This window comes from Pseudophryne corroboree, chromosome 1 (genome assembly GCF_028390025.1).
Source record: "Pseudophryne corroboree isolate aPseCor3 chromosome 1, aPseCor3.hap2, whole genome shotgun sequence".
Taxonomy (NCBI): domain Eukaryota; kingdom Metazoa; phylum Chordata; class Amphibia; order Anura; family Myobatrachidae; genus Pseudophryne; species Pseudophryne corroboree.
The window spans coordinates 895,394,970-895,683,327 of NC_086444.1; the positions used below are offsets into that span (position 1 = coordinate 895,394,970).

The 288,358-nt window shown below is 42.4% G+C and overlaps 1 long non-coding RNA gene and 2 pseudogenes across 1 annotated transcript; 1 reads left to right on the forward strand and 2 right to left on the reverse strand.

Moving 5' to 3' along the window:
- Window positions 1-68,275: 68,275 nt before the first annotated feature.
- LOC134960950 (uncharacterized) lies at window positions 68,276-191,669 on the reverse strand. Its single transcript, XR_010187839.1, has 3 exons — window positions 191,443-191,669; window positions 134,457-134,599; window positions 68,276-68,378 (listed from the first exon to the last, which is right to left on the reverse strand). It is a non-coding gene; the product is annotated as an uncharacterized LOC134960950 (long non-coding RNA).
- LOC134953290 (5S ribosomal RNA) lies at window positions 115,974-116,092 on the reverse strand (annotated as a pseudogene).
- LOC134945134 (5S ribosomal RNA) lies at window positions 126,609-126,726 on the forward strand (annotated as a pseudogene).
- Window positions 191,670-288,358: the final 96,689 nt, after the last annotated feature.

The window sequence follows — 288,358 nt, forward strand, 5'->3', positions numbered from 1 at the left end:
TCGGTGAGAAAAACTCGGCAGCTTAGTAAATTACTGTAGATGGATTCAAAAACTTGCAGTAAATTACGTCTGATAAAATTTGAGATCAAACTCCCTCCAAATAGGCACAAACACGAATATTAATAAATATACCCCCTGGAGTCCGACAGGGAGTATGACATGGGAGGCTCTGTATTCCATCGCAGGAATGGCAGGTGACATAATCTGGCCACCCCATTAATGGCCAAGACATGCCTGCATTTCCTGGACCACTCCCCACCAGCATTGTGTTGCTGCCCCCTGACCGTCTGCTACCTGTAAATCACAATGTGATTGCATCATGCCAGGATGAGATCGAATAATGAAACCCTGCACATGTGCAATGTGAACACTGTGCATGTGCAGACAGCCGTTAATCATCTGTTTGCAATTTTGCCAAAATTGCAATTGAGTCTGAATAGCCCCTTAAATACTATAGATGACCAAATCAGTGGTGTATTTGTTTGTACAGTATGTGAAAAGGTCTCCAATTTGCCTACTTTAGAAATGGCTGAAAGTGGTCTTGGAGTCACTAAAGTGCACGTGTTTAGAGGTTTGGGGCCATTGTTATAATGTGGGGTCTATTCATATAGAAAGTGAAAATGACTTGTTACTTATCACAATACAGTGCATCAGTTCGATATATAGCTTAGCAATTCATGTATACTTACCCTTGCGGCAATGCGATCTGGTATCCAGGGCTCCAGCAGTGAGATCTTCTCCTGTGGTCCCCTCTTCGCAGCCAGCGGGTCCCTTCTGCACATGCGCCAGATTCTGTGCTCCCAAGAGACTGCAAGGGCTGTTGAGAGGTCAGGGGGTGGAGCTACCACTGGGTGCCAGGCAAAGACCAGGGAAGCATTGAGCTTTCCTGCAGTTACCACACCACAGTTCAGGTTGCGGCATCCTGAGATGGCGAACCTGAACTCCATAGAGAAGCAAAAAGCCGAGCTTTCCATTCTTTCATGAACCGCAATTTAGGCACGGAGCAGGAGCGCCGCTGGAGAAGTCAGGAAATTCTCCATGTCAACCCACTTCATGAATAGCCCAAAGCAGAGACAAGCCCTGTTTTCCGCAAAAGATGGACCAATAACAAGTATCATCAGACTGGAGTCAGGTAACAAGGAATTCAAAACAGGTGTATTGCTACACATACTGTAGAAACCAGTGTCCAAGTTGCTAAGCAACAGTTGGAATGCAAACAGGAATGAGTCACAGTGGTGACTCATAACAAAATTATTTTGAATTTATTTAATTGTATTTCATCAGTTTCATTTCAGTCTAATTGACATCAGCATCTATCGTAAAGGGAGCAATCTGATGGGGTTTTAGACAGCAAAATATGACAGGTATCCGCATCAGAAGACAACAGACATTCAAAAACAATGCCCTTATGCTAGACTGACACAACAGCAGATTATAATATACCATAGATCTCTCCTTTGTATAATATTTTACTGCCTCTCCTGAAATCTACTCACTAGTTTGTGTATCCCTCCGAAGTGTAACTTCTCACAGCAAATAAATTATGAAAGCACTGCCCAATATCAACGAGTATTTATTGAACAATTAAGATCAACTATAAAATCACATTTAAAAAACCACATATACTTAATAATTCTTTTTCTTGGCACTCTCTTTCCAGAGATCATACAAAACAATAGTAGTACTTCATGTATATATTCCAGCTGTACGGAGTGGATAAACTTGCAATATCAATCAGCACACTATGTTGCGATTATGTGATCTGAATGTATCCACACAAATAATTCTCCACAATATGCATTGAGATAAATCTGCAGTCTCCTATTGATTAATAAAATTGTAAATAACAGTTCCAAACAATTCCAGAGGATAGCAATATTGATAAGCCCCAATCATTGGGATATTATTCTTGATTTTAGCTCCTGCCGCTGGAAGGGTTCTTAGTACAGTCACTAGTGAAAGTTCTGCACACTTAGCAGTCTCATTTGGAACTTTGATATGCTTACCGGATGAATAACTCTCCTGCTTTGGAGAGGCCGGTCCAGTTCTATTGATGGTACAGACGGGCGTCCCCGTCGGAAGTTACCGGCTGGCGTGCCGTTCCTGGACCCACTCCTTTGTGCACTCCCCAGCTTCACTGCACCGGCCGTTCAAACTATGGATGACTGCAGAAGTAGCTGGTGTGTTAATGGTGGCCGCACCTTTAACTGGGCGCTCGTCTCCATCGCACAGATTCCCCGGTAGCTCCAGTGTACAAGAGTTTGCAGACCGCTTCCCAGTGCTTATGTCCACATATATGACTGCAGGAGTGGCTATTCAGCGATGTATTAGTGACGGCCACGCCTTAGGCTGGGCGCTCATCTCCGTCGCACAAATTCACCGGTGGCTCCGGTGTGCAGGAGTTTTGCTGACCACCTTCCAGTGCTTATGTCCACATGTATGGGGGGTATTCTTGACGCGTTTCTCAGCCTGTTACCCTCAGTTGTTTCCTCAGAAGTATATCTTCTCTAATCTTCTTATTACTGTATGTATTCCCTCCTACGTATATGTAACTGTATGTATCCCTCCTAGGTGTAACATCACTCATCGTGCCCTAAACACCCCATCATTACTGTTACTTTTGTGCAAAGTATTCTTAATTTAGCATTATTGTACATGTAGTAGAATACATTATTATTATTATTATTATTATTATTATTTACCACTATTCAACATTACAACATTTACTAGAAAGATGTCCTTATATTGTCATTGAATTTCTGCTAACTGCTTCAACTTGAATACATTTGTAGCTATTTTCTTAATATGTATTACTTATCAGTACTTGATCAATCACACCTCTTCTGTGTTTTCTTTTGGGAAAATATACTAGACGGTAACAGATTACCATGTGTTAGAGGCATGCTTAAATATGTGCATCTGTTTAAGTAGTCATCCTTGATTAATTGTGTAACCCAAATATACAGAAATATATTGGTGTGTGCTATTGGTGTGTGCTATAAACCTTCAGAAACTCCATTGGACCTGAAAAATTGATTTACCATCACTTATTATTTTTTTTACATTTTGTGAATATCTTCTGAAAAGAATAACCTGTTGATAGAGTTTATAGTTATTTATGTGAAACTGCAAAATTGCAAATACAGTCTGTTTCCTTTTTGGTGAGTGAAGCAAGTTTTACAACAAAGGGGGACATTCTGAGTTGTTCGCTAGCTGCAATTGTTCGCAGCGCAGCGATCAGGCTAAAAAACGTCAGTTCTGCGCATGCATATGTGGCGCAATGCGCACACGTGACATACGGGCACAACGAATTATGTAGCTTTGCACAGGGTCTAGTGATGCATTTCAGTTGCACTGGTTGCCGCAGAGTGATTGACATGAAGTGGGCGTTTCTGGGCGGCAACTGAGCGTTTTAAGGGAGTGTTTGGGAAAACTTAAGGCCAGTACTCACTGGCCGATGGCAGAGAGATGTGTGCTGAGCGAACCGCTCAGCACACATCTCTCCCGGCGCTCAGCACAGCGCGATCTGTGCTGAGCGTGCGGGGGGAGACGGGGGGCCGCTCATTCCACCCAGCGGGTGAAGTGAGCGACCCGCTAGATTGGCCTGCATGCAGGCCAATCTAGCAGCAGCGATAGCGATGCACGGGGCTGCGCATCGCTATCGCTGAGGGGGCTACACACGGAGCGATCGTGCTTAAAATCTAAGCAATCTAGTCAGATTGCTTAGATTTTAAGCAGCGATCGCTCCGTGAGTACCCCCCTTTAGGCATGCAAGGAAAAACAAAGGCGTGGCTGGGCGAATGCTGGGCGGGTGTGTGACGTCAAATCCGGAACAGAATAGTCTGAAGTGATTGCAAGCACTGAGTAGGTTTTGAGCTACTCTGAAACTACACAAAATTTTTTTGCATGCGCTCTGCGATACAACCGTTTGCACTTCTGCTAAGCTAAAATACACTCCCAGTGGGCGGCGGCTTAGCGTTTGCACGGCTGCTGAAAACTGCTAGCGAGCTATAAACTCGGAATGACCCCCAAAGTGCTGTATCTAATTAAGCATGTTAACATGACAGTACCTGCTGGGCTTTGATACTTTAATCCACCTCATGTGAGAAAATGTGATTAGGACATTTCCTGCACAAAGCAGTTTATTCACTATAGTGTGCCTATACTACTATATATTGAATGAAAACATGTTATTATTTAATGGTGGGACAATATGCTTCAAATAATGCTGCTAGTCATTTTAGAAAATATTCTAACAATTAAAAAATGTGTAAAAATCTTATGTAGATCAATAAGAGAAATGATTGAGTACAGAAGCAGTTGTATGACACCATTGTCTTCATCTGCACTATGGACCCGATTCAGGTCGGATTGCAAATTCTGCTAAGTAGCATAATTTGCAATACATGAGATCGCATGCTGGGGCAGATAGCAGAAATTAAGGTTGCCTCTTGCCGGTGAAGCTTAACTGCGCCCACAGTAGGCCCGTCACCATCTTTCCAATCGCGGAGGCTGTGTGTGATGTCATGCAGCCACCATGATCACGCCCACACCATGCCCCCCGTTTTGATTATGCCGCCTCCATTTCACTGTCTCCACCCCGGTAAAGCTCCAACTCCACCTAGGAAACCGAGCGTTGCCACCCCCAGCCCCACGAACGCCTCTGCCTGATTGACAGGCAGAAGCATTCGCATTTTCTACTTGCGCTCGCAGAAAATGCAGGCACATGTACAGGACGGGCGCTGCGCATGCACCCGCATCCTTTTCATAATTTTTGCTTATTTCTATACAACCTGAATCGGGCCCTATGTCTGCATAGAGGAACTTCAAAACAGCATAAAAGGACATGAAACTTTATTTGTTTACAGTAGATATATTAGCATATTTGTGCAAAAACTTTCAGATTTTTATTTGCATTTTTAAAAGCTTCATATTAATTACTATATGTGTTTAATGTTGGTAAGCCCACAGTACCTCGGAAACTCATTTATGTCTTACATTAATCATTAGAATGGCTATGGGGGAGGGAGGGTTAGGCAGCGGAGGGAAGGGAGGGGGGGGGTTAGGATTAGTCTGCAGGTAAGGAGGGTTAGGCAGGTTAGGGATTAAGGATAGCATCCTTACCGAGTAGGTATCGTGAGCCTGAGTATCAGGATACCATCCTGCTAAGAGTTATTGAATTATCTTGAATAACCTTTTTGTAGTGAGAAAGGGGCACTGTGACCAATTGAAACACAAATGTAATTTATTCCTCTTTGCAAAGCATTTATATATCTCTTCTAATAATATAAAAGGGATTATTTTGTTTATTCCAACAAAGGGCAGAGCAAAGAACAACCCGATTGCACCAGCTGTTTACAGCATGTATGTTGTGCACCCCCTCATAGATGCTGCTATCTCCATGTTTATGTAAAACAAGGTACATGAGCATATGTGCTCGGGCAGTACAGCATAACTCTCCTTTAATGGTGTACAGTCAGCATGTCACCAGTCATAAAGTCGACATTCATAATGTCAACATCAGAATTACATTGATGATGTTGACATAGCTAAAATTGTCATAATGTTAACATTTCTATTAGACTCAGTGATAGGATTATGGTTATGGTTAGCTTTAGGGTTCCTGTAAGTGTTAGTCTAGCATTAGGATTACTGTTGTTATTATTATTATTATTATTATTATTACTACCAGTTATTTACTGTATATAGTGCACACATTTTTTCCGTAATGCTTTACAGAGAATATTTGGCCATTCACATCAGTCCCTGCGCAATGGAGCTTACAATCTAAATTCAGTAGCACATTTACACGTACACACATTCACACTAGGGTTCATTTTGTCAGAAGCCAATTAACCTACCAGTATATTTTTGGACTGTGGGAGGAAACCGGAGTACCCGGAAGAAACCCACGCAAATACGGGGAGAATATACAAACTCCACCCGGTGTATACATAGAGTTAGGGTTGCTGATAGGGTTAGGTATAGAGTTAGGGTTACTGTTACTGTTAGGGTAAGGGGGTCATTCCGAGTTGATCGCTCGCTGCTGATTTTTGCAGCGCAGTGATCAGGTAAAAAAATGGCAAAACTGCGCATGTGTATGCACCGCAATGCACACGCGCATCATACGGGCACAAAGAGCATTGCTGCTGTGCACTGGATCTAGCGAAGATTCCATTCACACAGCCGATCGCAAGGAAATTGACAGGAAGAGGGCGTTTATGGGTGTCAACTGACCATTTTCTGGGAGTGTTTGGGAAAACGCAGGCGTGTCCAGGTGTTTGCAGGGTGGGTGATTGACGTAAATTCCGGGACCTTCGTCGCTGCAATAATCACACAGAATAAGTAACTACAGGGCTGGTCTTGTTTTGCACAAAATGTTTTGGTACCACTCAGCTGCACAGGCGTTCGCACACTTGCAAAGTGAAAATACACTCCCCCGTGGGCGGCGAGTATGCGTTTGCATGGCTGCTAGCGAACGATCAACTCGGAATGACCCCCAGAGTTAGGGTTACTGTTACTGTTAGGGTTAGACAATTACACAAAAAGACAATTCAACAGTGTAGACATGCTCGATGTCAACATTACAATGTCACATTGAGAATGGCAACATATTATACCACACCATCTTTACCATGTAACTTATTTTCCAAGCTCTCTAGATGTGGACCAGAAATATGTGTGGTTTTGCATTGATACGTCACTCTAGATGGTGTGCCATAGACAAGGTAATTCTTACTTTCTTATCTTTGTAGAAATGTACATAAACTAAAAGTGTACCTAGCTTTCAAGGCAGTGAAAAAAAGGCAAATAATGCACATGTGTAGGATGTCAAATCAAAATGTCTACCACTTTAGAACTACACCATACTGTACTTATGAGAGTGATGGGATATTGAAACTATCTATTCTACAGTATGTAGCAGTTTTAGGTAGTTTTAGTTTCTTTTTTCAACTATTTGAAATGTGATTTTCCCCAGAGCCTTGAAATATAAATACATGTATTATATGTTATAATACATTATAATGAAAATTAGGATGAAATCTGTTCTGAGAGTATCAAGTGCTTTTGAACAGTGGAAATGGTTTTTCTCCTTTCCAGAAAGCTAACAAGGAATTCCCCAGTCCTTTTAACATCTACCTCTTTATAACTTTTTTTTAGCCTCTTCTATAATACTGTATTTTACTCATCACTACCCAGCAACACTGTATCTCTGCTTCTGAGATCAGTCATTTTGTAGAATGTACTAGATAAATGGTAGCTACTGTAGAAACTGATTGATTGTACACCTTTACACGTGTCCACTTTGGAAGGTTTGATGCATCTCCCCCTGAAATTTCAAATTTTAACTATGTACAGTACCTTTCAAGCAATGAATGTGTGTGTCCTCGTTCTGTTGTTATATATAGAGTTGTCTGATCTTAGACAAGTCCCAAAGAAGTTTTAGGACTTCAATCTTTTAGTAACTATAAAATTGGAATAGTATGAACCTAAAAAGCAGAATATCATTGTACAGGATGTATGCAGTTCATCATGCCAAACATGAAATAACACTTCTTAGTCAGAGTAAGGGATCAACAATTTTGAAAAATATGTTTGGAGTAATTAGGGTCCTTCAATAAATATGGAATGGTTTGAACTCTACAGCAAGAATTACATTTAAAAGACTGGCTCCCCTTTTTCTTTTGCATGAGAGGGCGCAGTGGTGGCTCCAGAGGTGTGGCTGCAGCACAGTCCAAAATTCAAATAGGGAAGCCACAACCAAAAGCCACTCCAAACACTGCCAAACATTGCCAGTCAGGCCTCACTGGCAGCTGGTGTTGCTCCCCTATTAGAATTTTGGACATCGCTGAAGCCCCACCTCTGTATCCCCTACTGGAGGGGGGTGGCTTCCATACAGTGGATACATACTAAAATGTCCCCCTCATGGTTTCCGTGCAATGCATTTCGGATAGAGTTGTCCTTCAGGTATGGATGCCATCTAGGTCCATTGATGAGGTTTAAATGCTCCCTTAATTACCCTGACATTAAGCGATTCCCAGTAATTAACCAGCATTTCTGGAATCTGTCAAGCAGATATGATGTTTGCATTTCACCACTTGAAGCGGTATGGTGTGTGCACCTGTGTGTCTGTGCGCTCATGTTTCAATTATTGGCTATTTATGATGCTCACATTTGGTGCTTGTAGTTCAATAGGAGTATTTCACTCAATATACCATAGGTAATGATTATATACCAATATACCATAGGTAATGGTTATCTCGCTCACAATATTGGAAGTGGAAAAAGAGTTGGAAAAAGTTTCTCAAATTAATGTATTCCGGTCAAGGTCCATTCCTATCTAGGATGGGGCAGTTCTCAATACATTTTTCGTCAATTTCATTGTATCCATAGTACATAAAAAATAATAAAAATAAGAAATTAGTATCAAATTAATAACATAAGTCACAATAACAAGGTACAAAAATGTAATTCCACAATGGTGGAATCCTGAACCCCTACTACTAGGTTTTTTTTCCCGAAGTGCACTCCTAACATGTTTGCCTTTTAATGATGGAACTCTTTACTTGGGTGAGTCAATTAGCATGCGGTAAATTACCGCAGCTAATTGAATACTGGCTAAGTGTTGATCTTTTTCTTTGATGATGTTGCCTCTGCTTCTGGTTTAGTTTAGAGAATAAAGTAATACAGAAAGTTTAATCATATTGATAATTTCTTTAAACAAGCTATAGCCAAAACATGGATAATACAAAGGTACGAAGGTAACTCTGGAGATATGCATTTTGTGTCATCATGAGTCATATACAGTATGAAATACAGGTTGAGTATCCCTTATCAAAAATGCTTGGGACCTGAAGTATTTTGGATATCGGATTTTTCCGTATTTTGGAACAATTGCATACCATAATGAGATATCATGGTGATGACCCAAGTCTAAGCACAGAATGCATTTATGTTTCATATACACCTTATACACACAGCCTGAAGGTAATTTTAGCTAATATGTTTAATAACTTTGTGCAAAGTTTGTGTAGATACACACAATTCATTTATATTTCATAATTCATATACACCTTATACACACAGCCTGAAGGTCATTTAATACAATATTTTGAATAATTTTGTGTATTAAACAAAGTCTGTGTACATTGAGCCATCAGAAAACAAAGGTTTCACTATCTCAGTCTCACTCAAAAAATTCCGTATTTCAGAATATTCTGTATTTCGGAATATTTGGATATGGGATACTCAACCAGTACGGTGTCATATAAGAATTACTATAAAATAAGGCATCAACTGTGAAATGGGAGCAAGGGTGGTCAGACAGCTACTAAAACTTTATTATGTATTTTCTCAGTGTTGAGTGCTTCTAATCAGACATTAGCGAGTCAACCATGAATCAAATCATAGGTCAGTTTTTCTAAATTCAGTATTGACTTGAACTGTGACTCAGCTTATATTTGGGCAAATAATTATTTACACTACTGCCATAGAACACGATAGCAGATGTGACACGTTTTGAAAAAAATGATGTAGCATTTATCAATGAAAATGTTCTTTTTAACTTTCAAAAATCTGTCAGAACATTTAATTCAGAACTATTACTTTTTTATACTTTTTTATATCCTTTCATAACTGACATAACATCAGTTCAGCCCTCTTTTGTAGTTTTGAGTGTTTAAGCATAAAAGAGAGAAACTTCAGACACACATACAGTATACTGTAGTATAAAGATGAGGACTAATTTTGAAGTGAGCAAAAATGACATTTGTGATGTTTGTAAATTTCCATTGACAATTCAAACATCCAATAACTTGCATCTAATATTCATCAAATACTGTTGATGGATTTGGTATGTTTATTGTGTTTTTTTATTTGCCTTTGAATTGTCCCTGAGTATTAAGATCAGAAACTATAATGATATGCATGGATGTGTTTGATTCATGTATTTCTATCAGCTTCAGTACATGATAAGATCTAGCTTGAACAAAGCAAAATAGGTAGAGTGTTAAGTTAGTTTTCCTCATCAGTGAATTTATTTGCACAGGAAATTAACTTACTGTAAATTAGGCTCTTTGAAAGTAAGACACACTCAGCACAGTGTTAAATACGATTAACTACTGCTAAATTTTTCCCAGTGCCTGGATAAATTGCATAGGTGTTTTAATCCATTAGCATGTGCATACATGAGTGGTAAGCATTTAATGATCCTTCCCAAAACCTTTAAAGCAAGCTTTGATGCTGCAATCCCAATCATTATGTGAACAAGTGGATCTGAACACAGACAGTTTTTGGCAAGCACTTGATTTGCTGTATCAGGTTCAATGTTGCATTTGACAATTCAGCACGTTAAAATGAATTGGATATTTATATATTGAAATACAATAAAGATCTATGGAAAGAGCACATCTATAGTGTTGAGTTAGTTTTTAGCAAGCATTCTCCAGGACACATTTGAACTGTAGACTGAACATCCTTCTATGTCATTCCCATGAAGTGCTAATGGTGGAAAGGATAGCTGTGATTAGCATTGAGTATAACACAAAAGTGGACATCTCCGTATCTAGAAAAATATTTTACCTAGGGCACAGTCCCTGAGGCTCAGACACAATTGTACAACCGGTACTTTGTTTGCCAAATTAGAGTGGTTGGTGCATAATGTATTTAGGGCCCAGGGATAGCCTCTATGGACTCAAGATAAAGTCCTTAATGACGTAAGCACCATAGATAGACATTGATTTTTAATGCCAAAAAGGAAAGGAAAAATTACTAGACTTTAAAAAGAAAAATTAGCAGAGAGAGTTAGCCTTTACTACTCAATTCAATACACATGCCACTGAAATAAGGAATATTGTAAAGAAGAATAACACACCGTTCCTAGTGGATGAGGTTTTAAAACCTTTTATAAGTGAAGGAAGATGTACCATTTTTAGAGATGCTCAAACATTAAAAATGAAATTAGCACCTATTTTTTTTTTCATCGTAAGAGAGATACTACTCCAAAGGGCTCTTGGTTATCAAATATACCTGAAGGTTTTTATAAGTGTGGAATGAGGGCTGTATGACTTGTGAAATAGGAAAAATACTTTCATTATATCTTATGTTACTAAGAAACAATAACCGATTTCAGACTTTACAAATTGCTGCTCCATTTATGCAATTTATGGTATTCAATGTGGTTGCGGGCAACAGTATGTTGGCTTCACCAAGAGAGCATTTCATACACATTTCCTTGAACCCAAATATCTTGAAAGGTCTGAAAACTCACACTTTGTCAATGAAACTCGAGACATATAAATGACCTTCAAGAAATTGACTTAGGAAATGTAACAGTCTCCATAACTGAACAAACAATACTGACAGGTACTAAGATAGGATTGACCTCTTATGCAAATGGAAGACATAATGGTATTTTTCTGTTACAAATTTTGATACTACTGGATCTAATTGAGAATGCAGAATTAAACAATATTTAGCTCTAAGTATCAAATATGCTAAAGTACTTCTTTATACTATATACCATATTTTATTTTTATACTTTTAAATACACGTACTGTTTTTTTATAAAAAAAAAATAATTGTTTTCCTTTTTTTCACACATCATTACTTCTTGGATTCTTATTAATGTAGATTATTAATATATGTGGTTCAAATGGTGTCAAATTTTAAATACCAATTATTTATGTTGTGTGTTTAATAAGTATTCCTAGGTGTTTGCTATGTTAGTGATTGAACTTACAAAGTTTTCAATTAGCAAATCTGAATGAAGGAACTCATGTATACATCGTGCTTGCTATCGGTGTACTCTATTTACTTTCTATCACCTGAGAATGAGAATCACAATTGGAAAATTAGTAAGCATTATTGAATGTAGACTAATACCTATATGGATTATGAAAGCATTATACTTGACATTTTACAGTTTATATGAAAATAATTTACTGTGGAGTCTTTCAACTGACTGCCATTAATTAATCATCTATAGTCTAATTCCTCTTTATGGTGGTAATTAATAGGGTAATAGTGAATAATGAATTATCTCCATACCAGAAATTGTTAATCCAATATTTAAATGCTTGTACTGATTGTTCTTTGTAAATACACAATTATTTTATATTGAGACACCCCTTTTTTCTTTTCATGGTCAAAGACACCCCTGAAGAATTTGCCATATATGAAACGCATTGGATGAAAGCTTCATTATTATCACACAGAACAAAAGTGAATAGGCTGGATAGGCCTTTTTTATTGACATCTTTATGTTGCAAAGATACTTGTGAAAATGACTGATCTGATATATAGGTTGAATATTCCTTATCCAATATTCAAAGTTACACATTTTTAGTTCCCCTAATGAGATAATAACACACACACACACACACACACACACACACACACACACACACCTATATAATATATCTATATATACACATAATTTAGAATATATAAGACATTATCTCAGTAGGGGACCCAAAAATGTGGGATTTTGAATTTTGGACAAGGGATACTCAACCTGTATCAATTTTCTAGGCCCATACTGGCAAGGGGCCACTTCTTGGGGTAAGCTGCCAAAATAATTTTATTAATCTTGAGTATACATCTATTAATTATTTATATATAATCCTATGTGGTAGTTGTTCACCATGTAAATATAATAGCACAATAAGGAACCTTTAACATATATATATATATATATATATATATATATATATATACATACATAATATACACACACACAAACAACCACAGAGAGATAAACAGTTTGGAGTGCTTTTAAGATATATATATATATATATATATATATATATATATATATATATAGTCAGCGCAGAGCTTCTGTGATTTTTGTTTGAGCAATGTGGTCACATACTGTACCACATGCCTCCCAGGTATAGGCATGGCAAGTGCAGTGGATTATTGCCTTTTGTTCATTTGATTCATTTTTTTAATTAATCTTTTTGTAATTGCATCTTCTCATGCACCCCAGTGTTTGCTGATTAAATCCAACATGAATCAGCTGCTTTCCTAGGTGTTTTTTAGCTGAAATTTTTGGTGGATGCCTAAGCTTTAGACCGCTGATGTGATAGCAATTCTGAGTGATAGACTAGGACTGATCAGATGGGGAATATTTTGGTGTATTGGTCAGCTTAACAATTGTTGCAACTACTGTAACCAACAATTCTTGTTTATAAGGTACTAGCTGTTCTACCCATTCATCGCACAAGAGTTTCTGATTTTCACAGTTGTAAATATATCTGAGTGTTAAAAAATTGGTAAATCTATAGAGAATGTAAGTAAATATTAATCCATGGTTCTTGGCGTTACCCGAGGAACACCCGTAGTGGATACGGTAAAAAGTGACAGGACCATTTTTGTAGTTTATTAAATTCTACACACTGGAGGTGCAATCCAAATTTTGATCCGATTGTCCGTTTGGATGTTATTGTTCACGCAACACAAGCCACGCATCGGTAATGATGTTATTATGTCAAAACCCCTTTTCATCCCCTTAAGTGAGGTTTATTAAAATTCTAATATCGTGGTTTTCCAATGTCAAGAACAAGAGACCATAAAATATGACCATATACTGTAAGTACCTCCATTGCCAATATACCAATAATGAAAAAAGTATCCGGTTACGATTAAAAACAATACTGCTCATAGTGCAGCAATAATGTTTAAATAACTCATGTGGAATATGCACACAATCTACTGTGTAATCCAAAACCAGTAGAAACAGAATTATGCTAATGCCTATATGTAAAATCAAGATTTACAAACTGTAGCTGATTAATGTGACCTTAACAAAAAATGTCAACACCTGCACAGGGTAAAAAAGAAACATTGTCAAATTCAACGTTTTACATACATTCCAATTTCCAACTACTTAATAGGAAATAATGAAGACTGTAAATTGCTTAAACAAAAAAAAAATGTGAGAACTGCAAAATATTGAAATAAATTGAAAAAATGGAACAAATAAAATCAAGATTTTAATTTAGGCGATGGGTGGCCACAGTATTCATTCTGGGGTAGGTATATGAAGCACTGAAAAGAGTGGAGAAGTTGTCAATTGCAACCTATCAGCCACTATGTATAATTTTATATAACGCACTTGATGAATATTACTTCAAAGCTGATTGGTTGCCATGGGCAACCACTCCACTGGCACACTTCTCCACTCTGTTTACTGCTTTATATATCTTCCCCTCTGTGTATCCAGAAAACTTCAATATGAAGCTATAGTCATACTTGACGATTTTCTGGCTGCCTCCATGCAGGGGACATGGCGCGGAATTTGAGGGGTGTGCCGGCGGGCATGATTACTTGAAAGGGGCAGAGTGGGGGGCATGCCTGTGAAATTATATCATTGTTACCACACCCCTGCTACACAATGGCAAGATTAATGGCATTATTAGGCAGTGATTGGGGACATGGAGACGCAACTCCACACGAATCACATCATTGACCCATTGTGAGTGAAGGGGAGTGCAATCTGGGAGATTTACCCACTCTTCTGGGAGGCTAGGAGTGTCACTGGGTTTTCAAGAGCTTTCTGGATGATCCGAGAGTGTAGGCAAGTATGACAATAGCTTGTAACAATTTTCTCCTCGTTTTCCAATAGATATTTGATCAATTATTTTATAAGAAAGTGTGGCTAAAGAATGTCTATACTACCTGAAATGGCTAATCACATAATAGCCCCTTTAATACCCCTTACTCACTATCAATCTCTGGCCCCTTACCCAGGAGCGGTTCTTGGTGCGGGCAAGCAGTGCCTGCGCCCAAGGCGCTATGGCATGGGGGCGCGCCCGCAGTCACCCCGCTCCCCCGGCTGTAGCAGATGCCATGGGCTGTGTGGGCGTCCACTGCAGCCGGCTTCAGCGACAGACACTAGAGGTCAGTATTGACCTCTAGTGTCTGTGCGCACTGCTATGGGAGGGACGTCATCACGTCTCTCCCATAGAGAGGAGCCGCGGTGGTCAGATGGAGCAGCAGCGGCGGTCGGGAAGCAGGAGCAGGGCAGTGGTAAGTATTTTTTTTATTTTTGTGTGTTTGACTGGGGGCACAGCAACAGGAGGCGCAGCAGCAGAGGGCACAACTATTGGGAGCACAGCAGCAGAGGGCACAACAGGGGGCACAGCAGCAGAGAGCACAACTATTGGGGGCACAGCAGCAGAGGGCACAACTATTGGGGGCACAGCAGCAGAGGGCACAACTATTGGGGGCACAGTGACAGAGGGCACAACAGGGGGCACAGCAGCAGAGGGCACAACAGGGGGCACAGCAGCAGAGGGTACAACTACTGGGGCAAAGCAACAGAGGGCACAACTACTGGGGGCAAAGCAGCAGGGGGCACAACTACTGGGGGCATAGCTACAGGGGGCACACCTACTGTGGGGCACAGCTACAGGGGACAAATTTACTGGGGGCAAATCAAATGGGGGGCAAAACTACTTGGGGCATATCTGGGGGCATAACTGTGGCCACACCCCTCCCCTGTGAAGCCACACCCCTATTTTTTATGCGCACCTCTGGCGCGCACTAATTGTTTTGCCGCGGGTTGTGTGTGGGGGGGAGCGCCAGTGGAAACTTTTGCACTGGGTGTCATAAGGTTTAAAACCGGACCTGCCCTTACCTCACCTACAGTAATAGCCCTCACTTACTGTTCCACCACTTCCCGTCACCATGCCTCATCCCCAGAAAACCCCTCATTCACCAACACTCAGGCCCAGATTTATCAACTCCTGTCATTTTTCAAACACAGCCTGTAATGTGGCAATTAGGAGCTGATTGGTTGGTACTTTATCACCGTGCAAATTATCATTCCCCAAGGCTTCATAAATATGGGCCTCACTTACACCATACCCCACCAACAAAAATAACTTTTACTCATCAACACTTCCTGATTACCTAACACCATATCTCACCTCAGAAATACACACTCCAAATCCATAAAAACAATAATAAAATATTTTATAACATTTTTAATTATTAAATGAACATTTCTTAATTTTCATTTTCTTGTTGTCCACCCTGCATATTCTGCTGAACCCCACCTGCCCCTAATTTCTGTGTGTGCTTTTCCCTGCCAACTAGAATTACACATACAGTACATACTTCCCTGTCCAGTAGTTTTTCTTTCACATGGCCTAACACACTGGTGCTAATTCAGACCTGATCACTGATGTGCATTTTCACATAGCGGGCGATCAGGTCTGAACTGCGCAGGTGCATGCCAGAGATGTGATTGGCATCTCAGCCCAACAATCACCTCTGCCTGATTGACAGGCAGAGGCGTTCGCTGGGCGGGAGGAGCAGGCCGACGGCATTGGGCCGCTGTTTTGGGGGCATGGTCCGGGCAATGCAGGTGTGCCTGGACCATGCGGGGGATTGGCAGTGGCGGCTGCGTGACGTCACACGCAGCCGCTACAACCCAGAGAGCGATGGTTAGCTTCCTGCCATCACACAGGAGCTGCGCTGGAAGGGAGCTACTCTTGAGGTACAAAAGCAATGCTGTGAGATGCTTTTGTACCTGTGTGGGAAGGGGGTAGAGCAAGACAAGCGGGGTGGACTAGCCCTGTGCTGGGCATCACCCCGCAAGTCTGTGAAAGTAACCGTAGATGTGCTAAACTGAGCACATCTGCGATCAAGTCTGAATCACCCCCATTGTTTCTGTGCTCAACAAATTTTGTCAAACATACCACGACTCACATGCTTTTCTCACACATGCACCCTTTATCATCAGCTTACCACACGCATGAACGTGTGACCAACAGCTTGTCATACACATGCCCTTTGCCCACCATCTTTTCTCAAATATGCTTCCTTATCCATCAGCTTTTCTCAAAACTTCCCCCATACTCTCAAACATGTCTCCTGATCAGAAATTGTTCTCATGTACCTAGAAGAAACCAGTATAAGTGCCACAGAAATAAATTTATATATGTCCCTTAATATTGCAGACATTCCTTCCGCTTTTCCTTTGTTTTAGTCCACTGTTCTGATTATATCAATTCAGGCTCAGCAGTTGTATGGAAGTGAGAAAAAACCCAAAAGCAAACACTGTGTAGTATTGTTACATTCAGTCTTCCTTTTCTATTAGAAGAGTCATTCTCCCTTAAATGTCTAGATAAGGGACGTACCCCCACTTACAATTAAGCCAAATAATCGTGAACACAAAGGTTTTTTTTAGTTTTTTTCACCCTTTTCGTGTATCTTCCACCATAGAATGAGTAAAGAGAGTGTACCCAACTCACTTAAAGAATTAGTGAATAAATCCTACAGTATAAAGGTATCTTTTCTCATGGTATAATAGTTAATATGCATACCAGACTCACAGCAAAGATGGCAAGGACACTCCCATCTGGGTTTCTTTAGAATCCACAATCCCTCTTGTTAAGAAAACAGGTAAGTACTTCCACTCGTCCCAGGTGGATAAATAAAGTGCAACTGTGCCAACTATTACTTACATTTATAAAGGTTTATTGCACAAAAATTCCCATAGTTGGGATATATACTTTACAGAAAAAGAGGTTGACATGGACAACAAAGAAAAAGATACTTCAAGAAAGAAAAAAATCCAGAAAGAATAAAAAAATATAAAAAATTTGTGAACATTATAATCTGGATTATTCACAATGCAAAATATATAAAACTACCTTAGAGTACAGTCCTGAAGTAAAAAAAGGTGTCACAGTGCCCAGTATTGTTGACGCGTTTCGGCTCTGCAGGAGCCTTCCTCAAGACATCTCATGTACCCCCTTGCACACCAAAATAGTCACCACATGACCTTACCCAATTTTCCTGCAGTGCTGTCAGTAGTCAGACATACGGGATCTGGAAAAGAACTCTGCCCTCAGTTAAATGTGGCCTAGAGTACCAGGATACAGGTGCCTGAACAGCCACCACCAGGAAATGGCAGGTGGCTGTGACAATACTCTGGTCACATCCAGAGTCAGATTATTAATGGGGCTGGTGGAGCTGCAGCTACGGGCAGCCAATCAAAATATGCCCACAGCATCTGTGGGCTGCTGTAGACAGGAATTTTTTTTCCTGCTACAGCAATCTCCACTGCCAGCAGCCATCAGAGGCTCTCCCACCCCCCCATGTGACCCCACCCTGTGTATCAAACACTGGCATAATAACTTGTGCTAGCACAGTGGAAGGGTTCACTTGCCCTTCCGGCACCACGTAGTGTTCTTGAACAGCTTTGTGAGGTCGGCCCATTGGGTTGGTGAGGTGACTGTGACTGATAATCCCGTCAGTATTGCTCTGCTACAGTGCAGTTTGCTGCTGATTGGGGAGGCGGTTTCCTGCTGACTGCTGTTGATAACTGGAATGACAGCAAAAACCAATGTGTCTGGCGCTAGATTAATATGTACTAATCTCTATAAAAAAGAGAGGACAGTCTATAATTGGCTGCCTTCCCAAAGTGGACCTGGAAATCCACCCAGTATACTAATGCAAACAAGAAAAAAATAGGTGAAGGCGCACAAATGTATAGTAACCGACTGCTGTTTTGATGCAAATTGGTAATTTATTTCTAATGAAATTTAAAATCTTTAAAAAATGTTTAAAAAAACACACAATAAAACAAAGGTAATTACCATAAGACCAGCAACATTCATAGGGTTAATACCACATATATTTAAATTCGCTCCACACAGACTGATGCTTTGGTTAGTAAATAGCTCCTTTTAAAAATGGCTTAATGCATGCACCCTTCTAAACTAGGCCAAATGTGCATAACACTCCTTCAGCTGATATACTCAAAGTCCATGCACATATGTGAACAATTATGATAAGTTTTAGTCCCAAGCATAAACTGTTAGTCGTGCAGAAAATAGATCACAAATGAACCTTAATTGCATGCACTAATGATTAATGAAAATTACAGGATAAGTCTCTTTCAGCTGATGAGTTAATTTTATGTGCAAATAAGAGAACAGTATATCTCCAGACCGGCTGAATACTGATTAGTGTGATGATCACAAGAGTTCGTGCCACTTAAGAAGTGGGTGCTAGCTGTTGTAATGGTGTGGTTTATACTTCACCCATTAGTAATCTCAGGAGCGCTCCCGTGTTGCGTAACACCCGTGTGGACAAGGGTTTAGAAGGGTGCATGCATTAAGCCATCTTTAAAAGGAGCTATTTACTAACCAAAGCATCAGTCTGTGTGGAGCGAATTTAAATATATGTGGTATTAACCCTATGAATGTTGTTGGTCTTATAGTAATTACCTTTGTTTTATTGTGTTTTTTTTATTTTTTTTAAAGATTTTAAATTTCATTAGAAATAAATCACCAATTTGCATCAAAACAGCAGTCGGTTACTATACATTTGTGCGCCTTCACCTATTTTTTTCTTGATAACTGGAATGACCTGATAACTTGACAAGTTTTTTAATATATGCAGTCTCTGTGTACATAAATATCAGGGGTGTGTGCGGGGCCATTCTTCAGGTTTTGTGTTTTGGCTTTGGATGCAGATCTCTTTTGTTGTTTAGGATCTGTATTGGTTTTGCCAAAACCACCCTTGCGGATTTTATGTTTAGTTTTGGAACTGGATTTTTTTTTTAATTATGAAAACATGTAAAATATCAGAATTTGTGGGTGTTTTTGTTCCTACAGTATTATTATCTTCAATAACATTAATTTCCATTCATTTCAAGTCTATTCTGAATACAGTACCTCACAGCTCACAATATTGTTTTTTTCCAGTTTTCCAGCTGGATGACTAAGCTAAGCGACAGCAGTAGACTGGAAACGTGGCAGTTAACTATATATTTTTAAATGCTAATCATCTGATAAATTATTTTAAGATTAGGATCAAGTTCTTCTGTTCCTGAAAGATATCATTGACATGGAGAAGGTTCGTTAATCATCCGTTAAAAAATATTTTCTAATTAGGATGAAATGCTTCTGTTGCTCAAAGATATATTCAACATGGAGAAGGTTTGCTATTCAAGTGTGGAGAGTTTAGTTATATGAATTTAATTTAAATTTAGTTAATTTATAATTATTATTATTATTATTAATATTATTCATTTGAATGAATCATACTGTGGTGATAAGAATTATAAAAATAAGATATTAAGTTATAATGTAAGAATATGAGCTATGGACACAGCACCCTAAAATGGACGAAGCATGCCTGGATGTATTTTGGGATGATACAGCACAATTTTTTTTTTTAAAGTCTTTTATTTTTGGGTGGACTGACAGAACATCCCTAGACGGATGGAGCATCTGCAGTCCCTGGATGTATACTGGGATGACATAGCACAAAATATTAATTTAAATCAAAATATATATATTATTTTTTATATCACACACCAGTGGTTACAGTGTTGCACAAATGAGTCAGAAATATATTTTATTTATTACACACTGCGGTTTAGCTTCACTGACAGTGTCGCACAAATGAGTCAGAAAAATATTATACACTGCGTTTTAGCTTCACCAATAGTGTCCCACAATATGTGTATGAGTCAAAAATGGTAGTTGAACACTGCGGTTTACCTTCACCAACAGCATCGCACAATACATGTAAGAGTAGGAAATAATATACTGCAGTCTGACCGGCAGTGTCACAGCACAAACAAACAAAAATATGTTTTTTTTTATCATTATAATTTTAGGCTTTTTGTTTTTTGCTATTATTATTTTAATTTTACACTGGGTCGGAGCCACTGGATGGACGGACAGATCACCCCTTTCAGATACAGATGACAGAGCACCTATTTTTCAAATACAGAGGACAAAGCATCCCTTTTTCAGATATAGTAGACAGGGCACCCCTTTCAGATACAGCAGACAAAGCACCCCTTTCATCTACAGCAGACAGAGCACCCCTGCCTGGACTGATACAGCAGAGCACCTCCTTCAAATACAGCAGACAGAGCACCCCACGTATAATGATACAGCAGAGCACCCCTTTCAGATACAGCAAACAGAGCAGCCCTTTTTCATATACAGCAGGCAGAGCACCCCTGGACTGATACAGCAGACTTAGCACCCCTGTACTGATACGGCAGATAGGGCACCACTGGACTAAAACGGCAGATAGAGCATCCCACCTGCACTAATACAGCAGACTTAGCACCCCTTTCAGATACAGCAGAGTACCCCTTTTTCAGATACAGCAGACAGAGCACCCCTGGACTGATACAGCAGACTTATCACCCTTGGACTGATACAGCATAAAGGTCACCCCTTGACAGATATGGCAGACAGGGCACCACTGGACTGATACAACAGACAGAGCACCCCACCTTGACTAATAGCAGACTTAGTACCCCTTTCAGATACAGCAGACAGAGCACCCCATTTTCAGATACAACAGGCAGAGCACCCCTGGACTGATACATCAGTCTTAGCACCCCACCCCTGGACTGATACAGCATACAGGGCTCCCCTGGACTGATACGGCAGACAGGGTACCCTGTCTGGACTAATACAGCAGACTTAGCACCCCTTTCAGATACAGCAGACAGAGCACCCCTGGACTGATATAGCAGACAGAACACCTACCTCATGCCAGGCAACACAGTTCTGAGATGGATATGTCTGTCCAGTGCACTCTCCACAGCTGGAGTGAAGATGGCGCTGATCACCCGGGACCTTTATATAATCCAAACCCCGCTTTGGGTTCCAAGTATGGTGGGAAGTTATGAACCGGACTCGGATCCCAGCTCGTGTGTGCAGTGCGGTATAACCCTGTGTATGTGTACACATGGGAACTGCTTTCTAGCAGACTTTGCATAAATGCAGGTCATATATTCGTTTTCACTATTATTTCTTAAGTTTTCATGTTCTGCACTTTGTATTGTTCAAAGTTAGATATTGTGAAAACTAGCAAATTTAATTTATATGTTTTTATCAGTTTTCTTGTTCTGCACTTTGGGGGTCATTCTGACCCGATTGCTTGCTGCAGTTTATGGCAGCGCAGCGATCGGGTCGGAACTGCTACGATCAACTCGGAATGACCCCCTTTGTATTTTGTTCAAAGTTCGATATTAGGAAAACTAGCAAATTTAATCTATATGTTTTTATCAGAGTTCTCTAAATAAAAATATTATTATTAAACCATTATTTTGTGTGTGTGTGTGTGAGGGGAGGTTATGTAATGATCAACAATATAACTGATTGTGTATACTTTATATAAGCTAGAGGGGAGAGATTTTGAAATAGTTGAAGGCAGATGGTAGCTACAATATGCCCTAAATAGCAAAACTAACCACACCCCATGCACAGATCACACCCCCTGTGTGGACAACACTCCCACAGCACTGATTACACATACCTATCAGTACTCACCCCCCCCACCATGCTTATCACTGTTCCTGATGCACATACATTAGGCCCTTCATAAATTTCAGCCCTAGGCCCATGTGAACCTTAATCTGGCACAGGTCACACCACCCTAGATATGTCAGTGGAAGAACTCTTACTGGGCACCAGCTGTCAGAGGGGCACAAAAAAAGCTGAGCTGATCAAAGTAACAGACCAAAGTATGTACTGTATATAGTGAGCTATAGCTCTGCTGTTGTGTCTTATATGTCAAAAGAAAGGAAAGAAAAAGTAGTTTTAAGAAAATGCACTTATGTATTAAAATTAAACTTTTAGGTTTTTTTTATCAAAGCTTGGAGGGAGATACAATTGTGAGAGATAATGTACCAATCAATCTGCTCCTAAGTCTCATTTTTTAAACACAGTCTGTAAAATATAAGACAGAAGCTGATTGGCTGGTACTTTATCTCTCACAATCTTATCTCTCTCCAAGCTTTAATAAAAAAAAACTCTCTGGGCTCTATTTATTATCATTTGCAGTTAGCGCCTGAAAAATAAATTCCTTTTCACCACAATTAGCTGCAATTAGGAATCTTTATTCTTCGAGATGTACCATTGGCCAGTCACTGGGACATCAGCACATGTGCTAGCCAAATCCACTGAGGGGGGCGGGTCACCTATTATTTTGCCTCAGGGTGCTTAGTATGAACTTATGCCCCTGTATGGCAGTGCCCTTTGGCTATAATGACAAAATGCTGTTTTGCATATACAAAAGCATACATACTGTAACTGCAAAAGTCACAAACATTATCAGTAGTTATTTCACACCTGGCACTTCTCCAGTCCTTAGTAACAAGTTCAATCTGTTTCAAAACTTTTTCCACATTGCTGCTACAGTCTCTGTCTTTTGTTTACTGTGGGAGGCAATTGTGTTTTCTTCCCCTGTATTGATGGTGTATGTTTGTTTTTCCTTTGGGTGCCAGTGCATTTATTTTTTTAATTTTATTTCTGTGTGGCCCAATTTTGTGTTTTTTTTCTCTGTGGGGAGCAATGTTTTAGTTTTTTTCTGTGGGGGGGGGGGGGTGACTATATGTGTGTTTTGTTGTTTTGTTTCTTGTGGGGGATAATGTGTTTGCTTTCTTTCCCTGTAGGAACCAATGTGGGAGGCTGCTCCAAAACTTCTCAATCATTATGCTAGTAGCCGCTTGGCTAGAGGTAGTGCTGTGAGGTAGACATTGAAGTAGGAGAGTGCTGTGAGGTGGACTGTGAAGGGTGAGTGCTGTGAGGGGGTGAGTGCTGAAGGGTAGACAGTAAGTTCTGTTAGGGGTAATAAGGGGGGCAGTGAGTAAGCTGTGAGAGGGTCAGTGTGAGCTGTGAGGATGTCAGTAAGTGAGCATGGGGGGGGCAGTGTGAGCTGTGAGGTGCTCAGTGGTATATATTCAGGGAGGATGAGACAGCTGTTTAGAGGCTATCATGGAGATAAGTAGTGAAGGCTTGATGAGACAGCCATGTACGATCATTGCTATGCACTGGTAGAAAAGCCAGGGCCACTTGTTTGCATTTGCCACCCAGTCTAAAAGTTGCCAGCCAACCATCGATATACTGTATATATATATATATATATATATATATAAGAACACTGAAAGGCGGCACTCACAAGACTTAGAACAAATGAATGATCAGACGGACAGCGTCAAATGTTCAACGTTTCAGTCGTGTTGGACTTTTTTCAAGAAAAAAGTCCAACACAACTGACACGTTGAACATTTGACGCTGTCCGTCTGATCATTCGCTTGTTCTAAGTCTTGTGTGCTAGCCAAATCCACTGAGGGGGGCGGGTCACCTATTATTTTGCCTCAGGGTGCTTAGTATGAACTTATGCCCCTGTATGGCAGTGCCCTTTGGCTATAATGACAAAATGCTGTTTTGCATATACAAAAGCATACATACTGTAACTGCAAAAGTCACAAACATTATCAGTAGTTATTTCACACCTGGCACTTCTCCAGTCCTTAGTAACAAGTTCAATCTGTTTCAAAACTTTTTCCACATTGCTGCTACAGTCTCTGTCTGTCATGATAGACAATTACTTGAAGGAACTGCCAATTGGTATTGACACATGCCCTGCAGAATACAGGGGATAAAAAGTCAATTTGGACAGAGCTGGATGATGATGCCTGTGAATATATTTGTTTTCATGCAGCAGTGTTCTCCGCAGAGTGCATGTCTAGTACAGTTGGCATCATTGTTACAAACAACAGAAAGAAGTGGCTGAAAAAACCCCGACAAATCACATAAACTGTTTGTATGTGTGTGTGTGTGTGTCTGTCTGTCTGTCTGTCTGTCTATCTATCTATCTATCTATCTATCTATCTATCTATCTATCTATCTATCTATCTATCTATGTCCTATATAATTGTCCAGATCTGTGACTGTGTGGCTGACGTTGGGCGTAGCAAGAAGCTCTCATTGGGTTAGCAGCGAGTCTATCACGCCCAGTCCAAAGCTGATTGGGTGAGAAACGCCCTCCCATACAGGTTACATCCAATGGGAGGCTCTGTCCTTTGGCTGCAGGGTGTTCTCAAAGCAGGATTAACAGTGGGGCTGATGGAGCTGCAGCTCCAGCTCCACACCCCAAAATAGGCCCACTGCATCTGCAGCAACATACCCTACAACAATTTACACATAAAAATCACTACAAATTCGAAAAGGGGGCGTTGCCACGGATACAGTGGTGTGGTCATGCCCCTTTTCCTATACTTTCAATGGAAGTTTGGAGAGCCAAACATTGGTACAGATCATAAAATAAAGGTACTGTACCTGCCAAAAAGATACAGCTGGAGGGTATGCCACTGCATCTGCAGCAAGTCTCTGCACTGTAGATAGGGGGAAAAATCCTTTTACTGTTGCGTCCTATGGGGGTCATTCTGACCTGATCACTCGCTGCAGTTCATCGCAGTGCAGCGATCAGGTCAGAGCTGTACATGCACCGGCGCCGCAGTGCGCCGGCACATGGCTGACAGCTGACGGCTGTCGTTGCCTAGCAATCACCTCTGCCTGATTGACAGGCAGAGGCAGTCGCTGGGTTGGAGGGGGCGGCACGGCGATGTTTGCTCGCCATTTTGTGGCTGCATTCCGGCCAAATGCAGGCATGGCCGGATCATGAGGTGGGCGGGCCGCAGCGGCTGTGTGATGTCACACGCAGCCGCTGAGACCCGAGCAGCGACGAGTAACTCCCGGCCAGCTGCAGGAGCTGCGCTGGCTGGGAGTTATTCACAAGTACAAAAGCATCACCGCTGTGCAATGCTTTTGTACTTGTGTGGGGGGGCTGGCCTGACATGTGGGGTGGACTTTCCCTGTGCTGGGTGTCCACCCGCATGTCAGTGTAAGTGATCGTAGCTGTGCTAAATTTAGCACAGCTACGATCAGGTCAGAATGACCCCCTATGTCCTGCTGCCAGTCCGACTGCCCCCTCCGACATCAGCAATCCCCACTCCCTAGCCACGGCGCACGTAGAACAAAAGCTGCTGTGGCCACCGGAATAGATGTGCATGAAAGCGGCGCAGCAAAAGGCTTTCATAGCCTTCCCTTCATAACCCTCCCAGCGCCGGATACTCTCTGAGCCCCGGAGCCTCCTCTGCACATGATGTCACAGAAGTGCCACCCAGCCACAGCCACGCACAGATCCACAGAGGCCCTGACTCCGCAACACAGCACCTGGCTGGCCGGCCTGGAAGCCCTGAGATTTCTAATGTAACGGATACAGTGGGTGACTGACCACATCTCCACTGCAGAACCTCTCACCATCATCAACCACATCCGCCCTGCGGACTCTGATCCTGTCACCCACCATATCTGCCCCACAGATTCTACCCTGTCACCCAACGCATCTGCCATCACTCTCTCACCCTGTGATCCACCACATCTACCCACATACTGTCTCACCCTGTCATCCACCACATCTGCCCTGCAGACACTTTCACCTCGTTGCCCACCACATACATTCAACAGACTCTACCCTGTCACATATCACATCTTCCATGCAGATGCTTTCACCTTGTTGCCCACCACATCTATTTCACAGAACTACCTTGTCACACACCACATATGCCCCACAGACTCTCACTCTGCCAGCCACCATATCTGCCACACAGAATTTGCCCTCTCACTCAACACATCTGCCCACACTCTCTCACCCCTGTGATTGACCAAATCTGCCCACAGACTGTCTCACCCTGTTACCCACCACATCTGCCCTGTAGACTCTCTCATTTTGTCGCCCACGACATCTACCCAACTGACTCTATGCTGTCATCCTCAACATCTGCCCTGCAGTCTCATTCAACCTGTCACCCACCACATCTGCCCCACAGACTTTCTTACCCTGTCACCTTCCATACATGCACCACAGATTCTGCCATCCTACAAAACACCAGGCCTGTCTCCTCAGACGCTGAAGCTGCAGTCACTGCTGGTGCCACCCATGGCTAATGATAAAGGAGTGACTAGGAGATCCTTTCTCTCTCTTCTCTTCTGCTACAGATTGGTCTTCTTTGAGTCTCTTGAACAATTAATCAATGTTTAATATTTTTCCTGTGAGGGTCAATGTGTGTGGGATTTTTTGTGTAAGGGCCAATGTGTGTATTTTATTTTTGTGTGAGGGCCAATGTGTTTTTTCCCCTGTATTGGTTATATGTTTGTTATTTCCTTTGGGTGGCCAGTGTATTTGTTTTTTTTATTTCTGTCGAGGTCAATTGGGTGTTTTTTTTTCTCTGTGGGGAGCAATGTGTTTTTTTTCTGTAGGTACCAATCTGTAATTTTTTTTCCTGTAGGGGCCAATGTATTTGTTTTTTGTTTACTGTGGGAGGCAATTGTGTTTTCTTCCCCTGTATTGATGGTGTATGTTTGTTTTTCCTTTGGGTGCCAGTGCATTTATTTTTTTAATTTTATTTCTGTGTGGCCCAATTTTGTGTTTTTTTTCTCTGTGGGGAGCAATGTTTTAGTTTTTTTCTGTGGGGGGGGGGTGACTATATGTGTGTTTTGTTGTTTTGTTTCTTGTGGGGGATAATGTGTTTGCTTTATTTCCCTGTAGGAACCAATGTGGGAGGCTGCTCCAAAATTTCTCAATCATTATGCTAGTAGCCGCTTGGCTAGAGGTAGTGCTGTGAGGTAGACATTGAAGTAGGAGAGTGCTGTGAGGTGGACTGTGAAGGGTGAGTGCTGTGAGGGGGTGAGTGCTGAAGGGTAGACAGTAAGTTCTGTTAGGGGTAATAAGGGGGGCAGTGAGTGAGCTGTGAGAGGGTCAGTGTGAGCTGTGAGGATGTCAGTAAGTGAGCATGGGGGGGCAGTGTGAGCTGTGAGGTGCTCAGTGGTATATATTCAGGGAGGATGAGACAGCTGTTTAGAGGCTATCATGGAGATAAGTAGTGAAGGCTTGATGAGACAGCCATGTACGATCATTGCTGTGCACTGGTAGAAAAGCCAGGGCCACTTGTTTGCATTTGCCACCCAGTCTAAAAGTTGCCAGCCAACCATCGATATACTGTATATATATATATATATATATATATATATATATAAAAGAACACTGAAAGGCGGCACTCACAAGACTTAGAACAAATGAATGATCAGACGGACAGCGTCAAATGTTCAGCGTTTCAGTCGTGTTGGACTTTTTTCAAGAAAAAAGTCCAACACAACTGACACGTTGAACATTTGACGCTGTCCGTCTGATCATTCGCTTGTTCTAAGTCTTGTGAGTGCCGCCTTTCAGTGTTCTTATGTCATGGAGTCTGGCTAGATTCTAGGAGGGCAACTGAGCATCAATTTAAAGGGAGAGCAACGTGAGTGCCGACCTATTGTTCAATATATATATATATATATGTATATATACTGTACATAGTTATGATAACACAGAAGAAGTTGTAAATGGGAGCTTTGTGTGACCCATGTTCCTGGCAGTCTTGAATTTCAGATATTTATAGCACCTGTAAGGGGCAGATAAGGTGAATTCAGTATGATTTCCCAACCGTCGGGATCCCAGCGGTCGAATTACCGACACAGGAATCCCGACAGTCAAAATCCCAACATCGAGCTCAGTGTGTCCCATTGCAGGCTCACTGAGCTTGCCATGCTTTGGCCTTGGTGGCCACACTATTATTTTCCCCCTTGGGAGGTGGAATGGACCACCATCCTAGTAGGAATACCGGGCGGCGTGCTGTATTTTGACCGTCGACATTTTGAGTGCTGTAGGGATTCCAGCAACAGTATTTTGACCGCTGGGATCCTGACTGCCGGGAACTTAACTGCATGGAGTGTTAGTTGCTATTCTCTCACTATATAGGGATCAGAAAGCAGGACTGTCAGTACTGTCTTAACATATGGGCACACTGGGCAACTGCTAGGGATTCTAGGGGCCTTCAAGCAGGGGTGGCATATCCCCCTTAATCTGGTGCCACAGGAGCATCTTGGGAGGTAGGAAGATACTGTAATGCTGCCTAGCCACTCTGATTGTGTTTAATCCACTTGCACTGCAACCATTAACGTCCATGTGAAAAACTTTAAGGGACTGATATCCTTTTTTTAGCTATTGAAAAACACTATTATACAGATGGAGCCATGCTCATTGATCGTGAATGCATTGCAGGCGGGGGCATGCGGCGTGCCTAGGCTCGCCTGCGCCACAGCACGCCGCCGAGCAGAGACCCTCCCATTCTCTTTGAATTGGGAGTGTGCACGTCTACGATGATTGTGCATCCCGTTCGTTCCTAGCGTTACGCCTCACCGGGCGCACCTAGTTGCAGACATAGTCACGATTAGCATGGCTCCATCTGTACTTTGAAATCCATTGGCATTTCTATCATGGGTGCAATGTGTGCAGTGCACACAGGCTCCAGGGTCCAAAGGTGCCACACCACCAATGCCGATGCCAGAATCCTGACAGTAGGTGAAATTCCACTGCTGGAATATAGACGCCACAGGCTTTTCACCCTGTATGGGTGTCCACAACACCCATAGAGGGAGCATAGAACCTGTGGCACATGCAGCGAGCCTGCAAGGGATTTTCTAACACTTGCTTGCACTGGCATACTGGTGGCCATGATTATGCTTTCAGGATCATGACAGCCGGGATCCCAGATGTTGGTAAAACATATGTATTCCCTTAAGGCATATAGAACAACAGTGCTTGATCTGGCTCATAATCACATAACTGCAGGACATTTACAGTGTTTTTCCTGGCCAGGAGTTCATAAAGATGTATCTGGCTACTGTTTATCCTGCCCTGAATGTCTGTACCCTGCACCCCACCCACATTATATAAGTCCACTTGTCCAATTACCCATTGAGGCCCCATTTACAGAATATATTTGTAATAAAGTCTGCCAGGGCATCAATATACAGATGTGTCCTCATACATCATTTCTGTAATCACGCCAAAAAGCCATTGTAAGAATTAATTATTATCTCTGTAGAGAGCCTTATATTTGTTGCACCAAACTAAGAAATAATTAATTAATTTTTCAAAGACTCAGTTAAATATTTCATGCTAAAAATGTCATCCTGCATATTATATGGCAACTCCAAAATAACATTGATCACTGCTGTTCTTTTGAATAATTGTTTATATGGTGCCAAGTTTTCTATAGACTGTGAGATTAGATTATTGTCAGGTAAGCATACAGCTCAAATCCCCCCCCCCCCTTCCATGTATAGAATACCTGTTTGCAGGCTTTTCCTGCTGTTATGCTGGATACTGCATCCGTCCTTGCAGAGCTGTGGCAGGGAGGGAGCCGCCAGCTTCCACAGGATGGAACATCCACTCCCCAAGTAGCAGGCTTCTAGCTTAGTCACAGTATTTAAAGTGTGTGTAATTGGATACTGACGCATTTCTCCACCTTTACTCAGAGACGGCTTCTTCAGAGGGTTTTAAAGCATAAGCTTTGGGTTGCTCTTGCTCCATACTTAAACATAGATTAACCAATGGCATGATTCCTTCTCTTAATTAACACATGGACGTAGTATAAGTACTTTCAATAAACATATTTAAAGTGGAAGATCAGTAAGCAAGCTTATCTAAATATAGACTGGTTATACAAATAAGTTTAACCTTTAATTTACCAAAAACAATAATAAATGTTAAAAAATACATAAAGAAAAATAGGAGGCATTGTTTAAGAATTTACAATAAATAATGAATGTCTTTAGAATGTAACTATATCATAAGTCAGCAGCACATAACAAGGTCTGCAAAGTCTCAGTGGGCTAATGCAGCTATAAAGTAAACAGAAGGTCACAGTTTCTAATCCTGTCTATTCTTATTGTTAATATTAGAACATCCAGAGAAATATATATCAATGCCAAAAGATATAAATCTGCACAGGATACAGCGATTGTGGTTCAGTAGATTGGAAATATTATTAAACCAACATAAAGGCCTACTATAATAATTAGTTCAGCAAATGGTTGGTGGTGCTCCCGGAAGATAGTTATGACAACTATGAAACAACGAGTATGGTCTTTTGAAGAGACAAAAGACAAAAAGCAACTATATGCCTTTTCCAGGGCACACTTGAAAAATTTAAAATATGAAATTATTAAAATATAACTTTTATTATTATATACTTAAAAAAGACGAGAGCAAGCATCCATAATTAAGGAGCATTAATGTTCACAAGCACTGATGTACTTATTATAGGCGAAATAATAGTGTAAATAAGCAAAAATAAGTGATCCCTCATTCAAAGAAATAATATATTCATATTCTCTATAATAGAGATTTTATTAGAATGAGGTCACTGCCTCGGGTCTAATATAGTCCAATAAATGCTGGAACCTGAAGTCAAGTTCCTGCCGTGGGTCCCAAAATTATGTTATGCGTTGGAGAATAAATTATTATAAATTTACATAAATAAAAGACAATCACAATGGGTCAAAAAACAGAAGGTTTTACAGTAAATGACAAAAAGTCAGGGACAAGAATGGAGCAAGGTGACTCAACCACTTAACTGGCATGGTCACATGGGATGTGAAGCAGCCAACTGGCTTTAGCTGACATGGACGCATCTCACATGACTGTGTAGTCCTGCAACCCCCCAACTTTTAGAATGGAAATCCTGTCTGCACATGTTCTGAAAGGATTTCCTCTGACTCCCCAGCCACCAGGCAGTGATGTAGTGGTCCGTGACTGCCAGTGTCAACATCACTGTCAGAGTTGTGCCTCAGAATACTGATTGAACTGTATTCTAGAGTGCATGCTCTGGGGACAAAGGTGTGAGGAGGGAGCCCATTAAAGTAATTTAATGCTGGGGGGGTAATTTTTTTATATGAGGGGTGGAGGGAGAGGTGGTGCAAAAAACAGATGTTTCATACTAGGTGGTGTGGGGTTATGAAGTGGTCTCTTTTAATACTAAGGAAGTGGAGGTAATATTAAGAGGATCTGTTTTACAATTGGGGTCTATAGACACTGAGGGGAAATGGGCGGAGAGGGGATGGTGTGAGACACCCATTATTCATAATTTATTTTCAATAAAATATTTAAATTTATTTTTAAAATAATGTTTTAAACTGAATTCAATTAAAATAACTAACATTTTTGACTAATACAGTACTTGTTAAAAAAATATTTCTAAGTTAAGTTAAATGGATTCCCGAAGGCTACAAAGTAGGATCAGACTAAAGGCCTTGCACCTGGAAATTCAGCCAGGAATAATCTGCAGCAGATAACATGTCCCCCAAGTGCTGGTTTTGAGGGGGCACTGAGATTACTTTTGCATCATTTTGTCCTTACGCAGCAGCTCCCTGCTTACCTTCCCCAACCAACATTGTGGATGGGCCTGACCTTCGCATCTTCAGCAGTCTCCCGTGACAGGTGTCCTTGGAGAGAAATGCCGGTCACAGTGTTGCATGTGTCTGGCTTGAAGGTGGCTACTGGGGGTTTGGTGCATGGGATGGGGCTTAGTTCCTGAGCCTAGGGGCTATAATGGACAAGCCTAGCCACCTGAGGAGGCTGGTGGAGCTCCTGGAGTAGTTCTCAAGGGCTCAGTTACAGGCCAGGGATGTGGCTACTAAAATAAGATGCCCGGTGGTCCTTGGGTGCCTGGGTGTACAGTATGTGCAGGGGGGTGAATGGACTGGGGATCTGTGGGGTTAGGCTGTGCAACAGTGCCCCCACAGTATGTACTCATGCATGACACCTGTCAACACTCTGATGCTGCACTGTGGTTACCAGGGGTAATGTGGGGTCAGCAGATCAGCCAGACAGGAATCTTCAAGGAGGTTGGGTGTGCTGGGTGTTGTGGTACTCAAGCCATTCCCATGATCTGCCTGTGCAAGAGTCTGTCCCAGGTCCCTGCTGCAGTAACACACATTGTACTATATACAGTTATTTCCAATGTCAGATACAGTACATGACAGCTCTATATCAGCAAGTCTGGAGGTTTCTCACCTCATTTACAAGTTATGTCTCCTTAAGATGGCACTTTACCCAGCTTCTCACCCCAGGATGGTAGGGGTCTCCAGTTAGGGTCTCCAGCTGGGAAGGAGAAATGCTGGAGCACAGCTGAGTATGCGGTCACATCTAGAGAGTTTCAGCATACTGCGCATGCACCTTAGAGACTGTGCGCATATACGTGCATCTAGGCATATCACCAGGCAATTCTGGGGCAGACAAATCTCATCCGTTAGTCTCGCCCATTGGGGCGGGGATGCAAATTACTGCTATGCCCAGGTTACAAAATCATAGTTTTGGCCCTGGCTATTGCAGTGCTAGCAGCAAACAATTACTGAATGACAACTCTGTACAAACTCTGACACAGCAGATCCCTTATTTACAGGGTAATAATCATTAAATAATCAGAGTCACCCGGACAGTGGTGAGAATATGAATAATCAGAGCCTGGCATCTGGAGATGTACATTGAACATGTTCTGTGATGAAACTCGGAAGAAAATCTAGCTGTAGAAATGCACAATGGCCATACTCAGGACTTGAAGGCTGGAGATTTATCTCTCTATTATTTTTTTAGCAGTTTAAGATCTTTCTTCAAATGAAGTATGAAGCATATACTGTAGGTGGATGGGCAATAGGATCTGTTGAGGGATTTAGAGGGACATTTACTAAGCAGTGATAAGAGCGGAGAAGTGAGCCAGTGGAGAAGTTGCCCATGGCAACCAATCAGAACTGAAGTAACATCTATAATTTGCATACTAAAAAATCATACAGAGCTGCTGATTAGTTGATGGACCGACTTCTCCACTGGCTCACTTCTCCGCTCTTATCACTGCTTAGTAAATGTCCCTTTCATCAGTATGTTATACCGGTAGACAGGATGCCAGATGTCAGTAGACAGACAGCAACATCCTGTCTGCCAGATACCCGGCAGCAAGTCCCCTTGTGGGCTCGCTGTTCTTGCACTTCGCACGCCACAGGTTCGATCCACCAACTGAGTGGGAAACCCAGGTGGCGGTTGGGATTCCTGGTGTTGGTATTTCACCGGCTGTCGGGATTCCAGTGTCAGTCTCCTGAATGCCGGGATTGTGACAGCTTGCATTTTAACCTGTATCCCCTGTTAAGAAGATACACAAATAAATCTAGTTGCATTTTAATCATTGTCACATATAATCTCTCTTTTAATAAACAATTTTTGCATAGTATTTCATCATACAAACTTTGGAGGCTGCACAATGAAAAAGTAGAGAAGTTCTAAAAAATTCTACTTACAAATTCTACTAATTACATTAGAACTTTTTTTAAAATTTATATTAACTCTACTTCTCTGCTTCATGGCCTTTTTAATTATAAACAAATGTCATACTATATCAAAATCTCTATAATATAGAGCCTAATTCAGGCCTGATCACTGTGCTGCAAATTTGCAGAGGGCTGCGATCAGTGTGCACCGTGCAAAAAGCTTTGCCAGGCAGCGGACATCTGCAAATCCATTCGTAACTCACTCACCATTAAATGATTTTACCAGTCTGTGCAGTCTGTGCATAGCCCAGGTCTTACTCCAATGTGCGATACAAACAGGCTGATCGGGGCCGGAGCTGACGTCCTCCCAGAAAACGCTTGAGAACGCCTGCGTCTTTCCTGGCACTACCAGAAAACTGAAACTTCACCACCCCCAAACACTCGCTTCTTGTCAACCACCTTACGCATGCCTAGCAATTGAAATTGTCTTACCATTTTGTTGCTGGTGTCGAGCCTGCGTATTGCAGTGCATACGCATGCTCAGTCATTCCATAATCGTCCGCTGTGCGAATTTGCACAATAGCGATCAGGTCTGAATTGTGCCCATAATCCTAATATTGAAATATCTAGATTGAATGGTGCAGGGCCTTTTATCATTCACCTTAATTTGACACACGACATGAACTGTAATAGTCTCCCATTATGCAAAGTAGCATATTTGTTTGGCATAATTTATCGAAGCGTCATTAACACAATTTTGTTTTAATGAACCAACTCCTCCGTTTTGCACTAAGCTAAATGATTTGGTTATCATCTATATAATGACCTGTCCAGTCTCTATCATGCGCAGTGGGAGTGGCATGCCATGCTACAATGACTTCCACTACAGTAACTTATATCGGACAAACAAGGAAAGAACACGGCAGCATTAGCACAGTGTAAGTTAGCAGGTGGGAGCAAGGGGGCATGGGTGGTCCTGGTGTAAACCCGCACATTCCAGATCAAAATTACTAGTATTAAAATCTATATTTACAAATATATGATTTTAATTGTTTGTGATTTTATTTTCAGTTCATGAAAATCTAATTAATATTGAAGCTAAATTATAATACTCGTTTTTTGTTTTTTATAAAACCAATTTCACTGGAATACTTTTCAAAAAAAGTTTAATTTATTTATTGCAGACAATAGGAGACTGTAGTTTCAAAATTGGTGAACTGCAGTACTATAGAACTGGATTTATGAAAGGACACATAATACATTTTGATTAAAGGATAAATGTGATGGCTTGTTTTCTAGCAGTGTTTCATCTGAGGGGATTAGTTTAAGACACCTCATTGTCTCTGGTGTAATGTGTCACTAGGCTATTTGATCTGAACTAGTATTAAGGTATATATACTAATAAATACATTATTTCAGACAGTTTTTCAGATGTGTATAGGGATATAAATCAATTGAAAAGTAAATAATTACAAAACAATTCATCTAAACATGTGCCATTTACGTTACTTAAAATATAATCTTTGAATTATTTCTGTTAGTATAATAGACATTCGGTATAAATTGGAGTAAAATAATACAAATCGAATCGCTTACTATTTGTTGATACAATAGCAGAAACAAAAAATACTGTATCTAGAACATAAAGAGAGACATAGCATGAGAGCGAGGGGTAAATATACTAAGATGGGAGCTCTATTTAATATGGGATGTTGCCCATAGCAACCAATCAGATTCTACTTCTCATTTATCTAGTACCTTCTACGAGACTATGGGGTATATGCAATTACCGGCGAATCGCGGCAATTTTTCGGCCGTTTTTTAATTCGACACAATTCGACCGTCGAATTCCGGCAAGTGGGTGCCGGAATTCAACATATTCAATAAAAAACGGATTCGACAGTCCCGCTGTCGAAAAACGGCCGATTTGACGGATTTTGATTAGATTTTTAAAAAACGGTAAAAAACCCGAAAAAAAATTGCGTGGGGTCCCCCCTCCAAAGCATAACCAGCCTCGGGCTCTTCGAGCCGGTCCTGGTTCTAAAAATCCGGGGGAAAAACTGACAGGGGATCCCACGTATTTTTAAAACCAGCACCGGGCTCTGCGCCTGGTGCTGGTGCAAAAAATACGGGGGACAAAAAGAGTAGGTGTCCCCCATATTTTTTACACCAGCATCGGGCTCCACTAGCTGGACAGATAATGCCACAGCCGGGGGTCACTTTTATACAGCGCCCTGCGGCCGTGGCATTAAATATCCAACTAGTCACCCCTGGCCGGGGTACCCTGGGGGAGTGGGTACCCCTTCAATAAGGGGTCCCCAGCCACTCAAGGGCCAGGGGTGAAGCCCGAGGCTGTCCCCCCATCCAAGGGCTGCGGATGGGGGGCTGATAGCCTTGAGAAAATTGAAAGAATATTGTTTTTCCCAGTAGTACTACAAGTCCCAGCAAGCCTCCCCCGCAAGCTGGTACTTGAAGAACCACAAGTACCAGCATGCGGGAGAAAAACGGGCCCGCTGGTACCTGTAGTTCTACTGGAAAAAAAATACCCAAATAAAAACAGAACACGCACACCGTGAGAGTAAAACTTTATTTCACACATGTCGACACACACATACTTACCTATGTTCACACGCCGACCTCTGTCCACTTGTCCAAGTAGAATCCACGGTGTACCTGTGAATAAAATTATACTCATCTGATCCAGTGTCCTGTGGTCTTTTATTATAATCCACGTACTTGGCAAAAAAAAAAAAAACGAACACCCGGACCAGGCGGACTGAAAGGGGTCCCATGTTTACACATGGGACCCCTTTCCCCGAATGCAGAGACCCCCCCATGACTGCTGTCACAGAAAGGTCTCTTCAGCCAATCAGGAAGCGCCACTTCGGCGTGTGAACATAGGTAAGTATGTGTGTGTCGACAGGTGTGAAATAAAGTTTTACTCTCACAATGTGCGTGTCCTGTTTTTATTTGGGTATTTTTTTCCAGTAGAACTACAGGTACCAGCGGGCCCGTTTTTCACCCGCATGCTGGTACTTGTGGTTCTCCAAGTACCAGCTTGTGGGGGAGGCTTGCTGGGACTTGTAGTACTACTGGAAAAAAACAATATTCTTTCAATTTTCTCAAGGCTATCAGCCCCCCATCTGCAGCCCTTGGATGGGGGGGGACAGCCTCGGGCTTCACCCCTGGCCACTCCCCCAGGGTACCCCGGCCAGGGGTGACTAGTTGGATATTTAATGCCACGGCCGCAGGGCACTGTATAAAAGTGACCCCCGGCTGTGGCATTATCTGTCCAGCTAGTGGAGCCCGATGCTGGTGTAAAAAATATGGGGGACCCCTACGCTTTTTGTCCCCCATATTTTTTGCACCAGGTGCAGAGCCCGGTGCTGGTTTTAAAAATACGGGGGATCCCCTGTCAGTTTTTTCCCCGGATTTTTAGAACCAGGACCGGCTCGAAGAGCCCGAGGCTGGTTATGCTTAGGAGGGGGGACCCCACGCAATTTTTTTTCTGATTTTTAACATTCCATTTAAAAAAAATAATAATAATAATAATATTTATAAAAATATATAAATAATACTTGTGCCTCCAAAATAGACAAACCAAGTACCTAATCCCTTCTAATATAAATAGATATGCTATTACCAATAAAAAAAAACACAAAAAAACATGTTTTTAAATTTTTTTATTAGATTCCGCCAGCAAAGTGTGGCGGATTGAAAATGACGAATTTACTGTCTAAAAGCACTGTTGTCGAATTTACAAACTTCAATTGAATATACTTTTTTCATTTTGCCGCATTTGTACCATTGCAGAAATGTCGAATTTGACAAATGTCGAATTTCAAAAAGTCGAATTTGGAAAGTCCGTTTTTTCGACGAAAAGTACTGAATTGCATTGTCGAATTTTTTTTTTTTGGCGAAAATGTCCAGTTTTTCGACATTTTCGGGAATACGACCACAATTGCATATACCCCTATATCTGGAATCTGATTGGTTGCTATGGGCAACATCCCATTTTAAATAGAACTCCCATCTTAGTAAATTTACCCCCGAGAGAGAGAGAGAGATTTTTTTAAAGTGTGTTACTAGTGTGTAACTTCTAAGTATTTATAGATTTCATGAGATTAATTTGGAATTGTGATAGATTCTTTGTGACAGAGAATATATTTGTATACTCAAGCAAATTGCTGAGATATTTGGAACACAGAGTAGGATATGTACAGTATTACACAGAACATACTTAATATATTTATTACCTTATTAGCCATTAGGGAAGAATTATGCTTAGATGGAATTTGTGTGCAAAAAATCAACAAACAAAGCATAACATACTATACATCTTTGTTCTTTTCCTTCATTTGTAATAGTGCATTGGGATACTTTCTGTTACAAATACCATTATTTAATACATACAGCAAATGCCATCTGCTATATATACTCAGGATTTTGTTATATAATAAAAAAAATCATACTGAAATATACGGTAAATATTGTATATATTCATAAATTACACATTATAATAAATACATGTAAGTCACTGTAACACTCACTGTAATCTCTGATCATAAACTTTTCTTGAAAAACAAACTTTCTTTCCTTTAACATTGCCTGGCATTTCAACAATAAAAAAAGACGACAAAAAAACAAAACAAAACACTAGATCGTTGTGTTTATTCCCATAGTATCTAGTTATATAATAATTTATATTTTTCTATTTTTATTTTTAGTCTACTTACAATTAGATTTTTTTATTTAAATACTTCTAACTATCATTTTTTAAACAGTCTCCAATGAATATGATGATTTATTTTAAAAAAATTACAGTATTACGATGCCTCTTTAAACATTTTGTGAATGTATTTTTCTATTTTTATTTATATTTGTTAAGGATTCTTTTTATTTGTCTCTGTACAGATAAAATACCTCTTTATTTACTCTCAGGTCTCTTTATTAGGCGCACCTGTGCAATTGCTCATTAATGCAAATATCTTATCAACAAACCATGTGCCAGCAAGTCAATAAATGAAGACCTGATCAACAGAATGGGAAAGAAATGTGATGTACTGTATTGTATTACGCTTTGGCTATGGAATTAATTTTGTGATAAATTTACTAAGTTTCGGTTTAGGCTTCATTTACAAACCAATGGGCAAAGCCGTCAATCTGCGGTGGATTTTGAAGCACTGCATGAATCAATATGCTCTGAGAAGGCTTTGTTGTTTTCAAAGTTGTTAAAGTTTTCAAATGTTTTTCCAAAAATGGCTAGTCCCCCACCCTTCCCCCAAGAAATCATTAACCAGCCACAGGCCTCTGTGCCTAGGAAGGTCCTGAAAAATAGGGGAGTGAAAAAGTGTGAGGTCCCCCTATTTTCCAATAACAAGCACTAGGCTGAATCAGTCGGGGCAACTGAAGCTATTGCAGGCGGACACACAGTGTTGAGTCCCTCTGCCATAATGGCAACCAGCCCCAAACTGGCATCCTAGGGCTGAAAACTGGGGTCCCCTGTCCCCAAGGATAAATGGGTCAATGAGGGCTTTGTGGGAGTGTTTTTAATAATAGACTAATAATAGAGATGTGCACCGGAAATTTTTCGGGTTTTGTGTTTTGGTTTTGGATTCGGTTCCGCGGCTGTGTTTTGGATTCGGACGCGTTTTGGCAAAACCTCCCTGAAATTTTTTTGTCGGATTCTGGCTTTTTTTTTCAAAAACCCCTCAAATACGGTTAAATCATAGAATTTTGGGGTAATTTTGAGCGTATAGTATTATTAACTTCAATAACAATAATTTCCACTCATTTCCACTCATTTCCAGTTCAGAACACCTCACACCTCACAATATTATTTTTAGTCCTAAAATTTGCACCGAGGTCGCTGGATGACTAAGCTAAGCGACCCAAGTGGCCGGCACAAACACCTGGCCATCTAGGAGTGGCACTGCAGTGTCAGACAGGTAGGCACTTATAAAAATTGTCTCCAAACATCACATGATGCAAAGATAAATAAAAAAGGAGGTGAAAGATGGAATTGCCCTTGGGCCCTCCCACCCACCCTTATGTTGTATAAACAGGACATGCACGCTTTAACAAACCCATCATTTCAGCGACAGGGTCTGCCACACGACTGTGGCTGAAATGACTGGTTGGTATGGGCCCCCACCAAAAAAAGAAGCAATCAATCTCTCCTTGCTCAAACTGGCTCTACAGAGGCAAGATGTCGACCTCATCATCATCCTCCGATTCCTCACCCCTTTCACTATGTACATTCCCTTCCTCACAGAGTATTAAATTGTCCCCAATGGAATCCACCATCTCAGGTCCCTGTGTACTTTCTGGAGGCAATTGCTGGTGAATGTCTCCATGGAGGAATTGATTATAATTCATTTTGATGAACATCATCTTCTCCACATTTTGTGGAAGTAACCTCATATGCCGATCGCTGACAAGGTGACCGGCTGCACTAAACACTCTTTCGGAGTACACACTAGAGGTGGGGCAACTTAGGTAAAATAAAGCCAGTTTGTGCAAGGGCCTCCAAATTGCCTCTTTTTCCTGCCAGTATACGTACGGACTGTCTGACGTGCCTACTTGGATGCTGTCACTCATATAAACCTCCACCATTCTTTCAATGGTGACAGAATCATATGCAGTGACAGTAGACGTCATGTCAGTAATCGTTGGCAGGTCCTTCAGTCCGGACCAGATGTCAGTTTTCGCACCTGACTCCCTGCATCACCGCCAGCGGTTGGTTTTGGAAATCTGATCCTTTTCCTGGCAGCTCCAGTGGCGATAGAAAATGAAGGATGAGCTGTTGTCGGATCACATTCCACTTGACTTGACAAGTGTCTCACCAGCAGGTCTTTGAACATCTGCAGACTTATGTCTGCCGGAAAGAGAGATACAATGTAGGCTTTAAACCTAGGAACGAGCATGGTGGCCAAAATGTAGTGCTCTGATTTCAACAGATTGACCACCCGTGAATCCTGGTTAAGCGAATGAAGGCCTCCTTCCACAAGTCCCACATGCCTAGCGGAATCGCTCCATTTTAGCTCCTCCTTCAATCTCTCCAGCTTCTTCTGCAAAAGCCTGATGAGGGGAATGACCTGACTCAGGCTGGCAGTGTCTGAACTGACTTCACATATGGCAAGTTCAAAGGGTTGCAGAACCTTGCACAACGTTGAAATCATTCTCCACTGCACTTGTCAGGTGCATTCCCCCTCCTTTGCCTATACTGTAGGCAGATGTATAGGCTTAAATGGCCTTTTGCTGCTCCTCCATCCTCTGAAGCATATAGAGGGTTGAATTCTACCTCGTTACCACCTCTTGCTTCAGCTGATGGCGGGTCAGGTTCAGGAGTGTTGGCTGGTGCTCCAGTCTTCGGCACATGGTGGCTGAATGCGAAAGTGGCCCGCAATTCTTCAGGCCACTGACAGCATCTCTTGCATGCCCCTGTCGTTTTTTTAAAAATTCTGCACCACCAAATTCGATGTATGTGCAAAACATGGGACGTGCTAGAATTTGCCCACATGTAATGCACGCACAATATTGGTGGCATTGTCCGATGTCACAAATCCCCAGGAGAGTCCAATTGGGGTAAGCAAATCTGCGATGATGTTCCTCAGTTTCCGTAAGAGGTTGTCAGCTTTGTGCCTCTTATGGAAAGCGGTGATACAAAGCGTAGCCTGCCTAGGAACGAGTTGGCGTTTGTGAGATGCTGCTACTTGTGCCCCCGCTGCTGTTCTTGCTGCGGGAGGCAAGAAATCTACCCAGTGGGCTGTCACAGTCATATAGTCCTGAGTCTGCTCTGCTCCACTTGTCCACATGTCCGTGGTTAAGTGGACATTGGGTACAACTGCATTTTTTAGGACACTGGTGAGTCTTTTTCTGACGTCTGTGTACATTCTCGGTATCGCCTGCCTAGAGAAGTGGAACCTAGATGGTATTTGGTACCGGGGACACACTACCTCAAGAAATTCTATAAGTCCCTGTTAAGTAACGCTGGATACCGGATGCACGTCTAACACCAACACAGCTGCCAAGGCCTGAGTTACCCACTTTGCAACAGGTTGACTGCTGTGATATTTCATCTTCCTCGCAGAGGACTGTTGGACAGTCAATTGCTTACTGGAAGTAGTACAAGTGGTCTTCCGACTTCCCCTCAGGGATGATGATCGACTCCCAGCAGCAACAACAGCAGCGCCAGCAGTAGTAGATGTTACACTCAAGGATTCATTGGAGGAATCCCAGTCAGGAGAGGACTCATCAGACTTGCCAGTGACATGGCCTGCAGGACTATTGGCTTTCCTGTCTAAGGAGGAAATTGACACTGAGGGAGTTGGGGGTGTGGTTTGCAGGAGCTTGGGTACAAGAGGAAGGGATTTAGTTGTCAATGGACTGCTTCCACTGTCACCCAAAGTTTTTGAACTTGTCAATGACTTCTGATGAATGCACTCCAGGTGTCGTATAGGGGAGGATGTTCCTAGGTGGTTAACGTCCTTACCCCTACTTATTACAGCTTGACAAAGGCAACACATGGCTTGACACCAGTTGTCCGCTTTTCTGTTGAAATAATTCCACACCGAAGAGGTGTTTTTTTGGTATTTTGATCAGGCATGTCAATGGCCTTATTCATCCAACAGACAACAGGTGTCTCCCTGGGTGCCTGACTTAAACAAACCACCTCACCATCAGATTCCTCCTTGTCAATTTCCTCCTCAGCACCAGCAACACCCAGATCCTCATCCTGGTGTACTTCAACAGTGACATCTTTAATTTGACTATCAGGAACTGTACTGTGGGTGCTCCTTCCAGCACTTGCAGGGGGCGTGCAAATGGTGAAAGGAACCACCTCTTTTCGTCCAGTGTTGGGAAGGTCAGGCATCGCAATTGACACAATTGGACTCTCCTTGGGGATTTGTGATTTAGAAGAACGCACAGTTCTTTGCTGGGCTTTTGCCAGCTTAACTCTTTTCATTTTTCTAGCTGGAGAATGAGTGCTTCCATTCTCATGTGAAGCTGAACCACTAGCCATGAACGCAGGCCAGGGCCTCAGCCGTTCCTTGCCACTCCGTGTCGTAAATGGCACATTGGCAAGTTTACACTTCTCATCAGACGTTTTCAATTTTGATTTTTGGGTCATTTTACTGAACTTTTGTTTTTTGGATTTTACATGCTCTCTACTATGACATTGGGCATCGGCCCTGGCAGACGACGTTGATGGCATTTCATCGTCTCGGCCATGACTAGTGGCAGCAGCTTCAGCATGAGGTGGAAGTGGATCTCGATCTTTCCCTATTTTAACCTCCACATTTTTGTTCTCCATTTTTTAATGTGTGGAATTATATGCCAGTATCAATAGCAATGGCCTACTACTATATAAACTGCGCACAACTGAAATGCACCACATTTTTGTTCTCCATTTTTTAATGTGTGGAATGACATGCCAGTAATATTATTATATCAATAGCAATGACCTACTGTACTGTCAGAGCCGGTCACAGGCATAGGCAAACTAGGCAATTGCCTAGGGCATTTGATATGCCTAGGGGCATCAGCAGCTTCTGCTGATTAAAATTATATGCAGCATGCCTATATTCTGAGTGTAGCATTTCATATGCAGATACAGCCACAGTCTCACACAGTATATAGGCATGCTGCATATCATTTTAATCAGCGGAAGCTGCTTGTGCATCCTAGCCACATAGCAATGCAAATAAGATGCATTTTCATAAAAAAAGGTGCCCAACGTTAACATTGAGGCAAGATTTATGAGGACACATCTGTATCCAAGCAGAGGTCACAGTGTTCATGGCAGTGTGAGTGCTGTGTGCATGTGAGTGGGTTGGTTGTGCAGTAGTGTTCGGAATATGTGTAAGGAGCATTGTGTGTGTCATGTAAAAATGCATTAATAATGTGCAACATATGTGTAAGGGGCACTATGTGTGTCATTATGTGTATAAGGGCATTAGTAATGTGCGGCATATGTGTAACAGGGTACTACTGTATGTGTGTCATTATGTGTATAGGGGCATTAATAATGTGCAGTAAATGTGTAGGGGGCACTATGTGTGTCATTATGTGTATAAGAGCATTAATAATGTGCGGCATATGTGTAACAGGGTACTACTGTATGTGTGTCATTATGTGTATAGGGGCACTAATAATGTGCAGCAAATGTGTATGGGGCACTATGTGTGTTATTATGTGTATAAGGGCATTAATAATGTGCAGCATTAATAAAGGTTGTCATTATGTTTCTAAGGACATTAATAATGTGTCATATGTGTAAGGGGCATTACTGTGTGGTATTAGGTGTATAAATGCATTACTAATGTGTGGCATTATGTGTATAAGGTGCTCTACTATGTGGTATTGCGTATAGAAAGGGCACTACTGTGTCATCTAATGTGAATAAAGAGCAATAGGGTGTGGTGTAATGGGAATAAGGAGCAATTCAGTGTGATGTAATGAGAATAAGGGGCTCTACTGTGAGGAGTAACGTTTATAAGGTAAAGTGATACTACTGTGGGATATAATATGAATTATGGACACTATCGCTTGATCAAATGTGAATAAAGTTGCAGTACTGTGTGGCGTAAATGGAATTTGGGTTACTATTGTGTGGCCATGCCCCTTGCCAGCAAAAACATACCCCTTTTTGGGCTGTGCGCCAAATGTGCGAACTGTTCCTATTTAAAATATAGGGGGTACAAATACCAAAGTAAGGACTGCTATGGGTGAGGGGTGATGGTGCTGGGAAAGAGGTGCAAGGTCGGAGGCGGAACCAGCGGTGGTGCTAGGGGGCACCAGCCAAAATCTTGCCTAGGGCATCATATTGGTTAGGGCCGGATCTGTGTACTGTACTACTATATACTGCTCACAACAATGCAGCATAGATATGGATACTTGCAGTGACACGGAGCTGCAAGATACAGCAATGGCTTACTGTACTGTACAACTATATACTGTCGGTCACCAAAATGCTGCACTGTACTACTATATATACTGCTCACAACAATGCAGCACAGATATGGATACTTGCAGTGACACGGAGCTGCAAGATACAGCAATGGCCTACTGTACTGTACAACTATATACTGTTGGTCACCAAAATGCTGCACTGAAATACTATATATACTGCTCACAACAATGCAGCACAGATATGGATACTTGCAGTGACACGGAGCTGCAAGATACAGCAATGGCCTACTGTACTGTACTATACTGATGGTCACCAAAATTCTGCACTGTATTATATACTATACTATATCGCATACTGGTCACACAATAATGCAGCAGATATTGAGCACTGATCAGGATACTGTCTAGAACGGAGTCTGACACGGATCTGCAAGATACAGCAATGGCCTACTGTACTGTACTACTATTATATACTGGTGGTCCCCACAATGCAGCACACTGAGCACAAATATTTTCAGCACACTGAGCACAGATATGGAGCTTTTCAGGGAGAGAACGTAGCCACGTCCTCTTCGTTCAATCTCCAATGCACGAGTGAAAATGGCGACGACGCGCAGCTCTTTATATGGAATACGAATCTTGCGAGAATCCAACAGCGGGATGATGACGTTTGGCCTCTTTCGGGTTAACCGAGCAAGGCGGGAAGATCCGAGGGGGGGTACGGATCTCGACGAACCGAACCCGCTCATCTCTAACTAATACACTATTTGTTGTGTGTGTATACTGCCACTTGTGGTTCATCAAAAAAGGCATTGCTGGATCCTGAGGTACCCCTGTAAAGATAATCAATTAACCATTTAATAAATTATTACTTTTGCATTCAAAGCCACAGGGGTTTACACCTTTTAACAACTTTTAAAACAATTCAACCTGCACAGATCACAACAATCTGTGCAGTGCTTCACACTAACTTGCCTGTTATAGGCAGGCCTATTATTTTGGTGGGTTTGCCTTTGGTTGCCTGATGGTTTAAAAAAGCAGTAATTAGTAGATTCACCTTTGCAGCCATTTCCCATTGGTTTGCTCTTTATTAAATCTGTGGATCCCATAACTGTCTAAAAAAAACAGTGAAAAATTATGAAAAAAGGCAAAAACAACGCTAAGTAAATCTACCCCTTGGAGCAAGTTGGATTGATTACCTCACAAACAGTTGATCTCCTGGGATTTTTATTAACAGTCAGAGTAGAATGGACAATCTATTTCAAGCTACATGGTTTCTACCTTTTTGTGTTGACCATTTTCATGTCGACCCCTTGACCATGTTGACCTTTTGACCCTGTCAACCTTTTGTACTGTCTACCTTTTTCATGTCGACCTTATGACCCTCTTGACCTTATGACCCTGTCGACCTAATGTTTGTCTAACATATGGTGTCTATCTATTGACTATCTAACTAGACACTGTCTATCTATCAACCCACATCCCTGTCCTTTATGGAGAAGCCTGTAATTCCAACAAAAAAGTGTTGTAACTTTTGAACCATAACTGCTATTTCAAATCTGTTTACAGCAATACATTTTTCAGAAAATTCTGATGTTGTCTGACATGTTACACGACCCCCTTTCCATTTGAAAAAACTGACTTAGATTAAGGATGGCCAGTTTCAAAATGTCACCCATGTTCGGTACATACCCTAAAAGCTAGCCCACCTCATCCATACCTTACTGGAGTATTCAGATTTCCCATTTCCTGCACAATTTTTGAAACAAAAGGGTGTACTACGACTTTTGAATCACCCTGTAGTTTATAGAGAGCAAAATTAACATGATAGACATATTTTAATGTAGCATCTATATATAATGTTTCAGAGTTTTAAATGATCATTGCTTAGCTAACTTATTACAAGAACTGATACGTTTAAGCCCAAAAATAAAATAGAACAATATATATTATTTTATATTTGAAATATAATTGAAGTATTGCTGAATTACAGTACATACAATCTGAAGATTAAATATTCTTAAGAAAACAGTCTAAATTTTTACATCATCTGCCTTGTTGCCAGAAAATTCACCCTCTTCCTCCAAAAGCAATTTAATCCTAATAGGGATAGTATGGGAAATGGCAAACAGAGCAATAATGTTGCTGAAGTAAATCTGGCACCAACATACAGTATGGGCTCCTCCAGAGTGAGCAGGGCAATCAAAACAGGCTTTAAGTAGCCCCAAATCTGTTCAATGAGTGAGCTGGTGGAGATATATGTGGATTTATATGTGAGCTTTTGTATTGTTGCACAATTTTGTGTATAGTGGAGTGATTAGCCAAAGGCATAAAAGGCAATTACTGTGATATGGCCATTACTGGAAATTTGGTACAGTGCTACAGATCAGGAGAATAGATCATTTTTCATTATAAAACTATTAATTTGTTACCAATGGAACCAATGCAACATAGGAGCCATCCGCTGTTAAGATTACCTATGGAAAGCCAGAAAACTCTATGAAAGTGCTGTTTTATGAGAACAAGGGATTTGTCATCCATTGCCAGATGAATAAACTGTGTAATAGCAGGAATGTTCACAGAACAAGTTTATATTGCTGTGAAGATGACAATGGCAGGGCTGATTCTGAGGTGCAAGCATAGTGTCTGTAGCCGCAGGTAGCTGCGGAAGCCAGATTTAATACCTTATGCTCATACAGGAATCTGTAGGAGTAATGCAGGGATATTTACATGCGGAGAGCCATGCTGCTCATTGATGTCATGACAGCTGCTGAAATGTCATCATTAGTATTGAAACTTGCAGAGCCCCATGCTAAATACAAGATATCCATCAGAAACATGCTTCACCTCACCATACATATGATTCAGAATTGCATGGAGCTTAGGAACAGGCCAACGACCAGCATCGCAACTAGCCATTTTAGCGATGTGTGCAAGAAACGGCATCGGTGCCCCCCAATACAAAACAAGGCCAGCATGCCAAAGTCACATGCCAAAAACATAAGGGTATGGCTTCATGGGGAAAAGGCGTGACCATATAGCTCCCCATTATGGCATGCAGAGACCCCTTTTACACATCACGGCAGGCAGAGTCCCCTTTTTACACATTACAGCAGGCAGAGTAACCCTACAGTATTTTACACATTAGGGTGGCAGAGTCCCCATTTTTTCACATTACAGCAGCAGAGTCCCCTTTTTACACATTAGGTGGCATAGTACCCCTTTTTATAAATTAGGCAGCAGATTCCCCCTCTTTTACACATTAGGCAGCATAGTCCCTTTTTTTTACACAGTAGGCAGCATAGACCCCTTTTTTTACACATTAAGCAGCATAGTCCTCCTTTTTTACACATTAGGCAGCATACTCCCGCTTTTTTACACATTACAGCAGCATAGTCCAGTTTTTTTACACATTAAGTAGCATAGTCTTCCTTTTTTACACATCAGGTAGCATAGTCCCCCTTTTTTACACATTAAGCAGGCAGTGAGCAGTGCACTCACCCATCAGCGTCCTCTTCCTGGAAGTGCGGGCGGTCATGGTTGTGGCAGGGGATGTCCCTGTGTGGGTGATTGTGGTACAGGCCCAGCGCAGTTGCTGTCACTAGTCTGTTCAGCTTTCTATAACTGGCTCCCGGCATCCCAGGTGCTGCTTCCTGCTGCGAGGAGGTGCGTCCCCGGCCTGCATTGCTGTTGACTTGTACTGCTGCTGGAGTTGAGGAGAGGGGGGAGCAGACAGAGCACATGGCAACACAGACAGCGCAGCTGGCTATAATGTATTAGCAGCGATGTGTCTGGCATAGATGGAGACAGGCGCATATCTAGTATTACATATTATAGCAGGGAGCGAGGCATTTGGTGGTGGCCAGTGGTGGTGGACGTGGATGGTGCGATCACAGCGCAACTGTGCTGTGTGCGAAGCACCATCTGCCCACACCTGGTTACGTCCCTGCCAACGACACGCCCACGTCACTCCCACAAGATCTGTTCATTGGCATTGTTGCCACCTGATAGAAAGAAAATCTCTTAATACTGATGTGATTCGGACACCTCCATCCTCTGTACTTACAGTATTGCAGTGGGACATTACTCAGCACCTAATTGCATATATATATATATATATATATATATATATTTTCATTTCCTTTAGAATTAGCTTTATGCGTTACTTCACTGGGATCAGCAATACCTTTTATACTCTACAGTCTACACTCTACTCTACATGCTCTTCATGTGTCTGAACACACTTGGACTACACACTGTTTACAAAAGATGTATATGATATGCTTTAAAGTGATGTGGGAGCAGTCCATGTGTAGATATGAGTGACACAATTTAATTTCTAGGATTGTTGCTCTTTTGCAGCTGCCTAATAAGTTTGCAAGGATTGTACTGTAAAATAAACATTTTAAAATTCAACAGAAAATTATCTTTTAAAATGTCTATAACATTTTACAACATAAAATAATATTCAAATGTGCATCAATTACTTTGTATATACACACTTATTATTATTTTTTTTGTTATGAACCCCCTGGGTGCTGGTTAAACCACAAGTCTCAATATGGTTACAGTAAATTCAACATATTTATTATCAGAGCATCCAACGGCATGGTAATAAATAAAATAAACTTAAAATGCATATTATTTGACTGTACATGGCAAATTGACTGAATTTACTGACTACTTTGACAAAGCAGATATACTTAGCAAAGCAGATCACCAGGTATCCAGAAATCTTGGCAAAGCAGAACATGGAATATGAGTCAAAATAAAAGTTTCTTGGCATGGATGAATCAGAAAACTTGAACAGCTAACTTCAACAGGAGTAAGTATCCAGGAATCTTGGCAAATCAAAAACATTAAACTGTAACATAAGGAAACATCAGTGAACATCAATGAATATCAATGACAAAGCCATGAGTGCTAGGCTCAAGCAGACTTAATAGTCAGGAGTCAGGTGTAGCAGTGACGTGCGGTGGGGTGAGGCAGGTGAGGCAGAGCCTTTTCTGTCATACATACGTTTAAACCAGAGTTTTGACTGAATAAAATATATGAAAAATACTGATAATTTGTTTGAAATATCTTCTTTGCATTATTCTAATTATTTTTATAGCCCAAACTCTGGAGTAAAAAGTCTATGACAGGTGACTCACCTGTGTATCCTTTCCACACATCTCTAATCAAAACTCACCAGATTTCTAGGAGTTTATAATGCTGCACCTGTGTATAATGCCTAGATGTACTCTTTGGCTCATATATTGCATGTAAATCTCGCTCTGGGGTTAGCCAGTGCCTCCTGAGCCATTTAGCTCACCGCACGTCCCTGTAGTCCATGCTGGTAATTGAATCATTAATTCACTGAAACTTGGTTGCAGAACAGACTCCAGAGAGCAGTACCTCTGATAAAGACCAGTACCATAGCTCACACCACATTGGTGACTCCTGGTGGCAGAGAAAAATATTATTGGAAAACACAGTAAAACAGTTAGTGTTCTAAAGGTGGACATACACTATAAGATTATCTGTCCAATCTGGTACTATATGGGAGAAAATGACAATTGACCATTTGTTCTCAAACACTGGAAAACAGACAAAAATGGATGATCAGACAAATTGGTTAAATCCAATTGATTTAACCAATTTATCCAAATGACCATTTTTGTCCATTTTCTGTGTTTTGGGAGCAAATGGTTGACTGTCATTTGCTGCCATACATTACCAGATTTTTGGTCCAACCAGAAAGGTTGGACAGATAATTTTATTGTGTGTATCAAGCATTTTTAAATGAGTAAGCAAATTAGTCATGAACTGTCTAAAATAAATCTCGATCCTTAAGAATTTTTAATCTCTAGATCTGTTTATTGAACGAATATCAACACAAAGATACAACATATGTTGCCTTGTTTATGAAAGTGTATCCTACTGTAAAACTGACATTATGACAAGTAACAGCCTAGTGTAAAACTCAAAAGATAGACGTTCTTGCTCAACAATCAACTTGAACCCTAAAAAAATACTGCAGTGAAAGTGTTACACACTGTACATTTAGAAATTGTACATTTTTTTAGTTTTACAACTGTAGAGATCTGGTCTACCAGATCCTTAACATCTGCTTAGCACTGATTCAGTGCACAACTATAGCTGGCATACTAAATAGACTGCACTTCTGAATCTTCAGTGTGCTGATTATTTTACTGCTCTACTCATGGGTGAAATAGATTTGTTTCAACAAAGATCATCTGAATGTGTAGTGTAATGATTACATTTATAAAACAGCTGGATCAACAGGTTGGTGTTGTTTTTTATAGTATATTCACTTAACCGTGACTTTTAAATGCTATGTAAACATTTGCAGGGCAGTGCATATTGCTGTATCAGCAAATGAGAATATCAATTTTTTATGTGTACAGCACTCAGGAAAAGCAAACATTAAACTCATCAGCAGAAATTACACTTCACCCAATGATGATTTTACCTCTTCAAGCACTAATGATAATTGTAGATTTCTTTATAGGCAAGCAATACTAAGATAGACCTTGGAAGACACCACAAAGTAGTTTATTTTGTTATTGTTATATATTATAAAGTGCTCATGAATTTTGTAAATTATTATCATCATAATAATGTGTGTTCCTCATATTTTCTGAGTCATGTTTTCCTATATTTTGTAATTCAATTGCAAAACAACAAAAAAATGAAATTAGCAAATGTCATATTAAAATGAATGACCTCCCCCACAAAAAAGTAATTCAAATAATAAGAACAAACATGTCTCCTAGGGGTATATTTACTAAGCTCCCGATTTTGACCAATTTATTTATTTTTTTTCAAAGTGCCATCTCCGGAATTTACTAAACAGAAATCTCGGCAGTGATGAGGGCATTCGTATTTGTTTTAATGGCAGAGATCACAAATACGAATGAATACACCATTAGTCAAACATGCCTGTTATTTTATACAACTCAGTAATTTAATAAGAATTCGTATTCACAATCACTGCCGTCAAAAGCCAAACATTGCCGGTAAATCATAGAATTCGTAAAAAAAAATCAGTTTTAAAATAGACCTGCTTTTTTTACATATTCTGATAGGCATGCATGGATCATTGAGATCCGTGCATGCTTATCTGTGGGTAGGGGTGTGAAAATGTGATAAATTAAAGAAAAAAATTGCGTGGGGTCCCCTCTCCTAAGCATGACCAGCATCGGGCTCTTTGAGCCGGTCCCGGTTGTAAAAATACAGAGGAAAAAATGACTGGGGTCCCCCCATATATAAACAACCAGCACAAGGCTCTGTGTCCGGTCCTGGTTCAAAAAATACGGGGGACAAAACACGTAGGGGTCCCCCATATTTTTTAAACCAGCACCGGGCTCCACTAGCCAGAGAGATAATGCCACAGCCGGGGAACACTTTTATATAGGTCCCTGCAGCCGTGTCATTACCCCCCCCAACTAGTCACCCCTGGCCGGGGTACCCTGGAGCAGTGGTGACCCCTTAAATCAAGGGGTCCCCCTCTCCAGCCACCCAAGGGCCAGGGGTGAAGCCCAAGGCTGTCCCGCCATCCATGGGCGGTGGATGGGAGGCTGATAGCCTTTGTGTAAAATTAAAGAATATTGCTTTATGTAGAAGAACTACAAGTCCAAGCAAACCTCCCCCGCAAGCTGGTACTTGGAGAACCACAAGTACCAGCATGTGGGGAACGAACGGGCCCGCTGGTACCTGTAGTTCTACTACAAAAAAACACCCCCAAAAAACTACACACACACCGTGACAGTACAATTTTATTTACACACATTTACACACTCACATACTTACCTACATCCAATGCTGTGATTCACGTCCACTTGTCCAGTAGAATCTATGGGGTACCTGTAAAAATAAAATTATACTTACAAACAATCCAGTGTAGATCTGTCCTCTTCTTTGTCGTTGTAATTCACGTAATTGTTTAAAATAAAAAAACGAAAAACCTGGTCCACGCTACTAAAAGGGTTTCCATGTTTACACATGAAACCCCTTTCTCTGACTGGTGGGACCCCCCGTGACTTCTGTCAGTGAAGGTCCCGCCAGCAAATCAGGGAGCACCACATCATGGCACTCTCCTGATTGACAGTGCAGGAGCGCACTGCCAATCAGGAGGAGTGCACTGGTTACAATGTAGCTTAGCGCGGCTCCATTGTAACCAATGATGGGAATTTTGCGGTCTGCGGTTAACCACAAAGTTAATTGGGGTCACTCTTGTGGATGACCCCAATTAACTTTGCGGTTAACCGCAGACCACAAAGCTCCCATCATTGGTTACAATGGAGCTGCGCTAAGCTACATTGTAACCATTGCGCTCCTCCTGATTGACAGTGCAGGAGCGCACAGCCAATCAGGAGAGTGCCATGACGTGGCACTCCCTGATTGGCTGGCGGGACCTTCACTGACAGAAGTCACAGGGGGTCCCGCTAGTCTGGGAAAGGGGTTCCATGTGTAAACATGGAACCCCTTTAGTAGCGTGGACCGGGTTTTTCATTTTTTTATTTTAAACAAGTACGTGGATTATGACGACAAAGAACAGGACAGATCTACACTGGATTGTTTTTAAGTATAATTTTATTTTTACAGGTACCCCGTGGATTCTACTGGACAAGTGGATGTGAATCGCAGCGTTGGATGTAGGTAAGTATGTGAGTGTGTAAATGTGTGTAAATAAAATTGTACTGTCACGGTGTGTGTGTAGTGTTTTTTGTGTGGTATTTTTTTGTAGTAGAACTACAGTTACCAGCGGGCTCATTCTTTCCCTGCATGCTGGTACTTGTGGTTCTCCAAGTACCTGCTTGCGGGGGAGGCTTGCTGGGACCTTTAGTTCTGCTACTAAAAACAATATTCTTTAATTTTACACAAAGGCTATCAGCCTCCCATCCACTGCCCATGGATGGGGCGGCAGCTTCGGGCTTCACCCCTGGCCCTTGGGTGGCTGGAGAGTGGGACCCCTTGATTTAAGGGGTCCCCACTCCTCCAGGGTACCCCGGCCAGTGGTGACTAGTTGGGAGGTAATGCCATGGCCGCAGGGACATATATAAAAGTGTCCCCCAGCTGTGGCCTTATCTCCCTGGCTAGTGGAGCCCGGTGCTGGTTTAAAAAATATGGGGGACCCCTACGTGTTTTGTCCCCCGTATTTTTTGAACCAGGACCGGACACAGAGCCCGGTGCTGGTTGTTTAAATATGGGGGGACCCCAGTCATTTTGTCCCTGTATTTTTACAACCAGGACCGGCTCAAAGAGCCCAAGGCTGGTCATGCATAGGAGGGGGGGCCCCCACACAATTTTTTAAAGTTTTTTATCCCTTTAAACACTTCTCATAATGCACACAATGAAGCCCTGCACGGATCTCACTGATCCGGCCAGGATTCATTGTGTTATGTCCGTCAGTGTTTTGCTAATCACTCCCGTAAAACACTGCCCGACAATACGAATCACAGTGACATCGGAAAATATGAAAGAAGACAACTCTGCAGCTAAGTAAATTACATGTAATTTATTCAAAAAGTTGCAAATACACACGACCGATACAATTTGAGATGAAACTCCCACCAAATCGACACAAATACGATTCTTTGTAAATATACCCCCTAGATAGACAGTAGAATTTTAATCTACATGTTTTAATACAAAATACTGTATAACAGTTCTCACTGGATAGTGGATACACAATCTCCACAGCGGTACTCTTAATGGGTTTAATTTGCCCATTGACTGCTTAAGACAAATTAAACATTAGAGATTATAACAAGGTGTACAGCATACCTCCCAATAACACTGAAAACTGGAGTGTGGGCATATGAAATGCAAGCCAAAAAAAGGGTTGGTGTCTTTTCGGGAAGGCTCATGGCAAATCTCTGTTTACATCACTACTGGGGTGTGCCCAGCAGTCTCCGAGTTACTGATCAGCGCCCAGGATCTCCACCAGCACTGTGAATAGATGTGTGCACGTTGCATGGCATCTATTTACATGCTGCTCTGCATAGAGCAGAGCACTGACATGCGGTGGGGTGAGGCAGGTGAGGCAGAGTCTTTACTGTCATACTAACGTTTGCACTAGAGTTTTGACTGTATAAAATATATTAAAAAAATACAAAGAATATGTTAGAAATATCTTCTTTGCATTATTCTAATAATTTTTATAGCCAAAACTCTGGAGTAAAAAGTCTATGGCAGGTGAGGCAGTGCCTCACATGGCTATCTTTTCCGCACATCTCTGTTCAAAACTCACCAAATTTCCAGGGGTTTATACTGCTGTTCCTGTGTATAATTTCCAGATGTACACTTTGGCTCATATATTGCATGTAAATCTGTCTCTGTAGCTAGCCAGTGCCTCCTGAGCTATTTAGCTCACCGCACGTCCCTGGAGCAGAGGTGACAGTGCTTCCCTCTCCCCAACTTTCCTCCCATGAGAGACACTTCTGCCCATGGGAAGGACCACAGGACAGTTGCAAAAAAGGGAGTCAGCGGGACAGTTGGGAAGTATCAGCCACAGATGTAAAGTGTCTTTTTATTTAAAAAAATAATAATTTGCAATTGCGTGTATATTTACAGTTGCAAATTTAAAAAAAAAACATCTGCATGTTTGTACCAGTAGCATATGAGCTAGGCTTACACCAGACACACACCCAGTATTTTTTAACATTTGTTTTGATAGTGACATATGCATTCTGTATAAGGTTTGAATGGTATAAACTAGAGATGAGCGCCTGAAATTTTTCGGGTTTTGTGTTTTGGTTTTGGGTTCGGTTCCGCGGCCGTGTTTTGGGTTCGAACGCGTTTTGGCAAAACCTCACCGAATTATTTTTGTCGGATTCGGGTGTGTTTTGGATTCGGGTGTTTTTTTCCAAAAACACTAAAAAACAGCTTAAATCATAGAATTTGGGGGTCATTTTGATCCCAAAGTATTATTAACCTCAAAAACCATAATTTACACTCATTTTCAGTCTATTCTGAATACCTCACACCTCACAATATTATTTTTAGTCCTAAAATTTGCACCGAGGTCGCTGTGTGAGTAAGATAAGCGACCCTAGTGGCCGACACAAACACCGGGCCCATCTAGGAGTGGCACTGCAGTGTCACGCAGGATGTCCCTTCCAAAAAACCCTCCCCAAACAGCACATGACGCAAAGAAAAAAAGAGGCGCAATGAGGTAGCTGTGTGAGTAAGATTAGCGACCCTAGTGGCCGACACAAACACCGGGCCCATCTAGGAGTGGCACTGCAGTGTCACGCAGGATGGCCCTTCCAAAAAACCCTCCCCAAACAGCACATGACGCAAAGAAAAAAAGAGGCGCAATGAGGTAGCTGACTGTGTGAGTAAGATTAGCGACCCTAGTGGCCGACACAAACACCGGGCACATCTAGGAGTGGCACTGCAGTGTCACGCAGGATGTCCCTTCCAAAAAACCCTCCCCAAACAGCACATGACGCAAAGAAAAAAAGAGGCGCAATGAGGTAGCTGTGTGAGTAAGATTAGCGACCCTAGTGGCCGACACAAACACCGGGCACATCTAGGAGTGGCACTGCAGTGTCACGCAGGATGTCCCTTCCAAAAAACCCTCCCCAAACAGCACATGACACAAAGAAAAAAAGAGGCGCAATGAGGTAGCTGTGTGAGTAAGATTAGCGACCCTAGTGGCCGACACAAACACCGGGCCCATCTAGGAGTGGCACTGCAGTGTCACGCAGGATGTCCCTTCCAAAAAACCCTCCCCAATCAGCACATGATGCAAAGAAAAAGAAAAGAAAAAAGAGGTGCAAGATGGAATTATCCTTGGGCCCTCCCACCCACCCTTATGTTGTATAAACAAAACAGGACATGCACACTTTAACCAACCCATCATTTCAGTGACAGGGTCTGCCACACGACTGTGACTGATATGACGGGTTGGTTTGGACCCCCCCCAAAAAAGAAGCAATTAATCTCTCCTTGCACAAACTGGCTCTACAGAGGCAAGATGTCCACCTCATCTTCACCCTCCGATATATCACCGTGTACATCCCCCTCCTCACAGATTATCAATTCGTCCCCACTGGAATCCACCATCTCAGCTCCCTGTGTACTTTGTGGAGGCAATTGCTGCTGGTCAATGTCTCCGCGGAGGAATTGATTATAATTCATTTTAATGAACATCATCTTCTCCACATTTTCTGGATGTAACCTCGTACGCCGATTGCTGACAAGGTGAGCGGCGGCACTAAACACTCTTTCGGAGTACACACTTGTGGGAGGGCAACTTAGGTAGAATAAAGCCAGTTTGTGCAAGGGCCTCCAAATTGCCTCTTTTTCCTGCCAGTATAAGTACGGACTGTGTGACGTGCCTACTTGGATGCGGTCACTCATATAATCCTCCACCATTCTATCAATGTTGAGAGAATCATATGCAGTGACAGTAGACGACATGTCCGTAATCGTTGTCAGGTCCTTCAGTCCGGACCAGATGTCAGCATCAGCAGTCGCTCCAGACTGCCCTGCATCACCGCCAGCGGGTGGGCTCGGAATTCTGAGCCTTTTCCTCGCACCCCCAGTTGCGGGAGAATGTGAAGGAGGAGATGTTGACAGGTCGCGTTCCGCTTGACTTGACAATTTTGTCACCAGCAGGTCTTTCAACCCCAGCAGACCTGTGTCTGCCGGAAAGAGAGATCCAAGGTAGGCTTTAAATCTAGGATCGAGCACGGTGGCCAAAATGTAGTGCTCTGATTTCAACAGATTGACCACCCGTGAATCCTTGTTAAGCGAATTAAGGGCTGCATCCACAAGTCCCACATGCCTAGCGGAATCGCTCCGTGTTAGCTCCTTCTTCAATGCCTCCAGCTTCTTCTGCAAAAGCCTGATGAGGGGAATGACCTGACTCAGGCTGGCAGTGTCTGAACTGACTTCACGTGTGGCAAGTTCAAAGGGCATCAGAACCTTGCACAACGTTGAAATCATTCTCCACTGCACTTGAGACAGGTGCATTCCATCTCCTATATCGTGCTCAATTGTATAGGCTTGAATGGCCTTTTGCTGCTCCTCCAACCTCTGAAGCATATAGAGGGTTGAATTCCACCTCGTTACCACTTCTTGCTTCAGATGATGGCAGGGCAGGTTCAGTAGTTTTTGGTGGTGCTCCAGTCTTCTGTACGTGGTGCCTGTACGCCGAAAGTGTCCCGCAATTTTTCTGGCCACCGACAGCATCTCTTGCACGCCCCTGTCGTTTTTTAAAAAATTCTGCACCACCAAATTCAAGGTATGTGCAAAACATGGGACGTGCTGGAATTTGCCCATATTTAATGCACACACAATATTGCTGGCATTGTCCGATGCCACAAATCCACAGGAGAGTCCAATTGGGGTAAGCCATTCCGCGATGATCTTCCTCAGTTGCCGTAAGAGGTTTTCAGCTGTGTGCGTATTCTGGAAAGCGGTGATACAAAGCGTAGCCTGCCTAGGAAAGAGTTGGCGTTTGCGAGATGCTGCTACTGGTGCCGCCGCTGCTGTTCTTGCGGCGGGAGTCCATACATCTACCCAGTGGGCTGTCACAGTCATATAGTCCTGACCCTGCCCTGCTCCACTTGTCCACATGTCCGTGGTTAAGTGGACATTGGGTACAACTGCATTTTTTAGGACACTGGTGAGTCTTTTTCTGACGTCCGTGTACATTCTCGGTATCGCCTGCCTAGAGAAGTGGAACCTAGATGGTATTTGGTAACGGGGGCACACTGCCTCAATAAATTGTCTAGTTCCCTGTGAACTAACGGCGGATACCGGACGCACGTCTAACACCAACATAGTTGTCAAGGACTCAGTTATCCGCTTTGCAGTAGGATGACTGCTGTGATATTTCATCTTCCTCGCAAAGGACTGTTGAACAGTCAATTGCTTACTGGAAGTAGTACAAGTGGGCTTACGACTTCCCCTCTGGGATGACCATCGACTCCCAGCGGCAACAACAGCAGCGCCAGCAGCAGTAGGCGTTACACGCAAGGATGCATCGGAGGAATCCCAGGTAGGAGAGGACTCGTCAGACTTGCCAGTGACATGGCCTGCAGGACTATTGGCATTCCTGGGGAAGGAGGAAATTGACACTGAGGGAGTTGGTGGGGTGGTTTGCGTGAGCTTGGTTACAAGAGGAAGGGATTTACTGGTCAGTGGACTGCTTCCGCTGTCACCCAAAGTTTTTGAACTTGTCACTGACTTATTATGAATGCGCTGCAGGTGACGTATAAGGGAGGATGTTCCGAGGTGGTTAACGTCCTTACCCCTACTTATTACAGCTTGACAAAGGGAACACACGGCTTGACACCTGTTGTCCGCATTTCTGGTGAAATACCTCCACACCGAAGAGCTGATTTTTTTGGTATTTTCACCTGGCATGTCAACGGCCATATTCCTCCCACGGACAACAGGTGTCTCCCCGGGTGCCTGACTTAAACAAACCACCTCACCATCAGAATCCTCCTGGTCAATTTCCTCCCCAGCGCCAGCAACACCCATATCCTCCTCATCCTGGTGTACTTCAACACTGACATCTTCAATCTGACTATCAGGAACTGGACTGCGGGTGCTCCTTCCAGCACTTGCAGGGGGCATGCAAATAGTGGAAGGCGCATGCTCTTCACGTCCAGTGTTGGGAAGGTCAGGCATCGCAAACGACACAATTGGACTCTCCTTGTGGATTTGGGATTTCAAAGAACGCACAGTTCTCTGCGGTGCTTTTGCCAGCTTGAGTCTTTTCAGTTTTCTAGCGAGAGGCTGAGTGCTTCCATCCTCATGTGAAGCTGAACCACTAGCCATGAACATAGGCCAGGGCCTCAGCCGTTCCTTGCCACTCCGTGTGGTAAATGGCATATTGGCAAGTTTACGCTTCTCCTCCGACAATTTTATTTTAGGTTTTGGTGTCCTTTTTTTTCTGATATTTGGTGTTTTGGATTTGACATGCTCTGTACTATGACATTGGGCATCGGCCTTGGCAGACGACGTTGCTGGCATTTCATCGTCTCGGCCATGACTAGTGGCAGCAGCTTCAGCACGAGGTGGAAGTGGATCTTGATCTTTCCCTAATTTTGGAACCTCAACTTTTTTGTTCTCCATATTTTATAGGCAGAACTAAAAGGCACCTCAGGTAAACAATGCAGATGGATGGATTGGATACTAGTATACAATTATGGACGGACTGCCACGGTTAGGTGGTATAAAAAAACCACGGTTAGGTGGTATATAATACAATTATGGATGGACGGACTGCCTGCCGAGTGCCGACACAGAGGTAGCCACAGCCGTGAACTACCGCACTGTACACTGGTTGATAAAGAGATAGTAGTATACTCGTAACAACTAGTATGACGACGGTATAAAGAATGAAAAAAAAACCACGGTTAGGTGGTATATATTATAATACAATTATGGTTGGACGGACTGCCTGCCGAGTGCCGACACAGAGGTAGCCACAGCCGTGAACTACCGCACTGTACACTGGTTGATAAAGAGATAGTAGTATACTCGTAACAACTAGTATGACGACGGTATAAAGAATGAAAAAAAAAAACACGGTTAGGTGGTATATATTATAATACAATTATGGTTGGACGGACTGCCTGCCGAGTGCCGACACAGAGGTAGCCACAGCCGTGAACTACCGCACTGTACACTGGTTGATAAAGAGATAGTAGTATACTCGTAACAACTAGTATGACGACGGTATAAAGAATGAAAAAAAAACCACGGTTAGGTGGTATATAATACAATTATGGTTGGACGGACTGCCTGCCGAGTGCCGACACAGAGGTAGCCACAGCCGTGAACTACCGCACTGTACACTGGTTGATAAAGAGATAGTAGTATACTCGTAACAACTAGTATGACGACGGTATAAAGAATGAAAAAAAAACCACGGTTAGGTGGTATATATTATAATACAATTATGGATGGACGGACTGCCTGCCGAGTGCCGACACAGAGGTAGCCACAGCCGTGAACTACCGCACTGTACACTGGTTGATAAAGAGATAGTAGTATACTCGTAACAACTAGTATGACGACGGTATAAAGAATGAAAAAAAAAACACGGTTAGGTGGTATATATTATAATACAATTATGGTTGGACGGACTGCCTGCCGAGTGCCGACACAGAGGTAGCCACAGCCGTGAACTACCGCACTGTACACTGGTTGATAAAGAGATAGTAGTATACTCGTAACAACTAGTATGACGACGGTATAAAGAATGAAAAAAAAACCACGGTTAGGTGGTATATAATACAATTATGGTTGGACGGACTGCCTGCCGAGTGCCGACACAGAGGTAGCCACAGCCGTGAACTACCGCACTGTACACTGGTTGATAAAGAGATAGTAGTATACTCGTAACAACTAGTATGACGACGGTATAAAGAATGAAAAAAAAACCACGGTTAGGTGGTATATATTATAATACAATTATGGTTGGACGGACTGCCTGCCGAGTGCCGACACAGAGGTAGCCACAGCCGTGAACTACCGCACTGTACACTGGTTGATAAAGAGATAGTAGTATACTCGTAACAAAAGTATGACGACGGTATAAAGAATGAAAAAAAAACCACGGTTAGGTGGTATATATTATAATACAATTATGGATGGACGGACTGCCTGCCGAGTGCCGACACAGAGGTAGCCACAGCCGTGAACTACCGCACTGTACACTGGTTGATAAAGAGATAGTAGTATACTCGTAACAACTAGTATGACGACGGTATAAAGAATGAAAAAAAAACCACGGTTAGGTGGTATATAATACAATTATGGTTGGACGGACTGCCTGCCGAGTGCCGACACAGAGGTAGCCACAGCCGTGAACTACCGCACTGTACACTGGTTGATAAAGAGATAGTAGTATACTCGTAACAACAACTAGTATGACGACGGTATAAAGAATGAAAAAAAAACCACGGTTAGGTGGTATATATTATAATACAATTATGGATGGACGGACTGCCTGCCGAGTGCCGACACAGAGGTAGCCACAGCCGTGAACTACCGCACTGTACTGTGTCTGCTGCTAATATAGACTGGTTGATAAAGAGATAGTATACAATACTACTAATATACTGGTGGTCAGGCACTGGTCACCACTAGTCACACTGGCAGTGGCACTCCTGCAGCAAAAGTGTGCACTGTTTAATTTTAATATAATATTATTTATCATGTACTCCTGGCTCCTGCTATAACAACCTGCAGTGCTCCCCAGTCTCCCCCACAATTATAAGGTTTATATACAATACATTGATGTGCAGCACACTGGGCTGAGCAGTGCACACAGACTGAGTCACTGTGTGACTGTGTATCGTTTTTTTCAGGCAGAGAACGGATATATTAAATAAAACAAACAACTGCACTGTCTCTGGTGGTCACTGGTCACTGTGGTCGTCAGTCACTAAACTCTGTCTGCACTCTCTTCTAATCTACAGTATCACAGCAATCTCTCTCTCTCTCTCTCTTCTAAATCTAATCTAAATGGAGAGGACGCCAGCCACGTCCTCTCCCTATCAATCTCAATGCACGTGTGAAAATGGCGGCGACGCGCGGCTCCTTATATAGAATCCGAGTCTCGCGAGAATCCGACAGCGTCATGATGACGTTCGGGCGCGCTCGGGTTAACCGAGCAAGGCGGGAAGATCCGAGTCGCTCGGACCCGTGAAAAAAAAAGTGAAGTTCGTGCGGGTTCGGATTCAAAGAAACCGAACCCGCTCATCTCTAGTATAAACCATGGATATGTATGTCATTTTTTGGTGTGTTTTTATTTTTTACAATCACTAGCCTCCTGCACAACTGTTTGTGTATGCTTCCTTTCAGGTGGAGTGCTACTCCTTGGTGCAGAAGCTGATGAAAACAAACTGAAAAACAAAACAAAACAAAAAAACAGTGCTGTATAATGGTCAATAATACATGTACCTATTGCTGAAAATGCATCATAAAGAAAAATAAGCACCATCATAATAATGAGCTAATGGTATTGCCTAGAAAACTATATACTGTCTGTTGTTGATACTATGTACACATTAGTAAATGTCCCTTCATTTGCTAGGGTGCCTCACACTCATCCAATTAATGGGATCACATTTACAGGGTTTACATTCTGAATCTTTTAACCTCTTCAGGGATATTGTCATATATGTGTATGTTTTCTTTTAAAGAAAAATAAAAAACAAAAACAACAGTATTATATAGCTCTAACATTAATTTGTCCCTAAACATGCTACACTAATTGAGGATATACTGTGTAAAGGGGGACATTTGTTTGTTTAGTCACCAGGATGCCTAGGGGCAAATGGATGGTCTTTGTCCTGAATATGCAGTCCAGAGAGGACTTCAGGTGGAATCACTTGCTGCAGTTCCTGCTCATAAGATGTGTAGTGCTCAGGAATTCTTCCTCCACCTGTACTGCATTCCTCACGATGTTCCTCTGCCATTTTGGTCTTCAGCACCCGCTTGATGTCATTAAATCTCTTCTTTATGTTTTTGACATCATGACGGCAGGTGCTTACGGCATTGATGGAATCTGTGATGTTCTCCCACATACCCTTCTTTCGTGCAGCAGATGTCTGGTGGGTACACCCACCATGGCGTGCACCCATGCACAATTTTCCTCATATAAGAAATGCACATTTCTCCCAGTGTGTGTCTTTCCTGGAGCAGGAGCAGGTGCCTCCACATCCTCCTCCTCACTCTCCACCTCCTGCTCCTCACTCTTCACTCTCAGCCTGCTCCACAAGCATCACCTCCTCCATCCTCTGCTGACCACTAGCTTGCTTCTATGCTGCTGATCCAAAAACACCAAAACAATTCTCTCACTCAGACTGAGCTCATAGTGCCCAGTACAACTGCAACTCTTCACCAATATCTCCCCTGGCCATACTGACTATGGTTGGTGATTCTAAAAGGATTAAAGCACCATCACTGTTATAGACCATAGAAAGAATAGAATAGAATAGAATAGAATAAAAACCTAGGATTTACCAAGAGGTGGTTACGTAAATAGTTATAAAACTGCCAGCAAGCCTGCTGAACAGAAATACACAAACTAAAATATAAAACTACACTCACATACAAAAAACACACAGAAACTAGAACAAAAAACAGAACAACTTAGAAAAACACTCACCACAATTAGAAAATTATCTTTCTTCTTATAGGGGGTCATTCTGACCTGATCACTTGCTGCAGTTCTTCGCAGTGCAGCGATCAGGTCAGAACTGATGGCTGTCATTGCCTAGCGAATGCCTCTGTCTAATTGACAGGCAGAGGCGGTCGCTGGGTGGGAGGGGGCGGCATGGCGGTGTTAGGCCGCCATTTTGTGGGTGCAGTCCAGCAAATGCTGGTGTGGCCGGACCGTGCGGGGGGTTCGCTGCAGCGGCTGCATGATATCACACGCAGCCGCTGCGACCCTGGGAGCGACGAGTAACTCCTGGCCAGTAGCATGAGCTGCGCTGGCCGGGAGTTATTCTTATAGTACAAAAGCATTGCCGCTGTGCAATGCTTTTGTAGTTGTGCTGGGGGGGGGCAGCCTGACATGCGTGGCAGACTAGCCCTGTGCTGGGCATCCCCCCGCATGTCAGTGTAACTGATCGTAGCTGTGCTAAATTTAGCACAGCTATGATCAGGTCTGAATGACCCCCATAGTTTTCTACAGCTTTTGCCTCATCCATTTACACTCCTTGCCAATGCACAAAGTGAAAGCAGACATCAGTTTGTTCCTGCCATATGATACTGTATCACCTGTTATTTATCTAAGCACCATTAAAGGAATACAAATAGTTTCACATATAGAGTGAGCTGCTGCTATGATATCAATTGAATTGTGCTTATATTCCACAATGGTTTTCATTGGAAAGTGCCCCCATATAAACACTCTGTGTCAGGTTGTAATTTTTAATCTGACATGAAAAACAACCTTTAGTAAATGCAAGCAATTTGACATGAAAACTGCTGTCAATTGACGGCAGTTTCCAGCAGGTACAATTGACTCCACACCCGCTGCTTAGTGACTGTAACCCAAGTGTTATGAGAACGGAGGTGGAATCATCTCCTTTTATCATATTTGGGTTGTGATAACTTATTTAAGAGGTCTCTTTCCCATGTATACGTTATACTCTATGATCTAAACCTTAATCTTAACCCACAAACATGCTCAGTTGATTACATCTAAAGTAGGTTCCTGTGGGATGGGATGGGGGCAGGCCTTGCCTAGCCATGAGGAAAGTATACAAGCCTAAAAAATAATGGAGAAATGAATTTCTCTAATATTGTCAACTATATATATGCAGAGTTTCTGAGGTATCTTGTTGACTGGCTCCACAGTCAAGATAATTATGGTGACTCTACCATAAACCACAATTTTTTACATGATTTTGACCTAATGTGCCTTCTCCACCAGCATGACCAGGAGATTTTGAATGAGGTAAAAGAACATCCCCATCTATGATTTGCCATCTCCTCCACCACACACATGGACTGAATGTCTATAAATCCATACATTTGCCTTTTTAAAAAAAAAATCACAGAGTTTCAATACTGCATGGCTTTCCATCCTTTTACCCTTTGGTAAGTGTGTGGTATACTAGCGCTTAAAGACTTATGGGCCCTACACACTTGCAAATGTCTGCGTGCGATATGAACGATCTTGTTCAGTAATGAACAATATATCATTCATAACGCTCAGTGTGTATGCACCAATGATGAACGATGCACATCCCCACGGTTGTTCATCATTGGTCTTCCCTCGTTCTGCATAGCAAGCCAATTCAGATGATGGTCGTCAAGCATTGAAATTGACAATCATCCAAATTAGAAACGTAGGCAAGTGTGTAGGGCCTATTACTTCATGTGGCCGCAGGACACTGCTCACATTCTCAGAGGTAGGCAAAAAGTTACCAATGATAGAAACTAACCCGGTGGCTTTTTTACAGGCTCAGTATTATATAAGCTCTGGAATACATAACTTTTCTACCTTGGACTGGACTAACTTCCTAGATCATTTACTTCTACCACCTGCGACTAGGTGAGCTATTGCTATTTATTACTGTCAGGAAGAGTTACCCAGTGGTTACCATTTCTGCACTTACTTCTTAAGCTATAATTAATATTTTCAACTGGTTTTGTGGACATCTTAATGCTAGTCTGTATTTAGAGTTATTTTTAAATATTTTCCATAATACTCATTTGTCTATTAGTTTCTGGTAAAGGTATAGACCACAGGTTCTCAAACTCGGTCCTCAGGACCCCACACATTGCATGTTTTGCAGGTCTCCTCACAGAATCACAAGTGTAATAATTAGCTCCATCTGTGGACCTTTTAAAATGTGTCAGTGAGTAATTAATACACCTGTGCACTTGCTGGGTTACCTGCAAAACATGCACTGTGTGGGGTCCTGAGGACCGAGTTTGAGAACCACTGGTATAGACCATTAGTTTTTAGCACATTGATTCATTATTGTATTTTTTTTTTAAAGTAATCTGACTTGGTCATATTACCACACACAAAAGTTTTTTTGAACACATCTCACATCTGCATTTCAAACTAAAAACCTCCTATTTAGCGGTACAGTATTTACTATAGGGAAGCTGCATACATTAAAAAACAAACAAAAAGGTGCACTCTAATCATTTAAAACCTAGCAGCGGAAGTTGCTAAACTGACCCAGACATAAATCTCCTCATTAAATTGTTTAGTCAGATGCTGCACATTGAGTCTAGGAAGAGACAATTGGTGCTCATTTGTTCACATTGGTATTCTCAAGAAACAGCATTAATGCTATACAGTAGCTTTTGTTCTGTTTTCTAAATAAGATCGTGTAGCTGGTTTTCATTTTTAGAGATACAAGGGTGCATTATTGTCTTCAAAGCTCTTGAAAGCAAACATCTACTGCAATAATCCAGTGCTACATCTAAATTGGGCTTGGCCACACTTGCATAATTATGTTACAAGAAGGTGAAACTACCCTTTTCCGGTTCTTAATGGAAATGCTGTCAATCTGTCATTTAAATGGAGAAATACAGTTATAGACATGGTGGATACTTAAAAATAACTTACTTACTATATTCTGCAAATACTGTATTTTCTAAGAATTCTGATAAAAAGTCATACAGTATGTTCACAAAATTAAAAGACAAACACCACCAATTTTTATTTACATCTTATTACTCCAAAACCAATAATAAAATAAACATCCTGCATAATTGATTTAAAGGGCTACCATATAAATTGAAACAAATAGCATTTTCTCATTTGTAGTAGTTTATGTATTGTTTACAAGCGATATAGGTTGTAACTCTTACTAATAACCCTTTCACACCAAGCTGTGAACCAGGGTTATTGTCAAGGTAAGCCGGCTCGACCTGGGTCCTGGCTCAGTGTGAAGGGGTCATTCATCTCGGGTCTGACTATTATTCCCCGGTCCGGCACAGGCCAGCTGCAGTGTGAAAGGCAGACCCGGGTCATATATGATCCAGGTCATGCTTTTAAAGTTGCTGATTGGTTAGCTCAGGAGAGCTAGAAGATTACGTTTACAAGCATCCTGTATGAACGCTGATGACCTGGGACCATCCAGCAGTGTTAAAGGGGTAAGTATAGCTAAAGACCTGCCTCTGACCCGTGTTCAGTATCCCGAGTTGGACACGGAACGAGCAGCAGCTTCAGTATGAAAGGGGTTTAACTCATCAATATTTTATTAAACAGGTATATTAAACCTACTGTATTATCCATTGAAGAGGATTATTATAGCTGAAACAAATTGTCTGTTCTGGGGTGTTCTGCGTCAGCAGAAGCTAGTGTAATAATCATTGGCCATAAGCACTGTCATCACATTGCCCACAGTATAGTCTTCTAATTATTTAACAAACTTGTGTGTCCATTACTAAATGATCATGTTTTCAGATTTATTTTTCCGTATGCAATTTTTTAGATTATATACATTTTTTTCTATAGTATTTAAAATCCATATAGCTTCTTCGCAATATATAATTGTTACAGTTTTATCACCATCTGATTGAAACAGAATTAAAACAATTATCGTATTCCATTATCTTCTGACTATTTAACAAAAGAGGTAATGTGCTTGAAAAAGTCAATTTGTTTTGCTTAATAAGAGACATAAAATGGATTGCTTACACTACGTTTTACAACTATAAATAATCTAGGGAGTACTAATTGCTACAATATGACTACTAATGCAATAATCTTTAATCTGCACAGTGAAATATCTCTCATAAAAGCTAAAAAAAAACATGCAATGTTCTTGATTAAGCAAAAGTGCGTAAAATAGAATCTGAAGTCATGCATGCAGTGGGTTAAAAGAGTGCATCATGAAAGGACATTCAAACAATATTATTATACCCCAGAAATTTTATTCTTGTTGCTGATTTCTTCTGTTTGTGGGTGGGTGATTTTTTCCATGGCTACATTACCATGGCAAACTGTTTTGTATGGTTCAGCTGAATAAAAGGAAAACAATGTGATACATTTGCAGAATAAAATATTATCTTTCAGTAAACATGTAAATAAAAAAAACAGTAAATGTGCCTTATATATGTGTATCCTTTATTTATTATTTGTATCTTACATAAATTTTAATGAAAACTAATTTCAAAATTCATATACTGTACACAGTAAAATATAATTAAAGGCAAAATATGACAGTGGGCAAAATGTACTAAGCAACAGATTGTAAACCCTGGTAGTTTTGCAGCAGTTTAGTTTTGCAATCTGATGATTTGCTAAGGACGGGTTCAGAATGATTAACCAACGGACACAATACCAATGGTTACAAACATTCCTTAAAAACGCATGTTGTCATTTCGACATTTCAAATATCCGTATTCTGATGTCGGCATTTTGAACATGTCAGCATAATGAATGTCAGTGTTTTGGCTGTGTTGGTATTTTGACTGTTGGCCTGTGGTTGTTGGGATTAGGACCATTGGTATTGTGTCCATTGGTAAATCAACTGCTACCCCTAAGGACATAACTGCCACAAATTTGCAGAGAAAGCACACTTTACAATAGAATAGAACAGAATTGAATATCAAAGCTCCTTCAATGTTTTACACTAAAGAAAGAGAAGAATAAAATAGAAATCCAAGATTTATAAACCACCATAATACTACCAGCAAACCCACCAAACAAATAAGTAGCATCAGAAAAGCAAGTTGGCTGAAAAAGCAGGAAAATTAATTGATTTTGACAGTCAGCAATTGAAAAACTTGAATATTTTCCAATTGGGATATGAAGGATTATGATGTCTCTGAACAGACATGACTGTTCTTAAACAGAAATACACAAACAATAATAAAAAAAAACACAAACACAGAACTACACTAAATTATCACACACAAATATCACACAAAGGGCTTAAAAAAAGACTATATCAAAACACACCCCAAATAGACATATACAATACAAGAAACATGTGTGCATCAGGGACGTGCAGTGAGGGGAGGCAGGGGTGTCATAAGTACCTTCTTTATATTAATCTATTAATGTTGTTACATTACATTAGTTTGGGAGGCACTGATAGCATCACACTCCATTTAGGCCTAGATGTCAATCATGGCACTCTAAGTCAACAAAACACTTAAAAAACCTCTCATGTAAAGTTGAGCATCAGTGGTGAAAATCTCGTACTCTAAGTGACTTCCTTGCATATAAGATTATCTAACGATCCTATTGTAATGTCCTGGAAACTGCCAAACACACATACCTGTATTTCCAAATTCTCATCTGTGCTCAATCCTCTAACCGCAAACAACTTTTTTAATACATTTAAATAACTTCTCACCCCTTCCTCACTCAACCCACCAACCACTATCAATGCACAAGATCTTGCTTGCTAAAGTGTGACAATCAACGCAAGCCTGCAAGGGTACACATTTACACCAATTTGGCTTACATTTGGATAAACATACAAAATGACACAAAGAAGAACCCTATGTTGACCATATCCATGATGACCTTTTGACCCTGTCAACTTTTTGTACCTGTCCACCTTATGCATATCAACCATATTGTGTCGACCTATTAACTGATGACCTAATTATGGTCAATATAATGAACCATGCCTGTTAATAGATACTGTAGGGAGTTTGCCCTGGTGTTATCTCTGTCTAATTGGTGTATTATAAGTAATATATTGTTCTCATGAAATGTGATTACAAAATAAAAAGAAAAGAAAATGAAATATATTCCAACATGCACCCGTCCTAAGCATCTGCACAACAATATACACTATGATCTCATTTTCTTTTCCTTTCATTTATAACCACATTGCTGGGAGAACATTATATTACTTTTACACACAATAAGACATAGAAAGCACCAGGACAAAATTCCATATCTAATGCCATTATAGTTCATTTTTACAGATAAAAATCTGCATTTTAGTTTGAATTTGTGCATTTGTAAAGATGTGCCCTGTGGGCACATCTGTGTTGCTGTCCCTAGCTGGGGGCAGCGCTGGGGCAGCTTGTCTGTCCCCAGCGCTGAGTGTGCGGCGGCGGGTGTCTGGTGCAGGGATCGAATGTTTCCCTGCACCAGGCTGTCGGCGGCGAGGAGCGGCGCGGCGGCGCTTTAAACTTGGCCCCGCTCGGGCCGCCAATCAGAGGCGCCGCCCGCGGCTTTTTGAATCCGGCGCCTCCAGCGAGCCAATCGCGGCTCGCGGGGTGCCGGCCAATCACAGAGGGGCGCGGCGAGCCAATCGGTGCTCGCCGCGTCACAGGCCCCGCCCCCGGCGTCTGACGTCATACGCCGGGCGGGAGAAGAAGAGTGAAGACTCCACCGGGGAAAGAAGACGCAACAGGCGGGAGCGGAGGACAGCGCGCGCGCGGAAGAGCGCGAGGAGAAGGCCAGCGGTCGGGCTCCGGGAAGAAGATGTCCAGCGGCGGCTGGATGCGGAGCAGCGGAGGCGACGCCGCTGGCCAGGACGGGTCAGCGGCAGAAGACGGTGCCGGAGGCCCCCGGATTAGGTGAGGCCTCAGTGAGGCTATCCTTCCCCCTCCCCTTTTCCTCCCTCGACCACCAGGGACGGGCATTAGGCCCGAGGGCACAATTCAGGCACTAGGCCTGGGGCGCAGATAGGAGTTTGGGGTCACTATTTTATTAGGTGGTTTGGGCATTAGGCCCAAGCCACCCTCCCTGTGGCACAGTTAGGCGGGCATTAGGCCCGGGGGTGTATTTTGGCCGATTAGGGATACGATAAGGTGACCTTGGGCACAAGGCCCAGGTCACCCAACGGGCAGCAAGTTAGGCGGGCGCTAGGCCCGTGGGCGAAGTCAGGCCTCCGGCCTGTGTGCAGTTAGGGGGCGCTAGGCCCAGTGAATCAGTGTTTCCCCGAGGTGAGTACAGGTGGCCCTGGGCGCTAGGCCCAGGCCACCCTGAGGTGCTAAGTAGGCAGGCCCGCTCGGCCTGAGCCCCTAAGGAGAGAGTACGGTAGGTGGGTGAGCTGTGCGGCCCCCACTACTGGGTGTTCTGAGTCGGGTAGATAAAGGGACCGTACCGTCGCTTGCATTGTGTATCGTGATGTATGTTACCGTGCGGGGCGATGTGTGAGCTCGTTAAGTGTGTTAGTTTTGTTGCACCACACCCACAGAGCTAGTTTGAGGGCTCTGCCGTAGTTAGTATAGGGTGTGACACTAGGTTAGAGTTAGGCCCTGCACGGCTGTTTGCTTGTTTGTTTATCTCCTTACAGGGACCTGTAAGAGAAGAAGACGTTCGCAGTGCGAAACTGACGGTGAGTAACATCTGTGTGAGTTTGTCCCTTGTCTGTCCCCGAGCGCCGGAATCGGGATTGCTCACGGACGTGAGAATCCTTTTCATCACACTACATGCGAGAGCGCGAGTGTGTGAAATCTGGGTGGCTGAGGCTTTGTGCTGGTGATGACCATTCACCCAACCGGTGAAGGTCGCGGTCACCCCTGGGGTATCCCCTGTTCCAGTGGAAGAAGGGTCGATACCCCCTTTAAGGTAAATTATTCTCTCCTCAGCTCGGTCGTCGGTCAGCTCCGAGAGGGAATCGCCGTGTCCGGATCCGACTGAAGAATTCCAGGTCCGTTGAAGGTTCCGGTACCTGAAGGTGAGAGAGAGCGGCACCTGGTGAGTACCGAGTCTACACCTGCACGGCAGCAGGCACCCCACCACACAGCAGCCGCACCTCTCACACTTTCATGCTGGAATTTTGCATGCATCTCTGTTGCAAATTGGCTTTAAGTGTTACTATTGTTCATAATGTAAGTACTATGCAGCTGATCACTGATTAAAGTGTAAAACTTAAAAAGTTTTTTAACCTACTTCACAGAAATGCAAAGTTAGATACTTTGAACTGTTTTTAGAACAGCTGTTCAAATTCAATATTGTATGTACCCAAAGAAAATGTCTGAGGATAACTTGTTTCCCTTATCTCCTTCTGTATCACTTCTTAGAAAAATACTTCACAGAGAAAAACAATTATGCACCCAACGTTGCTGACGATATCCATTAATCTTTGTACTTAGCAATCAAAGTGATGTTGTGCTTAGAATTTTACTTTTATATATAATATTTAGAATATAATTTTTAAGTACAAACCAAGTGCATGAAGGTTCTACAAAAAAAAATCTAACTTTACTTTTATTTTTGTAGGTGGAAAAAGTAAAATGATAGTTATACAGTACTTCAGGGGAACCGTGTAGGATAAATCATGCACATAGAAAATACAGTAAATTCTACTTAGTTAACCAGTAAGCACTAGTTCGATAGATCTTTATTACACTTTTTCCATTGAAGTGAAAACAGATTACCTGTGGTATAGTGAGACATAGGCACAATGGATTAAAACTAGTGATGTGCACCGGAAATTTTTGGGGTTTTGTGTTTTGGTTTTGGATTCGGTTCCGCTGCCGTGTTTTGGATTCGGACGCGTTTTGGCAAAACCTCCCTGAAAAATTTTTGTCGGATTCGGGTGTGTTTTGGATTCGGGTGTTTTTTTACAAAAAAACCTCAAAAACAGCTTAAATCATAGAATTTGGGGGTCATTTTGATCCCATAGTATGATTAACCTCAATAACCATAATTTCCACTCATTTTCAGTCTATTCTGAACACCTCACACCTCACAATATTATTTTTAGTCCTAAAATTTGCACCGAGGTCGCTGGATGGCTAAGCTAAGCGACACAGGTGGCCAACACAAACACCTGGCCCATCTAGGAGTGGCACTGCAGTGTCAGACAGGATGGCACTTCAAAAAAATTGTCCCCAAACAGCACATGATGCAAAGAAAAAAAGAGGCGCACCAAGGTCGCTGTGTGACTAAGCTAAGCGACACAAGTGGCCGACACAAACACCTGGCCCATCTAGGAGTGGCACTGCAGTGTCAGACAGGATGGCACTTCAAAAAAATTGTCCCCAAACAGCACATGATGCAAAGAAAAAAAGAGGCGCACCAAGGTCGCTGTGTGACTAAGATAAGCGACCCAAGTGGCCGACACAAACACCTGGACCATCTAGGAGTGGCACTGCAGTTTTCTAGTGAGAGGATGAGTGCTTCCATCCTCATGTGAATCTGAACCACTGTCCATGAACATAGGCCAGGGCCTCAGCCGTTCCTTGCCACTTCGCTTTCAATTTTGATTTTTGGGTAATTTTACTGAACTTTTGTTTTTTGGATTTTACATGCTCTCTACTATGACATTGGGCATCGGCCTTGGCAGACGACGTTGATGGCATTTCATTGTCTCGGCCATGACTAGTGGCAGCAGCTTCAGCACGAGGTGGAAGTGGATCTTGATCTTTCCCTATTTTAACCTCCACATTTTTGTTCTCCATTTTTTAATGTGTGGAATTATATGCCAGTATCAATAGCAATGGCCTACTACTATATATACTGCGCACAACTGAAATGCACCACAGGTATGGATGGATAGTATACTTGATGACACAGAGGTAGGTAGAGCAGTGGCCTTCCGTACCGTACTGCTATATATACTGGTTGTCACTGTCAGCAAAACTCTGCACTGTACTCCTCCTATATAATATAATGGTGGTACCCAGTCCCCACAATAAAGCAGTGTGAGCACAGGTATATGCAGCACACTAAGCACAGATATGGAGTGTTTTTCTAGCAGACAACGCATACTGGTGGTCACTGTCAGCAAAACTCTGCACTGTACTCCTCCTATATAATACAGCTGCTCCCCAGTCCCCACAATTAAGCAGTGTGAGCACAGATATATGCAGCACACTGAGCACAGATATGGAGTGTTTTTCAGGCAGACAACATATACTGGTGGTCACTGTCAGCAAAACTCTGCACTGTACTCCTCCTATATAATACAGCTGCTCCCCAGTCCCCACAATTAAGCAATAAGCACAAATATTATTAATAAACGGAGAGGACACCAGCCACGTCCTTTCCCTAACATTTCCAATGCACGAGTGAAAATGGTGGCGACGCGCGGCTGCTTATATAGAATCCGAATCTCACGAGAATCTGACAGCGGGATGATGACGTTCGGGCGCGCTCGGGTTAACCGAGCCATACGGTAGAATCCGAGTATGCCTCGGACCCGTGTAAAATGGGTGAAGTTCGGGGGGGTTCGGTTTCCGAGGAACCGAACCCGCTCATCACTAATTAAAACATAAATTATAATGAAGTCTATCTATCCCATTTGCAATACGTGACATCAAGAAAAAGCATATCATTCAATAAAGCTTGTTATGATCTTATATTGTTGTGCGATCTTATATTGTTGTTGAGTTTCTTACTATGACAACAATTGTACTGCTGAAAGAACAATAGCTCTTTCAGCAATATAATAATAAATGCAATTTAGAAAGTATTTTGTTAAATTTAATATTCCACATACTGTATTATATTGTACTGATTTCACTACTAATAGCTAGAGATGTGTGTCAACCCCTGTCTTGGAATGATTTGTCATTGGGTTTTGGTTTTGCCAAGACTGTCCTCACATGTTTTGGCTTTGGGTTTGGTCTTGATTCTGTTTTATTTTCTAAATAGTGATAAAACAGCGTATTTTTGTTCCTAGAATATTATTAACCTCAATAACATACATTTCTAGTATTTTCTTGTCAATTTTGACCAGCACACAGTTCACAATATTGTTTTCAATAATGACAAAAGGCTGTGTCAAGCTGACTGATTACTAAGCATCAGAGCAGCTGCACAAGCACACAACATTTTATAGCACATCTATGAAACATTGCCACACAGAAGTGGCAGTGAAGAAAAGTGGTGCAAGATGGAAATGTCCTTGGGCCCCTCCCATCCACCCTTATGTTGGTTATTAAAAAGGACATACACAGTTTAACAAACCATGCACTTCACCAACAGGAACTATCAATTTTGTAGCTAAAGTGCTTGCTTTGTTTGGGCCTCCACAAAACAAGGTACCAATGGGCTTAAGGCAGCTATCGGTGTTGTTGTTAATGGTGGGCTTAAGGCAGATCAGCTATTGATCTCTACAGTGGCAAGACAGTGATCTAATGATCTTAATGATCTTTACAGTGGCAAGATGTCATCGCCATTAGCATCCTCACTCTCATCAGTGTTAATATCATCTTCACACAAAATGAATTCATCCACCATTACAGAAGTCTCTGTACATTGACATAATTCTTTCCTTCTGCGATGCAATTGCAAAGTGAAGGTCTGCGTATGTGCGCTGCAGACGCTGCACATGCCAGATGACCGCTACATGGTAGTCTGCGATTTTATGATTTTTACAACTCAAACTGAATAAGTGCCGCTGCTCGGAATGTCAGCACCAGCATCCAGACAAGGATCACAATCCCGGTGCCAGAATCCTGATTGCCAAGATTCTGAACAAGAGTTTGCATAGGCTGTGGACAGGTAAGCCGAAGGAGGTGGGGGAGATTAGGTTTAGGCTGCAGGGGAAGAGTTATGGGCAGGCACTGGGAAAGGGAGGGTTAGGCTGCAGGGAGTGGGGGTTAGGTTTAGGCACCCCCAATGAGACTTAGGGTATGGCTGCAGGGGAGGGATGCTTAGGTATATGCTGTGGGAAGGAGTGATTATGTTTAGGTACCATTGGGGAGGGTTAGGACTATCCTGCTGGGGGAAAAAAGGTTAGGTTTAGGCTGCAGAAAGGGAGGGTTAGGTGGGCAATGGGGGAAAGTTAGTATACTTACCTACACCGATGGGATTTTCACCATCTGGATGTTGTGGTCGGTCTTCTGACTTCTGGCATCCCGACCGCCAGCATATCATTATCCAACCCGATGTTACAATCAACTGAAGTCAACTAGAGATGTGTGCTGGACCATTTTTGCTGGTTTTGGTTCTCATTTGTCCTTCGGTTTGGGTTTTAGTTTTCGCCCATGAATGGTTTTGTTTTGTGTATTTTTCCAAAACATTTACCAAAAAAGCTAAAATCACATCATTTGTGCCTTTTTTTTGTTCCTAGACTATTACTAACCTCAATAACATGAATTTCAACTCAACTCTGACCACTTAACAGCTCACAATATTGTTCACCAACACAGGCCAAAGGCTATCTGGCTAAACTAATCAACAGAGCAGCTGCTCAAACACATAACAGTTATTTCTGTTTAAAAATGTTTTACAAATTAGTAATGTAATAACAATAACCAATTGAACCAATTCGCAAGTACTTTCAATAGAAAACAATTCAACACATAATTTACTAAGAATCATGTGTGGGATATTATTCCTCTAAAGTAGTAGTAGTAGTAGTAGTAGTTTATCTCTACAATCAACTGCTTTTGCAGCCGTATTTGACTGTAGCAAATTGGAGATTTACTAAGTGTCGATTGCTCCCTTGTTACAGTACATGATACAAGAAGTTATTCTTTGCCAAGAAAATGAAATTGTACCGACTATCCATTTAACTACAGATATATGGATAAGCAGTATTGGTCAAGTGTAAGATTACATGACTGTGATAGCCCACTGGGTGGGTGTATTGCCTTCAGCACCAGTATCTAAACACAATGCCAACTCATTCTTAGACAGGATACTTTCTGTATAACTGGCTTCACAAAGTAGTATACCATTGCTAATCTGTTAAAAAAAACTCAGGGATTTGATAAGAAAATGGTTTATTTTGCTAAGATTGTACGCAGGATTTGTCATTTCTGATAATGCAATGAACATTGTATGAGCATTACAACTGGGTGATTTTCAACATGTATCATGTCTAGCACAATGTCTGGGCTGTTTCAGCATTCAGCAGTGGCATGTAGAACATTGCACAGCAACTGCAATTAAAGTTTCATTTTCCATGCCACCAACTGAAGCAAGAGGTAGTAACCATATGCTTCAGTGACTGGAGGAACATCAGCAAGCCATAAAGACATGCACATAAAGCATTGAGATAGGGAGAAGGGGGAGCATGCTGGAGAATACTCTCGGTTTTATAAAAGCTACTGAAACTATTTGAAATTGTAACCCATAAAGAGAGATATTGCCAGCCAGAGTCAGGACATACCCTTAATGAAACTACTGGAAATTAAGCTAGAGTACAGTGGCTGAAGGAGATAAAACTAAAGTAAGCAATTCTGCTAAGTACAATTCTTTGTTCACTTCAACAGGACCCAAGGGTTTGCAACATCTTGATATTGCTTCTGTACATTTTGGCAACCATTGGCGGGATGTAATGCAGTCCGAGTTCACCGGAGGTACGAGTTTCCAGCGGATCTCTGACATTTTTTTAAAGGGACAATCAATTACAAGGCAAAACCATGCTTAAAAGAAATGCCTTCATATATTGGAACCTCTACTGTGACTCAATCTGAAACAAGCATCAATAGAATGGTGGAGGATTACTTTAATGATAATGTACAAATTAGCATCTTACACAGTTCATTTGAATACTGGGAAAACAAAAAGCAATTTGGAGCTCCTTATACAAACTACCTATGGTGTATTTAGACTGCCCACCCTCTACCTTAAAAGAGTGTTTAGCACTACCAGGAATCTTCTGAGCAATCAGTGTACAAGGCTACTTTAAAAAAAAAAGTGGAAAAACTGATGTTCATCAAAATGAACTCCAAATTCTATGAGGAATACCCTTGCCACCAACTACAGAGACTGTAACAGAGGATTTCAGTGGAGATGAGCTAGTATTGTGTGATAATGTTATTAACAATAGTGATTAGTTTGGTGAGGATGATGACATCTTCAGCTGCGAGGATAATTAACACTGTTAGCTGTAAGCCCATTGGTAGTTTGGTTTAACCAAACCACTAAAATATTTTCTTTTGTGGATGCCCAAACAAACCAAGTACTTCAGCCACAAAAGTGGCAGTCTCTGACAATGAAGTGCTTGGTTTGCATGCCCTTTTTAATATACAACATAAGGGTTAGCAGGAGGTCCCAAGTAAAATTCCTTAATACGCCACTTTTCATTATGGGCGTTGTGAAGGTATTGTTTATTTGAGAGGTAGCATATATTTTACTTTAATTACAAGGGATTTTGGTGCCATATCAAAAGGATAAAAATACTGACCACATGCAGACAAGTTTACAAGTCTCCATGCAATTATCACCACTATGCTTCTGTACAATGAATGCACAAAGTGGTGGTGACAGTATGAATATGTATAAGCTATTATAGAGAATAAAGAAGTCAGGTGATTATTTTAGCCAAAATTAATTTGTGGAAATACTAACAGGTGCCCTCTGAGACTTTCTTTTATATATGATGGGTAAAGAGCATCCTTGTTCCTCATTTCAGTTTTTCCTCCTTTAATAGATGTTGAGTATCAGCTCCAGTTTCTCAAAATGTTTCTGGAGGTCACATTAACAGCATATATATAACACATAGACAAAACACTGGAGTCCATGCACATATCTATTGGTCATGGAGGAGAAATAATGTAGATTTACTGTACATGTAATCAGAATAGAAGTGGTACTGAAGACTATAGGAATTAGTTCACCTAGGAAGAGGCATATATTGAGTGCAGAGGACTGAAGATGTGAGAACTCAGTGGTTAGAAGCAATTCAGGTAAGGAGATGCTTTGTCTAGAAACAGAGATGGATAAGCTGCACTAGCTTATAATGAACAAGAAATAATAAATACAACTAAGGTCACTGGGTTAATTGGAGCTAGTGATCCATGGATTAAAGGTGCCTAGGAGGAAAAGCAAGACAAAATGAACCATAGATTTTGCATAATGGAAGACCATTGGTGACTTTCAAAAGGCTGTCTTTGTGGAGCGAAGAGGATGGAAGTTATATTTGAGTAGGTGGAGGAGGGACTAATAGGTAACAAAGCTTTTGACAACCAGTTCACATAATGTGGAGGCTTATGTATGGAGATATCAGGTTGGTAACTGTTATTGGCCGGTGGAAATATAATTAATTCTGTTTTGGAAATATTGAGTTTGAGGTGGTGAGAAGACATCCAAAAGGTAATGGCAGAATTCAGTGATGTGGACCATTACCAATGGTGACAACATGGGGTGGATAGGTATATTTGAGTGTCATCTACATAAAGATGATACTAAATCCGAGAGAGCTAGTTTGCCAAGAGATACTGACATAGTTAAAGAAAGCATTAGGGTCAGAATTTTGTTTTTTCAAAATGGGTGTAATTACTGCATGCTTGGACAGGGATTGAAAGATATCAGTAGAGAGTGAGATTACAAATTGTGTTTAAGTTTGGGATAAGCAAAGGAGACAGAGCTTTACTAAATTGTGAGGGTATATGATCAAGAGGAGAGGTAGTGTAGTAGGAGGAAGAGAAGAATACCTGAGAAAGAGCATACCACTTCATTTTGGATCCTTTCAATCTTGCTCTTGAAGTAGGAAGCAAGTTCTTGTGCACCATTAGTATCTGGTGGGTTGGGTGAGGAAGGGTTCAAAAGTGATTTACAGTAAATGTATTAAAAAGTGACTTGGGGTCAGCAGCTTGAGCAGAGATGAGAGTTTGGAAATATGTTTGTTTTGCAGTGTTCAGGGCATTACGATAGGAGTGGTAGATATTCTTATATATAAGGAAGTCAAGATTTATGCCACTGATGCTCTACTTTATGTGAGAGTTTTTGAAGGTGTCTTGTTAATATAGAATGCCACGGTCGACATCTGGTTCTACATTGAATGTGAAAGGTAGTAGGAGCCACTTTATGAAGGGCTGTTACTAGAGTTTGGTTCAGGTGTGACACAGCAGTCTCAGGAGAGGTGAATGTAAAAATAGGTGAGAGCAGTTGTTGCAGAGAGGTGTAAAGGGGTTGAAATTGAATAGTATTAAAATTTCTGCAGGTCAGAGAAAGTTTGGTAGACTTCAGTGGCAATGAGCTTGAAGAAATGGAAGAGTTTGCAAGTGATAAGGTTGTGATCTGATAGAGGTAAAGGAGTTTTAGTGAATTTAGAAACTGAGCATAGTCTGATGAATACAAGATCAAGGCAGTGGCCCTCCTGATGAGTAAAGGAGTCAGTCCATTGGGAGAGGCCAAGAGAGAATAGTTTGAATGCATAAACAGCAGATTTTGGACTTTGGACTCTCAATAGGGATATTGAAATCATCCATGATGACTGTTAGAGGATAATATAATGACTGTTAGAGGATAAGATGTGAAGGAGCCAAGCAGAAAAAAACTTACAGAAATTGATTGGGTTGCCCAGGTGGGTGATAGGTAGCAACAAAACACAGGGAGAAAGGGGGGAAAATCCTGATAGAATGTACTTCATATGATGTAAATGAGTGTGATGGAACCTGTGGTAGAACAGTGTATGTAAAATATTAGGGTAGTAATATTCCAACCCCACCTCCTTTACTGTTACTAGGTATGTGTAAAGTGGAGACCACAATGTGATAGTGCTGCAGTGGAGGCCATGTCTGATTATGTGAGCCAAGTTTCTGTTATAGCCAGCAGATTGAGTGTTAGTTATGAAGAGTTCATGAATGTATGTTCATTTTACAAATGGAGTATGCATTCCATAAGCACATTTTAGTGTTTTGGAGGGTTTTAGGAGGCATAAGATTTATGAGGTTAGCCGGATATCTGTGTGGCTGCATATCAGATGAATTTGAGTAGGGCAATCACTTGGGGTCTGGATTTGGTGATATGTCACTGGCTAATCAAAGCAGAAAAGAGATATATAGAGTTATAGGAGGCTTGTGAATTTTTTATGGTGACATGGTGTGGATGTAACAGTCAAAGTAAATATATATGGATAATTGAAGCAGCAATGTGCAAAGCGGGGTGAGTTGCAGGGAGATTGAATGATGTAATAATCTTGGAGCAAATACCAGGCAATGATATGAGAAAAAGCATTTTGTTGTATGTGGTGTGTTTGAATAAGTTAAAAGTTATTTTGGCTTTGTGTAAAATAGTTGAAGTTACACAAGTTTTAAATACCTCTTTTTATATTGTTCAATGTTTGTTCAACTGTTTTTTAACTGTTCATTTTTTAAGATGCTTACAGTTATGACACTTTGGTCAGGAACATGATGATCAGAATCTCAACAGCGAAATCCCAATGGATCCTGGTGACTATTCTAACCCTATAACATCAAGCGCTGGGAGATAAAATTCAAAACTTCCCTTTATGAGTGTGATGAGAAGGTGTTTTTTTTCTTCCTCCTCTACTTCTTAAGGGGGAGACTCCAATCCTCCATTCACATCAGGAATCATGACATGTAAAAGAATATAATACAATGGTGTAGTATGTCTTCACTGGGTCACACTTCACCCCAGTGATTCGGATTAAATGAACAATGGGTGTTGAGCCTCCACCAAATCTTCAGAAAGTAAACGTACCCAAACTCACAATATAAGAGTATGTTGTAAACATATAAAGGTGTCTTTGTGTAAAAATACAGTAAAAAAAGACCATCTGAAGGGCGTACCCCAACTCACAGTGACTAGGGGTGAATGAAGCCTATAAAGGTTTCTTTAGGTGAATACTTCAGATCATAGCGTACCCCAACTCACAATTCAACAGATGTTGATAATCATATCACGGTTTCTTTCACTCTCCAAATAGCCCGACAGAAAGATCGATATGAAGAAATTTATTCCATAAAACTCATAAAAATATTCCCATTGGAATGTCCCAAAAAAAATTAAAACTTGTATTTTTAAAAAAGGAGCATAAATGAACAATCACATCACCTGGCTTGGACACCTGGTGTATATCACCTGAGCATGCAATTTCCGGAGTTCTTATCGGTGCATCCAGGGTCCAAGGTCCAGGTGGAAAGAACAGAAAAAACAAAGCTCCTGTCTGCTGCCAACGCATTTCAATCTCTGCAAGAGATCTTTATCAAGGCCTTGAGTTGGGGTAAGCTATGATCTGAAGTATTCACCTAAAGAAACCTTTATAGGCTTCATTCATCCCTAGTCACTGTGAGTTGGGGTACGCCCTTCAGATGGTCTTTTTTACTGTATTTTTACACAAAGACACCTTTATATGTTTACAACATACCCTTATATTGTGAGTTTGGGTACGTTTACTTTCTGAAGATTTGGTGGAGGCTCAACACCCATTGTTCATTTAATCCGAATCACTGGGGTGAAGTGTGACCCAGTGAAGACATACTACACCATTGTATTATATTCTTTTACATGTCATGATTCCTGATGTGAATGGAGGATTGGAGTCTCCCCCTTAAGAAGTAGAGGAGGAAGAAAAAAAACACCTTCTCATTACACTCATAAAGGGAAGTTTTGAATTTTATCTCCCAGCGCTTGATGTTATATGTTGGTCATTTTTTGTATCCATTTCTGTTCACAATAGAGGTTGGTGATACCTCTAGAGCTACATATTGTTCAGCTGCAGGGTGCGCCCGAACAGATCCACTTTGTCTTTTTGTTTTTACTATTCTAACCCTATCCATCCAACAGCCTAACCATCCTCTCCTGCAGGATAACCCTAATAATCCAATCCCACAGCCTAACCCTCCCCATAGTGCCTAAACCTAACCCTAACACTAACCCATAACCTAATAATCACTGTCGGGATCCATCAGTATTGTGAACATCAGGAATCTGCTGTTGGGATAATGACCATTATAATCTGGACCACTAGGATCCTTTAACTACATACCTTCCATGCATTCAGTTTGCCTATAGTTGCAACCATAGCGGCTCTGTCAGGTGCAGTTGGAGATGCTATCACTGCTGATTCCTTTGTAGCAGCAGTAATAGCACTGTATAGTAATGCAGAAGGAGGTACCTACAAGGCTGCTAGGAGAAATCCTGGGCCCCAGTACAACAGCTTCCTGGGACCCTGTGGCCCTCTGGAGGTAGTGTGTCCACCGCATGCTGGGGGCATGGCCACACTCCTTTGAAGGCATGTCTAGCACATGATAAGCACTCACTTACAGGAGCATGGCAGGACTCCCAGCCAGGGTAGTAGGGAGCCTGGCTGGCATCAAGTAGAGTTATGGTAGATTTACCATGGTTAACTCTCTTTCTGTGAGGTACACTGGGTTCCACAGGGATTATATTGGGTGTACAGTGGATTACAGGCTAAAGCTTTAGGCTGTCCCAGGATGCACTGGGGTCTCCTCTGTTACCCCACCTCCAGGCACTGTCAGCTCAGTTTCGTTAACCAGTTTAATGTAGGAGCAGGTAAGAGAGAAGGCAGATGTTAGTCACATAGAAACACATTCTCACGACAGGAGAAGGGACCAGTGGCTAATGACATACAAACCCATAGAAGCTAGGTGCTTCAGGGTGGGTGCCCTGTGTGAACCCAGTTTACCTCACAGAAAGAGAGTTACCCATGGTAAGTCTACCATAATTCTCCTTTTCTGCAGCAGGGTATTCCACAGGGATTACATTGAGTATTTCCTAAAGCAGTTCCTAAAAGCAGCAGGAGTAGGGAGTCCAACCTGCACATAAGCTTGGGCAATCACCATTCTAATTCATCTGGCCAAGGTTTGCTTATTCGCAAGCCAGCCACGTTTGTGGAAACCAAACAGTACAAAAAGGGTATCCGTCCTCCTGAGGGATGCAGTCCTCTCCATATATATATGGAGAGCCCTTACCACATCCAAAGACCGCTCTTTGGAGGACAAGTCAGAGCTGGAACCACAATCACTTGGTTAAGGTGAAAAGATGACACCACTTTAGGTAAGTAATCTGGGTGAACTGCCCGGCCACAACGGATTATTAGAAAGGATGGACGACAGGACAAAGTGCTTAAGGCTTAAGTCCGACACCCTTCTAGCAGAGGCAATAGCCAGTAGAAACAGGACCTTGGCTGTGAGCCATTTAAGGTCCACTAACACAAGAGGCTCAAATGGATACTCCTGAGGGCATTCAGGACAACAGACAGATCCCATTAAGCCACAGGAGGGACATAGGGAGTCTGAATCCATAACACACCCTGAGTGAATGTATGAATTGTCAGGAATAGACACAATTGTTCTCTGAAACCACACTGACAAGGCAGATATGTGAACCTTGAGGGAGGTCAGATGAAGACCTAAGTCTAGGCCTTGTTGCAGTAAAGCTAGGATTATGGATGTTTTGAATCTGTACACATCATAGTTCTTATCAGCACACCAGGTGAAGTAAGAATTCCAGACCCTGTAATAGACCCGAGCAGACGCCGGCTTCTGGGCTTTCAACATAGTTTGGATGACCACATCAGAGAATCCTTTAGCCCTTAGGAGTGATGCTTCAAGAGCCTCGCCATCAAAGCCAGTCTGGCCAGGTCTGGATAGAGAGAGGGGCCTTGTATGAGGAGGTCTGGTCAATGAGGAAGTAGAAGAGGATGCTCTGTCGATAGACCCTGAGGTCTGAGAACCAATGCCGTCTGGGCCACGCCGGAGCAACTAGAAGTAGTATTCCTCCTTCTTGCTTGAACTTCTGCAGGACCCTGGACAGGAGTAACACTGGAGGGAACACGTAAGGCAGCCGAAAGTTCCATGGAATGGCTAGTGCATTCATGAATGCTGCTTGAGGATCCCTGGTCCATAATCTGAAGACTGGAACTTTGTGATTGTGTCAAGATGCCATCAGGTCTACAACAGAGAATTAATCTCTGCAGAGGGTGGGAATGAAATTGAGCATACTCCTTCATGCCGAAAGTCGACACCATCAGGCCAAGTACTTGCATCGCCGAGTGTATCGACACTCTGGGGCAACAAAGGAAGCATCTTATCCTGTCCTGAAGCTTAAGGACTTTCTACGGAGACAAGAACAGATGTTGACTGTGTGTGTCCAGGAGTGCTCTCAGGTGCACCATGCTCTGAGCTGGGACAAGTGATGATTTCTTCTAATTGATGAGCCACCCTTGGGCTTGTAGGAAGCTCACCATCATTTGTAGATGACTGAGGAGGACATCATGGGAGTTTGCCAGGATCAGCAAGTCATTCAGATACGGCAGGATCCTGACTCCCTGGCGATGGCGATGTGCCATCATTACGGCCATAACCTTGGTGAAGATCCGAGGAGCCATAGCCAGTCCAAATGGCAGAGCCTGGAACTGATAATGTAGACTGCCAATAGCAAACCACAGGTACTGTTGATGTGACTTGGCAATAGGTATATGAAGGTAGGTATGCATCCTGAGTATCCAGGGATACCATATAGTCTCTAGGTTCCATTGCCAGCACAATTGAGCACAGCATCTCCATATGGAACTTTGACACTCTCAAAAACTTGATTAGTGATTTGAGGTTGAGTATAGGCCAGAATAACCCATTGGGTGTCGGGTCTATAAACAGGGTCAAGTAATAACCACCGCCCCTTTGGGACAGAGGAACCGGCACTACCACTCCTGTATCCAGGAGGGAACTCACAATCTGCTGCAGAGTTTGCGCCTTTAGTGGATCCAAAGTGATGACTGTGGCGCAAAGCTGGCGAGGGGGATGTTTCTTTAAAGAGATTGCGTACCCGTGAGAGACAACTTCTCGCACCCATGCATCTGAAGTGGTCTTTAACCAGACCTTGGTGAACGGAAGAAGTCAGCCTACCGCCCTGGGACAGGCTTGTCTTGTTTAGATGCAGGCTGATGGGCCGCTCAGGACTGCTTTGTCTTGGGCTTAGTGGTTTTGGGTATGCCTGACCTTTTGCTTTCCCTTGAGGTCCAAAGTAACGAAAAGTGGTACCTTTTGCTTTCTATGCAGAAGGATTAGTATTTAGGAGAAAGGTAGTCTTAGCAGCAACCAGTTCAGACACAATTTTAGTTAGGTTGTCCCCAAACAAGATGTCTCCCTTAAAAGGGAGTATCTCCTAGAGATGAGCGCCTGAAATTTTTCGGGTTTTGTGTTTTGGTTTTGGGTTCGGTTCCGCGGCCGTGTTTTGGGTTCGAACGCGTTTTGGCAAAACCTCACCGAATTTTTTTTGTCGGATTCGGGTGTGTTTTGGATTCGGGTGTTTTTTTCCAAAAACACTAAAAAACAGCTTAAATCATAGAATTTGGGGGTCATTTTGATCCCAAAGTATTATTAACCTCAAAAACCATAATTTACACTCATTTTCAGTCTATTCTGAATACCTCACACCTCACAATATTATTTTTAGTCCTAAAATTTGCACCAAGGTCGCTGTGTGAGTAAGATAAGCGACCCTAGTGGCCGACACAAACACCGGGCCCATCTGGGAGGGCAACTTAGGTAGAATAAAGCCAGTTTGTGCAAGGGCCTCCAAATTGCCTCTTTTTCCTGCCAGTATAAGTACGGACTGTGTGACGTGCCTACTTGGATGCGGTCACTCATATAATCCTCCACCATTCTATCAATGTTGAGAGAATCATATGCAGTGACAGTAGACGACATGTCCGTAATCGTTGTCAGGTCCTTCAGTCCGGACCAGATGTCAGCATCAGCAGTCGCTCCAGACTGCCCTGCATCACCGCCAGCGGGTGGGCTCGGAATTCTGAGCCTTTTCCTCGCACCCCCAGTTGCGGGAGAATGTGAAGGAGGAGATGTTGACAGGTCGCGTTCCGCTTGACTTGACAATTTTGTCACCAGCAGGTCTTTCAACCCCAGCAGACCTGTGTCTGCCGGAAAGAGAGATCCAAGGTAGGCTTTAAATCTAGGATCGAGCACGGTGGCCAAAATGTAGTGCTCTGATTTCAACAGATTGACCACCCGTGAATCCTTGTTAAGCGAATTAAGGGCTGCATCCACAAGTCCCACATGCCTAGCGGAATCGCTCCCTTTTAGCTCCTTCTTCAATGCCTCCAGCTTCTTCTGCAAAAGCCTGATGAGGGGAATGACCTGACTCAGGCTGGCAGTGTCTGAACTGACTTCACGTGTGGCAAGTTCAAAGGGCATCAGAACCTTGCACAACGTTGAAATCATTCTCCACTGCACTTGAGACAGGTGCATTCCACCTACTATATCGTGCTCAATTGTATAGGCTTGAATGGCCTTTTGCTGCTCCTCCAACCTCTGAAGCATATAGAGGGTTGAATTCCACCTCGTTACCACTTCTTGCTTCAGATGATGGCAGGGCAGGTTCAGTAGTTTTTGGTGGTGCTCCAGTCTTCTGTACGTGGTGCCTGTACGCCGAAAGTGTCCCGCAATTTTTCTGGCCACCGACAGCATCTCTTGCACGCCCCTGTCGTTTTTTAAAAAATTCTGCACCACCAAATTCAAGGTATGTGCAAAACATGGGACGTGCTGGAATTTGCCCATATTTAATGCACACACAATATTGCTGGCGTTGTCCGATGCCACAAATCCACAGGAGAGTCCAATTGGGGTAAGCCATTCCGCGATGATCTTCCTCAGTTGCCGTAAGAGGTTTTCAGCTGTGTGCGTATTCTGGAAAGCGGTGATACAAAGCGTAGCCTGCCTAGGAAAGAGTTGGCGTTTGCGAGATGCTGCTTCTGGTGCCGCCGCTGCTGTTCTTGCGGCGGGAGTCCATACATCTACCCAGTGGGCTGTCACAGTCATATAGTCCTGACCCTGCCCTGCTCCACTTGTCCACATGTCCGTGGTTAAGTGGACATTGGGTACAACTGCATTTTTTAGGACACTGGTGAGTCTTTTTCTGACGTCCGTGTACATTCTCGGTATCGCCTGCCTAGAGAAGTGGAACCTAGATGGTATTTGGTAACGGGGGCACACTGCCTCAATAAATTGTCTAGTTCCCTGTGAACTAACGGCGGATACCGGACGCACGTCTAACACCAACATAGTTGTCAAGGACTCAGTTATCCGCTTTGCAGTAGGATGACTGCTGTGATATTTCATCTTCCTCGCAAAGGACTGTTGAACAGTCAATTGCTTACTGGAAGTAGTACAAGTGGGCTTACGACTTCCCCTCTGGGATGACCATCGACTCCCAGCGGCAACAACAGCAGCGCCAGCAGCAGTAGGCGTTACACGCAAGGATGCATCGGAGGAATCCCAGGCAGGAGAGGACTCGTCAGAATTGCCAGTGACATGGCCTGCAGGACTATTGGCATTCCTGGGGAAGGAGGAAATTGACACTGAGGGAGTTGGTGGGGTGGTTTGCGTGAGCTTGGTTACAAGAGGAAGGGATTTACTGGTCAGTGGACTGCTTCCGCTGTCACCCAAAGTTTTTGAACTTGTCACTGACTTATTATGAATGCGCTGCAGGTGACGTATAAGGGAGGATGTTCCGAGGTGGTTAACGTCCTTACCCCTACTTATTACAGCTTGACAAAGGGAACACACGGCTTGACACCTGTTGTCCGCATTTCTGGTGAAATACCTCCACACCGAAGAGCTGATTTTTTTGGTATTTTCACCTGGCATGTCAACGGCCATATTCCTCCCACGGACAACAGGTGTCTCCCCGGGTGCCTGACTTAAACAAACCACCTCACCATCAGAATCCTCCTGGTCAATTTCCTCCCCAGCGCCAGCAACACCCATATCCTCCTCATCCTGGTGTACTTCAACACTGACATCTTCAATCTGACTATCAGGAACTGGACTGCGGGTGCTCCTTCCAGCACTTGCAGGGGGCGTGCAAATGGTGGAAGGCGCATGCTCTTCACGTCCAGTGTTGGGAAGGTCAGGCATCGCAACCGACACAATTGGACTCTCCTTGTGGATTTGGGATTTCAAAGAACGCACAGTTCTTTGCGGTGCTTTTGCCAGCTTGAGTCTTTTCAGTTTTCTAGCGAGAGGCTGAGTGCTTCCATCCTCATGTGAAGCTGAACCACTAGCCATGAACATAGGCCAGGGCCTCAGCCGTTCCTTGCCACTCCGTGTGGTAAATGGCATATTGGCAAGTTTACGCTTCTCCTCCGACAATTTTATTTTAGGTTTTGGAGTCCTTTTTTTACTGATATTTGGTGTTTTGGTTTTGACATGCTCTGTACTATGCCATTGGGCATCGGCCTTGGCAGACGACGTTGCTGGCATTTCATCGTCTCGGCCATGACTAGTGGCAGCAGCTTCAGCACGAGGTGGAAGTGGATCTTGATCTTTCCCTAATTTTGGAACCTCAACATTTTTGTTCTCCATATTTTAATAGGCACAACTAAAAGGCACTAAAAGGCACCTCAGGTAAACAATGGAGATATATATATTATCAATATAGACTGGTTGATAAAGAGATAGTATACTCGTAACTAGTATGTATGTATAAAGAAAGAAAAAAAAACCACGGTTAGGTGGTATATACAATTATGGACGGGCTGCCGAGTGCCGACACAGAGGTAGCCACAGCCGTGAACTACCGCACTGTACTGTGTCTGCTGCTAATATATAGACTGGTTGATAAAGAGATAGTATACTCGTAACTAGTATGTATGTATAAAGAAAGAAAAAAAAACCACGGTTAGGTGGTATATACAATTATGGACGGGCTGCCGAGTGCCGACACAGAGGTAGCCACAGCCGTGAACTACCGCACTGTACTGTGTCTGCTGCTAATATATAGACTGGTTGATAAAGAGATAGTATACTCGTAACTAGTATGTATGTATAAAGAAAGAAAAAAAAACCACGGTTAGGTGGTATATACAATTATGGACGGGCTGCCGAGTGCCGACACAGAGGTAGCCACAGCCGTGAACTACCGCACTGTACTGTGTCTGCTGCTAATATAGACTGGTTGATAAAGAGATAGTATACTACTAATATTATATACTGGTGGTCAGGTCACTGGTCACTAGTCACACTGGCAGTGGCACTCCTGCAGCAAAAGTGTGCACTGTTTAATTTTAATATAATATTATGTACTCCTGGCTCCTGCTATAACCTATAACTGGCACTGCAGTAGTGCTCCCCAGTCTCCCCCACAATTATAAGCTGTGTGAGCTGAGCAGTCAGACAGATATATAATATATATAGATGATGCAGCACACTGGCCTGAGCCTGAGCAGTGCACACAGATATGGTATGTGACTGACTGAGTCACTGTGTGTATCGCTTTTTTCAGGCAGAGAACGGATATATTAAATAAACTGCACTGTGTGTCTGGTGGTCACTCACTATATAATATATTATGTACTCCTGGCTCCTGCTATAACCTATAACTGGCACTGCAGTAGTGCTCCCCAGTCTCCCCCACAATTATAAGCTGTGTGAGCTGAGCAGTCAGACAGATATATATAATATTATATATAGATAATAGATGATGCAGCACACTGGCCTGAGCCTGAGCAGTGCACACAGATATGGTATGTGACTGAGTCACTGTGTGCTGTGTATCGCTTTTTTCAGGCAGAGAACGGATTATATTATGTACTCCTGGCTCCTGCTATAACCTATAACTGGCACTGCAGTAGTGCTCCCCAGTCTCCCCCACAATTATAAGCTGTGTGAGCTGAGCAGTCAGACAGATATATATAATATTATATATAGATAATAGATGATGCAGCACACTGGCCTGAGCCTGAGCAGTGCACACAGATATGGTATGTGACTGAGTCACTGTGTGCTGTGTATCGCTTTTTTCAGGCAGAGAACGGATTATAAATAAAAGTGGTGGTCACTGGTCACTATCAGCAAAACTCTGCACTGTACACTACTGAGTACTCCTAATGCTCCCCAAAATTAGTAAATCAAGTGTCTCTCTAATCTATTCTAATTCTAAACGGAGAGGACGCCAGCCACGTCCTCTCCCTATCAATCTCAATGCACGTGTGAAAATGGCGGCGACGCGCGGCTCCTTATATAGAATCCGAGTCTCGCGATAGAATCCGAGCCTCGCGAGAATCCGACAGCGTCATGATGACGTTCGGGCGCGCTCGGGTTAACCGAGCAAGGCGGGAAGATCCGAGTCGCTCGGACCCGTGAAAAAAAACATGAAGTTCTGGCGGGTTCGGATTCAGAGAAACCGAACCCGCTCATCTCTAGTATCTCCAAGGTCTTTTTGGAGTCCAGGTCCACCTTCCATGACCTCAACCACAGAATACAGCGAGCCAGGACAGACATAGTCGACGCCTTGGCCACCAACACACCTGCCTCAGAGGACCCCTCTTGAATATAATAAGAGGCGGTGGTGATGTGAGACAGGTATTGTATGGCATTGTCAGATACATCCTCGGGCAGCTCTTCCTCTAATGCCTGAACCCATGCTTCAATACATTTAGCAGCACGGGTGGCAGCAATAGTGTGTTTATGTACAGCACCTGTAAGGGAGTAAATAGATTTCAGGTATTCCACCACATGCTTATCTGTCAGTTCTTTCAGGGAAGTGACAGTGGTGACAGGTAGAGTGGATGACACCACTAGGCGGGTGACTTGAGAATCCACCGGTGGTGAATTTTCCCACTTGTTACATAACTCTGCCAACTAAGGATAATGAGCTAAGGCCAGTTTGGGGTGAGGAAATTTCTTCCATGGATTAGATCAGGGTTCCTGCCTGATGTCCACCAAATGGTCAGAATGTGGTAACAAATTTTTAGCCACCTTCTGCCATTTAAACATGTCAGTTTTCTCGGTGACAGTAGTGGGTTCCTCATCATCAATGATTAGTAGGATTTGCTTAATAGCAACCACTAGAGCAGGGACATCAATTTGCATTTTAGAATCCTCGTCAGAAACACTGGCATCACAAGGTGAGTACGGGGGGAGCGGCCCGCACCTGGGTGTCTTCCACCGAGGGGAGACACCAAAGTGCCAGCTCCTGCTCAGAGACAGGAGCCGGGTGCTGCACTGTAACATTACGTGCAGCAACCCAGCTCCTGTCACCATGTAGGAGCTGGCACTGCAGACACGTTAGTCTCCAGAAGCAAGCAGCAACTCCTGGACCCCCTGAGTACCGAAAATGGGGGTCGGGATGCTTAGCCACACCCCCTCCCATGAAGCCACACACCCCACGGGTCATCCCATGGAGCCACGCCCCCTTTGCGCCCACTGCTGCACCGGGCTCAGAAGAGGTGAGTGATGCCTCTAGTCAGAAAAGCCTGATTCAGTATCTGACAGGACAGTATGCTTCCCCTCCTCCTCAGATGAAACCTCTGAAAGATTTGTGGATTGTGAGGAGGAAGCAGCTTGCTTAGATGACCCAGTGACATGAGAGTGACCTGGAGTAGATTTTTGTCTGACCAAGGAAATGAGTTACTGTAACTGCTGCAACTGGTTAGACAGGTTTTCCGCCCAAGGAGGATTAACCATAGGGACTATGTGAGGTTGTAATGTTACAGGAGGTCCCATAGAAGGTGTTAGGCATTCCAGTAGAGTACCCAGTAGGTGTGAGAATGCGGCCCAGGGTGGCTCCTGACTGGATACAGGAGCTGCGGACTGACTAGAGGGTGTATTACACATAGTAGAGAGACCATCATACACAGCTTTCCCCTCTGGTAAATCTTTGGTACATGTTCTGCATGATGCAGGCGTGTCCACAGACTTACTGCCCTTCCTGTTGGACATTGTAAACAAATGCAACACAGAGCGGTTTAGTACAACCAAGCCAGACAGAGTATAATACCTGCAAATAAATCCAGTATTATGTGACTGAGTACACAGTAGAATACACTTACTGTAATAGGTAAATACTGTGACGCACTATGGGGCTATTTCAGACCTGATCGTAGCCGTGCAAAATTTTGCTCGGCTATGATCAGCCACCCTGACATGCGGGGGGACTCCCAGCACTGGGCTAGTTCGCCCTGCATGTCTGGCCCTCCCCCTGCCACAAGGGTGTGATATCATCGCACTGCGGCGATGCTATTGCACCCGAAGAGTAAGTCCCTACCTGTCTAGCATTCCTGCGATGGTAGGCGAGTTTTTGCTGCATCTCGGGTTGCAGCGGCTGTGTGTGATGTCAATCAGCCACCGCGGCCCATCCCCCCATGGTCCAGGCATACCTGCATTGCTCGGACTGCACCCCCAGAACAGCGGATTGTCAATCAGGCAGAGGCGATCGCTGGGCTGAGATGCCGATTGCATCTCTGGCATGCACATGCGCAATGCAGCGCATGCGCCATTTAGACCTGATCGCCCACTGTGCAAAAACGCACAGCAGTGATCAGATCTGAATTAGCCCCTATATAAACGAACCTGAAGCACCTAGTTCCTTAGTAGAGATGTGCGGCGGGCACTTTTTGTGTTTTGTGTTTTGGTTTTGGTTCTAATTCCATTTTCGTGTTTTGGTTTTGGCTTGGTTTTGCCAAAACCACCCTTTCGTGTTTTGGTTTTGGTTTTGGCTCTGGGTGATTTAAAAAAAAAAACCATAAAATCAGCTAAAATCACAGAATTTGGGGGTAATTTTGCTCCAAAATTATTATTAACCTCAAAATCATTTCCACTCATCCAGTCTATTCTGAACACCTCACACCTCACAATATTGTTTTTAGGCCTAAAAGATGCAACGAGGTGGCTGTATGACTAAGCTAAGCGACACAAGTGTGCTGCACAAACACCTGGCCCATTTAGGAGTTGAACTGCAGTTACAGACAGAATGGCAGATTTAAAAAATAGGCCCCAAACAGCACATGATGCAAAGAAGAAAAAGAGATGCAAGGAGGTAGCTGTATGACTAAGCTAAGCGACACAAGTGTACTGCACAAACACCTGGCCCATCTAGGAGTGGCACTGCAGTTTCAGACAAGATGGCACAATTCAAAAACTAGTCCCCAAGCAGCACATGATGCAAAGAAGAAAAAGAGGTGCAATTAAGTAGCTGGATGGCCAAGCTAAGCGACACAAGTGTGTGGCACAAACACCTGGCCCATTTAGGATTTGAACTGCAGTTACATACAGGATGGCAGATTTAAAAAATAGGCCCCAAACAGCACATGATGCAAAGAAGAAAAAGAGGTGAAATGAGGTAGCTGTATGACTAAGCTAAGCGACACAAGTGTGCTGCACAAACACCTGGCCCATCTAGGAGTGGCATTGCAGTTTCAGACAAGATGGCACTATTCAAAAACTAGTCCCCAAACAGTACATGATGCAAAGAAGAAAAAGGGGTGCAATTAAGTAGCTGGATGGCCAAGCTAAGCAACACAAGTGTGTGGCACAAACACATGGCCCATCTAGGAGTGGCACAGCAGTCGCAGACAGGATGGAAGACTTAAAAAATAGGCCCCAAACAGCACATGATGCAAAGAAGAAAAAGAGGTGCAATGAGGTAGCTGGATAGCCAAGCTAAGCGACACAAGTGTGTGGCACAAACACCTGGCCCATCTAGGAGAGGCACAGCAGTCGCAGACAGGATGGAAGACTTAAAAAAATAGGCCCCAAACAGCACATGATGCAAAGAAGAAAAAGAGGTGCAATTAAGTAGCTGGATAGCCAAGCTAAGCGACACAAGTGTGCGGCACAAACACCTGGCCCATCCGTGTCGTAAATGGCATATTGGCAAGTTTAAGTTTCTCCTCACACGATTGAAATTTCTTTTTTTTGGTTCTTTTTACTGAACTTTGGCTTTTTGTATTTTACACATCCTCTGCGATCTCATTGGGCATCGGCCTTGGCAGACGACGTTGATGGCATTTCATCATCTATGTCATGGCTAGTGGCAGCAGCTTCAGAACTAGGAGGAAGTGGTTCTTCTTGATCTTTCCCTATTTTCTCCTCAAAATTTTTGTTCTCCATTATTTTTGGGGAGTTATATGAGACAATATGCGTCACAGGAATGACTGGAATTACTGATGACACAGGACACTACCACTGGTCTGATGCAGCCCAACAGGTTGTTATAATTGTTATATTGCAGCAGTGTATATATAGCAGCAGCGTATATCATCACTGGAATTACTGATGACACAGGACACTACCACTGGTCTGATGCAGCCCAACAGGTTGTTATAATTGTTATGCTGCAGCAGTGGATATATAGCAGCAGCGTTTATCATCACTGCAATTACTGATGACACAGGACACTACCACTGGTCTGAAGCAGCCCAACAGGTTGTTATAATTGTTATACTGCAGCAGTAGATATATAGCAGCAGCGTATATTGTCACTGGAATTACTGATGACACAGGACACTACCACTGGTCTGCACAACACAGCACCACTTTATACAGCTACACTGGATATATGGCAGCAGAGAGCACCAACACTGTGAATGGCTGGACTGATACAGCACAATACACTGTCTACACTGGACTGGTCTGCACAACACAGCACCACTTTACAGCTACACTGGATATATGGCAGCAGAGAACACCAACACTGTGACTGCTTGGACTGATGCAGCACAACAATACACTGAGTGACTACACTGGACTGGACTGAGCAGCACAACACTTGCCACCCCACTTTCCCACCCCAGCACACAGACACTGAACACTGAGGACATGTCCTCTCTATACACTCTCAGAGACTGGAGTGAAAATGGCGGGGATGCGTGGCTCCTTATATGGAATCCAAATCCCGCGAGAATCCCACAGCGGGATGATGATGTTTTGCCGAGTTCAGGTTTCTGAGTCAGGAGGGAAAATCCAAGCCCGGCTCGGATCCGGACTCGGAAGGCAAAGTCCGGTAGGGTTCAGTTCTCTGAGAACCGAATCCGCTCATCTCTATTCCTTAGTGTACAGAATATAGGTGGTCATTCCGAGTTGTTCGCTCGGTAATTTTCTTCGCATCGCAGCGATTTTCCGCTTATTGCGCATGCGCAATGTTCGCACTGCGACTGCGCCAAGTAAATTTTCTATGCAGTTAGGAATTTTACTCATGGCATTGCGAGGTTTTTTCTTCGTTCTGGTGATCGTAATGTGATTGACAGGAAGTGGGTGTTTCTGGGCGTAAACTGGCCGTTTTATGGGAGTGTGTGAAAAAACGCTACCGTTTCTGGGAAAAACGCGGGAGTGGCTGGAGAAACGGAGGAGTGTCTGGGCGAACGCTGGGTGTGTTTGTGACGTCAAACCAGGAACGACAAGCACTGAACTGATCGCACTGGAAGAGTAAGTCTCGAGCTACTCAGAAACTGCAAAGTAATTTCTAGACGCAAATTTGAGAACCTTTCGGTCGCAATTTTGATAAGCTAAGATTCACTCCCAGTAGGCGGCGGTTTAGCGTGTGCAATGCTGCTAAAAGCAGCTTGCGAGCGAACAACTCGGAATGAGGGCCATAGTGATAGATCTCTGGGAAACACTGAAAGTGAAACCTCACAGCAGATACAGGCACACACAATCACATTAGCAATGCAAATAATTATTAATATGACAATAAAACTGCACTGTAGTAATTATATATATTATAGACCAGTGATATATATCAGAATACTTGTACACTATGGGGGTAATTCCAAGTTGATCGCAGCAGGATTTTTGATAGCAATTGGGCAAAACCATGTGCACTGCAGGGGGGGGAGGGGGGGGGCAGATATAACATGTGCAGAAAGAGTTAGATTTGGGTGGGTTATTTTATTTCTGTGCAGGGTAAATACTGGCTGCTTTATTTTTACACTGCAAATTAGATTGCAGATTGAACACACCCCACCCAAATCTACCTCTCTCTGCACATGTTATATCTGCCTCCCCTGCAGTGCACATGGTTTTGCCCAATTGCTAACAAAAATCATGCTGCGATCAACTTGGAATTACCCCCTATGTTCTGTAATTGTTACTCATGTAGAATACTCAAGTGTTTGTAAAGTCACAGTGCTGTATACAGGTGGCTTTACAAGGGAGACCTTGCCCTGCAGTCCCAGAGACCAGCCGCACCTATACTATTATGATGGCACCCAGCATTTCAGTCAGAGAGTGATGGATAGTGTGCGTAAGCTCCAGGGTGGGAAAATCTGCAGTATATGTTGCCTTGTGCTGGCGAGGGGCTACAAGTCAAGCGCCGACTCCCCTATGCTGGTCTTTCACCGCAGGTACTAGTGAGCCTTATTAAATGGGGTTCTAGTACACCCGACCTGTGCTCTATTGCCCTGGTGGTCTAGTGGGGTCCCTGCTCGGGGACAGTGTCCACGCCAGCGTCGCAGTCCATCTTCCTAGACTGCGATTGGAACACAATTTAATGGTGGATCCCACCTGGGGGACCTTCTTACCTCCTCCCCGTAGCAGCCACATGAACCAGGAGAGCACGCAAGCAGAGCCAGGAAATCTCTTTACGATAACAGAGATCTCTAACTTCTTCCCACCCCCTAAACAGCGATGACACTCCTCTGTTTTCACAAATGAACGCTTTTGCTACCCCCCACCCCACCCTCCGAATGGCAGCAGATTGTCAATCACTGACAGTCTGCTACCATTCTGCTTCCAACATGGCATGATCTCATTCACGCACGCACAGAATGGATCTTTCATATGCGAAGAGTACTAAACATCAGCTCTTTGCATATTATAGTACATGTGCAACTGAACCTGATTGACCTCCATCATGCATTAAACTCTGCATCAGCCCCATGCTGCTCGAAATGTTTTACTTCTCTACAAGCAGATCTGATTGAGTAGATGTTTGGCTTCACAACAAAAAGCTGTGCCTAAAATAAATTGATCATTTGATTTGAGGACATTTAATATATATTTAAAATATGTCTTCAGCATGAACAAAATAAATTTGCTCAACAACCTCTGACCACATTATAATTTTTTTTTTAATAAGCAATACTGTAAACAAGCATAAAATTCATGCAAAAAATGCTACGCCCTCTCCAAACAAATGAACAAAACCCCTGTTTGAAATCAAGTAGATTTATTAAGTAAAACCATTTATAATACGTACCGTCAGTGTGTATGTAAACATGACATAGAATATAATATTTTAGCCTGTTTAATTTGCTGAGCATTTTCTTGTGTCCATTTTTATTTGTAGAGATTTGTTATCCACATACATTGAAACACACAGTCAGCACAAGATAAGCAGGATAAGTCATAAAAATTACCTATCAAGAATCTGTTTTGAGAAATGCAATTACAACATTTTTTAGAGAAAAAAGGTCACTGACAGCTTTTTATATATGTTCTGACTTTCATGTCAAATTTGCTTGCTTATGCTTTTCATCACTGATATTGCAATTACTGCATTTGTGTCACCCATGCACATAAACTATATTTTTTATATGCAGTTTATTGTTATTTTAATGCAGTTTAAGTTTTTCACATGTATGTTATGTATCCAATTAAAAGTCCAATTTATGTCCCGCATTAACTGTAAACTTAAATTAATAGCAAATTGAAAAGGGCTCAGTATGAGATCCCAGCACATGGGATACTGGCGCTCGAAATACCAATGCCGGGATTCCAATTTAGAAGACGCCGACAGGGGTAAATAAGGATTGTTTTCCCCTCTCTCCAACCCCCTAACCCTAACCCTCCCTACCCACAGCCTAACCCTAACCTCCCCCCCATGGTGCCTAACCCTAACCACCCCCAGAGGTGCCTAAAACTAGCCCAATGACCCCGCTCCCTAAACCTAACCCTCCCCCCACAGACTCACGCTAACCCTCTAGGGGGGTGCCTAACCCTAATCCCCCCTCCCCGCTGCCTAACTCCAACCCCCCAGGATGCAGGCTAAGCCTAACTTTCCCCCAACAGCCTAAACCAAACCCTGCCCCCCCCTCCATGGCTTACCTGTGGTGCGCAGCGGTCTGTTCTCATTCGGGATCCTGGCTGTCAGTATTCCGGCATCAGTATGGTTACGCCCATTCTGGATGCCAGTGTCGGCATTCAGAATAGGGTCGGTATTCCGGCACCAGTATTCTAACTGCCGGGATACTGGCAGCCGGGATCCTGACTGCTTCCCATTGAAAATATACTGTACAGAATACAGTAATTGAAACAGATCTGAAGGATCTAGAAGCAGCAGTGATTGATTTAATAGTAAGTTTGGTAATATATTGTAATATCAATCCATTACTAACTTTGGGGATACTAATGTTTTGTGGAGTTCTACTGTATTATAATTATTTTTCTGTCATAGTTTCTTACACATAACTTTGGGAACCTTTTAGACTTGCAGTACATGCCAACAGTCTACACCAAAGGTTCTCAAACGCTCTCCTCAAGGCATCCCAACGGTCCAGGTTTTAGGTATATCCATGGGTCAGCACAGATAGTTAAATCAAATTGACTAAAGTGCTAATTAAGTCACCTGTGGTCAAGCATGGATAAACTAAGAAACTGGACCTTTAGGGTGTCTTGAGGATGGCATTTGAGAACCTCTGGTCTACACTGAGCCTGCAACTACCTACATCCAAACAATGGTATAAAATCACCATGTCTCCATTCAGAATATCAACATTCACAGTGACAGATGTCAACATCAGAAGATCGGCATTGATAACGTCAACATGGATAAAATGTTAATATCATTAATGCCAACACCTGCACAATGTCATCGATGACTGAATGCCGGCATCAGAAAGGTCAAAATCTTATACCGTAGACATTTCCAGGAGCCTTAAGGTTCAGGTCAGCATTACAGTTACCATTAGTGTTAGGGTTAGCATTAGGGTTACCATTAAGGTTGCCATTAGGGTTAGTGTTTTAGGAACAGAATGACACAAAAATAGTATGTCAACAATGTAGATACAATATCAGTGTCGACATGCTGAATGTTGGCATGGTCAATGTTGACATATTGAAAATGTCAACATGTTTGTTGTCAACATAACAACCATGTCAACTATGGTCTAAGTGTGTACTTGAAGATGGCAATGATAGCGATGGTGCTTCAACAGAATGTCTTAAGCAGGAGAGGTCAGTCCATTTCTTGGAACATTTCTCAAATACAGAATTACCATTAACACCTCAGAAACATCTCCACGGTGCACATGCATGTAAGCAAAACGTAAAGGCAATGTATACTGTGAGAGTGCCCGGGTGGAGCCTGGAAGTGGTCAAAGTCTTCACAAAAGTGGGCGATAATATGAGTGTGTCAGAAGGTTGTGTGGGGTGTGTTTGAGTATGCAAGTGCATTCTTGTATATCATGCATATCAGTGTCATCCTGCAACTGGAACACTTTGTCTGAGTAGCTCTGATGCAGAGATTTATATTAATGTTGACTTGCCCAGGAAAACATCTATGGTTGGTACATATCATCCAGTTATGCATAGAATGAACATGACTGTTTCTTTCAATGCAACTAGTAGTTCTTTTGTCTTTTCTGTAATGAAACTGTTTTTATATGCATTCTGAGTGCACAGGAGTGTCATGAGATATGTATGTTTAAGTTTGAAAAATGTGACAGTGTTTGTTGGGAGTGAATAACACTTTTAAGTAACTTTTGCCTCTCCTGGCTTAAAATCACCCATGCGCACACTTACCTCATCACCAATTCAATTACTCACATTTGCTGTAAATTTTTATTTTTACAAAATGCTTACAAAACCACATCCTGGTGCTGACATCACTGTTATATTGTTCTGTCATTTTGACGGGCTGGTAACTATTGTCCAGTAATGCACCCGATGCCCTGGTGGAGATATTTTTAAACTTCATGTATTGAAAGGTGTTTATGTAATGTTTTTGCATATTTAATGACATTTTTGTAATGTGTAGTTTATACAGTAGTTCCAATATACAGTACACTGCATTCACAGTATCTGTGTACATGGGTCCTTATTCAGCTTCAGTTGCAAAATTGCAAAAACGTAAATCGGGAGATTATCTGAAGACTTCGCATCTGCTGTGAATGCATTGCGTGTGTGCAAAGACTAAATTGCAATCGCAATTTAGTGAAATGCGATATCAATTTGATTGACAGGTAGTGACTGTTTGTGGGTATTAACATGGCATTTGTGGGGTGTGGTTGAAAAAACACAGGCGGATCATAGCCATTTTAGGGGCGTGTTGACGTCAGTTGCAATGGATTGCAACTAAAAACATGGTGTTGGTGCGACTGCATTCTCATTATTCTGAGTAGCCCTGGGTCAACCGCAATTGAAGATGGTACTCAATTTTTGCATATGAATCACAACTCTTTGATTGTATCGGTGGACGTCATTTACCTTTCTGGGTGGCTCTTCACATGCGCTTTTAACAGAAGCAGAATTGAGAAAATAAAAAATGTCTGTCTCAATAGTGATCCAAGCTGAATGAGGTCCATGGTATAGTGTAGTCACATCTTATAATGAGTATTATGATTTAAAGTATGCTGAGAAGTGTTTTGTGCCCACTCATTATGTTGTTTGATGTATTAATGGGATTAATTGGCTCAATTATATTGGTAACCAAATATTGAAAATCTTAGATTGGCGTTCTGTCAGTGAACATCAATACTTGGGGTTCTGAAAATTCCGAAATGTTAAGTTGTGCTGCCAATTACATGCAGACTGCACTTTCAAATGCTAACACATTTGCATTCAAAAGTGCATGCACTGCAAGTGCATATGCCGGGGGGCAATCAGAGGAAGACATACCTGCCAACACATGGGTGATACTCTGTTCAGTTTGATCTGTCGGAATCCACATTTGGGATCCAGAGGGGTAAATATCTTTGCATTTCAGCTATTACTCCACAATTCTGAGTGGGTGATGTGATCTTATCAGAGCTTTGTTAAGATCTATTTATAAGGTAACAACCATAGTGAATACCCATGTGGTGGCTTGTACCACTGGAGAAATGACTCCCAATGCTGTTATGCAATTAACTCCACAATCACTTTATCCTTCATGAGGCACACATCTGAGAGCTCATATTGTGGGAGAAACATTCTCATCTAAATGCATGTGATAGGTGACTAGTAGTTTCCCAGTGGTATTACCATTAAACAGATCAGCAAAGTTTTCTTTAACTCTGGGACATCATGTTGAATGACATGACACGATGTTACACTTGGTGTCAGTGTCATTTTTTTAATTTGAGGGCATTAGTTTTCTCTTTATCTATTATGGTGGAAAATATTGCACCCTGTTCAGCCCTGAGGTCACTATTCTCACAGTGGAGACTGGTGTCTGGGGTGTTTTCTGGTGGAGCATCTATAAAGCAGTGGGCTGTTGGAACGTGCAGTGTAAGGCTGCCTGTCACCAGCTTTAGGCTTGGACCTGCTTCAGAATGCAAAAACTTTGTTTTGCAATCAAGCATTGCAGCATTTATTGAAAGCAGGACATTTGTGGTGTTCATGGAAATGACGACCAACCAATTCACACAGAATGGATGTTGCTGAATGTGTTGCTGGAGAACACATACAGTACATCATATTTTCTTTAAACTCAATTGTACTTTTATTGTACTGTTACTGCAACATGCATATATGTATAGCCAGTATACAGTCAGTATTATTTCTCTCTCACGTAATTGAAGTGCACAAGTAACATCATCATAAGTTCCACAAGCAATCCCGTTTTTGATGAGCTTACTTGCTACTCCACGGTAATCAAATTTATTTGCTGATAATTTTAATCTGGCAGTATACTGTATGTCTCAATACTTCCAGAGTCTGTCCATTATAACAGTTTTCACTGTTAAGCATATCTCAAACTTTATCAGTTTCTCTGTATCCAGTTTAGAGCCTTCCTCTCTGAATAGACAAATGTGTCTTCATTGTCAACAGCCTGAGCTCAGCTATGTTGAGCTTGACTTATCTGAAAGTCCTGTACAGCAGTATATGTGTCATTACTTCTTGAATTTGAGCAAAGCGACCGAAATGTCATAATTGAAAACCAGAGTATCTATGTGTCGCAGACCCAGACAGACTTCTGACACCATGTAAAGTGGTCTGTGGGCAAATCACCATCCGAATCTGGAGAGATGTAGAAGTGACTTTACTGACTGTAGCAGTACTTCCTGTATAACAAAAAGTGTACAGCAATGATGTAATCCACATGCAGCACACATCTACACTATTAACTAATCAGCAAAGAATAAGGTATGGTATGTAAATTATTACTCAATGACCAGGACAGAATAGAGGCTAGAGTTTCCATTATCCAATAGGTAAAGGCATCTATATTGTGGTGTGGCCACCAGAAAATAGTTTTTTTATTGTCTACTAACTACCCAAGAATATGACCATATTCTTATACTAGGTACCTGAGAGAGATGTTGGTTTTGCATACCAGCGACCAGATTTGCTTCTCCATTTTATGATAGTAGATGAAATTTTACATGGGGCTTAATTTAGTTCCAAATACAGGTCAGGCTATTGTGTTACATTACTGTTATGTTCAACGTACTTGGAACCCAAGAGATTGGGTGGCAATAGAAGGGATCCGAGTTCAGATATGTGAAGCTGCGATAGAACTGAGATATGTAGTTTTCCCTAACAAAAATCCCTGACTCCGTTGTTCTTCCCAGTGGTTGATTAACGCCTGCAAGACTATGGTTTCTTGTGCCCACGGCAGCCTCGTTTGAATGGGCGAATTAGGTCCGCCCAGACTCCGATGCCCCCCAGTCTTAATAGGAGACAAAATGTTAACCGAGACCAAGGAGAAAACTAAGACTGACACGACTAAAACAGAGAAGGATAGAAAAAATAACAAAGTAGTTTATGTGCGGCGCGGCTGCCTGGAACAACAGCAAATCAAGTAATGCAACCTAACTGCCAAGTACGAACCCGTCATAATAAGGCGAGGACAGCAATGCGGAAACCTCTGCAAAAATGATACAACCTAAAATAGATAAAGAGAATATGGCTTCAGCCGTAAAGTGTGGCAGAGCCGCTAATCACGATACCACGACAGGTGTGCACAGGAAATGACTGGAACCCAGAAGCTTCAGATACCAGACCACTTTCCTGGAAGGCAACTCAGAGGACAGCAGGAAATTATCCCTCAGACAGGACTCAGGAAACTGGACACAGGACACTGGAGTACACAAGCTGGACGCAGGAACACACCAGAGACAGGAAGACAGGCTCCACAGGAAGCTGCTGACAGGGACCAAGAACAAGCTTGCAGGAAGCTAACCAAGAACTGGAACATACAGGTACAACAACAAACTTCTATCACCGGCACTGAACTGCAAGGCTAGCTAAGTAATAAGGGAATCACGCCCCAATCAAGATGGCTGGAAGCCAGGCACAAGGTAATGGCCAAAATACTGGCAGATGAGGCTACGCAGACAAGAGCCAGACTACAGTACACAGACTCACCACATAATGACCAAATTATCTGACAGTGAGGCTTAACACATATAAAACAGGCTGCAGTTACACAGACTCACCACAGGCGGCCAACAAGAGTCTTCTAAACAAGTTAGCTAGGTTCCTGCTTTTCAGATCACACATTGAAATGGCACTATTTAGAGGTAAGTCCTGTATACATTTATATAATGTGATAGTATTAGGAATGTTAGGGACCCATGTGATGAAGTCACCTGGCCGCGGTACATGGGCCCTCATATTTGCGCAAATGTGTGCTAAGAACTTCAATTATACTCCATTTTAATTGTGAGAGTTTATTTAAATTATTTTTACTATCAGTGTTCTTAGTGCTAGGAGTGTACATCTGCATCTCTCTTCCTCCAGCATAGTATTAGAAGCCTCAGCATGATAGCACCTCTTGAAATCTCTAGTATTAGGGTGTGCAGTCCAGGCCCCCCTTTTTTCTTCTAAACAAGTACAAGAGAAATCCTGGCATGCAAACAGAAATATAACATAAAATTCATGAACAGAAAGCAAACAGGAATGAACCACTGCTTGTGGTTCATAACAATTACAATTGCAATTGCAACTACATACAGTATATGTGTATGAACAGAAATTACTATTGTATAACAACTCTGTAAAAACATGCTGTATATAAGAACATACAGATGTGTTCACATACTTTCTAAACTATGTTGTTAAATTTGGCATGCCATACATATCACGGCTAAGCTTTTTTCTATGAGTAGCGAGTGGATTTATTTTAAAATTTACATCTACCATAATAGAATTAGAGATGAGCAGGTTTGGTTCTCCAAGTAACAGACCCACCCAAACTTTACGATCTGAATCCAGATCCTAGTCCGCCTGAGGTCAGATTACAAAGCGAGTCAAAATGTCATAATCTCGCTGTCGGATTATCGCTGGTTTTGGATTCTAGAAAGGTCTACAGTGATCAGCACCATCTGTACTCCGACTGTGGAGAGTGTACTGGATGGACGTGTCTGTCTCAGTACTGTGTTGTTTGGCATGCAGCAGATGCTCTGTCTGCTGTATCAGTCCAGGAGTGCTCTATCTGCATTATCAGTCCAGAGGTGCTCTGTCTGCTGTATAAGTTCAGGGGTGCTCTGCTTGCTGTATCAGTCCAGTGGTGCTCTGTCTGCTGTATCAGTCCACATGGGGTGCGCTGTCTTCTATATTAGTCCAGGGGGGCTCTGTCTGCTGTATCAGTCCAGAGGTTTACTATCTGCTGTATCAGTCCAGGCTGGGTGCTCTGTCTGCTGTATCAGTCCAGGGGTGCCCTGTCTGCTGTATCTGAAAGGGGTGATCTGTCCGTCAATCCAGGGTCTCCGCCCCAGTGTAAAATTAAAATAATAAAGCTAAAAACAGAAAGACTAAAAAATATAATTACAAAAAAATATATATTATTTTTTTAGTTTGTGCTGTGCCCCAGTGTACGATATAATTTTTATTTTCGTAAGTACTGTGACACTGCCGGTCAGATCGCAGAATTAGTGATGTTGGTGAGGGCAACCACAGTGTTTGATTACTCTTTCTAAAGCACGCACATATTGTGTGACGCTGTGGGTGAAGGTGGTACCATAGTAATATATTTTATTTCCTAATCATACATGTGTGCGACACTGTTGGTGAAATTAAACCATAGCATTAGATTATTATCTCTGACTCATACATGTATTGTGACACTGTAGGTGGTACATTGTTTGTACAACTTGTGGTGTGTGCTGTACCCCACTTGGTTCGTATTTGTTAATAGATAAGGAGGACAAACAATTGAGAGGAGAGGCATAGCTGGCTTAATTCACGGCATGTAAAATCAAAGAAAAAGTAAAAGTCGGATTAGTAAAAGTCAGACTAGTGCAATAATATAACTAATAAAAAATGTTGTCTAAGCATTAAAAACCATCACCAATGCCCCCAATGATTAATTTAAATTTTTAAAATCAAACATATAAAATGAAATTACTAATCAATCCTTCCTTCCATTGCATACATATTCTACCTCTCTTGGGGCCCCTGATCTAGTGATTGATACAGATCTTTGTCAGACCATTTTTGCTGATTTTTGTTTCATATTATTTTTACAATTTTTTACAAAAACAGCTAAAATAATATGATTTGGCCTTTTTTTCTTCCTAATGTATTATTAACCTCAATAACATTAATTTCCAGATATTTCCAGGCAATTTTGACCACAGTACAAACAATGAAAAATATATACTTTTAGATGCTGTAATTATTAGTACCGATGATTACAGCATCATCTGTTTAGATGCTGTAATCATCTGTACAGATTTTTTTTAACTTCACTGTAGGATCAGTACCCGCCCCCTGGTCACTGCTTCCCATACTCATGTTCAAGACTATGCCCGTGCTGCACCCCTTCAGTGGAACGCACTTCCCCGCTCCATTAGCCTCTCCCCGACCTTGCAAAGCTTCAAACGGGCACTAAAAACCCACCTATTCATCAAAAAATACCCTCCTGATGCATAACCCAGTCCTGAGGCCGCGCCTCCACCCCCCTGCCTCATGCCGTGAACATATCAGCTTTGCTTGCATACTGCCATCAGGCTTCCTCCCGCTTGCCTGCACCTCTTGTCATCTGCCTGTCACCCCTCTTCACTAGATTGTTAGCTCTTCAGAGCAGAGCCCACTTTCCTCTTGTTATCTAAGCCCTCGTCTCGACACATTTCACTCGCATCTCTCCCCTACTCAATGACCATCTTTACCCTGCTAGTAAAGGCTCATCTCCATCTATGGCCACCAGCCCCTAGTAGTATGATGATCACTCCCTCAATACTTACATCTTAGCTGTATTATGTCTTGAGAATGTGTGGTGCTCTATGTAACCTGTACTCTATTTCTGTTATTTATTTACTGTAATGCTATGTTTTGTCTCCCTGTACTGTCCTTTGTACGGCGCTGCAAAACACATGTGGCGCCTTATAAATAAAATGTAATAATAATAATAATACCTGAAAGTTATGTTTGACATGGAGAAGGTTCCGCTTCATCCAGCTTTATGCAAGGTACTATATGTAGTAAATGTTGGTTTTTTTTTACCAATATACACAACTATTTTTTGTATTAATTCAACATATTTCCACTTTATTGCAGACATTGTGGCAAAGGGAGTGCAATAGCGCCGAGTCCCAGATGCGGCTCCCTTATATGGAATTCAAAACCTGCAAGATCCGACGCAGGATAAAAACAATACTGTGATGTGATCAAAAGAAATTAATGTTATTGAAGTTAATAATACTGTAAGAACAAAAACAAGCCCAAATTATGTGATTTTAGTTGATTTTATGATTTACTTTAAAAAAAAAGCAGCAAATTTGTTAGCAGTTGGTCAAAACCATGTGCATTGCGGGGGTGGGGGCTGATATAACATGTTCAGAGATTTGGGTGGGATGTGTTCAAACTGAAATCTAAATTGCAGTGTAAAAATAGAGCAGCCAGTATTTACCCTGCACAGAAACAAAATAACCCACCCAAATCTAACTCTCTCTGCAAATGTTATATTCTTCCCCCCTGCAGTGCACATGGTTTTGCACAACTGCTAACAAATTTGCTGCTGCGATCAACTCTGAATTACCCCCACAGATCCATAACAAGAACCCAAAACCCGTGATTTGGGCCGGCACACATCCCTAAACAGAATATGTATAAAATAGCATAGTAAAAAGCAAATTAAGAAAAATCACAAAGCATGGCTAAATCGCTGAGTCTATGGCATTCCAAGCCAGCCATGCTATACATGACAGAATATAGGAAAGGTTACATAATTATAGGCTTCTGCATTGTGTAAAAGCAAATCTATCAGTACAAACTGCAATATGAACACTATTCTTATCCTTTATTTCAATGTGCCACAATGGTTCCACAGCGCCTTACATAGTACTGTACATAAATGAGCAGAACTGGAAAACAGTGACTTACTGTACAGTACAAGACAATATTGCAAAAGTACATGTTATATATTGCTGCATCGGTGGCCATAACACTCAAGTAAGCAGTAGGGCGGCAGCAACTAAGTGCTATGTGCCGTTGTAAGTAGTATGGACTACGTAGATATTAGTATAAGTAAGAGAAGGAAAAGCACATGAGGGGGGAGGGCCCTGCTTAAGAGAGCTTACATTCTAAAGGGGAGTGACAGACATTGATGACAAAGATGAAACATAAAAACATAGAATTTGATGGCAGATAAGAACGACTTGGCCCATCTGCCCTTTTTTATTTCATTTTTTTTAACCATATTTTTAGCTCAATCCTTATTTGATCCTTATTTCTTTGTAAGGATGTCATTATTTCTATCCCATGCATGTTTAAATTGCTCTACTGTCTTAGCCTCTACCACCTCTGATGGGAGGCTATTCCACTTGCCCACTACCCTTTCTGTGAAGTAATTTTAAAAGCAAATTTCCCCTGAACCTCCCCCCCTCCAGTCTCAGTGCATGTCCTCGTGTCCTATTGCTTCTCTTCATTTGGAGAATGTTTCTCTCCTGGACTTTGTTAAAACCCTTGATATATTTGAAAGTTTCTATCATGTCCCACCTTTCCCTTCTCTGCTCTAAACTATACATATTGAGATTTTTTAGTCTTTCTGGGTATGTATTGTGATGTAGGCCATGCACCATTTTAGTTGCCCTTCTCTGTACAGTCTCTAATGTATTAATATCCTTTTGAAGATATGGCCTCCAGAATTGAACACAGTATTCTAGATGAGGCTGTACCAATGACCTATACAGTGGCAGCCAATGACCTATATGACCTAACAGTAAGCATGGAACAGAGGGTTAGGATGAGAGATGGCTAGGTTTGATGAAGAAGTGGGTCTTGAAAGCCGGTTTGAAGTTTTGTAGAGAGTTGGAGAGTCTGACAGGATGATAGAGAGAATTCAAGAGATAGGGAGCAGCATGTGCAAAATCTTAGAGGAGGGAGTGTGAGGAAGTTATCAGTTGGCAGCAGGGGCAGCAATCATTTGTGAAGAGACATGGATGGGTGGGAGTATGAAAGCAGATGAGATCAGAGATGTACATGGGAGAGGAATGGGTAAAAGGTTTTTAAGTGAGTGTAAAAAGCTAAAATGCATTCTGAAGGGGAAGGGAGACCAGTGAAGGTCTTGTATTAGAGGAAAGGCAGACTTAGTACTGCATGTAGCCTGATATATAATCATACCATTCCTTGGACCTTGGCGCATACTAGAAGCCCAGAGGCAAGAAAGTGTTGGTGCCCCCTCCTCCATTCACATTTACTACCAACACCCTGTAAAAGCAGCACCGAGACACAAACTCCAGGTGTGCCGAGATGGGGGGTAGTAATCATCTGGGCCCAAGCTAATTAGAGTGTCTCAGCCCGAGTCATCTACTAAGGGGGCCATGGTCCTCCTGAGTGGCTGCCTGTGCCTCCTGTACAGTTGTGAGGAGGAGACAATAGAGTGGGAGGCATGTCATTGAAGAAGGCATGCGGGACCCAGGTATATGACAAAAAAAAAAGAGTACAGAGACAACAGGATCCAGGCCGGACACAGAGCATACTGAGTGCTATGCAGCCCCAAGGAGCTGCCTGGCTGGTAAAGTCTGGTGTGAGACTGGGGGCACAGCCGCATCATCCTTGTAGAGGCCGAGATCTGCTCCCCCCACACATGGTGGGTCTGCTGGAGGTACACTGCCGATGCGGCTGTGGGAAAGACCGGATCTATGGTATTAAAAGGGTGACTCCCTGGGGAACAATGCCTGGGAACGAGAGACCAAGCTCTGATTCCCCCTCCCTGGAGAAGGGAAGGTGTCGGGGCTGCTGAGGGGAGAAGGCATTCTCAGATCTTTGGCATCTGGAGGGAGTTGGATGTGTTGAGCTAACGTGGCCCCTGGCGTGGTGTGGTGGGGGCTCTTCTCTAGTCGGAGTGCAGTGTGACTGGATGCAGGGGAGCTGTGGGCCCTGGAGGCAGTCCAGGCCCCATAGCAGCTGCATCCCCTGCATCCACGGTAGATACGACACTGTGTGTGTGTGTGTGTGTGTGTGTGTGTGTGTGTGTGTATATGTGTGTGTATATATATATATATATATATATATACACTGCTCAAAAAATAAAAGGAACACTTAAACAACACAATGTAACTCCAAGTCAATCACACTTCTGTGAAATCAAACTGTACACTTAGGAAGCAACACTGATTGACAATCAATTTCACATGCTGTTGTGCAAATGGAATAGACAACAGGTGGAAATTATAGGTAATTAGCAAGACACCCCCAATAAAGTAGTTGTTCTGCAGGTGGTGACCACAGACCACTTCTCAGCTCCTATGCTTTCTAGCTGATGTTTTGGTCACTTTTGGAAGCTGGCGGTGCTTTCACTCTAGTGGTAGCATGAGACGGAGTCTACAACCCACACAAGTGGCTCAGGTTGTGCAGCTCATCCAGGATGGCACATCAATGCAAACTGTGGCAAGAAGGTTTGCTGTGTCTGTCAGCGTAGTGTCCAGAGAATGGAGGCGCTACCAGGAGACAGGCCAGTACATCAGGAGATGTGGAGGAGGCCGTAGGAGGGCAACAACCCAGCATCAGGACCGCTACCTCCGCCTTTGTGCAAGGAGGAACAGGAGGAGCACTGCAAAATGACCTCCAGCAAGCCACAAATGTGCATGTGTCTACTCAAACGATCAGAAACAGACTCCATGGGGGTGGTATGAGGGCCCGACGTCCACAGGTGGGGGTTGTGCTTACAGCCCAACACTGGGCAGGACGTTTGGCATTTGCCAGAGAACACCAAGATTGGCAAATTCGCCACTGGTGCCCTGTGCTCTTAACAGATGAAAGCAGGTTCTCACTGAGCACATGTAACAGACATAACAGAGTCTGGAGACGCCAAGGAGAACGTTCTGCTGCCTGCAACATCCTCCAGCATGACCAGTTTGGCAGTGGGTCCAGTAATGGTGTGGGGTGGCATTTCTTTGGGGGGCCACACAGCCCTCCATGTGCTCGCCAGAGGTAGCCTGACTGCCATTTGGTACTGAGATGAGATCCTCAGACCCCTTGTGAGACCATATGCTGGTGCGGTTGGCCCTGGGTTCCTCCTAATGCAAGACAATGCTAGACCTCATGTGGCAGGAGTGTGTCAGCAGTTCCTGCAACACGAAGGCATTGATGCTATGGACTGGCCTGCCCTTTCCCCAGACCTGAATACAATTGAGCACATCTGGGACATCATGTCTCGCTCCATCCACCAACGCCACGTTGCACCACAAACTATCCAGGAGTTGGCGGATACTTTAGTCCAGGTCTGGGAGGAGATCCCTCAGGAGACCATCCGCCACCTCATCAGGAGCATGCCCAGGTGTTGTAGGGAGGTCATACAGGCACGTGGAGGCCACACACACTACTGAGCCTCATTTTGACTTGTTTCAAGGACATTACATCAAAGCTGGATCAGCCTGTAGTGTGTTTTCCCACTTTAATTTTGAGTGCGACTCCAAATCCAGACCTCCATGGGTTAATAAATTTGATTTCCATTGATAATTTTTGTGTGATTTTGTTGTCAGCACATTCAACTATGTAAAGAAAAAAGTATTTAACAAGAATATGGCTGCACAAGTGCTGGACTTTTGGACAGCCTGGTTTAATTCACATTGATTGGCAGAAAGTGAAATCATGCTTTTGTGTCAGATACTGTATGTTTCAAATCAAGTTGTTTCATTGTGACTTGTCAAGTTTTGCAACAGTATTATGCTGTTTTATATAAGATAGATAGATAGATAGATAGATAGATAGATAGATAGATAGATAGATAGATATAGATAGATAGATTTTTAAAGGTTCCCTGTGAATATTGTGGAAGTTTTCTGGTTGGATAAAGAGTGATATTTGTATCTTAAAAGATCGCCAGATAAGTCACACATTAATTTAAAATTTGGTACAGAGACATTATTCACATTTTTAATTCAAATTAGTGCTTCTCAGTTTCTTGTTTTTAAGATTTAGGGGGTAATTCTGAGTTGATCGCAGCAGCAAGTTTGTTAGCAATTGGGCAAAACCATGTACACTGCAGGGGGGGCAGATGTAACATGTGCAGAGAGAGTTAGATTTGGGTGGGTTATTTTGTTTCTGTGCAGGGTAAATACTGGCTGCTTTATTTTTAAACTGCAATTTAGATTTCAGTTTGAACATACCCCACCCAAATCTAACTCTCTCTGCACATGTTATATTTGCCCCTCCTGCAGTACATATGGTTTTGCCCAACTGCTAACAAAGTGGGTAATTCCGAGTTGATGGCAGCATCAAATTTCTTAGCAGTTGGGTAAAACCATGTGCACTGCAGGGGGGGCAGATGTAACATGTGCAGAGAGAGTTTGATTTGGGTGGGTTATTTTGTTTCTGTGCAGGGTAAATACTGGCTGCTTTATTTTTAAACTGCAATTTATATTTCAGTTTGAACACACCCCACCCAAATCTAACTCTCTCTGCAAATGTTATACCTGCCTCCCCTGCAGTGCACATGGTTTTGCCCAACTGCTAACAAATTTGATGCTGCGATCAACTCGGAATTACCCCCAAAGTTGCTGCTGCGATCAACTCAGAATTAGGCCCTCTGTCAGGCGTTTCTTACAAGTGATGCTTTTTGAATCAAGCAACCTTCATATATTTAAGTACATTGTGTTTGCTTTATATAATTTAATAGGTGTATATGCACTGTATTTATATTTATAGCACATTCAAAATAATCTAGGAATTACAATGTATATAGTTACTGAACCAGTACAATCACTAAAAAGATATGGTTTTAAAATGCAATCAAGAAATGCATTAAGGTTTGCATACAATACTATGGTACATTAACACTCTTTTATTACACGTTTAGTTTGCAGATCAATACAGTAGGTACCAGTTGGCACTGGCATTGCTGGTTTAACTGATGAGTTAGTAATATAATAAAAAACTGGTTTAACATTTTTTGCATTTCTGAGTTTGATAGTGCTAGTGTAGAGTGTGAATCAAATCACATAGCCACTTTGTCTTAGAGATGTGCAGTTCGGTTCTCCAGAAATCAGAATCCACCGGAATTATGTGGATCTGAACTGGACCCGACCCCAGACTCTGGAATTGAGGTTTCCTCACCCTAATCACCTTGCGGTCACTTCTAGTATTTGGAATGCACAATTGGAATGTAGCAGCAACTCCCATTCTCTGATAAGTGCTGGGGTATGTGGTACAGTACAAGTGTATGTATGAGTGCAAGTGAGAAATCAGTTCTCCAAAGCTTTTGACCCCAAATGTGGGATTCTTAGGGAACTCTGCTTATCCATAATGGCCATATATTGTGCACTAATAAATAATAAATCCTGATAATAGCAGGGATGGACATCAACCATTGATGATTGCAAATCATCAATGGTTGGTTTCCAATGTCAAATAGCTTGCTAATGGTGGCAGAAACCCAATGGCACTCTATTATCTATTATCTATGGTAAGACACCCCCATGTGTAGAATAGCTTCACCCCCTGATGGACACGCAAAACCTCGCTCCCAGGCTTTGATTGGCCTGTAGGCTTACTAATGCATAGCATGGAATACCATCGGTGGTTGAAACCATTGATGGATTACTTGTGAATTGCTTTATACTATTGAGGTAAACTACCAATGGTACCATCAATGGAAACCATAGATGATTAACCAACCAATGGCCATCGCTAGATAATAGCCATTCAAGTTGTTTCTTATCTTTTGTAATTAACTGACATTTTCCTTATGTGTCTTGTAGCAAATAGAGATTTACAGTTGTCTAATCTTTTATAAATTTAGAGGCAATTTATGATATCTACAGTTCATTGAAATGGAAAGTAATTTAGAATAAAAAGTATTTAAACAGATTTTAAATAGTCTGTTCATAGATGGCTACAATAAAATTCACAGATGACTCTTACATTTTATGATGCTTTGCATAGTGCAGAAAAAAAATCAGGATCATGCATTTCAATGCCTTGTTTTTAAAAGCAACTTTCTTATACATCTTATTAAGCATTCATATAATGTATAGCTGAAAATGCAAACAGATGTATCCAGTAGCTAGATATACTTATTTCCATTTCTGATGTGCACAGATAACATTATAGCAAGTTTCTATACATTTACCACCCAACCTTTTATCTGTAATGGTGAAAATATAATGAGATAAAGTACATACAGTACAATACGCTTGAAATAAACTATAATGTGGGTTGTCAGAATGCTTAGGATTGTTTTGTGGAATAAAATATGTAATTTTCCTGGGGGTTAAATTAGAATTCATGAAATTTGCAGACCTTGATATATCACAATGTATGAGTCTGTGTATGTGGACATAATAAGAATATAAATAACTGGATGAAACAGAACTAGGATACATTTAAAACAAAAAGTGAATACAGTAAATGTAAAATTCTGAAATATATAAAATGACGATAAAAGAGTAGGAATAATAGAACATATAAAGGAGCTACGACATGAAGATGTGAAGATGGAAGCTGTCAGGACAACATGATAACTATGCAAACAAGCAGTGGTAACAGCTCAGTCATTCTGGAGATCATTATATCAGGTGCTAGAAAAAAGGGAGCAAACAGCAGAAAGAAAGGGGGTGGGGTTGCTTTTTCTCCCCTGGTATCCCCCCAGAACACTGACTTTTACCTGTAACAATACTTGAACCTATCTGGTAATAATATACAGCGATAATTGTTACACTAATTTGCAAATGCATGGAAAAGATGCTGAGCCGCGTCAAGGCTTCTCTGTTGTCAGCAGTCCTAACACTACATAATAGCAGTACCCACATAGGGCTATGTGATTTGTCTACAGTAAGGCCTCATGATAAAGGCTCATACAAAATTGCATCCAGATTGAGGGCTAGCTTACCTGATTGAGCTGTTACCACTGTTTGCATGTGTAAGAAAACATTGAATGGGAGCAGCATTTGCATGCTGGTCCTTGTAGTGTTAATGGGAGATCTTAGGGGTGACTCTCAGGTAAGCTAGCCCTCAATCTGGATGCAATTTTGTGGGCACTGCTATTATGTAGTGTTAGGACTGCGGACATCAGAGAGGCCTTGACGTGGCACAGCAGCTTTTCCATGTATTTGCAAATTAATTTAACAAATATCTTTGACATTCTATTACCAGATAGGTTCAAGTATTCTTACAGGTAATAGTTAGTCTAAAAGTGGGAGAGAAAGAAGGCTCTTGTGTGGGCGCACTCTGTACAGTAAAAAGTTCCTATGAAATATGTCAAAGAATGTTTAAAACATAACTTTTATTGGTATTAATGTAAACATAATTTACCCATCTAAATGATCCATGAAAAAAATAGGGATTTAGAAAAAATCTTAAAATGTTCTGGTCTCTTGTTAAGAAGAGTGATTGGAAAGGTTGTAGACACAGAATTGTCATACCACCATTTCCCCTGACCAGTACAAATTTCTGTATTAATCGGACCGAGGAGTGGTCAAAGCATTATTGTAGGAATATCCAACTATAATCACTATTATTAAGTGGATATGTTGCTAATCAATGATCACCAGACTTTAGCACCTGAATCACTTGACAAATGTCACAATTGTGAGTAAAAAAGACATTGGGCTGCACTGAACATTCGCTGAGTAAATAAAGAGATATAGAACAGAAATAGTGGTGATACTGCTGTTGGCGAGTTCTTCTCACACAGAGAGGAAACAGATTCCTGCTCTACAACACCAAGTATTCCCAGGCAGTCTCCTTTCCTGGTACTGACCCGGCCCAACGCTGTTTAGCTTCCAAGATCGGACGAGATCGGGCGATGGCAGCGTGGTATGATAGTAGAGAATAGTATGATCAGTACGCCAATGAGAGTGCACCTTTATAGGAAGTAATAGGTAGGAAATGATAGAAAAACGAGAAAGAAATTGAAAGATAAGCAAAAATAGGTGGATCTGCTTTCCACGTTAGGCACGGTTCAACAGTACCCACGTCCGTGGTTCTGTGATCCGTGGATCGTGGATGAGAGTCCACGAGACAGGTGAAGAAGTGAATGAATCTAGATTGGTGTTCTTGATTGTTAGGGTTATGACCCAGACTTGGTAATAGATTAAGTTAATGACAAAGAGTATTACTGTGGATAAGGTTTATCTAACAAAAATGATCACCACAGTAAATTGTTTAGGCAGCCTGCCCCCAAATGCTGTCACTAGGATCTTCCTAGGAAATATCAGTTATCACAGAGTATGGTGCTAGGCGATGGTATTATCGCCACAATAAACAAATAAGTTAATTAGGCAGCCTGCCCAAAAATGCTCTAAGAATAGTAAATGAACACAGGCATGTATATAGCATGCACAATGAATTTCCTACACAGAGAACACAGTGATTAATTTAGCATGCCAACAATTCACAATTCATACAGATCAAATGCAAACAAATGCAAAAAAAAATCAAACAGTATCATACAAATTCATAATCCTAAATAGGAAGAAAAAAACAGCTGACCTGTGATTAGGAATGAACCTGACAGGCTATATCTGTCAGGTGCTGCAAAGAAATAAATGAATAAACATGTAGGTGAAAATGTAAAAGATAATAATGTGCTGGCCTCTGTTGGAGACTGGAAATGTAGCCCGTATCAGAGGACAATACCCTACATAGGGAAAAAAATCTATGCTCTAATAGGCAATTAGTATAGATGCACTGGTGGTGTGCCTGAGTGTGATATTGCTGTCTGTGAGTCCACAGAACAGCGGGGGCTTACAGCACTCCAATCAGAGGGCAGACGAATGGATCAGCGCATGGTCAGGTGCAGAAGGCTGGTGCCATGTAGTCACTCCATATGCGGACCCCCGTGGGAAGACGCGTTTCACCAGTATCGGGCTTGATCACTTCCAGGTTCGGATGTGTAGGCGGGGGGACGGGTTTAAAGCAGTTTGCTTTGTGCGTCAGACCAGTAACAGAGTGAATGCGGTGGGCAGCGGCACCGCGTCAGCGGCCACGCCCGCCGTCGCTAGGGGGAAGTGCAGGAATGTTGCGCATGTCAGCTAGTCGCTGATGGGGCCGGAGTCGCCATGTTGGAAAAGGGATGAAGTTAAAAGAGTTGTGAGCATGTCTGGGGACCTTACGCGAGGCCCTAAACGCCATTGTAAATAAGGGATAAGATAGTACCAGATACGTAGAAGTGTGGGCAGACGGAGATTCACAAAAAATATTGATTTCAAAAATGTGTGCCTTGCAGGTTAGAAAAAGGGGATAGGAGAGACTGTAAACTTAACAGGATATGAAGATATTAATGAGTATAGACAAGAACATTGTTGAATGACATTGAAAGGAAACAGTTAAGGGAAAATGGGAGGAGAGATGAAAGAGTAAATAGGAAATATCGTATATAGGATAAATGACAGAAAAAAGGGAAACCAATAGGGTCGTGCGGGAAATGATAGAAGGGGAAGAATTGGTTAATGTGATTGCATTATGTGCAAAAGGTGAAATGAAATGACAGTGAAGGTACTGGAAAAATGAAAGTGACATGGATTTGAAAATGGGATAAAAATGCAAATAACATTAAAATATAAATAAACATGAAAATAAAAATAAAATAAAAATGAAAATAAAAATAATAAAAAGTAAAGATAGATGAATAAAAATAATAAAAAATAAAATAAAATAAAAATTGATTGTGTGCTGAATGGATAAGATTGAAAGGTGAGGATGGATTGTGGACTGATGATATAAATTAGCAGTGTGACTGGTTAACAAACATTTAATTAAAGGTGGTGCCTGTTAATCGAAAGGGGAAAAGAATGGCAGGGGACATGATAATGAATGGGGGGGGGAGGAGGGTGATGGGGGTAATAGATGGAATGTGGGAATACGAGGGGGTGTGAGTGTAGGTAAGTGAGGTGGAATAGGGTGTTGAGAGGAGGAAATGGAAGATATTGCAATAGGGAAGGTGACTGGGATTACATGGTTGGACCTGAGTTGGGACACTCTGGGATGCAGGGAGGCAGGTGAATATGAGGGTGAGGTGAAAAGTGAGATGCAAGTGTGATTAGTGACAAGGAACTAGGAAGGAAACTAGGGGCGAAAAAAAGCACCGTAAGTAGGCAGATAGGATATAAAAGGTGCATGGAAAGAGCAAAATAGTGTAAAGAGTGATCATAAAGTGATGAAGTGAATTGGGGAAATGAAAGGGGAGGTGACTAAATGAGATAAATGGTGTATTGTATTAGGGTATACAACAAGAATAGGCTGGAATGGTAGAACTGTTAATTCACAGGAAAACCGCGTAATTGATATTTTCGTTCAGACCAAAGGGCTTGAGACTGTTGAGGCGAAAGATCCACTCGCTCTCTTTTTTATAGAGTTCTTTGGTGATGTCTCCCCCTCGTATGCCCAAATGAACGTGGTCCAAGCCAAAGACCTTAAATTCTTTGATGGATCCTTTATGGTGAAAGTGAAAATGCCTGGCAACCGAGGTAAGCTGTTTCATGAGTGCCAGATCTTTTGCAGCATTGCGAATAATTCCCAAATGTTCCAGGACCCTTTCTTTTAATTTACGTGTGGTCATTCCAATATATTTAAGATTGCACCCACAAGTTATGCAGTAAATCACTGCTTGGGTATTGCAGTTGAAAAAATGATGTAGTGTGATTGCTTGCCCGAATCTGTCAATGACAGTGTTGGTTTGTGATATCTGTGGTCATGATTTGCATTACCACACGGAAAGGAGCCAGAAATTGATGTTTTTTTGGGGGTGGATGTGACAAAATGGCTACGTACTAGTTGGTCTTTTATATTCTTAGATCGACGCCAACTCATCTGTAATGGAGAGTCCAGGAACGGGGATAAATCTGGATCCAGCTGTAGGATGGGAAGGTGTTTAGTTATAACATTTTTCAACATTCTCCATTCAGGACAGAATGTCCCTATAAATCTTAGGGTGTCATCCGGTTTGGTGTCCTCTTTGTTCTTCCCAAAAATTAAACTCTCCCTCTTGACTGCTGTGGTGGGCGAGTATGCTCGTTTGAGTGAGCGTTTACTATAACCTCTGGCTAGGAGGCGTTGGGTAAGTTCTCTGCTCTTGATTTTAAAGACTTGATCCTCTGAGCAGTTGCGTCTCAGCCTGAGGTACCCCCCTTTGGGGATATTTTCAATGGTTGGAGGAAAATGTGAACTGGTTTGAAAGAGGAGACTATTGGTTGCAGTCTCCTTGCGATATAATTCTGTTTCCAGAAAGCCTGTGTCAGATTTGTAAATATTGAGATCAAGAAAGGGGACCATCTCCATGCTGATGGTATGAGTCAATGTAATATTGAGATTATTAGTGTTAAGGAGTTGAATAAAGTCCATAAGAAGACCTCTTTCTCCGTTCCAAATAATGAATATGTCGTCAATATATCTTAGCCACAATGTCACGTGCGTAGTGTATTTTTCATTGATGGTATTGAAAATGTAGAGGTGCTCCCACCACCCCAAAAAGAGGTTTGCATAAGTGGGTGCACACGCAGCACCCATTGCAGTTCCTCTTACTTGCAGAAAAAATTGATCTTGAAAAACAAAATAGTTTTGGGAAAGAACAAAGTGAAGTCATTTTAGAAGAAAATCCAAAAAATCCTTTTCTCCTCCTTGGTCCAGGTAGTACTTGACTGCTGTCAGGCCATGATGGTGATTAATACTTGTGTACAATGCCTCCACATCTAGAGTCACTAGGAGAAAGTCATTCTCAAAGTGTATATCATGAATTTTACGTAATAGATCCGATGTGTCCTGCAAGTAGGAGGGTAAATCAAGAACAAATTCACGTAAGTGTAAGTCCAGAAATCGACTGGGTTGCTCCAGAAGCCCACCATTACCTGACATTATTGGTCTGCCAGGTGGCTGATGGGCATTTTTATGGATCCTAGGCAAAAGATAAAAAGTAGGTATTTTTGGATTCTGGACAGTAAGATATTGTAATTGTTGTTTAGTGATGGTGCCTTGGGTAGCAGCCTCTTGTAATAAGATATTATAGGCATTCAAAATTCTGGTGGTAGGATCGCTGAGAAGTTTCTTATAACATGAGAGATTGTGTAATTGTCGATGTGCTTCAGTAATGTACATTTCACGAGGCCAGAGTACAATATTACCACCTTTGTTGGATGGTTTTATGATTATATCATGCCAAGTTCCCATTTCTTGCAGGGCTTTTCTTTCTTTGAATTTGAGATTTTGAGAAGAGTGGTGAAGGCCATTTCTAGTTTGAACATAGAGATCGTCAAATTCTTTAGACACCCGGTTCAAAAAGACCCTGACCTCTGGGCTGGTATTGTCAGGAGTAAAAAAAGGAAGATTTGGGTTTACATTTCGGTCTGTGGGTGATTGTTCCATCCATATTGGATTCCATTTGAAGTTCTTCTAATTCCTGAATGGCACAGAGGTCATCTGTGGTCAGTTCTGAGCTGCAAGGATTCTCCACCTGTCTATGTTGTTGCCTGGAAAATAATTTTTTGAGAAGAAGCTTCCTCCCAAAGAGCCTCAGGTCCTTTTCCCAGGAAAATCTTTTAAAGGGTCTGGATGGTGAAAAGGAAAGTCCCTTTGCAAGTACCTCCATATGGTCGGTAGAAAGAGGCCTATCAGATAAATTGATAACCTGTAGTTTGGAAGGATTATTGCGATCTACCGCACCGTCTTCCTCTGTCGAGCTGGATATCGCGCGGTCCTTTGTGTGTCCCAATCTGGATTGCGTCTGTCGCTGCTTCTTTCCACCTCTCCTGGTTTTCCTTGATTTCTGATACGGCCTCTTGGCCTCTAACATTGGCCTAAAAAATGTGGGGAGAAGTCTTCAATTTCTGACTGGTTGTATGGGGTATTTTCAAATGTTTCACTCGCCGAATCTCCACTGTTGGAGGACTCGAATTCCGAGAGGGTTGGGTCTTCCCTCTTGTTTTCTAGTCCTGTTAAGGGGTGTGGGATTCCACCTAAAGATGTCACCTCGTGCAAAATCGCGTTTATCCCTTATAAATTTGTTGCATTTGCGGTCCACTATTGCTTGTTCATACTGCGCAATTTCTTTTTTGTGTTTCTCAAACGCAGTCTGAAAAGATAGGTCCTTTTCCCAGGTTTCCAAATTTTTGCCAAGTTCATCTATTTCATTATCTACCTGATCTAGGAGTAAAGTGTCATGTTTATAAGGGATAAACGCGATGTCATGTTTATATTGCACGAGGTGACATCTTTAGGTGGAATCCCACACCCCTTAACAGGACTAGAAAACAGAGGAAAGACCCAACCCTCTCGGAATTCGAGTCCTCCAACAGTGGAAATTCGGCCAGTGAAACATTTGAAAATACCCCATACAACCAGTCAGAAATTGAAGACTTCCCCCCATGTTTTTTAGGCCAAGGTTCGAGGCCAAGAGGCCGTATCAGAAATCAAGGAAAACCAGGAGAGGTGGAAAGAAGAAGCGACAGACGAAATCCAGATTGGGACACACAAAGGACCGCGCGATATCCAGCTCGACAGAGGAAGACGGTGCGGTAGATCGCAATAATCCTTCCAAACTACAGGTTATCAATTTATCTGATAGGCCTCTTTCTACCGACCATATGGAGGTACTTGCAAAGGGACTTTCCTTTTCACCATCCAGACCCTTTAAAAGATTTTCTTGGGAAAAGGACCTGAGGCTCTTTGGGAGGAAGCTTCTTCTCAAAAAATTATTTTCCAGGCAACAACATAGACAGGTGGAGAATCCGTGCAGCTCAGAACTGACCACAGATGACCTCCGTGCCATTCAGGAATTAGAAGAACTTCAAATGGAATCCAATATGGATGGAACAATCACTAACAGACCGAAATGTAAACCCAAATCTTCCTTTTTTCCTCCTGACAATACCAGCCCAGAGGTCAGGGTCTTTTTGAACCGGGTGTCTAAAGAATTTGATGATATCTATGTTCAAACTAGAAATGGCCTTCACCACTCTTCTCAAAATCTCAAATTCAAAGAAAGAAAAGCCCTGCAAGAAATGGAAACTTGGCATGATATAATCATAAAACCATCCGACAAAGGTGGTAATATTGTACTCTGGCCTCGTGAAATGTACATTACTGAAGCACATCGACAATTACACAATCTCTCATGTTATAAGAAACTTCTCAGCGATCCTACCACCAGAATTTTGAATGCCTATAATATCTTATTACAAGAGGCTTTTACCCAAGGCACCATCACTAAACAAGAATTACAATATCTTACTGTCCAGAATCCAAAAACACCTACTTTTTATCTTTTGCCTAAGATCCATAAAAATGCCCATCAGCCACCTGGCAGACCAATAATGTCAGGTAATGGTGGGCTTCTGGAGCAACCCAGTCGATTTCTAGACTTACACTTACGTGAATTTGTTCTTGATGTACCCTCCTACTTGCAGGACACATCGGATCTATTACATAAAATTCATGATATACACTTTGAGAATGACTTTCTCCTAGTGACTCTAGATGTGGAGGCATTGTACACAAGTATTAATCACCATCATGGCCTGACAGCAGTCAAGTACTACCTGGACCAAGGAGGAGAAAAGGATTTTTCGGATTTTCTTCTAAAATGACTTCACTTTGTTCTTTCCCAAAACTATTTTGTTTTTCAAGATCAATTTTTTCTGCAAGTAAGAGGAACTGCAATGGGTGCTGCGTGTGCACCCACTTATGCGAACCTCTTTTTGGGGTGGTGGGAGCACCTCTTCGTTTTCAATACCGTCAATGAAAAATACACTACGCACGTGACATTGTGGCTAAGATATATTGACGACATATTCATTATTTGGAACGGAGAAAGAGGTCTTCTTATGGACTTTATTCAACTCCTTAACACTAATAATCTCAATATTACATTGACTCATACCATCAGCACGGAGATGGTCCCCTTTCTTGATCTCAATATTTACAAATCTGACACAGGCTTTCTGGAAACAGAATTATATCGCAAGGAGACTGCAACCAATAGTCTCCTCTTTCGAACCAGTTCACATTTTCCTCCAACCATTGAAATATCCCCAAAGGGGAGTACCTCAGGCTGAGACGCAACTGCTCGGAGGATCACGTCTTTAAAATCAAGAGCAGAGCACTTACCCAACGCCTCCTAGCCAGAGGTTATAGTAAACGCTCACTCAAACGAGCATACTCGGCCACCACAGCAGTCAAGAGGGAGAGTTTAATTTTTGGGAAGAAGAAAGAGGACACCAAACCGGATGACACCCTAAGATTTATAGGGACATTCTGTCCTGAATGGAGAATGTTGAAAAATGTTATAACTAAACACCTTCCCATCCTACAGCTGGATCCAGATTTATCCCCGTTCCTGGACTCTCCATTACAGATGAGTTGGCGTCGATCTAAGAATATAAAAGACCAACTAGTACGTAGCCATTTTGTCACATCCACCCCCAAAAAAACATCAATTTCTGGCTCCTTTCCGTGTGGTCAATGCAAATCATGCCCACAGATATCACAAACCAACACTGTCATCGACAGATTTGGGCAAGCAATCACACTACATCATTTTTTCAACTGCAATACCCAAGCAGTGATTTACTGCATAACTTGTGGGTGCAATCTTAAATATATTGGAATGACCACACGTAAATTAAAAGAAAGGGTCCTGGAACATTTGGGAATTATTCGCAATGCTGCAAAAGATCTGGCACGCATGAAACAGCTTACCTCGGTTGCCAGGCATTTTCACTATCACCATAAAGGATCCATCAAAGAATTTAAGGTCTTTGGCTTGGACCGCGTTCATTTGGGCATACGAGGGGGAGACATCACCAAAGAACTCTATAAAAAAGAGAGCGAGTGGATCTTTCGCCTCAACAGTCTCAAGCCCTTTGGTCTGAACGAAAATATCAATTACGCGGTTTTCCTGTGAATTAACAGTTCTACCATTCCAGCTTATACTTGTTGTATTCCCTAATACAATACACCATTTATCTCATTTAGTCACCTCCCCTTTCATTTCCCCAATTCACTTCATCACTTTATGATCACTCTTTACACTATTTTGCTCTTCCCATGCACCTTTTATATCCTATCTGCCTACTTACGGTGCTTTTTTTTCGCCCCTAGTTTCCTTCCTAGTTCATTGTCACTAATCACACTTGCATCTCACTTTTCACCTCACCCTCATATTCACCTGCCTCCCTGCATCCCAGAGTGTCCCAACTCAGGTCCAACCATGTAATCCCAGTCACCTTCCCTATTGCAATATCTTCCATTTCCTCCTCTCAACACCCTATTCCACCTCACTTACCTACACTCACACCCCCTCGTATTCCCACATTCCATCTATTACCCCCATCACCCTCCCCCCCCCATTCATTATCATGTCCCCTGCCATTCTTTTCCCCTTTCGATTAACAGGCACCAACTTTAATTAAATGTTTGTTAACCAGTCACACTGCTAATTTATATCATCAGTCCACAATCCATCCTCACCTTTCAATCTTATCCATTCAGCACACAATCAATTTTTATTTTATTTTATTTTATTTTATTATTTTTATTCATCTATCTTTACTTTTTATTATTTTTATTTTCATTTTTATTTTTATTTTTATTTTATTTTTATTTTCATGTTTATTTATATTTTAATATTATTTGCATTTTTATCCCATTTTCAAATCCATGTCACTTTCATTTTTCCAGTACCTTCACTGTCATTTCATTTCACCTTTTGCACATAATGCAATCACATTAACCAATTCTTCCCCTTCTATCATTTCCCGCACGCCCCTATTGGTTTCCCTTTTTTCTGTCATTTATCCTATATACGATATTTCCTATTTACTCTTTCATCTCTCCTCCCATTTTCCCTTAACTGTTTCCTTTCAATGTCATTCAACAATGTTCTTGTCTATACTCATTAATATCTTCATATCCTGTTAAGTTTATAATCTTTCATATCCCCTTTTTTCTAACCTGCAAGGCACACATTTATGATATCAATAACTTTTGTGAATCTCCGTCTGCCCACACTTCTACGTATCTGGTACTATCTTATCCCTTATTTACAATGGCGTTTAGGGCCTCGCGTAAGGTCCCCAGACATGCTCACATCTCTTTTAACTTCATCCCTTTTCCAACATGGCGACTCCGGCCCCATCAGCGACTAGCTGACATGCGCAACATTCCTGCACTTCCCCCTAGCGACGGCGGGCGTGCCCGCTGACGCGGCGCCACCGCCCACCGCATTCTCTCTACTTACTGGTCTGACGCACAAAGCAAACTGCTTTAAACCCGTCCCCCCGCCTACACATCCGAACCCGGAAGTGAACAAGCCCGATACGGGTGAAACGTGTCTTCCCACGGGGGTCCGCATATGGAGTGACTACATGGCACCAGCCTTCTGCACCTGACCATGCGCTGATCCATTTGTCTGCCCTCTGATTGGAGTGCTGTAAGCCCCCGCTGTTCTGTGGACTCACAGACAGCAATATCACACTCAGGCACACCACCAGTGCATCTATACTAATTGCCTATTAGAGCATAGATTTTTTTCCCTATGTAAGGTATTGTCCTCTGATACGGCCTACATTTCCAGTCTCCGACAGAGGCCAGCACATTATTATCTTTTACATTTTCACCTACATGTTTATTAATTTATTTCTTTGCGGCACCTGACAGATATAGCCTGTCAGGTTCATTCCTAATCACAGGTCAGCTGTTTTTTTCTTCCTATTTAGGATTATGAATTTGTATGATACTGTTTGATTTTTTTGCATTTGTTTGCATTTGATCTGTATGAATTGTGAATTGTTGGCATGCTAAATTCATCACTGTGTTCTCTGTGTAGGAAATTAATTGTGCATGCTATATACATGCCTGTGTTCATTTACTATTCTTAGAGCATTTTTGGGCAGGCTGCCTAATTAACTTATTTGTTTATTGTGGCAATAATACCGTCACCTAGCACCATACTCTGTGATAACTGATATTTCCTAGGAAGATCCTAGTGACAGCATTTGGGGGCAGGCTGCCTAAACAATTTACTGTGGTGATCATTTTTGTTAGACAAACCATATCCACAGTAATACTCTGTGTCATTAACTTAATCTATTACCCAGTCTGGGTCATAACCCTAACAATCAAGAACACCAATCTAGATTCATTCACTTATTCACCTGTCTCATGGACTCTCATCCATGATCCACGGATCACAGAACCACGGACGTGGGTACTATAGAACCGTGCCTAATGTGGAAAGCAGATCCACCTATTTTTGCTTATCTTTCAATTTCTTTCTCGTTTTTCTTTTTTTCTATCATTTCCTACCTATTATTTCCTATATAGGTGCACTCTCATTGGCGTACTGATCATACTATTCTCTACTATCATACCACGCTGCCATCGCCCGATCTCGTCCTACTTGGAAGCTAAACAGCGTTGGGCCTGGTCAGTACCAGGAAAGGAGACTGCCTGGGAATACTTGGTGTTGTAGAGCAGGAATCTGTTTCCTCTCTGTGTGAGAAGAACTCGCCAACAGCAGTATCACCACTATTTCTATTCTATGTCTCTTTATTTACTCAGTGAATGTTCAGTGCAGCCCAATGTCTTTTCTACTCACAATTGTGACATTTGTCAAGTGTTTCAGGTGCTAAAGTCTGGTGATCATTGATTAGCAACATATCCACTTAATAATAGTGATTATAGTTGGATATTCCTACAATAATGCTTTGACCACTCCTCGGTCCGATTAATACAAAAATCTGTACTGGTCAGGGGAAATGGTGGTATGACAATTCTGTGTCTACAACCTTTCCAATCACTCTTCTTAACAAGAGACCAGATCATTTTCATATTTTTTCTAAATCCCTATTTTTTTCATGGATCATTTAGAGGGGTAAATTATGTTTACATTAATACCAATAAAAGTTATGTTTTAAACATTCTTTGACATATTTCATAGGAACTTTTTCCTGTACAGAGTGCACCCACACAAGAGCCTTCTTTCTCTCCCACTTTTAGTTTATGTACTTTCTGGCTCTGGGCGCACCACCAACAAGGACATCATACATAGGAGAAGATCTTAGATATTTTTTCGTTCCCGTTATTAAGGGTAATTAATTGTCCATTTTTGGTCTTCTCATGTACATACATTATTGTTATTTTGTGACCTGTGCCCGATCGCCCCAGTTCTGCTCTAGGTAATAGTTAGTGTGCTGAGGAAATGCCAGGGGAGGAAAAGTACCCCCTTCCTTTCTGTCTGCTGTTTGCTGTGACCCACCCCTTTTTCTAGCACCTGATATAATTTTCTCCAGAATGATTGAGCTGTTACCACTGCTTGTTTGCATAATTATCATGTTGTCCTGACAGCTTCCCTCTTCATAGGCTCAAATACTGTAGGAAAAAACACTGCAAAGAGACCAGTTGACAACAAAATGAAGCGTCACTGCTTATGTCAATTTAAGAGCCTTAATATTAACTGCAATCGGTATTATTCCTGTGATTAACCACTAGGATTGTTGGAGAACCTGTCAGCATTAGGCTATTTGCACTAATGAGACAAAGGGGAAGAGGAGGCCCGTGTACAGGTGCCATCTAGGCCCCCTCCTCTCTAGCCGGCAGCACTGTATTTCTGGGCACAAGGGTCACACTGTACCCATTATAAATACGCCAGTGCTGTGATGTGGAAGCCAGCATGCCGACTTGTTAATAATGCAATTAATAATAATTTAACTGAGTTGGATTTATAACTTAAATGATGATGCTTTACCATGATGTTTGAATTTGTAAATCTGATTCTGTTAAAATGCTTTAAATTGCATTATTAATTTGTCAGAAAACCGTCTTTGTCTCCAATGTGAGTTTCAACATTTTAACTATTGAACTCACATACCCAACCTCAGACACCGTCAAATATGTTATTCCAAAAGACACTTGTCATTTTGAAAATAAATACGTAGAAATATTATTGGCAACTGCAGGTACATAAATTAGGTCCGAATTAATGTCATTCACTTTTTACAAAATAAACAGAGCAAAATAAACAGAGCAATAATAGCAATTAAGTTTGATAAACTCTCATCTTATTATACAAATTTGAATGCTTTGCTATCTATTTTGGAAAGCACTGGTACAGTATACAGTAAAAAAAAAAGTGCTTTATAATTATAAACTCAGTGGCCAAATTATTCTGATCACCAGGCAATTTTATGCAAAGTAACTATTCCGCAAATAATGCTGACTCACAATGTCTGAACCTGTATAAGAATGGAAAGTTGAAGGTATGCTGAGACGCATAAACTGTATCATTCATGAAATAATGAGTAAACAACAGCTTAAATGATAATTGTACTAATAATTACACAAAATTAATTTTATACATAAATATATATATATATATATATATATATATACACACACACACATATAAATACATACATACATACATACATACATACACATTCGGGAATCCACTGCACTCGCCATTCCCAGGAGAGGGGTGCACTCACGTACTCCCCACCCTTAGGTTGGGGTGCGGTGGGCTGTGACAAGCAAAGTCAAATATACATATAAAGAGAACCCTGCACTCTCCTTAGCAGCTTCATTCACCATAATGCTTTAGTATATATCTGAACAAACAATGGGGTTTTGGTTTTTGAATTGTACAATGCATGTAAGCTTGCGGCCCACTCCAAGGGACCCCATTTCACTGCAAGTCCTACTCTTTCACATAAACTTTCACATAGATTTTTTTTGGGACCTGGCTACTGCTGTCTCATAGGGGAAAATGTGTTTTACTGGTTTAAAGCTTACCTGCCACTCTTATGGCTTTTAAAAGGTAAGACACAACTACACAAGTGTGCTTACCTGGTTTATAGCTCAGAAGAAAAAGAAAGACCCTTAGTTGGCGCACTCATTTAAGAAAAAGAAAAGATCTAGAGTAATATTATTGATTATTAGTCTAAAAATATAACTTTTATTGAAATTAATCTAAATACAATGGTCACATGTTTTTAGTAGAATAATATGCCCATCTGGTGCAGGATAGATCACATAATGAGGAGATAGTACTCCAAGTTTTAAAATTTTAGGCCAAATAGCCAAATATGTAGCAGGATGCTAATAATTACTCTCTATTAGAGATCTGGGACAAGAGCACCCTCTGAAATATTATGTATCATATCCTCAAACAATACTGGGAAATTATTTCTTGTTTGTGACTATCTGGTCTGCCCACCAGTGTCATTGGAATTTTAGAATAGTGGAAAAATCTTCCTTATTGGGTTTGTGGTCCACCCAAGTTGTTATTAACAGTATTGTGATAAGGGGTATAGCAAAAAGAGTAAGAAAAAGCCAGATAAAAGTTGAAACTGTTGTCAATGTTATACCTTGTTGCTAGTTCCCATACACCTACTACACTGAATATTCTCTGGGGGTCCCCCACCAGATACTGTTCCGGCCCAACACTTTATTGCTTCCAAGATCAGACGAGATTGGGCAATTTAAGTGTGGTTTGATAGTAGATAACCCATATCTAGTACCAGAATCGTTGATGAGAGTTCAAAAATATAGGAAGAAAGGGAGAGTGCCGAGCCGGAGAGGGATATATAAAGTGGATCTGCTGTTGCCGTTAGACAATGAAAATATACAGTATGTGCCCTTATAGAGGCCTTTTTTTGTATCTGTTTGCTCTCTTGTTTTATGGACATTTAAATTATTTTTTGTATTTGTTCGATTATTTTAGATTTATGTGCCTTTATAGAAGCTGTGTATGTATTTGTTTTCTGATATCTGAATACTCTCATTTATGAGAGGTTTTCTATATGACTATGTTTAGATTAATAAGTATTTTAATCTAGATTTGGCTGTGACCAATAAATCAATTATAGTCATTTAATAGTAATTTATGTGATTTTATCTTTTTGGATGTTTAAATAACATACTTCTACATAATTTATATCCATATATTGAGTTTTTGTGATCTGTGAAAAAAAGTTATTTCAGTGTTTTTGGTGAATATTATATCTTTTTGTCATTAAGTGTTTTGCTTTTGAACTTCTCAATGTACAAATCACTTTAAAACATGCACTAATTAATTTTTGTAGGCAATTTAACTGTTCCACTGCTAACACAGGAAGTTGTGTGTGATCCATCTGTAGATTCAGGGTTAAACACTTGTCTATGTAGGACCGGTATGTATTGTCTTCCTCCTTTTATTTGTTTTATAGGCTATAAAGCCTCATTAAATGGTTTTTTAACAGCCCCTATTTTGAATCTAATTTCATACAGGTCAACCTATAGACCATAGTCTGAGACATTATTTTTGGACTCCCTTTAAACATGGAACATTGCCAGGTTGTTACCTGTTATAATTAACCTGGTATGTATCTTCATCTCCTCCCTCATCTGTACATCCATAGTTTACTTCATAGTCCCGTTTTTTAATATATTGTCTTATCTACCAGGTTTTATACCTACTCTAATCGATATATACAGTGGTGTATACATTTCTTCAGGATTCCTTTAATTTATTGGGCATCTGGTATGTATAGCTATATGATATAACTTTTACTTTCTGGTTACTTCCTAGTACTGTTCTATCACTCAGCAATTTTATTTTACTATTCAGATTCTGTACCCCTGAGGATGTCCCATAAGGAAACGAAACACGAAACGTGTTGGGTATCCCAGCCATTCTGCTTTCATCTATGCTGTATGTTGGATTTATGCTGACAAAGAAATGCTTTGAAAACTAAATGTAAACCAGAGAAAACCCTGAAATATACCTCTGTGAAATTGTACAGATGACATATGTATTTTATTGTACATTTGTATGTTTAAAATAAAAACACAAATAGATTTTTATCAGTTATGTTTGTCAGTTAATGTGTTTTAATGTGATGAACAGTACTGTAGATTAGCGCCCTCAGCTCTGTATGTTTATTGTTATTTTTGAGCCTCGACGGTCTAACAGGAGGTTCTTCTCGAGGTGCTGCAACCATTCTCTCACATAGCGCTATAGGGTACCCTTTCTTTACATATATATATATATATATATATATATATATATTCTTCCAGGTACACTTGTACACATTTTTTGAAGGAAATCAGTAGGGAGGTTGTTCCAAGAATCTTGGAGAACTTCTGTGGATGTAGGCTTGCTCAAAACCTTCTGTATCTTCATGTAATCCCAGACAGACTCGATGATGTTGAAATCAGGTCTCTGTTGGGGCCATATCATTTCCAGGACTCCTTGTTATTCTTTATGCTGAAGATAGTTCATAATGACATTGGCTATATGTCAATTCCAATACATTTGGAACCAATCAGGTGCCTCCCTGATGATATTGAATAAAGAATAAATGTTACAGTCTGCTGCCAGGACATCTGAGTTGCTAGTCCTAGCTGTTGCTAGGCAGCAGTGAAGCTCTCAGTATTTTGGAGGCATTCAGCTGCAGTCAGCCTGTAATCAAGCTCTCAGTGTGTATGCAGCTCAGCTGCAATTTAGTCCACAATCAAGATAGCTGGCTTGCATTGGTTTCTCTTTCTGTTAAATTGCTGTAAGCTCCAGTTCTATAGTCCTCAGTTTCCATGGGTGTCCTTGTCACTCTGCATTGAATTCTAGATCTTCCTTGCTCAACTTGTCTGTCACAGCTATTCCTGAAAACTTGGCCTGTCCACCAACTTCTTGCAAGACCAAGTCACAGTTGTTCTTTAAAAGCTGGTTTGTCTGCTGAAATCCTGAAAGACCAAGTTATAGCCATTCCTGCACACCTGGCCTGTCTGCTAACAACCTGCAAGTCCAAGCTATATCCATTGCTGCACACCTGGACTCTCTGATAACACTCTGCAAGGCCAAGCTATATCCACTGCTGCACACCTGGACTCTCTGCTAACACCCTGCAAGACCAAGCTTTAGCTATTTCTGCACTCCTGACTTCCTGCTAACGACCAGCAAGTCCAAGCTAAGGTCTTTTCCTGCACATCAGGTCTGCCTGCTAAAATCTTACAAGGTTAAGCTACATCCTGCAAGGCCAACGGTTGTTGTTTCTGTATATCTGGCCTGACGGCTATTATCCTACTTGGCTGAGTCATAGCCGTTCCTGCAGTAATGATCTGTCTGTGTCTGTCTACATCAGGCATTCCCAACCACGGTCCTCAAGGCACACTAACAGTCCTGGTTTTAGTGATATCCAGGCTTTAGCACAGGTGCCTTAATTAGCAGCTCAGTTGTTTTGATTTAACCATCTGTGCTGCAGCCTAGATATCACTAAAACCTGCACTGTTGGTGTGCCTTGAGGACCGTGATTGGGAATACCTGGTCTACATCTTGCTCAACTTCCCTGCTACTTTGGGTAAGGAGGAATCCTTTGTAGTCGCTGCAAAGAGACTCTTTGTTCAGAAATATTTTCTATTTCTATATCAAGGCACTGCCATATCATTTATTTCAAAGCCATAATTCAGTGCTATCTGGGGTCTTCAATCTATTGGTTGAGCTCCTACTGCTGGAGGAATTAAGTCCAGTGGGCCCCCTTAGTAGCGGTGTGTGCAACAAGCACTAAGGGAAAAGCAGGGGGTTGCTAATGGTGAAACGCCTCTTGAGGGCTCTAGGAGTCTCACCCCAATAGTACTGGAGTTTCCCACGACTTCAAGCAAGTGCAAGAATCCTTACATTCCTAACAATAAGTACCTGTCTTTATTTCTCAGCATTGAGGACACCATTAATCATGTCCAAGTCCCCAACTCCCTTTGCTGAAATGCAGTCTCTAACTTGCAAGGAACCTCCAGCATGCTTCACTGTTGCTTGTAGACACTTATTATTGTACCGCTCTTCAGACCCCCTGCAAACAAACTGCCTTCTGTCACAGCCAAATATGCAAGTGCTGTATACAAGTGTACCTAGAAGCATTAATGCTGATTCATGCTGTTATGCTGTTTTGGAGGCAAAGGGTGCTCACACCAAATATTGATTTGATTTATATTTCTCTCTTGTTCATTCACTTTGGAGTTTGTTAGTTGATCAAAATAAACTAATAAACTAATAACACTTGAACATTGGAAAGCATCTTCACTTTGCAGCATTTTTTCCACACCTGCCTAAAACTTTTACACAGATATATGTATGTATGTATATATATATATATATATATATATATATATACACACACACACACACACAGGGTGATTTAAGAGTCACAGTACACCCTTTTGTTTCAAAAACTGTGCAGGAAATAGGAAAATTAATACTTCAGGTATGTACTGAACATGGCCACCATCTTTAATCTAAGTCAGTTTCCCATTTTCTGCACAGTTTTTGAAACAAAGGGTGTACTGCGACTTTTGAATCGCCCTCTCTCTCTCTCTCTCTCTCTCTCTCTCTATATATATATATATATATATATATATACATAGTAAAAATTATGGTGAGAGGGTGCACTCACCAATCTTCAACACAGAAGGTGTATAGCATAAAATCAATGTTTCGGTCTCCACACTGACCTTTGTCCTGTCTTCATTATTTGAAATTGTAGCATTCTAGCCCCATATGAATTGCTGCCCCAGCAAGTTATACTTTATGGAGTTAGTGCAGGCCATTTGGGACTATCTATCTAAATCTGTGCAAAAGTTTTAGGCAGGTGTGGAAAAAGTGCTACAAATATATATATACAGTACAGTGTATAAATAAATAAATATATATATATATATATATATAGCTGAAAAGCCTGGTGAATTTGTTTTATTTATATATATATATATATATATATATATATATAAAGAGAGAAAGAGAGAGAGAGATTCAAATTGTAGTTAGCGCATAAATAGGTTTAGTAAACAGCATTTTTTTTTATTTATTTGAAAAAAAGTGTATAAATAGCCACAGTAACTATGAGCTCTGTCAGCACAGGAGGTCCTCCCGAAAAGTATAAAAAAGGAGCCTTACAGATTAAATTTTACATAGCTTCATATCTTATTTATCCAGTTTGAGTATTGGAAAACAATGAGGATATAATGATTATATAGATTATTCTATCTGTTGTGCTACATTGCTACTAATGCAATTAGGGGCTAATTCAGTAAGGATCGTAAAAAGTACAAATTAGCAAAAACTGCGACCAATCACAAAATTGCGAAAGCACGCCCAAATGGAAAATCTGCAACACTAATTTAATGCTACAAATAAAGGTGCAATTAGATTTACAAATCTGCATTTTTTGCAAAAAAACTTACACTTAGTCGCCTTTTTTGCATAAAGGTTTCTGATGTCACAATTTAACATCAGCCACACATAACATTGAGCCAACCATGCCTACTGACAGGATGCATCGAGCAACAAAACGAGCTTCTTCCGCTGGTGAATCCTCAAACGCAGGCTGAAAAAGGAAAAAAAATAGGGTTTTTTTATGTTGAAAGTTTACATACATGACATATTAATGTTTATTTGTTATTATTAAAACTCCTTATGTTATTGTTTGATGTGAAAATCTAAAAAAGTGGTGAATAATTACAATGTCCACAAAATCACAATTATTGTGGTGATGTTATTGAACATATGTTTCTTTGTCGGGGGGAAAAAAAAACTTACACATACAAGTGTGTTCTTGACAAACCTGCATTGTTATTATACAGAAATGGGTTCTCTGCGCACTGAGGTGTTAATCTGAGGCGGAGTGTGCTGCTGGTAATGAGGGGTGTCCCACCCCCCCTTAAATGGTAAGTATACAGATGTGGATAAATCCACAGGGAACCAGCGCTCAAACCCTATTTGTAGTGGTGAATGATACGGTTATAAAGTGAAACTAAAATCAATAATGAAAAAGCAGGTAATATACTTAAGGTTGTTTATTCTAAGATGCTGAGATACTTTCTTTCCCAACAGGTATAAATTCGGTTTAAAAGTCAATCAGTGATTGGGGCACGCTCCTGGTTTGAGCTTAAATTCTGAAGTGCAAGGTTCAATTGAAAGAACAAATGCTGTAATCTTTGTAAAGTCGCAAAAAAGAAAAAGAAAAAAAGAAAAAGAAAAATGCCACAAAATAATAATAATGATAATATGTACTAAAGTCCAAACGGTTTACAAGTCTATACAGACTGCGGCGTCCCGCTAATCTGTGCTCTGAAGTGAAGGATTCTCTTGTGAAGTGATGGACAGTTGACAGCGGTAGTGTATGCTTTGGTTAGAGTGGAGAATAAGGACCCTGGACTGGCGCTATTCCTCCTGCAGCACGTCCCACAGTAGAGTGCCCGAATCAGGCCCGCTCTGTGGGGCCGCTGACCTGGGGTGTGCGCCTGTCACAGAGGCGAAGTGGACCCGGCCGGAGCTCTCCGAGCGGATGGCCGCGCCTCTCCTCCTCCTACAGGGATTTACCTTCTCCCTTCCCCTCCGCCTTCCACTCTCCGCTGTCTCGGGCTTCTTCCGTCGCCTGGCAACCGGTTGCTTCCGGGAGTCTTCCCAGAGGAAGACCCTAACAGGTCGAAACGCGTTGGAGCTACCCATCTATACTACATTGGACTGAGGACGAATATTCACTACAAAGAAGGACAGTACTGCTAATCCTTTCCGCAAACCATCCGGTCACGTGATCCGGAGGTCCGGAAGCAACCGGTTGCCAGGCGACGGAAGAAGCCCGAGACAGCGGAGAGTGGAAGGCGGAGGGGAAGGGAGAAGGTAAATCCCTGTAGGAGGAGGAGAGGCGCGGCCAGCCGCTCGGAGAGCTCCGGCCGGGTCCACTTCGCCTCTGTGACAGGCGCACACCCCAGGTCAGCGGCCCCACAGAGCGGGCCTGATTCGGGCGCTCTACTGTGGGACGTGCTGCAGGAGGAATAGCGCCAGTCCAGGGTCCTTATTCTCCACTCTAACCAAAGCATACACTACCGCTGTCAACTGTTCATCACTTCACAAGAGAATCCTTCACTTCAGAGCACAGATTAGCGGGACGCCGCAGTCTGTATAGACTTGTAAACCGTTTGGACTTTAGTACATATTATCATTATTATTTTTTTGTGGCATTTTTCTTTTTCTTTTTTTCTTTTTCTTTTTTTGCGACTTTACAAAGATTACAGCATTTGTTCTTTCAATTGAACCTTGCACTTCAGAATTTAAGCTCAAACCAGGAGCGTGCCCCAATCACTGATTGACTTTTAAACCGAATTTATACCTGTTGGGAAAGAAAGTATCTCAGCATCTTAGAATAAACAACCTTAAGTATATTACCTGCTTTTTCATTATTGATTTTAGTTTCACTTTATAACCGTATCATTCACCACTACAAATAGGGTTTGAGCGCTGGTTCCCTGTGGATTTATCCACATCTGTATACTTCTGCATTGTTATTAACTTAAAGAATTATTAGGTTGCTATTTTAGAGTAATACATGTGTTAAATAGTTTAACGCTCCCTTACATGTTGTTAAGTTTCAATGCAGCGGAAAAAAGTGAATTGTGGTCAGCAGTGTGAGCTACTTCAGCTGGGTGTAATGAAGAAATGATTGCAATATACATACAGTAGAACTTTCTACAACTTAGGTCAGCTTGTGCAGATTTTAAGATAGACCTGTAGTCACTCAGAAACTGCACACCATAAATGTGCTTTCAGTTGCAAAAACTGTGTATGCTCCGCCTATCTAAAATCTGCATATGCCCACAACACGCCCCTGCTCATAGTTTTTGCGAGTCCAGCCCTTTAGTACGCCCTCTACACGCCTAGTTTTCGTAGTGCATGCGCAGTTTTTGCTATGTCTCAGAAGTTGTATTTTTTATCTAAGAAATTTTATTTTTTGCCTCAGATTTTACGTATTTTCGCAAGTTTTGCGTTCCTTGTTGGATTAGCCCCTTAATACTCTGCCTTACTGGACCCTGAATGGGGATGGAAAACGACATTGTAGTGACTATAACTAAACAATTTTGTTATGGTAATGGGGTGAGGAATTTTTCTCATCATAATCTTATTTGTACTGTATCACTGCATTGCTTGTTCATTATTTTAGAAAGTGACCACATGACTTACCGGTATTGTATGGGGCTACTGGTTAATGTTTTTCCCCCTGCACATTCCCCTAACCACAATCATAACCTTGTGCTTAAATCAAAGACCAAAACATATAATTGTTGAAAGAAGTTACTGGGGCTCGGCCTAAGTATCAAAGGATTTTAAATGGGGAGAAAACTTTTATATAAATTTGCCTTAATCATTAATGTCCCTTAGCGCCAGTAGACACACCTGCACACAATAAATTCATTAAGTTCCATCCCTCCAGGCAAAACTGCACACATATTCAATAGCTTGACATTAGGGAGTGAACATTAAGTGTGCTTTGTCTCTCTCATTATGATACCCAAAGACGAAAGTCTATCCCTTTTAAAAGAAGGGAGTCCACTTTTTTTTGAAGTGGTCTATGAGTTATTCTCTGATTATGTGTGATCACCAGAGAACATCCCTGTACTGCCGGAATGTAGTTCAGGGATTGGAAGACCCCTCTTTGAAATGATGTGACTCCTTGTTTCTTGTTGTCAGGCACTGGGATCATCAGACAATATCAACTTGCACTGCAGAAAAAGTAGATGATCTGACAGATGTGGCAGAAGGTTAACATTCATTATCTCCCCAAACCTAGCACCTACATCCTCAGGAAAGTACCCTCTTTAAAATAAAGTGCCCTCTTAGTAAGTATTTTCTGCTACCAATCAGACAATCATATCACATCATATAGAAATTCTTAAGAAGTCCTAAGATGGAGGTTCTAATGCCTGGAAATGCCTTATCCTGGTATTAATAAATGCAATGTCCCCTAATTTGATTTGGTAGGTTGTCTACTTTAATGATACACATACTTAGTGCCATGGCATGCTGCAGTGCCATAGGGGATCTGCTGGGGTGCCACAGGTTGGAAGTCAAGTTATTTCTGGCAAATGTGATAGGCCAAATCAGTGCTGTTGATGGGCAATCATAAAATATGTGGACAGAAATGCATCCCTGTATAACTGAACCTTACTTACTTGTTTCTAAATTTTTCAGTAAGAAACTTTTGGCTTAGGGGTGCCGTGAAAAAAATGCTGATTCACCAGACGGTGTCCATTAATCCAGCCAATTTATGCCTTGAAGCCCAGTACACATATCAGTGACGCACAAACCACAACTGCTGAGACCTCTTGTTATGCACACCAGTGCCTGCAGGAAAGTACTGGTGTCAGGACTGTTATGCACTCCAGTGCCTGCAGGAATGTACTGGTGTTTGAACTGTTATGCAAAACAAATGGACTCACAGACAGACTGGGGAAAATGACATAACGTACACAGAAGGTGATAGGGTAACAAAATACACACAAAGTGAACAGAGTGGGTATTAAAGGCAGTCTTCCATTCATCCCCCTCTCTTATTCGGATTAGATTGTACGCACCGCGTAGGTCAATCTTAGAAAAAATGGTGGCAGTACGAAGCTGGTCAAACAAGACCGAAATGAGAGGCAGTGGGTATGAGTTTTTAATCGTGATACGGTTCAATTCCCTGAAGTCGATGCAGGGTCGCAACGAACCGTCCTTTTTACCCACGAAGAAGAACCCCGACCCAACTGGAGACTGTGAAGGTCTGATAAATCCCTTAGCCAAGTTCTCCTGAATGTACTCTGCCATAGCCTGAGTCTCAGGACGTGACAGGGAGTACAACCTGCTCTTGGGAAGCTTAGCATTTGGCAACAAATCAATGGCACAGTCATAGGGGCGATTGGGAGGTAGTACCTCTGCAACTTTTTTGGAGAACACGTCTGCAAAATCTGCATAACACCCTGGCAATCCTGGCAAACTTAGCTGCGAGAGCCTGACTGGAAGGCTCAAGCAACTCCTGAAACAATCAGTACCCCAACTAAGAATCTCCCCAGAGACCCAGTCAAATTGAGGATTGTGGGCCTTTAACCAGGGTAACCCCAACACCAATGGGGCAAAAGTACAGACAGTCACATAAAAGGACAATTTTTCAGAGTGTGTGGCTCCAATAAACAAAGAAATCTGGCTAGTGCAAGAGGTAATTTTACCTTGGGATAATGGTTCCCCGTTTAACCCACAAATCTCAATTTCCGATGCCAAGGGTACTAAGGGAACAGAGTGTTTCAGGGCGAATTGGCGGTCCATAAAAACCCCGTCGGCCCCACTGTCCACAAAGGCCTCAGTCTTGACAGTTTGACCGAGGATCTTCAAGGTCACCGGAATGATAAAAGTCTTCTTGGGAAATTCTGACTTCTGGCCTGACAGGATATTTCCCATCACCCTCAGGCTCTGAAGTTTTCCGGCTTTTCTGGGCATGATACTACCACACGACCTTTATTCCCACAGTACAAACACAACCCCTGCTGTCTCCTCCGCGTCTTCTCACGCGAGGAGAGGCGGGTGGCCCCAATCTGCATAGGCTCCTCGGAAAATTCCTCAGAGTCTGAGGTTCCCTTGGGAAGGAAGGAAATCTCAGTCTCCCTTTCAAGCCTACGCTCTCTCAGCCGTCTATCCACCCGGATGGATAACTGCATGAGCTGATCCAAGCTATCAGGCAAGGGATATTGTACCAGTTGGTCCTTTATCTGGTTAGAAAGACCTCTTCGGTACTGGTGTCTCAGGGCTGGGTCATTCCACTGGGTATCATGGGCCAACCTCCGAAACTCCGTACAGTAAACCTCAACTGGCCTTCGCCCTTGCTTAAGGATCGAAATCTGAGCCTCGGCTGACGCCGTCTTGTCAGGGTCATCATACAACATGCCCAGTGCCGTAAAAAAAGCATCAACACTTTTAAGCGACGGACAGTCAGGCTGCAACCCATATGCCCAGACCTGTGGGTCTCCTTGTAGCAAGGAAATCACTATGCCCACCCGCTGAATCTCCGACCCAGAAGACTGAGGCCTAAGCCGGAAGTATAGCTTGCAGCTCTCCTTGAAACAAAAGAACTGCGAGCGATCTCCAGAAAAACGATCCGGGAGATTTACTTTCGGCTCCTTAACCCCTGCAGGTGCTGCTGCTGCGGGAGCTCCGCCAGCAGCCTGGGAGGTGTGCATTTTAATGGACAAATCATTAAATTGTCGAGTCAGGACCTGCACCTGATCGACCACCTGTTGCAACGTATTTTGCGGGGTATGCTCCATATTCCCACAAAATTTCAACAGGAGTATTAGGCTGCTGAATATGTTATGCACACCAGTGCCTGCAGGAAAGTACTGGTGTCAGGACTGTTATGCACTCCAGTGCCTGCAGGAATGTACTGGTGTTTGAACTGTTATGCAAAACAAATGGACTCACAGACAGACTGGGGAAAATTACATAACGTACACAGAAGGTGATAGGGTAACAAAATACACACAAAGTGAACAGAGAAGCCCAGAGGCTAAGGAACTGGGTATCTCCCTTGTATTAGAACTGCTCAGATGGGAAACGCAAGATGTTGTGTTTTAATACGTAGAGAACCCGAAATGCTGTTGCTAAGGGCAACAGCAAAACCCTAAAGGGTTACCAACGGGTGTGGCAGTAAACTCCTTGGTCAGAGATGGAATGATAGACACAAGGAGAGTCTCCACAATCCTAATTCTCACTTGCAGTGCACAGGTTCAGCTTACTGCCACTAAACTGACCCCTGACACCTAGCACAGTGAGACAGGATTAGACAGGCAAGTCTTAGAATACAGCCGCAAACTTGCTAAGTTCACAGAGTAGTAACAGAACCCCAGCAAGCTAAACGACTGACTCCAGTCTTACTGCTAGGTCTGGATTGGCAGAGTGTAATACCAAATCCCCAGGCCTATTTGCAGTAAGCAACAAACAAATACAAAGCTACACAGTACTGGCTAACTTTCAGAAACTGACTAACCAAGAAAGATTCAGCAGCATCTGCTTACTCTGAGAAGAGGCCTTATAAAGCAGGTGCTGTCCACGCCCCACTCAGACCTCACAGACTGTGAGCACAAAAACCAGCACCGGATCCCCTGCCATGCACAGAGCCAATAACCACTGCACAGCAAAAGACCCGAACCGGAGTATCAGCTGCGCTCAGGTTACTCCGCTAGCACTTGTCTCCCGGTTGCCATGACGACGTGGCAGCACAGGGCAGGAGACCCTAACACCTCTTGAAACCACTTGTGCATATCAGTCATACAAATTACTCTATAAACCTCTGTACAAAAAGTGATGCCTAGCCAAGGAAAAGAGGTACAGACAACTATTGTTTTCTCCTTCCCTCTTGCTTTCCCATTTCCTAACTTTTCCCAATTCAATCCATCATAAATGTTGCTGTCTCATTTCCTTTTCTAGCCACACTGCATTATCCTTGTCATTGCAACTAACTTCATTGGCTCCAAATCCTACTTCAAATCTGATTCAAACAACTGACCCTTACTTAAAAAGCACTTAATCTCTCTGCACTTTCACACATCTCTGGCTTCCACTTTTCCTCTAACTATTGCCTCACCTCCTCACTGGTTACCACCTTTCATACCCATCTCCAAGATTTTTTCCTCTCAGCCCCCATCGTTTGGAACTCACCCCCTCACCCAGTCAGACTTCCCCCCAATCCTGCAGCTTCGACAGTTACTAAGAAACACAACTCTTCATCAGAGCCTACCATTCCTCCTCCTATTTTACCACCACTATCTAGTCCACTCAATCTAAGCTTCTCCCAAGAGCACCTTCAACTATTCACCCCTCCTCTTAGCATGTAGGATCTCTTGGGCAGAGCACTCTATACTCATGGCTCATCCCTAACACTGTCCTTGCTTTCATTGCTCCTTATCTCTTGTCTCCTAGTCCATTTCAGGTGACACTGGGTCTGAATTTGATTTGGGAAAGAGCAAATACTGTAAATGTGTATCTGAACAAACCATCTTGCAATGCAAGGGTTACAAATACATCAACAATTTTTGGATGTAAGGCAAGTAATGGATGCTTTTGCTTATAGCCCACAAATACTAGGCAGCTTTATTTTTACAGTGCAATTTAGATTTGAGTTCGGACATGCCTCTCTCATACCTAAATCTTTCTGCACGTTTTAAATCTCTTCCACCTGCAGTGTAACATGGCTTTGCCCAGATAGACAGGTCTGCCATCAGGGATGGACTGCTGTGACTCTTGTCCCAGGCCCAGACAGACCGGGCAACCGCCCCCGGGCTCCTACCAAAAGTCATAGCTACAGTGAGTGCAAGGGGTGCAGTTGCTAGTGCTACAGTGTCTGAAATGCCTACAGGACCCGCCAACCCCCCTGCCTGGTGTAGAGAGGAGCACTGCCGCATTCCTTGCTGGGAAGGCTACCTCCCAGCTTTTCTTACGCACTTCCAAGAGGGGACTGGTTGAGGGTGGCACATACTCTCCCTTGTTGAATTCCATGGGCCGCCTGTTGTGCACTTTATGTAGCAGTTTGAGCCTCCTGTCCACTGCCACTGTCTGTATTGCCACATCAGACAGCAATCATTGTTACTGCATCGAGTGTGCACAGGCTGCAAGTTTCCTTCCGCAGGTGGTTCACAAACTGATCTGTAGACATTGCAGCCTTCCTCCTCTGCCTGATGTCACCAATAATGACAGGCAGCCATCTTCCCTGCACTGCTGGCTGCTTGACAGCACCCTCCAGCAACATCTCCACTGACATCCACTTATGGCTCAACAGCAGAGGAATACAGTACCATGAGGGATCCTCTGCCCAGTCTTTTACCTGAGGCCCTGCACATCACTCCTGAAGTTCATGGAGACTACAATGTTTATTTTGGTAAGTACTATAATTTTATATATATATATATATATATATATATATATACATATATATTCTCCTATTATCTCCTGTGATGCCTGGTCTTCTCTTTTTCCTCCTGTCCCTGTCTAAAACTATTCCATTTGTCTTTACTAGACCTTATTTTCTATCAATTATCTATCTTATCCTCTATCTTGTCACTTATGTAATAGCATGCCTTTTTACCAATTTCATCCTTTTTGTCCTAATAAATTCCAATCATTTTCACCTCTTCCTATTATACCATCTCTCCACTCCTTAACTTTCATCCTTTCCTGCTCCATTGATTGTCTTTCCTTCTTTTTCACTCCCTCTATTCCTCTCTCTTTCTTGGATTCCGTACTTCTAAGATGTCAGCTCAGTACTGTGTTGGGGCAATACAATTCAAATTAATCTGCGCATTAATCCCCAAGAGTGTACTATTCCTTGCAGCTCCAGAAACTGCAAGAAAAAAAGTCTGCAAGAAAAAGGCACCATCGTGGGTTAAGTCATAGGAAAAATCCATTGATTCTGCTGTTTACGTGGAATCAGTGAGTTTTCTTGCATTAGTCCCTGATTTTTGGCACAAGGAAATGGCTATTGTATAGCCTTTCCACATGCGATAAATAATTAGCCAGGAGGTAAGTTCTGTGGCTAATTAAAATTGCCCTTTTAAGCTACTTAAACCACTTAAGCTTTTTGGTTAGATTTTGAGGGAAAGTGGTTGGATGTTCCTTCTCCCTGCGTAATGCAAACACTGTCCACGTAGTGATTTAGTACCTATTACACTGGCAGGGAGAGGATGGCCCTGCCTATTTTTTCAGTCCCAGGTCCTACAATTTCTGAAGTTACTTGCTCTTTCTTACTTTATTTTCAAATCAGAATCAAGCCCTCTGACTCTATGTGCATGCCCTTCGCAGAGTACCATCTCATTAAAGGCTGAACTTGTATTCCCTTCCCCTAATCCATTTTTCCTTGCTGTCAAGACACTACCCTCGTATGCTGTGCTTTACAATGACTGTGAGCGCCACTTTTAAATTTTCACCTCCTACCCTCTGTAAAGCAGCAGCTTACAAATGTTGCCACTTTGTAAGGAAATCCCAGACTATTCAGAAGTAGTTAAACATATTTCATCCACCTCTTCTCTTTGTAAATTGTTCCATGATGTCTTGTCAATAAATAAGAAATTCCTATTCGATGGGGCGTGGCTTAGCAATGGAGGAGAGCAGTTGCAGCTTTCCACAGCTCCTGCTTTTGTGCCACCTTTATCCCTCCTAGCCCGCATTTTTTCTGCCTCCCCCGCCCCTCTCCTACCTTCCTCCTGTCCTTCCACTGCTAAACACCTGCAGCCGCGGAGTCGGGGAGCAGCGTGGACGCTCCCGCGGATTGCGGCCTGCATCGTGTGCACAAGCCGGGGGCCTCAAGTTTGGAGCACGCCCGCCGGACCTCCGGGCGCACCGTTTTGGCGGCATCTGGACCCGGCCCCTCTCTCTGGACATCCCTGGCCCGGATCGCTGAAGACCTGCACTAGGAAGACGCGCTGTGCCTTTCCTCCGTGACGGGATTGGAGGGGAGGACACCACTGCCACATAGCCAGCCTGAGTCCTGGTAAGGTGTTCCTCCCTATCCCACCTCCTACACCTCTAACTATTGGGCATCAGCCTGACCCGCGTGGCGGACACTGACGGGCGCTTCCTGTCTCCCCCCTCAGCTGCCCGGAGAGCTCAGCTGCTACATATATATATATAGACCCCTGGCACCTCGTTCCCTCAGTCGGCCATCTTCCCTCCACTTAGAGACTGCTATGGGGTTCCACGAGGGTGGGAGATGGGAGCCGCACTGTCGCCGCTGAGACCTACCAATAGTGCAGTGAGGAACTCTCCCTCCTCCTCTCTCTCTCTCTCTCTCTATATATATATATATATATATGGTTCGACGCACTCATTGCCTCTGACCCCACAGCAACTTACCTTAGAGCTCGGGCTCATCACTCCCGGACTACACTGGGGCTGCAGTGCCTTCCCAGCAAGACCTCATTAGGCCTACACTATGGCTGGGGGCCCTCTCAATGACCCCCACTGCTGGACACTCAAAGTTACCCTTAGACACCACTGGGCCTCATGGAGGGAGTTACTCCATTCTATAAATGTCCCCTCTTCATAACTGACCCCCTCCATGGCTGTACCCAACGCTGAGCCTGCTGTGATGTGACGACATGTTGGCCCGGCGCTTCACATGTGAGACCCGATACACTCGCAACATATCTTGCTCTCTATACACCTTTAACAATGGTGGCATTTCTACGACTGCATGGAAAAGTTCCATATTCCTTCTTCAAATTACCTCTACTGGGGCTCCATTGCCATCCTGTGACGGAACTCCTGGTGGCAATTCCTCAAATTCTGACCGCTCAACCTCGCGCTCTGCATCCCAATGCACACGTAGATCCAGACCACCTGCGAAACAGCTGAAGATGAAACACAATGATCTGGTGGCTGTTTTGGGACCCCTGTTGGATGAAAAATTGGCTGGCATCAAGGAGGCCATTGAATCTATGCTGACCCAACTCAACCAACACTCTACTCGCCTGGATGAAGCGGAGCAGCGAATATCCACGCTGGAAGATGACCTATCTACAGCCCAGCGAACCATACAAGCCAATCAATCCAAAATTGCTGACCTATCAAAGAAGATCGATGACCTTGAAAATTACAGCAGGTATGACAACCCGAGGGTCATTGGCATCCCGGAATCGGTCAAGGGCCATGAACTTATGTATCTCCTCGCATCTGGAATCACGGAGCAATTGGCCATGGACCTTAAAGGAGTCCCACTAGTTACCGAGAGAGCCCATAGGCTAGGACCAGAGCGAAGGAACCCCAATGGGCGGCCCGTCCCGTCATTATGAGAATTTTGAACTATGCTGACAAGATGAAGCTCCTCGATCATTATCGTAAAACGGCCTCCTAATCTTACAATGGAGATCGTCTCCTCCTCTTCCAAGATTTCTCTGCCCTCGTAGCTACCAAACGTAGAGTTTGCTCCCATTTGTAAGCACCTTTTCGATACCAAAGTCAAGTTCTCCCTTCTTTACCCAGCCCGCCTCTGAGTCTTCGAGAATGGTAAACCGCTTTTCTTTGACGACCCAGGAGAGGCAAGACTGCATTTCTCCCTACCCGATACTTGACTGTAATTGTTATATGCTTGCTTATCACTTATTACTGCCCCATTCTCTAATTTCGGGTCTCATGTGTGGGGTGCCGTGTTTGTGAGACATGAATACCCCTAGTTCATCCAATTCCTGTTTTATGTTTCTGATGTTTATAGCAATGTTTTTCTGTTTTTTTATTTGTTGTGTCTGCCTGACCTGGGGACTCATTCCCCTCCTAGGCTGCCTTCTCCCCGCTTGCTGGGATGGGGTGAGACCCTGTCTTGACTCTTCTGTATTCACTATGTTCTTTCTGACTGTAGGTGTGGGTTGATATGGCTTCTCCAGCCGCCCCACACTCTCATGAAACTGGAGTCTCTAACACTGCCCCATTACGCATAATCTCCTGGAATGTAGAGGGACTTAACCATCCCGTTAAAAGAAAGAAAGTAGTCTCACACTTAAAACGTATGAACCCCCAAGTTGTGTTCCTTCTGGAGACACATTGGTTAGATGACCCTCGGAACTCCTTACAAGCTCCTTGGATAGGGGAATGCATTTCAGCCCCATATCACACCAAATCCCGAGGAGTGGCCATTATTTTCCACACTAGCTTACAACACTCGATTAGCAGGAAGCATATCGACCCAGATGGCAGGTTTGTCTTGCTTGATGCATTGATTGACAATACTGTATATACTTTTCTTAATATATATATGCCCCCAATGTTTCCCCTGACTCTTTTTTTGCAGCTCTTCTATCGATGCTCCTACAATGCGGCGGCCACAATTTGGTTGTGGGTGGCGATTTCAATTTGGTGTTCGACCCATCCATGGACAGATCTCGTGTGAGTACCTCTATCTCCACTTCCACCTCTCAAATACTGACTTCTTTTTGTACACAACTTGATTTACTTGACCCCTGGCGCATCTTCCACCCGACTCAGAAAGACTTTTCCTTTTACTTTCATCCCCACTCGTCCCACTCTCGCATAGACTACATCTTCACCTCAACATCCCTCTTTCCTAGGGTTACACACTCATCTATTGCAGACATTATTATCTCCGATCACGCTCCCATTTCAATAGACATTCGACTGACCCTGCCTCCTCGCACCACCCCAAGCTGGCGCTTCCCTGCATACCTCCGCCACTCCACTGACTTTCTTCTCCACCTCAAACAATCTTGGCACAATTATACCCTGGACAATACCGACCAGTCACTGGACTTCCCCATATTTTGGGGCGCAGCTAAGGCGGTCATGAGAGGACAAGTCATGTCCTACACACACTCCAAGAGGAAAAAAATTTCCTCGCAGCTGCATGCTCTGTGCACGTCGCTAACCTCCACGTATTGGAATTATAAATGACATGACACTCCAGCCCACAAAGAAGCGTACCTCAGCAAAACTCATATACGACACCTTCCTTACTGAACGAGCTCAGCTCTCTTATGATTATCAAAGGAATAAGTTTCATAGATGGGAAAATAAGTCAGGTAGATTGTTGGCTAACTCGATTAAGGGACCCAAATCACGCACTTGGATTAATACCATCGCTGTCTTGGGTGAATTGACTTCAGACCCTGAATCTATTTGCACTGAATTTATGCACTTCTATCGCTCCCTATACGCCAAAGGCCCTGATAACCCCGCTGCTAACTACTCCTTTCTTGAAGCTGCTGACCTCCCGGTCCTTTCCCGGGAAGAAAGGGAACTACTGGACAGCCCAATCACCGTCGAGGAGGTTATAGATACTATCAAGAGCTTGCCCAACAACAAGAGTCCTGGCCCTGATGGCTTTAGTGCGGAATTCTATAAGATGATGCGTGATGAACTCGCGCCCACACTCACATCCCTCTACAACCACATTCTCTCCTCTAAACAAACTCCGATTAGGTTTAATGAAGCTAAGATAATTGTTATAGCGAAGCCTGGCAAAGATCCCTCCCTCCCTGGTTCCTACAGGCCGATATCCCTCCTGAACCAAGACTTCAAAATTCTGACTAAATTAATGGCCACTCGCCTACAACTTTGTCTCTCTCTAATCTTATCACCGGCCCAATTAGGCTTCCTTACAAATAGACAGTCAGATAAGGGCATCAGGGCAGCCCTGGCCGCCATCACCTATTCTCGCTGCCACAATCTAGTTGATAACATCTTGATTAATCTTGACGCAGAAAAGGCCTTTGATAAGATCGCCTGGCCTCACCTTGATCGGGTCTTACGCCATCAACACTTTGGAGATAAATTTTGTGGTCTTGTCAACTCCCTCTATACTAAACCCACCGTGCAGGTGTTGGTTAACAATATCTCCTCTGCCCCCTTTACTCTTGAGAGAGGAACTAGACAGGGGTGCCCTCTCTCCCCTCCTTTTCAATTTAGCACTAGAGCCCTTTATACGATACATTGTAAACTTGAACAGTTTTAAAGGCTTTCTAATAGGCACTCAGGAACTAAAAATTATAGCGTTCGTGGACGACATCCTCCTTCTCACTTCAAATCCTAAACAGTCCATCCCGATACTACAGGAAGCTATAACCTGCTTTTCTTCCTTTGCGGGCTTCTCAATTAATTTTGACAAATCGGAAGCTCTAGCCATATTTTGACAAGCCACTGTGGGTTGGAAACCCCCCTTTCCATTTCGATGGGCCCCCACCCACCTCACTTACCTAGGGATTCAATTACCCGCAGACCCCTTCCTCCTCTACTCCCACAATGTCCAACCTATTCTCACCAAAATTCAGACTGAGCTTGGTTTCTGGCAAAATCTTCCCCTCAACCTCTTAGGACACTGCAATCTTGTCAAAATGGCAAGCTTTCCCAAATTGCTCTATGTGCTTCAGATGGTCCCCATCATGCTCACAAAATTGGACTTGTCCCTTCTCAACTCACATATATCCAAGTTTATATGGGCCAATAAACGACCCCGGATAAGTTTTCTCAAACTATCCCAATCAGTACAGAATAGTGGATTAAATTTGCCCAACATAGAGCAGTACAATAGAGCCTGCCTTCATCGCATAGCCATGGACTGGCTCAGTGCCAGGAACATCTTCACCGACTCACAGCTAAACTCTCAACTGTGTGCCCCTCTATCCCTTAGCTACATCTTGCATGCCAGTAATACCACTCTGAAGGAGCCTCATTTAGACAATACCCTCTTAACCTCTGTTATTCAGGCTTGGAAGAGATCTAGGAAATTACTAAATATACACGGCCTTCATTCTCCGTTTCTCCTTTTTATGGGAAACCTAGACTTCCACAATGGACATGCTTCCTTTCCTTTTAATAGCTGGCACATGGTGGTTATCACACATGTTCACGATCTCCTTAACTCCCCACACGAGCCACTTACTTTCACTGAGGCCATGGATAAATATAACATTAGCCCTAGACACAGGTTATACTACTTCCAGGCCTCTCACTATATCCGTTCGGTCCTGACACGACTTGATAAAAATTATTACCTTAACCCCCTAGACACGCTTATGCATTCCGGCACATATTCCATCTCGACTATTTACACCAGAATCTGCACAGACATTGTCCCCTCTGTTGACCTTTTACAGCTTGAAAAATGATCATCTCAACTCCCCTCTATGTCCGCGGAAGCAGTGTTGGACTCTTTTAACTTATCTTTGAAGCTTATTCCAGCGAGTATATACCAGGAAATGTCCTACAAGATTTTGCACAGGGCTTACATTTCCTCGAAACAAAGTCACTTGATGGGCCTCTCTGAGTCTGCAGCATGCATCAAATGCTCCGCACCGGTAGCTGACATTATGCATTGCTTCTGGCATTGCCCTCATATACAAAAATTTTGGGGTGAACTACAGGCATACAGCTCCTCAACACTAGGCATTGACTTTCAATGTACCGCAGCTCTTTGGTTACCTCCTAGATCAGCCAGACATTCCCTCTCCTGACAAAAAGCTAGTGACACTCTTATCAGCTGTCGGGAGGAAGGCTATTCTTCAACAATGGATACATGATGCTCCCCCCTCCCTAGCCATGGCCACCTCTAGGCTGCTCTTTCTCTTTACCATGGACTGGTTGGAGGCCACTCTTGATAAGGAGACTCTAACCCCCGCATTGTTCCAATGCTGGGAAAAGTTCATACACACACTGCCCACACCCACCAAATTTGCCATTCAACAATGCTTCCATTACACCATGTGGTACTGCCTTCAACTTTTATATCATAGACCCCCCATCTCCCTTCCATAATTCAGTGCTGCAATTACCCTGTCCCTATTCTCCACACCGTCCTCCCTTTTTTCTCTTTTTCTCTCTTTCTCTCGATCACCTCCACCTCCCTCTACCCCCTCTCTAACTTCTCTTGGACCTCCAGTGCCTGTATCTTTCTCTTTTCTTGGCTTGGATACTCTTTCCATGGATTGGTCGATGGCCCCCTGACCTTGGTAGACACTGTTTTTGTTATATTTACTTTTTGGATCGTTTTATGTGTTTTAATTTATGTTATGCATTTTCCATGTTGTAGGATGCCTGTATGCAACTACAGCTTTAATATCCTTTCAGACCAGTTACTATTTTTTTGTAGAGATAATTTTTTCTGCCTCTTATTATACTAATTTTTCCGTATAATGGGGGTCATTCCGAGTTGTTCGCTCGCAAGCTGCTTTTAGCAGCTTTGCACACGCTAAGCCGCCGCCTACTGGGAGTGAATCTTAGCATAGTAAAATTGCGATTACACACCTCTTAGCAGTTTCTGAGTAGCTTCAAACTTACTCGGCATCTGCGATCAGTTCAGTGCTTGTCGTTCCTGGTTTGACGTCACAAACACACCCAGCGTTCGCCCAGACACTCCTCCGTTTCTCCAGCCACTCCCGCGTTTTTCCCAGAAACGGTAGCGTTTTTTCGCACATACCCATAAAACGGCCAGTTTCCGCCCAGAAACACCCACTTCCTGTCAATCACATTACGATCACCAGAACGAAGAAAAAACCGTGAGTAAAATTCCTAACTGCATAGCAAATTTACTTGGCGCAGTCGCACTGCGGACATTGCGCATTCGCGACTAATCGCTCCGTTGCGAAAAAAAAATAACGAGCGAACAACTCGGAATGACCCCCAATGTTCTGGTCACCTTTCTAGTAACTATGTTATTTGTTTGAAAATGGAAAATGTGAGGTATTTTCGAGATTATGCCGACACCCAGTTTTAACTCTCTGCTAGTAGGCTTTTATTTCAATATGCCGGGTCCTGTATCTACTGTGTGTATTGTTTATTTGGCTTGTATCTTTACCTCAATAAAATATATTTTGGGGAAAAAAAAAAATTCCTATTCTAAAATTATTTTTATTTTATTGTATTGATTTTCATTATTACAATATTACATTGTTTCTATTAAAATCACTGTGTTAATACACTATATAACAATAAGCTATAGATGCAGAACTAAAAATGAAGAAATTAAATGCCTACACAAAGCAAAATGTTTCACCTTCAAATATACTTATGGAAGCACATGTACGTTTGCAGATTCAGTCACACATCACCTCAAATAGTAATTTCATGCGCAAAAGAACTTGCATGATTCAGTGAACCCAACTACTAGTCAGCCTCTCAATAACATCTTGAAACATACTCAAACTGCAGGGTCCACTTAGAGAATAGAGATTTCATTAAGATCACCAGATAAATCACTTCTTTAAATTAAAGCTGAATTATCAGCTGCTTTAAAACTTCATGCAGTATTTTACTAGAGATTCAAATTGGACTTTTAATCTCTCTTATACACATACTCATACTATCTCTCTCTCTTTCTCTCTCTCTATAATCGTATATATACCTCGTATATCGTATATATACCTTATATACCTTATATACCTTATATATACCTTATATATTTATTTGTCAGATTTCCTGAATAACTTTAATTATATGTTAGAGTTCACCATGAAAATAACACAGTTGGTCTGAGATGCCCATCTGCTCCACATTTGTTCATTAGTTGAATATTTTCTTGAATCTTGATTACAATAGCCAGCTGGTAAAGCCAATAAAATGAAATGGATTTTTTGCTGCTGCCTTTCAACATGTTAATAACAAAAATATATTACAATTTGGAAAAATCCAGTAAGGTGTTAAAAAGAAAATACTTTTACAGGTTTTTTTACCAAAACCTTTAAAAATATTAAAATAGGGCTTCAATATGTTTTTTTTTTTTAAATTGTCACACTGTAGCATGAAAAAGGCAGCTGATACTTATGCCTTCTATAAATTAATGCTTTAAATGGTTCTTTATTGAAACACATTGTGCCTCGTTTAGCATTTGGATGAAGCAGAAAAAAAATATATATCACCAGGGAAAATTAAGCAGCAATTTAAGTGTGCAGCATTCACCAGGGAAGATTAGGCAGCAATGTAGAGTGCAGCGAAACCCTAACTGCACCTGCATGTAGCACATAAATACTAAACAGGTTATTTTATACTGTAATATAAGGTTCAGTTAGTCCATGATCATGCTAACTCAAAATCTGCCAAGATTAAAAACAATCCATCCTTCCACCATGTAGCTCCACATAGTTTTGCCAAGGTGCAAATTTGCTCTTTTTCTTTGCATTACTCCCAACTGTACCTGAAACTCATTGGGGGGAATTATGACATCATCCAGCAGATGGCAACATACGGAGCTATTCAATTGTAGCTCTGTTCAGGTGTGATCGGCTGCCACATAAGCATTTCTGCTCACCACCCCAAGGGGTGGTGAGCTGAAATACAAAAAAAGTGATCCATTTGAGCCCTGTGTTTGAAAATTGATCTCCCATCACTTTAGACAGGAGACCAGGTGTGCAGATCAATACAATTCCCCTCATTATAGCTATATATTTATTTGGCTTATCAATTTTCTTGTGAGAACAACTATTCTGAAATGACAACACCCATTTTGATGGTTCAGGTATCATTTCATAGGGTGTTTGATATAGATGTGTAATAAGGTGGCTGAATTTTGATGAGTGGTCAGGTTGTTGAGGAATAATGTGTCAAAGGTGTAATTTTTTCCATAGAAAAGGCAATGAGTGTGGGCGCTTTTTACCTTTGGGTTGTAAATTGCAGCAAAACCCTTGCCAATTCTTTTCTGCCTACTGTAAGTTCAGTTGATATAATGATTTTTTTTATATACTGTATACTGAAATTATACTTTATCCCAAAAGGTTACACTTTTGGTATACAGTAAACTTTCAGGATACAGTTAACTTCGGTATACAATTAACTTTAGGGATATACTGTAGTAAACTTGAGGGAAACAGTAAACTCTTAGTATATGGTAACATTTTGGGATACAATAATTACAGTTTAACTACAGTATGTCACGAGGATGTGTGAATATAACAGTTCAATGTCAAAGGTAAATGCAACATCAACGAAACGGACTGATTGCGCTGTACAACCTGATCGAACTCCTTCATAGATTCCAGTGGGCATTGACATTATGAATTTGGGAGAGATTGCAATGCAAAGAACTTTGTATTGAAAGTCACTAACAACGACTTGAATGTGTTTAGCCTGCGTTGTCACAAAGGAAAAGTGCAGCTTCCATGACTTTTGCCATCACCTTTCAATCGAAACTTTATTTAGAATAAGACATCAAATAATAGAGTTGTTCTAAAAAAATCAGTTAATTATTTAGACAATGTTTGCTCATACAGTGGGTGGAATTCAAATGTTTGAAAAGTTGGTTGGGTGTCTGTTTTTTCCTGTCTATTAGATAGGAAAAAACAGACTCCCAACTAACTTTTCAAACATTTGAATCTCCCCCAATGTGTCACTCACCATGAGCAGCTCTGAAACACACCTTGATGAGTTAAATGCTGCTGACATTTACAGTACAACTTTAAATTCATTATACTTTATACCTCCACATTGGTTAGCTTATCCCTTAAGTAGGTGATGCACCAAAATATGCCTAAATGTATTTTTACAGCATTTATTTGTATGATATTGACATCAAAGAATGGACTTGCCAGCCGAACAAAATTGTGATCCAATGTTAATGCATGACTTATCACTAAATCTTAAACTAGTCCACACAGGCAATAATTTCTGTTGCCCGATTTCGAGCAATGGGGTTGACTAGTAATATTATATTGCTTCATCTGAAGGATGGAGAAATTAATACACTGCTCAAAAAAATAAAGGGAACACTAAAAAAACACATCCTAGATCTGAATGAATGAAATATTCTTATTAAATACTGTGTTCTTTACATAGTTGAATGATGTGCTGACAACAAAATCACACAAAAATTATCAATGGAAATCAAATTTATTAACCTATGGAGGTCTGGATTTGGAGTCACACTCAAAATTAAAGTGGAAAAACACACTACAGGCTTATCCAACTTTGATGTAATGTCCTTAAAACAAGTAAAAATGAGTCTCAGTAGTGTGTGTGGCCTCCACGTGCCTGTATGACCTCCCTACAACGCATGGGCATGCTCCTGATGAGGTGGCGGATGGTCTCCTGAGGGATCTCCTCCCAGACCTGGACTAAAGCATCTGCCAACTCCTGGACAGTCTGTGGTGCAACGTGGCGTTGGTGGATGGAGCGAGACATGATGTCCCAGATGTGCTCAATTGGATTCAGGTCTGGGGAACAGGCGGGCCAGTCCATAGCATCAATGCCTTCGTCTTGCAGGAACTGCTGACACACTCCAGACACATGAGGTCTAGCATTGTCTTGCATTAGGAGGAACACAGGGCCAACCGCACCAGCATATGGTCTCACAAGAGGTCTGAGGATCTCATCTTGGTACCTAATGGCAGTCAGGCTACCTCTGGCAAGCACATGGAGGGCTGTGTGGCCCCCCAAAGAAATGCCACCCCACACCATTACTGACCCACTGCCAAACTGGTCATGCTGGAGGATGTTGCAGGCAGCAGAACGTTCTCCTTGGCATCTCCAGACTCTGTCACATGTGCTCAGTGAGAACCTGCTTTCATATGTGAAGAGCACAGGGTGCCAGTGGCGAATTTGCCAATCTTGGTGTTCTCTGGCAAATGCCAAACGTCCTGCATGGTGTTGGGCTGTAAGCACAACCCCCACCTGTGGACGTCGGGCCCTCATACCACCCTCATGGAGTCTGTTTCTGATCGTTTGAGTAGACACATGCACATTTGTGGCTTGCTGGAGGTCATTTTGCAGGGCTTTGGCAGTGCTCCCCCTGTTCCTCCTTGCACAGAGGTGGAGGTAGCAGTCCTGCTGCTGGGTTGTTGCCCTCCTATGGCCTCCTGATGTACTGGCCTGTCTCCTGGTACCGCCTCCATGCTCAGGACACTACGCTGACAGACACAGCAAACCTTCTTGCCACAGCTCGCATTGATGTTCCATCCTGGATGAGCTGCACTACCTGAGCCACTTGTGTGGGTTGTAGACTCCGTCTCATGCTACCACTAGAGTGAAAGCAGCACCAGCTTTCAAAAGTGACCAAAACATCAGCCAGAAAGCATAGGAGCTGAGAAGTGGTCTGTGGTCACCACCTGCAGAACAACTCCTTTATTTGGAGTGTCTTGCTAATTGCCTATAATTCCCACCTGTTGTCTATCTCATTTGCAAAACAGCATGTGAAATTGATTGTCAATCAGTGTAGCTTCCTAAGTGGACAGTTTGATTTCACAGAAGTGTGATTGACTTGGAGTTACATTGTGTTGTTTAAGTGTTCCCTTTATTTTTTTGAGCAGTGTATACTGTACGTATGAAGAAAAATGAAACTGTCAGTCTGTGTATGTAATGACTGTCTTAGCTGTCATTTATGTTTTCAACTAACTAAGCTAACATAACTCTCCCCATAAATCTTGTTATATTCATTTAAAGTATTATACTAAGCTAAAAATAAAAATGTCAAGTGCAGCCATTTTTGTGAGTCAATTGGACATTAGAAAAAATCTGACAGTTTACTATTCTGTATGTTTAAATGCATATCCTTTCTTAAAAGTTATTCACTTTTGGAAAACATGACATTTAGTTGCCCCAGTTTTATATTTGCCATCCTTTGAAAAAAGCATTTCACAGAGGTTGTGAAAGCACCTACTAAGCATGCAGCACTGAAGAAGGTATTAAATGCCCTAATGTCTAATGATTTATTAAGCCCCAGTTACACATAACATAATATAAATAACACTACTGCAAGTAAGGAATTGCAACAAACAAGAGTATTGGCATTTATGATTAGAAGTAAAATTATTAGATTGTGTCAATAAACAGTTATTACTAGATTACAGTATGTCACCTTGCCTTATAGGGCAGGCAAATAAGGAAGCACTTTCACAAGGAATGTGCACCGACAACAAATCACATTTTATAAAATGTCAACACTGGTAATCTCTTCTGCCACTTAGGCAAATGCAGCCATACCAACAGTGTAAAACTGAACCAGACAAAACCAAAAAGGAGGGACTTTGAAGAGTCTGGAACAAAGAGACAGACTGTTAAGTGAAAACTAGAGATGAGCTGGTTCGGTTCTCAGAGAACCAAATCCCCCCAAACATTTTGTTCCAAGCCAGAATCCGAGACCGGCTTGGGACTTCCTACCAGACTCGGAAACCATAATGAGGTAAAAGGTCCTCATCCCGCTGACGGATTCTCGCAGGTTTTGGATTCCATATAAACAGCCGCGTGTTGCCGCGGTTATCACTCCAGACTTGGAGAGTGAGGGAGGGAGACTTCTGTCTCTCTCTGTGGGTGGTGACGTTGGGTGGGTTCAGTGTGTGCTCTGTAGGGGTGCTGCTCCTGTCACTGTGGTGTCCCTGTGCTGTTAGGGGTGCTGTCCTGGCTGTCACTGGTGTTTCATGTGCTGTTAGGGGTGCTGCAGCTGTACATGGGTGTTGCTGTCCTGGCTGTCACTGTGTTGTACAGGGGCAGGGGCACTGTCCTCCTGTATGCAGTGAAAATACAGGGTGCTGGCCCTGTCTTGTATGCTGTAAAAATTCAGGGGTGCTGTTAAAATAAATGTACAATGCCCCTGTCTTGTATGCTGTAAAAATTTAGGGGTGCAGTAAAATAAATGTACACTGACATTGTCTAGTATGCTGTCAAAATTCTGGGATGCAGTAAAATAAATGTACAATGCCCCTGTCTAGTATGCTGTAAAAATTCTGGAGTGCAGTAAAATAAATGTACAATGGCCCTTTCTTGTATGCTGCAAATATGATGGGGTGCAGTAAAATGTATGTACACTGGCCCTGTCTTGTATGCTGCAAAAAATCTGGGGTGCAGTAAAAAAAAAAGTACACTGGCCCTGTCTATTATGCTGCAAAAATTCTGGAGTGCAGTGAAATAAATATACACTGGCCCTGTCTTTTATGCTGCAAAAATTCTGTGGTGCAGTAAAAAAATGTACACTGATCCTGTCTTTTATGCTGTAATAATTTAAGGGTGCAGTGAAAATGAATGTACACTGGCCCTGTATTGTATGCTGTAAAAATTCTGGGGTGCAGTGGAAATCAATGTACACTGGTCCTGTATGCTGTAACAATACAGGGGTGCTGTTGTTAAAATAAATGTACACTGGTCCTGTATGCTGTGAACATACAGAGGTGCTGTTAAAATAAATGTATACTGGTCCTGTATGCTTTATAAATACAGGTGTGCTGTTAAAAAAAAAAGTACACTGGTCCTGTATACTGTAAAAATACAGGGGTGCTGTTGTTAAAATAAAATAACACTGGTCCTGTATGCTGTAAAAATACAGGGGTGTTGTTGTTAAAATATAAGTACACTGGTCCTGTATTCTGTAAAAATACAGGGGTGCTGTTGTTAAAATAAAAGTAATCTGGTCCTGTATGCTGTAAAAATACAGGGTTGCAGTGAAAATAAATGTACACTGGCCTTGTCTTGCATGCTGTAAAATTACAGGGGTGTTGTGAAAATACAGGGGTGCTGGCACTCTCCAAGGTTGCAATGTCTAGGCCTGACCTTCACAACACTGTATGGATAGAGGAGGCTCCTACCTCCATTTGCATGCCCTCTGCAAGTGCTGGGAGGAGCAACGCCAGTCCAGTTGCTGGTACTGAGATTAAGGATGTCCCTGTAGAAGTACACCTGGATGAGGAGGATATGGGTGTAGCTGGCACCGCGGAGGAAGTTGACAATGAGGATTCTGATGGTAATGTGGTTTGATTGAATGAGGTACCAGTGGAGACAGTTGTTGTCCATGGGATGAAAAAGCCCATTGTCATGCCTAGGCAAAATACCAAAAAAGGTACCTCTCCAGTGTGGAATTATTTCTCCACAAATCCAGACAACAGGTGTCAAGACATTTGTTGCCTTTGTCAATCTATAATAAGAAGGGGACGCTAAGGACGTTAACCATCAAGGAACATCCACCCTTATACGTTACCTGCAGCGCATTCATCATGTCATTGTCAAGTTCAGAAACTTTGGGTAATAGCATAAGCCGTCCACTGACACCTAAATGATGTGGTTTTGTTTGAATATTATTTTCTGTGAGCATGAGAATGTAAACACTGTAGGGGGGAAATCTGAGGATGAGGACGACATCTTGCCACTGTTCAGCCAGTTTGTGCAAGGAGAGATTAATTGTTTTTTTTTGTGAGGGCCCAAACAAACCAATCATTTCAGCTACAGTCTGGGGCAGACCCTGTCACTGAAATGATTGGTTTGTTAAAGTGTGCATGTCCTGTTTATACAACATAAGGGTGGGTGGAAGGTTCCAAGGACAATTCCATCTTGCACGTCTTTTCTTTGCTACATCATTCCAGGGGTGCTGCTCTATATGGGCTGCTGACCCCTTCCCTATCAGTCCTGGGGTGCTGCCCCACTGCCATTTAATTCCAGGGTTGCTGTTGCCTGTCTGCTGTGCTGTGTAATTCTCCAGAAGTTCTGCCAATGCTGTATAATTCAGGGGTGCTGCTGTATAATTACAGGGGTGCTGCTGTACTTGATACTAGGTTTAAATGAAAGCCTAGAGCAGATATGAAACATCACAAACAGATTTGTGAAACATAGGCACAAAGGTGAAAATGGAAATTGCTATTTTGACAAAGTGTTTTTAAATAAAGTGGGGAGAGACTACATTTGTGGCCAAAGTCAGTGTGACTCAGAAGAGACTGAATCATAATCCAGTGCAACTGCTGGAGAGGTAAACATGATTTTTTCTGCCAGAGCATTAGAGAGAGGGTCTTCTCAATTATTTCATGTTAGGGACTCAATCAAATGAATGGATCCAATTAGTCAACCTTAATTTTGATTTATCATTGATGTTCCACATTTTGGGATTATTTATTTAGAAGATGTGCATTTGTTGTACAGGGATCTTCTTTTCCTAAGGGCTGCATAGGGTTATCGCAAGATCTTGGAGTGTTAGAAGAACAGAGTTTCAGTGATCTTGCATTGCATCAGCTTTCCATTGCACTGCAGCACTAGATGGGCCAGGAGCTCCTGTGAGGCAAAAACAGTTACTGAATTAGGCCCAGTATGGAGTCTCATGGTGGCTTACAGCCAGGAAGATGACTGGCTTGCCAGGCTGAGGCATGCTTATGGCTCAGAGGTTAGTATTGCTTCCTCCCACAGTCCTACTTACTGTATATTATAAAATGAGTTTCGACTGTAGAGTGGTAAGCTCCACTAAGGCAGAGGCTCAATAACAAAAACAATCACTGCATAGTCATGCTTAGTACTTTACCAAACCCACCCAAACTCAACTTGCCCCACCCAGGGCTGCTGTGGGGGCTCAGGAGGGGCTGCTAAAACATCTTAGGGGCTGCTTTATTTAAAAATAAAATATTAATAAAATAAACAAGACACACAGGTATACAAACATGCATGTAACTGGGACACACAGGTATGCTCACATGCGTGTAACTGGGAGCTGTGAAAAACAAAAATAAGGCATCTGCCACAAAAAAATGTAAATAAAAATGCAATAAAAAAATGGAAAAAAAAGAAGCCCACGAGATTTTCACAAAATAAGTCTCCAGGCTCCTCCATAGAGAGAAAAATATCCTATCTTGATCCTGTGGTATACACCAGTTTATTTGCATCCCAGCATATAATAACATGGAGAAGGGGGTACAAATTTTAGGCTTTGGCCCCTAGTTTTTCAGTTAGTCCAGTAATGTGGTAATTAATAATTAATAATTATATATTTTCTGGGTTGAAGTCCTTTCTGTTCCACACCAATATACAATAGGAGTGAAGGTGAAAGCCTGTGTGTTGTTCCTGATTGCGTGTGCCGCTTTCATTTTTAATCACCTTCTTGACACTGTCCTCTTCCTCTTGCCTCTTCCCATAATGTGAAAAGTGGGTTTATTAAACTATGCATGTCCTGTTTAAACAACATAAAGGTGGGTGGGAGGGCCCAAGACAATTCCATTTTGCACCTCTTTTTTTTCTTTGCATTATGTGCTCTTTGGGGACTATATTTTAAAACTGCCATCCAGTCTGCCACTGCAGTGCCACTCCTAGATGGTACTGCAGTGGGCGGCACAAACACCTGGCCACTCCTAGATGGGCCAGGTGTTTGTGCCGCCCACTTGTGTCGCTTAGTTTAGTCATCCAGCAACCTCAGTGTAACCTTTTGGCCTAAAAACAATATTGTGAGGTGTGAGGTGTTCAGAATAGACTGGAAATTAATGTTATTGAGGTTAATAATACCGCAGGATCAAAATTACCTTAAAATTCTGTGATTTTTTTCTGTTTTTGTGTTTTTTTCAAAAATCATCCAGATCTAAACCCAAAACCCGAAAGGTTGGTTTTGGAAAAACCAATCCAGATCCAAAACATAAGCGGGGATCCAGATCCAAAACCAAAACACAAAACCCGAAAGGTGTCCGCCACACATTTCTAGTGAAAACAGGCTATAGCAAATACAAAATCCCTCCATGCCTAACCATCTACAATATTATTGGCTAATAATGATGTCACTCAAATATAGAAAACAGCTTAATTTTGTCAAACATTGTGTGAAACCTAAAGTCATGCATCGATAGCCTTTGGGTATAATTGTCTTCAGACTTAAAACAACAGCCTTAAGTTTCTAGTACAGATCCATCCGAGTCATATTATTACATTATTTGGCAGCTAGATAATGTGGGTAAGGTGCAAGTGTAGTATGAAGCTGTGCTTTAAATCATGTATCTTAGTCCTGTAAACCATGTGCATTTTTTTTTTACATTTTTATTGAGGCAACATGGAATTGATACAAATAAACAAAATTAGTTACAATGTAATTTTGACAGACTTGGTTACAAAGGGGGTAAAGGTGCATACACACTGAGCGCTTTTCCCCCCTGCCCAGCGATGTCAGCGGGGGTAAACGCCTTTCCGTAGCAGGACGCTATGGAAAGCCGTTCACCCCGACATTCATCTACTGGTAATACCAGCAGATAAACGGCGGCCGCTGGCGATGAAGCATCAGCGCTCATTGCCGGGACATACACACTGGGCAGTTTTGAGCTGAAAGCAGCTCAAAACACCAAAAGTGAGCTGCTTTCAGCTCAAAATTGCCCAGTGTGTATGGGCCTTTACAATGCAGATGTCATATGTTAATCAAAACCCTTGAAGCTGAATGGTGAAACAGATACAGTTATATAACGTGTAATGAAACATTAAAAAGACAAATAATACATCTCTTTAATCTGATTGAATTTTGTTATAAACCATTAGAGTCAATAGCTTTCAACAACAAAATCTCAAAATTATACATACAAACATAAGAATAAGGCTGTGAGTCTTAAATCTTGGTGGAGGTGGATATGTAGAAAGTAAGAACCCCTCTCCTTCCCCTTACGTCAAGGCAATCGGTGGATCTAGTAATACCATTCTGGTAAGATACCAGGTAGTGTCTTTAAGACTAGAATGTATTTGGTTTCTAGTTGTGAGCGGAAGTGTGTCTATGTATGATTCCCAGAGTAAAAAAAAAATTGCTCCACTTCCTTTTCTTTATGTAAAAGCGCTTCCATCCAGTCCATTTTAAACAGGAAATATGGCTTATTAAAAAATAATGGCAATTGAGGGGGCGCGTTATCTAACCAGCTTTGTAATATTATTTTCCTACCTGATGCGCTTATGGCCAGTAATAATTTCTTACTCCCTGGGGTCATTCTTTGTTCAGGGTTAATTATTCCAAAATTGACCATTCTGGGGTGAATGGAACCCATGTGCATTTCTTACAGTAAAAACAGAATCTAAATGGTCACAAAAAGAGTTGGTACAGATGGCCAATAAGTCTGCACTTTAGCCCATGAACCTACTAGCTTGAGTTGTTTTAACATAGGCATGACCATGCATAAAAAAATGTACTTACCGTACTAGTTTCTATCATCTTAAATGATCACCCATAACTCTACCCCATTCTACCAGGTTCCATGTAATGGAACATACAGTACATAACTTCGACAGATCCTATGTAATTCTGCACACTCCCCCTGCAATGAAGCACACATACCCTGTAATGCAACACACATGCCCTGAAATTAACAACACATCTCCAGTAAATCAGCACATTTCCTTGCAAATAAATTACCTGTCATTTATCATACATCCTTGGGACACAGCAATTTATGTAGCCAGCAGGGTGCTGGACAGCAGCACCATTTTCTAATACCACATATTCTCCATATCCTTCTTCCCAATGCTTCCTCCATAGTTGGTGGAGAGTGATGACTATTTGTATTTGGAGTGTGCTACTGCACTAACATCAATGATGCTTAAAAACTGAAGCATCTGATCCTTTACCAAAATGGCCAGTGTTCTTTAGTCTGCACATGAGCAGCGCCATTTTGCTGCTATATTTTTGCACCACAGTATTCCATGGCTGTGTAGTTCAGAACTCCATGGGTGACCCTGCATAATCCTGCTTTATCCTGCCTACATACAGGACTGGCTGGTCTGCTGTATATGCTGCTCCATTTCTGCTGTCTGTGTACATAATTGTGAGTATATTGAGGGGAGAGGGCCTAGACTGCACACCCTGGCTACTTAGAATGGGATGTGCTACCTAGTACTAATCCATATAAATGAGAGAGCGGGTGCACCATACAACCACTACAATTATAATATATGTAATTATACTTCATATCCAAGGTTCTTGGCATAAAATTGGCCAATATTATGAGCTTGCCCACCAATTATCAAGGTGACCTCATCAGGCAGGTCTTTAATATTATAGGGGTTTGATGTCAGGGATCAAGGCACCCCCAGACCACGTCAGCAAAATTCCACCAGGGCACCATGCAAAAAATTTATAGCAGTGAAAAACTAAAGTGTTAGTTAAGTGAAAGTAGCTGCTGAGTATTAGAAAGAGGACAGCAGTACAGTATCATAGTATTAAAAAGGGGAGGTTAGCTGATCAAATATTAAGTGTTCAAAAAGTGAAAGATGTGTGAAAATGTTACATAAATAAAAACAAGCGGAGTTATATAGGTGTTAAAAAAATGTAAGAAGGCAATGTAATATAGTGATGCCCAAAAGCGGCCCAGCTAGAGTAATCCAAGGGGTGAACTTTTGGGGCATGGGGCTCCTTGGATTATTCTAGCTGGGCTGCATTGAGGCATCACCATCTTACATTTATTTTTAACATGAACTTAATTAAACTTAAATGTTTAGAGAATTATGCCACATAGAGGTTCACAATGGAAATTCAACTTAAGTGTGAAAGGCTGTGGAAAGTTATAATCCAGATGACAGTCCAAATCCCAGTGATGTAGATAGAGTCATGGGGACCGTAGACTTATGTGTTGAACAGCACATTTGCTCTATCCAATCTATTATGTTATCTTGAGCTTGCTGTACCTAATCCAATTGCAGAGTATTTTAACTATAAAAACAACCTTTGCCAGAAATAAAATTGTTCACTGCTACTTGGCAGCCACCAGGACTCTAAGTATTGTAAGCTCAAGATAATAGACACATATATTTAAAGGGAACAGGAACCTCAGACACTATTAAACTATACAGAAAACAGCATGCCAGATCTTCAAGATAGCATGAGCAATATTAACTAAAGTGTATTCTTGCCAGTTTTCCAAATAACACTAAGAAATGTTTTGCTGGCCAATTCTCTCAATTGTGAGTTGATGAGAAGTAACAGATTTTTTGCATGTATAGGTTTTGCCTAGTATATAATAGGGATGAGCAGGATCGGTTCCCTGAGTACCGAACTCTCCCCAAACATCACGTCCCAAGCCCGGCTCGGGACTTCCCACCAGTCTCAGAAACTAGAATGAGGCAAAACGTCATCATCTTGCTGTTAGATTCTTGTGGGCTTTGGAAACCATATAAACAGCCGCATGTCACCTGCCATTTCACTCTGGACTTGGAGAGGGAGGGTGACAGACCTCTGTCTCTCTGTGGGTGGGGGTGTAGGGTTAGTGTATGCTCTGTTGGAGTGTTGTTGCAGTCACTGTGGTTTATCTGTGCTGTGTTAGGGGTGCTGTCCTGGCTGTCCCTGCTATCCTGGCTGTCACTGGTGTTACTGCCGAATGCTGCAGCTGTACACATGTGTTGCTGTCCTGGCTGTCAATGTGTTGTACAGGGGGCAGGGGCACTGTAAATTATAGGGGCGCTGATGCCTTAATAACATTACACTGGCCCTGTCTGCTATAAAAATTTGGGCCCAGTACTTACAAATTAAAAGCACAGTGGTCCTTTATGCTGTGAAATACAGGGGTGCTGATGTCTTAATAATATTACACTAGCCTTGTCTGCTATAAAAGTTTGGGTGCAGTACTTACAAATTAAAAGCACACTGGTCCTTTATGCTGTGAAATACAGGGGTGCTGATGTCTTAATAACATTACACTGGCACTGCCTGCTATAAAAATTTGGGTGCAGGTTTTACAAATTAAAAGCACATTGCTCCTGTATGCTGTAAAGTATAGGGGTGCTGATGTCTTAATAACATTACACTGGCCCTGTCTGCTATAAAAGTTTGGGTGTAGTTAAAAATTAAAAGCACACTGTTCCTGTATGCTGTGAAATATATGGGTGTTGATGTCTTAATAACATTACACTGGCCCTGTCTGCTATAAAAATTTGGATGCAGGTTTTACAAATTAAAAGCACACTGCTGCTGTATGCTGTGAAATATAAGGGTGCTGATGTCTTAATAACATTACACTGGCCCTGTCTGCTATAAAAGTTTGGGTGCAGTTAAAAATTAAAAGCACACTGTTCATGTATGCTGTGAAATATGGGGATGCTGATGTTTTAACATTACACTGGCCCTGTCTGCTGTAAAAATTTGGGTGCAGTTAAAAATGTAAAAAAAGCACACAGCTCCTGTATGTTGTGAAATATAGGGGTGCTGATGTCTTCATAACATTACACTGGCCCTGTCTGCTATAAAAGTTTGGGTGCAGTTAACAATTAAAAGCACACTGCTCCAGTTTTCTGTGAAATTTAGGGGTGCTGATGTCTTCATGACATTACACTGGCCCTGTCTGCTATAAAAGTTTGGGTGTAGTTAAAAATTAAAAGCACACTGTTCCTGTATTCTGTGAAATATATGGGTGTTGATGTCTTAATAACATTACACTGGCCCTGTCTGCTATAAAAATTTGGATGCAGGTTTTACAAATTAAAAGCACACTGCTGCTGTATGCTGTAAAGTATAGGGGTGCTGATGTCTTAATAACATTACACTGGCCCTGTCTGCTATAAAAGTTTGGGTGTAGTTAAAAATTAAAAGCACACTGTTCCTGTATGCTGTGAAATATATGGGTGCTGATGTCTTCATGACATTACACTGGCCCTGTCTGCTATAAAAGTTTAGGTGCAATTAACAATTAAAAGCACACTGCTCCTGTATGCTGTAAGAATACGGGGTGCTGTTAAAATAAAGGTCAACTGTTCTTTGTGCTTTAATAATAAAAGGGTGCTGTCTTGTGAAAGGGAGAACAACAATTTGGAGGAAAAAATAGTGGAAGATTAGAAACCACTACCAGTTCCTTGTACTAGTGCTGAAGCTGCTGCTGCCACCAGTTATGACACTGACAATACAATTCCATCAACGTTGGCTGGTAAGGCCAATGCTCAAAGTCATAGAGGGCGTGTAAAATCCAAGAAGCAAAATTTAATAATCAGAAAGAAAAAAAATTTATCTGATAAGGAACGTAAAATTGGCAATATGCCATTCACAGCACAAAGTGTCAAGGAAAGGCTAAGGCCTTGGCCTATGGTCATGACTGGTGACTCAGCTTCTCATGAGGATGGAAGCCCTCCTCTCTCTCAAAAAATACAAAAAAATTAAGCTTGTTAAAGAACAGGAAAAACAACTGTGCGTTCAGAGATATTATAAATCCCCAAGGAGAGTCCAAGTGTGTCCGCGGTTGCGATGTCTAGGCCTGACTTTCCCAACACTGGACGGGAAGAGGTGGCTCCTTCCACCATTTGCACACCCTCTGCAAATGCTGGAAGGAGCACCCACAGTCCAGTTTCTGATATTCAAATTGAAGATGTCACTGTTAAAGTACACTAGGATGAGGATATGAGTGTGGCTGGTGCAGAGGAGGAAGTTTACAAGGAGGATTCTGATGGAGATGTGGTTTGTTTAAATAAGGCACCGAGGGAGACAGTTGTTGTCCATGGGATGAGAAAGCCCATTGTGATGCCAGGGCAAAATACCAAAAAAGCCACCTCTTTGGTGTGGAATTATTTCTCCATAAATCCGGACAACAGGTGTCAAGCCATGTGTTGCCTTTGTCATTCCGTAATAAGTAGGGGTAAGAATGTTAACCACCTAGGAACATCCTCCCTTATATGTCACCTGCAGCGCATTCATCAGAAGTCATTGTCAAGTTCAGAAACATTGGGTAAGAGCGCCAGCAGTCCACTGACACCTAAATCCCTTCTTCCTCCTGTACCCAACTCCTGCAAGCAACACCACCATGTCCCACAACGTCAATTTCCTTCTTAGGAACATCAGTAGTCTTGCAGGCCATGTCACTGGCATGACTGACGAGTCCTCTCCTAACCGGGATTCCTCTGAAGGATCCTTGACTGGTACACCTACTTCTGGTGCTGCTGCTGTTGTTGCTGCTGGGAGTCGATTGTCATCCCAGAGGGGAAGTTGGAAGACCACTTGTACTACTTCAACTAAGCAATTGACTGTCCAACAGTCCTTTGCGAGGAAGATAAAAATATGACAGCATTCATCCTGTTTCAAAGTGGATTACTGAGGCCTTGAAAGCTATGTTGGTGATAGACATGTGTCCAGTATCCACCATTAGTACAGTGGGATTTAGACATTTGATACTAAATCCTATCTAGATTCCACTTCACTAGGAAAGCGATTCCCAGACTGTACAGGGACATTAAGAAAAGTGTCCTCAGTGTCCTGAATAATGTCCACTTAACCACAGACATGTGGACAAGTGGAGCAGGGCAAACTAACGACTACATGACTGTGACAGCCCACTAGGTAAATGTGTTGCCTCCTGCAGCAACAACAGTAGTGGCACCAGTAGCAGCATCTCACAAACGCCAGATCATTCGTAGGCAGGCTACACTGTGTATCACCAGTTTCCATAAGAGGCACACCGCTGACAACCTCTTACAGAAACTGAGGGACATCATTGCAGAATGGCTTACCCCACTTAGACTCTCCTGGGGATTTGTGAAATCGGACAATGACACCAATATTGTATGTGCATTACAATCTGGGCAAATTCCAGCACGTCCCATGTTTTGCACATACAATTAATTTGGTGGTGCAGAATTTTGTTTTAAAATGACAGGGGCATGCAGGAGTTTCTGTCGATGGTCCGAAAAATTGCAGGCCACTTTCGACATTCAGCCACTGCGTGCCGAAGACTGGAGCGCCAGCAAACATTCTTGAACCTGCCCTGCCATCACCTGAAGCAAGAGGTTGTAACGAGGTGGAATTCAACACTCTATATGCTTCAGAGGATGGAGGAGCAGCAAAAGTCCATTCAAGCCTATACATCCACCTATGATATAGGCAAAGGAGGGGAAATGCACCTGACTCAAGTGTAGTGGAGAATGATTTCCATCTTGTTCAAGGTTCTCCAACCAATCAAACTTGCCACACATGAAGTCAGTTCAGACACTGCCAGCTTGAGTCAGGTCATTCCACTCATCAAGTTTTTGAAGAAGCAGCTGGAGAAATTGAAGGAGGAGCTAAGATGGAGCGATTCCGCTAAGTATGTGGGACCTGTGGATGGAGCCCTTCATTTGCTTTGCCAGGATTCAAGGGTGGTCAATCTGTTGAAATCAGAGCACTACATTTTGGCCACCGTGTTCGATCCAAGGTTTAAAGCATACGTTGTATCTCTTTCCAGCAGACACAAGTCTACAGAGGTTCAAAAACCTGCTGGTGAGAAAATTGTCAACTCAAGCGGAACGTGACCCGTCAACAGCTCCTCCTTCATTTTCTCCTGCAACTGGGGCTGCAAGGAAAATTATAAGATTTCCTAGCCCACCCACTGGCGGTGATGCAGGGCAGTCAGGAGCGAGTTCAGACATCTGGTCCGGACTGAAGGACCTGCCAACGATTACTGACAAGTCTACTGTCACTGCATATGATTCTGTCACCATTGAAAGAATGGTGGACGATTATATGAGTAACAGCATCCAAGTAGGCATGTCAGACAGTCTGTACATATACTGGCAGGAAAAAGAGGCAATTTGGATGCCCTTACACAAACTGGCTTTATTTTATCTAAGTTACACCCCCCCCCCCCCCCCCCCCCAGTGTGTACTCTACTCCGAAAAAGTGTTTAGTGCAGCCGGTAACCTTGTCAGCGATCGGCATAGGAGGTTATTTCCCGATCGGCATAGGAGGTTATTTCCACAAAATGTGGAGAAGATGATGTTCTTCAAAATTAATTATACTGTAACTTCCTCCAGGAAGACCTTTACCAGCAATTGCCTTTAGAAAGTACACAGGGACCTGTGAAGTTGGATTCCAGTGGGGATGAATTAATACTCTGTGAGGAGGAGGATATACACAATGAAAGGGGTGAGGAATTGTAGGATGAGGATGACATCTTGCCTCTGTAGAGCCAGTTTCTGCAAGTAGAGATGAATTGCTTCTTTTTCGGTGGGGGGATTAATTGCTTCTTTTTGGAGGGGCCCAAAACAAACCAGTCATTTCAGCCACAGTCATGTGGCAGACACTGTCACTGAAATGACTGGTTTATTAAAGTGTGCATGTCCTGTTTATACAACATAAGGGTGGGTGGGTGGGCGGGCCCTGGGTGGACGGGCCTAAGGACAATTCCATCTTGCACGTCTTTTTTCTTTGAATGATGTGCTCTTTGGGGCCTAGTTTTTAAAAGTGCCATCCTGTTTGACACTGCAGTGCCACTCCTAGATGGGCCAGGTGTGTGTGCTGCACACTTGTGTCGCTTAGCTTAGTCATCCAGCGACCTCATTTCACCTCTTTTTCTTCTTTGCATTATGTGCTCTTTGGGGCCTAGTTTTTAAAACTGCCATCCTATTTGCCATTGCAGTGCCACTCCTAGAAGGGACAGGTGTTTGTGCCACACACTTGTGTCGCTTTGCTTAGTCATCCAGCGACCTCGTTGCACCTCTTTTTCTGCTTTGCATTATGTGCTGTTTGAGGCATAGTTTTTAAAATTGCCATCCTGTCTGCCACTGCAGTGCCACTCCTAGATGGGCCAGGTGTTTGTGCCACCAACTTGGGTCACTTAGATTAGTCATCCAGCAACCTCTGTGCAACCTTTTGGCCTAAAAACAATATTGTGTGGTGTTCAGAATAGACTGGAAAAGAAGGTTATTGAGGTTAATTATACCATAGGATCAAAATTACCCCGTATGCTGTGACTTTAGCTGTTTTTATGTTTTTTTTTTCATAAATCATCTAGATCCAAAACCAAAGCCAAACCCAAAACCCGAAAGGGTGGTGTTGGCAAAGATCCAAAATCAAAACAAGAAATGTGCACGCAGCACATCTTTAGTATATAAATATTGCACAATTCTCTCCAATAGTGCAATTACATCCCACAGTAGAGATTTGAATTGACAAGTAGTAACAGGTTTTTGCATGCACAAGTGATTTGCACATCAACAAGCAGATTTATAGTGCCACACAGTGGCAATGAATGCCATCATACATTTTTTTTTTCAATATGGACAAATCATATCATTGTAGTAACATAATTAGTAGAGCTTTCACAGAGTCCAGGTTAGCTTCTTAATATAGTAATACAGTATCATTATGTAACAGGCTTTCCAAATTATATATTGCAGGTAGATTAACTTTGCTGAACAGCTCTGAGCATAAATCCAAGTATGCATCAGGATAAGACAGGATCAGATTGATTGCAACCCACAACATGGACACTCCCTATAAGGGTTGAAACTTCCAATCAGTACCAGTCAAAGAATGAAGTAAGATTCTAACATCAGCAGTGTCAATAAGAAGTCAGTCAGAAAGAAGCCAAGCACAGCTGGTATGCACAGCTGACTGGTTGCCAAGAGACTGATTGGAGCTAACAGATTTAACTGATTTCCATTTTATCATACAGACATTAATTGTCATGTGATGTACATACAGTATATATTGCATATTAAAACAGCATTATCCCTAGTCAGTACCTTCCGTAGATTCCCTGCCATTTACATTTTGTAGTACATAAACCACATGAGTACATTTTAAATAAAGCACATTTGATTAGTTATTATTTCTACTACAATTTTTAATTATACTGTTTAGTTATCATACATAAAATGTATGCAATATTATTAATCAACTTTAAATATACTGATAGAAAGGGGAGCTTAAAACATTTTACAATATTTACCATTTTTAAATATATTTTAAATTCCACATAAATGTAGAAATTATGAAATAAGACAGGAAAGACCTGAATACGCTACATAACAAAAAACCCTCTCCAAAGGATTCCTAACAGGTTATTTATACAGTCTGTTCTCTCTAAAAACTCAAGGAAATGTCATAAATCTGTAATCAACCTGTCACTGAAATGTTTCATTTCTTCAGTTGTGTCTTTAACTGTCAGCTTTCCTTTAATTCCTCTTATTATAACATCAGAAGTTCACAACCATTTCAATAACACATCATAAAAGAAGTACATACTTGTAAAAAAAAAACATTTTTTTAAATGCAGAAAAATATTTATTTTAGAAATATCATGCCTGTTGTGAGGTTTATGAAAGTGAACTGCACACATTTAAATAAGCTTCAATTTGAATTGATAATGTGTAATTTTTCATAATTTAATACATTTTGCATAGATTTCGTTATAAACTGTAAAACAATATCAAAGTCTTTGAAAAAAGGACAAAGTCCACATACACATCTTTGTCAGCCTTTATGATGTATGGACAAAAACAGTATAAAAACAGTTAAAGTTCAACTTTTTGGGTAGCAGTAACTCAAATCATAAGAGTAATGAAAAAGAGTAATGGAATGCATTTATGTATGAATGGCCAGGAGGGGATGGGGTCACATCTGGATGTATGATGTCATGGTGCAAAGCAAAGCAGTAATTGGCTATAAAGTGGAAAACTAGGGATGTACAAGCTCAATTTCCTAGAAACAGAGCACACCCAAACGTCCGGATTCCAAGAGAATCCGAGCCGTGGCTCAGATTTTCCTATCAGGCTCGGATTCCAAAACAAGGTGAAACGTCTTCTTCCTAGCATTGGATCTCATGTGCTTTGGATTCTATATAAAAGTCTCTTCTGTGACAATTCGGGTGCCATTTCACACAGGACTCCAGACAGAGAGCACAGCCACTAGACTACATAGAAGCATAGAATTTGATGGCAGATAAGAACCACTTGGCCCATCTAGTCTACCCCTTTTTTTTTTACATTATTTTTTTTCTCTAACCTTGTTTGATCCTTATTTCTTTGTAAGGATATCCTTATGTCTATCCAATGCATGTTTAAATTGCTCCACTGTCTTAGCCTCTACCACCTCTGATGGGAGGCTATTCCACTTGCCAACTACCCTTTCTGTGAAGTAATTTTTAAGCAAATTTCCCCTGAACCTCCCCCCCTCCAGTCTCAGTGCATGTCCTCATGTCCTATTGCTGCTCTTGATTTGGAGAATGTTTCTCTCCTGGACTTTGTTAAAACCCTTGATATATTTGAAAGTTTCTATCATGTCCCACCTTTCCCTTCTCTGCTCCAAACTATACATATTGAGATTTTTTAGTCCTTCTGGGTATGTATTGTGATGTAGGCCATGCACCATTTTAGTTGCCCTTCTCTGTACAGTCTCTAATGTATTAATATCCTTTTGAAGATATGGCCTCCAGAATTGAACACAGTATTCTAGATGAGGCCGTACCAATGACCTATACAGTGGCATTATTACTTCTTTCTTTCTGCTGCTGATTCCTCTACCAATGCAGCCAAGCATCAGACTAGCCTTCCTCATTGAACAGAAAAGGAAAAATAGAGGCGCTCATTTCATTTCAACACTGCAAAAATCTAAATTCATCACAACCAAGGGGTAATAAAAATTGAATATTTATTCTTAAATTAAATGAATAAAAATATATGTACAAAACCACTTTGTTATGCACAGAATATATATAAAAATCTCAGTTAATAATCTCTATTCTCACAAATTTGCCACATATACAATAAAGTGCTCATATAAATTGCTTGTGCTACTATAACAAACAATTAAGAAAGTGATACACACTGATCAGTTATCGGCAGTCTCAGTGTATCAGCTGTTGTAACACTGTAGCCAAGACTGTTATAAACCACCAGTCAGGTAGAGCACAATTACTGAAAGAGAGTGCATATATTGAAGACAATGAATTGCGTCTTGTGAATGTTTGGATGTATGATACAATGTCTCAATGTTCCAGGAACCAATTAAATGGAAATATTTGTTGAATTACCTCTCCAGTTGGGCTAGAAGACCCGAGCGTCCTCAGGTCGATGCAAATTGCCCAATAAGCAGTGGAACGGAGGGTCTGTCCATACACTTCAGAATCCCGCAGTTGTCTAATTCTTCCCCTGGGCGTGCACCGCCCGCTGCAGTGTGTGGGGAGAGACAGGTGTGCGGCTGATTAATTCGAAGCCGCTATGGGAATCCGGCAATCTGTAATGCTTCTCTGATGCTCTCTGGACTTGTGCTGTCCGTGAGTGGTGAGAGGGAGAGAAGTTGACGTCCGGCCGCTGCCCGTATGCTGAGCTGATGCTGCGGTTACGTCCACCGTTCACCGTTCGCTCCTATAACCAGTAAATTGGAGCTGTAGACGGTATCCCAAAGCGTGCGGCAAGTGGTGAGAAAGGGGGAGGAGTCCTCATTGCTTTGTTACATTGCTTACCTGCCTTTAAGTCACCTGAAATAGTGACTCCTAGATCCCTTTCCTCCTTAGTAGTTTCCAGTATAGTGTCATTAATACTCTATTTAGCATTTGAATTTTTGAGACCCAAGTGCATGATTTTGCATTTTTTGGCATTAAACTGTAATTGTCACACTCTTCACCATTCCTCTAGTCTACCTAGATCCTCAATCATTTGTTTTACCCCACCTGGTGTGTCTACCCTGTTGCATATCTTTTTGTCATCTGCAAAAAGGCATACTTTCCCTTTAATGCCATTTGCAATGTCACCAATGAAGATATTAAAAAGCACCAGCCCAAGTACAGATCCCTGGGGTACTCCACTGGTAACACTTCCCTCCTGTGAATGCACTCCATTTACCACAACTCTCTGTTGTCTTTCCTTCAACCAAGATTTTTTCCATTCAATAATCCTAATATCCATCCCAAACTGTCAAGTTTATTTAGCAGACTGCAATGTGGAACAGTGTCAAAAGCCTTACTAAAGTCTACATAAGCTATATCCATGGCTCCACCTTTATCCATCACTTTAGCCACACAGTCAAAAAAGTAAATAAGATTTGTTTGACATGATCTCCTCCCAGTGAATCCATTCTGTTTGGGATCCTGTAAATTGCCGGATTTGAAATAATCTACAACTCTTTCTTTTAAGAGTGTTTCCTTCAATTTCCCTACTACTGATGTAAGACTCACTGGTCTGTAGTTGTTTGCCTCTTCCTTGCTTCCACTTTTGTGCAGTGGGACTACATTTGCTCTTTTCCAGTCCTCTGGAATTACTCCTGTAGAGAATGACTGGTTGAATAATTCTGTCAATGGTGCTACCAGCACCTCTTTAAGTTATTTTAGTATCCTTGGATGTATCCCATCTGGCCCCATAGATTTGTCCACTTTCAGCTTTGAGAGTTCTGTTAGGACCTTCTCCTCTGTAAATGTACTTGTTTCATTTTCCTGAATATCCCTGCAACTTAACTTTGGCTCCTTCCCCTCTTTTTCTGTAGTAAATACTGAGCAAAAATAATTATTTAGATGGTCTGCTAATAAATTGTCTCCCTCAACAAGACTCCCAGTCTCTGTCTTTAGTTTTATTATTCCACCTTTTGTTTTTCTCCTTTTGCTTATATACCTAAAACAAGATTTACCTCCTTTACCCACTGACTGGGCTATTTTCTCCTCAGCTTTGTTCCTTTGCACATCTGATTACCTTCTTAGTCTCCTTCTGTTTAACAAGATATATTTCCTTGTCTTCATTATTTTGTGTCTGCTTATATTTCCTAAAAGCCATCTTTTTTGCTTTCACAATATTTGCTACTTCTTTCGCAAACCACACTGGCTTCCTTTTCCATGTGTTTTTCCTAACACTTTTGATACAAAGGTCTGTTGCCTTTAATATTGCACATTTTAATGTTTCCCACCTCTCCTGCACTGCTTCCAAATTCCTCCACTCTGCCAAAGAATCGCTTACATGTTTTCCAATCCCTACAAAATCGTCCTTCCTAAAATCCAACACCTTTGTTTTTGTATGGGATGAGTCAGTCTCTGTCTTTATGCTGAACCATACTGCTTGATGATCACTGGATCCCAGGTTTTCACCCACTTTTACGTCCGATATTCTGTCTCCATTTGTAAATATTAAGTCTAATATTGTGTCTTTCCGAGTGGGCTCCCTCACCAATTGGTGGAGGGATGCTCCCTGAAGAGAATTTAAAATGTCCATACTTCTAGTGGAACTAGCAACAGACACCTCCCAGTGGTGTGCTTCATATTCCCTTTGCCTGCAGAAACAATACTTCTGTGCTGGGGGAGCAGATTTATTTATTCATGTTTGGTTCACTGCCCCCCTCTGTTAGTTTAAATAGTTCTTGATGAAGCATCCAAACTGTTCAGTTAGTATCCTCGTTCCCCTTGAAGATGGGTGCAGGCCGTCACTTTTGTATAAGCTCCTATCTTGCCAGATGGTGTGACTATGGCCTATAAATCCAAGTCTCTCCTCATTGCACCTTAGCCAAACATTGACGTTTCTGATGCGATGAGTTCTGTCTTCCCCTCTGTGTACTGGCAATACTTCTGAAAAAGATACACTGGTTGCCACCTGCTTCAGAGCAGTCCCTAACTTCCTAAATTCATCTTTTACGGCCATGAGTTCAGCATTTGCCAGGTCATTTGTCCCTAGGTGGACAATGACATCCACCTCCCCATCTTTTCTTGCTGCCTTCACAATTCTTAGCATGCGCTCTTTATCCCTTGGAGCTGTGGCTCCAGGTAAGCACCTTAGTTGTTTCTCTACTTCATTTGCATTTCCCAGATGTATTCCTCTAATAATGGAATCTCCCAAGAGAAGTGCTGTCCTTTTTGGAATTGTAATTTTCATGTTCCATTTCCTGTTGATATAGTTGGTAAAAGTCCCCATATCCTCCTGTTCTGTAGTTACTCTATTAGTTGTATCTTCCAGCCCTGCACGAGTAGCATATGAGTTTTGCAGTGTCACAGCTTGCGGGAGGTGTGTGTGTCCCTCTGGAAATCTCTGTCCTTGAGAGCCCACAGTAATCCAGGCAGAATGTCTTCTGGTGGCTCTCTGAGGCAGTGGAGGCATCAAAGACACAGACATCCTACAAATCTCAACATGCAGTTTTGCTATCTCCTCCTTCATCAGAGAAAATTGCTCACAGATTGGACAGCAGCTGAGTCATCACAATTCCTCTTTCTAAACAAATGCTTTACATCCATTTCACTGCAGTAGCCCAAACATTGTATCAGATGTTAATGGTATTGCAAATCTTCACTTTTTGTGTATTATAAAACTCACCTTTTTCGGTATTCTAACTCACCTGCTGCTGTTTCAAACTCACTTAATAAGCCAAGCCTCACTTTAGAATGCAAGCCTCTCACAATGAGCAAGCTCACTCAGTGTAGTCACTGTTTATATAGTTTCTCAGACAGCTGTTATATTCAGCCCCTCCTCCTAATCACTTCACACCTAGATTCAGCCCCTCCTTCTCCTAGTTTCTCTTCACACTCTTTAAGAAAGCACAGAGACAAACACAGCCAAATTCTCACACAGTTTTCCCACAATATTACAATCCCTATATGGATAGACAGAGAAAACTAACCTGCTGCTGTTTCAAACCCAATAAGCCAAGCCTCACTTTAGAATGCAACCCCTCACAATGACTACCAGGGTATTTGAATATTTAACAATCACTTATATGAGAGAGCGCATAAAGACTTTAAACAATTTTTATTTCATATTAAAAACTATAAACTTCTATTCTAATATCAATATATGCATATTATTGCTGAAGAGCTTTTGAAACAATGTAATTATTATTGCTACACACAAAGAACCAACATTAGATGGAAGCACAAGTCAGTCCATAATAATATGTTTATCACCAGCTGCCACTTATTTGCAGATTCGACTTCAAGATTCCTTATCTTTCCACTTAGTGGCTAGAATATAACTTAATGTCCAGCATCAATAAATTCTAGGTTCTTTATCCACAGGTTATATATATGGGTGCCAATTGGACTTCATAGATTGTGTCTATTATTAAAATAAAAGTGCTGCAGCAAATGTCCCCCTTGTTCCAGTGTTTTATTCAGACTGAGGAACTTTGGATAGATTATATATACCAGGCTTATTTTACCGTACAGGGAGAAGACTCTTGTCCAATGACACTTAGATGATAACGTGTCTGGAAACAGAGGATTGATAGTCAGTTTAGAGAACTGTGTCTCACCTCACCACAGCCCGGGTGTAGATATCTTTCCTCCAAGGACAGCCGTGGCCAGCAGTTGCTGTATCTCCCCTGCTAACACTGAGCTCACGGAGTATGACGTGTCCGTCTGTGAAACACCAAGCCGCGGCAGTGTACCTCAGGAGTCTTCCCTGTTGGAGCCATCCGGCTTCCCCCTGCCGGAGCCTGTATATCCAATGCGTGGTGTGATGCTGTACTGCGGCACCCAGCTGCGGCGGCATGCCGCTGGATTTCCCCTGCTGGAGCCGTCCGACTTCTCCTCACCAGCACCCGATCAGACTATTGCAATAAATGGTAGTCATACTGGTCCTTTGGATATAAGGCAGTAATGTCTGTCACACAGTCCGAATGGGGTATATTATATACTATAATATAAGTGCAGAGATTTATAGTGTGAAGTTGTTGTCATTTGTTTAAAACAGAATAAGGGCATGTTTGTTTTTTAAACTTTTGTGTGTTTTGGGCCAGGCAGTTGCACTCTGGTACAATAACACTCAGTAGGTGCTGTGCCACCACATTAATAATAAAATCACTGTGTGAGTCACAATGCGAAGTTACTGTCATTTATTAATAAACAGAATTATTATTTTTTTCATAAAACTTGTGTGTGTTCAGGGCCTTGCCACTGCATTAAAAAAGCACTGTGAGTTGCAGTGTGAAGTTGTTGTCATATGTTAAAAAACAGGAAAAAAAAAGTTGTTGTTTTTTTAACTTAAACTATGCAAAAGAATAACACAGTTCATTCTGCAATCTAGACCTAATTCAATCACAATATACAGATATGCTTAGCTTCATCATTGCCACAATGCATTTGCACATGCGTATGCATTGCATCATAGATTACATGCGCTCAGGTGCAAATAGTTGTACCGTAATTGCATAATAAATTTCCTAGGGATCACAGATGCTAGTAGTAGCGTAAATCCAGCCACACCCATGAATAGTCATAGTTGCAATGAGAATGAGCATACTTATAAATACATTTTCTGTACTGTATATCCTATACTTTATTAAGAAAATGATACTGAAATCCTAAAAATATAAAAATAGTAAATTTAATAATTATGCAAGACGTAGTCAAACTAGATTAAAGCATTAGCGTACTCATTGAGGCCAGTTGGTGCACAGTAAATGTTGGCTAGCATAAGAGACTAATGCTTAAAGTCCTGCGTACTAACAAGAAAACTGCTGTCTGTAAGAAATGTGCACGGTTGATTCAATGTTAACTCCTTTTTGGTATAGGATTCTCATGGTATGACTACAGTCACAGGTATCAGCATCACTCAATTTATATGTCACTTAGCAGTGTGACCCTTGGCTAGTAGTATTCAAGTTAATGGGGTCTATATACTATATGATTGGATAGAGATAAAGTGAACGGAGATAAAGTGCCAGAGAATCATCTCTTAACTGCCATGTTACATTTCTTTGCACAATTGCACCTATTTATCCATATCAGGCATACACTAATGTACAAAGATGTATATCCATACTCCAGGTTTTGGAATTGCTGGATTGTGTATCCGATTGGAAATGCCAATAATGGAGTTTCATATAAGAGAGGCAGATAATTTACAGGAGGTTTCCCATTCTCAGCAATGCATAGAGAAGGTAATTGACATTATACAAGTTTTATTTTGTTACCAAAGAAACAATTAACACAATAGAAAGGGAACCATCTTTGAGCACTGGCACCCCTATCTAAAAAATTAATTCAGATGAGTTTGTTGTTGCAAACAAACAAATCTAGGGTAAAAAGAGAGTGGTAAAATAGTAATCATAATACAGAAGTGTCATTTTAACAGAAGACCAACAGTATCAAAGTAGAGGCAACGTCCAGAACAAAATTAGGAGAGTAATAGATCTTGGATTTAGCAGACAAATATCATTAAACTATTTTGTTACAGTTGTTTTAGTGGGAAACAGTACACAAAACATATTCTAGGCGATTCAAGAAAAATGTTAACACTAAATATTAAGCAAGCAGCAGGGACTGTGAAGCAACTGGTATCATTATGATGGAAAATGTGACAAAGGCCTATTGGCCTAAAGCAGAAGTCAGGCTATGATTATAATATTATATGCTTATGTGATTCCCCACCAAAATGAACTATCTCTATACAATATGAATAGGACTTTGGTGGTATCACACTCATGTGAAAAGAGAGCTCACGTACAACCCCATGTTCAGAAAACCTTGAGGAGTGCTCTTTATTGGAGGGTATTTATCAAAGCTTGGAAAGAGATAAAATTGTGAGAGGTAAAGTAGCAACTAATCAACTTGTGTAATTTTTCTAACAGTCTGTAAAATGTATGGTAGAAGATGATTAGCTAGTACTTTATATCTCTCCGAGCTATGATTAATAGCCCCCGTAGAAATTAACTACCCCATCCCCTTTCCTTGTTCCTCTTTGCTAACTACAGCTGCAGGGGAGTCATTGTCTGCTGAGGGAGAAACTTCTAGGCCCGGATCATGCTGCATGTGGTACAGGGAGCACAGCACATGTCCAGCTTTATATATAAAGTAGAGGACACTGACTGCTCAGTTACCTTTAGGTGCACTGAGGTAACGGAGCAGTGAGAGAGCTGCACTGATGGTTTTCATCTGAGAGACAGTTGTGAGCAGACAGCATAACCGGTGTCCAGCAGCAGTGGAGGGTAGTGAAATCCTTACTGGAGGGCAGAGCAATCCCTGGAGGTGGCTCTGTAGCAGAGGTGTTGCTGAAAACAAGAGCTGCCCACCCCATTGACAGGAGAGACAGCTGCAGCTGCAAGAGGCAGACTCGAGGAAGTAGCTGAGGAGCACGGTAGTGACTGAAGTTGCTGGATCAGCTGGAGAAGAGCAGAGGTGTGGTGACTGTGTGGAGCTGCATTTCGGTTTCAGACACAGGGACTGAGTCTGCTAGAGGTGGAGCTGTCTGAGGCACAGATCTGACAGCACTTCAATTGAGCCAGCACCAGAAGTGGGGAGGTTCAGTGAGAAATGACGCCTCTTGTGGATGGAGAATCAAGAGAACTGTGCTGGAGCTAAAGTAGGGATGTTTTATAAACAATGTTAATTTAATTAATTGAAATTTGTATTCTTTTTTAAATAAGTTGTCTACCTAAGCATATTATACACTAAGAAACTTATGTATGTATGTATGTATGTATGTATGTATGTATGTATGTGAGTGTGTACTGTATGTATATATATATATATATATATATATAGAGAGAGAGAGAGAGAGAGAGAGAGAGAGAGAGAGAGAGAGCAGGCACTCACTGATTGATTAACCAACGGGGTGCCCTCCTTAAATTTGCACAGTAGAAGAGTAAGATCCCTGGGTTAGACTGGCATGTCTTATTCTATATATAAGGAACCAGACGGCACTTCACAGAATTTTTTGTAGAAATCCAACTTTTATAAATTAATTCATGATAACAAGCATAGTACTAAAAAACAAAGTTTCAACACCTCACAGGCATTTTTATCAAGGTGCAGATGCTCATGATAAAAACTAGGGGTGTGCACCGGGCCATTTTTCGGGGTTTGTTTCTTGGTTTTAGATCTGGAACTCCTTCATGTTTTGGATCTGGATTGGTTTTGCCAAAACCACCCTTGCGGGTTTTGGTTGTAGAGCTGGCTTTTTAAAAAAAAAAAATCCAAACAGCTAAAATAACAGAATTTGGGGGTGTTTTTGTTACTAACGTATTATTAACCTCAATAACATTCATTTTCACTCATTTTCAGACTATTCTGAACACCTCACAGCTCACAATATTGTTTTTAGGCCAAAAGGTTGCACCGAGGTAGCTGGATGACTAAAGCTAAGTGACAGGAGTGGGTGGCACAAACATGTGGCACATCTAGGAGTGGCACTGCAGTGGCAGACAGGATGACAGGTTTAGAAACTTTGCCCCAAAAAATGCTCCAAAGAGCACATAATGCAAAGAAAAGAGGTGCAAGATGGAATTGTCCTTGGGCCCTCCCACGCACCCTTATGTTGTATAAACAGGACATGCACTTTTTAACAAACCAATCATTTCAGTGACAGGGACTGCCACACCTGTGGCTGAAAAAATTGGTTTGTTTGGGCCCACACAAAAAAACAAGCAATTGATCTTTCCCTGCACAAACTGGCTTTATAGAAGTAAGAGGTCACCATCATCCTCCGATTCCTCACCCCCATCAGTGTGTACATCCATCGTCTTCCCAGACAATAAATTAGTCCCCGATGAAATCCACCATCACAGGTCCCACAGTACTTTGTGGAGGTAAATTGCTGGTAAAGGTCTTCCTCATGGAATTTGAAATTAATTTTGATGAACATCATCTTTTCCACATTTTGGTGAAGTAACCTCCTACGCCGATTGCTGACAAGGTTCCCAGCTGCGCTAAAAAGCCTTTCTGAGTACACACTGGAGGGTGAGTAAAACAAAGCCAGTTTGTGCAAGGGCCTCCAAATTGCCTCCTTTTCCTGCCAGTAGTGAAAGGGATTGTCTGACATACCTAATTGGATATTATCACTGAAATAGTAATCAAACATTCTTTCAATGGTGACAGCATCATATGCAGTGACAGTAGGCATGTCAGTAATTGTAGGTAGTTCCTTCAATCTGGACCAAATGTCAAAACTTGTTCCTGACTGAGCTGCATCACCGTCAGCGGGTCTCTTCGGAAAATGGAGTTTTATCTTCGCAGTTGCCGGAGAAAATGAAGGACGAGATGTTGCCGTGTCATGTTCCACTTGAGCTGACGATTTTCTCACCAGCAGGTCTTTGCACCTCTGCAGATTTGTTTATGCTGGAAACAAAGATACCACGTAGCCTTTAAACCTAGGATTAAGTATGGTGGTCAAAATGTAGTGCCCTGATTTCAACAGACTGACCACCCTTGAATCTTGGCAAAGCGAATGAAGGGCTCCATCCACAAGTCCCACATACTTATTGAGGGAGGATCTAAGATGGAGTGATTCCATTTTCAACAGATGCTTCTGCAAAAGCATTATGAGGGGAATGACCTGACTCAAGCTGGCAGTGTTTGAACTAACTACATGCGTGGCAACTAATAAGGGTTTGAGAACCTTGCACAACATGGAAATCATTCTCCATTGTGCTTGAGTCAGGTGCATTCCCGCTCCTTTCCCTATGTCGTATGTGGATGTGTAGGCTTGAATGGCCTTTTGCTGCTCCTCCATTCTCTAAAGCATATGGAGAGTAGAATTCCACCTCGTTACTACCTCTTGCTTTGGTTGATGGCAGGGCAAGTTCAAGAGTGTTTGCTGGCACTCCAGTCTTCGACACGCAGTTGCAAAATGTCGAAAATGTCACAACATTTTTCGGGCCACCGACGGCATCTCCTATACACCCCTGTTATTTTTTAAAAAAATTCTGCACCACCAAATTAACCGTGTGAGCAAAACATGGGACATGTTGGAGTTCACCCAGATGTAAAGCTCTCACAATATTGGTGGAATTGTCAGATATCACAAATCCCGGGTAGAGTCAAAGTGGGGTAAGCCATTGTGCAATGGCTCAGTTTCTCGAAGAGGTTCCCAGTGGTGTATCTCTTACTGAAACCAGTGATACACAGTGTAGCCTGTCTTGGAATGAGTTTGCGTTTGTGAGATGCTGCTGGTGCTGCTGCTGTTGTTGCTGCAGAAGGCAATACATCTACCCAGTGGGCTGTAACAGTCATGTAGTCCTTAGTTTCCCCTGTTCCACTTGTCCACATGTCCGTGGTTAAGTGGACAGTGGGTACAATGGCATTTATTAGGGCACTAATGACACTTTTTAGAATGTCCTTGTACATTCTGGGAGTTGCTTATCTAGTGAAGTGGAAACTAGACAGGATTTGGTACCGGGGACACAGTATGTCCATAATTTGTCTAAATCCCACTGTACTAATGGCAGATACTGGATGCACATCTAGCCCCAGCATAGTTTTTATGGCCTCAGTAATCTGCTTTGCAACTGGGTGACTGCTGTCATACTTCATCTTACTCGCAAAGGACTGTTGAACAGTCAATTGCTTTGTTACAGTAGTACAAGTGGTCTTCCTGCTCCCCTTCTGGGATGAAGATCAATTCCCAGTAGCAACAACAGCAGCAGCATCAGTAGGCATAGCACTCTAGGATCCTCTGGATGAATCCCCAATAAGAGAGGAGTCAGTCATGACTATGAAATGGCCTACAGAACTACCTCCGATCCTGACTGAGGAGGAAATTGACAATCAGGGTGTTGGTGGTATGGATTGCATGCACTTGGATACAACAGAAGAAAGGGAGCTAGGTGTCACTGGACTGGTCACACTCCTAGCCAAAGTTTATGAACTTAACAATGACTGTTGATGATTGCACTGCAATTGACGTATAAGGGAGGATGTTCCTAGGTGGTTAACGTCCTTACCCCCATCTTATTATGAATTGACAAAGGCTACAAATGGCTTGACACTTGGTATTTTGCCCAGGCTGACAATGGGCTTTTTCATCCCATGGCCAACAACTGTCTAAACTGGTACCTTATTAAAACCAACCACATCACCATCATAATCCTCATCAACTTCCTTCTCAGTGCCAGCAACACCAATATCCTCCTCATCCTGGTGTATTTCTACAGTGACATCCTCAATCTCAATGTCAGCATGTGGACTGGTGCTGCTCCTCTCAGCACTTGTAAAGGAGGAAGGCGCCTCATCTTCCTGCATAGTGCAGTTAGACATGTCAACCGTTGACCCACTTGTAACTCTCCTTGGGAATTTGTGATCTTTTTGAAGGCACACGTGGTTACTGTGCCTTTAACAAGTTTCCTTTTTTAACTATTATACAGGGAGGAGGGCTTACATTATCATTATGAGCTGCAAAACCACCAGTCATAAGCAAAGGTCAAGGCCATAGCCTTTCCTTGCCACTTCGTGTAGTTAATAGCATATTGCCAATTTTACATTTCTCTTCAGCTAATTTTTAATCACCTTCAAATATTTCTTCTTTGTATGCCCTGTATGCTATTGGTTAATCGGCCTTAGCCAAGGACATTGACGGAATTGAATTGTTGAGTAGAGGCAGCAGCTTCAGCGCTAGTATTAGTAAGCAGTTCCTGATATTTCAATTGTTTTACCGCCATTTCTCATGCACTGAGTGACTGAATGACGCACCAATATAAATATATTTTTTGCTCTGGATCATACAGAGAGGATATATAGCAGTAGTGTAAGGCAGCCACAGTACTAGTCATCAGAGTGACGTACCAATAGAAATATATTTTTTTGCTTTGGATTACACACAGATATATATCAGTAGTGTATGGCAGTACTGGTAGTCGTTACTGAGTGATGCACAAATAGAAATATAATTTTTGATCTGGATCACACACAGAGGATATATAGCAGTAGTGGACAGCAGCCACAGTACCAATAGAAATATACACTGCTCAAAAAAAATAAAGGGAACACTTAAACAACACAATGTAACTCCAAGTCAATCACACTTCTGTGAAATCAAACTGTCCACTTAGGAAGCAACACTGATTGCCAATCAATTTCACGTGCTTTTGTGCAAATGGAATAGACAACAGGTGGAAATTATATGCAATTAGCAAGACACCCCCAATAAAGGAGTTGTTCTGCAGGTGGTGACCACAGACCACTTCTCAGCTCCTATGCTTTCTGGCTGATGTTTTGGTCACTTTTGAAAGCTGGCAGTGCTTTCACTCTAGTGGTAGCATGAGACGGAGTTTACAACCCACACAAGTGGCTCAGGTAGTGCAGCTCATTAAGGATGGCACATCAATGCGAGCTGTGGCAAGAAGGTTTGCTGTGTCTGTCAGCGTAGTGTCCAGAGCATGGAGGTGCTACCAGGAGACAGGCCAGTACATCAGGAGATGTGGAGGAGACCATAGGAGGGCAACAACCCAGCAGCAAGACCGCTACATCTGCCTTTGTGCAAGGAGGAACAGGAGGAGCACTGCCAGAGCCCTGCAAAATGACCTCCAGCAAGCCACAAATGTGCATGTGTCTACTCAAATGATCAGAAACAGACTCCATGAGGGTGGTATGAGGGCCCAACGTCCACAGGTGGGGGTTGTGCTTACAGCCCAACACCGTGCAGGATGTTTTGCATTTGCCAGAGAACACCAAGATTGGCAAATTCGCCACTGGTGCCCTGTGCTCTTCACAGATGAAAGCAGGTTCTCACTGAGCACATGAGACAGACGTGACAGAGTCTGGAGATTCCAAGGAGAACGTTCTGCTGCTTGCAACATCCTCCAGCATGACCGGTTTGGCAGTGGGTCAGTAATGGTGTGGGGTGGCATTTCTTTGGGGGGCCGCACAGCCATCCATGTGCTCACCAGAGGTAGCCTGACTGCCATTAGGCACCGAGATGAGATCCTCAGACCCCTTGTGAGACCATATGCTGGTGCGGTTGGCCCTGGGTTCCTACTAATGCAAGACAATGCTAGACCTCATGTGGCTGGAGTGTGTCAGCAGTTCCTGCAAGATGAAGGCATTGATGCTATGGACGGGCCCGCCCGTTCCCCAGATCTGAATCCAATTGAGCACATATGGGACACCATGTCTTGCTCCATCCACCAATGCCACGTTGCACCACAGACTGTCCAGGAGCTGGCGGATGCTTTAGTCCAGGTCTGGGAGGAGATCCCTCAGGAGACCATCCACCACCTCATCAGGAGCATGCCCAGGCATTGTAGGGAGGTCATACAGGCACGTGGAGGCCACACACACTACTGAGCCTCATTTTGACTTGTTTTAAGGACATTACATTAAAGTTGGATAAGCCTGTAGTGTTTTTCCACTTTAATTTTGAGTGTGACTCCAAATCCAGACCTCCATGGGTTAATACATTTATTTTCCATTGATAATTTTTGTGCGATCTTGTTGTCAACACATTCAACTATGTAAAAAACAAAGTATTTAATAAGAATATTTCATTCATTCAGATCTAGGATGTGTTATTTTAGTGTTCCCTTTATTTTTTTGAGCAGTGTATTTTCTTCTTTGTCTCACACAGATATACAGCAGCAGTGTACGGCTGTACTGGTAGTTGACACTGAATGAAACACCAATAGAAATATATTTTTTGCTCTGGATCACACAGAGGACATATAGCAGTAGTGTATGGCAGCCACAGTACTAGTAGTCAGAGTAACGCAACAATAGAAATATATTTTTTGCTTTGGATCACACGCAGATATATAGCAGTAGTGTATGGTAGTACTGGTATTCGTCACTGAGTGATGCACCAATAGAAATATATTTTTTGCTCTGGATCACACACAGAGGATATATAGCAGTAGTGTACGGAAGCTGCAGTTCTAGTAGTGAGAATGATGCACCAATAGAAATATATTTTTGCTTTGAATCACACACAGATATACAGCAGTAGTCTACAGCAGAACTAGTAGTAGTCACGGAGTGACACACCAATAGAAATTTATTTTTTCCTTTGGATCACACAGAGATATATAGCAGTAGTGCACAGCAGTACTGGAAGTCGTCACTGAGTGACGCACCAATAGAAATATATTTTTGCTCTGGATCACACACAGATATATAGCAGTAGTGTACAGCAGTTGCAGTACTAGTAGTCAGACTGATGCACCAATATAAATATATTTTTTGTTCTGGATCACACACAGAGGATATATAGCAGTAGTGTACAGCAGACAAAGAACACCTAATCCTATACATACACAGTCACAGTATGCTACTATGCAGAGCTCTAACACAGTAATAGCACACCCAAGCACCCAACTCAACTCTCCTGCAAAACAACCCCTCTGCTCTCTCCTGCCCCCTCTGCTCTCTCCTGCCCCCCTTTGTGCTCTCCTTGCTTGCTCCTTCCCTAACAGCACACAGCACAAAAGAAACACGTCCTCACTGTGCACTCTCCAAGTCCGGAGTGAAGATGGTGCCGATCACAGGGACTATATATAGAATCCAAAACCCACGAGATCCGACAGCAGGATGATGATGCTTTGCTTTGTTTTTGGATCTGAGTCAGGCACGATAAACCAAGCCTGACTCATATCCGGGCTGGGATCCCCATGTTCGGGTGGGTTCGGTTCTCAGGCATGCCGCCTGGTTCCTTTTATATAAGAGAAGACATGCCAGTCTAACTCAGGGAACCCATCTTCTATACCGGAAAGTATTCACATCGCTTCACTTTTTCTACACACAATACCCCATAATGACAATGTAAAAAAGGTGGGGGGGTTTAGATTTTTGCAAATTTATTAAAAATTAAAAAATAAGAAATCACTTTGCCATGAAGCTCAGAATTGAGCTCATGTGCATCCTGTTTCCACTGATCATCCTTAAGATGTTCCTACAGCTTAATTGGAGTCCATTTGTGGTAAATTCAGTTGATTGGATATGATTTGGTCTGACACTTGACAGTGCATATCTAAGCACAAACCCAGCATGAAGTCAAGGGAATTGTCTGTAGACCACTGAGACAGCATTGTCTCGAGGCACAAATCTGGGGAAGGGTACACAAAACAAATCTGCTGCTTTGAAGATCCCAATGAGCAAGAACAAGATGTTCGGATCCACCAGGATTCTTCCTAGAGCCATCTAGACTTAGCGATCAGGGTAGTAGGGCCCTAGTCAGGGAGGTTACCAAGAACCCAATGGTCACTCTGTCAGAGCTACAGCATTCCTCTGTGGAGAGAGGAGAACCTTCCAGAAGAACAACCATCTCTGCAGCAATGCACCAATCAGGCCTGTATGGTAGAGTGGAAAGACGGAAGCCACTCCTTAGTAAAAAATCACATGGGAGCCCACCTGGAGATTGCCAAAATGAACCTGAAGGACTCTCAACCCATGAGAAACAAAATTCTTTGGTCTGATGAGACAATGAGACAAAGGTTGAAGTCACTGGCGTGAATTCCAGCCATTATGTTTGGAGGAAACCAGGCACCACTCCTCACCAAGCCAATACCATCCCTACAGTGAAGCATGGTGGTGGCAGCATCATACTGTGGGGATGTTTTTCAGCGGCAGGAACTGAGCTACTAGTCAGGATAGAGGGAAAGATGAATGCAGAAATGTACAGAGACATCCTGTATAAAAACCTGCTCCAGAGTGCTCTTGTCCTCAGACTGGGGTGACGGTTGATCTTTCAGCAGGACAACAACCCTAAGTAAACAGCCAAGATATCAAAGGAGTGGATTCAGGACAACTCTGTGAATGTCACTGAGTGGCCCAACCTGATGGAGCTTGGCAGGTGCTGCAAAGAGGAATGGGCAAAACTTCCCAAAGATAGGTGCGGCATCATATTCAGAAAGACTTGAGGTTGTAATTGCTGCCAAAGGTGCATCAACAAAGTATTGATCAAGGGCTGTGAATACTTAAGTACATGTGATTTCTTAGTTTTTTATTTTTAATAAATTGCAAAAATCTCAAAAAAAACTTTTTCATGTTGTCATTATGGGGTAATGTGTGAATTTTGAGGGAAACATTTATTTATTCCAGTTTGGAATAAGGCTGTAACATAACAAAATGTGAAAAAAGTGAAGCGCTGTGAATACTTTCTGTATGCACTGTACTAACACACTGACGCCTAGATTAACAAAGGCCTACAGAATTTCAGTGGTAAGTGTATCGTGGTATGGGCCAGTACATGGCCCCTCATTACCTACCTGCCCGGCCACTCAGGTACCTGAGGCACACACATGACAGCACAATGCAGGATGTACAGATGGGGTGGTACACACAATGCAGGATATACTGATGTGGAGTGGGCAGACAGGATAACGCAGGACTTACTGATGAGGAGGGGCTAGACAGCACAATGCAGAATAGGTCGATGGTCAGAAATATAATACAGGGCACAGAGATGTAACGGGGGCAGGCAGCACAATGCTAGACATAGAGTTGGGCAGGGAGAGGACAGCACAATACAGGACATATTAGACAGAGTGTAGGGCAGCACAGGGCAAGGTGGGGGGTGAAGACTGAAGTGATTCAGCTTGTGCTGGGTTCAATAACTAGTTTATGTCTATATATATATATATATATATATATAAAATATATACACCCTTAACATCACTAGGCACACCCCTGAGGCATTGGTCAGACACCATACTTGCCTACTCTCCCAAAAGTGCCAGCAGATTCACATTTTTTTAGACAGTCCCCTACATCCTTTAAAGAATGTACAGATCTCCCACATCCAACCAGCTTCCTAGTGATGCATGCAGGATGAGAAGATCATACAGGGATTTGCAGTTCCGTATGGAGGGGGTAGGCTATATGCCTCAAATTTGTCACTAAGCCCCTCCCCATGAACCCACAAATCGCAACATGTTGGTGGTGGGGTCCAGTGCTGTGCAGCCTCCCACCTGTATTGGTAAGCTGCGTCTCCTCTCCAGGCTTCACTTCTCCCGGAGCAGAGATTTTAATTGAAGGCAAGTATGTGCCTTACACACCCTGCTGCAGCACACAGTAGGCCTGCCTATCTATCTATCTATCTATCTATCTAACTATCTGTCGTAGTAGCTGCACTGCTGAAGGGCCGTCTGTGGAGACCTGTGAGTGGGAGAAGTGCACCACTCACTGAGCTGTACTTTCTATTGGAGGCTTACTTGCAATGGACATTATGAGCAAGGATATGTTAAGTCAGAGGTCCTTTATTGTGAGCAATGTAAGACCAATTATGCATCTTCATATGCATGGCATGAATCAAAGATATCATCAAAGATATCATCAGCAGGAGCCTCTGTACAAGTCCCCGTGGCAGGATCATTAGCATATTTTAGCAGAAGATCCACAGCATTTGTTCTATGGATAAAGATGGACTTAGCTGCTTGGGCCTAGCTTGGTAAATCTGACAGCTTCACAGCCCACATAGAAACCTACAGTATGGGGTTTCTGACTGCTGTTGCAAATGGAGGGAGGTACAGTATGGAGATATATGCTGCGCTCCGTCCATGATACATTGGGGTGATGCTTAATATTTTTGGGTACCTCCATAAATGAGTGATTTAGGGGGATACCTTGTAAATATTTGATAAATAGGCCTCTTAGTCCGAATAAGAAACTTCATCAGACAGTCTTGTATTAGTTTACAGTTATCCATTAGCTCCAGCTGTTTGAGGGCGTGACCTTCAGCTCGGCAATCTTTTAAGGCCTAAGCATTCTTTAACCCAGTGATTCTCAAACTGTGTACCATGGCACCCTTGGGTGTCTCAGGACACTTGCAGGGGTGCCCTGGGTTTGTGATCGAGGACCAATTAAAATTATTTATTGTCAATGTAATAGGCAACACCAGTGCTAGTGTATGTCAATCATAAAATATGTGGACAACCAAAAGCAAATGTTGTCCCTCACCACACAAATGAACCCAATTGAAATATTTATTTCTAAATTTCTCAATAAGAAACTTTTGGCCTAGGGGTGCTGTGAAATAAAAAATTCTAATACTCTGGGGTGCTGTGATTTAAAAAAGCTTGGGAACCACTGTTTTAACCTCTTAACTGGCATGATCTGATCACATGCAATCGCACCTCCCCACTGTGTCCCCCAGTTTTTGTCAAAAAGATGCGGTCTGCAAATGTGCATAATAAAATATTTATATATTTTAAATAATACTTTTTAAACTTTATTAAATTAAAATAAAAAACAAATATATGAATGGTTCTGAAGGGGAAAATCGTCAGTAAAGTGGTTATTGCAAAAAGGCAAAACATAAAAGGCGACTAGTGTCAGATTCATTTATTCAGAGTTTCTTTGTAAGCGTTTCCAATTCTATTATTTCATCTGAGATCAAAGGAAGTTTAGAGTCTAACCTCATCCACTTGAGGATGATGTGTACTGGTGACTTGCAATGTGCCAATCTGTCATATTATTTACAATGTTCTTTAGCTTCCATACTAAATAAATCTGTGGTTCTGATAGCACCAGTAAACAAAGAAAACTTTAGGATCAGGCAATAGCTTTTGCAAAGTATATAGTATAATTGCTTCTAATATAACATGCTCTAGTATAATTTGCAAATGTAAGGACCTTTTTTTTTTTTACACAGGATTTTTTTTCACAATAATTGTTTTTCTTGAATATCCTGTAGGGTTTTCTGTTACTGTACATACTGTAAGACATTACAGTTTTGCTATATTTGCAATGGGACACAGCAATCAATAAGAAGCCAGCTTTCATTATGTAATTTGCTCTAGAATGATAAAATATAATTGCTGATTTTTTGCGGTTTGGCAAATAATTTGCACCTACATGTAATGTTTTTCCATGAGACCTATTATCTTAGATTCTTCCAAATGGTTAATCTTACCATTTCCGTTTTAGGTCCTTATTCAGCATATCATCATCATCATCATCATCATCATCATCTACGTTCTGCTTGTTAGTCTGAATACAAACTGGACTTAATTTTGATTTATTAGATCCATGGTATATGCATAAGTGTTGGATCCAGCAGCATGTCAGTAGAGACAGCACAGCAGTAGTTCCAGGGTTATTTCTGTGCGCAACCGAAGATTTTTTCTAACTCATTGTCATTCCAACTCCATTCTGATGTGTCATAGGATAACTACAGAGCAAAGTAGCATGGATAGTGCCTTTCCGATAGCTGCAACAAATGCGTCCCTGGGTGGAGTTTAAGTCAAGCCTCTTGCACTAATAATGATGAATGTTTTCTATCTCCATGTCACAATTCTCAGTATATGAAATGTGCCAGGAACAATAGGAATACAACAATGGTAGAAAAGAGAAGTGAAGGAATGTTTGTCCATATGAGAAAAAGATGTGCTTAAGGACAGTACAGTTTTAGTTTTTATACAGTCTATGATGAAAATAGAAAATAACTAAGAAAAACTGTTGGAGCATTAGGAACACTAGTAAATATAGGTAAATACACATTATATTAATTGGGCATCACCACGCATTGTGTACTATCGTGTTACAAGATTCTTCTGTATCTTATTCCAGTAGCTTATTAGAGGATAATTCAATATCATTTGACATGTATTTCATGTCATCAGCTTTTACTAAGCCACACTTACTTGATATTCAAGTAATAGGTTACAAAGTTGTAACTACAGAAGCAAGAAAATATCAATATACACTGAAAAACCAGCAAAATAACCTAACCATGAAGACATTTATCGCAAGACCTTTAAAAATAAGATCAGAGAGAAAGATTTTAAATTTATGTGAATCCTAAAGAATTCTAATGGTAATGCAATTCAGAGCTAACTGGTGCATACACAGACTTTTGTGTTTTCCTCAAATTGGAAACTTTCTCTAAATAGGAATAAACTTAAGTGAAAACAGAATATGATGCAGAATTAAATATGAAGAAGTCACACCTTGGTAAGTACTCATACAATATAAGGTCAATAGGATATTTCCCAATGGCACAACAAAAAGAAATTGCACACTTGAAGTGTGGACTGATTTGTCAGATGTACAGGCTCAAACCCACTCCCTGCTTTAGTGTACTGCTCAGTTAGGACCAGGAAAATATACCTGTGGTTGATCTATTTATTCTCATCTTACCCCCAGATGAGTCCAGAAAGAATTCTACATGTTTATTTTACCATAAATATATAGAAAGATTCCACAGCTGAAGCAGTTCTAAATTATTTCATTAAATGTAAATATATACATCACAGAGGCATTTTAACTACTTGCCTGGCATGGTTGCATCAGAGGCGACCATGCCTGCAAGTGCTCTATCTGACCTGGTCGCACAGCATGCGACCAGTCAGATAGTGTTAGCAGCGGCGGGGAAAAGAAACTTCCCTCTGCTGCTGCTGTCAGAGGGACCGGAAGGTCCCTCTGCCTCCCTGCACTCTCCCCTACTGATTGCCGTGCTGCTGATCATTGCTGATTGGTCAGCACAGCAGGATCCCCCCTCCAGCGGCTGCAGACAATAGCAGCCACTGGGGAGTGTAAATTAACCCTCCCAAGCCACCCCCAGACCCTCCCCCCCGTATACCTGGAGGCTATCCCGGCTTTCAAAATGAAACCCGCGATGGTTGCGATGTTCCCGAAGTTCCGATGGTCTTGGTGTTCATGGTCGATGTTTCGATGTTTGAAAAATATATTTTTTATCTTTTTTTTTAACTAAAATCATTTGGGATAGTGTTAAATTCATGATCAACACCTAATTTACTCATAAAAAAACAACACAATTTCGGAGAGGTTTTTGGCAAAATAAATCATCAGTTAAGTGGTTAAGAGAGAAGAGGGTCTGTGTGTGTGATCTGTGTGAGCCCTCTTCTCCCTGGCAGCATGGTAGACTCTGGCTTAGTGCATGCACAGGTCTCTAGGAACATTGTGTCTGTGCCTTGTTCCAGGGGACATCTCTATTGCGCATATGCAAATCACTGGGAAAATGGTTATACACCATTTTCCAAGTGATTTCTGTCTACAGCGCTGTCCACTGTGGGACTCCAGAGGGGTAAGTATAATTTTATGGGTACAAGGTGTGTAGAGTGGGCACCTCTGCACCCAGGAGCCCGTGTACCCCGCACATCTTGCACCCATTATAGCTACACCAATGATACACCAATAACAATTAAGGGACTGATTTGGAGTTGCATGGATCTCTTTATGCATACAAATGGGGAATTTTTGCATACAGTGTGTACAGTACATGCACTTGAATTTATACATCTTTGTGTATGGTATTCTAGTCTGAGTCGGGCACAACTTGGCAAGATCTGTGTTTCTATGAACTGGGCGGTGAATATGTGAAGTACATAACAAGGGGCATGCTTTGAATAGTTCTTTTCAATTACACTTAAGCTTTGTCTTTAATTTGCAAGAAAATGAAATAAAATTGCATGGGTCTGTATATGAGTTTACACACATACTTGGTCGCCACCTATCGAAGCTGCAAGAAGTAATGTGTCTCCCCATGGCACTTACTCCAGAATAGAGCAACAATTGAATTGCTTCATCGGGTGCCATCTAGTGGCAGTCGCAGAGGAAAAAAATAAATTGGCCACACAGAATGTCTTTGTCAGGGGATCACATGCAATCACCAGATGATAACAACTAACCAATATTGTTTGAAGGAGGGAACTGTGACTTCTCTATAGTGTAGTGGTTTATTCTCTGGTGACCACAATGATCCCCCAGACATCAACTTCTATAAGAGTACCTAGTTTGAAAGAAGGGATTGCCTTCTTCTAATTGAGGGTGCCCCCTGTTTTTTATGTGCCAGAATAGGAGAGATAGGGGATTTACAGTTCCTGGACTAAATGTAAAAAAAGAATTCTGTAGCATTGAGCGCCCTTCTCCCTGGCTTCATATGAGTAATTGGTAGTACTGGATAGATGGGGGTCTATTCATGAAACAGTGAAAAGAGTGGAGGAGTGAATAGACCCCATGGTCTTTTATGTGTAATGGGGCCCTTGTTGTGGATGACTAGAGGGACTCATCGACCACAGTTTTGATATACAGATACTCAGTCTAATTTCTCATCCACAGCTAAGGTGCTAAAAGTAGATAACAAACACTATAAAAACATTGTGCTCACCAAATATATCTGAAAAGTAAGCATTATACAACATCATATTCCACTAAGCAGCTCCACAGACATTAGCAATCACAGTCCCTGAGATATTCCATCACAATAAGGGCAAATGTTGTTACTGCTAGGAAAGATAACCCAAATCTTTGCACTTTATTTTGAGTTTTTTCATTTGCAGTGTTGCACAGTACGTGGCAGCATACTGTAAAAGTCGAGTGCACATTGATTGCATTTAGAAGCCTAGAGTTGCACGTGTGGGGATAGTATGATGTGAGTAAATAGGTGTGAAGATCCAGCAACATAGAGGGTGATTCAGACCTGATCGCTGTGCTGCTAATGTTGCTGACCTGCGATTGGATAGTTGCGCCCAAGGGGGAGTGGAAATTCACCAATTGCAAGTACGCGATCGCATGCAGGCAGCTTCAAATCTATTTGCACCTTCACTCAGTGTGTGCAGTCTCTGCGCAGCCCAGGACTTACTCCTACAGTGCGATGAGAACAGGCTGATCGGGGCCGGACCTGACGCCAGACATCCTCCCTGAAAACGCTTGGGAACACCAGCGTTTTTGCAGATACTCCCAGTAAACGGTCAGTTACCACCCACAAATGGCCTCTTCCTGTCAAGCACCTTGCGAACACCCAAATTTAATTTTTTGCACCATCCTGTCGCTGAGTGGTGATGCCCGTTGTTGTTGGCTGACGCGCATGCGCATTGCGGTGCATACGTATGCGCAGTTATGACCTGATTGCCCGCTTTGCTACAACACACAGCAAGGATCAGGTCTGAATCAGGCCCATAATAAATTCCACTCTCTAGTGCACATTTTTGGACTTTTACGTCTATACATGGGACTGAAAAGACAACAGTGCCAATTCATTCTGCTGTGCCGTGTGATAGCTAGATGTTTGGACAGAACTCTTATTGTCAGACGTCACCTGCAGGCACATAATCAATGGAACTATTGACAATTTACGGTATCTGTACAGAAGACCCTTTTTATAATTTTATTTTTGCTTCTCATTTAAATATTGTCTGTATGTGAAAATCAAAACATTGAATTTCTAGTTAAATATATCCTATATCAAAATCTATGATGGGAATCTAACAGTCTCCTGACCAGCATGCTATTTCATATTTACAGTCACTGGCATGGGATTGCAGAGCAACAAATCATATCAGAGGTTAATGAAAAAGCAAAAGGGAAGCTAAATGCCTCTGGTTTAGAGCAAAGCCTTTGAATCAGCTATAAAAGATAGAAAGGAAAATAAATGCCCTGACATTTCAGTTTATAGGAGAGATAACAGTGTAATCTCGCACCTGGTTGCTGTAAAGCCATGGATAAACCAGCAATAGAAGAGTCTGGACACTAATATAGTGATAGTTTTAACAGGTCCATCCTTTTGAAGATTCCAAGCAGTGTCTGAACCTTAAAGTATGCATCAAATAATGTGGAGATAAAAGATTATTGCAGTAAAAAAGAGCAGCGGATTTAGCATATGCTGCCGAAGCAAAAGCTAATGAAACTAATCCATAGAACAAGTCAGCCCTATGAAGTGACCTTTCTATTCAAGTCCGCAGCAAGGGCGAGAGAATATGCAGCTGGAATGAAGTCTCAGCACAGTTGCTTGCTCCCAGAAATCCTAGCAAGAGTTTGACAAATGATGGGCTAGGTCCTGTTTAAATGTGTTCAGCATCAGTTAAGCCTCAGGATCGTTAATCCATCATTTAAAGGTTATTTTCAATAAAATGTTCTTGAATGTTATTTTGCTTCCAAAAATCTAATTCCCTGAATTCTTTATAAGATTCGGTTTAACATAATTAAAAAAAAAAACGTTACAGTATATACCATAATGGAAATTAACTGTATTTTAAAAGTTACACAATAAGCTTTACCGTTTGTTTCATGTCATTGTATGCAGTTTGTGTTATGATCCCCTTTATACATAGAAAGATGATAATACATTTTCTACAATAATCAAGAAATATGATCTATGCAGGCTTGTCACATTTATTTTACCCCTCTGCCAAACTTTAATGACAAATCTAAATTGGATACAGAGATACAGACGATGCAATTTCCCTACTGCACTTGCACAGTGAAATGTATGGTAGTAGTATGCCGCTGTATGTAGAGTAGACTGAGATGTATCTGCCAATTGTGTCTCACTACTTGTGGAGAAGAAGAACAGTGGAAGAAATGGGCAGGCTTGCATAGCCAAAGGGCAGTGAGGGTGTGTTAATGCACATTACATCCTATGTACCGTGGAATCTCTCACAAATTTTTATGACTGCTTTCTCTCTAGTGCAAGATCATCCCCCTCCCACTAAAGACTGAAACGAACACTATCACTGATGGCTTGGAGTCAAATCAACAAAGTACGGAATTCCCCCAAAATTGCTTATGACACTACAGCAGGGAAAAAAGAAGTGTGAGCAGTGGCAAATGCAGGATTTTCATGGGGGGGTTTCCGTACATGTGTTCGTGTGTGTGTATGTGTATATATATATATATATATATATATATATACACACACACACACACACACACACACACACACACATATATATATATATATATATATATATATATAAAATATACCATCACTTACAGCACACTGCACAAGCAGTGTGTGTGTGTGTGTGTGTGTGTATATATATATATATATATATATATATATACACATGCACACACACAGTACATAGACATACAACACACACACACACACACACACACACTGTACAGTAGCATATATGCATGCAGACAAAGCATACATACATGCAAACAGCATACATACATACATACATACATACATAGCATACATGCATACATACAATCAGCATACATTCACACAAACAGCATACATGCAAACAGCATACATGCATACACATACAGTATACATACATGCAAACTGCATACATACACAGTACACACACAGTATACATGCACACAGCATATATACACAGTATACCCACACACATACATACATGCCTAAACACATAGTATACATGCAACCAGCACACATACATACATACATACATACATACATACACACATAATATACATGCACACAGCATACAAACACCTATTAACAGGAAACACAGTCCCTCATCCCTGCACCTATATACATGTTAGTCACACAAACACTGCTGGCCAGGTGAGGTTCATGCTGTACTAATTACAGCAGCAATTTATTTTAGAGTGCCCCTCCATTACCTCCTGACATACTGTACAGTATGTAAGAGACATACCTGGCTGCTGCAGATTCACTGTGAGTGTTTCAAACAAGCCCCGTGTATAGCCAGTGCCTGAGAGGAGCTGCTCGCTTCGCTGCAGCTCCACCTACAGGCAGCCAGCAGCTAGCTTCTCACTGTCATACGGACAGTGTAATGAGCCGAAGAGGAGCCTCTCCCTCTTAAAAAAAAATAAATCGTCCGCCAGCGCCAATGGATCTGCGGCCAGGGGGGGTTTCTAGGTACTCGGAAACCCCCCCTGCGTGCGCGTGTGGTGAGGACTACCAAAGTACCAACCATCCCTAGGCTCGGCAGCATATGTATGCATTCCTTATGGCTCAGGCATATGCATGACTGCACAAGCACGCTAATACGAGAGTAACACAGGTTCCTGCTGCGACCTGTTATGCGCCAGGAGAAATAAGTTACAATTTACAAATAAAAACTGCCAAACAGAAACACCCTTGTTTTCTACTTGATTGCTCACCCTAAGTAAGTTCAGGGTTCCTCTTTAATAGACACAATGAGGGAGATTCAAATGTCTGAAAAGTCGGTTGGGTGTCTGTTTTTTCCTGTCTATTAGGAAAAAACAGACTCCCATCTGACTTTTCAAACATATGAATCTCCCCCAATGGGTTGGATGTAATGTAATACGAGACGGCCAGAACTCTGAGGTTCCGGCTAAGCTTGTACGTATGAGTTCGGCCGGAATCTCGGAGCTCCGGCCGTCTCGCTCTGTATCACATCCGTCACCATATTTGACTACATTGTTGGTGCAAAATTCATCAAGTCCGCATGAGTCTCTAAAACCATTTGCATAAAGCAGTTGTTATTTAAATAACCCATGCAACATTAGTAGAGTAAGTAGCAGAACAGATGGGTATGGGGGTCATTCCGACCCGCTCGCATGCAGCATTTTTTCGCTGCGGTGCGAATGGGTGAGGAATGCGCATGCGTGGCGGGCGCAGTGCGCGACGTTGCCTGGTGATAGGGGTCGCCAGGTTACGTCGTGGCTACCGACGGGAGCGGTCGCATCGGCGACCGCTAAGAAGATTGACAGATAGGAGGCGTGGATGGGCGGATCTGGACCAATGGTGAGCGTTTTCGCGGAGTGGTCAGTAAAACGCAGGCGTGTCCAGGACAATGGAGGGTGGAGGTGTGACGTCAAAGCCGGGCCCATCATCGCTGGATCCATCGCACAGGGTAAGTATTTCCAGGCCTAGTCTACTTCTGCTTGAATTTTTTTTTAGCTTAGCAGGGCTGCACAAGCGATTGCAGCCCTGCTAAGCTAAAATACACTCCCCCATAGGCGTAGACTGTTGATCGCAGCAGCAGCTAAAAGTTGCTGGCTGCGATCAACTCAGAATAACCACCTATGTGTGAAGAGGGAAATAAATAGTTTTAACAAAGATAGTGATAGTATAAGGTTTTTTTTGAAGGAGAGATGGAAGGTAATAAGTAGAGATGCCGGAGCTATTCATGCAAGACTGAGTGCCAATTGAAATGGCCAAACACGAATCTTGTATAAGCTATGAACTTTAGAACTGGTTTGAAAACCAATTTGACATCATTTCAAGAAGTGCTAGCAGTATTTAACCATTGTGGTTGTTCAATGGACAAATGTGAATTTTCTTAAATACTGTATGTAATATGATTGTTTTAGTGGATTTTATGTCTAGTGACATATTCGCCATTGTGTCTTTTTCATGTAATTTGTTTTTTCGATTCATCAAGAGGTAATTTAGCTGTTGTCTTATTATATCCATTGCAAGTTAAGTCAATCATTTTAGACCTACTGGGGAATGGAATAGACAGAAACAAAAAACAATTGAATTATGTAATTTTAACAGCAATGTATTATTTTCAGTAGCAGTTGAAGTGAACTCACCCTCCCTATTAAAAACTACAGTGGTATCTTAAAATGATCAACTAAGGATAAATTTAGCTTGCCGTGTATTAACATGAGAATGTAATTATTGCAGTCATCTTTCATTGCTTGTCAAGAGCAGCATCAGGAACTACAGTACTGTACCTTTTACATTGCTAGAATGATGCTTGATGACTGCATTGTATACTGTACTACAGTCACATCATGCATTAGACATGGTTTTTACTTCAATTTATATAATTCATAGTAATTAATATTGCTGTGCTCATCAGTAATGATATATTAATTGTATGCAATATTAGTTTTAATATTGGTACTGTATTAACATAGAAATGTATAATTGACAGCAGATAAGAACCTCTTGGCCCATCTAGTCTGCCCCTTTTTCTTTTAACCTTTTGGTAACTTCAACCCTATTTGTTCCTTAGGTCTTTGTAAAGATGTCCTTATGCCTATCTGATGCATGTTTAAATTGCTCTACTGTCTGAGCCTCAACCACCTCTGACGAGAGGCTATTCCAACGATCAACTACCCTCTCAGTGAAGTCATTGTTCCTCATATTTTCTTTGAGCCTACGTCCCTCCAGTCTCAGTGCATGTCCTTGGGTTGTATTGTGCCACCAGCATGGCCATGAATAATAATATGCATTTGAGCTAATAGTAATGCAGAATACTATGCTCTTAAAATTTCAATAAAATGAAATTATGTATTACATAGTAGTACAATTAGTAATATGCAGAACTAGTAATTTTGACAGTGTGGTAATCAATAATAACGTGTTTGCAGCAGTGTAACTAGGAATAAAGGGGTCTGATAACATCCTGAATAGGCTTCACCTCTCTTTACCACACTAGACAATGGGCTTGATCCAGTGGTGGATGTAATGTTGACTGCAGATGCAGTGGATTGGAATGTTTTGCTACTGAGCATGCGTCAAAACCATAATGCACATGTGTGACAATGGATTATTGACTGCATACACCCAGAGGAAATATCTGCAAAGTGAGTGAAAGGAACAGTAGTCAGCGTTTGAAGGATGTAATGGGGAGGCGTGTCAGGATTGTTTTCAGGGTATGTCATAGTCAGAGACCGCAAATTTGTTTGCAGCTGGGAAAACTCAAGCATCTTAGGAGAGTCACTTGGTCTGAGGTAGCATAGGGTTGCTCAGAGGCTCAATGATGAGACTGATGTGCACACAATGTTCCCACTTTTGTATGTAAGTGGTGGATGTGAGACGCCGGCAGTTCCTCTCTATACACAATATGGCATCTGAGTCATAAGCATATTTTCACAAGTCCGCTGCAGCTGTACTTCCAGGGCCATAGGGAGAGGTTTGTAGCCGGTGTGTCCACACAGAGCAGGATGGCTGTGTGTGAACGCATCGGCCGTACACCCGATACATACCCTCAGTTGTATCTTTCAGCTCCTGCTATTGTTTTGGACAGCCGATCGTCATCAGAAATCAGTGTACAGAAAACAATACAAAACATAAATACTGCTGGTTACCCCCATTATTGGTTACACTTACCCGCGCTGCGCCAGTCAGGCATCTCGCCACGCGTGTCATAGAAACTCTGCTGCTTTGCAGGGTGTGTAACCTGCAGAACTTTACTCACAGTGGACATAATAATGCACCCACACACTGGCAAAAAAATTGCTATTAAAAATCCTCTCACATGCACATCACGCTTTGCTGTGTACGTTCTGTCTTACCCATGTGGGTTGTACTACATGGCCAAGACAAACTGCCAATTCAAAGAAAGAATGGCCAACCATAGCAGCCCATAATACAGGGTGGAGTGATAAGCCTTCAGGGGCAGATTGGGTTGGAAAACTTATGGAAGCAGCCCTAATAGGGTGCCGTCTGATGAGATGATGGGGTCTGCTGAGGAAGGCGGGATCCCTTTTCATAGAGCCTGCATGTATGTAATTGTGGCCTTCCATGTGTCTTTTGCTGCAACTGTGTCTAAGACCAAGGGCGGATTGGGAACTGAAATTGACCATGTAAAATTTTGTAGAAGTAGCCCGACATGGGCTCAAAAGAGATATACAGTAACACACCATGTAGCCATGGCAGCTTCACTGGATGGCAGAGTTGCTGTAATGCAGAGATGGAATAACAGATTGAATGGGGACAAAGCAGTATACTGAGTGCACTGGGCTGCCGGGGGGTGGGGCCACATGACAACACACAAAACAGGGCCCAGAGACATGTTGGCCTACCAGGAATCTTCCTGGTGCACCCTATGGACAACTTTAGCTCCCCACTGTGTAGATAGTGGGCATGGGGTAGCCAGCATACATGCAAAAATTATAGATCAAATATTACCACACCGAATGGGAGGGAATCGAAGTAAAAAACTGCTACAATAAGAGAGCCGTTGGATCCATCAACTAGATACTGTACATTAGCTCTAAGATGGCTCAACGGACACTCCGGACTTAGGGGTCTATTTACTAAGCCTTGGATGGAGATAAGTGGACGGAGACAAATGACCAGCCAATCAGCTCCTAACTGACATGTCACAGGCTGGGTTTGAAAAATGACAGGAGCCAATTGGCTGGTACTTTATCTCTGTCCACTTTATCTCCATCCAAGGCTTAGTAAATATACCCCTTAATTCCTTTTTTGTAGTATCTATTTGTAAGTTGTATTACAAAACAGAATATGAGTGATGCAGTTGTTTACATATTTACAGTTATATAATTTGCATATTTATAATTATATATTGTTATGATGATACTCAGAAACTGCATAATGAGCTTCCTTTGCAGGGCATCTGTTTTTAATATGTTTAATATTGTATCGTAACACTTGTTACTGACTTTAAACAATGTTTCTCAGCTCTGTGCAAGTGAGCAGTAATGTGATTTTTGTCTGTGTATTCAGATCACCATGGTGATTTGGTTCCACTGCACATACTGCAGTTGACTGATGACATCGACCGGTGCGATGGAGTTTCCATGACACGCATGGTGGGGTGCCTGCCCGACACAGCGCTGATAAGTGTAACCAATCATGGTAAGTAACCAAGGGTATTTATGTTTTGTATTGTTTTCTGTACACTGATTCCTGACGACGAGCGGCTGGCCGAAACATATGTCGCATATAGTACAACATTTCTAATTGCACTTGAAAGACTCCAGAGTGCCGCCTTTTTCTAAACCTCTCTTTCTTTCTCTCTCTCTCTCTCTCTCTATATATATATATATATATATATATATATATATATATATATGCGCCGGTGCCCTCTCAGCAGCAGTAGATAAACAAACAAAGAAGAAGAAGCGGCACTCAGCGTCTTAATCAAAGATGAAAAAGTAGTGTCCTTGATAAAATTCTTATTTTTAAGAATGAGCGGTTGTAAGATGTTATCAAGAAAAACAGAGATAGGTTGATAAATGGAATTCCTTGCTGCAATGATAGGGCGGCATGGCGACCTCTGGAGGTCTTTATGGATTTTTGGTACTGTGAAGAATATAGGAACCTCGGGATGATCCTGGGAAAGCGCCTTCAATAATTTAGGCGACATGAGGCCTTTAGAACTGGCCTCCTTCAGTAGAAGATCCATCTCCAGTTTGTACTTTGCCGTCGGGTCATGGGTCAGTGGTTCATAGATGGATTCATCGTTGAGTTGTGAATATGCTTCATTGATATAATCACTCAAGTTCAATACCACAATTCCACCCCCCTTGTCGGCGGGGTGAAACACAACATCCCTGTAGGCTCCCAGCTGTTTGAGTGCCGTGAGCTCCTGTCGGGACAGTTTGCTATTGATATCACTTTTAGCCATATGGTATTTAGATACCGAATCGTGCATTAACCGAGTATAGGATTTGATTGAAGGATTGAACGAGGGGGGGTCAAAGGAAGAGAGGTGCCTAGACTGGATGAATTTACTGTGTACTGATGTCAGGTCACCAGCTGTGGTACTTTGTGGTTGAAATTGGAAAAACTCCTGGAGTCTCAGTTTGAGAGCAAAACGGTGGATGTCAACTTGCTAGGTGAAGTCGTTACATTTAGTTGTCGGTACAAAGGACAGTCCCTTTTCTGTGGCCGATAATGCATTTAACCTGTATTGCCGTTTTCTGTATGTGAACAACAGCTTCATGTTGTATGTGTATCCTTTCGCTACCATACAGCATTGACCATTATCTGGAACAATGGTTACAGCACCACTGTTATTGTCCTTTGCTGCGGCTTTTTAATTGTGCAGTTCTATACTTGTGTTTATACTACATGCAGCAGTCGACCACTTCAGCCCTGCTAGTTATCTATGCACTAAGTGGTGGTAGTACTTTACTGTCCGTCACCGCTCCTATCACTTCTCTCGGCAGCGGCACAGTAGTGTGCCTGGTTTCCATGACACCGGGCGGCCGCCCGCCGATGACGTCAGCGGTCAGCGCCGGACCTCGAGGACGGACGACGCGCTTCACACATTCACTCTGGGGCTTCTCCTACTATAAAGGTATGTTGTCACTCATTATACATTGCTGTACACCTTGACAAAGGGACCTGCGTGTCCCGAAACGTTGGTTTAAGATGGTGTTGTGAATACACTTTTTCATCTTTGATTAAGACGCTGAGTGCCGCTTCTTCTTCTTTGTTTGTTTATATATATATATATATAGACAGCAGAGTGGGTCCGGCACAGCCACTTATATAAATAGCACATTGGGTGCCCTCACAAAAGGTAGACAGCAAGTACAGGGAGGTGCGGCACTCCAATGATTCACAAAGACAGAGGGTTAATTAACCCTCTGCCTTTGTGAATCATTGGAGTGCCGCACCTCCCTGTACTTGCTATATATATATATATATTTATATATATATAAGCACACTCACTCCTCCCAGGTACAGAAAAAGAAAAATACCAGCACTCACGTTTCAGATGCAAATGCAGTAATAGACTTTATTCCTTACAGGTATAACATGTCAGAGAGTCATCCAGCCACAGCCTGACAGCTGTTTCAACCAAATGTGGTTTTCCTCAGGGGCTCCTGACACTGACACCAGAAGCAGGTTAAATAGCTGAAAAACAGCACCAAAATGAAGTAAACCAAACCCACATTGTGGCTGGGTGGGCTGAACTTAATCTGGGCTCATTGGTAACCTCTGTGTGTGTCTGGCTCCCTCCCTGACAATGGCACACACTCACAGAGGTTACCAATGAGCTCAGATTAATCTCAGCCCGCGCAGCCACAATCTGGGGTTGGTTTGCCTTATTTTGGTGCCGATTTTAAGCTATTTCACATTTAGTTGAAACAGCTGTTGGGCTGTGGCTGGATGACTCTCTGACATGTTATTCCTGTAAGGAATAAAATCTATCACTGCTTTTGCATCTGAAACATGAGTGCTGGTATTTTTCTTTTTCTGTACCTGGAAGAAGTGAGTGTGCTTACAATGTGCTGTTTTACTGTGCACCACCACATACTTTCTTGTCAAATATGTTTTTTATTTCTCTCTCTCTCTCTCTCTCTCTCTCCCTCTATATATATATATATATATAAAATGTAATTTTGACCTGCACTCCACTTGAAGCAATAATAGTACCTGGGTGCCCTCCCCTGGAACAGCGATGTAACATAGACATGTGGTGAAGAAGCGGGCGGCACTACATGGATTTGTACAAATTTCAGACAGCTACACAAGCTTAAACATCAACATTTCAGGTGCCTTTAATAACAACTTTTGTCTGTTTGCTTCTACAGCAAGATCTGTATCCATCTACTCACATGCTGGGGGCTGCTCAGCACAGTGTAAGACCGCCAAGCATGTGTGTTGTGCTTTCCCACGATGCGTTTGCTATTTAATTGCTAATGCATCGATTTGAGGTTGACCCCTGCCTGCACAGCTTGGCGGAGAAGGCAGTCGGTCCGGCAACATTTTTTTCTCAGAATGGCTGTATGTGACACCACGCAGTCACCCCAAAAACTGTCTAGACACGCCTGCGATGTCCGCACCATTCCCACTAAATGCCGCCTTGGTGCCCCCCAACAGCCACTGCTGTCAGTCACCTTGTGGCCGCATCCTTCCTGGATGCAGCCACATGGTGAAGGGTCGTGCGCACTACTCCAAAAGTATTTTGATACATTTAGGTGATACTAAGATAAAATAAATCTGGATAATTATGCCCCTTAGTGTTATAATGCTGCTTTTAAGTCAGAATGAAGAAGGTTGCAAAGGAAACCTTCACGCTGTGGGCTCCAGTGTAGATGCACAGACTGCATTGTGGGTAATTTAACCACAGATTAGTATCAGTTCATGCTTTTGACACCAGTCAAATCATTCCAGTGGCTTATATTGAGGATTCATACAGGATGGAAACATAATAAATGATTGCCACGTTAAAATATTTCTTAGAAAGTTCAGCTTGAAGAGAAACAATTGTGCAGATTTCTTTGGCAACTAGATAAAATCTTGTGGAATCCAATTGAGATAGACTTCATATAGGTAGCTTGCAAATATACAGTGGTTGATGCAGATGTAGTTCCTTAGCAGCAGCAGTGATGCTTTCATATGGTAATGCAGCAGGAGGCTTCTGGTATAAGAAGGCGACGTCTGCATGCATGTGTGATCCTCTGCTGCATCCAAGGATGCATCACTGGATCAGTAGCGGATCTTGCCACGGGCAAGCAGGACTTTTGCCCGGGGCGCCGCCTTTCGGAGGGCGCCGCACCATGACAAGATCCACTGCTGCTGTGCCCCCGCTGATCGCTCTGTCCCGCTGCCGCTGCCCCCCCCCCCCCCCCCCCCGCTGTGAAGGTAACTAGATGCAAGCGTCTAGTTTCCCTTCGTGGAGAGGACCTTTGCTGTGCGGTGCACGATGACGTCATCACGCACCGCACATCATTTCACTACTGTACAGGGGGCGTAACTGATCACGCCCCCTGTATGAAGCCGTGCCCCCTTTGCCCGCCCGGGGCGCTGGAAGACTTAGAACCGGCACTTGATCGCGTGAGACATGATCAACTGGCTATGTAACAAATGAGGCTACACAGACTAGTCAACGCAGCTCCATTGCTAAGGCTAGTACTGTAAATCTCTGTGGTGAGACAAAGATCCTGACCATGGCATTCCTACAAAATGAAGATGACACGCTTCCTTTTGGGAAACAGAGGCCATCCTTGCCCTCATCATTGGCTGCAAACTATTAATCTACTGATTCCTGCAGCCATAGTGTGTCCGAGGTCACAGGCCCTGTACTGCGCATGTGCAGTACATTGCATTACTTTTTTTTTCATTGCATTGAATCCTGAATAAGACCAACTGCATATAATGGCAAGGGTGGTCAAGGAGACAAAGCCTCAGCTGCCTATGGCCTTAGCGCTCTGATATTACTTAATTCATTCAGTGGCGTCTATAGTATATGAAGTTACAACCATCTATTGCTTAGTTGGTGTTGACAAGTAGATTATGGCAGGAAAGATTCTTATATGATTTTTAAAGGGAATAATAGCAGATATTTTATTTCAATTCTGTTAATTAAATGTAAAAAATTTTTATTAGTGATTACAAATTTAGAAAATGTAACATTTATTAACAACATTTAACACTGTTGAGAGCCTATGCCACTTCATTAGATTATTGTATTTGCCACTAGATTATTTATTATGTGTACAAATACAGTAGGATAATGTGACGTTCACAATTATTACTTAGGAATGCAGTTAATATACCAGTCAGGATCCTGACGTTCAGGAGACCAACACCGGAATTCCGTCAGCTGGAGGAATGCCGACATCCGGAAACCTGACACATGCTTGGTATTCTCATTCGGTTGGTGGGTCCATGCCACCAACCGAGTGGGAACAGAACCTGTGGCATGCAAAGCGAACTACCAGGCCCGATACGTGGCGAGCCAGTGAGGGGACTTGCTGCCGGGATTCCGGCAGATGGGATGCCGCTGTCAGTATAGTGACAGCCGGCATCCCGTCTGCCGGGATATCATATGTATCCCACTTGATGCTCCAAAGGTAATTGTGGCACATACTGTATGTAGTTGTGTACAGCTGGATGCTTTTTTCGTAGGTGCAATCTTTCCCTGCTTAAGTTAGAGAGCAAATGCATTCTAATTTCATAAAACCCATAGTTACTCTACCTTAAAACATAAGATCATCTTTTTCAAAAACTAAAATATACAGACATTAAAAAATGGGGTGGTTTTCAGTATGCCGGCTGTTGATTCTGGCGCTCAGTATACCGGCGCCGGAATCCCGACACTCGGCATACCATCAACTATTCTCCCTCTTGGGGGTCCATGACCGCCCTGGAGGGAGAATAAATAGCGTGGCGCGCGAAGCGCGCTACCGTGCCCGCAGCGAGCCTGCGAGGGGCTTATTTGCACTTGCCTAGCTGCCGGTATGCTGGCCGCCGGGATCCCGGCCACCTGCATAACTTACTACACCCTAAAAAATGTGACCTATTGCTATTTGATAGATAAGTTACCGCAGAATGTAAAGGTGATTTTATTCAAACTGTGTTAGCATGAGTAATGTTAGTGATATATTCAAAAACAACATTGTAACAAATAAAAGTTAGACTTAGGTCAAACACGGGGCAACGTTGGGTATGCGTGAATGTGCTTGCTACTGTAGCTAAATATTTCACATCCCAATTTCAAATAGAGGGCACCTTAAAAAAGAAAGAAAAAAAGTAGTGAGGTATAGCTCAGCCATTTAATAAACCTCAAAGCCCTGAGGACATTCTCTTAGCCTAGTATAGAAACACAGGAAAACTGCAACCATGACAACCTCGAAATCCAATAAGAAGAGAGAAAAGTGGTGTGAAATAGAAGACAAAATGACTCTGAAGGGACTGAAAAATTGTTTTGTGACAATAGGTGAAGAGATTAAGGCTCTGTAGTATGTCTGAGCTGTCACAAAGTTTCAAAGCCTGCTCAAGAGACTCAAGCACCCTTGAAAATTCCATTGTCGTCACACAGGATGTTTTGGAGTGCACTTTCAATCTAATCGAAACAGTTATTTAGCATTAAAAAATAGCCTATTTTATTTGTTCCAGCTCTATGTAGAAAAAATATTAAAACACTGCAACTACTGTCTATTATGTTCATACCCATGCAGTGCTTTATTCCCCACATATTGCATTACAATGCAAGTCATTTTGAAGTAACACACTATACACTTTTTATAAATTTTTTGTACAGAATTAGAAATTCATGTTTAGTTTATTATTAGGAAGTACAAACACACGTGCGCAATGCAAACGATGCACATGCGCAGAAGTTCGATAATCGTCCGGATTGCGAATCACACATTATAAAACCATTACTGAATAAGGTCCTTAAACCATGATTAGAAGATTGTAAATCACCAGCACATATTTTATATTTACACACCATGGCCACCTTATTGATAATAACCTCCCCTGAATCAGGCTGTGACCAAGAATAACTGAGCCACCTCATCACTATTTAAACACTGGGGCTATTTAATAAGTGATTTCAAGTGCGTATGCCGAGTGTATCTTACATGTTTTTAAACTGTGCTTGCTAAAGCACCAGGAGCATGCAACTACTGTATGGGTCTGATGCAGGGTGGATGCAAATCCTGTTGCGACTGCATCTTTGAATGCAACAGTACTGCAAAATTATGGTAATGCCACAATACTGGATTGAGTACATAGATACCAATAGGCTGCATTTCTAATTTGCAGCTTGCATGAGAAGATACATCATCTGCAAAATTAGTGGCACATCAGTCACACCATCGAACTTCTAAGCAACCTTACGGTTGCTCAGAATGTCCTTTGAATCTAAGCCATTGGGGCCAGTTGAACTGCGCCGATGAAATGGTAACAAAACATCTGCATTTGACTAGCACCCCCCTCATTACATCCCACAAACGCGCAATGACTGTCAATAACTGCATTAAAACTCACTCTGCAAATTCCGTCAGTTACCAATTGTGACACGTGACCGTACTGTATGTGTTATGTAAAGCCATACGCATCTGAGGTAGGTGCATATCCATTTGTCACTTAACTGGCACATCTGGGCTATAATGCAGCATTCTCACATACTGTATAATGCATTCAGAAAGGGTGTGTCACAGCAAATACGCTATGGGGGTAATTCCAAGTTGATAGCAGCAGGGATTTTTTTAGCAGTTGGGCAAAACCATGTGCACTGCAGGGGGGACAGATATAACATGTGCAGAAAGAGTTAGATTTGGGTGGGTTATTTTATTTCTGTGCAGGGTAAATACTGGCTGCTTTATTTTTACACTGCAAGTTAGATTGCAGATTGAACACACCACACCCAAATCTAACTCTCTCTGCACATGTTAAATCTGCCTCCCCTGCAGTGCACATGGTTTTGCCCAACTGCTAAAAAATTTCCTGCTGCGATCAACTTGGAATTACCCCCAATATGCATGGCTGACTTCAGGGAAAATGCAGGATTTCTGGAGGGGGGATTCCAAATGTTTGATTTTAGAGAGATTGTCGCCAGCTCATGAAGGATGCATAATTAGCATGTAACAAGCTATAGTCTGCCCCAAAGTGCAGTTTATGTATTACAGTACTTCACACATATGCAATATGTATTATCCTATTATCATTGGGATTATGCATATGCATAAACCCAATGATCACAGTAAATCACTTACCAGATTCTCTTGGTAAGATGATTGATTGGTTAGGAAAATCTGCTGCCACTGGGCATGTACAGCAGCTCCCTTGCGCCCTTAACACTACATGTAGTGGCTGCTGGCCAGGCTGTGGGGAAGGGGGGTTTCTATGGCAACTAAACTCCCCATCTTTTGCCTATGGATTTCACCAAGGATAGGGCTGGTGTAAGTGAGCATTGATGATAATGACAGCTGATATCAAGCAAAGTATACGAACAGAGGGCCAGATTCAGACCTGATTGCTGTGCTGCAAATTACATTGTCCTGCGATCAGATAGTCCCCACCCAGGAAGAGGGAAAATTCACCCCGTGCAAGTGTGTGAATGCATGTGTACGCTGTATGAAAATTCCCCTCAGTCAGCGGACAGCTGCAAAACCATTAGCATCACACTTACCATCTAATGTATTTCCAATTTTGTGCAGTGTGTGTAGTTTGTGCTTAGTACTTACATACTTACTCCTCCAGTGCAAAGAAATCAGGCTGATTGGGGCCAGAGCTGATGTCACACTCCTTCTGTGAAAATGCTTGGGCACGCCTGCGTTTGTCCTGACACTCCCAGAAAACGGCCAGTTACCGCCCACAAACGTCATCTTCCTGTCAATCACCTTGTGAACAGCCGTGCAATCGAAATTTTGGAACCACCCTGTCGCTGTTTGGAAACATGCGTGCACATTGCAGTGCATATGCATGTGTAGTAGTTCAATAATCGCCCGCTGTGCGAAAACACACAGAAGCGATCAAGTCTGATTCGGGCCAGGAGGTGGTCCAGCCAGTGCCATAGCTAGACATTTTAGTGTCCTGTGCCAGAAAGAGAATCAGAATCAGAATCAGCTTTATTGCCCAGGTATACTTGCGTATACTATGAATTTGTCTTCGGGTTGCTATACAACAGCCAAGTAAGTAACAGAATTGGTAACCCCGCAAAAATAAATATTTTTTGGCAAAGGCAGAGACTTTGGATGGAGCATGGGCACAGACAGGGGCGGACTGGGAACAAAAAGCGGCCCTGGAAAAATTTGTACTAGTGGCCCCACATGGGCAACACCAGAGGCGTAAGGTCTAGCCATGGGCCATGGCAGCAGCACCTACCCCCAAGAATTTCCAGATAGTGGGCATGTCCAGCATCAAGGGGGAAGCTAAAAAGAAATAAAATTAAATATTATGAGCACATTATATGATACACCTTCAGAATTTAGGAAACTATATAATTCTTTAGAAAGATATATTTTCTTGCTTATTACACCAACCATATCCCAATCACTATTCACTCAATCTTATATGTCAGCCAAGCAGGCAGACAGAGCATACCCTAGATCATCTGCAACCACAGCCTACATGGCAAAGTAATTTTCATATATGCAAATTATTTAGCATCTTATTCATTATGTCTATAAAAAGGACCACATGTCCTCAAACAAAACAGGCCTCATGGGTGCGTCGGCCCACCGGGAATCTTCCCTGTAAACCCTATGGCCAATCCGCCTCTGGGCACAGAATACTACCAATTTACATTACACCATGCAGTAGATACCCACACATTACACAATGGGGGTCATTCCGAGGTGTTCGCTCGCAAGCTGCTTTTAGCAGCTTTGCACTCGCTAAGCCGCCGCCTACTGGGAGTGAATCTTAGCATAGTAAAATTGTGAATGAAAGATTAGCAGAATTGCGAATAGACACTTCTTAGCAGTTTCTGAGTAGCTCCAGACTTACTCGGCATCTGCGATCAGTTCAGTGCTTGTCGTTCCTGGTTTGACGTCACAAACACACCCAGCGTTCGCCCAGACACTCCTCCGTTTCTCCAGCCACTCCCGCATTTTTCCCAGAAACGGTAGCGTTTTTTCGCACACACCCATAAAACGGCCAGTTTCCGCCCAGAAACACCCACTTCCTGTCAATCACATTACGATCACCAGAACGAAGAAAAAACCTCGTAATGCCGTGAGTAAAATACCTAACTGCATAGCAAATTTACTTGGCGCAGTCGCACTGCGGACATTGCGCATGCGCATTAGCGACTAATCGCTCCGTTGCGAGAAAAAAATAACGAGCGAACAACTCGGAATGACCACCCATGTACAGGTGAATACAATAAAGAGGTAAAATACAACACAATACTAAAAACAATAAATCACATACATATGGAATAAATAAATGTAGAATACTATATATGCACCAACTGACCTGACCCCACAATGCCCCAATTCCTCAATGAAAATGAATCCCCAAATGTGACCCCCCCCCCACATACCTGATAACCACACCAATCTTTGAATGAAAATAATGCCCCAAAACTGACTTCCCCAGGTCTGATAATCTCCCAATGCCTCAATGAAAATAATGCCCCAAATGTGAACCCTCCAGACCTGAAACTCCCCTAAACTCTCAATGAAAATAATGCAGCATCAATGTAGAGAGAGGTGCTACTGCCAGAGGTGTAGCTAGGTGCCATGGTGCCCGGAGCAAGGGTATGTTTCGGTGCCCCCCTCCCTTGTACTAAATTGGGTGAATGTTACATTTGAAAAGAAAAAATATTTAAAAATCCTAAATTGGTGGCAGAGCTGGTTCTAGACCTTGTGGAGCTCAGGGTGAAAGTTTCCTTTGGGCGCCCCTATGATTAACATAGGGACGCCTAAAAATATACTAGTGTGGCTTCATGGGGAAGGGGCATGGCCACAGAATATTACCAATTGAGATTACACAGCACAGTATTGTCTGTTATTCACATTACGCTGCACAGTAGTGTCCGCTATTCACATTACTTTACTTTATGCCACACAGTAGAGCCCCTTATACACATTACGCCTGCACATGTTATATCTGCCCCCCTGCAGTGCACATGGTTTTTCCCATCTGCTAACAAATTTGCTGCTGCGATCAACTCTGAATTACCCCTAGTGTTTCCTGCTCTGTTCCCTACCTAGTCTCCGAGTCAGTGTGCGCGCCCTCTTAACTTTTCCAGCGCCCGGATCTTGTGCTCCACTGGAGTCACCCTCGCTACTCCCCTGTCAGCAGGTAATTAAAAGAACAAGTCCCCAGTAGAAGAGTTCCAAGGCACACTGTGATAAAGCACAAAGTTTTTCTTGTAACAAAGTTGGAGAACCAGGAACTATGGCCCAAATGTATTAAGCCTTAAAAAGTGATACAGTGGAGACAGATAAAGAGTGATAAATGACCAGTAAGGCTGTGAAGACAGGTACTTGGCCGCCCCGAACCCGCCTCCATTTCTAACACCACGCCCACCCAACGCCACATCACTGCACCTGCAATGCCACATCGCAACCCCATACAGCCCCACAAATGCCTCTGCCTGTCAATCAGGCAGAGGTGTTCGCATAACTGAGATGCAATCGCACCCTTCCCCCCCCCCCCGATCTCAGTAGTGACTGCTAATGAATACCCCTCTATATTCAAAGAGGTGAATTATAATTACTAGAGATTAGCGGGTTCAGTTCTCAGAGAACCAAACCCTACCGGACTTTGCCTTCCGAGTCCAGATCCGAGCCCGGCTTGGGTTTTCCCGCCTGACTAGGAAACCCGAACACGGTGAAACGTCATCATCCCGCTGTCGGATTCTCGCGGGATTTGGATTCCATATAAGGAGCCGCGTATCGTGCCCATTTTCACTCCAGTCTTGGAGAGTGTATAGAGAGGACGTGTCCTCAGTGTTCAGTGTTTGTGTGTTGGGGCGGGAAAGTGGGGTGGCAAGTGTTGTCCAGTCCAGTGTAGTCACTCAGTGTATTGTGCTGCATCAGTCCAGGCAGTCACAGTGTTGGTGTTCTATGCTGCCATATATCCAGTGTAGCTGTCTAAGTGGTGCTGTGTTGTGCAGACCAGTCCAGTGTAGTCAGTGTATTGTGCTGCATCAGTCCAGCCATTCACAGTGTTGGTGTTCTCTGCTGCCATACATCCAGTGTAGCTGTATAAAGTGGTGCTGTGTTGTGCAGACCAGTGGTAGTGTCCTGTGTCATCAGTAATTACAGTGACGATATATGCTGCTCCTATATGTCCACTGCTGCTGTATAATAATTATAACAACAATGTGTTGTGCTGCATCAGACCGGTGCTAGTGTCCTGTGTTATCAGTAATTCCAGTGACGATATACGCTTCTGCTATATGTCCACTGCTGCAGTATAATCATTATAACAACAATGTGTTGTGCTGCATCAGACCAGTGCTAGTGTCCTGTGTCATCAGTAATTCCAGTGACGATATACGCTGCTGCTATATGTCCACTGCTGCTGTATAATAATTATAACAACAACGTGTTGTGCTGCATCAGACCGGTGGTAGTGTCCTGTGTCATCAGTAATTCCAGTGACGATATACGCTGCTGCTATATGTCCACTGCTGCAGTATAATAATTATAACAATGTGTTATGCTGCATCAGACCGGTGGTAGTGTCCTGTGTCATTAGTAATTCCAGTGATGATATACGCTGCTGCTATATGTCCACTGCTGCAGTATTATAATTATAACAACAACAATCTGTTGTGCTGCATCAGACCAGTGGTAGTGTCCTGTGTCATCAGTAATTCCAGTTATAATATACGCTGCTGCTATATGTCCACTGCTGCAGTATAATAATTATAACAACAACATGTTGTGCTGCATCAGACCGGTGGTAGCGTCCTGTGTCATCATTAATTCCAGTGACGATTTACGCTGCTGCTATATGTCCACTGCTGTAGTATAATAATAATTATAAAAACAACAATGTGTTGTGCTGCATCAGACCAGTGGTAGTGTCCTGTGTCATCAGTAATTCCAGTGACGATATACTCTGCTGCTATATGTCCACTGCTGCAGTATAATAATTATAACAACAACAACGATTTGTGCTGCATCAGACCAGTGGTAGTGTCCTGTGTCATCAGTAATTCCAGTTATAATATACGCTACTGCTATATGTCCACTGCTGCAGTATAATAATTCTAACAACAACCTGTTGTGCTGCATCAGACCAGTGGTCATGTCCTGTGTCATCAGTAATTCCAGTGACGATATACGCTTCTGCTATATGTCCACTGCTGCAGTATAATAATTATAACAACAACCTGTTGTGCTGCATCAGACCGGTGGTAGTGTCCTGTGTCATCAGTAATTCCAGTGACGATATACGCTTCTGCTATATGTCCACTGCTGCAGTATAATAATTATAACAACAACCTGTTATGCTGCATCTGACCAGTGGTAGTGTCCTGTGTCATCAGTAATTCCAGTAATTCCTGTGACGCATATTGGGGGTCATTCCGAGTTGTTTGCTCGCTAGCAGATTTTAGCAGCATTGCACGCGCTAGGCCGCCGCCCTCTGAAAGTGTATCTTAGCTTAGCAGAATTGCGAACGTAAGATTAGCAGAATTGCGAATAGAAAATTCTTAGCAGTTTCTGAGTAGCTCGAGACTTACTCCTACACTGCGATCAGTTCAGACCGTTTCATTCCTGGTTTGATGTCACAAACAAGCTCTGCGTTCAGGCAGCCACTCCCCAGTTTCTCCAGACACTCCCGCGTTTTATCCTGGCACGCCTGCGTTTTTCCGCACACTCCCTGAAAACAGCCAGTTTCCACCTAGAAACACCCACTTTCTGTCAATCACACTCCGATTACTTCAACAATGAAAATTCTTCATTCGGACGTGAGTAAATCTACTAAATTTTGTGCTAAAATACTTAGGGCATGGGCACTGCGTACCATGCGCATGCACATTTTTGCCTTAATCGCTCCGTTGCGAAAATAGGCAACGAGCAATCAACTCGGAATGACCCCCATTGTCTTATATAACTCACAAAAAATAATGGAGAACAAAAATTTTGAGGAGAAAATAGGGAAAGATCAATAAGCACCACTTCCTCCTAGTGCTGAAGCTGATGCCATTAGCCATGACTTAGACAATGAAATGCCATCAACATCGTCTGCCAAGGCCGATGCTCAATGTAAAGGGTGTGTAAAATCCCAAAAGGCAAAGTTCAGTAAAAAGAACCAAAAAAGAAATGTAAATCGTCTGAGGAGAAACGTAAACTTGCCAATATGCCATTTACGACACGGAGTGGCAAGGAACGGCTGAAGCCCTGGCCTATGTTTATGGCTAGTGGTTCAGCTTCACATGACTATGGAAGCCCTCATCCTCCCGCTAGAAAAATTAAAAGACTTAAGCTGGAAAGAGTACAGAAAAGAACTGTGCACTCTGAGATGGTATCACAAATCCCCAAGGAGAGTCCGAGTGTGTTGGCGGTTGCGATGCCTGACCTTCCCAACACTGAACGGGAAGAGGTGGCTCCTTCCACCATTTGCACGCCCCCTGCAAGTGCTGGAAGCTTCACCCACAGTCCAGTTCCTGATATTCAAATTGAAGATGTCACTGTTGAAGCACACCAGGATGAGGATATGGGTGTTGCTGGCGCTGAGGAGGAAGTTGACAAGGAAGATTCTGATGGTGATGTGGTTTGTTTAAGTCAGGCACCGGGGGAGACACCTGTTGTCCTTGGGACGAAGATGCCCATTGTGATGCCTGGGCAAACTACCAAAAAAGCCACCGCTTCGGTGTGGAATTATTTCTCCACAAATCTGGACAACAGGTATCAAGACATCTGTTGCCTCTGTCAATCTGTATTAAGTAGGGGTAAGAATGTTAACCACCTAGGAACATCCTCCCTTATTTGTTACCTGCTGCGTATTCATCAGAAGTCACTGTCAAGTTCAGAAACTTTCGGTAAGAGCGTAAGCAGTCCACTAACACATAAATACCTTCTTCCTCCTGTACCCAAGCTCCTGCAAGCCACGCCACCAACTCCCTCAACGTGCACTTCCTTCTCAGTCAGTAACGTCTGTAGTCTTGCAGGCCATGTCACTGTCAAGACTGAGGAGTCCTCTCCTTACCGGGATTCCTCCATAGGATCCTTGAGTGTAAAGCCTGCTGTTGCTGCCACTGCTGTTGTTGCTGCTGGGAGTCGATCATCATCCCAGAGGGGAAGTCGGAAGACCACTTGTACTACTTCCAGTAAGCAATTGACTGTCCAACAGTCCTTTGTGAGGAAGATGAAATATGACAGCAGTCATCCTTTTGCAAAGCAGATAACTGAGGCCTTGACAGCTATGTTGGTGTTAGAGGTGCATCCGGTATCCACCATTAGTTCAGTGTCACTTAAAGATTTGAATGAGGTATTGTGTCCCCGGTATCAAATCCCATCTAGGGCCAATATTTACTAAAAAATCGAGTTTGTCCGATTTGTGTTTTTTTTTCTAAGTCCTAACACGGGAATTCACTAAGCACCAATCTCGGCAGTGTTTGGACTATACGTAATGGTTTGATTTTCAAAGTTCAGAAATACGAATGAATAGACCATCGGTCAAACGCGGCTGTTATTTCATACAACACGGGTATTCACTATTCATTCGTATTTGGGTGTTAGTCTCTGAGTGCTCAATTGCGGTCGTATTTTTTTGCGATTCGTTAAAAGAAGCGGCAAAAAAATAGACCTGCTTTTTTCAGCTGTGTTTACATGTGTTGCAACTCAAAAATCAATCACACCTGAATACGGATGCCTATAAAAGGATGTTAGGCCCATTTCAATCAACCTCCACTCAGAAATGGCATCAGGACTGTGGACCAGTGATATTTTGTGTGCTTTGGGATTCCTAAGACTCAGACATCAGCCTGTAAGTAACCAGGGCCAAGAAACTGAACATGGTCAGCAGGTTGTACAGGTTCCGCGGAGGCTGCGCAGGCCTTGTTTTTTTAGGGGGCGTTTAAACTTGAATGCATTGTCCAATGATATGGTCATACAGATGTTCCGTCTAAATCGTAATAACATTTTCCGTCTGTATGACCTTGTCAAACTGGGCCTAGACCCTGAGACAGCACGCTCTCACTCTGTCTCAGGCCTGCACAAACTCCTGGCTGTGTTGCACTTTATGGCTACTGGCAGCTTTCAGGCTGTGTCTGGGGATGTCATAGGAATCTCACAGCCCTCATTTTCGAGAATATTAACACAGGTGATATATACCTAACTACCTCTTTTTTTTATTTATTTTTTAATTTCTCGGTGGCCAGTTCTGTCCTAAAATCTCATGTTTATTGTTCTTTAAAATGTTCACACAGGTGTTGGCTGTTTTGCAGCCCCACATCGATGCCTCAATCTGCTTCCCTACCCAGGAGTCTCAGTGGTATGTCGTCAGGGTAGATTTCTATGAGCTGGCTGGCATGCCCAATGTGCTTGGAGCCATAGATTGCACACACACTCAGCTGAGACCACCTAGGGGCAGGCAGCACATCTATACTAATCACCATCTAGAGCACTCCACAAATGTGCAGGTGGTTTGTGATGCAAATCTCAAAATAATTAGTGTTGTTGCTGGTTACCCTGGGGGCTGCCATGACTCCTTCATCCTCAGTCAGTTATCCCTCTTTGATAAGTTTGAGGACGGACAAATGCCAGATGGATGGCTGCTGGGTATGTAATTTGATATGTGTAGAGCTGCGTATACTTTGTCCAAATACAGGGGCATATGTATTAACCTGTAGAAGGCATAAGGAAGTGTGAAACCAGTGATATGTGCAAGGTGATAAAGGCACCAGGCAATCAGCTCCTATATGTAAATGAACATTTAGGATCAGATTGTCCGCTGCCTTTATTACCTTGCACATATCACTGGTTTAACACTTCCTTATGCCTTCTACAGGTTAATACATCTGCCCCACAGTGTGTTACTTATGTGTTGCTGTATCTTAACATGAATGGCGTTACTATATATGTCTTTTAGGTGATGGAGGATATGGCTGTTTCTCTTGGCTTCTAACTCCATTGTCCCGACCTGATACCCCTGCTGAACACAATTACAATCATGCACATAAGTCCACGCGAAATGTGATAGAAAGATGTTTTGGTGTGCTTAAATCTAGGTTTCAGTGTCTGGATAAGTCTGGTAGCCTTTTGTTGTATAGTCCCTCCAAGGTGACTCAAATTGTGTTCTGCTGCTGCTTTCTTCATAACATGTGTTTGCAACAACATCTGCCACATGTTGAGGAGGAGGATGAAGAAAGCAGCCAGCAAGTAGAGGAATTAGAGACACCTGGTGATACTTGGAGTACAGATGTAGGGAGGCAGGTTAGGCAAGAGCTCATCACTCGCTATTTCTAAGGTAAGTTTGGTTTGCTTATTTCATTTGTTGTGTAATCATAAATAGATGTTGGCCCATTTTTAATTTAAACACCATTACTCATAATGTGTCTGTCTCCTTGAGACATACAAACATACCCTCGCTTTATGCAAAACAAATGTCGCATGTGTATTGTGTTTATTTTAAAACTCAAAACAACAGATTATGAGTGGCATGCATTAAGTCTGGATAAGTGTTCGTAAACTTGCACTGCTAATTTATTACAAGCACACAGAATCCATTTAGTCTTTTACTTTATGATTGTGTGTTACGTCCTAATGCACAGATTTTCAAACTCGGCCCTCAGGACCCCACACAGTGCATGTTTTGCACGTAACCCAGAAGAAGCACAGGTGTATGAATTACTCACAGACACTTTATAAAAGGTTCACAGGTGGAGCTAATTATGTCACTTGTGATTCTGTGATTAGACCTGCCAAACATGCACTGTGTGGGTTCCTGAGGGCCGAGTTTGAGAACCTGTCTTCTAAATAAACACTCCTTAACATATAATATGTTAGCCTTGAGGAATACATGTGTCCCTATGTGTGATGCTCCATCGTATTTAAGGGCAACAAACTTACTATCTTAAAAAATTATTTATTTTGTAATGTTTGCTGCAGTAAACTTGCTGATTTGTCAGTAAATACACAGTTTGCCACATATATACATTATTATACACATTATTAGTTTTTTGTTTAAAAATTACATATTTTTTGTTTTTGCATCATGTGTAACAACATTATTACTCATTTTTAACACACACAAACATGGCCCAACAATAATGACATTCAATTTGGCACTGAAATATCTGAATTCATTGACAACATATTAAAAACTTTTTAGGCAACTAAATTGTGTTAATCTTGTAATGTTGTATAGAGAAGAAATGTAAAAGAGTTAACAATCACATTGTAATTTGTATTGGCTGCAGGATAGGAGAATGATTGGAATCTAGAGAGAGTAATGATTAGAAAAAAAATCAAGTTGTCTGGTTACTTCCTGCTAAACATATGGTGGCTGCCTGGCAATGATTGTGTGTGCAGGATAGGAGAATGATTGAAATCTAGATAGAGTAATGATTAGAAAAAAATCAAGTGGTCTGGTTACTTCCTGCTAACATGTATGTGCAGCTCTAACAACTTCACCCTCCTCCAAAAAAAATCAAATATGTTAAAGAATAAATGTGCGTACACATTTCATGTTGTTGTTTGTACCACTTATAATTAATGATGTTGTATAAATTGTCAAGGAGCTAAGTGTTATATATATTTTGGCAAACATACAATTACTAACTATTTTGATTAACTTATCAGAAATGTATAAATTAATTTTTGGTTGTTATTTTTTTTGGGTGCCTGCTTGTCCTGCCCTTTGCCTTTAGCAATGTCATGTTGTCGTGCTCTGGTGGAGCGTCTTGTTGGTGATGAGACTGGCGTGACATTTGGAGTAGTCGTACCAGAACTGCTGCTTATTTGCTGTTGGTGCATGGATCTGAGTGTTTCATTCAGGTTAGTGAGGGTCGCATTGAGTTCACGTGTAGCAGCATTTTGGTTGTCTACAATTCGGAATAAACTTTAATTTATCTTTTGATTGTTTTGAAAAATGTTCATATAACTTTGCTGTTGTCTGTGCTGTTCTTCCATTAGTCTGTGCTGTTCTTCCATTATGCGCTGTAAGTTGGCCATGACCTGTATAATGTCTGTACGCATGAGTTCCATGGTATTGCCAATTCTCGAGGTTTGTTCATTTTGTCTACTCATATTTCTGGTTATTCTTCTGAGGTGACATGGTAGGCTTGCATTTGTGTCTGCCTACGCAGGCAATCTTCATTAGTGGCCTGCTGTCTAGCCCAAATAGTCCAAAATACCTGATCAGGGCCTTGTGTTACTGGTGTTGTTGGGCTGTGTTGTGGTAGTGGTGGTGTGCTTTGCTGTGGTGGTGTACTCACAGGTGCTGGGGGGCTGATTCCTTGGATTAATGGCTGCATTTCTAAGATTATTGTCTCATCCATGTCACTGTGTTGCTGTTGTTACGGAGGGATGCTGTTTCCAGGACTAGAAGCTGAAATGTTGTAAAAATATCCGTTAGCTATCCATATGTTTGATAAATGGAAACAAATCACTACACATGGAACACATGTCATTCACTGTTGCTTTCAGATATTCTGCCTAGCAACATCATCACTGTGAACTGAAATACATACATATGCCTGTTTGTGGCAAATGTGTCTGGTTACTTCATTGGGAAAACAAACACTTTAGTTTTATTGTAGATCAGACATACTCCACCATAAAAACACATTGTAATCCATAATGTGTTACCGTATAGCTTTTCTAAAACAAACATAGTAATGTTTTTATATGTATTTGGCAATGTGAGATCAAACACACATGCGCAAATTTGTTAAACCACCAAACTATTCTCAAAAAATAAACATGAGTTTCTGTTGCAGCTTCTTACACACAATGTGCTACTCTATGGCTCAAGTGGACATACATATCTTTACTGGATGTGGACAAGGCCATTTTGCTTGGATTCCATTTCATGTTTTACTTACTTTGGTAAGTATATAAGATTTTGATGTGCTTTGACTTAATGCGGTTAAGAAAAAGTTTGATTATGGTCTGAAATTGTTTACATTTATTTCAGTTTGATACTCACAATCAAGATGAGGGGAGTGTGGTTGACGTCTTGGAGGTGTGTCCAAAATTTGGAGTGGGGGGACCGAACATACTGTGGATATTCTTCGTGGCGGGGTAGCCTGCTGTGGTTGGCCCTGGACATCAGACCTTGCTTTCTTTGCTGCCACAGGTTATTTGTGGTGGTGTCTTACAGAAGTCCCACTTCTGCTGCTCCAGACTTCTTTTGATGGACCTATTATTGAAAGTGAAATTTTGTTATGGCCCTTCCTTTACAAACATACCCTATACTACAATGGACACTTTACCTACTTCCGCAGCATCATCATCATCAGATGTGATGGGAGTTACTGTAGGATGAGTAGTACAGCTTTTTTCTAACACTGTAAAAATATAATAAAAAAACATGGATTCATGCTATTGTTGATACATCCACCCATTATGTTTATAAACATTTATTCTTAAATAAATGCTTGCTTTATTTTTAACAAAAACATAAGGACCGGAAACCAAAAAACAACTACATAAAACAAGAAACATTGTCCAATAGTCATATGCACTATGGAAAGTGCAACACAGGAAAACATGTACAGGACACTGACATAGGACACAAGTAAAAATACATACATTAACAACCAAACACACACACATCTACATTTTGTAATGAAAGAAAAAATATTACAGATGCAATATATAAATTGCTCTGTGATGTGGCACTCCAAACACACATTACCACTATATGAGCCAAACAAAAACAAAACACAAATCTAACAATTACACTGCAGTGTTGTGTCAGGGTACAAATACAAACTCAAAATGAACAAACAAATAGTGGATTTATCAAACAATATATTACATTCAGTAATAATGACATTACACATGTAAGTGGTTCCCAAACCACTTTCCACTACTCCAGCCTCTAACATGACAACCACTGTTTTTGAAACATTGCACATGGATAAACTAAATATAAAACATAGGAGGTCATTCCGAGTCGTTCGCTCGGAAAATTTCTTCGCATCGCAGCGTTTTTCCGCTTAGTGCGCATGCGCAATGTCCGCACTGCGACTGCGCCAAGTAAATTTGCTATGAAGTTTGGATTTTTACTCACGGCTTTTTCTTCGCTCAGGCGATCGTAGTGTGATTGACAGGAAATGGGTGTTACTGGGCGGAAACAGGCCGTTTTATGGGCGTGTGGGAAAAAACGCTACCGTTTCCGGAAAAAACTCGGGAGTGGCTGGAGAAACGGAGGAGTGTCTGGGCGAACGCTGGGTGTGTTTGTGACGTCAAACCAGGAACGATAAGCACTGAACTGATCGCAGATGCCGAGTAAGTCTGAAGCTACTCTGAAACTGCTACGAGATGTGTAATCGCAATATTGCGAATCTTTCGTTCGCAATTTTAAGAAGCTAAGATTCACTCCCAGTAGGCGGCGGCTTAGCGTGTGCAATACTGCTAAAATCGCCTTGCGAGCGAACAACTCGGAATGAGGGCCCTAGTCCAAATTCAATAATGAAAAATGTCCAAAAGGAAAACATTATTGCTGGACAATTCAATGACACACCAAGTCCAAACTACACATGGAAAATATACTGGAAAAAAACATGACATACAATAAAGTAAGATGTTACATTGGCTTTTGTAAAAAACATTACCAAAAACAAGGTATTTGCTGACACACACTTGAAGATGGGAGTAATATGCAACATCACATGACACACATTTGAACAAAAAAAATGTCATAGAATGTTAATGCAAATACACATGCTCACCATTCTTCCTGGGCCTATCTGAATCCCGGACATGGGTTGCAGAGACTACTTCAGGAGGTATTACACTCCGCATGGGCTCCTCATACTCCAGATATCTTGCAATATAGGGCAGGCCACCACCGGTTTTTCGAGCCGACTTCGCCTCCTTGGCCATTTTGGACTTGACACGTCGCTTTATGTCATAGTACCGTTTGCGGCACGTGTCCTCCGTCCGCTTGACCACACCCTCACTATTGACAGCAGCAACAACTTTCGCCCACAACACCGTCTTCTTCCGTGTTGGCACCTTGGCGGACTCAGGCCCAAATAGCTGCTGCTGATACTTCATCAGCTCCCGCACCAATGCCACATTTTCAGCATAACTAAACTTGACATTCCGCCAGTCTTAGTAGTGGAGCGTGGCTGCGGAGCACTCTGACTGTTACTATCACTGTCAGTTGAGGCTGTTGCAGCAACCTCACCCACCTCCTCCACCTCACTAACCTCACTCACACACACCTACTCCACCTGACTGACCTCCTCCCCCTTACTCACACCCTCCACCTCACCCACCTGTGAGTCACACATAATTGTGTGTCTAAACACTTAACATTGAAAAATCAAAAGACAAACAACACACTCCTCCACTACCACTGCACAAATCACACAGACACACACAGAGCCGGATTTAGGCTCTGGGGGGCCCGGGGCGAGGCCCCTAATTAAAAGGCAGGCAGCTGAGATAGATATATATATATATATATATATATATAAACACACACACACACACACGTATACTATACATACATACCCATATAAATGCAAATACATATATACACACGCATATCCAGTATGTTTACATATACTGTATGTGCACACAGATATATACACAGATACAGATATATACAGATATATACATATATATATATATATACACTAACAAACATTTATGCGCATATGTATAGACAGACACAAATGTGATGTGAGCCATAATAATACAGCCAGTCAGCCTTACTTTTACTGGCAGGCTGCTGTAGCATAGGAGACAGGAGAGTGAGTGTTCATTCCTCTCCTTCTCCTTCTCCTCCAAACACCGCTCCGTACCAGCTGCCATTCCCTGCACTACAGCCTGCGCGCTCAGACGGTGACTGAGCCGCAGGCTGTTACATTACACACTATTGGACAGCTGAGCCGTCGCTCAGCTGTCCTGTACTGATAGGCGGCGCCGGCGCCACGGCTCAGGTGTTAGGTTGCCAGGGCAACAAAACGGGAGCCGGGAATGCAGCGCAGCGCCGCAGATCGGTAAGAGCTCTGATCTGTGGCGGGGAGCCCTTTTAGGAAGGGGGTCCCGGGGTACATACCCCCGGGCCCCCCCTTTAATCCGGCTCTGCACACACACACACACACACACACACACACACACACAAACAGTGACAAGGGACTATAAATTAAAAAAACTTGGACCAAAAATGAGACAAAACCACAAAAAAACAAGACTACAAGAATGACAAGACTACTTTCAAACACAATACTACACTCAGAAATCGCCCACAAAACTCCTCACCAAACCAACTACTCACCAACCTCCACAGCACAATCTCCCTCCTCACCACTAACTAAACCCATGAGGTGCGGACGGTATGGGGCGTATTTATATGGTTGCGCACAGACACTCCTACCATCTGAAACACAACCAATCACGAACGGGGATGAAAAACGAAACTAAAAGTGAAAATGCGGCCGCGGGGGGGAAAAAACCCTGCCGCGTTTAACTTAGAAAAAAAACAGCAAAAAAAACAAAAACACGTACGCAAACGACAATGACGGCCGTAAATGTGCCCAAAAAAAATGACTGGCATCGACATCGGAAAACACGAAAACCATAAAGTCCACTGCTTCGTAACTTGGCGTATATAGTTTCAAAAAGTTGCATGAAAATGCACACGATGCAAGACAAGTTTAAACACTACACAAACCGACACAAACACGAATATTAGTAAATATTTCCTTAGGTTCCACTTCTCTAGGCAGGCGATACCGAGAATGTACACATACGTCAGAAAAAGAGTCACCAGTGTCCTACAAAATGCGGTTGTATCCAGTGTCCACTTAACCATGGACATGTGGACAAGTGGAACAGGGCAGACTAAGGACTATATGACTGTAACAGCCCACTGGGTAGATGTATGGCCTAATGCAGCGGCACCAGTTGCAGCAAACTCGTTCCTAGGCAGGCTACGCTTTGTATCACCGCTTTCCATAAGAGGCACACAGCTGACAACCTCTTACAGAAACTGAGGAACATCATCGCAGAATGGCTTACCGCAATTGGACTCTCCTGGGGATTTGTGATATCGGACAACGCCACCAATATTGTGTGTGCATTACATCTGGGCAAATTCCAGCATGTCCCATGTTTTGCACATACAATTAAGTTGGTTGTGCAGAATTTTTTTTAAAAATGAGAGGGGTGTGCAGGAGATGCTGTTGGTGGCCCGCAATATTGAGGGCCACTTTCGGCATTCTGCCACTGCGTGCCGTAGACTGGAGCACCAGCAAACACTCCTGAACCTGCTCCGCCATCAACTGAAGCAAGAGGTGGTAACGAGGTGGAATTCAATACTCTATATGCTTCAGAGGATGGAGGAGCAGCAAAAGGCCATTCAAGCCTATACATCCACCCACGATATAGGCAAAGGAGGGGTAATGCACCTGACTCAAGCACCGTGGAGAATGATTTCCGTCTTGTGCAAGGTTCTCCAACCCTTCGAACTTGCCACACGTGAAGTCAGTTCAGACACTGCTAGCTTGAGTCAGGTCATTCCCCTCATCAGGCTTTTGCAGAAGCAGCTGGAAAAATTGAAGGAGGAGTCAAGACGGAGTGATTCCACAAAGTATGTAGGACTTGTGGATGGAGCCCTTCATTCGCTTTGCCAGGATTCAAGGGTGGTCAATCTGTTGAAATCAGAGCACTACATTTTGGCCACCGTGCTCGATCCTGTGTTTAAAGTCTTTGTTGTGTCACGATCCGGATACTGAGACACCATTTTCCTTCTGGATGTACGTCCTCCATGGGCCTCTGCTGCCACTCCTGTCTCGCTGACCGTCGCGCGCCACTGGGTGCATGTTATTCTGCTACTGTGGCCTACATCGCAAGTGTTGCACCTTCCCTATAGTACTTAATTCCCCTTCTTTGTTTGTTCATGGGCGCAGCCATGTTAGACTCCAGTCACATGACATTATTCCTCCTATCCACGGTGCTGGAGCCTTGTCATAATTGCTCAGCCAATCCCTGCTATGCAGCAGGTATAAATATCCGGTCCCAGCTCCCAAAAGGTCGTCAGTGCTTTCATTGTCATCTGTGATTCCAGCATACAAGCTTCACTACAGATTTTCTCCTGCAATTCCATTCTGCAGATCAGCCTGACTTCCCTGGTGATTACACTCTGCCTGTGTAACCCGACTCTCCAGTGTTAACCCCTACAGCCTACTTTGGATTCCTGTGTTTGAACTTTTGCTTTGCAGTATCATCCTTCATTCTTCAGTTCCTGCGTACTCCAGTTTCATTCCTCATCTTCCAGTGAACCCCAGCCTCATTTATTGTTTACAGGACTTTCTTCCATATTCCAGGTTACTGGCCTTCACCGATTGTGAACTTAATTATCACGTGTGACTTTATATTATTCTTTTGCACGTTATTTGACTTTTTATTTAATAAAAGCACTTAAGGAATTCCCAGTTGTCGTGGTCACGCCCTCGGGCATTCTTTGCTGCTGTCAATACGTATGTCCAGGAGTCACATAGCTCCTCCTAAATTTAAGTACCCGTCAGCCCCTACAACTGAGGCTCCCAGTCACGGTCCCCAGCCCTCAGTTGTGACATGTTGTATCTATCTTTCCGGGAGACACAAGTGTGCAGAGGTTCAAAGACCTGCTGGTTAGTAAATTGTCAACTGAAGCGGAACGTGACCCATCAACAGCTCTTCCTTCAATTTCTCCCGTCACAGGGGCTGCAAGGAAAAGGATAACATTTCCTAGCCTACCTACTGGTGCAACTTTTAGGCCTAAAAACAATGTGAGGTGTGAGGTGTTCAGAATAGACTGGGAATGAGTGGAAATGAATGGTATTGAGGTTATTAATAATGTAGGATCAAAATTACCCCTAAAATCTGTGATTTTAGCTGTTTTTATGTTTTTTTTCTCAAAAATCATCCAGATCCAAAACCAAAACCAAAACACGAAATGGTGGTTTTGGCAAAACCAAGCCAAAACCAAAACAGGAAAATGGAATTAGACCCAAAACACAAAACACGAAAAGTGCCCGCCGCACATTTCTAACAATTACCCATTAGTGCTTGTTTTATGTTTAATGTTGGGTGTGGTGCAATGTTTGTATACTGGTATTAGAGCACAATATCATAGTAAAAGACACAATAATTGTTTATTTTTAACATTTTATTATTATGCTACTGTTTATTATTATTTATACACAAGGTAAGCACTTGGAATGAAGCAATCCTCTTTATGGTATATACTTACTAAGCATAATGACACATGGGTTTAAGTGGTGGGATAGTCACAGGGCGGCATAGGGCCCTGTTCCGGCCCAGTTGTTATGACATCTTTGTGTTCATATACTAGGAATATTTATTCTTTTAAGTAAAATATGTTGAACTACATCATACAGTTTGACCCAACAGTTACTGAAAGGCTGATAATGCATGGTTGAGCTCGAGAGCGGTGCATTTAATACTCAATTACAAGTTATATCTACAGATTAGTTTGACTTTACCCTTTGAAAAATCAAATCTCCCTATTGAATGGAGAAATATTTGACTGAAATAACCTGTCATAACATTATACTATAGTGCTATTGCTTTAGATCTATGCTAACATAACTGATACTGATTAACAATTTAGCACATGTAAATTGTCCATCTCAGTGTTTTAAATCATGCAGTAAAAGATGGATGCATTTTTACATAAGAGAAATAATTCAAACAAGATAAAATCTAAGAATTTAATAGTCATTTATTGCTTGAGTAATCATACATCGCTCTCACAGCACAATGTTCTAATTTGCTATTATAAATTTGAAAATACATTTTGTTAATTACATAGCTGGAGAAATAATATGCTGCATGTTAATTGCAGATCATTATTCACTGCCAAGTTTTTTTTTCTTCAGTTCTCTGAGACAGGAAAAAGGAAATAGTGATCATAAATATTCCGAGGCTTCATGCCAGCCTGCAAATGCAACATACTGTACATCTATTGTGTCAATACTGTACGTGCTTATTACAGTGCTGATTTTAAACTGTAGGTTGCTGCCGGTCACGAAGTGTACTTTGCCTCTTCAGAGCAATTGTCACCACTTATCAGTAATAAGTGCCCATAATTGGACAGGTAATGATAGATTATATGATGTTGGATGTTACGGTATATTGGCTATTATACACTGACAACAAGCAATTGATATATACTGGTGACAGTGTATTTGCACAAGAAGAGAATATTCTATTAAATTAACCCACTAGACCAACTTCAGTTATAAGATCTAGTGTACCACCCCTTTTTAAATTCAATTTTGAAGTTATGAATTATGTAATAAAATATTTATGATGATGATTAATGTTTAAAAACCCACCGTAGTTAGTAGTGCTTTCCAACATAAATCAAATAGCAATGGCATTTATAAAACAAATGTAATCCTTTTTAAAGCATGAGTGTCAATTGACATTACATTATAACTAATTATGCCGTAACACAAGGATCATTTACAAACCACAAACATCACATAAACACATACATACAGTACATACATACAGTACATACATACTTTTTCACAATGTTATCCAATTTTACAGGGAAATGTATGAATGTAAGAGCAAATGGAATACATACTGTTTACCGGCAGATGGGATGCCGGCTATCAATCTCCCGACAGCAGCATCCCATCCCCCAGAATGCTGACAGCAGTACGAGCACAACGGTACCCTTGCGTGCTCTGCTGCACTCACCATGCTGTGGGCTCGGTGGCTCGCTGCGCTCACCACACGATCTATTCCCACTCTATGGGTGTCATGGACACCCACGAGTGGGAATAGCTGTGGTGCACCGGGATTCTGGCTGTTGGTATTGTCAGGTGTCGGGATTTCGGCGTTGCTATCCTGAATGCTGGGATCCCGACAGCCTGCATTTTAACTGAGACTCAAGAAAATATGTGCCATTTGCTTGTCTCATATAGTTGCACAGGCTAAAGGGAGGAGGTACAGTAGGTAGATGATGAGTGTTCATCAAGTGACACTCTACAACCACAATGATCTCACTTCTGATGATGCCCCCCTGATGACCTATGGAAGCCATGGAACAGTTGCTAGGTCTACATTTCTCAGGATGCTCTGGAGGCAGTGGTGAATTTCCCATGAGGCACATGTAGCAAGTGCCTACGGGAGGCACTTGGAAGCTTGTGTTAGTACTGTCAGCCCAAAATGTACCAGTAACTGCTAAATAGTTCCACTGTACTTTACCGTATGCCATCTTAAATGTGGTGTAAATGGGTAGGATATGCACATACTGCCCCTGCAAGCTGTCCTACTTAGTAGATATATATAAACATAATTAAAAATAAAAAAAATGTCATAGTAGATTTTTTTTATTATTCTGTTAAATTGGTCTTGTAACAAATCAATGAAAATAATAAAATTATGCAGGAAGGCTGGTACTGTTGTGCCTAGGGGTGCCCTCACCTCTAAATCCACCCCTCTTTAGAGGGAGTAAAGGTTGCAAGCAGAATGTATAGAATGGCTGGAATAAGGCTGCAAAGGAGCAAAGACGTACAGTCTTGTGAGTACAGAGACAGGATACAGGAGAAGCTCAAGTCATGAAGAGTGTAAACAGTCAAGCCATACAAAGATTCCCACTGTAATGCAAGTGGGCATTTTACCCTCTGTTCTGTGGCGTAGTGGCGAGGAGAAGAATACACAGTGGTAGATTTAAATGTAAAGGAGAGAAATAAAAAGGCAGAGACTGGTATGATTGTGAGCTCCACTGATCTTTAGAGAGCAGTGACAGACTGTCCATAGACAAGCATATATCTGCTAAGCCACAGACATTCTGAGAGGAGGTTATACTATAAACTGTAAGCAGGCAAGTATTCCAGAGTCCATCGACATTAAAGCCCTCTAGGTGGAGCTTTTGAAGAAATATGCTAATACCTGCAGGGGTGTCTGAAGGAAAAAGGTTTTTGGACTGAGGAACTATTGGCCAAAGTGGATATTGAATCTACTTTTCAATTGTTGCCCCTGTATCCCAATTCCTTCAGATACATGGAGTTCCAGGTCAACGTCCTCTGTTACCTAGCTAAATGTCTACTAATAATCTGCTCGATTTCTTGTGCATTTTTTGAGTGTTTTAGTTCTTCATACAGTGGTGTATTCAGAGATGTGTTGGGCAATTGCTCAGACTTGGATGATATTTAGCTCATACGGTAGGTCTACATGATAGTCCATTTTGTCATGATCTGCTTTTTTTCCTTGCAGGCACTCTTCTCTGTGAGGGGTGAAAAAAGAGGGTCCCACAACTGACTTGTCTTTTTTGGGTAACAAGATTGATACCTGGTTAGGCATTTGTCACTTGCACCAGAGAAAGTGTGTTGGCTGTGCGAGTTGACTGAGTTATTTGTCAGCCAGGAGAAAGTTTTGCAGAAGCAAATACAGTTATTAGTGAGGCTTCTTTATTTTGCTTGTTGTGTTGTACCAATGCAGAGGTTTTTTATAGGCATTTAAAACTGTCAACTGGAAGCATTATGAAGGCTCATTGTTTGATTCACATTTCTTTTGAACTGAATGAGTATTTACTAGTCTGGTTGTTTTTTTATTTGAATAGGGTTCATATAGGCTGCCTGGGCCTGTTACCAACCCTGAGCTGCAGTTGTTTACAGATGCATCATTTGGGCTGAGCCTTAGCCTAATTCTTGGCAGGAGGAAGAAGAGGCGTCATAGGGTGTGGTGACAACCAGTGTATACTTTGCATTACTCCCCCTGTTGCCTGAAAATGGGTGTAGTCTAATATAAAAGGGGTGTGTCCTTTCAGTGATCTCCGTTCCCCTGGAGATACTGGCTGCCCCCAGAATGGGGCTGTGTGTAGTGTCAGCTTTTCATATGTGACAGGAGCTGAGTGCTGCAGGAGAATATCACACTGCAGCACCCAGCTCCTGTCACTGCAGAAGAGCCAGCACTTTGGTGTCACCCCTTCCAAGGGTGACACCAAGGTGTGGGTTGCACCCCCTGCACCTGCCTTGTGACTCCATTGGGAGGAAGGTTTGACTGCCAGTATGCTGCTTATTGGAGCTTTTGCCAATTGTGTTGGTTGTACTTAGGGTGCTCAAGCTGTGAAATTGGAGTATCATTTTTTTTGGTACAATAACCTAGGTGTTGTTCAAGCCATCAATAATCAGTGGGGGACATCTGCTCTGGCTTTGCAGTTGTTAAGGCACTTGTTTTTTCTTTGCCTTTGTAGTAACACTGACTTTAAGGCATGGCATGTCCCAAGCATTGAAAATTAGATTGTTGATACTTTATCTATCTAATTTTTAGTGAGTTAGGTTTAGGCTAATAGCGCCCTATACAATTTTCTCATGCCCTGCTTACAGATTTGTCCTCATATACCTATCACTCTTCCACAATGTGGAACGAGAAGCCTGACATGATTTCTCTGCTGCATACAATGTCCTCAATTTTGCAAGTTTTTCTTAAGTTTTGTGACTTAGTTTTGCAAATGGTATACTAGGTTTTTTGTAACTGGTATAAAGTTATAGATCAAGCATAAGGTTGTATGGCCAGGGTCACTAGTGTTGGACCTGACGTGTGTGTTTTCTTCCTCAACCTTGCTACTTTTTCCCTCAGCCTTCTGTTTTAGTTCACAAAGAGCGCAGTACTGTAGTTTCTTTGTCGCAAAGGAATTGGCCTAGTGTCACGGATTAATCATAATTATGCATGGTGAGGGTCACACGTATTGGAAAAAAGGGGGGCCCTGGACTACACACCCTATTACTAGAGATGAGCGGGTTCGGTTCTCCGAGAACTGAACCCCCCCTGAACTCCACGTGGTTTACACGGGTCCGAGGCAGCCTCGGTTCTTCCCGCGTGACTCGGAAAACCTGAACGAGGCAAAATGCCATCATCCCGCTGTCGGATTCTCGCAAAATTCGGATTCCATATAAAGAGCCGTGCGTCGTCGCCATTTTCACTTGTGCATTGTCGAGAGAGCGAGAGGACGTGGCTACGTTCTCTGAGTGGAAAGCTCCATATCAGCTCAATATCAGTGCTCAGTATCTGTGCTGCATTGTGGTGACCAGTATACTACAGTACAATAGTCCAGTGCTGCATCTCGCTGCCCAGTGTCAGTTCTAGTATCCTCATCAGTGCTCAGTATCACTACTCATTGTCTTGTGCTGCATTGTGGTGAACAGTATACTACAGTACAATAGTCCAGTGCTGCATCTCGCTGCCCAGTGTCAGTTCTAGTATCCTCATCAGTGCTCAGGATCAGTGCACATTGTCTTGCTGCTGCATTGTGGTGACCAGTATACTACAGTACAATAGTCCAGTGCTGTTCTCCCTGCCCAATGTCAGTTCTAGTATCCTCATTAGTGCTCAGTATCACTACTCATTGTCTTGTGCTGCATTGTAGTGACCAGTATACTACAGTACAATAGTCCAGTGCTGTTCTCGCTGCCCAGTGTCATTTCTACTATCCTCATCAATGCTCAGTATCACTACTCATTGTCTTGTGCTGCATTGTGGTGACCAGAATACTACAGTACAATAGTCCAGTGCTGTTCTCGCTGCCCAGTGTCAGTTCTAGTATCCTCATCAGTGCTCAGTATCACTACTCATTGTTTTGTGCTGCATTGTGGTGACCAGTATACTGCAGTACAATAGTCCAGTGCTGTTCTCGCTGCCCAGTGTCAGTTCTAGTATCCTCATCAGTGCTCACTATCACTGCTCATTGTCTTGTGCTGCATTGTGGTGACCAGTATACTACAGTACAATAGTCCAGTGCTGTTCTCACTGCCCAGTGTCAGTTCTAGTATCCTCATCAGTGCTCAGTATCACTACTCATTGTCTTGTGCTGAATTGTGGTGACCAGTATACTACTCAGTTCTGGACGTGTCTGGACGTGTCTGCAGGAGCTCCTGAGTTCCATCTGGTTACCTGAGGGATCCCGCCCCCTCTCCCAGCTGTGGGAGCTGGGGAGTGGGTAGCTGTGCTAAGGGATTCCCCTGCCTGGAAGGGCCTAGCTGGGGTCTGTGTCTTTAATCATGAGGAGGTCACGGAGGATTTTACTGGCTTCCCCAGTGAAAGTAAAAAAGAAAGGGAATGAAGGAACATCTGACAGGATTGCAATGGCGGCTGCTTCTGCAAAAGAACAGAAGAAAAAGCTTCCGGAGTCAAGATCTGAGTGCCCAGGACCGGCAGGGGCTAGAGGTGAGCAAAATACCCCCTCCGTGCAAAGGGGGGGTACCTCAGAACAAAAAACGCAGAGAGCAGAGAGCCCTGGAGCAGGAGCTGCAAAAGGTCCTCTCGCTGAAGGGGAAATTGTGCCTGCGGGTCCGTTTAAGGAAGGGGAGCGGCAATCGGCGCTGCATGGAGCAGAGAAACCCCAAGTAGGGTCTCTGTCCATGGTAGCCCCCCTTACAGTGTCAACAGCAGCAGGTACCCCTGGGGGTGGTGTAGCTCCTGGGGGGAATGCTGTAATGGCCGGGAGTCCCTGTGAGGGGAGAAGGGGGAAGCTGCAGGACGGAGGAGAGCGGCTGGTGCCGCTGGTTGTAAAAATGAAACAAAATAAAATTGAGCAAATATCCTGGTATGATACCTCCCCAGAGCCCCCTGAGCAGGCAGAAATTACCCTTGGGGGCATGCCAGCTCCCGGGGGGAGATCTGCAGATGCTGGGGGGTTAGGGGTTAAAGAAGGAGAAGAATACAGTATGGATGAGAGTTCAGCATCGGAGGGGTTAAATTCAGAAACAGAGGAAGATTCAAGTACAGAGGAAATACTGGCAGGAATGTCATTACAGGAGCTCATATATGAATCAAAGAAAATCAGTAACCGCATTACAGAAGCAAGGAAGAAAAGAAATAAATGCCAAGTATGGGACAGACAACGGTACAGGGATCAAATAGAAGACCTTACCCTGTATCAGGCACGTATAAAGGGAAAAATGGTGGTCGCCCAGGAGGAATTAAGCAAAAAGGAGAATGAAGGAAATTCTTCAGCACAGCAGGGGTTAATAGCATTGCCGGCAGCTAAGGATTCCCCTGTAGCAATGCAAGGTCCAACGGTGCAGGAGGAGTGGCCCCAGAATGGAGTCCTTGATGACAGAGAAGTAGAGGCGGTGCTGGTGGTAGCGCAAGATCAACAGAGTGGAGGGAACCCTGATAACGTGGCCAGTGGAAAAGAAAACCCAGTTTCTATGGAGACAGAGGGGAGGCCTGTGTCTAAAGCTGAAATTACTTTGGCTGGAGGAACGAAAGGTGAGACGGAGCGGCCGGTGCAGTGGCAGCAGGGGGATCCTGGAGATGTGGCAGATGAAGGTGGCAGTGGAAAGGTGATCGGAGCTGCAAGTGCAGAGACCCGAATGTCAGAAAAGGAAGGTGAGGGGATCCCGGTTGATAAGCGGACGTCATCGGAGGGTGCCCTGGCCAGTATGAGTATTGGCAAAACGGCAGAGGAAAGTGGAATGGGGCTTGCTGAAGACAGTAAACTGGAGGTGAGTTATTTCAGTAAAGAAAGGAAGGAGGTAACTGGGGGAGCACCAGAAGTTTTTTTGGGTGGAGGGGGCCCAATTGGGCTTTTCAGGGGGGAAGGGGGCCAAGATGAAAATAAAGAAAACTCAAAAGAAAATGAAAAAATTAAAGAAAATAATGAGAAGTCTGGCAAAGTTCAAGGTCAGCCAAGGCTGGACAAAAGACTGCTTTCGGAGCAAGAAATGGAAGTAGTAGAAACTGTATATGGGAATCTGCAAGTACCTGAGAGGATGCGGGCCGCTGCAAAGCTAATAAGTGCAGTAACTCTTAAACATAAGGACAAGAGTAAGAACTTAGTGCCTGTAAAAAATAAAATGAATGTGATGCCTATTCTTGTTCCTCCCCCAGGCCCTACCCCTGTCTTTGGTTTTGCTGCAGATACTGATGGTGCATCGAAGGGGGTGGAAACATCTTATGCCAAGGTACTGAGCAATCCAACTGTTTCAGGGCAGGGTGAAAATGTGGGGGGAGGTAGTGCAGAGGCGGGAGGGTTTGGTAGAAGAAAAATAATACATTTTAAATGGGTGGGTGAAGGGGGCGCTCCTTCAAAAGTTGATTTTTTGAGAAAGTTTTTTGATTTAGGATTTGTGGCTAGGCAGTTGTACTCCTGTATTCACCCTGTGAACTCAAATGAGTTTGACGTGGCCTTTATGGCAAACAGGGTGATGCAGGAGTGCTTCTCAAAATTGTCTGATCTGGAAGAAGGGAGTTTCTTCAGTAACTTTACTTTCTTCATGACTGGGAAAGTAGATAGCACAAAGGTGTCCATTCTAGTGCGAAACGAGACAATTCCTGAGAATGACATAAAGTTTTGGTTGAGCAGGCATTGTGAAAAAATACTAAGCATTGAAAAGTCGGACTATACGTTGGGGGTGTGGGGTGGAGCATGGTCTGCAAATGTGTGTTTGATGAAAAGTTGTGAGGGGGTGAAACATCTGCCTTCCGCCGCGTATATTGGCTGCGATCGCATTCAGGTGTTCTACCAGGGCCAGCCAAAGACTTGTTTCAAGTGTGGTGGCCCTGGGCATTTGAGCCATGAATGCGACGCGGTCAAATGCAATTTATGCGGCGGACTGGGCCACACCTCAAGGTCATGTAATAACATCTGTTGTAACTTATGTGGAGGTGAAGGGCACCCTTACAGTAGGTGTCCTGAAGCTGAAAAAACAAAGGAATGGAGGAGTAGGAGGGAAAGTTTTGAGGATTTAGGGACAAGAAACAAGGCAAGAGTGGTGGAAGAAAGGGGAAAAGAAGTGCGAAGAGGGTCAGTGAAACTGAGGGAAGGAAAGACGGAGTGGAGTTTGGCGGGAGGAAGGGTGAAGGGGAAAGAAGATGAGGAAGAAGGTTTTCAGCTAGTGATAAAAGGTGGGAAAAGCAAGAAAACAGTAATTAAAGAGGACTTATTATTATTTAATAGGTTTGAGGGAGTTCCCACTGATGAAGAGGAGGGGGAGGTGGTGAAGGAGAAGGAGAAGGGTGGGTTGGTGCTGAGGAAAAAGAAGGTAAGGAAAAGGAGGCAGAGAGAGAGGGGAAGTCGGGAAGGAGGAAAGAAGAAGAAGGAGAGGAAGGACAGTTGTAGGGAAAGCTCAGGCAGGGAATCAGAAAGTGAACTAGAATGGGACCCAGCAGGTTCATCCCTAGTGGGAAAAGAAAAAGTAGAATCAGAGATAGAGGAACTGAAGATGGAAGAAACAGAGGAGTCGCAAGAGGGGAATGGACAGAATGTCTTGATAGAAAAGGAACCTCCTGTAAAGGATTCTATCCGGAAACCCCCGGATCCTGTTTCAGGTGTGGAGGGAGCCGGGATGAAAGAAGGAGAGGCTGTTGTAAGAATGGAATGTGGTGTTGGTGATGGTGGTGGTGATGGTGGTGGTGGGAAGAAGTGAATAAGGATAATGGGTAGTGAAACTCAATCACCAAAGAAACATGGATCTCCACCCTATACGATGTGCCACGATTAATGTGGCTTCCGTTCTTTCCGATAAGGCTCGATTTATGGCTTTTGATTTTTTTAACAACCAGGATTTTGATATTTTGTTTTTGCAGGAGACCCGGGTTAACAGGTTGGCAGCTCTCCACAAAGCCAAAAGCGAGTGGAGAGGAGGGCCCTCCTATTGGTCTCTTGCAGCTGAGCCTTACGGTGGGGTGGCGGTACTTTTTGCCGGCATAGTAACTGTGCACAAGGTTATTGAGTTACAAATTGGAAGGTGTATGATCTTAGATGTCACCTTGAGAGGGCATGACCTGAGGCTGATCAATATCTATGGGCCTCAGACAGCCTGGGATAGGAAATGCCTTTTCAAGAGGATCAAGCCATTTCTTTTTACGGCCCAGCAGGTTGTTTTTGGTGGCGATTTCAACGCAGTAGTTAGGCCAAAAGACAGGGGAGGAGCCAAAAAAGCCATGGGCTATGATTCAAATTATTTAGTAGCAATGGTTAGGCAGGCTGGTTTGGTTGATGTCCATATTCGACACCATCCAGACCTCACGGGTTACACTTATTTTAGTGGTCAGAGTAGGACTAGAATAGATAGATTTTTTGTTAAAGAAACTTCTAAGACTTTGCCTTCACAGGTAAGGTTGGTAGAATTTTCGGATCACGGGTTCTTGACTTTTTCTTTGAATGCCTCACAGTCCATCTCGAAAGGAAGGGGCCTATGGAGGCTGAACTCAGAGCTCTTAAAGGAAGAGAAGGTAAGACAATCTTTTAGGGAATTCCCCCAGGCACAGGAAACACTGTTGGAGGCAGGATGGAGTAGATCGGAGTGGTGGGAGGAGGTCAAAGAGAGGACCCGAGGGTTTTTCAAGTGGCTGGTAGCAAAGAAAAACTTGGTAAAAAAAAATGCCTACTATGCTCTGAGGAGGAAATTAGATTTCCTGATCTCTGAAAGAGGAGATGATGGGGAAATCTCCCGGGTGAAATCTCGGATGCAGCAGTTGCAGTATAGTCGACTTTCGTCTTTGATTCAGGAGAGGGATTATGGCAAGTACCACTCCCCAGATCCCTACCAGAATTGTAGGCGAAAGAACGAGTTAAAGGAAATCAGAGGTCTGATTGATGGAAAGGGTGTCGTGCAGGAGGAAAGAGAGGGCATCCTGGAAGTCATTAGAACCTATTACACTGATCTGCTGTCCGAGAAGGCACTTAGCAGAGAGAGGATGGAGGAATTTCTGGGGAGGATACCAGGCCTTGTGAAACCGGATGCCTCAATTGATTGCTTAGAGAGTGAGATATCTGTGGAGGAGGTCAGGGAAGCGATTGGCGGTTTAACATCAAAAAAGACACCTGGGCCAGATGGTTTGACAGCTGAATTCTACAAAGAATTCTCAGACGTCCTGGCACCTCGTCTCGTGGAGGTTTTTAATAGTGGCCTGACAGAGGGTGAACTCCCTCCCTCCATGAGGCTTTCTGCACTTATTTTACTCTCTAAGGGAAAGGACCCAGTCCGCATTGAGAATTGGCGCCCCATAGCACTCCTCAATACGGATAGGAAGGTGTTGGCAAAAATCATATTTAATAGGCTGATGGAATTTTCCGGGCAGTTGCTCTCGACTTCTCAGCACTGTACTGTGAAAGGTCGAAGCACATTTAGTGCTGTCCTTGGTGTCCGGGAGGCCATAGAGCGGTGCAGGGTTGAGAAGTGGGGGAAATACTTACTGGCATACTTACTGGCATTGGATCAGTCCAAAGCTTTTGACCGAGTCAACCATGAGTACCTCTGGACTCTGCTGGAAAGGTATGGCATTCCAGTTAAACTAGTCAATTGGCTACGTATATTGTACAGCAAGGCCGATAGCTTCCCGCTTGTTAATGGTTGGGTAGGGCCTGCCTTTGTGGTGAACTCTGGAGTCCGTCAGGGTTGCCCCCTGAGCCCTCTTCTTTACGTGTTTGCGATCGATCCTTTTATTCGGAGGATTGAGGACAGCATGGTGGGAGGGGTGCAGCTGGGCCAGGGGGAGCCACTAAGGGTAATTGCCTATGCTTATGATGTCAGAGTGGTTCTGTCTTCAAACACAGAGGCCTGTGATGTGGACCAACTGATAGGCGAATACTCAGGAGCCTCGGGCTCCATGATAAATCAGGACAAGTGTGAAGCTTTCTGGATGGGGGAGGAAGGTCGAGAAGGGGGAGTTAAGAGATCTCAGTAGGAAGGAGTTGGGGAAGAGGGTCTTGCAAACTCACTTCCATGTCCCATTGGCCCTGAAGGATTGCCCAGAAACTGTATGTTCAGAAGGGATTTCTCTGATAAATTCTCAGAGGATACCGTTGAAATTTAGGGACATCGCCTGGTTCTCATTCCAAGGGAAGCTCTATGTTAGGGGGAACCTGAAGTTTAGAAGAGCCAATGATCGTGATTGTCCACGGGAGGAGTGTCAAGGTCAGGAGGAGAGTATGGACCATTTCTTGCTTCAGTGTCCTTTTAATATAAACATTTGCAAAAGAGTGTCAAGCGCTCTAGGAATACCTTGTCTTTCTGGTTTGGATTACCAGGGATGGGCATATGGGGCATTCAAAGGGTATGAGGATTTTGATTTATGCACAATTTTTATGATAAGTCTAGCTGTCAGGTATCACTTATGGAATGCACGATGTCAGGTTTCATTGAGAAATAAAATCCTTCCCTGTGAAGTGGTGGAGGGCTTAATACTACATGAGGTGAAGCGGATGATGGAAATGGAGGAAGAGAGATTGGATGTCATCAGTTGGTCCCATTTGTGGCGCCAGCTGAAGCCCCCTTAGTGGGTGACGGAAGATTTCTAGCCTCCAGGTACTGGGAAAAACTTTTTCTATAACTATCTCAATTTTTAGTTGAAATATAATTTTTGAGACTGGTTTTCTTTTATAAATGGTTGCATACACTGGAAGTGCTGCCTAGATTGTTATTGACTTCTCGTTTAAATGTTGGTTTGTCCGGGATGAAAGTAGAGTAAATGGTATAAAAGGTGAGAGGATGGGTGGAATGAGAGTGGAGTGAATGGTGGTGGTGGGGAATGAAAGGAGGGGTGAGAGAGGAATGTATGGGCTCAAGAACAGGTGAAGGGGGAGCAAGGAGGAGGAAGAGGAGGCTGGTTGCGGTAAAAAAAAAAAAAAAGCATCTAAAGGGAATTGTTAGATTTAAGGGAAAATTTGAAGGGAATATGTAAAATGGGGGGAAATGTTAAAAACAAATGGAAAGTTTTTGTTTATTGTTCAATTTTTACTTTATTTGTTGTAAATTTGTAAATATGTAAATAAGATGTATGAAGGTTGCAATATTCAAATAAAAAACATTACCAGTATACTACAGTACAATAGTCCAGTGCTGTTCTCACTGCCCAGTGTCAGTTCTAGTATCCTCATCAGTGCTCAGTATCACTACTCATTGTCTTGTGCTGCATTGTGGTGACCAGTATACTACAGTACAATAGTCCAGTGCTGTTCTCACTGCCCAGTGTCAGTTCTAGTATCCTCATCAGTGCTCAGTATCACTGCTCACTGTCTTGTGCTGCATTGTGGTGACCAGTATACTACAGTACAATAGTCAAGTGCTGCATCTCGCTGCCCAGTGTCAGTTCTAGTATCCTCATTAGTGCTCAGTATCACTACTCATTGTCTTGTGCTGCATTGTGGTGACCAGTATACTACAGTACAATAGTCCAGTGCTGTTCTCACTTCCCAGTGTCAGTTCTAGTATCCTCATCGGTGCTCAGTATCACTATTCATTGTCTTGTGCTGCATTGTGGTGACCAGTATACTACAGTACAATAGTCCAGTGCTGTTCTCACTGCCCAGTGTCAGTTCTAGTATCCTCATTAGTGCTCAGTATCACTACTCATTGTCTTGTGCTGCATTGTGGTGACCAGTATACTACAGTACAATAGTCCAGTGCTGTTCTCACTGCCCAGTGTCAGTTCTAGTATCCTCATCGGTGCTCAGTATCACTACTCATTGTCTTGTGCTGCATTGTGGTGACCAGTATACTACAGTACAATAGTCCAGTGCTGTTCTCACTGCCCAGTGTCAGTTCTAGTATCCTCATCAGTGCTCAGTATCACTACCAGAGGCAGAACTCTGGGAGGCAACGGAGTCATCTGCCGCTGGGCTCCTGCTCTGAAGGGGGCACCTCTCCTCCGATTCTGTGACACCATTAAATTAAGTTGATAGCTGCTACTCTCTTATCAGTAGCCAATTGCCTCACTGGTCCCTGTACCTTACAAATCACACCCTTTTTATTATACTGTAGATACACATTTTACAAGTGTCATACCCAGGATTAGAACCCATGACCTATTACACTGGAAGCAGACACCTTACTGATAAAGCTATTTGCTCCTGTATAGGAAATATGAGAATTCTAACTATATGAAGTTACTTCTCTGACAATTACACGTAACTTCGTATAGTAAAAATTCTCCTATTTTCTATACAGGAGCAAATAGCTCCATTAGTAAAGTGCCTGCTGTCAGTGTAACAGGTCATGGGTTCTAATCCTGTGTATGACTGCTAAGAAATGTGTGATTTAAAATAAAAAAGACAATGAAATGTATATATACAGTATACATGTTTTTTTCCCAGAACAAAACACACACACACACACACACCTAAATATAGGGGGTGCACCAATACTTATCTCGTCTCCGGGCTACTGTACTGGGACAAACTTACGCCACTGATCACTACTCATTGTCTTGTGCTGCATTGTGGTGACCAGTATACTACAGTACAATAGTCCAGTGCTGTTCTCGCTGCCCAGTGTCAGTTCTAGTATCCTCATCATTGCTCGGTATCACTACTCATTGTCTTGCTGCTGCATTGTGGTGACCAGTATACTACAGTACAATAGTCCAGTGCTGTTCTCGCTGCCCAGTGTCAGTTCTAGTATCCTCATCAGTGCTCAGTATCACTACTCATTGTCTTGTGCTGCATTGTGGTGACCAGTATACTACAGTACAATAGTCCAGTGCTGTTCTCACTGCCCAGTGTCAGTTCTAGTATCCTCATCAGTGCTCAGTATCACTGCTCACTGTCTTGTGCTGCATTGTGGTGACCAGTATACTACAGTACAATAGTCAAGTGCGGCATCTCGCTGCCCAGTGTCAGTTCTAGTATCCTCATCAGTGCTCGGTATCACTGCTCATTGTCTTGTGCTGCATTGTGTGGTGCTCAGTATACTACAGTACATTACTAATAGTCCAGTGTCTTGTGATGCATCTTGCTGCTGTAGGGTGCTGTGGTAGTGTCCTGTCACTGTGCATAGGTCATCAACATTCCAGTCACAGTGGTATCTGGGGGGTGACAATTCCAAAGGGCTTTTGTGCTGCTCACTAATACTAGTACAGTGTCTTGTGCTGCATCATGCTGCTCAGTGTCAGTTCTCCGTAGTATCATCAGTGCTCAGTATAATCAGTGCTCAGTATAATCAGTGCTCAGTAAAATCAGTGCTCAGTAAAATAAGTGCTCAGTATAATCAGTGCTCAGTATAATCAGTGATCAGTATAATCAGTGCTCAGTATAATCAGTGCGCTGTTAGACGTGTGCCCATTATCTGCCATTAGTGCAGTGGGATTTAGACAATTGATGAAGTTATTGTGTTCCCGGTACCAAATCCCATCTAGATTCCACTTCACTAGGCAGGCAATAGCGAGATTGTGCCAATTAATTACAGTGATTTGGACGTAGCATTACAGTGATTTTGCCAATTAATATCAGTGATTTATAATTATTAATTACAGTGATCTTGCCAAATAATTCACGTTATTTGGACATAGCATTACAGTGATTTTACCAATTAATATCAGTGATTTATAATTATTAATTACAGTGATTTGGACATATAATTCCAGTTGGAATTGTTTGTATCGCTTGGCTTAGTCATACAGCTACCTCATTGCACCTCTTCGACATCTTTGCATGAGGTGCTGTTTGGGGCCTAGTTTTTGAAAAGTGCCATCCTGTGTGACACTGCTGTATGAGTCCAGGAGTACTGCTGTATTAGTCCTGGGGTACTGCCGTATAAGTCCACCAATTGCATATTTTTTTTAAAGTAACTGGAGCGTGCTGGAGATGCTGTCAGTGGACCGAACAATTGCGGCCCACTCTTGACATTCAGGCACTACGTAGATGGCCAGGTGGTTGTGTCGCTTAGCTTAGGCCTACAGCAACCTCGGTGCACCTTTTTTTCATCTTTGCATCATGCGCTGTTAGGGGCCTTTTTTTATATCTGCCCTCCTGTCTGACACTGCAGTGCCACTCCTAGATGGGACAGGTGTTTGTGCTGACCAATTGGGTCGCTTAGCTTAGTCATCTCCAGTGACTTCGGGGCAACCTTTTGGCCTAAAAACAATATTGTGAGGTGTGAGGTATTTAGAATAGACTGGAAATGAGTGGAAATTATGGTTATTGAGGTTAATAATACTATTGGATCAAAATTACCCCCAAATTCTATGATTTAAGCTGTTTTTGAGGTTTTTTTTTTTAAAACACCCGAATCCGACAAAAATTCTTAAGGGAGGTTTTGCCAAAACGCGTCCGAATCCAAAACACGACTGAGGAACCGAATCCAAAACCAAAACCCGAAAAATGCCCACTGCACATCTCTACCTATTACAAAATATATCAAGAGGTGCTATCATGCTGAGGCTTCTAATGTGTATTGGGCCTGCTTTTTGTTCCTTTTCTTCAACTTTGTGAACAAAGTTAATGTTAACAAAAAAAAAGCATAAGACAACACACAGTGGTTTTTTTTTATATGGCTTACTGTCTAGCTCTTGCTCTAACTCTCCTCTCCTTTCCCCAAGCTCCCCTGGAGACAATAAAGAGGAAGTGTTCCAATATCATCTGACGTCATAGTCCCACTTGTTTTGGTGACACTATTGAAAAGTGTTCAGTAAAACACCGATGCACATCAAGAACAATATACTGCAGGAATGCCCATTTATTCCCTTGCTTTTTTCTCTGTATAGTCACTGCAATAAAAAATATATATAAATGAAGATAATACATGTACAGTATCTCTAGGAAGGATAGAAACTACAAATTGTCACTTTCTGTAAATTATATTCTTCGAACATGATCTAAACCATGCTGAATCTTTTGCTGAAATTCAAACTTTTGGAAAACTTCCCAAGTTCTTACTTAATCATGATAAATCTCTGACTTTTGAGTAATGATAAACCTTCATCTACTCAAAAACTGTTAACGCCTAATTTAAACTTTCAGTGAGCCACTAAATGCTTAAAATATATGTGAATACTGTAAGTATTAGTGAGGCCTAACATATGCTATGTAAAACAAATTTTTCAGCACTGTTTGTTTATCAAAATCTGCAAGGACTTGAAGGCGTGGAACGATTATCCAATAGTAATATAGTCATAGATTGGCAGATTAGCTATAATCAAAATTACAATACTCCCCAGGAATTTTTCCTTTCCCCACACATTGCTAATTCCGGTTAATTAAACAGATATGTCAACCCTCTAAAGTCTAAACACTCTAAACTCTCTTTTCTTTACTTGGCACACAAAACATCCACACTTTAAGTGATTCATCTTATCTTGTCATATCTTGGGTATTGAAGGGTTGGTTGAACAAGATTTGTTTAGTATCATATAGAACAACTATGCCACCTGTTCACTTTAATTTAACTGATAAGGTCAAGTATTGTGTTGATATTTAACGATCAGCACTCATGGATCTAGAGAGCTGATTCAGAGACGTACACTAATGCCACCGCAGCTGCAAATTTGGATGCAGCAGCTGTGCGAAAATATGCAAATGTCACAACCACCAGGATTTGCATTGAGATGCCCTCTGGAGATGTTTCTTAACTGCTGCTTGCATACAATGCAGCCATGAAAAGCACATTGGTCAAACCTTCTGAGTAAGTCTGTGCCCAGGATCCCCTCAGAAGAATCATGTGTGGTAGGCACTAGGCTACAGTAATTAGGCTGCATCCACGGTTAGTAGGTAACACTCTTTCCAAAGCCATCTATTATAAGAACAGTCTCTGGAAGTCCGTATCACCCCTTAATAGGTTGTTTATGGTCAGACCCCCATTAATGTCTTGTATATTATTGTTATTACTTTATTATTGTTACCAAATGTTCCAGATAGGCTTATAGTGATTCAATACACTCGCATAGCATCAGAATATTCATGTTTACACCATGTCAATTTGTTGTGTGACTGTATTTTGTAGTTGTTAGTTACATTGAATGCATTTTTGAGGGCTCTATGTTCATAATCTGCTATGGTCTAAATAGGGATATGCTTTTAATAATTTACTAATGTTTTAGGGGATTTTATTTGTGATTTATAGGCTTGGGTTTTCCAGTGACATTCCAAAACACAACAAGGAGATGTTTAGTGCATAAAAATATAGCAAGCTGTCAAGAAATTGATAGAGTGTGGCAAAACCGGGTGCTCAAAGGAGTTAGAAACTAAATAGTATTTAGAGGCTATAATTTATTGGTCTGTTCACTGGTAAGCCTGGATTCTGAAATATAAAAGGCAAGCTGCATTCCCCAGCCTTGCTTTATATTTTCTCCATGACATTTTTGGTTGTTTTTTTAAATCATTTTTAAATAGCTTAATTCTGAGTAAGCACTATGCTTTCCATAATGCATGTTACTGCCTAATGCTTTATGATTTTGGCGCTAACACAATTCTATTTAAATATAGAGCTCCCTAGAAGTAGCATTCATATTTCCTACAGAAACTGATCACTAATAAGTCACTTTATTTATACAACAATCTAGAACACTACTCAACTGCAAGTAAAAACTAACCAATGAAATCAGAAGTAAGGTCACCTGCTTCACTTACAGTAAATTATCATCTTGTAAATAACATCATCAATGATTGTATAAATATTTAACAGTCTGCATTTTTTTAATTAACACTTTGTAACCTTTTATGTGGTGTCCTGATCGGAGATCCCGGAAATACCATCCCCTATTTATTCCACTGACACCCTAGTCTGAATACGCTAGTTCTGTTAATACCCCTAAGGTATATATATTAGTGCAATATATAGTATAATAATTAGAGGGTGGGGGGCGCGTCACAGTTATTCAACTGTACGTGATGGAGGAAACCTGAATAGGTGGCACTACAGATTCAAAATGCTCTCTCCTTGTGAATGGGGCAAAAAGCAAAAATTATATATATATATATATATATATATATATATATATATGTATGTATATATCGCCGAAGACAATTTGGTGAGAGATTTTCTGTAAAGTTTATTTGAGGGAAAGGAAAGTGGCCTGATTATCTGGCACAACAGATCTATTAAATCCATGATCACATACAGTAAGCTGTCTCTGTGAATCTGTCCACAGTATCAGCATTGAAAGACCGCAGTACCATTGTATTTATAGAAAAAAAACAGCTAGGAACACATGAATAACATTATTTTGCATTTGTAGGCTCTTCATACTGTTAAATGTTTGTATGAATTTTTTCAGCAGCATAATTGGAGTATTAAAAAGGCATAATTTACATAGTGTCAATAAAACTTCTTATATTTTCTGTAATTCTCCATCTGTAATGGTGACCATATTATATGAAATATAAACAACAAAAACTAATAGTGCAATACACCAAAATATAATTGTTCAAACCTTCTATGTGCCAAACGAATTGGGGCTATGTCGGCGTTCGGGGTGCCGGTTGTCAGGGTGGTCCCAACAGGGTTCAGGTATGTATGGTAACCAGGGCCGGTGCTAGGGTACTCAGCGCCCCCCTGCAAACTTTAAATTTGCGCCTTCCCTCATACCTTACAGCGTTCAAAGGCATTGCAAAAAAGGTGTTTGTTCTCACAAGGAAGGGGATGGCCACACAATAGTACCTGCATTTCAAATTACGCCACACAGTAGCACAATCTTATTCATATTTCACTGCACGTAGTGCCCAATTCATATTACACAACTCAGTAGTGCCCCTAATTCATGTTACGCTACACATTAGTGCCTCTCGTATACAATGCCCACAATAGTGCCCTTTATACACAATGCCCACAGTAGTGCCCCTTATACACAATGTCCATAGTAGTTCCCCTTATACACAATGTCCACAGTAGTGCCCCTTATGCACAATGCCCACAGTAGTAGTGTCCCATATACACATAATGCCCACAGTAGTAGTGCCCCTTATAAGCAATGCCAATAGTAGTAGTGCTGGTTATAAACATAATGCCAACAGTAGTAGTGCCAGTTATACACAATGCCAACAGTAGTAGTGCTGCTTATAAACATAATGCCAACAGTAGTAGTGTCACTTATACACATAATGCCCAAAGGAGGGGAGAGATGGAGGAGTATGGTACTTAAACAGGAGATCAGTGGGTGGATTGGAGACTGCAGATCCACAGCTTCAAGCTGCGGGCACCACTCCCTGTCATACATCTTGATGGCTGCAGTGGAGAGGAGAGAAGGAGGGGGGAGCTGGAGGGACCTGACACAGGGAGCCGCACTTTGCGCTGCCAGCGCCACTGCCTGTCATACAGTTTTGACAGGCGCAGCAACAGCCAGCAACAACTGCAGGCTAGCAGAACGGGGAAAGTGCCTCTCCATCCCAGCTGAGTGGGTTACGCTGACCCTGGTTGCCATTTACCAGAATATTACTGGAATACTTCTTTCTGCCATTATACAGTACACCTGGCTTCTGCTCTCCCCTCCTGTCACCTCTTCCCCTCCTCCTGAAAACTTTCCAGCCCTCCCCACCTGTCACCACTCCCATCATTCACCTGTCTCCTTTTGTGACAGGACAGATGCTGCCTCTCCCTCTTGTCACTTATCCTGCTCTTCCTTCCTGTCACCTCTCCTGCCCCTCCTTCTGTAGCTACTCCTACTCCCCCCTCCTGTCATTTCTTTTGACCCTCCTCCTGTAACCTCTTCTGACTTCATATCACTTATCCTGCCTCTCCCTCCTGTCACCTCTCCTGATCTCCCCTCCTGTTACAACTACTGCTCTGCCATCCCCCATCTAACCTCTACTGAGCTTCCCCTCCTGTCACCTCTCTTGCTCTCCCCTCCTGTCCCCCTGTAACCTCTGATGCCCTCCGCTCCTGTCACTTATCTAGCCCTTCCTCCCTTTCATGCCCTTCCCTCCTGTGTCTTCTCTTGCTCTCTCTTCCTCTCATGTCCTCCCCTCTTGTCACCTCTCCACCCTACCTTCTCTCATATGCCCTGCTCTCTTGTCACTACCATCAGACCTGCAGAGTCAGGGGCGGGGCTGTACACTTGCAGAGGGTCAGGTGACTGCTCCAAGTTGTGCTCGGCCATTCATCATTGTTTAGCAAGTCCAGGTCACACGGAGCGAGCATGGCTGTGTGTGGGAGTTGCACAGCCCCACCACCCAGCTACTTCCCAGCGGATGCCACGCTCCATGCTGCCAGCGCGTTTCATACAGTTTGACAGATGCAGCAGCTGCCGGCAGCAACAGCAGGGATGCAGAGCGGGGAAAGCGCCTTTCCAGCCTCGCGCCTCCCTGCTTTGCATACCCTTGCTGAGTGGGTTGTGCTGGCACTGATGTTAACCCTTCCAACCTAACACGAACTGGTGGTGCTTAAACATACACCCTCTTCTTCAGCCAAAACCTAACCCTCCCCTCCACACAGCCTAACCCTAACCCTCCCCACCATGCAACCTACCCAGGCTGTGTAAACATAACCCCCTATACCCGCAGCCTAAACCTAACACCCTCCCCACAGCCTATCCATCCCCCCACAGCATAAACCTAATCCCCCCTCAGTCCAACTGGATCTCGATGGTCGAGATTCCAGCACCAGGATTGTGATCCTACAGATGGACCCGCGCTTTTCTGAGGCAGCTCCATTGCAGGCATGTACTCTTGGCGTGACTAGGCTATCCATCCACCTAGTCACGCTGGGAGTGCACAGAGATACTCCCATTCTGAGCATCTCTGTCCGGGTGCACCCGGGTGGGCACACCTGGTCACAGACAGAGCCAAGACTAGCGTGGCTCCATCTGTATTTGGGATGCCGGCACTGTCATTCTGAGCAGTGTTGGGATTCCAGCATTCGTATTTCGACTACCAAGGTCCTGACCATCGGGATCCTTACCAGATCCTGTACCAAACACAGTGATTTTGACAAAAAATGATCTTCCTTCCCCTCCCCTTAGCAACACAATCTGCAGTTGACACTAACCTGTGCTTGAAAGATCTAAAAAGCTACACTATGCGGACCTAGTTACATAAGAGGGATGGTGACTAGAAAGCAGGAGATATCACTGAAAACATGACACAGATGCCATGATTCTGGAGATCTTTGCAAGTGCACTATAGAAAACACAGTGAAATGGTACCTGCAGCATTTTTCCGGAGATCAGCACATGCATACTTTTAACAAGTATATAATTCATTGAAAAAATATGAGCCATATGAAAGAAACAATAAATAAACATTAGAAAATATAATATAACATATAATATAGAAATACCGTATATACTCGAGTATAAGCCGACTTTTTCAGCACATTTTTCTATGCTGAAAAAGCACCCCTTGGCTTATACTCGAGTCAGCTCACAGCTTTAGCAGACGCCGTGGGCTGTGTGGGTGTCCGCTGCAGCCAGCTCCAGGTACAGACACTAGAGGTCATTATTGACCTCTAGTGTCTGTGCGGCACTGCTATGGGAGAGACGTCATGACGTCTTTCCCATAGAGAGGAGAGGGCGTGCGAGCGGGCAAGCGGCCAGACGGAAGGAGCAGCAGCAGCAGAAGAAGCGGTCAGGAAGCAGGAGTGGGGCAGTGGTAAGTATTGTTTTTATTATTTTGTGTGTGTGTGTTTGTAAGCTGCGACGGGGCACAGCGACAGGGGGCACATAAAGAGGGGGCAAATAAAGAGGGGGCACAACTACTGGGGGCAAAGAAAGAGGGGGCACAAATACTGGGGGCAAAGAAAGAGGGGGCACAACTACTGGGGCAAAGAAAGAGGGGGCACAACTACTGGGGGCAAAGCAACAGGGGGGCATGTTTTTATCTGGCACTGAGGGAGGATATCTGTCACTGGGGATATATGTGGCACTGGGGACATAGCCTAACAACAAGCATTACCCCCTGGCAACAAGCATAACACCTACCGCATGAAACCCCTGGCAACGAGCATGACACCCTGAGCATGAAAACCCCTGGCACCGTGCATTTCCCACCCTAGGCTTATACTCGAGTCAATAATTTTTCCCATTTTTTTGTGGTAAAATTAGGTGCCTCAGCTTATATTCGGGTCAACTTATACTCGAGTATATACGGTACTCTGTTGGAAATTGTAGACTTCTTCAACCGGTTTTGGTATTATTTCCACAGTGAGTACATGTTTATTCTGTTGGGTTTACCAGTTACAGATTTTTAATTCAAGTGTTTATTAAGTATTTTCATTTTCAAGTGCAAGTGAATATTAGAGGGCAAGTAGGAGCTAGCAGTAATTTAATAAATATGTAAATTTTAAATGTAATTAGTGGAGGTTACGTACTATACAAAGTGCATCTAATTATTCTTTTAAAAATGTCTGGATTAGTGCACTCTAATGGCTCTTCAATTCATTTGTGTATTGTGCAACTTTCTAGTGATAAAATAATTGTACAATCTGTATGTATATCTAAAATTTGCACAATGAAATTCTTAAAAAACCATTGCAAGGTATAACAATTTCTATGTCATAGACAAAGAAACAATTTACACCCACAAGAAATTGCGCTAACCAGCTGCAGGTCAATGGACATTCAAAAGTAGGGTGTTACCCTCACCCCAAAAAAGACACTCTAAACAAAAAAAAAAGTTTTTTTAAAAGTCCTCTTTCCTGCGCTCTCTTAAATTCATAAATGAAGGGAATCTTTACTTATCTTAGACCCGATGCTCCTCTCAATTTTTCATGATCTTCATACCCAAATATGCCGTCAATAATGATATGACGTATGCTTTTAACGGTGGTACATGAAAAAGAGAGACCAAGGATACAATCTAGTGTAGTATGTTCGTAATTCTCAAAAGAAATAACTTTCAATTTATATCATGTAATAATCAAACATGTATCATAAAATACAGTTATATTTATTGGTTGGAAAAACAGTCCAATAATAAAAATCTTCATCACATGAAGAAACAATAAAAATTAATTCTACATCCAAGACATATGAGGGTGGCCTCCTACCAGATTTTGGATTTTTGAAGTGCGTCAAAACAAAGTGCTGTATAGATGTTTAGTGTCCCCTGGGACAATCAGCTCCAAGCAGTGGGCACCTCGTCCTCTCCTCGTCCGGTCAATCAGCCACCAGTTGTCCCAATCATCCAACGCGTTTCGATCAATCCGTTGATCTTTTTCAAGGCATATCCACAAGATCCCAGCTATTTATACCACTATGTATTAGTGATCCTAAATACTGGGAGGAGCCACTCTCATTTACAATTAAATTCATATACATACATTGTATTAGCCCATTATCTAGTCTAACATCCATGCTCTATTCTAAACAATGTGATATATCCATCATGTCAGAATCATAACATAAAATCCATTATTTTATACAAAAAATGCTTAAAACAACCAATTGCGGCGACCGGAAGTGCCCTGTGCACTCCGGTTCGTCCCCTTATTTCCTCTTTCTAAAAGTTACACATTCTAAAAAAAGAGACAGATTACCCGGATGTACCTTCCGGTCATGTGACCGTCGTCATCTGGGAAACGCCTCCACTGCCTTCGGCGGAGTTTACCGGTCACGTGACCTGACCGGAAATCCCTCCGCGGCCATTTTTGTAGTCCTAACATCAGTTTGCTCTCTGTTATTGGAAACGGAAACGGATAATGTTCTAACTATAATAGTCCTATATTAACATATAAGGTGTTGATGAACTGTCATGTGTACATGAACAGTACTATCAAATATGTTTTGTTTCCTTCAGCGGAGTCTTCCGGTCATGTGACCGGACCGGAAATCCCTCCGCGGCCATTTTTGTAGTTATAACACCAATTATATGGTATTAGTATATTACAACAATACAATCGAGAGGACCAACCAAAGGTCACTCGGCCGCCATTTTCTTGAAGTCCTAACATAAGACAAACAATTCTATTTGCCATCAGACGAAAGTGCATAAATCCTCATGATAATTTCTAAAACATTGGTAAATTGCTGTATAAATGGCAAGAGTCTCCACATCTCTTAATATAATCGCATTATATTGATTATATTGATCTTATATCCAGAATATCAAATTTTAATACGATGGTATGCATACATAAAAGATTTTTCAAACATCATATGTAGATGACATCATATGTTGTCTTTCAAATGTTGTCATTCAAGTCCACAAAATTTCTCTCCAAATCATCTAGAAAGAAAAAGAATCAATATGGTGCATTCACAGTTGTTATTTCTCAGGAGATAAGAATTTGGACAAACCACTCCTTGAGACACACATGATTAAGGAGTGGTTTGTCCAAATTCTTCTACATATGATGTTTGAAAAATCTTTCATGTATGCATACCATCGTATTAAAATTTGATATTCTGGATATAAGATCAATATAATCAATATAATGCGATTATATTAAGAGATGTGGAGACTCTTGCCGTTTATACAGCAATTTACCAATGTTTTAGAAATTATCATGAGGATTTATGCACTTTCGTCTGATGGCAAACAGAATTGTTTGTCTTATGTTAGGACTTCAAGAAAATGGCGGCCGAGGAACCTTTGGTTGGTCCTCTCGATTGTATTGTTGTAATATACTAATACCATATAATTGGTGTTATAACTACAAAAATGGCCGCGGAGGGATTTCCGGTCCGGTCACATGACCGGAAGACTCCGCCGAAGGAAGCAAAACGTATTTGATAGTACTGTTCATGTACACATGACAGTTCATTAACACCTTATATGTTAATATAGGACTATTATAGTTAGAACATTATCCATTTCCGTTTCCAATAACAGAGAGCAAACTGATGTTAGGACTACAAAAATGGCCGCGGAGGGATTTCCGGTCAGGTCACGTGACCGGGAAACTCCACCGAAGGCAGCGGAGGCGTTTCCCAGATGACGACGGTCACATGACCGGAAGGTACATCCGGGTAATCTGTCTCTTTTTTTAGAATGTGGAACTTTTAGAAAGAGGAAATAAGGGAACGAACCGGAGTGCACAGGGCACTTCCGGACGCCGCAATTGGTTGTTTTAAGCATTTTTTGTATAAAATAAAGGATTTTATGTTATGATTCTGACATGATGGATATATCACATTGTTTAGAATAGAGCATGGTTGTTAGACTAGATAATGGGCTAATACAATGTATGTATATGAATTTAATTGTAAATGAGAGTGGCTCCTCCCAGTATTTAGGATCACTAATACATAGTGGTATAAATAGCTGGGATGAGGGACCTTGTGGATATTAGAGATGAGCGCCTGAAATTTTTCGGGTTTTGTGTTTTGGTTTTGGGTTCGGTTCCGCGGCCGTGTTTTGGGTTCGAACGCGTTTTGGCAAAACCTCACCGAATTATTTTTGTCGGATTCGGGTGTGTTTTGGATTCGGGTGTTTTTTTCCAAAAACACTAAAAAACAGCTTAAATCATAGAATTTGGGGGTCATTTTGATCCCAAGGTATTATTAACCTCAAAAACCATAATTTACACTCATTTTCAGTCTATTCTGAATACCTCACACCTCACAATATTATTTTTAGTCCTAAAATTTGCACCGAGGTCGCTGTGTGAGTAAGATAAGCGACCCTAGTGGCCGACACAAACACCGGGCCCATCTAGGAGTGGCACTGCAGTGTCACGCAGGATGTCCCTTCCAAAAAACCCTCCCCAAACAGCACATGACGCAAAGAAAAAAAGAGGCGCAATGAGGTAGCTGTGTGAGTAAGATTAGCGACCCTAGTGGCCGACACAAACACCGGGCCCATCTAGGAGTGGCACTGCAGTGTCACGCAGGATGGCCCTTCCAAAAAACCCTCCCCAAACAGCACATGACGCAAAGAAAAAAAGAGGCGCAATGAGGTAGCTGACTGTGTGAGTAAGATTAGCGACCCTAGTGGCCGACACAAACACCGGGCCCATCTAGGAGTGGCATTGCAGTGTCACGCAGGATGGCCCTTCCAAAAAACCCTCCCCAAACAGCACATGACGCAAAGAAAAAAAGAGGCGCAATGAGGTAGCTGTGTGAGTAAGATTAGCGACCCTAGTGGCCGACACAAACACCGGGCCCATCTAGGAGTGGCACTGCAGTGTCACGCAGGATGTCCCTTCCAAAAAACCCTCCCCAAACAGCACATGACGCAAAGAAAAAAAGAGGCGCAATGAGGTAGCTGTGTGAGTAAGATTAGCGACCCTAGTGGCCGACACAAACACCGGGCCCATCTAGGAGTGGCACTGCAGTGTCACGCAGGATGTCCCTTCCAAAAAACCCTCCCCAAACAGCACATGACGCAAAGAAAAAAAGAGGCGCAATGAGGTAGCTGACTGTGTGAGTAAGATTAAGACAATTTTATTTTAGGTTTTGGAGTCCTTTTTTTACTGATATTTGGTGTTTTGGTTTTGACATGCTCTGTACTATGCCATTGGGCATCGGCCTTGGCAGACGACGTTGCTGGCATTTCATCGTCTCGGCCATGACTAGTGGCAGCAGCTTCAGCACGAGGTGGAAGTGGATCTTGATCTTTCCCTAATTTTGGAACCTCAACATTTTTGTTCTCCATATTTTAATAGGCACAACTAAAAGGCACCTCAGGTAAACAATGCAGATGGATGGATTGGATACTAGTATACAATTATGGACGGGCTGCCGAGTGCCGACACAGAGGTAGCCACAGCCGTGAACTACCGCACTGTACTGTGTCTGCTGCTAATATATAGACTGGTTGATAAAGAGATAGTATACTCGTAACTAGTATGTATGTATAAAGAAAGAAAAAAAAAACACGGTTAGGTCACTGGTATATACAATTATGGACGGGCTGCCGAGTGCCGACACAGAGGTAGCCACAGCCGTGAACTACCGCACTGTACTGTGTCTGCTGCTAATATATAGACTGGTTGATAAAGAGATAGTATACTCGTAACTAGTATGTATGTATAAAGAAAGAAAAAAAAACCACGGTTAGGTCACTGGTATATACAATTATGGACGGGCTGCCGAGTGCCGACACAGAGGTAGCCACAGCCGTGAACTACCGCACTGTACTGTGTCTGCTGCTAATATATAGACTGGTTGATAAAGAGATAGTATACTCGTAACTAGTATGTATGTATAAAGAAAGAAAAAAAAACCACGGTTAGGTCACTGGTATATACAATTATGGACGGGCTGCGGAGTGCCGACACAGAGGTAGCCACAGCCGTGAACTACCGCACTGTACTGTGTCTGCTGCTAATATATAGACTGGTTGATAAAGAGATAGTATACTCGTAACTAGTATGTATGTATAAAGAAAGAAAAAAAAACCACGGTTAGGTGGTATATACAATTATGGACGGGCTGCCGAGTGCCGACACAGAGGTAGCCACAGCCGTGAACTACCGCACTGTACTGTGTCTGCTGCTAATATATAGACTGGTTGATAAAGAGATAGTATACTCGTAACTAGTATGTATGTATAAAGAAAGAAAAAAAAACCACGGTTAGGTCACTGGTATATACAATTATGGACGGGCTGCCGAGTGCCGACACAGAGGTAGCCACAGCCGTGAACTACCGCACTGTACACTGGTTGATAAAGAGATAGTAGTATACTCGTAACAACTAGTATGACGACGGTATAAAGAATGAAAAAAAAACCACGGTTAGGTGGTATATAATACAATTATGGTTGGACGGACTGCCTGCCGAGTGCCGACACAGAGGTAGCCACAGCCGTGAACTACCACACTGTACACTGGTTGATAAAGAGATAGTAGTATACTCGTAACAACTAGTATGACGACGGTATAAAGAATGAAAAAAAAACCACGGTTAGGTGGTATATAATACAATTATGGTTGGACGGACTGCCTGCCGAGTGCCGACACAGAGGTAGCCACAGCCGTGAACTACCGCACTGTACACTGGTTGATAAAGAGATAGTAGTATACTCGTAACAACTAGTATGACGACGGTATAAAGAACGAAAAAAAAACCACGGTTAGGTGGTATATATTATAATACAATTATGGATGGACGGACTGCCTGCCGAGTTCCGACACAGAGGTAGCCACAGCCGTGAACTACCGCACTGTACACTGGTTGATAAAGAGATAGTAGTATACTCGTAACAACTAGTATGACGACGGTATAAAGAACGAAAAAAAAACCACGGTTAGGTGGTATATATTATAATACAATTATGGATGGACGGACTGCCTGCCGAGTTCCGACACAGAGGTAGCCACAGCCGTGAACTACCGCACTGTACACTGGTTGATAAAGAGATAGTAGTATACTCGTAACAACTAGTATGACTATGACGACGGTATAAAGAAAGAAAAAAAAAACCACGGTTAGGTGGTATATAATACAATTATGGATGGACGGACTGCCTGCCGAGTGCCGACACAGAGGTAGCCACAGCCGTGAACTACCGCACTGTACTGTGTCTGCTGCTAATATAGACTGGTTGATAAAGAGATAGTATACAATACTACTAATATACTGGTGGTCAGGCACTGGTCACCACTAGTCACACTGGCAGTGGCACTCCTGCAGCAAAAGTGTGCACTGTTTAATTTTAATATAATATTATTTATCATGTACTCCTGGCTCCTGCTATAACAACCTGCAGTGCTCCCCAGTCTCCCCCACAATTATAAGCTTTATATACAATACATTGATGTGCAGCACACTGGGCTGAGCAGTGCACACAGACTGAGTCACTGTGTGACTGTGTATCGTTTTTTTCAGGCAGAGAACGGATATATTAAATAAAACAAACAACTGCACTGTCTCTGGTGGTCACTGGTCACTGTGGTCGTCAGTCACTAAACTCTGTCTGCACTCTGCACTCTCTTCTAATCTACAGTATCACAGCAATCTCTCTCTCTCTCTTCTAAATCTAATCTAAATGGAGAGGACGCCAGCCACGTCCTCTCCCTATCAATCTCAATGCACGTGTGAAAATGGCGGCGACGCGCGGCTCCTTATATAGAATCCGAGTCTCGCGAGAATCCGACAGCGTCATGATGACGTTCGGGCGCGCTCGGGTTAACCGAGCAAGGCGGGAAGATCCGAGTCGCTCGGACCCGTGAAAAAAAAAGTGAAGTTCGTGCGGGTTCGGATTCAAAGAAACCGAACCCGCTCATCTCTAGTGGATATGCCTTGAAAAAGATCAACGGATTGATCGAAACGCGTTGGATGATTGGGACAACTGGTGGCTGATTGACCGGACGAGGAGAGGACGAGGTGCCCACTGCTTGGAGCTGATTGTCCCCGGGGACACTAAACATCTATACAGCACTTTGTTTTGACGCACTTCAAAAATCCAAAATCTGGTAGGAGGCCACCTCATATGTCTTGGATGTAGAATGAATTTGTATTGTTTCTTCATGTGATGAAGATTTTTATTATTGGACTGTTTCTCCAACCAATAAATATAACTGCATTTTATGATACATGTTTGATTATTACATGATATAAATTGAAATTTATTTCTTTTGAGAATTACGAACATACTACACTAGATTGTATCCTTGGTCTCTCTTTTTCATGTACCACCGTTAAAAGCATACGTCATATCATTATTGACAGCATATTTGGGTATGAAGATCATGAAAAATTGAGAGGAGCATCGGGTCTAAGATAAGTAAAGATTCCCTTCCTTTATGAATTTAAGAGAGCGCAGGAAAGAGGACTTTTAAAAAAACTTTTTTTTGGTTTAGAATTTTTATGTCATGGTCACTGCCTTAATTGACACCATTGCTCTAGAACAAAAGTTTGGACCACTGTAGTATCTGAAAAAAATATATAGACAGCTCCCATTTATATCATTTGTTTTTTGTTAAAACAAAAGTGAGCTAAAAGTGATTTTGACTCTGTAAGAAATTCAGGTCGAATGAGCCAATGGAAAGTAGATAACTCTGGAGAAAGTGATTTCCCTTATGAAGAATTCATTAAATGTAGGAAGTTTGCCATAAGGGATTCTATTATATTGATCTGGCAATCAGTTATGAATGAAGTGGTTAGATGTCTGATAGGATCTACTGCTAAGAGAAATAGGGGGCACATTGCAAATAATACAGAGTGATTCAGTTAAGGTGAAAACATTGATGTTGCTGTACATGGGACTAATGATTAATCTACCAGAGGAGGTAGAGCCATGCAGAAAAAATTTTAGGAAAGGAATTTAGCGAGATATCATCCTCTATGTACTGTTCTTCCAAGAAGATTTGCCTGTTTATAGGGTTGAGATTTAGTGATCATCGGGCAGTATGGCAAATCAAAGCACAGAGAACGCTAATATTCCAAATAAGTGATGAGTGTTTTAAGTGCTAAACTAATTTAATAAAAATTTAGATAGACCAATTGGAGGATAAGAAAACCAATAAAATTCTGAAAGACTATATAACAATAAAATGTGCTGAAGCAAAGAAAAACACATTCAATTAATAGGGGATCAAAATAGAGTTTAGATATGTTTGTAAAATGAGGCTATAACTGAAAATGGCGCAGACAAAGAAATTGTAAACTAACTTAATAGCTATTTTGCTCTGTTGAAAATTCATAAACTAGAATGAACATAGATCCACTACTGTACTGTCAACACACACATATTTATTACTTAGACAAACTGCTGACTTGTGGGAATACTATTTAATTGGAGAATGACAAATGAATTTCAACTAAAATATAAGGCAATATGGAGGAACATGACAAACTATATATGTTAAAATTGAATATTAATAATAGAAACATTAATGGAATCTGAACTACAGTGTTAGATCAAGGTAAATCGGTAGATTTGATATCATATCAATGTTTGGTTTCAATTTATGGAAGTTAATACATTTATTTAACAACTGAAATTCCTTGACTTATGCTCAGATAATGAATGTATAAAGGTTTGTCTAAAGAACCTGAGTCAGATGGGGGAATTCAGTTCAGCACGTTGTGCCACTGCAATGTTGAGCCTAACACATTTATACTAGCCAAACATTGCTAATTGTCCCCTATGGGCAGCAAGGTAAAATGAACAATGGGCCTAATTCAGATCTGATAGCAGCAGAAAATTTATGGGTGTAGTATGGCTGACCGGCGGTCTCCTGACCTCCGGTCAGCTCACCGACGCCGGGATCCCGGCAGCATACCGACGGCGGGGAGGGGCGAGTGCAGCAAGCCCCTTGCGGGCTCACTGCGCTCGCCACGCTGCGGGCTTGGTGGCGACCTGCGGTCGCCACGGGTTCTATTCCCACTCTATGGGTGTCGTGGACACCCACGAGTGGAAATAGTCCCTGTTGGTCGGCATGCCGACCATCGGGAAAGTGAGCCGTCGGGCTCGTGGAGAAGGTCATGTGACTGTCGGTCAGCTGACCGGCGGTCACATGAATACCACCCAAAATTTATTAGCAAATGGACAAAACCATGTACACTGCAGGGGAGGTAGATATAACGTGCAAAAAGAGTTAGATTTGGGTGGTTTATTTTGTTTCTGTGCAGGGTAAATACTGGCTGCTTTATTTTTACACTGCAATTTAGATTTCAGGTTGAACACACCCCACCAAAATGTAACTCTTTCTGCACATATTATATCTGCCCCTCCTCCCCTGCAGTGCACATGGTTTTGCCCATTTGCTAACAAATTTGCTACTGTGATCAGATCTGAATTAGGCCCCAAGTTAGTAGTCACAAAGTTCCTTTGCCAGACCATTCTAGAGGTGCTTTGAGGTCATTATGTAGAGTTTAGTAATGAATGGAATAAGCTCAAATGAAGGGTTGGTAACTAGGTGAGTAATATCACTAGTGATGTTAATATGCCTTTTTGCAGATTAAACTAATGTAGAGAAGGGTTGATAGTCCAGAAGGAGTGATACAGATATGACTATTGCTAAGTTTTAGATGCAAAATAATTTAAGAAAAGACACACACAAAAAATAGAAGACAATATAACCTATGCCATTTCTGTTGTCAAAATGTTTCTATGTAAAATTAAATAGCGTCTTCTTTAAAAAAAATGCTGTCAATTTTTTTACCACCTGTTAAATAATGCAATATTTGTCTCTGTATGACACTTTTAACACAATGTTGAGAAAATAGATATGTGGTTGTAGCAATTCAAGAAGCATTCATATACAGACACAGGATAACCGATCAAAACCAGCATAAAAAAATAGCTTATATTGTGTAATCATTTCTTATGTGAAGACCTCAGTTGGCAGCAATTCAGTGTGTTTGCAATCTCATCAGATATCTATTTTCCTCTTTCTGGTTGTGAAAGTAGCACCCAAAAGTAATCTCCGTGGAAACTAAGCAAGTGATTAAATATTGCTACTCCCATCATAAACTGCCTCTGATGTCTTGTCTCACAACTGTATTATTTCTTTTTATCTCTAAAAAAGATATTTGACTAGCGGTCCTTGGAAAAGTTTCAGTGGGAAGTGTGATTGCTTGTTTGAAGATAAAAATGTTGCTTGGTTAACATGCTTTATAGTTGCCAAGTACAACTACAAATAATCATTGTTCAAATGTTGCTCCAACCTTGGAAGGGGAAGGTCACAAGTCTTAATATCCCACAAACGAAATAAATGTTATGAGGTTATGAGATTGTTATGTGTATTTGCAATCTAACTTTATCTACCCTCTTGATAGCATTCCGTGTACATGTTGTAAATCATGTTTGTTACTGCTGTGATACATTTTTCTCTGAGGAGCTTGACAAAGCTCATCCTGACTGAGAAACTATGAGTAAAAGACATACATAGATTCCTTTCACTGGAATGAATATGATAGTATTATTTATTCCTTAAGCTGTGAGTTTTTGTAATGAAATGTATACTATTCACATATGGGTAATATAAAAAAGTCTATGTACATATGACATACTGCTCAAATAATAAAAAATGTGTTTGATTTGAAACATCTATTTTGTTTGCAGAATTATACTGAATATATTATTTGCATTTTATTTGTAATTTTTAGAAAGGAAGATAACATGCTAATTAACAAAATATAATTTATAATGAGTTCTGCAGTGACTAAATTATGAAAACAGTGATAGCATTGCATTATACAAGAAGAGCCACATAAATGTGCCAAGCTACTGTATGAATGGGATACAGCTATGTCCAGCAATACATATGTGTGCCTTATGCACAGCATACTGTAATTTCAGTCTTATCCTTCTCAAGTTTACATGTCAATCACCTGGCTTTGTATAAGACCACAATTTCTGTGACTCCTATCAACCTCTGCTCCACTATCATTACAGCACTTCACGGTTTCATTGCACTCTTCAAAACATCTATATAAAATATATGGTATTTAAAATTAATGCCCAATTCTTGCAGTAAAATTTCTAAAGCAGTGACCTAAGAAAATGGGTCACTTCTGTTCCTGGCAAGGGAGTAATAACAAGCTGTATACACAGACTGCTCTAGAGCTAATATAAAGGGAGTTTACAACTGTTTTGTTGTTTAGAATAGACTCTGTCATAGAGTCTAAATGAGAGTGAAGGAAAGGGTTAATAGCCCATTAGGATGTCAGGCATTAAGGACACTTACTAACCTATGTGTCACTCATTCTCTTCCAATATATCCAATACATATTTGAATGAAAATGTGATTATAAATTATTTCTTCTGGGTAAAATACTTTATAAATAATTCCACTGTGTACAATATAGCTATCTACTATGTATAGACATTTATCTTTCTTATGGCCCCACTGCCATACAACTCCATACTTTATTTATTGGGTGTGGATCTATGTGACTTTAGGGATTGGGACCACCATATGTGTGGATAATGGCTGAAAGGTAAAATTCTATTACAATAAGTTTTATTACAATATATTGAAGAGAGATTAACTGAAGTTTGAGCAGGAGTGATATACGTAATTTAAAATGTTCCATCTTAGAAATTGTTTCAATGAGCAAATGTAAAAGCTTACTTACAGATTAATTTCCATTCCAGTGATTTAAAGGGGTGTTTCATCTTTTGACAGTCTATGTTATTTATGGATAAACTGGCATTCAGTACAATGATTGAAGAGTGGCACCAATCCATTTGGGCATCTCCATGCCATCCAGTGATAGTAACATTTAACATTTTGTTACACAGCAACTACTGAAGGAGAGAGAATAAAAATTGAGCTCAACCTTTATTTTCAATATGCTTGCATCCTGCATTCACCAAAACAGGTATAATGCATTTGCAGTGCAGGCAGTGATAAACTGGGGATATCCATTATACTGGGGCAACTTGGGCCCAATCATGCTACTTACCCTAGCTTACATTCCTCTGCGTCTTAGTACAGGGCACCCTCTGAAAAATGCATCACTCCTGCACTGACTACCTAGCATGCTGCTATTTTTAGTTAATTACTTGTTTAGTTATCATTTTGTTTTTTTATAGAGAGCACAGTAGATGTGGACTTTTTTATTACAAGTGGTTTGTACCAAGGAATTAGTTCCATTTAAAAACACAGTTCTGTCGCAAAGAAGTGCGTCTGTAGGTGTGCAAACATTATAATTTAAAGCTTTGCATACAGTACACGCTAATGTTACTAATGTTACATACTAGTACAAATGTATCCTCACTTTGATTTAAGTTAGAAATAACAACATAATAAACTTTACATTTAACCTAAAGATGTGCTACTGAATGGGTGTGAGTTTGGTATTTGATTTTACATGAACATTGTAAATAAAGATTTTGTTTTTGCTCCTGTACACTCGGCAGCCTGTTGAGGAACACTGCTGAAAAGCCATTATTTTTTAAGGTGCATATTAGATGATTACTTGTACAGTTCTTAAGGATCACAAATTGTTAAATCGCAAAGAACAATTTTGTCTTATCCATGGATCAATGTGTATAAAGTAGTGATGTGCACTGGACATTTTTCGGGTTTTGTGTTTTGGTTTTGGATTCGGTTCCACGGCCGTGTTTTGGATTAGGACGCATTTTGGCAAAACCTCCCTGAAAATTTTTTGTCGGATTCGGTTGTGTTTTGGATTCGGGTGTTTTTTTACAAAAAACCCTCAAAAACAGCTTAAATCATAGAATTTGGGGGTCAGTTTGATCCCATAGTATTATTAACCTCAATAACCATAATTTCCACTCATTTCCAGTCTATTCTGAACACCTCACACCTCACAATATTATTTTTAGTCCTAAAATTTGCACAGAGGTCACTGGATGACTAAGCTAAGCGACCCAAGTGGCCGACACAAACACCTGGCCCATCTAGGAGTGGCACTGCAGTGTCAGACAGGATGGCAGATTAAAAAAATAGTCCCCAAACAGCACATGATGCAAATAAAAAAAGAGGCGCAATGAGGTAGCTGTGTGACTAAGCTAAGCGACCCAAGTGGCCGACACAAACACCTGGCCCATCTAGGAGTGGTACTGCAGTGTCAGACAGGATGGGAGATTAAAAAAATAGTCCCCAAACAGCACATGATGCAAAGAAAAAAAGAGGCGCAATGAGGTAGCTGTGTGACTAAGCTAAGCGAACCAAGTGGCCGACACAAACACCTGGCCCATCTAGGAGTGGCACTGCAGTGTCAGACAGGATGGCACTTCAAAAAATAGTCCCCAAACAGCACATGATGCAAAGAAAAATGAAAGAAAAAAAGAGGTGCAAGATGGAATTGTCCTTGGGCCCTCCCACCCACCCTTATGTTGTACAAACAGGACATGCACACATTAACAAACCCATCATTTCAGCGACAGGGTCTGCCACATGACTGTGACTGAAATGACTGGTTGGTTTGGGCCCCCACCAAAAAAGAAGCAATCAATCTCTCCTTGCACAAACTGGCTCTACAGAGGCTAGATGTCCACCTCCTCCTCATCCTCCGATTCCTCACCCCTTTCACTGTGTACATCCCCCTCCTCACAGATTATTAATTTGTCCCCACTGGAATCCACCATCTCAGGTCCCTGTGTACTTTCTGGAGGCAATTGCTGGTGAATGTCTCCACGGAGGAATTGATTATAAATCATTTTTATGAACATCATCTTCTCCACATTTTCTGGAAGTAACCTCGTACGCCGATTGCCGACAAGGTGAGCGGCTGCACTAAACACTCTTTCGGAGTACACACTGGAGGGGGGGCAACTTAGGTAAAATAAAGCCAGTTTGTGCAAGGGCCTCCAAATTGCTTTTATTTCCTGCCAGTATACGTACGGACTGTCTGACGTGCCTACTTGGATGCGGTCACTCATATAATCCTCCACCATTCTTTCAATGGTGACAGAATCATACGCAGTGACAGTAGACGACATGTCAGTAATCGTTGGCAGGTCCTTCAGTCCGGACCAGATGTCAGCACTCGCTCCAGACTGCCCTGCATCACCGCCAGCGGGTGGGCTCGGAATTCTTAGCCTTTTCCTCGCAGCCCCAGTTGCGGGAGAATGTGAAGGAGGAGCTGTTGACGGGTCACGTTCCGCTTGACTTGACAATTTTCTCACCAGCAGGTCTTTGAACCTCTGCCGGAAAGAGAGATACAACGTTGGTTTTAAATCTAGGATCTAGCACGGTGGCCAAAATGTAGTGCTCTGATTTCAACAGATTGACCACCCGTGAATCCTGGTTAAGCGAATTAAGGGCTCCATCCACAAGTCCCACATGCCTAGCGGAATCGCTCTGTATTAGCTCCTCCTTTAATCTCTCCAGCTTCTTCTGCAAAAGCCTGATGAGGGGAATGACCTGACTCAGGCTGGCAGTGTCTGAACTGACTTCACGTGTGGCAAGTTCAAAGGGTTGCAGAACCTTGCACAACATTGAAATTATTCTCCACTGCGCTTGAGTCAGGTGCATTCCCCCTCCTTTGCCTATATCGTAGGTAGCTGAATAGGCTTGAATGGCCTTTTGCTGCTCCTCCATCCTCTGAAGCATATAGAGGGTTGAATTCCACCTCGTTACCACCTCTTGCTTCAGATGATGGCAGGGCAGAATCAGGAATGTTTGCTGGTGCTCCAGTCTTCGGCACGCGGTGGCTGAATGCCGAAAGTGGCCCGCAATTATTCGGGCCACAGACAGCAGCTCTTGCATGCCCCTGTCATTTTTCAAATAATTCTGCACCACCAAATTCAATGTATGTGCAAAACATGAGACGTGCTGGAATTTGCCCAGATGTAATGCATGCACAATATTGGTGGCGTTGTCCGATGTCACAAATCCCCAGGAAGGTCCAATTGGGGTAAGCCATTCTGCGATGATGTTCCTCAGTTTCCGTAAGAGGTTGTCAGCTGTGTGCCTCTTATGGAAAGCGGTGATTTAAAGCGTAGCCTGCCTAGGAATGAGTTGGCGTTTGCGAGATGCTGCTACTGGTGCCGTCGCTGCTGTTCTTGCTGCGGGAGGCAAACATCTACCCAGTGGGCTGTCACAGTCATATAGTCCTGAGTCTGCCCTGCTCCGTGGTTAAGTGGACATTGGGTACAACTGCATTTTTTAGGACACTGGTGACTATTTTTCTGACGTCTGTGTACATTTTCGGTATCGCCTTCCTAGAGAAGTGGAACCTAGATGGTATTTGGTACCGGGGACACAGTACCTCAAGCAATTCTCTAGTTCCCTGTGAATTAACGGTGGATACCAGAAACACGTTTTTCACCACCCAGGCTGCCAAGGCCTGAGTTATCCGCTTTGCAGCAGGATGACTGCTATGATATTTCATCTTCCTCGCAAAGGACTGTTGGACAGTCAATTGCTTACTGGAAGTAGTACAAGTGGGCTTACGGTTTCCCCTCTGGGATGACCATTGACTCCCAGCAGCAACAACAGCAGCGCCATCAGCAGGAGGTGTTACACTCAAGGATGCATTGGAGGAATCCCAGGCAGGAGAGGACTCGTCAGACTTGACAGTGACATGGCCTGCAGGACTATTGGCTTTCCTGTGTAAGGAGGAAATTGACACTGAGGGAGTTGGTGGTGTGGTTTGCAGGAGCTTGGTTACAAGAGGGAGGGATTTAGTTGTCAGTGGACTGCGTCCGCTGTCACCCAAAGTTTTTGAACTTTTCAATGACTTGTGATAAATGCGCTCCAGGTGACGTATAAGGGAGGATGTTCCTAGGTGGTTAATGTCCTTACCCCTACTTATTACAGCTTGACAAAGGCAACACACGGCTTGACACCAGTTGTCCGCATTTCTGTTGAAATAATTCCTTACTGAAGAGGTGATTTTTTTTTGTAATTTGACCAGGCATATCAATGGCCATATTCGTCCCACGGCCAACAGGTGTCTCCCCGGGTGCCTGACTTAAACAAACCACCTCACCATCAGAATCCTCCTTGTCAATTTCCTCCCCAGCGCCAGCAACACCCATATCCTCATCCTGGTGTACTTCAACAGTGACATCTTCAATTTGACTATCAGGAACTGGACTGCGGGTGCTCCTTCCAGCACTTGCAGGGGGCGTGCAAATGGTGTAAGGCGCCACCTCTTCCCGTCCAGTATTGGGAAGGTCAGGCATCGCAACCGACACAATTGGACTCTCCTTGGGGATTTGTGATTTAGAAGAACGCACAGTTCTTTGCTGTACTTTTGCCATCTTAACTCTTTTAAGTTTTCTAGCAGGAGGATGAGTGCTTCCATCCTCATGTGAAGCTGAACCACTAGCCATGAACATAAGCCAGGGCCTCAGCCGTTCCTTGCCACTCCGTGTCCTAAATGGCATATTGGCAAGTTTACGCTTCTCCTCAGACGCATTTCATTTTGATTTGTGGGTCATTTTACTGAAATTTAGTTTTTTTTATTTTACATGCTCTCTACTATGACATTGGGCATCGGCCTTGGCAGACGACGTTGATGGCATTCATCGTCTCGGCCATGACTAGTGGCAGCAGCTTCAGCACGTGGTGGAAGTGGATCTTGATCTTTCCCTATTTTACCCTCCACATTTTTGTTCTCCAATTTTTAATGTGTGGAATTATATGCCAGTAATATATCAATAGCAATGGCCTACTACTATATAAACTGCACACGACAACTAAAATGCACCACAGTTATGGATGGATAGTATACTTGACGACACAGAGGTAGGTAGAGCAGTGGCCTACTGTACCGAACTGCTATATATTTTATACTGGCGGTCAACAAAATTATGCACTGCCCTCCTACTATATATACAACGCACCACTTAAATGCACCACAGGGATGGATGGATAGTATACTTGACGACACAGAGGTAGGTAGAGCAGTGGCCTACTGTACCGTACTGCTATATATTATATACTGGTGGTCAGCAAAATTATGCACTGTCCTCCTACTATATATACACTGCACCACTTAAATGCACCACAGGGATGGATGGATGGATGGTATATTTGATGACACAGAGGTAGGTTGAGCAGTGGCCTACTGTACCGTACTGCTATATATTATATACTGGTGGTCAGCAAAATTATGCACTGTCCTCCTACAATACAGATGTGTCCACTTACATCTTTGCTTTTTCACAAATTTGGCACAACATGCAAAACACGGCTAAGCTGTTTTTCACGAGTAGAGAGTGGATGAATTTTAAAATTTTTGTTTGCCATAATAGAATATGTATAAAGTAACATATTAAAGAAGCAAATTAAGAAAAATCACAAGGAATGGCTAAATCTCTGAGTCTATGACATGCAAAACTGTGCCATACATGGTGGGATATAGCAAAGATGTATGTGGACACATCTGTATATACACTGCACCACTTAAATGCACCACAGGGATGGATGGATAGTATACTTGACGACACAGAGGTAGGTAGAGCAGTGGCCTACTGTACCGTACTGCCATATATTATATACTGGCGGTCAGCAAAATTATACATTGTCCTCCTACTATATATACACCGCACCACTTAAATGCACCACAGGGATGGATGGATAGTATACTTGATGACACAGAGGTAGGTAGAGCAGTGGCCTACTGTACCATACTGCTATATATTATATACTGGTGGTCAGCAAAATTATGCACTGTCCTCCTACTATATATACACTGCACCACTTAAATGCACCACAGGGATGGATGGATAGTATACTTGATGACACAGAGGTAGGTAGAGCAGTGGCCTACTGTACCGTACTGCCATATATTATATACTGGCGGTCAGCAAAATTATACATTGTCCTCCTACTATATATACACCGCACCACTTAAATGCACCACAGGGATGGATGGATAGTATACTTGATGACACAGAGGTAGGTAGAGCAGTGGCCTACTGTACCGTACTGCTATATATTATATACTGGTGGTCAGCAAAATTATGCACTGTCCTCCTACTATATATACACTGCACCACTTAAATGCACCACAGGGATGGATGGATAGTATACTTGATGACACAGAGGTAGGTAGAGCAGTGGCCTACTGTACCGTACTGCTATATATTAAATACTGGTGGTCATCAAAATTATGCACTGTCCTCCTACTATATATACACCGCACCACTTAAATGCACCACATGGATGGATGGATAGTATACTTGACGACACAGAGGTAGGTAGAGCAGTGGCCTACAGTACCGTACTGCTATATATTATTAGTGATGAGCGGGTTCGGTTTCCGATAAACCGAACCCACCCGAATTTTACCTTTTTTACACGGGTCCGAGCCATACTCGGATTCTCCCTTATGGCTCGGTTAACCCGAGCGCGCCCGAACGACATCATCCCGCTGTCGGATTCTCGCGAGATTCGGATTCTATATAAGCAGCCGCGCGTCGCCGCCATTTTCACACGTGCATTGAGATTGATAGGGAGAGGACGTGGCTGGCGTCCTCTCCGTTTCAAGTCGAGACAGTTGATCTGATTGCTTTGCTTGTTTATTTTACTATTGTGGGGAGGATTGGGGAGCAGCTGTTAGGAGGAGTACAGTGCAGAGTTTTGCTGATAGTGACCACCAGTTTTTTTTATCCGTTCTCTGTCTGAAAAAAACGCTCCATACCATATCTGTGCTCAGTATGCTGCATGATATATCTGTGCTGAGTGCTCATACTGCTTAATTGTGGGGACTGGGGAGCAGCTATAGCAGGGGTACAGTGCACAGTTTTGCTGACAGTGACCACCAGTATACGTTTGTCTGCCTGAAAAACACTCCTGTGGTGGCTTTTTTTTTATACTAGTAGTTTAGCAGTTTGCTGACAGTGTCCACCAGGTCCATTATACTGTATATAGCAGTACGGTAGGCCACTGCTGTACCTACCTCTGTGTCGTCACTCGTCATCCATTAAGTATACTAGTATCCATCCATATAGATTGTATACCTGTGGTGGCTTTTTTTTTATACTAGTAGTTTAGCAGTTTGCTGACAGCGTCCACCAGGTCCATTATACTGTATATAGCAGTATGGTAGGCCACTGCTGTACCTACCTCTTTGTCGTCACTCATCATCCATAAAGTATACTATCCATCCATCTACATTGTATACCTGTGGTGGCTTTTTTTTTATACTAGTAGTTTAGCAGTCTGCTGACAGTGTCCACCAGGTCCATTATACTGTATATAGCAGTACGGTAGGCCACTGCTGTACCTACCTCTGTGTCGTCACTCGTCATCCATAAAGTATACTATCCATCCATCTACATTGTATACCTGTGGTGGCTTTTTTTTTATACTAGTAGTTTAGCAGTCTGCTGACAGCATCCACCAGGTCCATTATACTGTATATAGCAGTACGGTAGGCCACTGCTGTACCTACCTCTGTGTCGTCACTCGTCATCCATAAAGTATACTATCCATCCATCTACATTGTATACCTGTGGTGGCTTTTTTTATACTAGTAGTTTAGCAGTCTGCTGACAGTGTCCACCAGGTCCATTATACTCTATATAGCAGTATGGTAGGCCACTGCTGTACCTACCTCTGTGTCGTCACTCGTCATCCATAAAGTATACTATCCATCCATCTACATTGTATACTTGTGGTGGCTTTTTTTTTTAATACTAGTAGTTTAGCAGTCTGTTGACAGCGTCCACCAGGTCCATTATACTGTATATAGCAGTACGGTAGGCCACTGCTGTACCTACCTCTGTGTCGTCACTCGTCATCCATAAAGTATACTATCCATCCATCTACATTGTATACCTGTGGTGGCTTTTTTTTTATACTAGTAGTTTATCAGTCTGCTGACAGTGTCCACCAGGTCCATTATACTGTATATAGCAGTACGGTAGGCCACTGCTGTACCTACCTCTGTGTCGTCACTCGTCATCCATAAAGTATACTATCCATCCATCTACATTGTATACATGTGGTGGCTTTTTTTTATACTAGTAGTTTAGCAGTCTGCTGACAGCGTCCACCAGGTCCATTATACTATATATAGCAGTACGGTAGGCCTCTGCTGTATCTACCTCTGTGTCGTCACTCGTCATCCATAAAGTAAACTATCCATCCATCTACATTGTATACATGTGGTGGCTTTTTTTTTATACTAGTAGTTTAGCAGTCTGCTGACAGTGTCCACCAGGTCCATTATACTGTATATAGCAGTACGGTAGGCCACTGCTGTACCTACCTTTGTGTCGTCACTCGTCATCCATAAAGTATACTATCCATCCATCTACATTGTATACCTGTGGTGCCTTTTAGTTGTGCGCATTAAAATATGGAGAACAAAAATGTGGAGGTTAAAAAAATAGGGAAAGATCAAGATCCACTTCCACCTCGTGCTGAAGCTGCTGCCACTAGTCATGGCCGAGATGATGAAATGCCATTAACATCGTCTGCCAAGGCCGATGCCCAATGTCATAGTACAGAGCATGTAAAATCCAAAACACAAAAGTTCAGTAAAATGACCCAAAAATCAAAATGAAAAGCGTCTGAGGAGAAGCGTAAACTTGCCAATATGCCATTTACGACACGGAGTGGCAAGGAACGGCTGAGGCCCTGGCCTATGTTCATGGCTAGTGGTTCAGCTTCACATGAGGATGGAAGCACTCATCCTCTCGCTAGAAAAAAGAAAAGACTTAAGCTGGCAAAAGCACAGCAAAGAACTGTGCGTTCTTCGAAATCACAAATCCCCAAGGAGAGTCCAATTGTGTCGGTTGCGATGCCTGACCTTCCCTACACTGGACGGGAAGAGCTTGCGCTTTCCACCATTTGCATGCCCCCTGCAAGTGCTGGAAGGAGCACCCGCAGTCCAGTTCCTGATAGTCAAATTGAAGATGTCAGTGTTGAAGTACACCAGGATGAGGATATGGGTGTTGCTGGCGCTGGGGAGGAAATTGACAAGGAGGATTCTGATGGTGAGGTGGTTTGTTTAAGTCAGGCACCCGGGGAGACACCTGTTGTCCATGGGAGGAATATGGCCATTGACATGCCTGGTCAAAATACAAAAAAAATCAGCTCTTCAGTGTGGAATTATTTCAACACAAATGCGGACAACAGGTGTCAAGCCGTGTGTTGCCTTTGTCAAGCTGTAATAAGTAGGGGTAAGGACGTTAACCACCTCGGTACATCCTCCCTTATACGTCACCTGCAGCGCATTCATCATAAGTCAGTGACAAGTTCAAAAACTTTGGGCGACAGCGGAAGCAGTCCACTGACCAGTAAATCCCTTACTCTTGTAACCAAGCTCCTGCAAACCACATCACCAACTCCCTCAGTGTCAATTTCCTCCTTACCCAGGAAAGCCAATAATCCTGCAGGCCATGTCACTGGCAAGTCTGATGAGTCCTCTCCTGCCTGGGATTACTCCGATGCATCCTTGAGTGTAACGCCTACTGCTGCTGGCGCTGCTGTTGTTGCTGCTGGGAGTCGATCATCATCCCAGAGGGGAAGTCGGAAGACCACTTGTACTACTTCCAGTAAGCAATTGACTGTCCAACAGTCCTTTGCGAGGAAGATGAAATATCACAGCAGTCATCCTGCTGCAAAGCGGATAACTGAGGCCTTGGCAGCCTGGGCGGTGAGAAACGTGGTTCCGGTATCCATCGTTAATTCAGAGCCAACTATAGACTTGATTGAGGTACTGTGTCCCCGGTACCAAATACCATCTAGGTTCCATTTCTCTAGGCAGGCGATACCGAAAATGTACACAGACCTCAGAAAAAGACTCACCAGTGTCCTAAAAAATGCAGTTGTACCCAATGTCCACTTAACCTTGGACATGTGGACAAGTGGAGCAGGGCAGACTCAGGACTATATGACTGTGACAGCCCACTGGGTAGATGTATTGCCTCCCGCTGCAAGAACAGCAGCGGCGGCACCAGTAGCAGCATCTCGCAAACGCCAACTCGTTCCTAGGCAGGCTACGCTTTGTATCACCGCTTTCCAGAATACGCACACAGCTGAAAACCTCTTACGGCAACTGAGGAAGATCATCGCAGAATGGCTTACCCCAATTGGACTCTCCTGGGGATTTGTGACATCGGACAACGCCAGCAATATTGTGCGTGCATTACATCTGGGCAAATTCCAGCACGTCCCATGTTTTGCACATACCTTGAATTTGGTGGTGCAGAATTATTTAAAAAACGTCAGGGGCGTGCAAGAGATTCTATCGGTGGCCCGAAGAATTGCGGGCCACTTTCGCCGTTCAGGCACCGCGTACAGAAGACTGGAGCACCACCAAAAATACCTGAATCTGCCCTGCCATCATCTGAAGCAAGAGGTGGTAATGAGGTGTAATTCAACCCTCTATATGCTTCAGAGGATGGAGGAGCAGCAAAAGGCCATTCAAGCCTATACATATGGCTACGATATAGGCAAAGGAGGTGGAATGCACCTGTCTCAAGTGCAGTGGAGAATGATACCAACGTTGTGCAAGGTTCTGCAACCCTTTGAACTTGCCACACGTGAAGTCAGTTCAGACACTGCCAGCCTGAGTCAGGTCATTCCCCTCATCAGGCTTTTGCAGAAGAAGCTGGAGATATTGAAGGAGGAGCTAAAACAGAGCGATTCCGCTAGGCATGTGGGACTTGTGGATGGAGCCCTTAATTCGCTTAACCAGGATTCACGGGTGGTCAATCTGTTGAAATCAGAGCACTACATTTTGGCCACCGTGCTCGATCTTAGATTTAAAACCTACGTTGTATCTCTCTTTCCGGCAGACACAAGTCTGCAGGGGTTCAAAGACCTGCTGGTGAGAAAATTGTCAAGTCAAGCGGAACGTGACCCGTCAACAGCTCCTCCTTCACATTCTCCCGCAACTGGGGGTTCGAGGAAAAGGCTAAGAATTCCGAGCCCACCCGCTGGCGGTGATGCAGGGCAGTCTGGAGCGAGTGCTGACATCTGGTCCGGACTGAAGGACCTGCCAACGATTACTGACATGTCGTCTACTGTCACTGCATATGATTCTCTCACCATTGAAAGAATGGTGGAGGATTATATGAGTGACCGCATCCAAGTAGGCACGTCAGACAGTCCGTACGTATACTGGCAGGAAAAAGAGGCAATTTGGAGGCCCTTGCACAAACTGGCTTTATTCTACCTAAGTTGCCCTCCCTCCAGTGTGTATTCCGAAAGAGTGTTTAGTGCAGCCGCTCACCTTGTCAGCAATCGGCGTATGAGGTTTTACTTCCAGAAAATGTGGAGAAGATGATGTTCATTAAAATGAGTTATAATCAATTCCTCCGTGGAGACATTCACCAGCAGCAATTGCCTCCAGAAAGTACACGGGGACCTGAGATGGTGGATTTCAGTGGGGACGAATTAATAATCTGTGAGGAGGGGGATGTACACAGTGAAGGGGGTGATGAATCGGACGATGATGATGAGGTGGACATCTTGCCTCTGTAGAGCCAGTTTGTGCAAGGAGAGATTGATTGCTTCTTTTTTGGTGGGGGCCCAAACCAACCAGTCATTTCAGTCACAGTCGTGTGGCAGACCCTGTCGCTGAAATGATGGGTTCGTTAAAGTGTGCATGTCCTGTTTATACAACATAAGGGTGGGTGGGAGGGCCCAAGGACAATTCCATCTTGCACCTCTTTTTCTTTCATTTTTCTTTGCATCATGTGCTGTTTGGGGACTATTTTTTTGAAGTGCCATCCTGTCTGACACTGCAGTGCCACTCCTAGATGGGCCAGGTGTTTGTGTCGGCCACTAGGGTCGCTTAGCTTAGTCACACAGCTACCTCATTGTGCCTCTTTTTTTCTTTGCATTATGTGCTGTTTGGGGACTATTTTTTGAAGTGCCATCCTGTCTGACACTGCAGTGCCACTCCTAGATGGGCCAGGTGTTTGTGTCGGCCACTAGGGTCACTTAGCTTAGTCACACAGCTACCTCATTGCGCCTCTTTTTTTCTTTGCATCATGTGCTGTTTGGGGACTATTTTTTGAAGTGCCATCCTGTCTGACACTGCAGTGCCACTCCTAGATGGGCCAGGTGTTTGTGTCGGCCACTAGGGTCGCTTAGCTTAGTCACACAGCTACCTCATTGTGCCTCTTTTTTTCTTTGCATTATGTGCTGTTTGGGGACTATTTTTTGAAGTGCCATCCTGTCTGACACTGCAGTGCCACTCCTAGATGGGCCAGGTGTTTGTGTCGGCCACTAGGGTCACTTAGCTTAGTCACACAGCTACCTCATTGTGCCTCTTTTTCTCTTTGCATCATGTGCTGTTTGGGGACTATTTTTTTGAAGTGCCATCCTGTCTGACACTGCAGTGCCACTCCTAGATGGGCCAGGTGTTTGTGTCGGCCACTTGTGTCGCTTAGCTTAGCCATCCAGCGACCTCGGTGCAAATTTTAGGACTAAAAATAATATTGTGAGGTGTTCAGAATAGACTGAAAATGAGTGGAAATTATGGTTATTGAGGTTAATAATACTATGGGATGAAAATGACCCCCAAATTCTATGATTTAAGCTGTTTTTTAGGGTTTTTTGAAAAAAACACCCAAATCCAAAACACACCCGAATCCGACAAAAAAATTTCGTGAGGTTTTGCCAAAATGCGTCCGAACCCAAAACACGGCCGCGGAACCGAACCCAAAACAAAAACACAAAACCCGAAAAATTTCCGGTGCACATCACTATATATTATATACTGGTGGTCAGCAAAATGATGCACTGTCCTCCTACTATATATACACAGCACCACTTAAATGCACCACAGGGATGGATGGATAGTATACTTGACGACACAGAGGTAGGTAGAGCAGTGGCCTACTGTACCGTACTGCTATATATTATATACTGGTCGTCAGCAAAATTATGCACTGTCCTCCTACTACTGCGCACAACAACTAAAATGCACCACAGGTATGGATGGATAGTATACTTGACAACACAGAGGTAGTAGAGCAGTGGCCTACTGTACCGTACTGCTATATATTATATACTGGCGGTCAGCAAAATTATGCACTGTCCTCCTATTATATATACACTGCACCACTTAAATGCACCACAGGGATGGATGGATAGTATACTTGACGACACAGAGGTAGGTAGAGCAGTGGCCTACTGTACTGTACTGCTATATATTATATACTAGTGGTCATCAAAATTATGCACTGTCCTCCTACTACTGCGCACAACAACGAAAATGCACCACAGGTATGGATGGATAGTATACTTGACGACACAGAGGTAGGTAGAGCAGTGGACTACTGTACCGTACTGCTATATATTATTTACTGGTGGTCAGCAAAATTATGCACTGTCCTCCAACTATATATACACCGCACAACAACTAAAATGCACCACAGGGATGGATGGATAGTATACTTGACGACACAGAGGTAGGTAGAGCAGTGGAGTACTGTACCATACTGCTATACTGGTTGTCACTGGTCAGCAAAATTCTGCACTGTCCTGTCCTCCTATACTACAATGCAGCACATATATGGAGCGTTTTTCATGCAGAGAACGTAGATATTTTCAGCACACTCAGCACAGATACTTGCAGCACACTGAGCACAGATATTTGCAGCACACTGAACACAACTGAGAGGATGCTGCACGTCCTCTCCCTATCATCTCCAATGCACGAGTGAAAATGGCGGCGACGCGCGGCTCCTTATATAGGATATGAATCTCGCAAGAATCCGACAGCGGGATGATGACGTTTGGGCGCGCTCGGGTTAACCTAGCAAGGCGGGAGGATCCGAGTCTGCCTCGGACCCGTGTAAAATGGGTGAAGTTCGGGGGGGTTCGGATTCCGAGGAACCGAACCCGCTCATCACTAGTATAAAGGTATATTTTCTAGATTTTTAGTTAGCTGAAAGAAATTACGTTGTTAAAATTATAACATTGCTTTCTTTTTTTTATTTCCATTCAAACAAGAGTTGAATATTCTTCTATGATTCACAATAAAAGAGATTGCCTATCCTATCCTAAAGCTCTATGGAGCAGTGCAGTTTATTAATTAGAGTTGATTGTTTTATTTCCTTGGAATGATATAGATTTGGAAAACATCGCGCTATTGATAGAATAAAATATAATAATATTGATTTTTGTGATATTATTTATCAGGCTGTAAAAGTTGTCAGAAATGAGGTCGGGAGACTTTATATGAAATAAAAAATATATATACACCTTTTATTTTATACCAAATACTACACCATAAACATAAAACATATATATAAAAAAGGATTTTTTTCCTCTATGCAAGCATCAGATATTTAATAGTCATAGCATAATTCGGGACCTATAAATGAATTAAACTATAATAACAACTCAAATGAGTGTATTATAAAATAGCTACCACGTGTCCTTTATAAAACAATATGTGTCAGATTGTATTTCTTTGCAAGATCCACACGGTTTTAATAGAGATGAGCGGGTTCGGTTCCTCGGAATCCGAACCCGCCCGAACTTCAGCTTTTTTTACACGGATCCGAGCGACTCGGATCTTCCCGCCTTGCTCGGTTAACCCGAGCGCGCCCGAACGTCATCATGACGCTGTCGGATTCTCGCGAGGCTCGGATTCTATCGCGAGACTCGGATTCTATATAAGGAGCCGCGCGTCGCCGCCATTTTCACACGTGCATTGAGATTGATAGGGAGAGGACGTGGCTGGCGTCCTCTCCATTTAGATTAGAAGAGAGAGAGAGTGAGATTGAGACAGAGACACTTGATTTACTGGAGCTTAGGAGTACTAGAGAGTGCAGAGTTTACTAGTGACTGACCAGTGACCACCAGTGCAGTTTTATTTAATATAATCCGTTCTCTGCCTGAAAAAAACGATACACAGTGACTCAGTCACATACCATATCTGTGCTCTGCCCAGTGTGCTGCATCATCTATGTATAATATCTGACTGTGCTCACACAGCTTAATTGTGGGGGAGACTGGGGAGCAGTTATAGGTTATAGCAGGAGCCAGGAGTACATATTATTAAAATTAAACAGTGCACACTTTTGCTGCAGGAGTGCCACTGCCAGTGTGACTGACCAGTGACCTGACCACACTGACCACCAGTATAGTATACTATATTGTGATTGCCTGAAAAAGTTAAACACTCGTCGTGTGACTTGTGTGGTGTTTTTTTATTCTATAAAAAACTCATTCTGCTGACAGACAGTGTCCAGCAGGTCCGTCATTATATAATATATACCTGTCCGGCTGCAGTAGTGATATATATATATTTTTTATATCATTATTTATCATCCAGTCGCAGCAGACACAGTACGGTAGTTCACGGCTGTAGCTACCTCTGTGTCGGCACTCGGCAGTCCATCCATAATTGTATACCACCTACCCGTGGTTTTTTTTTTTCTTTCTTCTTTATACATACTACATCTCATTATCATCCAGTCTATATTAGCAGCAGACACAGTACAGTACGGTAGTCCACGGCTGTAGCTACCTCTGTGTCGGCACTCGGCAGTCCATCCATAATTGTATACCACCTACCCGTGGTTTTTTTTTCTTCTTTATACATACTACATCTCATAATCATCCAGTCTATATAAGCAGCAGACACAGTACAGTACGGTAGTCCACGGCTGTAGCTACCTCTGTGTCGGCACTCGGCAGTCCATCCATAATTGTATACCACCTACCCGTGGTTTTTTTTTTCTTTCTTCTTTAAACATACTACATCTCATTATCATCCAGTCTATATTAGCAGCAGACACAGTACAGTACGGTAGTCCACGGCTGTAGCTACCTCTGTGTCGGCACTCGGCAGTCCGTCCATAATTGTATACCACCTACCCGTGGTTTTTTTTTCTTTCTTCTTTATACATACATACTACATCTCATTATCAACCAGTCTATATTAGCAGCAGACACAGTACAGTACGGTAGTCCACGGCTGTAGCTACCTCTGTGTCGGCACTCGGCAGTCCATCCATAATTGTATACTAGTATCCATCCATCTCCATTGTTTACCTGAGGTGCCTTTTAGTTGTGCCTATTAAAATATGGAGAACAAAAATGTTGAGGTTCCAAAATTAGGGAAAGATCAAGTTCCACTTCCACCTCGTGCTGAAGCTGCTGCCACTAGTCATGGCCGAGACGATGAAATGCCAGCAACGTCGTCTGCCAAGGCCGATGCCCAATGTCATAGTACAGAGCATGTCAAATCCAAAACACCAAATATCAGTAAAAAAAGGACTCCAAAACCTAAAATAAAATTGTCGGAGGAGAAGCGTAAACTTGCCAATATGCCATTTACCACACGGAGTGGCAAGGAACGGCTGAGGCCCTGGCCTATGTTCATGGCTAGTGGTTCAGCTTCACATGAGGATGGAAGCACTCAGCCTCTCGCTAGAAAAATGAAAAGTCTCAAGCTGGAAAAAGCACAGCAAAGAACTGTGCGTTCTTCGAAATCCCAAATCCACAAGGAGAGTCCAATTGTGTCGGTTGCGATGCCTGACCTTCCCAACACTGGACGTGAAGAGCATGCGCCTTCCACCATTTGCACGCCCCCTGCAAGTGCTGGAAGGAGCACCCGCAGTCCAGTTCCTGATAGTCAGATTGAAGATGTCAGTGTTGAAGTACACCAGGATGAGGAGGATATGGGTGTTGCTGGCGCTGGGGAGGAAATTGACCAGGAGGATTCTGATGGTGAGGTGGTTTGTTTAAGTCAGGCACCCGGGGAGACACCTGTTGTCCGTGGGAGGAATATGGCCGTTGACATGCCTGGTGAAAATTCCAAAAAAATCAGCTCTTCGGTGTGGAAGTATTTCACCAGAAATGCGGACAACATTTGTCAAGCGATGTGTTCCCTTTGTCAAACTGTAATAAGTAGGGGTAAGGACGTTAACCACCTCGGAACATCCTCCCTTATACGTCACCTGCAGCGCATTCATAATAAGTCAGTGACAAGTTCAAAAACTTTGGCCGACAGCGGAAGCAGTCCACTGACCAGTAAATCCCTTCCTCTTGTAACCAAGCTCACGCAAACCACCCCACCAACTCCCTCAGTGTCAATTTCCTCCTTCCCCAGGAATGCCAATAGTCCTGCAGGCCATGTCACTGGCAATTCTTATGATTCCTCTCCTGCCTGGGATTCCTCCGATGCATCCTTGCGTGTAACGCCTACTGCTGCTGGCACTGCTGTTGTTGCTGCTGGGAGTCAATGGTCATCCCAGAGGGGAAACCGTAAGCCCACTTGTACTACTTCCAGTAAGCAATTGACTGTTCAACAGTCCTTTGCGAGGAAGATGAAATATCACAGCAGTCATCCTGCTGCAAAGCGGATAACTGAGGCCTTGACAACTATGTTGGTGTTAGACGTGCGTCCGGTATCCGCCGTTAGTTCACAGGGAACTAGACAATTTATTGAGGCAGTGTGCCCCCGTTACCAAATACCATCTAGGTTCCACTTCTCTAGGCAGGCGATACCGAGAATGTACACGGACGTCAGAAAAAGACTCACCAGTGTCCTAAAAAATGCAGTTGTACCCAATGTCCACTTAACCACGGACATGTGGACAAGTGGAGCAGGGCAGGGTCAGGACTATATGACTGTGACAGCCCACTGGGTAGATGTATGGACTCCCGCCGCAAGAACAGCAGCGGCGGCACCAGTAGCAGCATCTCGCAAACGCCAACTCTTTCCTAGGCAGGCTACGCTTTGTATCACCGCTTTCCAGAATACGCACACAGCTGAAAACCTCTTACGGCAACTGAGGAAGATCATCGCGGAATGGCTTACCCCAATTGGACTCTCCTGTGGATTTGTGGCATCGGACAACGCCAGCAATATTGTGTGTGCATTAAATATGGGCAAATTCCAGCATGTCCCATGTTTTGCACATACCTTGAATTTGGTGGTGCAGAATTTTTTAAAAAACGACAGGGGCGTGCAAGAGATGCTGTCGGTGGCCAGAAGAATTGCGGGACACTTTCGGCGTACAGGCACCACGTACAGAAGACTGGAGCACCACCAAAAACTACTGAACCTGCCCTGCCATCATCTGAAGCAAGAAGTGGTAACGAGGTGGAATTCAACCCTCTATATGCTTCAGAGGTTGGAGGAGCAGCAAAAGGCCATTCAAGCCTATACAATTGAGCACGATATAGGAGGTGGAATGCACCTGTCTCAAGCGCAGTGGAGAATGATTTCAACGTTGTGCAAGGTTCTGATGCCCTTTGAACTTGCCACACGTGAAGTCAGTTCAGACACTGCCAGCCTGAGTCAGATCATTCCCCTCATCAGGCTTTTGCAGAAGAAGCTGGAGACATTGAAGGAGGAGCTAACACGGAGCGATTCCGCTAGGCATGTGGGACTTGTGGATGGAGCCCTTAATTCGCTTAACAAGGATTCACGGCTGGTCAATCTGTTGAAATCAGAGCACTACATTTTGGCCACCGTGCTCGATCCTAGATTTAAAGCCTACCTTGGATCTCTCTTTCCGGCAGACACAAGTCTGCTGGGGTTGAAAGACCTGCTGGTGAGAAAATTGTCAAGTCAAGCGGAACGCGACCTGTCAACATCTCCTCCTTCACATTCTCCCGCAACTGGGGGTGCGAGGAAAAGGCTCAGAATTCCGAGCCCACCCGCTGGCGGTGATGCAGGGCAGTCTGGAGCGACTGCTGATGCTGACATCTGGTCCGGACTGAAGGACCTGACAACGATTACGGATACGGACATGTCGTCTACTGGCACTGCATATGATTCTCTCCCCATTGAAAGAATGGTGGAGGATTATATGAGTGACCGCATCCAAGTAGGCACGTCACACAGTCCGTACTTATACTGGCAGGAAAAAGAGGCAATTTGGAGGCCCTTGCACAAACTGGCTTTATTCTACCTAAGTTGCCCTCCCACAAGTGTGTTCTCCGAAAGAGTGTTTAGTGCCGCCGCTCACCTTGTCAGCAATCGGCGTACGAGGTTACATCCAGAAAATGTGGAGAAGATGATGTTCATTAAAATGAATTATAATCAATTCCTCCGCGGAGACATTGACCAGCAGCAATTGCCTCCACAAAGTACACAGGGAGCTGAGATGGTGGATTCCAGTGGGGACGAATTGATAATCTGTGAGGAGGGGGATGTACACGGTGATATATCGGAGGATGATGATGAGGTGGACATCTTGCCTCTGTAGAGCCAGTTTGTGCAAGGAGAGATTAATTGCTTCTTTTTTGGGGGGGGTCCAAACCAACCCGTCATATCAGTCACAGTCGTGTGGCAGACCCTGTCACTGAAATGAAGGGTTGGTTAAAGTGTGCATGTCCTGTTTTGTTTATACAACATAAGGGTGGGTGGGAGGGCCCAAGGACAATTCCATCTTGCACCTCTTTTTTCTTTTATTTTTCTTTGCGTCATGTGCTGTTTGGGGAGGTTTTTTTGGAAGGGCCATCCTGCGTGACACTGCAGTGCCACTCCTAGATGGGCCCGGTGTTTGTGTCGGCCACTAGGGTCGCTTATCTTACTCACACAGTCAGCTACCTCATTGCGCCTCTTTTTTTCTTTGCGTCATGTGCTGTTTGGGGAGGGTTTTTTGGAAGGGCCATCCTGCGTGACACTGCAGTGCCACTCCTAGATGGGCCCGGTGTTTGTGTCGGCCACTAGGGTCGCTTATCTTACTCACACAGTCAGCTACCTCATTGCGCCTCTTTTTTTCTTTGCGTCATGTGCTGTTTGGGGAGGGTTTTTTGGAAGGGACATCCTGCGTGACACTGCAGTGCCACTCCTAGATGGGCCCGGTGTTTGTGTCGGCCACTAGGGTCGCTTATCTTACTCACACAGTCAGCTACCTCATTGCGCCTCTTTTTTTCTTTGCGTCATGTGCTGTTTGGGGAGGGTTTTTTGGAAGGGACATCCTGCGTGACACTGCAGTGCCACTCCTAGATGGGCCCGGTGTTTGTGTCGGCCACTAGGGTCGCTTATCTTACTCACACAGTCAGCTACCTCATTGCGCCTCTTTTTTTCTTTGCATCATGTGCTGTTTGGGGAGGGTTTTTTGGAAGGGACATCCTGCGTGACACTGCAGTGCCACTCCTAGATGGGCCCGGTGTTTGTGTCGGCCACTAGGTTCGCTTATCTTACTCACACAGCTACCTCATTGCGCCTCTTTTTTTCTTTGCGTCATGTGCTGTTTGGGGAGGGTTTTTTGGAAGGGCCATCCTGCGTGACACTGCAGTGCCACTCCTAGATGGGCCCGGTGTTTGTGTCGGCCACTAGGGTCGCTTATCTTACTCACACAGCGGCCTCGGTGCAAATTTTAGGACTAAAAATAATATTGTGAGGTGTGAGGTATTCAGAATAGACTGAAAATGAGTGGAAATTATGGTTTTTGAGGTTAATAATACTTTGGGATCAAAATGACCCCCAAATTCTATGATTTAAGCTGTTTTTTAGGGTTTTTTGAAAAAAACACCCGAATCCGACAAAAAAAATTCGGTGAGGTTTTGCCAAAACGCGGTCGAACCCAAAACCAAAACACAAAACCCGAAAAATTTCCGGCGCTCATCTCTAGGTTTTAATAGATGGCTCTATATGCCGGCATCCCGGCTGTAGTGATTAGTTCAGAATAAATTGAAGGTAAGATAGTTACCGCCTGTGGCTGTCAAAGTTATACCTTATAGCGTCCTTCCTTTCCCGGTGGTGAGGCTATCACCGCCCCGGGCATGTTGTAACGGGTGTCCGTGATAGAATAGGAGACGGGTTACTCACAGGTGGTTCCTGCCGAAGCTGCGTGCCGTCTTTCCTCTCCCGGTGGTGAGGCCGTCACCGCTCCGGGTTGCTGCTCCAATGTGCTCACGAATGCAGCCTGTGGGTCTCCCGCTGTTAGTGTGTTACAGCGTGGGATGTTCGGTGGACAAATTGCCGGACAAATTACCAAGCAGGGCGGAGGGTAATCTGGAAGGTGCTTGTTGGTATTAAGCGGCTGTAGTAGCTCTGTATAAGCTGTCAGGAGCCAATTCGTTTCTCCCGGTGGATCGAGACACTGCTGGATATCCAATATACGTCAACGCGTTTCGTCCCACAATGCACTGGGACTTCCTCAGGACTGCCATCACTTCGTTTATGCTAGAGACCCTAACCAAGTCTCAAAACAGACGCTGCTGTTTACTTACATGAAATAAATAACATAAAAAAACTTTTCTACACTAACAATATATTGAACAGCGCCGGGAGAGTGGGATCAGCATACCACTGGGGATTTCTTCTCCTCCATATCTCAGTTTATTTCCTTGGAATGAGTCACATCCAGAATGAAGATCAAGGAAGGTAAGTATAACACCAAATACTCTACAGAAAATTTAGGGAAATGTTTGTTAATACTTACTGTAGATGGCAAAAAAAAAATGAATAGTGATTATTTTTATTATTTATACTTGAACAACATATATAATTTTTTAATATGAGGAAGGCACCAAATGGCAATATTTAGTAATAATGAAGCACAAGATGACAATATTTGATAATATGATGGCACATGATGACAATAAGAGATGTGCAATTCGATTCTCCGGATATATCCAAATCCATCCGAATTTTGTGGATCTGATCCGAACCAAAACCTGATCCGGATTTCATGAGGAGATCTGATCCAAACCAAGGGCCTAATTCAGACCAGATCGCTGGTACAATAGCGATTGCAGCCTAAAGCCCTTGCTGGAGTGCGCCCGCACAGCGTGCGCACCCCGTGAGACCCACTGAGATGCGAAAGCATCTCAGAACTGGTATCAGGCAGAGGCGATTGCGGGGCGGGAGGGGTCATGGCAATGGTGTTAGAACAATGTTGGTGGGGCATGGCCCGGACAACGCAGCCGTGTTCAGACCATTGCGGGGGTGGGCTGCAGCGGCTGTATGACGTCACATGCAGCCGCTGCGTCCCAGAATGCGTTGGTTAGCCAACTGCACATGTAGGGAGCTACTTGGTGGGTGTGAAAGCATCACCACTGTAGGGGGGGGGGATGGCCTGGCATGGGGCAGATTAGCCCCATGCCAGGCTATTGGTTGACTAAATTACAGGATTTTAGCTGGTTTTATTGATTTTTGTCAATATTTATCAATGATTGTCATTTTTCTTTTATCGGTTTTTAACCAAACCAAAAACTGAATCGAAACCAAAACACTTGTGACCCGGAATGCATCAAGTAGCCGCCTGCGCGGGTAGGGTACTACTTGGCGAGGGCAGGGGGGGGGGAGGGGCTGACATGCAGGGCAGACTAGCGCTGTGCTGGGCATCCTCCCACATCTCAGAGAAACTGATCGCAGATGTGCTCAATTTAAATTAAGTCTGATAGCTAAGTTTCAATATGAATAGCCTTGAAAAACAAAAATTCCAGAAATAGTGCAAATGCTTAGGTACACCCCTATACCTCCTAAGGGGAAGAAAAGCAAAGTTGTCTTTTAGTCTTTCAAAAAGACTTTTCCACAATTAATTCACTTCCATGGTTTTGGAAACAGATAGTATGGTATATGCTGCTACTATACTTTAAACTGGTGTAATTGGTAAAGTTGTGTAGCTGTTTCTGCTCCTTAAACTGTCTTTCCAATGAATAATTGACAAGGATACTTTAAAAATCAGAAGAAATGTGTCATTTTTTCTGAAAGAAATTATATTTTAAAACAGTTCTGGTCTGAGGAGCAAATAATCTGAAAGACTAAATAGCAAGATGATGTGTAGAACATTTGATGAAGCACCAGAAAAAGTGTGATGCTTATGGTTCTGGTCTCTGATTTCCAGGCAGAACAGTGTAAATAGATTGTGCCCCCATACCTATCAGTGACTACTCCTGGGTTAATGGCGACATCATGTTTTGTTCTATAAAAGCCAGTTCCTCTAGCATATTTTTATTTCAAATTTTCCAATTAATTTAATCAGCTATTATGTTATCAGTCTTCGATAGCAAAAGTTAGTGCCAGATGTTCTGAGGTCTTCATGATTCTGTCATGGTTAATTGTACAGTATGGGAAGAATACAATTGCTCTTTGTGAGCCACTAATTGGCACCCAACAGTGCTATTCAATTGTTGCTCCTTCTTCTGACACCCTCCTGAAGTGGTGAGCAGAAACTTGTCAAAACTCTGACTTTTGGGTGCCTAAATGACATTTTCCTTGTCAAACCCAGTACTTTAGATGGTTTTAGCTGCTTTACGCAGCTAAGTCCAGTGTATTTGAATTGCTATGTCTGGTGCCCATTACTTACCAGCATGCAAAACACAATTGCATTTTTCCCTAAGTGTTCAAAAGAGACTCATAGAAAAATATAGAAAAATGACACTATAATTATCTCATCTGTAATCATAGCCAAAAACGTAATTAAGTGTGAAGATACAGTATGTAAACATCAGTGCTTTTATGTAATCAGTTTGGTTTGGATTGGTAAGGGATAATTTGGTCTTGCACTGATTTTACTGCTACGCTGCTTAATTTTAATCAATGAATTAGGCTGTTACCTCTTTTCTGGCAAGTTTTCAGCAAAGTCAAATGCAATAGTTACCACAAACAAGTACATCAAATTCAAGAAGACCAACAGATTCCACTATTATATTAAAAAATAAAGTATACAAACTGACTTCCCAGGTCCTCTAAAACACTAAACAAAAACAACTCCTTGACAAAAGGAAAATCTAGGGTAAGAGATGATTCATATAACTGTATAAAAAGTCAGTATTAAAAAATACAATACATTTCAAAAATACAAACTGTAAGTAAGTACTACAAACCAATAAGCCTTAAATACCACAAAAAATAAGCCTTCTTAACAAGGTTCTATACTATCCCCCATGCTTTTTGCAGTATACATGCTCCCACTGGGTGAAATAATCAGGCACCATGGCCTGGTATACCACTACTATGCAGGTGATACACAACTGTACTTGTCCTTTGCTCCGGGCACTGAGCAACCCTAGATGGCTGTCTAGCTGAGCTCCAGGAGTGGATGAGTGACAGTTGGCTGAGACTGAACCCAGACTAAACAGAGGTCCAACCAACTGGACTTACACGGGATACAGAATTACAAACCACTGATCGTATGCGTAATCTTGGCATTGTCCTGAATGGTGGCTTGACACTTAAACATCAGATATCAGCCATAATCAAATCCTCATTCTTTCACCTGAGGAACATAGCCAGAATCAAACATTTAATTCCCTCAGATGATCTGCCAAAAGTCATACATGCATTTGTATAATCTCGATTAGACTACTGTAATGCCCTCTACTTTGGTCTCCCAGCAAAAGAATTGCACCTCTTACAGCTGGTGCAAATCACAGCCACCAGGCATAACACCAATCCTCTACTCCCTTTGATGGCTGCCTGTAAAATGGCAAAGCATCTTCAAGATTGGATTACCCAGTTTCAAAGCACTACATGACCAGGGCCCAAGATACCTGAAGCAGCTTCTGATTCCATACTGCCCCACTCAATTACTGCGATCTGTAGATGAAGGACTTTTAGCAGTACCTAGAATCTCCCGTAATTCATCTGGGGGTCGAGCTTTTAGTCATGCGGCTCCGACTCTATGGAACTCACTTCCCTGCACAGTGCGAGAGGCCCTGATATCGCTAATGCTGTCTAGGTAGCATGTTGTCCAGTTTCCTTCAAGTATCATGTCACTTCTGGATATCAGGTCATAATGTATTGCCGAGAGAACCCAAAAAGACACACAGCCGTATGTCTCATAGGTAATCTATTTACTGTAGTTTTTTCAGAGCATATATAAGGCACATTGTACATATTAGTCATGGTGGTCAGCTCACATTACTGTCCCCGAAGGTGGGGGCACACTCAATATAACATATGTTCTTTCCATCTTTGGTAATCAGCAAATGTGCAGTGTACAGTTCATTTTACAACAAATTACATCACACACTTTCTATAGATGTTTCTCCCTACCAACAGTGTATATTCTTAACTCTGTACTTATACTGCTGCATCCACCTGTCCCTTACTTCATATAGATAAATATAGTACAGAGAAGTTTGCTGACCATCTCTAAGCTCAATACAGTTCATTAAATCTGTTTCATATAGTGAGGCTTATAACATAATCAGCCCTTACTTGGAACTCACTTCTTTATTCAACATAAAATACCTCCTATATGTGTATTTATCCATTTGATTATTATAACACAATATAGTAATAAAACATTAAGCTAA